General features: G+C 43.0%; 2 protein-coding genes and 1 long non-coding RNA gene across 8 annotated transcripts; 1 reads left to right on the top strand and 2 right to left on the bottom strand.

The window, feature by feature from the left end:
* Positions 1-36,447: 36,447 nt before the first annotated feature.
* Positions 36,448-38,298, bottom strand: MTNR1A (melatonin receptor 1A). Its single transcript, XM_060278779.2, has one exon. The coding sequence runs from the start codon at positions 38,164-38,166 to the stop codon at positions 37,432-37,434; it is 735 nt and encodes a 244-aa protein (XP_060134762.2). The 5' UTR covers positions 38,167-38,298; the 3' UTR covers positions 36,448-37,431.
* A 70,862-nt stretch (positions 38,299-109,160) lies between these two features.
* LOC148687303 (uncharacterized) lies at positions 109,161-113,841 on the top strand. The gene is made up of 2 exons (XR_015947443.1): positions 109,161-109,682; positions 113,449-113,841. It is a non-coding gene; the product is annotated as an uncharacterized LOC148687303 (long non-coding RNA).
* A 29,749-nt stretch (positions 113,842-143,590) lies between these two features.
* FAT1 (FAT atypical cadherin 1) lies at positions 143,591-255,732 on the bottom strand. Of its 6 annotated transcripts, none has more exons than XM_060278780.2 (28): positions 255,357-255,732; positions 242,878-246,167; positions 215,511-215,825; positions 202,305-202,366; positions 197,163-197,492; positions 196,395-196,605; positions 191,216-191,355; positions 184,962-185,237; positions 183,185-183,395; positions 177,857-181,918; positions 176,379-176,575; positions 174,974-175,127; positions 174,366-174,599; positions 172,743-173,132; positions 171,518-171,732; positions 171,025-171,162; positions 169,739-169,882; positions 165,633-165,830; positions 162,517-163,318; positions 161,734-161,865; positions 161,471-161,634; positions 160,127-160,589; positions 159,207-159,360; positions 158,385-158,495; positions 154,649-155,280; positions 153,225-153,362; positions 146,154-146,189; positions 143,591-145,121 (listed from the first exon to the last, which is right to left on the bottom strand). In XM_060278780.2, the coding sequence occupies exons 2-28, from the start codon at positions 246,146-246,148 to the stop codon at positions 144,496-144,498; spliced, it is 13,806 nt and encodes a 4,601-aa protein (XP_060134763.2). In that variant the 5' UTR covers positions 246,149-246,167; positions 255,357-255,732; the 3' UTR covers positions 143,591-144,495. The 6 variants fall into 6 exon arrangements, with proteins under 6 accessions (XP_060134763.2, XP_034967732.3, XP_034967728.3 ...); XM_035111841.3 differs by lacking the exon at positions 255,357-255,732 and adding an exon at positions 254,758-254,896; XM_035111837.3 differs by lacking the exon at positions 255,357-255,732 and adding an exon at positions 252,765-252,894.
* Positions 255,733-268,923: the final 13,191 nt, after the last annotated feature.

Below are 268,923 nucleotides of genomic sequence, written 5' to 3'. Positions count from 1 at the left end.
TAGGATTAAATAGTTCCTCATAATACATCAATACGAGCACAGTACAGTAGCTGATATTAATCAGTATGCCACAATGCTAAGGAACACAATCAATGGCTTAAGTGAATATTTTCTGCCTGAGGGAGAGAAATCAGCATCGAAATATATCAGAGCCTTCCTCTAATGCTTCCAGCTTGATAAACATGACCTCACTCTTTCTCTGAGGTTCTAGTGCTGAACCAGGGCCTGGAAACAGAAAAGCAAGGGAATCTTTTAGGAATCCAAAATGTCATCATAGGGTGGGATCTCACAAGTGAGTTCTACATCAGGGCTGGATAACTTCAGGTGCAAGCTTTGAATGTGGACAGTGCAGAGATAAAATCTGCATTCATTGCTCCACCCACTTTCACCTCTGGTCCCACCCACCATTGGCATGAGTGGCTGGAAGCTGTAAGGTTGCCCAGAAAGGGACTAGAGCCTTCAAAAAGGTTTCCCCTTCTCTGTTCTAGAGTAATTCCAGGCTGTTCATGTAAAGTGGACATTGGAGCTCCTGATTCATGTTTTGTTGCTAACAGTCTTGATCATGGGTAGGCAAACTAAGGCCCAGGGGCCGGATCCGGACCAATCGCCATCTAAATCCAGCGCGCGGACGGTCCGGGAATCAGCATGTTTTTACATGAGTAGAATGTGTGCTTTTATTTAAAATGCATCTCTGGGTTATTTGTGGGGCATAGGAATTCATTCATTTTTAAAATTTCAAAATATAGTCTGCCCCCCCCCAAGGTCTGAGGGACGGTGGACCGGCCCCCTGCTTTAAAAGGTTGCTGACCCCTGGGTCTTGATCATTTTAGATCACTGGTTCCCAGAGGCGCCAGGTATATAGGACAGAGGGGCTTCAGCTTCCCCAGTATTTTTGGGCAGAGGGCAGCGCCCACCCCAATACTAAGGGGCTCCCACCCCCTCCCACCACTGGGTGCCCTCTGCCAGCAGCCCAGGCAGTGGCTGGGACAAGTGCAGAGGACGATCTCTGTGCTTGCTCGGCCCAGTCACAGCCTAGGAGCCCAGGAGCTGGGATGAATGAAGCAATGATCACCTGTGCTCGTCCCAGCTGCAGCCTGGCTCCTGGGCTGCCAGGCTGCTGAGCTGCGGCTGGGACAAGCAGGCACAGAGATCGCCTTCCACACAACCTGACCAGGGCAGCATCATTTAACACATCATGTGATGCATCAGGTGAGCACACCCCCTCAGCGTGGGGGGGCAAGTTGCCCCCCCCAGTGGTTCCCAAAGTTTCTGGGCCCACCACCCATTTGGTTCCATAAGCTCACCCCCAGTGTCCCCTGCCCTACCCTATAAAAACATTATTCAGAATAGCAATTTGCACAACCCATGATGGAAGATAATGACACGATAAAATTCAAAACAGTAACAAATCAATTGCACATTTATTCACAATCCTGTTAAAACCATTTAGTTAAATTTATCCAACAAAACTGATGAAGTTGATCCAATGATGCCAGATTTTCAAAGTCTGATAGTCATTTACACCCTCAGTGCCCCCACTGCTGCCTCATTGCCTCTTAGCACCCCGTAGGTAATCCTACCTCCACCCTTGGGTGTGGTACTGCCTCCTTTGGGAACCACGGTTCTACATACGAAAGTCCATCAAAGCCACAAATTTCCATGTGAAGTGCACAGAGTAATCCCCACATTACCTGATGCATTTGTATTGCCTGTCCATTGTTTTCCTGATATGCACCATGCAAGCTGACAGCACTTTGCTATTCGATTTAGCAGCTCCTGTATAGCAATGTGGTTCAGTCTTCATCAATTGCCCCTATTATTTGAGCAATTGGTTTCACACCGAAAGCTAAATGATAGTTTCAAGGATAACCTCTAGTTAAATAACAACCCGGGGTCAAATAAGAACTTTGAATGAGTGCTCAGATTTCAGGAGAGGTAGTGAATGTTCCATGCCAGCCCTTCCTCTTTTTTTCATAAGCAGGCTCCCTGGCCATTTCAGGGAAGTTGCAAAGAGTATTGGAAGGCTCGTCGAGGCCTGTGGGGTTTGAACAGGTGGGAGAGAGGTAGGTGCACACTTCTCTGCACATGAATGGTTGAAGAAGCAGACAGCACAAAGGAAAGGCAAATCCAGGCACTGTGCATCAGAGCTGTTGATCCAATTTTTTTTTGTCAGTTTCGAGCAGTCACACCCTGGGGTTTGGCTGGTTCTTTTCACCCTCTTCTCCCAGGGTGTGCCCTCTCTGCACCTGTTCTTACATTAAAGCACACTTCGAAGACCTGGAATACATGATCAACACTTGAACTTCCCTTTCTCACTACCACCCCCCAAATGTTATGCCAGAATTCCCTTCCCCAGGCATAAGTCCTTCCATCTGGTATTACTGGGCTTCATTAGTTCTCTGCAAAAATTAAGAAAAAAGTCAGCAGTATGGATCTCCTCTTCATGGAATGGTAGTTATAAACTCCCAGTATGTTTCCGAGCACAATTCAAAGTGTTGGCGCTGACCTTTAAAGCTCTAAACGGCCTCGGCCCAGTATACCTGAAGAAGCGTCTTCACACCCATCGTTCAGCCTGGACACAGAGATCCAGCTCCAAGGGCCTTTTGGCAGTTCCCTCACAGCGAGGTTACAGGGAACCAGGCAGAGGGCCTTCTCGGTAATGGCGCCAGCCCTGTGGAATGCCCTCCCATCAGATGTCAAGGAAATAAACAACTACTTGACTTTTAGAAGACATCTGAAGGCAGCCCTGTTTAGGGAAGTTTTTAATGTCTGGTGTTTTATCATTTTTCATTATTATTATTATTATCATTAATTTTGTTGGGAGCCACCGAGAGGGGCTGGGGAAACCAGCCAGATGGGCGGGGTATAAATAATAAATTATTATTAATTATGATTATGATTATCTAACATTTGCAGACCATCCTGAGAAACCCTTTGTTTTCAACAATGGAGATTTTCCCCTCCCCCTGTTGTTATTAAATCCTACACCCAGTTTAGACCAGCATACCAAATATTGCACCTTTTCTAGAGATGTTGGAGGTAGCCACAGTGGGGCATGCTTTAGTTTGCATTGAGACTGGACTACTCAAATATGCTGCACATGGGAGCGGCTATCAAAGCTTTATTTATTTACTTTCGGGAAAGATTTGAATGGTTCAAAATACAACAGCTAGGATTCTCACGGGAATATGAGCACAATATGTGTGGTGTTGCACACATAAGAATTTGAATTTCTTTTTTTTTTTAATGTAGCTGATGAGTTTATTTCTTTTTATCTGATTAACAGACCAATTACATTTAAATTGGTATATAATCAATCTGGTATAAGAACAAGTATTGGGGTGTGTATAATCAATCTGGTATAAGAACAAGTATTGGGAGAAATTTGCTGGTCTTTGACCGTATTAAAGTTTTACTTACTTACTTACTGGGAGAATATTTTTAAAATGAAAATAATGTGTAAAATATTAAAGCTCAGCATAATGCAGTTCACTGAAATTAAAATAGGCATAAATCTAAAATTATATTCTTTGGAAAGTCTTAACATTACAAGCTGAGAATATTACTGCCCCAAAGTGTTTAGGATATATAATTCATTAAGGAGATTTATGTTATACCATTCTATCTTAACAAGAGCCAAGAACCTGAGAATATATCTGCATGCTGCTATTAGTCCTTATTTGGTTAGGTATACTTCTTCACCACTGAGAAAGTGTTAACTATATCCCAATGCCCTAATTTATTAGAGTTGTCTGCTCTGAAAGATCTCTTTCACGTACCCTCAATGGTGTATCCCCTTTGAAAGTGTAAAAATTGGAGTCTAGACTTCTTATCAACCTCTTCTTTTATTAAGCACTGATAATAAAATATGGCTAAAAGGTTTCACAATAGCCTTAATTCTCATTTCCCCGTATCATGTCCATCCAGATCAAACAGGCCTACTTCATAATAGTGTGAATGCTGGTGCTAATATTAAGCATTATAAATTGTGCTCAGGAAATTCAGTGTGGGAGTCATGCCTACTAAGCTTTGATCCTGAGAGGCATTTGACCTAGTTAAGTTTGGGATTGTGTTTCAGATATTTCATAGAGCTGACCTTGGTTCATGGTGAGAGACAAGAAATGCAATTTTCCTTTCTCCCTAGTTTAAAGGGTGTTATATTCATTCTGGCCCAACCCAACACAGCAATGCATGGTGGTATCATGGGAACAAGTGCAACAGCCAAAGTGTAGCACACAGGTGGAAATTTTGTGGCCCTCTAGATGTTGCCAGACCACACCTCCCACCATCACTGCCCACTGGTTCTGCTGGCTGGGTCTGGTGGAAGTTGTAATTCAGCAGCAACTGTAGGGTCACCAGCTTAGCCACCCCTGGTGTAGAAATCTATCCAGTTTTGCATGCATACAGTGATGTATGTATTTATTGCATTTATTTATCTGGCCTGTCCTCTAAGAATCTCAAGGCAAAATATGCTGCTCTCCATACTCCCATTATATCCTCAGAACAACCTGTGGTGTAGCTGTGGCTGAGTGACAGTGAACATAAATCTCCAGCACTCTGGCCGCATAGGCTCCATACATTTAATGTCACTTTAACAGTCATGGCTTCCCCAAAAGAATCCCGGGAACTGTATTTTGTTAAGGGTGCTGAGAACAGGTGGGTGATCCCTATTCCCCTAACACAGAACTACCATTTCCAGAATTCACTAATAAGAGAGGATGATTGTTAAACCTCTCTGAGGCAGGGAGGGGAAAACTAGGGGGCACTTTTGCTGTGTGAAGGTATGGAACTCTAGGCATTAAAGCAGCCCAGTGTTTGTTGGCCTTTTAAAGCTTCAAGCATTGATGACTTTAATTTTTTTCACCATTCCTTCCTGTTGAATGTCGTGGCCCAAGAAGAAAGGAATATACACTGGCTGTGCAGGAAAGGTTTGGCTTCTTGGATCATGGTTGCCACTTCCTTCAGGAAAGACTTCTGGCAAGAGACGGATTGCACCTCACAGTGGTTGGCAAGAATGTGTTTGCTAAGAGTCTCATGAAGCTGTCCGGGAGAGTTTTAAACTAAATCCTGAGGGGGAGGGAGGCAGTATTACAGAAGACAGGGGAACACCTGATACTGGGGATAATAAAGGCAGGAAGCTACAAGAAGGAAGCAACTGGAAGGAATGACTCACGGTTTCAGTTATCTCTATACCAATGCACAGAGTATGGGAAACAAACAAGACAAATTGGAACTCTTAATACAGGATGGCAAATACGATTTAACAGGCATTACTGAAACCTGGTAGGATGAGACTTATGACATGAATCTAAAAATTGAGGGGTATAACCTATTCAAAAGGAATAGACCAAACAGGAAAGGAGTAGTAGCAGGTAAAGGATATGTAAACTTGTGAAGAGATTCATGGCGTGGAACATGGAAGGCAGATTGAGAGTATATGCGTAAAAATTGTAGGAGAGGGAAACAACAGTGGCCTTACTGTGGGTGTCTGCTAGAGACCTTCAAGCCAGACTGAAGACTTGGATAATGCCTTCCAACAGCAGTTTACCAAACATTCAAAAAGGATAAATATTGCAGCCATGGGAGACTTCAACTACCTTAATATCTGCTGTAACTCAAACTGCCAAGAATGTAAGGTCCAACAGATTCCTCAATTGCCTTGCTGACGGTTTCAGAAGAAGCAACAAGGGGATCATCTATATTGGACTTGGTCTTCATCAACAGGGTGAGATCTCATGGTCAGAAATCCCCAGTCAGAAGGCAGTTCAAAATGGATGGGAGTTACTTAAAGGTGAAATCACAAAGGCACACAATTCCAAATAGCAAGAAAAGTAGGAGGCTTGTAAAAAAAAGAGAGAGAGAGAGAGAAGATTTTTGTAACAAATGCATTTTGGTTAATATACAGAATGATCATATACATGACTTTGGGGTGGGGGAGGCATTATTTTCTTCCACGCTGGATATTTAATGAAGCAAATATTTATGTTTGATTTACTACTGGAAAACATTTCAGCTCCCACCCCCTTCTAAAATGATAAAGAGCAATTACAGAGAAATTAGATATGGAAAAGGGAAAAGATGAATGTAAACCCCAGTGAGAACATAATTTATTTTCTAAAACAGATGATGATCATCAAAACCCAGATTAAAAAACAACCATCTATTTATCTTCCATTCCTGCATATAACACATCCATCACAATCTACTGCACATTCAAATTTTGCATGCAATAATAATTTTAAAAAATAGTATAGTACCTCATCTAGAACTGCATAATTCCCCTATTATTGCCCATTTCCACTGTAATGAACAAGTTGGCTGCAGTCATCTGTGTGGCCTTGTATTGATAGCATAATTATATCACAGCAATAGATCTTCAAATGGCACAGAAGGATGTGGCAGAAGAGAGGTTTCTCATTTTGTATTATCAACTCAACCCAGCTGGGGAGCACAGACTGTATGGAAAGAAGATTCTGCATGATTATCTCCAGGTGGTTGAGAAACTGTGTGCCCCAACAGATCCTGTATGTGGTTCCCCTCTCCAGTTGTTGGAGCTTTGCAAGCTAATACTTCAGCCTCTGTTCATCATGGGATTGTTGCCTACTAGGAAGAGGAGAGACTAACACAGATTTGAGTAGACTCACCATGATCCTGGGCTTCCAATATATCAATCAAACCCTAAGTGGGAATCCCATTCAAAGGATGATCTCTGTAGACAACTGGACCAAGGTGGGTTGGGACTGCTGATTCTTTTAGATTTGTCAGCAGCCTTTGACATGGTCGTTCATGATCTTCTGGACCACCGTCTTGCCGACGTGGGGATTCAAAGCACAGCCTGACAATGGCCACACTCCTTCATCTCCAGTCGAGAACAGAGGGTGACGCTAGGGAGGGAGATGTCATCGCGTCACTCCTTGGTGTGTGGAGTGCCGCAGGGTGCAATCCTTTCCCCGATGCTTTTCAACATCTTTATGCGCCCCCTCGCCCAGATTGTCCAGAGATTTGGGCTGGGTTGCCACCAATATGCTGACAACACTCAGCTCTCTCTCCTGATGGACAGCCACCCTGACTCGGCCCCGGACAGACTGACCAGATGCTTGGAGGCTGTGGCTGGATGGCCTCGTGGGAGCTGACTGAAATCAAATCCTTCGAAGACAAAGGTCCTCTGGCTGGGTCGGGATGGTATAGGGTTGGGGGACCAACTCCCTTCTCTTGCGGGGGCTCAATTAGTGCCAGTGCCTTCCGTTAAGAGTTTGGGTGTAATCCTTGACGCCTCCCTTTCCATGGAGGCACAGGTTGCAGCAACAGTCAAAGTGAATTTTTTCCATCTTTGCCGTATCAAGCAGTTGGTCCTTTCCCGCCCCAACCTGGCCACAGTGATCCATGCAACGGTCACCTCCAGGCTTGACTACTGTAACTTGCTCTATGCGGGGCTGCCCTTGAAACTCTCCCAGAAACTCCAGCGGGTGCAGAATGCTGCAGCGAGGCTCCTCATGGGGTCCTTGTCATGGGAGCATATTCACCCAGTGCTCTACCAGCTGCACTGGCTCCCAGTGGAGTATCAGGTCCGGTTTAAGGTGCTGGTTTTGACCTTTAAAGTCCTATGTGGCCTAGGACCCTTGTATTTATGGGACTGCTTCTCCTGGCATGTCCTGCAGAGGACCCTAATGCCCATGAATAATAATAGCTTTAGGGTCTTGGGCCCTAAAGAAGCCAGATTATCTTCCACCAGGGCCAAGGCTTTTTCAGGGATGGCTCCGACCTGGTGGAATGCTCTGTCCCATGAGACTAGGGCCCTGCAGGACTTGATCTCCTTCCGCAGGGCCTGTAAGACAGAGCTATTCCACCTGGCCGTCAATTTGAATTAGTCTGATCCTCCATTCCCTTTTGCCTTTCCTTTTTCTATGAAGAAACCCTTTTGGAACCCCACATTTAAACTCTTCCCTGGTCTCCTTGCTGGCCCTAGCAGGACCAACTTGGCCAGTTAGCCCTGGCGATCACTAGATGTTTACTAAACTGGGTTTCCCCCGAAAGAAAATTCACCCTGATTTTTTTGAATTCTATTGACATGGATGCTACATTTATGTTGTATTTTATGCTGTTTTTAAAGTCACTTTTAATCAATGTTTATATTTGCTGTTAGCTGCCCTGAGCCCGGTTTTCAATTCAGGAGGGGTGGGGTATTATTATAAATAAATTCTAAACAGCTTAGAACAGGGCAGATGGGTACTGCAGCCAGATCATCATGTTCTGCTGTTTCATGCTCGAGCAGACACTAGGTCAGCAGATATTCAGAGGAAACAGATCTAGGCTTGAGCCTTTGAGGAACACCAAAGGGCAGTGACCATTATGAGAGCAAAAGCTACTGGTGGGGAAGGGACAATTGGCATGCTGTCTTTGAGCTTTCTCTTGAGTTTCTGCATTGTTGGGGCACAGAAGAAGAAGGGAGATGAAGAACAATTTGGGTACCATGTCACTTTCACAATATGTCTCACATAGCTCCTTGGGGTGGGGTGGGGATAGCTGGCATTAGAACCTGAAGTTGAGTAGCCCTGCCCTTTACAATTAATTTACGATTAGTTCACACACCCTACACATACACTGCACTAAACATTTTGGCCATGGCCCAGATGACAAACAAGCAGCAAAACTATGTAAGCTCAGTCACACCTGTACAACTTCTGGCCCATCAGGTAGAATTAAGCCCATCAGGTAGAATTAAGCCCACATTAACCACCTGTGGCAGCTCTAGAAGGAGAGATTTTTCCTTATTTCCATCCCCTCACAAACCTGGCAAGTATTCTACTCCACACAAAAAAACGAAAGGCTGGACTAGATGAATCCCAAGCCGGAATTAAGATTGCCAGAAGAAATATCAACAACCTCAGATATGCAGATGACACAACCTTGATGGCAGAAAGTGAGGAGGAATTAAAGAACCTTTTAATGAGGGTGAAAGAGGAGAGCGCAAAATATGGTCTGAAGCTCAACATCAAAAAAACCAAGATCATGGCCACTGGTCCCATTACCTCCTGGCAAATAGAAGGGGAAGAAACGGAGGCAGTGAGAGATTTTACTTTCTTGGGCTCCTTGATCACTGCAGATGGTGACAGCAGTCACGAAATTAAAAGACGCCTGCTTCTTGGGAGAAAAGCAATGACAAACCTAGACAGCATCTTAAAAAGCAGAGACATCACCTTGCCGACAAAGGTCCGTATAGTTAAAGCTATGGTTTTCCCAGTAGTGATGTATGGAAGTGAGAGCTGGACCATAAAGAAGGCTGATCGCCGAAGAATTGATGCTTTTGCATTGTGGTGCTGGAGGAGACTCTTGAGAGTCCCATGGACTGCAAGAAGATCAAACCTATCCATTCTTAAGGAAATCAGCCCTGAATGCTCACTGGAAGGACAGATCGTGAAGCTGAGGCTCCAATACTTTGGCCACCTCATGAGAAGAGAAGAATCCTTGGAAAAGACCTTGATGTTGGGAAAGATGGAGGGCACTAGGAGAAGGGGACGTCAGAGGACAAGATGGTTGGACAGTGTTCTTGAGGCTACGAACATGAGTTTGACCAAACTGCGGGAGGCAGTGGAAGACAGGAGTGCCTGGCGTGCTATGGTCCATGGGGTCACGAAGAGTCGGACACGACTAAACGACTAAACAACAACAACAACAGAGAGGAACTTCTATTTTCTTCCCTCAAAACCCAGTGGTCACAAAATCTTGTGAACTACTGTAAAAAAAAAAGGGCGGTGGGGGGGCAGTGATAGCTTAACAACTGTGAAATCTAGCATGAGAAAACCATTTTTAAATTAAGAAAATCAAATGTGCAAGTTAAAAAAAGAGATGTTTATTTAGGAAAAAAGGGGGAGGGAAGGGGAAGGGAAGAATCACACACAGATGAACAGTGAAATAAAAAAGGCAAAAAGCTGGTTACTGTACATGTTACCTGCTTGAGCCTTGGGTTTCAGATCATGTTCTGAGAGAGCACATATTTGGTCATCTGGCCAGATGGCTCCAACAGACAAAGACTGAGAGTTAAGCATCACATTTTTATGGGAATCTGAGGTCAACAGAAACTGGCTCCTCAGCTCAGTCAAATGGTTGCTTGTCCCATTCATGAGATACACAGCACCTCTGATGTCAGTGGTCTTTGTGGCCAATTAGAAATTAAAGGATTGCAGCTAGAGTTGAGGGAAATAGCAAAACCAAGGATTGCTTGTGTGTGTGTGTGTGTTTTTTAAAAAGGTATCTGTTGGGCTAATAACCTAAAATGTGGTGCACATGATCTATGTGATGCGGTCTATGGAAGTGCCAAGTTTCAAACAAATCCAATAAAAAAATTCCACAAATACAGCAAGTTAAAAAGTGCTGGAAATCAACACTTTAATCTCTTTTTCCAGTTAATTAAAAAATCTCATTCTATATATGCGATCTCACTTCTGTTTCCAAGACTGCCGGCCATTTAGCCAGCTGCTCTATTTCATGTTCCTGAATTGGATATTCAGCATCCTCATACAAAGCTTGAAAATAGGAGACCCAGTGGTCAGGTGGGATTTGTGTAGATAGAGGGGAAACAGCCTTGAGGGGGCTGGAAGTGACCAATTTCCCAAATAGTGACTGATTTTTTTCCTTTGCTGATTTTTTTCCTTTGCTGTGCTAATTAGTTTCAACCAGCATTTTCTGCTGTAGGCATATTTTTGGCGGGTTATTAGGGCTTTGTACTCTTTTTTAGAGCATGGACAGAAAGATAGGCTTGTTGTCTATTGATGTTATCAGCTGTCCGGGCAGCTTTATAGGCATTTTGTAACATGTTCTTGGCCTGGAAGCAGGTGTGATCAAACCAAGGTTTGTTTGCTGTTTTCGGTTGAGTAGGCCTCGTCTCTGAGGTGTTAAAGAGGTAAGGTCATCTGGCCCTAGCCTTGATTCTATATATTTATTTTCAGTTTTGGTGAAAGTGATTTATATCACTTTAAAGCAGATGGTTTCATTGGTTAAGGCTTTTTCTGCCCGATTAAAATCTATAGAAAAAGTATTGGGAAAACAGTGTTGCACATATGTGAAAGTAAAAGCGGATTTAAAAATGCAACATTGTACACATCCCATTCAACAGTGAACACCTCACACACTGACCAGCACTGAAGTCCCCCCTCACAAACACACGCTTCTTTAGAAAATATTTGAAGTATATTGTTATAGGGTTTTGGGGGGGGGGATAAACCCTTGAAGTTGGTAAGTGGTAGGAGTTTGATTGTTTGAAGTATTGAAGGGCAGATTGCAGCCCAGTGGGAAAAATACAGACAAAGCTTATTTTCCAAGCCACGGCCTCACCTGGAATAGAAGCATTAACATGACAAAAGGTGTTGATGTTTGATCTAAGAGAATCTTGAACCTGTGCAGACAGAAGTTGCCAAGGTGACAGAAAAAGAGTGTCTTTAGCAAGGTGTGCTGGGAAGAAGAGGAGGAAAACCAAGAGAGAGCTCCATCTTGGGCAGGCTGGCTGAAGGCTGGCTGGGAGAGAGGCCTTTGCCTCCAGTGCTGTGGGAACAAGCTCCTTTTGAAATGACCATGCCATAAGATCTGGACTCCCCTCCATGCAGGCTGAAGGTGAATAAACAATATTTTTTAAAGCTATGACAGTTTGCTGTGTCTTCAATTCTCCAAAGACGCACAAACCCTGGGTGAGTGCCCGGAATCCCCTGTCATTTTGCTACCACTCGGCAGAGAGTGTGGGTGGCTTCCAACTTTTATAACAATATTTTGCCAGTAGAAAAAAGAAACTATTTTTTTCTTTCTTGGAAGAATAAGAATGTTCAGGTAGATCCAGGTACTTTCCCTTGACTATTTCCAAGTTCAAATCTGAGAGGTGGGGGAAGAGACATGTTGAAAATGTGTAAGCTCAATTGTTGGCAGGTGGTATTTGTCTGTCTTGAAGTGGGCCAGGACTCAGACTAGCAGGTAGGGCTTCGGCAGCCCGACTCAATTGACCCTGCTTGAAAGCTGGAGCTCAAAAACATGAACATCCTTAGCAGGGGATATTGATTTGCTGTCGCAAAGCAAGCTCATTTCAAAACTTGGAAGGCTAGCGAAAACTTTACCGAGATGTTTTTCACAACTCTTGTCAAACTGAGAAGTTAAAAATTTTTACCTGCATCTTTGAACTCAGTGTAACTTACCCTGCCCTTTCTCTTACCATATCTCCCCGGGTATCATATATTAATTATGAATTCTAGTGCTGACTAATGTTAACGATGCAGTCAAAATGAGACTACAGGGACGCAAGAGGAAGGTATCAGCACGAATGGGTGAAACCTAAATTTTGCATACGCAGAAAGACATTTAGAGGGGGAAAGCTAAGGTCCCATGCACACCATACAGTTAAAGCACTCTTATACCACTTACCTAACAGTTATGGCCTCCCCACCACCAAAAAAATTTAATCCTGGGAACTGGAATGAAACATCCTGAAAAAGGCATGGCTGGTTGACTGGCTAGAACCCTGAGCATGGCCACAGCGCATTGGAACATTTTGTTGCAGTTCCCACTTGCCTACCAAATATCCTCCCTAAAACATATTTGGCCTCCTGTTTCACATGGAATTTCCTCTCATGATCCTACCTAACCATGCCTGGCTTTGGAGAAATAGTAGAACGTAGATCCCAGACAACATGTTTATTTAGCATTCATACTGAGCTGTATCTGCAGTGTTGTAAGGAAGCTATATAATGCCAACTGTTTACTGAGCATCCGTTGTGATTTGCTCATGAGGCGGTAATACAACATCAGTTGTCATCCTCCACTTTCCATTGCATTTCCCCATCACTTTCCGTACCCATTTGAGGGCAGTGTAAGTGGGTTTGTTGCAGAAGAGCACCAAATCTGCTTTACTTGTGCAACTTGAATTTGCTAGTATGCCTTGAATCACACCCACAAAATAGGAAACAAGTCCTTCCGATGAGCCTCTGTTTATATCAGATACTTCTGTACATTTTCACAGCTGTAGAGGAGCACTTATCTTCTGGGAGGTGAAGGAGCCTTGCGTTTAATCCCAGCAATGCTCTTCCACTTGAGGGATATGAATGCTGTGAAATCTCGACTTTCAAATGAAGCAGGAGTGGCGAATGCGGAATGTTTCCTGCAAGATGGGGCGTTTGTGGTATTAGCTGCTTTTGCTTGGTTCCATGGAAGTTGTTTATTGTGCGAAAGGAGACGATTTAAAACTTAATCCCCTGCTTTGTAGGACTGGGTGCAACATATTCTGCATTAGCAAATATGCATAATTTCTGTTCTTCCCTCATCAGCTTTTAGGCGGTTTCTTTGAGTAGTGTTGGAGGAAGGGGGCAGAAATCCTATTTAATTGCAATTAAAGATTTCATGCAGAATGTTATAGATTTAATTAGTTTCTCTGGTTTCCTATAAGGATGACTAACCCTTCCCCCACCCCCAAACTTTTGACAGGCAGCATTCAGCTAGAAACTTGAGAGGGAATGCTAGGTAGCTATTTTAAACCTCGGGTGTGGGGAAATAGGCTTAGCCACCCTCAAACAGCTGTATCCGGACACGCTTTCCCACATTTATCATGCTAAGCTCTTTTTGATTCAGAAAACTTTCATTTAAAAAAAAACGACTGGCAGTCTTGTTTCAATCTGTGCATACACCTCACTCAGCTGCAACTCTAGAGAAGGTCTGCTTGCAGAAGGTTGGCTCCATAAAATCACAGAGCTGGGATATAGTTGAAAGACAATGGATGTAAAAGAAAGAAACTGCACAGTTGTGTCAAATTTAACATTCGGCTGTCCTTAATGTGCACATTCCTTATGTTCTTGGGGTTGTTTGTTTTTTAAAGATACAAAAAATATTGAGAGTGAGGAATCCCTGTTGTGATGAGAAAGAAAGTGTGCATTATGGAATGCACGCACGGATTAGCTGCTAATGGAAATCTATAGAAATGCCTACAGAACTGGATTGGATAAATATTGTGTTAAAAATAAACATGTGGAAAGAACTCGTGTTTCCAAAACAGACTAAAGAGAAATTTAAGTGTATCATCAAACATAAAAAAATGTCAAAATCATACAGAAGGTTCATACATATAATGAAGGGAAACAGAAGGAAGCCGTACATATTCCAGAAAAATGTGGGAGCATTTCAAGAAAAAGCAAAGTAGAACAAAGGTATTTTTTTATAAAAAAAAAAATGTATGCCACTGTTCCTTTATTAAAGTATCTCAGAAGTTTATCGTTACATGTTTGCTACTCTGAAGTGTGCTGGGCTTTTTATACCTTGCTTCTTCTTGATGAACACACATCTGTTCAGTTTTGTATACAAAAATCTATTGTATAATAAGATCTTTTTTTAAAAAAAAAAGCAACAATAATGCGGGTTTGTCAGGAACAAATATGGAATAGAAAGCCCAGCATATCAAACTTATCCCTGTAAAAATCTGAGACGCTGTAATAAAGGAACATCAACATGGTGACAGCATGTTATGTAATGATTTGCCCCCTTTTCACACCTGTAGTGAGGGCACAAGGAGAAGGGGACGACAGAGGACGAGATGGTTGGAACGAAGCCACCAACATGAGTTTGACCAAACTGCGGGAGGCAGTGAAACACAGGAGTGCCTGGCGTGCTCTGGTCCATGGAATCACAAAGAGTCAGACACGACTAAATGACTAAACAACAAAATTATCTCGCTCAGCAGTATTGAACTGGTCCCAATCTGATGGTACCTCCATCAGTCATAGGTTTTTCACTATGTGTTCCCAGAGTTGTTAAATTCCTTGGGGGCTTCTTCACAGTTAGTTGTCTGGTTCATCTGAAACAATCATTTCATAGTCAGCTAGACACAAGGATTCCGCCACTACTGTAATAATACAATTAATTTCTCACCTCCCTAAGGATCTAATTTCACCATCAAAATCAAGACAAAGTAAACATTCCAGAGTCTCTGAGAGTTTTCTTTACTTTTTTCCTTAATGTTTTACTAAGCAAAACAAGCAACTCCCTTCAGTTTCAACTATGCAACTTGAAGTAGATTTTAATTCAATTCTACAGGATCATTCTGAAAATTACAGTGTTTGGGCTACTTTTCCCTTGATTTGTTTGCCTCAGCAGGGCACCTCAGATTGCTTTCCCGCTGCCGTTCCAATGCTGAGCTGTTCACAAAGGCGTATTTGACCACTTTGTAGATCCTTTCTGCAATAAAATGTCTCCTTCAGACCCATGTGGGGCTTCAGACTCACCTATTTTCAGTCTCTCCTATTTTTATGCAAACTTTCTCCTAATATATGCATTTTAAAAAAATCATGGCTTGGTTGGCGAAGTACATCACAAAAATTCAGAGAAGTGCAAATTTAAAAGGCTACCTGTGATTTTATTCACATATTGTTTCAGAAAGGGCTGACTTGACAGATTCAGCTTTAAACAAGACCTGAATCAAATTTCTCCCCCATCTCTACTCTCACACACACATCATTGCAGCTTCAAATTGTTTATAAGAATAAGTGAATTGGACAGAAATAGAGGTACCCATGTGGTCTGAAGCCCATAGAGGGAGAGGCTGCTAGTCCCTCCTTCCCTCCTCTTAATGAAAGGCAGGCATATTTAACCAGAGCTTTTGTTAAGAGCAGGAGTGCAGACTCCTTTTAACACTGAGGGCCACATTCCTCTGTGTGCAACCTCTCTGGGGCCACATGCCAGTGTTGGGTGTGGCCAAGTGATGGATGAGACTTTGACCTTTATATAGTAGACTACCTTCCATCCTTGCAAAAGTTGGGTTTCTACACACACACACACACACACACACACACACACACACACACACACTCCATCCTATCAAGAAAAGGGTATTCTTGCAAACCAAGAGCATTTCTAGCTAGCATTTGGCCCTGCAGGCCTAAGGCTTCCCACCACCGAGGGCTACCTGAAACCTGTTAAGTATCTAAGCTCTGCAGAGGAACACCCACAACGAGAACTCCAGCAAATCAAATCCATTGGTAAGGGATCACATTTCTGTAAACTCTGCACTTCAGAAGAGATCTACCAAATGTCAACTTTTCCTGGAATATAGTAGTTACCATAGCTATGGATAGTAACCATAGCAACTGAAGTACATAATATTACGTCAGTTGTTGGAAAGCTCTCCACTTATGATCCTGCATTTTGTATTCCCTGAAATAGTTTAGAGCCTGAGAAGATGGCAGGAATCTAAATGAGAACACATTTGCTTTACACTAAGTTGTAGGTGTAAATTAGTGATGATGGCATCTTATGCATTTCCTATCATTCATAACACAAGCTTGTAACTGAAGTGCATGTCAAACAGAATAAGGGGCCTGATTCCAAACATATACTGTGTGTTTATTGGCAATGGCTTGAGTGTTGTTGTGTGGATGCATTTCGGGGTTTTTTTCTTCATTTTTTTTTACAGCATGGGAATTCTGAAAGACAGCCCTCTAATAGAAGGTGTTTAATTAAAAAGAAGATCTCTATTGTATTGAAGCTATGGAAAGGATGGCAGTGAAACTGACTGGCTGACACTGTAGCCCTGTTTAGAAATTATTCCCACAAATGTTCGCAGCATGGGGGAAAGTGCACCTACTTCCATGTCTTCAGGAAAAAGATAAGGAATGGTCTCATGTGCATACATACGGTAGAATCTGGATGTGACATGGGCTAGTTGTGCACAGAGACCCCTTTCAGATCTTCTGCCCAAACCCTTGTAGGTTGGGGGCTGATCCAATGATTGTAACAAAGATGGAGTTAGGATTGGGGTCACTGTTCTGTTCCTTCTTATGTGCATTCAGTGAATGTATGTATGGAAGGGAGCTTCTGCATACTGTTAGCATGATGGCATGGATTATACATAAAGAGGGAGGGAGGAGCAGAGCAGTGGTGGAACATGGGGTCTCAAATTTCAGCAGTGCCTTGTGTGATGCCAAAATTAGGTGCCCCCCCAACTGCCTTCCATTCCACATCATAGTCATGGTGCCCGCAAGGCTCTGCGCCAAGGGCGTACCCACCATGGGGCAAGTTAGGGCAGCTGCCCTACTCTAGAAGCCAGCTGGCAGCTGCCCCTCTCTAGAAGCAAAAGGACGCAGCGAGGGAGAGGAGGGGAGAGAGCGCAACACTCTCCTGCTGGAGCTCGCCCGGGCTGCCTCCCCACAGCCTTCGCTCGTTCAGCTCATTCTGCTGCTGCTCTTACTAGAGCAAACAAGGAGGGGGGAATGGAGAACCAGAATTGGAAGAGCTGGGGTGTGGATTAAAACACTGTACGTAAAACACCACACTCACTCTGATGTTCCTCCCAGGGATCGCGGTGGGAGGGAGGGGGGAAGAGAGAGAGAGAGAGAGAGAGAGAGAGAGAGAGAGAGAGAGAGAGAGAGAGAGAGAGAGAGAGAGAGAGAACTTGAAGCTGGCTGCTGAAGGATTGAAGTCTCTCTCGCGCGCGCGCAAAGAGAGGAGGCTGGACAGGGAGAGCCTTCCAAAGCTCCTGTGCCAGTATTTAAGATACAATTTGTTTCCTTGTTTCAGGTAGCAAATGGTCGGCACCACAGCTTTTACTCTTGTCCTTGGGGAGGGGGGATCTTTATCAGTTTAATGAAACCTCCAGCGATAATGAGGTGTGAAAGGAGTTCCATTTTAACTGGGTGGTTTTGCATAAGGAGGCTTGGAAGGCATGGGAATGCAATGGTGTTATATCTTTCCCAATTGTCCTCCCTCCTTTGTGTCTTTTATCATCCAAGCTGTTTGGGCAGCCACTGTGTGATGTGATCTTAAAAGATGTGTGTTAGAAAGGGTGGGCATGGATGTCTCAGTTTTCTCTTTCAGCCTTAAAGGGCCAGCACCCCTTTATTGCTATAAAGCAGGCATGTCCAACAGGTAGATCATGATCTACTAATAGATCACTGGACGTCTGTGGTAGATCACTGGCTCCCCCCAAAGAAGCTCAGCAACTTTGGCTCCCCTAAAAAAAGCTCTACATCTTTGCCATGAAGCCCCCAAAACAGGGCTTTCCTTCCTAAATAAGGCTAAACTTTGACCTGAACCCGCTAAAACATGGATGGCTTTCCTTCCTAAAAAAAAGCTCAACAACCTCAACCTGAACCCCCAAAAGGGGGTAGATCAATCACTGCCAGTTTTTAACTCTTGGAAGTTGGCCACCCCTGCTATAAAGAGTCTGCATGTAGCTTCATTGGAAGCGATGGTATGTTGGCATTGACAACAGATATTTTTTATGTTGTTATGTATTACGGTTTTTAGTTTCTTTGCTGTCTCACCAATAGAAAAACCTGGGTGGTCACTGTTAGGGAATTTTATGGGGGGGCACCCAAACGAGGCTTCATTTGGGAATCAAGATTGGCACAAATGCCCTCAAGGGGACCCCATTTGATCCTACAACACCACTCTAGTATCGCACCAACACGAACCCCCTCAAGATCAAGCCCTGTGTAATAAAGGCTCCCTTTCCTACCCTTTCTCTGTTGCCTGAGACTCTATGTAACCATATTTCTTTATGAATGAATACAGTGTATCTTTATTTCTAAATGAAACCCCCTTTTGCTACTCTGGCCAAGGGCTCTCAGGGATGCAGGGAACAGCCATAATCCTTTAAGCAAGAGGTCAGGTAGCCAGGGTGGTGCTCCTCTGCATATCCATAATCCATTCAGGTACCATCTCCTGCCATTCCCAACCCTCCAAAGCCAGAGGCAATACTCACACCTGGACCCATTGTCCCCCCCCCCCGCCAGGTACTCAAGGATCCCCTCCCAGATACTTACTGGTACTTGCTTAACAATGTTCTGGGACATCGTGCATTGTTACCGTATGTTAATCCTGTTTACCTCCTGTTTACCTGTATGCTAATGCCCCTTGCCCCTTCCCCTTTTCTGACGTTTTACCCTGTCACAAGTGATGTATGTATGATGCTTTCGATGTACATTATGGGATGGTGGTGGGAACTTTTAAAAGTTCTTGCAGCCCTGTTCATGGTGTTCAGTCTGGCATTGAACCTGCTGCGCAGTAATAAACCTTGCTGTTTGCTCCGGATCGTGGCTGGACTCCTTCCTTTTATACTCTGCAACGACCACAGGCCCTTGCCTGATGAGCTGGGTGGCTGAGCATTCTCGCACCCAGAATTTTGCCCTAACAGTCGCTTTTTATCTTTGGGCGATGCTCAGAACAAAACAGGAAGAAAGCAGGTGGTGGACTTTTGGGGGAATTGGAGTCCTTTTACTTCTTCTTCTCTCCTTTAGGAGGGATATAACTTTCCATCTCCTTCTCATAATGAACTTTGCCACTGTTTGCCATGTCTTCAAACTTGCCTATTTGTTTTGCTGACATTGTCCACCATTCAGACAATTGGGTTGCATTTCGCAGGGCAGAAGAGTCCGGACCTTGGTGTATTCAGCTTGCTAGGCTTACAGGAATCCGGACGTATGAAAGGGGTCGGTCTTGCTGTGGGCAGGATTCCTGCATTACCGGGGGGGTTGGACTAGATGACCCTGGGGGTCCCTTTCAGGCCAGCTCTACAGGATTTCTGTGAGGGGTTCAAGTGAAAGGAGCGGCTGTAGATAGTTTCTGTGCTTCAGGCTGCTATCCTATACAGGCTTACCTAGGCATAGATTGATTTCTTAAGATGGTTGTGTGAAAATTATTATGGACAAAGTATAATTATGTAGCGCCTGTATTGTAGGCTCAGCTTATAAATATGTGTAAATAAGCAATACATCATAAAGACACCGCTATCTCCACTGTGGAAATATGAACCCTGGGTAAGTGCCTGGGCCCCTGGAATCTCACTGTTGTGGATATTGGGGTGGCATGGAACAATATTAAAACTTGCAGTTTGCCCCCCCTCCTCCATTCCCTCAATACTTTTCATATAATCATAGAATCACAGTACTCCAGGTGAGGTCTGACCAGGGCAGAATACAGTGGTACTATTACTTCCCTTGATCTAGATGCTATACTCCTATTGATGCAGCCCAGAATGGGATAAGGCAAAAGATGGGATAAGGCAAAAGCAGGCAAACTTTAATTTATTTATTTGCTAAGCTGATTCCCCTCCGTGTGCTTTGGACTACAACTCCCATCTGCCTCTGGCAGCGCAGTTGTGGTTCAAAGCACGTGGAAGGTGCCAGGCTGTCAAAGGATGCTGTTCATTCATAATATGAGTGCCCATGTGCGTAGTATGGGATATGCCTTGTCCTTGCTCTTGCGTAACCACAGCTGGTCCTCAGCAGGCTCATTGAGAATGTCCCTTTTTATAGCTGCTTGTCCTGACCTTTCTCTGATCCTCCTTATTATTTCCCTGGATTTCCCCCCTTTTGGTGTTATTAGACTGGAGTCAGTTTCACCTGGGCTCTGTAGCCCCACCCACGTCCCCACTTTGTGGCACCTCCCCTCCTGTGCCTTGGCCCCGCCCCTTGCCCCTCCCCTCTCATGCCTTGGGCCCACCCCTTGCCCCCCCCCTAGTTTTGATCCTGGGTACGCCCCTGCTCTGCGCCCAGTGCAACTGAACTGGCTGCTCTCCCCTAAGTCCGCCTCTGAGTAGGGAGCCCATGTCCTAATCACACCCAGATCAAGGAGGACAAGCAACCAGCAGTTTAATTGTTTATTGACAAAGCATGAACTTACAGTGCTGAAGTGCACTAAAATGGCCATGTAGTGGCTACACAGCTGGCACCCCTCCCCAGGCTTGTGCTCTGAGCTGGACTGTTGGAGCAACAGTGTGGCCATAACCATACACAAACTTAAGTACCTTGCAACTTCTCCTACACGGAAGTTGCTGCTGTGCTTGCCTCTGCTAACCCAACCTGGTGCTGGAAGACAGTGAGGATGGTGGGATGCTGCCCACTGTCTTGGGCAACCCCGGCCAATGAAGGTATACGTCTGATAGTCAATTCTTTATTGAGAAAATAAAGCAACTTCCATGGTGCTCCGGATACACACGAACACAAGCAATTCTAGCCTTTAGTCAGCTATTCCCAGGTCTGTGCCCTGCAGAGCAGTTTCAGCAACAGTGGGACCATGACCCCCCCTCACCTGTTTATGTACCCTCATCTGACGAGGCACATGCACCCAACCTGAAGCATCTTCTACATGAAAGCAGCTGTTGCTCTTCCCTCTTCAACCCTTCCAGGTTCTAGGAGACAGCTGGCTGAGGAATGGCAGGGATTCAGCTGGATCATCTCTCACCTGAACAGTCTCTTCCTCTGCCTCCAACACAACCTGCATGGCTCAAACTGCTCTGAACCCCCCTCTGCCCTGTCTTGTAGGTGGCACCAAACCCCCCAAATTGCTGGTCCCCTCTCCTGGACCAACCTCCTGGCCCCTTGCCTCTGCCACACACTCATCAGAGCCCTGACACCACCACTTCAGGCACCATCTCACCCTCCACCCCTGGCATGTCCTGTTCTTCCTCCAGCTCTGGCTCCATCCCCATATCCTGCCCCTTGTATCTGACTGTTCAGACCCCTCACCATCCTCCAACTCTGACTCCTGCCTCTTGGGAGGAACGAAACCCCATACATTGATACCCCTTTCCGCTAGATCAGCCTCTGGCCCTCCGACCTCATCCACCCCCTCCTCTGTCTGTCCCTGAAAGCCCACAGAAGGGAGAACACCAGCAGGCAATGTGGATGGAGAAGGATGCAGGAGACAGAGGGAAGGAACTAACCCAGGCATCCCCAAACTTCGGCCCTCCAGATGTTTTGGACTACAATTCCCAACTTCCCCTACCACTAGTGACCCTTACATGGGCAGGGAACCTACAGGCAAGGTTTGGTGGAGGAATAACATAGAGTAGACCAGGGGGTGGGAAGGCAGGCATATTTCATCCAGATGTAGCTGGATGAAAATTCCCATCATTATTGGCTGTGCTAGCTCAGGCTGATAGTTGTTGGAGGCATAAGAACACAAGAACCTACTGCATAAGACCAGTGGGGTCCATCTAGTCCAGCATCCTGTTCTCACAGAAGCCAACCAGATGCCCCAATGGGAAACCCATAATTCTGGTAGCACCAGGGTGGTTACAGGTTTCCCATGGCATTTAGCTGGGCTAGAGGAACTGGGGGAAAGTGAAGGTGTTAGAGAAGAAAATTTTAGGACAATAGCAAGGGAGACAGGGAACTAAGGCTACTGAGATCAATGCATAAGGTTATGAGGGAGTGTGTGAAATGGTGGGTCTGGATATAAAAATACTATTGATGTTGCCAAGAGATGGCTGCTGGTGGTGTTAAGCGAAGAAGGACAAAACTGGCAATGAAATATACAAAATATTTTTTTAAAAATATCACTTTGAATACACTAGCCAATTCTTTTCCTGTGGGATCCCTGCAAGTCAGGAAGTAATTTCCATTTTTCTGAATGAGAATTGTAAGTGCCCTCAGCCGAGACCATTGGTTGCTGTGATTAAAACTAAGGCAAAGGAGAGAATGTGAGAGTGGAGTCACATGCCTGGAATCATTCTGACTGGGTGACGTACTCAATATATTATTTCCGTTGCTATAGCAGTGACTTCCAGGAAGCTGGGCGATTCATTAATTCTCCCTATGAGAGGCAGAATTACTAATTTGTAAACACTAAAGGGTGCTGGGTTTTTTCTTTTCTTTTTTGTTTTGTTGTGTCATGGAGTAAGTGTAAGTCATTCAGGATGCTTTTAAAGCTGGCTGAAGCAAACATCCAATCTAAATGAGGAAATATGACTAATCTCATGACTTTCACATCACCTGTTCTGATGTGTCCCTCAGATCAAATATGTTTTAAGGACTATATCTGATCGATCGTACTCCACGATGGCCCAGTAACATGGAAACCTCAAGGTTACCTGGAAAGAAGCTCTAATGTAGATGCTCCCCATGCTATTTATGCCTCTCTCAGGACCTGGGGTGACACTACATTAAGAATTGTCCACCTCCGAGGGTCTTCTGGTGGTTCCCTTACTGTGAGAAGTTAACCAGGCAGAGGGCCTTTTTAGCATTGGCACCCTCCCTGTGGAATGCCTTCCCATCAGATGCCAAGGAGATAAATAACCACACAACTTTTAAAAGACATCTGAAGGCAACCTGTATCTTGAAGCTTTTATCATGTTTTATGTGTGTTACCTAGAGTGGCTGGGACAACCTAGCCAGATGAGCGGGGTATAAATAATAAAATTATTATTATTATTTAGATAGCCCTCTTAGAGGCCCAGCAGACTGATGGGCTTATTTGCGTGTGTTTCCTGCAACGTGCCATTGGCAAAATAACAGTGCATTAGTGGTGGATTGACACTGGACCGCCCACACATCATTCCACTTTATTGTTTTGCAACGTTTCCCCAGAGTTAATCTACATAATGCAACAGAAGTGGGATGAAAACAGCAGCAGCTCAGAAAGTTTGTGGTATAAAAGGTTACCACACTTCAGCAGGAACTTAAGGGGCATGCCCTCGTTGGAAATGAAAGGATGCATCTGCCCTGAAATTTTTGCAATCACCAACCATTTTAAAACTGCCCCAATACCATCACGAGCATAGATTATCATGAGTGCAAGATGAAAAGGATGCCTGAAGGGTGTCTTAGTCGGCTTCCACAAAACAATGTGGTACCTCAAAGGACTAACAATGCAATCCTAACCTGGAAAGCAGAGAAGCTTAGCGAAACCGCACAGCTACTGCCACACCCACAGCACCACCACCAGGTCAAAGGAGCCTAGACTGGGCTCCCCTTCCCTAACTTTCAGCTCACTGGGCTAATCCATCCCTTCCTGTTTCCCAAATGCCCCACTTCAGGGGTTTAGGCTACCTAACACCACCACCAGCTTTGCCCTTTAAAGATTTCATCAGGCAGAATGGGGATTTCCACAGAAGCAGGCCCTCCATGCTAGCAAAGCCTTCCCACTGGAGAGCCCAATACAGCCAAGGAAAGCTAAGCAGAGAGGCACCTTCACCTCTTCCAAAATTCCCCCTGTGCAGTGAATTGGGGTTTGGGTTGCTCTGTAACACGTTTATTATAGCACAAGCTTTTGTGGACCACAGTGCCCTTCACTGGAAGTTTTAAATGTTATCCTAAGTTGGCAGGGATATGTTAACTCACACGTGTGAGTTTGCAGGGGACAGCGTCAGGGTGGAAACAGTGAGTTCAGAGGAAATGAAATGTGAGCGTGCGCACACATCTAGACCGTGAAAAATGTATCCCAGCTCTGGTGTATGAATGATAATTACAGTGATCAGACCCCAAGTACTGTGGATGGTAACAAAAAACTTCCTGGTGTGGAAAAGCTAATTAATATTTGTCTTTCCCTTAACTGGATTAGTATCACATTTCTGGAGTGGGATATATGCCATTGTCTGCCAGCAAATAACCCACTTGCATTTTACACAGAACAAACAGGTCAGTCACCAGCCAAAATTTGAATAAATGGGCACAAGTATAAATCTAGAAAGGACAATATTCAGGAACCATTTTAGAACATTTCCATCTTCTATGACTCTTTGGCCTTTCACAGAATACTCACATGAAGGACATAAGTCTAAAGAAAAGGAGTTTGGAAGATTCCAGAAGTCTTAGAGCATAGAGGTCAATGTGCAATGGCTTCTTAGCAATAGATGTCCAAGTCTGGGTGGAGTCATGGGACCCCAGGAGCCTTTTGTACATTCTTCTCCCCTTTGTGCAAGTTAACTCATGAAGGAGGACCTAACTTCATGAGCAGACATGCACAGGATCCACTGAATCAATACCCCGCTGTTCTCTAGCAGGTGTAAATGGACTGCATTGTAAAATCATCCCATAAATGTAATGTCACTGATTGTGTATTGTTTGCATCCTCTCAGAATTAGAGTGAGAGAACACATTCCACAAAATCAAATCTGAAGTTTTATTTCCTTAAACAAAGAGCTTATGGATCTTGGGTCTCTGAAATCCTGAGGCAAATAGAAGCCATTAGCTGTCAAACTGACAATGTCAGCATTTTCTCTTCCCTGAAAGCAAGATTTCAGATTTAAGAGAGCATCACTTACCTATCACAGTGGATTTCTTCAGTGTAAGTGGTTATAGGATTGCAGCCCATCAGTATACAGATGTAGATATAGAGAGGGAGGGGCATATAGAGAGAGGCATGATATAGGCAGGAATATAAAAGCAAATGACAAAATTGTCCATTAACACACTGCTATTACATTCCAGCATTGTTTTGAGTGTCTAAGAATTATATGTCCTGAATCTAAACAAGGCATCTAAAATGAGCGTAGCACTCTGTCTCATGGGTGAAAATGTGCAAGAACAGTTTTTCACAATGTGCTATATTCATTTTTATAGAGATCCTATTTAGCCCTTGCGCTCTCATAACTCAGTGCAATTTACACAGCAGGCAACTGATTTGTCTTACAAATTTCTGATTTCTTCACTCTGCTGGGGCCCACAATAAATTGTTTGAAAATGCTAAGTAAAAAAAGGAAGGAGTAACAGATGCTGTGCTAAACAGAGAGATGATTGATGAACACTACATAGTTGAATGTTTTGAAGTTAGACTTCTTTTTTTGCATCCTGAGAGTGTCTGAGTGGAGACGCAAATCTTCCTGCTTCATATTCTTGGCTCATGTTGCTCTCTTTGTTGTCTTGAGATTTATTGCCTCTTCTGACTTGCCAGTATTTATCTCGTTACTGAATTTCTACTTTCATGGTGGTGTTGAGTAGCTAAATGGGAAGCTCTCACAATAAACTAATGGCGTAATTCAGACTCATTACACTCCTCAGATGACTAATTACCATCATGTGACTCTTTTGGCTTAGAAGGGGGAGTGTCTCACTAGTTCATAAATTTTGCTGAACTCTAGGCTGAAAATAAATCCTCAGCGCCAAGTTCCTAACAGAGATGCTTGAGAAATTCAACTTCCGCAAATTCCAATGCAAATGCCATTGATCCTTATCTCCCAGATGAATACGTGGCTCAGAAAGAAATTATCCCTCAGATGTCTCAGTTCTCTGAATCTCATGATCTGCTTCTTGGCTCAAAGTATGAGCTAAAAGGCACTCAAGATTAATACTTCAGGATAAAATACATTAATGCTGCAGTAATGTGGTTCCTCGGAGGCCATCTCAGAGGCTATAAGGTAGCTCATCTGTTCCACTCTGATCCTGGAGAGGGAGATTCGATATTGCACTCTCCTACCCCACTGCTGCCAAAGATCCAGTGCTGGTATGGTGAAAAAGAGGTTGTTTCAGGGCAGATAAGGGACAGGGCAGGCGAGGAATATTTAGAGACCTTCAGGAGTGTGGCTAAACCTTTCCATCTCCTTTCCTCTCCTTAGAAACACTGAGAGGGAAAGCATTTAAAAACTTGGGCAAAATTTAACAGTCGTGCCTGGCTCCTTCATTATAGTTTCTGGTGAATGCTGAAGACACATCTATGTACCCTGGCTTTTGACACGTGTATAGTTTCAGGACCCTCCTTCTGTTGCGCTTATAATTTGCTTTAAACTGCTTTTAATGCTATGTTTTAATTGTTGCAACCCACCCCGGGGTCTTGGGGTGAAGTGTGGGCAATTAATTTAAGTAATAATACAAAATAAATGGAATAGATGAGGCTACTTTCAGACCTGTTACCGAAGATCTGGGCAGCATTTGAGCATTGTTGTGATGAGGCCTTGTTGCTATTTGTTCTTTTTATATTAAAATATGCACTCCCTTAAAAGGAGCCATCACAGAACATCTCACATGCCAAAATGAAAAGCAGCAACCCTCACAATTACCTCCTGCTGTCAGGATCTATCATGGGCGTAGCCAGGATCAAATCTAGGGGGGGGCAAGCCATGGTCGTTCAGGTTGTGACATTTCGCACGGAAAAGGCGAATGAAACCACAATTTTAAGGTGGTTGCGATTCCTACATTTCTGCTTTTACAGGGGGTTGGACTAGATGACCCTTGGGTTCCTTCCAACTTTACAATTCTAAGATTTTTTTATTAAGGGTTTTCAAAGTTTACAATTCTAAGATTTAATAAAAAGGTCCTTACAACATAATGCAATTTAGTCCCATATGATTAAGCAATTATAAATAAATGAGTCCCCCACCCCAGCCTGAGAATAATGCACTCAGGTAAACTGGTGCAGGATACTTTGGTCGTTGGCTACATCCAACTAACTCCTACTTAGGGCAGACCCTTTGAAATTAAAGTCTGGATTTTTAATTCATTTCAGTGAGTCTACTCTGAGTAGGACTAGCACCCAAGACAACTGTGTGTGTGTGTAGGAGGGCAAACGGGGGCTGAGAGCAAATCTAAAAAGGATGGGACAGCTGCATATTCCTGCAATGCAGAGGGTTGGACTAGATGATCCTCATAGTCCCTTCCAACCCTACAATACTATAATTCTAGGGCAGGCATGTCCAATATGTGAATCCTGAGGTCCATTGCAGGCTCTTCCTCCTCCCTCCTTCTGAAGCTGGCTTGCCTTGGGGGTTAGGGCTCATGGGGAAAGCATGGGGGAAAGCCCCCTTAGTGCTCCATGAGTTTGAGGGAAAGGCTTTAAAGTAGGGGAAACAGAGGTGCAGTAAGGGCTTGGGGATGCTGCCCTGAAGTCAGCTGCGATTTAAAGCAACAGTAGGGGACAGAGAGGTGGAGTAAGGGCTTGGGGGTGCTGCCCAGTGGAGGGGTGACCAAATTCAGAAATGAACAATACCGGGCCATATCATGGGATAATTCCCAAGTTATTTATTTATTTAAATTATAAACAGTATCAACTATTTATCTATCAACTTCAAATCCAGACTGGAAAACAGTATATTTATTATTTCAAATCCCCGTAGGCTGCTAGAAAGAGTTCAGCAGGTAAAACACCCCAGAGGACAGGATCACACTTCAAAATGACCTTAACAGACTAGACAACTGGGCTAAAGCAAACAAGATGAATTTTAACAAGGAGAAATGTAAAGTACTACACTTGGGCAAAAAAAAAATGAAAGGCACAAATACAGGATGGGAGACCCCTGGCTTGAGAGCAGTACATGTGAAAAGGATCTAGGAGTCTTGGTAGACCACAAACTTGACATGAGTCAGCAGTGTGATGCAGCAGCTAAAAAAGCCAATGCAATTCTGGGCTGCATCAATAGGAGTATAGCATCTAGATCAAGGGAAGTAATAGTACCACTGTATTCTGCTCTGGTCAGACCTCACCTAGAGTACTGTGTCCAGTTCTGGGCACCACAGTTCAAGAAGGATACTAACAAGCTGGAACGTGTCCAGAAGAGGGAAACCAAAATGGTCAAAGGCCTGGAAACGATGCCTTATGAGGAACGGCTTAGGGAGCTGGGTATGTTTAGCCTGGAGAAGAGAAGGTTTTAGGGGTGATATGATAGCCATGTTCAAATATATAAAAGGATGTCATATAGAGGAGGGAGAAAGGTTGTTTTCTGCTGCTCCAGAGCAGCAGACACGGAGCAATGGATTCAAACTACAAGAAAGAAGATTCCACCTAAACATTAGGAAGAAGAGAGGTTGGAAGTCACATATGGTGGAGGGGGGTGGGGATAGGGATTTAATTTGGAAGAAGTATGTTCAAATTTATTTTGGGAGGGTAGATTTTGGTTTGTTGTTAATTTGTGCTTATATTTTGTATTTTCTTTATATTTTGGTCATTTCTGTTTTTTGTTTCATTTTTGTTATTGTGTATGTTTTTAATGAATAAACTTTATTTTACACACACACACACACACACACACACACACACACACACACACACACATATATATATGGAGTGTGGTGGGGTCTCCATCTTTGGAGGTCTTAAAGCAGAGGCTTGACAGGCATATGTCAAGAATGCTTTGATGGTGTTTCCTGCTTGGACTGGACTGGATGGCCCTTGTGGTCTCTTCCAGCTCTATGATGCTGATGATTGCAAACGACTGTTAATGACTGCAATTGATCTTGCAGGAAAAAGCAAGGGGTGAGGTGCCAAAGAAAGCTTTATCATGTATCAGCTGGTTTACCACTCCTGTCAGCCAGTCGCCCATTCCTACCCCACTTCTGAGTAATACCCCCACCCTCTGACTAAGGGTCTGGTGACTTCTGTTTCAGTGTATCTGAAGAAGTATGCATGCACACAAAAGCTCATACCTATGACAAACTTACCGTGTTTCTCATATTATAAGACATGTCTTATATTTATTTTTTCCTCAAAAAAACACACTATGGCTTATTTTCAAGGGATGTCTTATTTTTTTCCTCCTCCTCCTGCCGCGTCCGGCATTGCTGCTGCGCCTATCACTATGTCTTATTTTCGGGGTATGGCTTATATTCCTTGAATGCTTAAAAATCCTGCTATGGCTTATTTTATGGGTATGTCTTAAAATATGAGAAACAGGGTAGTTTGTCTCTAAGGTGCTACTGGAAGGATTTTTAAAATTTTGTTTTGACCTATTCACTACTGGCCTTTCTTTTGTCTCTGCTAAGTATCTCTCAGTGGGAGGAGGTAGGAGGGGACTCTTGCTGTCTGGCAGAATCTCTGCTAATGGCCCATATCTCTTTGCCTTTGTTTGCCTAATAACACAGCCATTCTCAGCAACTGAATCCATTGTAATGCTTTCCTGACTCAAGGGGAATTTGAATTCACCCTACATCAAATAAGATAATCAAGCAAAATGCCTACATAATTTCACACACCCATCTTAAGAAATCAATCTATGCCTCCTTTCACTTGAACCCCTCACAGAAATCCTGTAGAGCTGAAAGGGACCCCCAGGGTCATCTAGTCCAACCCCCCTCATGCACAAGGTTCTGTTCTTACTGTTACATTTTGAGTGAGTTTTTGGGAGTTTTTTAAGGGAGCTGACACCACCACACTTACACTCTTAATCTCAGGGTTGTGGTTCCAAGCCCCGTGTTGGGCAAAAGATTCCTGCATTGGAGGGGGTTGGACTAGATGACCCTGGTGGTTCCCTTCCAACTCTGTGAATGGTTCTGTTATTCTGTTGTATCTGAAGGCCTGTTCACAGGGAAGATGCAGCAAACTTGTTTTGTGAGAGATGCTTGTGGTGTGATTCCTGCACTGGAGGGGTTTGGTCTAGAGGACCCTTGGGGGTCCCTTCCAACCATCTAGTTCTGTGATACTATGATTAAAATACTCAGCAAAGGTGTACAGAAGAGAGACAGGTACATATTATTTCCATCTGAAAAGTTGGGACTGAGGGTTGTCTTCATGCATACAAAGAACAAGGAAAGGCAAATGTGAAGAATAACCAACTGAAACAAAACCATGGTGTGTGTATTTTTATAACAAAATAAATCTACATTAGAGTTGTTGTTTTAGTTGCAGGATACATTCCCCCCCCCCTTTTTGTGGTTTTGAGTGATCTATATCCATACCTTTGAATTGATAAACATGTCTTAAGTTTGCTTCAGAAAATTAAGAATTCACAGCTCCCCAAACCCATTTGGGAAATTTCTTGATAATGATGTTTATGTAGTCATGAGGCACAGTTTAGATACATTCTGGGGGAGGGGGATTTGTTATCCAATTTCTCTATCTTCTTAATTCAGTTTCCCAGAACGATAGGCAATTGACGCTGCAGGCTCAGACAATGATAACTATTAAGAGCAATTTAGGTGGCTGGGCAAGAGGACAACTGAGCAGGCAAGATAAAGTCACAATAAAGCTAACTACTTGCCCCAACGAGCTAGGCTGACCTTCACAGGCCAAAGATGAGGGGGGGAGCCCCACTCCCACAAAGACAACTAAAATATAATAAAATAAAATAAAACAGCCGTGCAGCCGGGACACGCTTCCCTCAGCCACACACATGCCCCATAAAGATAACTTATTAATCCCAACAGAGGCAAAGACGGGGAGGAGCCAAGCAGCAGCAGGAAGGGAAAAAACGCTTCACTCAGCCATGCTCCCAGATGCACCCCTCCCCACCAAAAGCCTTTGCTAAACTGTAAAGCAGTTAAAAGGCAGAACATGCCCAATTAGGAAGTAATCAGCAAAGAAAAAAGCCTCCGAAACAAGAACCACCCCCCCCCCGCAGGTACAAGCCCTGATCCACGAACGTTACCACTCCCAGGGAGAAGGAACCTTATTCCGCTTCTGTGGGCAAGCCAGGAAAAGCCTAAAGGGGCGACCGGCGAGGTGCTGCAGGTAGTCAGCTGAGCGAAGGAGGACTGGAGGCAATAAGGAAGGATGACTCAGGGCTGCCGCGGCTGTTTGAATGCAACTAAACCCCGCCCCAGAGCCAGCCCTATTGGCTGGGTGCAGTAGGCAGGGCGTGGCAGCTGGGACGGCTAAGGCAAGGAGCCGATAGCCCCCTTGCCAACACAGGGAACCTGCTCCCGCTCCCAACTCCTCCCCTTTGAGAGGCTTTGCCAGAGAGACAGCCAGGGAGGGAGGAGGACAGGGAGCCGCTTTTGCCAAGCTTACTGTATTTTTAAGCTTATTTTTTGCTTCTAAAGGGGGGCAACGGCCCCCTCCTGCTTTCCTGGCTACGCCTATGGGCGTGGCCAACGTCCACGCCCCCCCAAGGGGAGGGGGCAGTCCTCTGCTCTAGTCTTTTCCCTGCCGAACACGGAGGGGGAAAAAAGACGGAGCCACTGACTGAGAGAAGAAAAAAGCGCACACGGGTGCACCGCGAGCTTTTCTCTCTCCTTTTTGGGGGGCCAGGGGGCTGAGTACCGCCCCTAGGTACTCCTCTGCTCTAGGGAGGGGCAATTGCCCCCCCTGCCCCCCCCTGCCTACGCCCCTGGGATCTATTGAATCAGCAAGCTATGACTTCATCATGGTGAATATCATGACAAAGTCAAAGGTGTTTTCCTGAATGCTCTGACCCATTACAATAGTGCCGGCTCAATGCCTGTTGTGCTCAGCAAACAAGCGAGGGAACCTGATAAGAGCATACTTAGCGCAAATGGAGGAAATGGGGAGCGGAATGCATTTGGAATTGTTCAGAATGCTCCAGTGCTCTTTGGAAGCTTTTCTGATCTGAAGGAGTTCATTTCATGCGGGTGTAACTTTGGTACAGTGTGCCATCTATGCAAAAGTAGACACATTTCTCTCTCTCTCTCTCTTTCTCTCTCTCTCTCTCTCTCACACACACACACACACACCAAACAGACACACCAAACAGACACATCAGCAAAGCTGTGAACTGAAACTAGATATTCATAGCATCTCAAATATGTGTTTGAACTACCAGCTGTGAGTACTTGGACTAGTGCAAGACCCCTTGGGGTTCACACATGTCCAGTGTAGGCATTCAGCTGTCCCAGCTCTTAATAAAAGTCCTGGATCTTGAACCCCCCTAAGACATGTTAACTTCAGTCACTCAGAACCAATTGCATGTGGAGACCTTTTAACCAGCCCTAGGAATAAATTCAGACAGGACTCAAATTTTTGGTTTGGTTTTTGGCAGAATTTAGGCCACAACTTTATTGATTACAAATCAAGTGAGTGGTTGCATAGGCTCTGGTTCAATTAGCTACCTGCAGCCCTGCAGGCAGTGCTGGCTCTGGGAATCAACCATGTCAGCCTTGGTCACCTGGGACAGAGGCAAGCAGGGGGTCCGCCATGCCTCCACCCAGATGAGCCCTGGGCTCAGGCTCAGGGCACATCCCCAAATGGGGAGGAGGAGGAGGAGGAGTTTGGATTTGATATCCTGCTTTATCACTACCCTAAGGAGTCTCAAAGCAGCTAACATTCTCCTTTCCCTTCATCCCCCACAACAAACACTTTGCGAGGTGAGTGGGGATGAAGTGTGACTAACCCAAGGTCACCCAGCAGCTGCATGTGGAGGAGCGGAGATGCGAACCCGGTTCCCCAGATTACGAGTCTACCGCTCTTAACCACTACACCACACTGGCTGTGCATTCCTTCTTAAAGGAATACCCAACGCATAGGGATGACTAGGCATCCTGCCACCCCTATCCCCCTATCCACAACCTTACAAGTTGTGACAGTTTGCTACACGGCAGGCGAAACCCAAATGGCACCAGCCAATCAGCCAAGTGGGGAAAAATCTGCCCTGTCCCAACGACAGGCGATAAACGATGGCATAGCAAGGTCAAGTGCAAACCCTAAAAATAGGGAGAGGTTGGCGGGTGTTCTGATGCACTGAGCCCGAAAGAGGAAGCTCAGAGACACATGCATCTGGATATATAGTGGTCCCTCGATCGCTTTGACTGGCATTCCTCTTGCCCAATTGCTCCCAAGATCGAGGGACCATCAATAGGGTGTTGTGGCCGCTCCAATGTTCCCACCCACAACACAAGGCCTGATTGCCAGGTCCCACTGCAACATGTGCCCTCTTGTTAGGGAGGACCCAATATAATACATATAGGAGAAACTCCATGCTAGGAGGACAGTATCGGTTTGGGTAGTAGGTGAGCCATGCAATGTTTTCATGCTTGCCGATCTCAGAATCTCCCTGCAAGTGCAATGCTGATAGAGGAGGTCGGAGTCTTCTTTGATAGCCTTCTCTTTCATATTCCAGCCATTCACATGCATGGGTGCTTTAAGAACACAGCATGGAGTGTTCCAATATGCAGTCGACCCCTGCAGCCAGAAGAGGGAAAGTCCTAGGGGAAGCTTACCATGTGCATTTCTTGAACAGTGTGTGCTGATGTCAGGGATGAGTTCTCCCCACACCCCAAAACACCTTCCTTTCCCAGTGGCATGTGCTGTATTTATGGTTAAATGCAATTGTGCAGAACAGGAAGCATATGGACACAGCTTGCAAGAAGGAGAAAGAAGCATTATTTAGCGGGTTTGTTGGAGCTTCATACCACTTCTGTTTCTAATTGTCCTAAACAGGCTCAGAATACTTCACCAATCCAAGGTTAACTATAAGACATGAGCTCATCTTTCAGACTCTCTTGTTTGCAAAGTTAACCACATCAACCCCCACCATCCATGTTTCCATGTTTCAATAAGTTTCATCTCTGGTCAGTAAAAATAATAAGTATGTGAAAAATTGTGGTGAAATGAATGGTTAATGAAGTGTACGTTAATGTATTGCTTTTTTAATGAAAAAATAAATCTTCAAATGGGAAAGTAGTTTAAAAGAAGTCAGGAAAAACATTTTTTAAGATTCCATTCAGCATGTCATATGCATTAATTTGGAGGCATTTTTTAACACACAACCAAGCAAAGAAAACAGAATACGTCTTTAAAATTATTGCTATATTTAGCAGGTTGTTAACATCACCAACATGCATATTTTCTGTGAATTCATATTTAATACAAATATTTTAAAATACCAGATCTGAAAATGCTAACCATTTTAATAACTGACCTTTTCCCCAAAATAGTCCTTGGCATAGCAAACAATATTTTCATAATTATAATAAATACATATTTATTATATGCTGCCATCCTATACTTCTTTATCTGGGAGCAAGTCCCATTGAACTCAATGGGCTTACTTCTGCGTAGACTTTAATAATAATTTGTTTCGTATACCTCGCCCATCTGACTGGATTACCTCAACCACTCTGTGCGACTTCCGACAAAATATAAAGGGACAAAACAAATCAGTTAATTCCTCCAATAACCTACACTGATTACTCCTAGCAATTATTTTAGGGCATGTATATTTTCATTTTCAATTTGATCTACCAGTTTGTACAGGGGAAATGAAAAAGAAACCAACTCTTCAAAAAAGATTCTATATACTAATCAGGCTACTGAAACTACATTTATGCTACTTTGCCGGATACATCATAAAACATTACTATATTATTAATCATACCGGTAATATTAAGTAAGGCAATATTTTTTAAAAGAATTTAAATGGTGCATTTCTCTTTACATGATTAAAATCAGATGGTCTGGCCACCTTATTGTTCTGATATCACTACATACAAAGCAATGTCAATACACAACAAAACATCCTTTAAGGATGGAATCACATTGGAGGAAGCTGTGATCTAGAATTTACTTGGTCAATCATACCACATGATGTCACAAAAGGAGAGCACTGACTATTTACACAGTGGTTTGATTGGCAAGAATGGTTTGAGTGTAAACAATGGTGAGTCAAGTGCCTTGAGAAATGCATTGACCAGCTTGTTCTTACCTAGAAAAGTTATCAATTCTGTTGCAGGCTTAAAGTGAGCTAAGAACAACACACAAGGCTCTTGTTTTTAAGATAAAAACACCTATTTTGTTGCATGTGGCAGTTTCAAGTATGTACGAACGTATATTCATTTGCCGCATGAGCTACATTAAATTGCACAGTCATATTATGTCTCAGGAAATAGATATTTTTTTCGATCGTATGCCTAGATCTTACAGAGCTCTATAGAGTACGATGAATATTTAGTGCTTGAAAAGGCATTGTATCTAGTGATGGAAACAAAATATTTGAGAATATAGTATATAGTAGTGATTTGATAAATTTGTTAAGCTATACTTTACAATTATAACTTACAATTTAAAAAAAATCGAACTATTCCCCTACCCCTCTCGATTAAGAGATGGTTTGAACTTATCTGCAGCATCATGCACCCATGCTTGGGTGACGAAGGGACAAACTGCATGTAACCTGAACTGCACAGTTCTGCCCTGAATGCAGCGCCCCCAAACAAATCCACCACTTGTCAGCATGGAGGCCCCAATCCAGACCATAGCATGGGATTTAACCTTTTCTCGCCCACTGCAGTCTCTATCTGGATCAGAGTCCTTCTGCCTGAAGTTTGCATTGCAAGAAAAGCTCCCACTAGTTTCTTAGGGGTCATTTTTGTTTGCTTATTTTGCCATGCAAATTACAAATGATGATGATGATGATGACCACAGGTTTATGCTTTCCCAGAAATGTCCGTTTCCCTCCAGGCTGATAACGACAGGTGCTATACGGAACATCGAGGTACGCTAACAGACTATTGCCTTTTCTGGCACTTTGATGAAAGAGAGGTTCATTGATGAAAGTCCTAAGAACACAAGAAAAGCCCTGCTGGATCTGAACCAAAGACCCATTTAGCTCAGCATCCTGCACTCACAGTGGCCATCCAGATGCCTCTGTGACACCTGCAACCAGGACGCAAGGGCAACAGCACTCTCTTTCATATTCCACCCCTTCTGTTAGGAGTATTTTTAGATGCTAAGTTGAAAGTATTAGTTTTTCGTCCACGTACGCTAATTCAGTCTTTTGATTGTCCTCTACGTTTTATAGCACAGGAATGCAATTCAGTATGCATCTCTCTAATCTCGATACTTCAAAAGATCATTTGAACAGGCAACAGCCACATTACGACTGAGAAGATGCTTCTCGGTTTCTTTCTTGAAGTGAGACTCAGTGACCTGCCTGCCTCACCATTCCTTATCAGCGGCAGGGGTGGGGGTGGGGGGGCTGAAAGGCCTTTCATCCGTGGTGCTCATTGTCCACATACACACACCTGAGTGGTTCTGGAGGCTTTGTTCCCCCATAAAATTAAGAGCTTCCCTGTCTAATAATAATAATAATAATAATAATAATAATAATAATAATAATAATTTATTTATACCCCACCCATCTGGGCGGCTTCCAACAGAAGCCACTCTGGGCGGCTTCCAACAGAAAAATAAAATACAATAATCTAATAAACATTAAAAGCCTCCCTAAACAGGGCTGCCTTCAGATGTCTTCTAAAAGTCTGGTAGTTGTTGTTCTCTTGGACATCAGATGGGAGGGCGTTCCACAGGGCAGGAGCCACTACCGAGAAGGCCCTCTGCCTAGTTCCCTGCAACTTGGCTTCTCGCAATGAGGGAACCGCTGGACCTCAGTGTCCGGGCAGAACAATGGGGGTGGAGACGCTCCTTCAGGTCATACAGAACTCGTTTCAACTCTTTTCAACAACTTGTCATCCTGTAGTTTTGCAATGTGTATACTCTGTTAATTTACCAGCAGTTCCTTGTATCTTTTAAAAAATTATTATTTCTAGTTACATATATTTATGCTTATGCTTTGCAGCATTATAGTTTACGAAGATTGGGGTGGTGCTTTGCTTGTTTGCTTTTAAAAAATCAAAGTAACAGGTCTTTGTTAGTTCCAATCCATCTCTAGTGCTTACTTAAACAAAAGATTTATAATGATTTGCTCTTTAATTCCATAATAACCTACAGTTGTGTATCAGCAAATCATTAGGAATTACTCAACTGAAGGAAAAGAATACACAAGCCCCAATAATTTCAAAGGGAGATATTAATTGCATGCTTAACTATCCCTCTGACATTGATGGGTCTGAGGTGCTTAACTTTGGCTGGATCATGCCCACTGTATTGAAACATAGCATGTAGTGCAATAGGAGGAACTTTACCTTAAAAACTGTTACTTTGGCTCAAAAATACTATACATATAATCTCATCTGAGTGCAATTGTACATTAGAGGACCAGTGTTTCATTGCAGAGCTTGAACCATGAGGCTAACAGATTTGACATTTGAGTACACCAGAGTGTCTATAAATTGTCAGTTAACAAGGTTTCTCTTTTCACACCGAGTCAACCTTGACTAAATTGTTGTTTGTGATCAGTGGCGAGGGCTTGCTTTTCATCCTGTCGACTGCATCATTTGAGCTGTCCTGGAAGAAAACTTTTGCTGTACAAATTGTCACAATAATTCGTTTGTATTCTCGTCTAAAATTCTGGTTCAGAAGTCCATAGATGATAGCATTAAGGCAGCTGTTGAAGTATGCCATGTAGTAACTGGAAACAAACAACCACTCTGGAATTCGGGGAATTATTCTTTCTGGGTTGACAGCCACCGCAAGGCCTATAAAATTCAAAGGAGCCCAGCAGACGGCAAAGAGTACAAACACCACGAACATGGTGACAAAGTTCCTAAAGTCATGTGGCTTTAGTTTGGGTTTGTTGTCGGGTTTAACTCTCCTCCGTACCTGAATGACCAGGATCCATATCCTCAAGTAGCAAAATGTAACTATGGCTATTGGGAGCAGGAAATGGAAAAACACAACAGCTATTGTGTACGCAGAGCTCACCGACTGGGAGAAGGTGCATGAGTAGATCCTGGCATCATACTGAAGGGACCCAACAAAAAGATTGGGCACAATGGCAACAAATGTCAGGACCCAAATAAGGATGACATAGCACAAAGAGTTCTTGTCGCTGTACAGCTTGTCATACTTGAGGCTGTGGCAGATGTAGCAATATCGGTTAATTGCAATTCCAGTAATGTTGAATATGGATCCAATAACACTCAGGCCCATAAGAAACCCACTGATCTGGCAGTGGATGTATCCCAGGTTCCATCCATTGTGAAAGATAGATGTCAGGACCAGAGGGTATGGGTAGATTGCGACAACCAGGTCAGCGATGGCTAGGCTGACAACGAAGACATTGCCTGAAAATGAAGCATACAGAAATTGATAAATTAACAATGGTAGGGTTTGTTTTAACCAAAGCACATTCCAGTTGACCTCCCAACTTCATACATCTATCTGTTGCACACAACAGAAATAACACATTGCCTACATACATAGCTAAGTGATGTGTTAAAATTTGAAAGGGATACAGTGGGCTGTTCCACTTTGGACTGCAGATAAGAGGGTGGGGTATCATTTTGAATGTTCCCATATATTATAAACTCACTGAGGGGGGGGGGGTAGTTCACTCCTTGTTGCTATTTACAAGGAATCGGGTGTTTCTTCCTTTTACTTTTTGGATGTGGTTGTTTTTACAAAGAAGTACATTTAAAAATGTACTCCTGCCAACCTAGCAGTTCGAAAGCATGTCAAAATGCAAGTAGATAAATAGGAACCGTTACAGCAGGAAGGTAAACAGCATTTCCACGTGCTGCTCTGGTTTGCCAGAAGCGGCTTTGTCATGCTGGCCACATGACCTGGAAGCTATAGGCCGGCTCCCTCGGCCAATAATGCGAGATGAGCACGCAACCCTAGAGTCGATCACGACTGGACCTAATGGTCAGGGGTTCCTTTACCTTTACCTTTACATTTAAAAAATCCTCACCACCACCTTTACTGCAGTCTGAAGCCACCATGCCCATACCACATTCCCCACCACTTTGCCCTCTCCCTCTTGGTAACTGGCAGCCAATGTCAGGTTAGCTATGGCACCCTGTCTGCCCTGCCCTGCCAACAACTACACGTCTGAAGCCATAAAATATTTGTACCACCTTGTTCTGATACATATGTAGATTCAGCCTGAGATGTTCAATTTCTAAGAAGAGAAGAAGCTCATAGAACCAAAGAATCTTATTTCTAGAAGCGGTCTTGTAGGCCATCTAGCCAAACCCCACTGCTCAATGCAGGGAACCCAGTTCTAGAGCATCTGCACCAGATGGCTGTCCAACGTCAGCTTGAAAACACCCAAGCAAGGGAGAACCCACACCATCCCTCTAGGTGACTAGTCCCATTACTGAACTATGCTGACGACCAACAAGACTCTTCAACCTGATTTGAACTCATTAGATCTAGCCCTGCCCTTTGATGCAGTATGAAACAAGTTCTTGTCCTCTTCTATTGACAGCCCTTCAGGTATGTGAAGGGTGCTATCATGTCTTCCTTACCCCTCCAGGCTAAACATTTCCAATACCTTTGACCTGTCCTCACAGGACGTGTTTTCTATGCTGCTGTCTAAATCCACGATAGTAGGATGAGGAAGAAAAATCACAGGGAAGCGAGGGAAATCCCAAAAGTGCAATACTAAAAACAAATGACCACCAGCAGGCTTTCAAGCTAATAAAGCACTATTCTTTCCAACTTATTTATTAATTAAATGTATATAGGCATTTTAGCTAAATGGTGCCCCGATAAAAATCGCCCTATAATACAAATCAACATTTTGCCAAAAGTATTCAGAAATAGTTTTATCTGCAATCCAGCCTCTCTTGAAAAGTCAGGAAAAGTTACAGTTAGACTTGGTTATTTTATACATGCTGACATTTTCCCATGCAGACTTTTTTTCTTTACTATAAAAAATCCTGCGGGTACTTTAAAAAACAAACCACTACCCAAGGTAGTGTTAATATTAAAATAATAACTGGTGCAAATTCTGAAAGATGGTGCAGTTAGACATTGCTGATAACCCACTTGAAGGTGTTGCGGGTGACGATAGAAGAGTATTAGCCCTAGTTTTAGAAGACATCTCACACACTGTCAAGAAGCTGTCAACTGGCCAGGTCAACCACAGGGCAGACACACACACACACGAGGCACAGAAAGCCATTAACTCTTTATTAACAGAAAATAACAACACAGCAGAGTCCTCTGGGATGTTGCTGAAACTGACCACTAGTTCCACGCTTCCCTTCTAGCCTTTTACTCTGGATCCCTCTCAAGCAGAAGAAGGCTGCATCGAGATGGTGAGCTCCTTCTCTGGGCCTGTCTGGTATGTAGCTCAGCAACGTACAGAACCCTCCTCAAGCAGGGTATCAGGGGAGAGGAGAGTCAGCAGGACTGGGACTGTCTGTGCTCACACTGCGACTCTCAGCCTCCAACTCCTGGAAGGCCCTCCTCTTCCTGACCTTTCTTGATCGCTCAACCCCCCTGCATCTAGCACCTCCTAGCTGATCTCTTCTGCAGACTGCTCTTGAGTGTGCCCCCACCAGGATCTGGGATCTAAGTTGCCAGCTTTGGAGCCCTCCCCAAGGGGGGGCAGGCCCAGCTCTAGGTGCAGTCCTGGTGGCGCGGGGCGCCGGGGCGCTGGGCCGGTGCTGTGTGACGAAGCCGCGCGGAAGCCATGCTGCGCGCTGTGAGGGCGGGGGCGCCGGAGCGATCTCCGTGCCTCAGCGCCAGGGCGCCTGACCTGCTAGAGACGGCCCGGGGGGGGGTGTCTCTTGGACAGGCAGCTCCCACCACTCTTCATCAACCAGCCAGTCCCTGTCACACACCAAAATTCATCTCTAACTGCAAGTAGCTATTCCTAACTAGTTGTGCATAGCTGTGCATAGCTAGTTATATCAGAATGCAATCTAAACACGGGAGTAAGTGCCACTGAACACAATGGGCTTTACTTCTGAGTAAGCATGCAAAGGACTGCCCTCTCAGGTGTGCATCCAATTAAAAGCAGTGCATTGCAGAGAGATGTCAGCAATTGTAAGGACCCCAGTATCCACATTGCCAGCCAGCTGCTGGCTCAGCTGGTTGCACACAGCTCTGCATGACTGGAGCTTGGACAGGGCACCAGCTTTTAAGTTCACCCTCTGAAATGGCACTCCAGCCATGAAGTGATAAGGAAACACTGTATGAACTCCACACCTACTCTAGGGAAGTTTTATTCCTTTTACAGTTGGTATCCTCTCCCTCAGATGTGGAATGCCTATTTTAGAATCCAGGTTCTATATATAAACCTGACTTGTATCAAAAATTCCATGTGCATATTAAATTTTAATTATGTGACAGGGGCCTGTGGGATTGGTTTCTGATTAACAAATTAAATCTGGTACTGCAGGTGGCCTTGCAAGAGAATGTGAATGGCTTCAAACTCAAGCATTCAAGCACGTGTCTTCCAACATATCTCCCCATCTAAAAATAGGTCTTACATGTTACATTATTTAGCAATTTTCACAAGGCTCTATTTTTGTCGCTCAGCCGGGAGAGTTCTACAGCAGTCACGTTAGTGGGCAGCAGAGTGACTGCTTGGGAGAAGGTACAAGTGGAACTTGCCAGTCATGTAGGAAGGGTCCCAGATAGCCTTGGGGGCAGACTGCTCCAGACAAAAGCCTTCTAACAAGACTTGGCCAGCTGCTAAAGCCTGGCCATCAAGCTAAAAATGAGACCAGAAGGGCTGCTCATGAGATACCCCAAGATTCAAGATCCCCAGAATCCTAAGAGTCCTCCCCACACACCTCACTGCACATACCCCACCCCACCCTTATAGGCTGGTACACATTGAAGCTTCTCTTTTTGAAACATTAGACTGGGATTTTGAACAGATTACACAGGGAGTGCCATTTGATAAAAGACCAATCTTGAGCAAAGGATGATCCCCTTGAGTCCCCTTGAGTAAAAAAAGGGATTAGATGCTGCACAATCATGCAGGTGTTGGGTTTTAGAGACTTTGCTGAGGATTTATTTAGTGTGCTGTTGGGATTAAATATTAGGGGTGGAAAGGAAGTTGATTATGCAAGTCTAATTATGGGAAAACTTTATAAACATGAGTTAAATCAAAGCCACACGTCTGATCATTTTCCTACCAAGACTCTTGTAATTTTGCAAAGTGTTGACCACCATTCTTCCTAGGGAAAAATATATTGCAACTTAAGTTGAATAAGGTGCAGAATATTAGGTTTGGAAGAAACTATGGGCTAAAACGCATTTTGAATTCTCTGGTGCCTTGTGAAGACTTCAGATGCCAGGAACTGCTGGCAATATATTACCATTCATTTCAATATCAATAGCAGTCTGGCAGATATTTGAAGTACTGTGTGCTGTGTAAACCTTAATCTGTTATGATATTCAAGATGAATAGTTTCTTGTCTTTCTCAGTTTATCTCAGCTAATCATTTTGGAAGTGTGTTGAGAATTTCACAGCTGTGTAGATTTTCAATTTTGTCACCAATATGGTGACAAATGCTAAGAAGACAACATTCTGTTTGTTCTCAGTAAGGCTTAAAACAGGGCCGGCCCTAGGGCAAGGCAGGGTGGCGCAGGGCGCCAGGGCGCTGGGCCGCCAGGGCGCTGGGCCGCCAGGGCGCTGGGCCGCCAGGGGAGCGTCAGGCTGCTGCGCACACGGAAGCCACGCTGCGTGAAGCACCCACCAGTCAGCCGCGCTGGGAAATGGGGCGAGGGGGGGCGCCGGAGGGATTGTCGCACCACGGCGCCAGGGCACTCGATATGCTTAAGACGGCCCTGGCTTAAAACATGGAATGCTCTCTCTCTCTCTCACACACACACACACACTCCTCATACCTATATTACTCAGGAATTCTAAAAAACCAAAGAAATCAGTGCAGTTTTGAAATAAGCAGCTTAAATCAGTGAAGTTGTGAAAGGTTCAGCCTGCCTTCTTATATCCAACCACAGAGGACAACCTGCTTCTTGTTCTCAAGATCCACCATGAAAAATGTGGTTATGATATCTTAAGGTATCCAAATGCAAGGCAAACAGACAACTTTCTAAAATATGTGGTAGATAATACACAGCAAACTTTGAGATCACAGTTAGGCTGAGTAAGAAGAGCACATTATTAACGCTTTATTTTTCTGCCATTTGTCCACCAAAAACACTCCTTCAGGTGTTTCCCCACTCATAGCAAAAGATAAAGTAGATAGATGTATATAGATGTACTTTATAGATGTACATAGTAGATAGATGTACATCTATAAAGTAGATAGATGTTATGCAATAGATAAGTTTACAAAACATGGCATGCATTGGAATCCCTGGAAGAGTATGCACTGGCAATTCTGTTCTCGCCTACATGCACTTAACAGTGCTTGTGAATAAATCTTGTGCACTACTAACTGTATGCACAAAGGTTCTCCATGCCCAGCTTGGGAACTGTAAAAAGCTGAGAGCTTTCCTTTATTGCATAGAGACTTTCTCCTACTTTGTGAATACTTCTTTATAGGAAAGCCTAAAGAACTCTCAATAGGTTGCTGTTTCAGAGTACACTTGTTCCAGTACTCAAGAGCAGTATATTTCCATTTCCCATTGGACAAATCTTGATATTATTCTAAGCCAAGGCACACATATTGCTCTAAGTCAAGGTGCACAAGGCGCATTTCCTAACATTCATATTAGTATCTTCAGCATTCCTCCCTCTCTCCCTCTCTTGCTCTCTTCCTCAGTAACAGTTTTAGTTTTAAGCCCTCAAGGGGTGCTTGTTCGCATAACCAGTGCTTGTTCGCATAACCGAATAAGGCATTCTGTACATTTGATGATGCTGCATATAGATATAGATATAGATATAGATATAGATATAGATATAGATATAGATATAGATATAGATATAGATATAGATATAGATGATATAGATATATAATCTTACAACTGATGTATCAGGGATCATTCAGTTTGCACCTTAAGGGTTAATCTGGTTGTCAGTAAGCAAACTGGTCAAAGGGGGTGGGGGTGGTGTTTCTTAGCAACCAGGGAGGTAGCATGATTCTTAGTGAGGTAGCTGTGATTGCTTGTGTAGGTGTCTGGGAGCTTTACTCTGAATATTTAGTTGATTCTAACCCAGTTCTCAACAAGACCTACCCCTAAAAGACTAAACCCCTCTGTTTCTTTCTCTTCAAGTCAAATACTGTTTTGTTTGCTCTGGGAAGTGTTACCAGAATTCCTCTCTGGAGTCCATCTGCTTTAATTAGGTGATTCTGCTAACTGTATCATCATTCCTATTAAACACAACTCAAACAAAACCATAATCCACACACAATATAACAAAGCAATTCTCCATACAGTGGAGAGGAAAGACTTGAGATATCAGGTAAGCACTGGAACTACCAAGACAAAAACCACAACTACCACTACCACCATTCCTAGCCATGAAAAAATGGTTCCCATCAGCTAAATCATGGCATTGGCTTTGCCTCAGTGATGTTACTGGGCTATCCTAGACTCACTGCTTCTGTAACTTGGAGAAAAATAGGCTGCATTACTCAGCAAGGAGAGATTTGCTTGCCAAGCACCCATCTTTCCAGCCCCCTACTAGGAATAGGCAGACCCATTACCAGTCAATCACAGTTCTGCATCAGAATTTGACTAATTCTATCCTGACACATTTTCATGTGGATTTTTTGAAGTAGAGTACTACTATCATTAAAAGGTAACGGTAAAGGGACCCCTGACCATTAGGTCCAGTTGTGACCGACTCTGGGGTTGCGCGCTTATCTCGCATTATTGGCCGAGGGAGCCGGCGTACAGCTTCCAGGTCATGTGGCCAGCATGACAAAGCCACTTCTGGCAAACCAGAGCAGCACATGGAAACGCTGTTTACCTTCCCGCTGTAGCGGTTCCTATTTATCTCCTTGCATTTTGACGTGCTTTCAAACTGCTAGGTTGGCAGGAGCTGGGACCAAGCAACGGGAGCTCACTCCGTCACAGGGATTCGAACCGACGACCTTCTGATCAGCAAGCCCTAGGCTCAGTGGTTTAACCCACAGCGCCACCTGGGTCCCAATACTATCATTACACATGAATAAATCAACTGTGCCCGTGTGAATGCCTATATTAATTGTTCTTGTGATTGTAATTAATAACAATAGCTGCTAGCATGATCTATACACCTCTCTAGTTTCTTGTATTAGAAACTGCTGTCCGTAGTGTTCTGAAAATGCTTTCTATATATGGCGGTCGGTGGTATGGAAAATTTGTCTTACCAGAAAAGGTTGATGGAACTGGGTGTGCATAGCCTGGATAGGAGTTAACTGAAGGGAGATGTGCAAGGGCTGTCACATCCAAGAGGGCAAAGATTTATTCTCTGCAACCATGAAAAGCAAGATTAAATCTAAGGGGCTAAAGTTACATGGGGGTAAATTTTGGCTAAACTTCAGGAGAAACCTATTGATGGTAAGTGCAGTATGGCAATGGAGTCAATGACTATAGAAGTCAACCCAACTCTGAGCTGGTGGTGGCCACAAAATACAGTGTGTACCTTCTTCTGCTTTAGTTAAGGCAGTGTTCAGCAAACCAAGAATTTCATTGCCCCTGCTTCAATAAGCAAAGCAGAATCAGCCAGTTTGTCTCTCAAAATAAATACAAGTAGAAAAATGCAAGGGGGAGAATGCCTTTGAACATAAACCGAAGGGCTATATATAGACAACTAAAGATAGTTTCATTTTAAATATTCAGTAAGAACACAGTTGTTCTCCCTCTGAACCTTTGCTTTAAGTTCACCATCCTTTTTTTAGATACACATGTAGAGTCTGCAGACCAGCTTTATTATTTAAGAAGATCTAACAAAGCAGAAAAACAACAAGGAAATTCTCCACTTAAGGAGATAAAAATAGAAAAGACATACCAAAAGGAAAAATATGGGATAATTAACTGTGCATAAATTGAAGACAATCTAGGTCTGACCTTTTTATGTAATTGAAATCTGTAAGTGTGACATGTGAGACACGAGTTCCAAAGTTACACCTGCTACTATCGAATGGCAATGCATTTTGTTATGTTTTGTTTGAAATACACATCATTTGAACATAACTCATCACACCATCTAAGTCCAAGGGCAGTGTGGCCAGGTACAACTTGCTGCCTAAAGGCTGCATTCATCTCTCCAATCTGTTTAAAATTAGTTATAAATCTAGGAGCTGCTTCTCTATTAAAAACAAAACTACTACTACTACTACTACTACTACTACTACGGCACAATAGATATTCTAAAGTGCTTCACAACCTCCCTCTACACAGAGAAAGAGACCGTCACAGGCATCCCTGTCTGCCACTGTCACAACTGCAGCAATGCTCCCTCGATGCGCACGAGTTGGATACACACTGAGAAGAATTCATGCAGCTCCTCTGTGTGACAGCAGAACTTATGAAAGCATAGCATCAGAACACAGCCGAGGACTGGGCTAAACACATGTCCGCACAGCTGCACAGCCCTCTCCACAGGTCCTTTCTATGCATGGAAGAGGTTGTGTGAACTCCCATGCTGTTGCTGTGCTAGTTGAGATGTGGGTGCTTCGCATGTGCACCAGTAGGATTCCTCACAAGCTAAACATGTGAACTGACTCAGTTGAAAGGTTTGGTATGTGAGGTGATAACACAAGTTGTGTCTATGCTGCTTGCTTCTGTTTTTTTTTTCCCATTCCTTGTTAGTTATATTCCAAATTTCCACATGCTATTTTAACTTCCAAACGTTTCCCTTCTTGCCTCCGCCAACCAAAGATGCTGCCTCCCTTTAATAATAAATAATTAAATACACCAAAGTAGAATAAAAAAAATAGCACTGCACATACAGAGTATGAAAATAGCTGAACTACAACAAAGAAACAGTCACTGACAAAATAATGATACCATATTCAGGGTGATGAATTGAGCAGTGGGTATGATTCCTCAAACAGTTCTTTTCTAGATTTTCTGAAATCCCCTCCCCTTTGCGGTGTGTTAAATAGGGCCTGTTAGTGAGCTGCCAATTATAGGAGTTCTTGTATCCATCCCTTAATATCTGGTGTGTTTCTGTGAAATTTACAGTATTGCTGTCAGCTTAGCTCTGTCAAACCAACTCCCCCTGTTATGGCTTGCTTTGTTTAATAGCTCATTTGCACATACAAGTCACCTGATAATGGATATGAATCAGTGAACTGGTTGGTGTTCTATGGGGTGATGTGCCTACAATCAAGCAAGAACAGCTCACTGGGCCAGAAGAACATTTTAAAATGGGATAGCAAAATGTCAGAGAGGTTCATAAACAAGGAAGCAAGTAAAATACATCTCAGAGACATTATATCCGCAACATGTCACTTACAATCTCATTTTTAATTTTACTGAGGCTGTAATCACACATACCTAGGAGGAAGCCCTGTTGAACTCAGTGGAACTTACTTCTGAGTAGACATGCCTAGAATTTCACTGTGAAGTTTTAACTATGATTTCTATAAGTGTTGGAATCAATGTTCAATTTTGGAATTGGATTTTTAAAAAATGTAGGCTAATGATCCAATTGTCTGTGCTGAGGCAGCAGGCTATAAGACTGAGCACTAGGATCCAGTTGTGGCCCTATCATGAGGCAGAGTGAGGCAGTTGCCATAGGTGGCAGCTGCTGAGGTGGGGAAAGTAGCCAGGCCAGAGCTGTGAGTTTTTTCTAGGAGAGTCTGAAGCAGAAAAAACTCCAGAATAAGAGGCAGAAGCTGAAGCAGGAGAGTGGGAGGAGGGGGCCAAGAGACAGAGATGAGTAAGGCTGATGAAGAGTCATGGGTGTCTCCTCCTTCTGTTGTGACATGCTCCCCTTTTCCCCCATCTCCCAGAACCAGAAGAGGGCTGAAACGGATGGAGCAGTGACAGGCTTCACTAGGTGTAGTCTCCAATTGCTTGGGGAAAGTCCTGGAGAGGAGGGGACTTAGATGGCTGTGGGGAGGTGAGGACTTTCAGTATCAGCAACTCATTCATGGGGAAAGGCCTACCATGGATGAGCCACTGTGATCATTAGACCTGACAGTCAAGTGTGCTAATAAAAGAGTTAACTCCAAATTGGAATTCACTGCTGGCCTGCTCTCTGACACATGGCTATGGAGGCTGTCACGACAAGCAGGGGCATTTTAAAATATACCACTGCATTTATAGCTAATTTCAAGGACACAGGATGGGTTTTGTTTTCCTCCAGGCCCTTTTTGTGGCATCCCTCAATGCCTTAAACTCCACAAACATACATATACTGTACACCCTCCAATTTCCTTCAGCACAGAATCCGTTGCTAAGGGTTTTCTCTTTTGGAGCCCTAGTGCTCTCAATTTTCTCTTCAAACAACACAGGTCATAAGATATCAAATGGAAAACGACTGGATAAGATAATGCTCCCTGCGAATTTCACCTCAGTGAGTGCATTATTCTGACATTTAGCCACTTTAAATGTGCTGGAGGTAACCCAAGGGCACATAATAATAACAATGTGGCATCAAATATTATTTGATAAATGCATTTCTTGTTGGCATCTATCGGATATAATGGTAAAGGGAAAAGATTTATGGACAGCTAGTCTCCTAGGTACTTTTATTTTTCTTCAGTTCAACAAACACTCTTTGACTCCTCCACAGTAATTGCCTCAGGGCTGCAAGAATATTTTATCTTTAAACATCTTTATAACAGCAGAGGGGCAATGAGATTTTTCCTGGATAAAGATTCAGGAAAAGGAAACCATCCAGAATTATATCAGACATTTCACCAGCAGCAGGATGAATGGGCTTCTACCGGTAGGTTAGGAAGACAGTCTCCTCCATGTAAATCAGGGTTGTGGAATCTGTGGCACTTCATATGTTGCTGGGCAACAACTCCAATCACCTCTGGTCCTTGGCCATGTTGACTTGGGGTGATGAAAGTTGGAATTCAACAAGGAGGGCCATGCATTTCCCAGCCCTGATGTAAGTGGACAATGTTTTTCCCCCATATATCTCTTTGTGCAAAACACCAGCTTCCTAACAGTGCACATGTTAGGCCACCATACGGAGGCTTAGTATGCCACCACTGAATTTTTTAAGGCTATACATGCCATGTACCACATAGAGTCTTAAAAATTATGTGGTGGCATAGAGAAAATTGCCTCAGCTGCATATTGAGCCACCACAATGGAGTTTCATCGTCATGTGATAATAGTTGTGGAGCACTTTAATGTAGATTTGATACAGTTGCCATAATATGCAGTGGTTCTCTATTGTTGTTTTTAAATTATTTGAATGATAATTCACCATGTCTTTGCTATTTGATAGTTTGTTGCTTTTAAAGAACACAGAGAATGTTGCAGCAGCTTATTCTAGTCATCTATTTGCATTTGGAAGACAAAAGCAATTTGTCTGAGGTGGGAGCTTTCAATGCTCTTTTTATGCTGGTCCTTTGTTTTGAATCATTATTGTTGTTTGAATCATTATTGGAACCATTATGTAAATATATTAAACAATTCCTTCACCCCTTTGCTATCGACACTTCATCCTACATCAAGGACACAAAGACATTCATCAAAACAATTGAAGACAAAGTGATACCAACATCTGCGTGTTTACTTACTCTGGACGTAGAATCCCTCTACACGAATGTCCCCCTACCCGAAGTTAGACAGATCATTAAGGAACTGCTGGAGTCAAGAACCGTGAAAGAGCCCCCCACTCACTTTCTCATTGATATACTTGACGCCTGCAGGAATGGCGGACCTGTTTTCCATCTCTCTGACCTTCGTAAGGAATTTGGCGGTTGCTAGGGGAGTAAATGGCAACCCCCTACCCTCTCCGGGGGTTACGGAGAGGGGCCGCTGGCCCGCGATGCCCCCAGACCCACTCCGACTGTTTTTGGAGTGGGGGGAGCTTGGGCTGAGCACTTACGAGGGCCAGGACTCCCGGACGCTAATCTGCATGGCGGGGATTTCCATGGTTAAAGAAGATAATTAGGCTTAAATCTATGGACATACTTCAGAAGGAGGGGAAGAAGCGCTGTTTACTGCTGAGAAATTTATGCTGCTGAGGGAGAGGAGTCAAAGATTGTACAGCATCTGGAAGAAGGATTGATGGGGACGGAGCGATAAGGGAAGTGAGTTTTTATTTTTTTTCTTCATATTGTTGCCTCGTACCTTCCCGGACGCGATGTCCTGGCTTGTTTGGAGTGAAAGAGAAGCAAAAGACTGTGTGAGTTGAACTTTATAACTGTTGTTACTGAGCATATTTTTTAAAGATGTGGAGTTGCCGATGAGAAAAGCCCCCCCCTAGTCGGACGGAAGGAGTTCTGGACGCGTTCGGAGGATTTATGAGCTGTGACGCACTTTAAATTGGAGCAGCGACCCGAAGCTAAGTTCAGCTATAGGGCAAGGAGATCCATTAATTTACCAAGAGTTTATGGTTTGATGTTTGGGTCTCCTGCCTGGAAAAGCTGTAAATTCTATAATGATCGTAAATCTTCATGGCTATGAGAGAAAACGAAAGTGATTTGAGCTTTTTAAGATGGCGCTGCTTCGTGCTGCTTCGACGCAACAGGGAGCTCCATTAAGAAGATTTATGGGGAGGCTGGACTGATTAACTCACACAGGAGAAAGAACATCTGTGAAACTTTGTTTGATATTTATCTCAGCAGCTGGGAAACAATCAGATGAAAGTGGAAAACATCTATGTGACTGTAAGGGGAAGATCTGGATTATTATGAACTTGGAGGACGATTTGAACTTTAGAAAAAAGACGGCAGTGGACAGTTGCGAGGAATTCCCAATTTCTTGAAGCATGGGAACCCAAATAAAAAATTCTTTAGATGATTTGGCATAACATTCGGTTTGATTGATATATATATGTGTATAATTTGAAATATTGAATGTGATATAATTGGTTTTAATTGGAAAATTGATATACTTGACGTCATTTTGGATCACAATTACTTTAGACATCTGGATCAATTTTACTTACAGGTGAAAGGGGTGGCCATGGGCTCGGCGTGCGCACCTTCCATTGCCAACATATACATGATAGATTTTAATAGTCGCATCACTTCCACTTTACAGTACACATCCCGCACACCGGAGGTTAAAGCCATCATCTAAAAACACTGGCATTTACTGTCCAACATTCCTGGATGTCAAAAACCACCTCTTTTCGGACTTAAAAACACACAATCGTTTAAAGATCTTTTGGTGAAATCAGATATACTCCCAAAAACTACAACGAGAGAAGATTTTCCCCTAGGTCACTTCAAATGTGGTAGACGCAATGTATGCAAATATTCCTTACAGGTAAAGGAGTTCTTTGACCAACACTCCAAGTTTAAGTTCACCCATGGGCGTACCCAGGATCAAAACTAGGGGGGGCAAGGGGAGGGGCCAAGGCACGGAAGGGGAGGGGCCACAAAGTGGGCGGGAACAGCGAACTCGCGCTCCGCCGGGCTGTGCCCCTCCCTAGAAGCAGGGCTGGTGGGCGGAGGCGGAGCCCAGCCCAGCGGAGCGCGAGTTCAGCGTTCCCGCCCGCCGCGCCGCGCTCTCTGGTTCCCCGCCGCGCTTGGCCTTGCCAGAGGGCGCGACGGGGAGCTGGAGGGAGGGCGCAGCGCGGCGGGCGGGAACGGCGAACTCGCGCTCCGCCGGGCTGTGCCCCTCCCTAGCAGCAGGGCTGGTGGGCGGAGGCGGAGCCCAGCCCAGCGGAGCGCGAGTTCAGCGTTCCTGCCCGCCGCGCCACGCTCTCTGGTTCCCCGCCACGCTTGGCCTTGCCAGAGGGCGCGACGGGGAGCTGGAGGGAGGGCGCAGCGCGGCGGGCGGGAACGGCGAACTCGCGCTCCGCCGGGCTGTGCCCCTCCCTAGCAGCAGGGCTGGTGGGCGGAGGCGGAGCCCAGCCCAGTGGAGCGCGAGTTCGGCGTTCCCGCCCACCGCGCCGCGCTCCCTGGTTCCCCGTCGCGCTTGGCCTTGCCTGAGGGCGCGCCGGGGAGCTGGAGGGAGGGTGTGGCGCGGTGCGGCGGGAATGGCGAACTCGCGCTCCGCCGGGCTGTGCTCCACCTCTGCCCACCAGCCCTGCTTCTAGAGTAGGGCAGCTGCCCTAACTTGCCGCATGGTGGGTACGCCCTTGAGTTCACCATCAAACATTTTAGCAACTGTAACACAAAAAACTGCATATATGCATGGATCTGCCCTTGCCAAAAAATGTATATTGGAAAATGCTCTAGACCCATCAAACTTAGAATAAGTGAACACCGCTCCAGAATCCGTAATCACATTTTGGAGGCGCCACTAGTTGAACACTATACTCAACACAAACATACAGAAGATGACTTCTCATTTTTTGTAATCTGGACATTGCCGCAAACCCGCTTTCAACGTATGAACATTGACAGACTCCTTCTCCAACAGGAGTCCAAATTTATTCATCTTTTCAACACTTTACATCCAGGGGGCTTGAACAATAGTCTAGACTTCACATCATTCCTATAATCGAATTTGTACTTTGAAACAACATTGAACCTAGTTATGTCCATATGCCTTTAAATTATCTCAACACTTTTAGTACGCCTAAATGCAATACTGTCTCTTTAATTTTCCTGCAACCTCGTTTCCTCTATCATTTAAGTGCTGCAAACAATTTGAGTTAGCAAAGCAAACATACTTGGTACACTTAGACCTGAGAAACCTCGGTAAGCTACCTTTGTTTTTTACAAGTATTATAACTCTGTTTGTAGAAAACTACAAGTATTCCTGTAACAAGGACTATTATATTTTGTAAGAGGATTTCTTATTTAAGTTTAGACAAGCCTTTTGTACGTTACAAGCAGTTTAAATCTTGATTTAGAAAGCAGACTATAAGGTTGAAGTTATGTTGATCACTCACAGATATATCAGTAATGTTTATTTGAATACAGTCTCTGTCCTTTTTATTTGTTAAAACCTTATATCTAAAGAGTTGAATAATTTCTCATTACAAGATTTATGTTAACTTTTACATTCCAGCTGATGAAGAATCATTGAAACAGGGCCTTGTCCTGATGTTGATGTTCACTGGAAGTTATCCTGAATAAAACTTGGGGAAGAATTTTTGAAATTATCCTTTCTGGCCCGAGTTCTTGTAATTTTTTTGTTTACTTCTGAACTTACCAAGAACTCCAATTTCTACTGGTCCTCCTTTGTTTGCATTATTGGCAAATATGTTTTTTACCAGTGAAGATTTAATACTTATTTCAATGAGCAATCCCTAAGGCTACGCAAATCTAAAACAGGTTCCACATAGTAGTTGGCAGCATTTCCAAGAGCAATGCATGAAGGCCAGTCCATTCAATAGGTCTTAGGAGCAGGAACTGGACTGGTTCTGTGACTGTGACATAAAAAAATAAAACCTAAAAGATATAAAGTTGCTGCTTTTGCAGGCTGTGCTGCCAAGAACTGCAACAGGTTTGGGTTATAGTGATCACAATGTTTTGTTTTGTTTTTAATGCTATTGAGCTCAACATTTGCTGTTGGAAAAGTTGGATTCAAATATTAAATCAACTCAATTCAACTAGCTGATTCAGAATAAAGGCTCACAATTACCGGCTTTTTCTTCACAAAAGGTTAGGCTATAGAGAACCTAAACAGGTCAAGCAGAGGATAGAAACAGCACTTGGATGTGTAGAGTTGGATAATTGCAAGTATTGGTCTCTGGAAGGGACAAATCACATGGATCTCAAAGCTTCACCTAGGATGCCCAAGTGTCCTACTTTACAGAGGACAGTTCACTATGTGAAGGGTTGTCAGTCTTCTGCCCTCCATTTGAGGAGCTATCAAGGTCAGTTTGAAGATGAAAACCTTAAGAAGGGTGAACAAGGTACAGTCATACCTTGGTTTTCAAACAGCCTAATTCTCGAACGTTTTGGTTCCTGAACGATCAAAACCTGGAAGTGACTGTTCCGGTTTTCAAACATTCTTTTGGAAGCCAAACGTCCGATGGGGCTTCCATGGCTTCCAGTGTAGAATTATGCAAATTTAATCTAGATCCACATTTTCATAGACTCACAGAATTGTAGAGTTGGAAGGGACCACGAGGATCACCCAACATGGCGCTCAAACATCCAACCCTGAGATTAAAAGTCTCTTGCTTTACCGGCTGAGCTAGCCCTCGGCTTCCATATTGTCCTCCTTTTTGTGTGATACTTAAGTGACTAGCCTAGCTTAGACTGAAAACATTTAAGGGAAAAAAACACTGGTGAATACTTATGTTGCAGGTATTTGTTTACTTTATATACGTTTTAGGCTGATTCTCCACCTGGAGACCTTCAAAGTGAAACACAGGATAAAAACCGATGAAGTCTAAAATCTGAATAAAGCAAAATAGGTGTAAAATATAGCAAAGAATCAGGAAAACAGCCTCCAACAACAAATACAACAATAAGGCAGAGTAGCAACAAATCATTCAAAACCAAAGCTCTTTAAGAGCATTAGAAGGTCTATAGCATGGAGTTCACAAAGAAAGGGGGTTCCACAACCTAGATGCTACTGCCAAGAAAGTTCTGTCCTGTGCCACTGTCAACCACATCCACATCTCTGATGGAAGTGAAACAGGAAAGGTCACAGCTGAATATCTTTACAAGTGGATAGGTTCATATGGGGGAAGAAGGAAGGGCTGTTGCTCAGTGGTAGATGTCAGGTTCAATCCCTGACATCTCTACGTACGGCTGAGAAAAGACTCTGGTCTGAAATCTCAGCACGCTGCTGCAAGTCACTGTCAACTATTCAGAGCTAGATGAACCAACGAGCTGCTTTGATATTAGGCATCTTCCATATGGACCTGGCTAAGGTTAGCACTGAGAAGATCTCCATACACTGTGCATTAGAAATATTTGAGCTGTAATATTAGAAATAAAACCGTTCACATTTTGAGTGGGAACAGAATGAAAATGAGCATCCGTAAGAATCAGAATTAATGTTGGTGTGTGAGAGAAATAACAAACTTCACATGGTGCAGGCTACCTCCTGCCCAGGTGTATATTGAGGAGGTAATACCATAGTGATTTGTTGGCTTTTTCCGCTCTGGACATGAAACCGTTGGATGAATCACTATCTCAACTTCTCAAAACAATATGCCAGGTTTCCTTTTTAAAGCAGGCTAAACAATACATTGCAGAGATTTGCTCCAATATAACATTAAGGCATAAGCAGCTGTTAAGGCATATTGAAGTGACAAAAATATTCTTTAACTGAATGGGACAGAGGCTCTCAAACAATCCACTTCCTTTTGCATTGCTTGTTAGAACAAACTGGCTAATTGCAGTCATCTTCCAAATTGCAAGTATGTGTGTGGGCGTGGAAAGGAGTATTACACCAAGAAACATTTTGCACTCTGTTTTTCCGGGGGGGGGGGGAATGTCTTAATTAGCCACGAACCAAACCACATGAACAAAGAAGGCGAAAATGTTTATAAAATATTATGTGATGTAATAAGTAATAATTTAAGAAACTAGACATATATACTAATCCAAAATATCAATATACAATAAATAGCACTGATGACCTCAACAACATTACAGTGTGGTGCATATATATGAGAAAGTGAGAAAGTTATAAGTTCTGAGCATGTTTCTATCTCAAAGGTTCTTCTTCAGAGGGTTTTTTGTTTTTCTTCCCACTTTTGACATCTAATCCAAATGGTAGATAGAACAACAACACTCAAGTGGCTTTATTGACTGTACCTCACCAGCAGACAGTTTTCCCTGTGGTGGGAAATGAGACATGGAACTTCTGCTTTCTGAAAGCTGCCAAATACTATGCATACTTGACACTCACTAGAATATTATATCTGAAGAAGTTTGCATGCACACGAAAGCTCATACCTATGACAAACTTAGTTGGTCTCTAAGGTGCTACTGGAAGGAATTTTCTATTTTGTTTTGACTGCGTCAGACCAACACGGCTACCTACCTGTAACTGGAATATTGTGTTTTAGAGAAAGATCTTCTAACTCTCTCCTTTTGTTTCCTGAGGTGGATGAACCTTGTTTACTGAGCCTTCCCTTATTATTAATATTGCTGCTCTTATTTGTACTTAAGGTGGAGTTGTATCGAGTATGTTACTAGAATATGTTTTGTTTAAGGTGTTTAAGCATGTTTATGTAAGTTGTTTTGTGATTCTCTGATACTAGAAAACCAACTCAGATTTCATTACTAATGAATTAGCCTGTGTTTAAGTTTGCATGTGTAATTTTCAAGATTTATTTATGCATGTGATAAGATCTATATGATTTGCGGTAGATTGCTATTCTGGGATATTAAACCATGTCACAACAACAACAACAACAACAACAACAACAACAACAACCAGTTGGGAATGTTTGAGACAATATGGGTCATTCGTAGGTTACTGTGATTCTTTACAGAACTAACAGATTGAGGTTGAATCCTGACAAGACAGAAGTACCCTTTTGGGGGGACAGGGAGTGGGCTGGTGTGGGGGACTCCCTGGTCCTGAATGGGGTCACTGTGCCCCTGAAGGACCAAGTGCACAGCCTGGGAGTCATTTTGGACTCACAGCTGTCCATGGAGCCACAGGTTAATTCTGTGTCCAGGGCGGCTGTCTATCAGCTCCATCTGGTACGCAGGCTGAGACCCTACCTGCCTGCAGACTGTCTCACCAGAGTGGTGCATGCTCTAGCTATCTCCCACTTGGACTACTGCAATGCGCTCTATGTGGGGCTACCTTTGAAGGTGACCCAGAAACTGCAATTAATCCAGAATGCGGCAGCTAGACTGGTGACTGGGAGTGGCCACTGAGACCACAAAACACTGGTCCTAAGAGACCTACATTGGCTTCCAGTATGTTTCCGAGCACAATTCAAAGTGTTGGTGCTGACCTTTAAAGCCCTAAACGGCCTCGGTCCTGTATACCTGAAGGAGCGTCTCCACCCCCATCATTCAGCCCAGACACTGAGATCCAGCGCCGAGGGCCGTCTGGCGGTTCCCTCACTGCGAGAAGCAAAGCTACAGGGAACCAGGCAGAGGGCCTTTTCGGTAGTGGCGCCCACCCTGTGGAACGCCCTCCCATCAGAGGTCAAGGAGATAAACAACTACCTGACATTTAGAAAACACCTAAAGGCAACCCTGTTTAGGGAAGTTTTTAATCTGTGATATTTTAATGTATTTTAATCTTTGTTGGAAGCTGCCCAGAGTGGTGGGGGAAACCCAGCCAGATGGGTGGGGTATAAATAAATAAATAAATAAATAAATAAATAAATAATACACATTCTGCCGATACAGGTAAAGATGATGCTACTGACCAGTTATCCCATCATGAAGGAAAGGTGAACCAGGAGAAAGAATATCATCTCTTTAAGCTCATCACAATACTTGGAATATTAACCGCACACACATACCAAGGGTTTAAGCGTCAACACGTGTCTCCAAATGTTGTCTAGCTCACAACAGCCCCAGCCAGCCTGACCAGTGGTCGGGGATGCTGGGGGTTATTGTCCAACAACATATGGAGGACACCACATTGGCTATCTCTGGTCTAGTGGTTGCTTTCCCAGGATCACTGAATCTGAACCCAGGGCCTTTGTAAGCACCTAACCTCGCTGTGCTGCAGCTGTTACACATTGTGAAAGCTCAAAGAGGCAATGTCATTTCTTTGAGAAATGTTATCAGAGAGAAGGCAAGTGGGATGATATGGGTGCAACAAAAAGTTGATGGAGTAAAACAGATTTTCAAAGTTTGCAAGAAGTAGCTGGTGCCTCAGCTGTGACTTTCTGGGCTCTCCGTTGCCTTCCCGGTATTATCCCTCTCACAATTGTTGCTAGTGCTTCTTCCAATGTTTTCCGCGCAGAAAAAATAATGTCAGACACTTTGCATTTCTGTCCCTGGTTTGCTTCCAGCCACATACTGGTTACACTAAATTATGTTTGACAGTTCTTGCACTTGGGCTTTTGCTCCTTATCGGCATAATTGCAATTGCTCCATTGGCAATGGGAATAGGCAGCTTTGATTTGGCACTGTACCCTTGCAACAGAAAATGGGGTGCGGTGCAAGAAGCTTCTTTAAAAGGAACAATGCCCTTCAGGGTTATAAGACAGAATTAAATGGCACAAAGGCAGACTCCTACTGCAGTTACTGTCTGAATGCATGTTTTTAATAGTCCTGCTATTACTGTTAAAGTAATGTACAGTGTGCTGCATCTATAATCACAAAATAGTACCAAGGGGAATAGAAATGCAGGCTGTTGTGAAGCTTATATCAGTGTTAAAACATTTATTCTTCCTTTTTCTTCTCACACATAATCAAATTGTGAATTTCCTAGCTCTAGCAGGGGATGAGAAAACTTGCAATTTTGTATATTTTCCTGATTCCCTTTTTAATCTGTTCCTTTTCAATACCAAAGCAGTGAGGCTGAACTCTGATCCTCTCATTAAAACAGAATGTCTGGGAGCAAACCGAATTAAAATGATACCATTTTGTTCCAGTGTATCGTTCATCTTCTCGAGGGCTATTTGAAATGTATTTATGGACAGTAGCTCTGGGTTATTTTCTCCTCGCCAACTTTTTAAAACTCAAAATACAGAGAAAACTATATCCCTTTTAGTTCATTTGGAATGAAGCTGGAAAAATGAAGTGGCAAAAACTTCCCTGCACAGTTGCATAGCTGTAATAAATGTTACAGCTGCCAATAAAATGAATAAATAATAATAATAGAAATCAGTGATGTGCCCATTCCATAGGTTTGTCTAGCCACATAGAATCCTCATGGATTTCAGGGATGATACCAGTGGGGCAGGCAGCATGGGCGTCTGTGGACAGTCCCTGAGGGGTCTTCAGCCCCCACCCCATTTTTCAAGGAGGGGCCTGGCCTGGGCTCCACTTCCTCCTCCCTGCCAATGTCGCGTGGGGAGGAGGAGGCAGAGCATGAACCCCGGCGGCCCCACTTTGACGGTGTTGCACTAGGTGTGGGCGTGTCATGTCACATGAGATGTCACATGATGCATCACGTGATGTGCCCCATTAGTGTACTTCCAACTATTTATATTAATCCATTTCCCACAATGATCCAACTTGCAGAAGATGTGAATTCCAATCACAGGGTAACAACCACTCAGGATAGCAGAGGCGCCAGCTTGTCCAGAGGATTGAGGGAGCACAATGCGACATAGTGCAAAATCCTGGTGTCATGCGCATGATGCCGTGAGGAGTCAGGGGCAGAGCTGAACAGCCTCTGAAAACTGAGGGGGCCCGGCACTCTCAAAAAATACATCGGGGGAGGCTGGAACTGCCTTGGCCCCTAGGAGTTGGAATCTATGCAGGATAGATTCAGACAACTGACAGCCCTTTGCTGTAAAGGGGTGGAAAAAACAGGGCTTGATCCTGACACGAAAGGCCAGAGGCACGTTCCTCCACATAAGGACCGCACAGTAAGCTTTGAGACACCACGTGGCTCCCAGACAGCTAACCATTCTATTCATGTCACTCAGGGGATGAATACAGATACTTTCACCTCCTGTCTGCAGGCTAACATAAGATAAAAGTGCTCTAAAGATCCCTATGTGGTGGTTATAGTACAGTAGCTAACTAGCAGTGGGGTCTTTCATGTGTTAAACCCCTGTGGATGACCCAGTTCTACAAAGATCTCACTCTGAAGTAGTTGCAAATACAGCAGAGGAGGGAAGTAATCACTTGAATATAAGAGCTTTTGGACAACTGAATACAGAGATGGTGATACAACCTAGAATAACTTGTTTTTAGCGCTGATTAGTACTGCAATTCAAAATCATTGACTTTCTTTCCTTTTTGGTATGCTGGACAAATGCAATCCTATACATGTCTACTCAGCCCAAAAGGAACATAGGGTACAACTTTACACTGAGTTGGACTTTTGCTCCAACCAGTTCAGAATTGTATATGCTACAAGTAGCCAATGTGGTAGCCTCCAGATGTTAGACTACAGCACCCATAACGCATGACATTGATCATGCTGCAGTGTATGAAAACCCCCACAATATAATCCACTATTGTTATCCAGCCTCTTGGTGTGTTGGTGCATGTGCATGGTTTGGGGGGGGGCAGTTAAGCTGTGAAAAGTGCGCACACAGCCATCTGAAATACCACATCTGGTCTTGCATCAGGAACTAAAATCAGTTGAAAGACCTACAGTAACATATCTGGTTTACAGCTGCAAGTTCTTTGCATGGTTTAGGACTGGCTTTGGGGGAAGCAGGGGTCTTGTGACTGAACATTTTTTGTGTGGCAGGCAGAAATTGAACATCAAGATCGCCTAGTATGTAAATACTATTATGTTGAAAGCTTAACCAGTTAGCATTCTGTCTGTCAGACATCTTATTATTTATGTGGGGCCGCTGATTTATTTTTGGACCCTCCATCCCACCTGCAATTTTTTTTTAGCTACAAAGCATCAGCAAATTTGTGTCCTCTTTCATAAGCACACTGGAGGGCTGAATCCATCTGCAGTGCACTGGGTCCAAAAAATTCCCACCAGTTGTGTGGGAGAATGTAATTTTAATGATCATTGCAAATGCTCTTTGGTACTGGTCGGTTTGTTTTGAGGACCAAATAGTTTAAATTAAAACAATCAGATTCTATTCTGCAGCAGTGAGTTAAAATGTTCAAGTCACATTTGGAGAAATTAATTTACACATCTGAGGATAGAATTTGCATGGGAGATGTGTGAAACTCCGAATTGCTTTGGAAAAAGTTCTTCCCACAACCAACCACTGTACTGTTAGGAATACATACAGTGACTTCAGCAGTCATTAATTCAATTAAAAACTTTCTCCTAAACGGATTCTGACTGCTTCATGAAGTTTTAATTTACATCTGTAATAAATAAAAAATTAAATCCTAAACGGCTTTGAGCCAGGAGTTAAAAGCCAAGGCAGACTGTTCTTCCAGGCACTTATTTCTTCATGCAATAAATTACACACAATATTTACGTACCTGCCAAGACATGCATTTGAAGTGAGACTAATAGCTGGCATGCTCTCAAAATCTGGTTACTCAAGGAAAAATCTAGTTTAAAGCAACACTGACACACTTTTTAAACAACCCCCTCCTGAATGGAAAAATAGCTTTGTATTGAGATTTCAGTATAACCTTTGTTCTAAAGCATAGCTCAACAGGTTCATCCATTTAATAACACTCACTCTATGCATGGCAACAAAAGCCTGTTTCACCAAGTGACCTGAACATTTTTCAGCTGTGCTAACCTCTTGTTATATGCTTATTGAATGCACCTTCGGTGTGGTATCATTGACAAAGAAGCCACTCAAATCCTCAGATAAATACAAAGGTGGTGTCAATAAACTATGGGAAATCACTGAGAAGCAGTCAGAGCCACTCATACACTAAATATTGCTTTGCTTTGCTTTCTCAGTGGCTTGGAATTGGACCAAAACATTATGTTGTGGAAGCAGAAGTACTTTCTGCTCCTGCTGCCCTTAACACACACACACCCCTGCAAAAATAAAATAAAATAAAATAAAGAAAGCTTCTCTAGAGTCTAGACAGTCCACTGATTCCCTGGAGGCAGTGTTTAGGGCACAGGACTGCAGATGGGTGGGCGGTTAATAATGTCACACATACACCATTCATAAGCAGAGGTGGGATTTTTTTGTATCCAATGAAAACTAAACTTTCTCAATACTGAGGATCCATCAGCCTGTAGTGCAGGAATCTTTCACCCAATATGGGGCTCAAACCCATGACCCTGAGATTAAGAGTCTTATACTCTACCAACTGAAAGAAGTGGGAAAAACTGCTCCAGGGGATTGGAGGAACCCTCCAAAATAATATTGGATGTGGTCCAGGGATGTGGGGGGCTCTGGCTGTGACTGACTTCTGAAAAGTCACTTTTGGCTCATTTTTCTAGTGAAGAAATAGGTCTTTACATTGGGTATGGATTGGAATATATGGTACATAGATTTTTCTGGGCAATAAAAAATGAGACGGCTTTGAATAAATTAACTTCCAGTGAAACTGATGAATATATCAACCACCTAATTACAGGAACACATTTCCAGTTGTAGCAATACAAATAAAACATAATCATCTTAGCCATAGGAACAAATTAAAGTCTGCACAGTAGGGAAGGAGTTTGAACACAGTCATTTCAAAGCTAGCACTGTCATGCCTGAAAAAGTATATATCATAATTTGGCTAACTGCAGTTTTTAATTGCAACAAGCAATTGCCGGATATGTTCCACAGGTATGAAGTCAAGGGTCAGGTGCCAAAATTTGGAAGATATAGAGATGTTCTTCTAGTCAGCCCAAAGTTTGGTAAACTGCTACAGTATTTGAAAGCAACAATATAACTCAAATCAGATTATCCATTGTTGCCCAGATCTATCCAGATTTATTCTTAAACCACATTGAGTTCAATGGGCTTCAATTCCAAACAAGTCTATTTAAAATTGCAGCCTAAGTGGCTTCGCTTATCTTTTTCCAAGTGTTTTTGGAGTTCAATTATTATTACAATTATGTATTAAATTTTATACCACCCTTCGTACAAAGATCACAGGGGAGTTTTACAATATCTTAGGCTGTCTTAGATTTTGCCACATCAAGGCTTACCAATTGCCATAATAATGATCTGTGCCATTGATATCTCATGCTTTCCCCAAGAGGCTCAGCATGGCATAAATCACTCTCCACACCACTCTGCAATGGTCATCTGAAGTATGGTGGGCAGAGGTACATGGCAGGATTTTCCCAATTTTGGTATTAAATTGTGGAATATCCTTCTTAAGAGACATCCTTGTCACCTTCAGTGCTTGCTTTTTGTTCAACAGCCAAAATCATGGTTTTCAAAGAAAATTCTTGGGTTGAACTTGAAGGTTGTTTTAGTTGAGTTCTTGGTTACTTTAATTCATCCTCACTTGTCAGCTGCATTGTTTTTTATTATTATTGTTATTAACAATAATTATAGTCAACTGGCAAAAGACAAGGTATAAAGATATAGATATAGATATAGAACACAGAGCTTCAAAGCCATTCAAGGTTACATCTACTATCCTTCTTCCAAATAAGCAATAACCTACTCCTTTAATTGCTCGGGTTCATGACCGAAAAGGGGGGAAAGGGGGGGAGTAGGAAAGATGGCTAGGCTATAAAACTATTAGTTGAATGGTTATAAGTACAGCATTCTCTTTAATGATGTAAATCTGGTGTTAGTGGGACAGAAAGGAATATGTCCCACTAACACCAGGGATGAAATGAGAGCAATAGACTGCTCTACCTTTTCTCAGCTGAGAAAATAAAACAGAACCCAGAAGTGACAAAAGATTCTTCCCTGTCTTATTCCCCACAGACAGAAGCTATAACAAAAAGTGCTAATGGAAAAGATCCAAAATGAATAATTAAGATGGGCTCGGATGGACAACTGGTACCCAGTTCATCTGGACCAACACGTTCTCTCAATGATGGCTAGTGAGCCTTGGAGAAACTCACTACAGGAAGAATCAACATCAGGTAGGAGAGTCACAGGATTGTGTTACCATGTGATGCAACAAGTTTTGATAGGACAAGGTTTGTATGATATGTTAATTCCTTCTCTCTGGCAAGATAATCCTTTGAACGTACCAGCTGTTCAATAGTGGAACAGACTGTCTCTGAAGATGGTGATCTCACCTTTGCAGAAGTTAAGCAGTGGTCAGATCATCTGCCAGATTTACTGTAGTTGTATCTGGCATTGTAAGTCCTGCCCTGAGCAGGAGGCTAGACCAGGTGACTCCAAGGACTCTTCCAGCTCTATGATTATATGAATCAATGTGCAAGCAACGGTTCAGGATAGAGCTCAATAGCTGTCCTGCCTCTACATGCAATGACCAAAGGAATTTGTTGGCATTCTACGAGCTTTGACGCTAATGCCACCGGATAGATTTCTAATACTATACAAGGAATGGGTCTTAATTGGACATTGTGGAGAAAAAGGCTGAGCAGGAAGACTGAGGAGGTGATGTGAGGATAGATTGAATTAGCATTAGGACAAAAGGTTGAGATCTGTAGTAAACCAGATACAGATTATAGGCTTTCCGCCACGCTGAATGCTTTGAGATGTCATAATTCTGTTCTTAATATTAATCAGAAACTGGAAATTGTTATAACTCAGGATTAGATAACTTATTGGTGCATGAGGTCTGCTTTTACCCTTAGCCAGTCAACAGCGGGTGTAGCCACCCCACACTCCCATGCTCATATGACAAAACGGGAGGTGGTAAATAGAGAACCAGAAGCAAGTTATGCATGCAATAAGTTAAGAAACACCAGGGCTAAAATAGCAGTTGATAGGATTTTAAATAATCCATCCTATTGATCCTCATTGACTATGCAAGCTGGAATATATGATCCCATACAGGCTTTTGTTGTTATTCAAATCAGTGCTGGGGAACCCCCAGTCCATGGACCTGCCAGATTCCTTCAAGCAGTGCAATTTCTAGCAAATTCCACCCATCCACCAATCATGTGACATAACTGATCATTTTGATCATTCCAACACTTTCCACACTTCCTTAGGCTTTTATGTATTTTTAACAAATTTTACATACAATTCTCCTTAAAACTAAGGGATAATTCAATATAAAATACATAAAATGTACATAAAACACATAAAATTACATAAAATACCTTAGAATAGAAAAAAATTACCCCAAGTACTTTTGCCTTCCCTCTCGTCTCTGGCCCCACCCATCATCAGACTGTGACCTTGGAAGATTTGGCAGGCTAAAAGAGGTTCCCTGTCCCTGATTTAAATCAAGGACGCTTGTGGTTTTCAGACTGAATTTGAGACTAATTGGTAAACAAATATATTAAACTGTGATTTATTTATTTATTTAAAAATTTCCATAGCTTGAAGCAACTACCATCTCTTGAAAGGCTACAGAAATTGAAAAGCACAAAGAATCTCGTGGATAGTTGGCTGTTTGTCAAAAAGCACAGGCTGTATTTTTGGATTGAGTGAGAAGCAGAATATCATACTGCAAGTGTTCTTGAGATGTTGGCAGATACAAAGATAGACAGTAGCTGAATGGATTTGAGACTACATAATATTTTTTCATTGCCTTCATAGATCCACATTCATTCTAGACCATTTATTTCCTGGCCTGTTAGACATTAGAGATTTGATGCTTGATACTTTGAGACTTGTCTTTAGAATAAATCTGAAGTCTGGGATGAATTTGGGGTGAATATAACGGCTACATGGGTCAAAGTCCTACTGGCTCCTTATAATAAAGGAGGGCTGTGATATTCCTCTGGGTAGTTCCTGGCATAACATCAAGTGATCTAATGGGGGTCTCTTTTTGCAGGCAAAAAGATACAGGTTCCCTGAACACAGTCTATCAGCTTTGCACCCACCTCCTGCTGTAATCTGCATTTGTCCAGCTACACCAGCAAAACAGTTCAGGAGTAGAAATCAGGCAGACTTGCAGACATGTGATATATTATTATAGAAGAAATAAGAAGTTATAATGAAAAGTACACAACTCCCTTTTAAAAAATTGTGCTGGATTTGCTAGGTCATAGTGGGCTAATTGGATTTGGACGCTACTTCTGGGTGCTGTTAAAATGGGTTTTCAATCTGTGATGTGGCCTCAGCAATTTCTCAGGTGTGTGTGTGTGTGTGTGTGTGTGTGTGGAGAGAGAGAGAGAGAGAGAGAGAGAGAGAGCGAGCGAGCGAGAGCTGGAACAGTATAACGTTTCTGATGTATTTTTGGTAGGTGCTGCTTATATAATTGATAATCTTAATTAACTAATGTTGTTATCCAAAAATGATATGAAAAACATGAAACTAGCGAGCATGTGCAATAGGCAGTGCGTGGAACACAGAAAAAGGGCAGCATATAATGGGGACATATAATATTTTCAGATAAATGGCATTCGCGTAATAGGGCTTTGCTGAAATCTTGGAAACTAGAGGACTTTTAGAACTACAGATAGTTACAGTCCAATCTTTCATCAGAAGCAAGTCCTTTTAAGTCAAATAAGACTTAACCATGGCTAAGTGTACCTAGGATGGCATCCTTATAGCATCATCCTATGCACATGTATTCAGAACTAAGGCCCATGAAGTTGCATCACAGTGCAATCCTACATAAGCATAGCCAGACATTGGTTTTTAGTGGGTCCTATGGATCATACTCCATGGGCACCAGCTATAGGGAGCAGATGTGGCTTCAGCCCTCTCAATATTCTGCGGCAAGTGGCTGAGTCTCCCCCCAATATTGAGGGGGCCGTCATCCCGCCCCCCCAAGTGAGTGCCACCATGCCAGAAGGGAGGCTTGGAGGGTGATTTTCGTCCCCTGCTGCAATAACCATAGTGTCATCCCACCGGATGGGAGGCTTGGAAGGTGATTTTCACCCTCTGTGACTCCCGCTGTGATTGCCAGAGTATCCTGGCCTGATGGGGGGGGGGTGGAGCATTGTGCATGTGATTTCACACAACAGCCCCCCCCCCCATTGTTGGGCCCAACTCAACACACCTGTCATATTCCCAGGTTCACATGCATTGGTGATTATTGAGACTACAATTCTTTGCACGCTGACCTGGAAGTAAATCCCATTGAACCCCACAAGACTTACTTCTGAATAAAGATAGGTAGGATTGCACTGCACTTTCCTTATAGTAGTCTATATAATGAAAGTCATATCAATAGTTTGCAGGTCTAAATGCTAGAGTAGAAAAGAAGAAAGGAAGCAGCTTTGGTCAGGGATTGTCAACATGGTGCTCTGCAGATGTTTTGCAGTACAACACGTTTCAGTCCCAGCCATCATGGCTAATGGTAGAGGATGATGGGTATCCCATAGGGTGTACCACATTGGCTCCCAATGACCTACACACCAAAGCTTTTTCCTTACTTCCTTTCTACACCAGCATTTGCATCTACAAACCATGCACCCCATTCATACACAATCACATTGAATAGGAAACTGCCTGTAAAGGCCTTGCTCTCCTCCATGTTCTCAAGCTGCAGTTGAGGATCTCTGCCATGGGTGAGAATGTCAGCCATGGATACTGGGGATCCCCAATGGTGTTTTCAATCATCACTGCATAGCTGCCAAGTTTTCCCTTTTCTCGCGAGGAAGCCTATTCAGCATAAGGGAATTTCCCTTAAAAAAAGGGAGAACTTGGCAGCTATGATCATCACTATGCCCTGAATTGGTGTGTATGTTGTAAAAAGAACCCATAGCTTTCACTGAGGTCATGGTCTATTTTGGTCTGGGCAATTAATTGAAGATTTCTGTTCAAGATCTGGAAGCTCATATCACCCAAAGGGGGGGTGACTATTAATTTGTGAATTGAGGAAAATTAGAATTAAAGTGCAGATTTTTGCAAATAATGTTACATTCATTTTTTCTATAAAAGCAGATCCTCTAGTTCTTTTAATGACATTTTTGCTGATTGATAATTACTTTCAATGCTATAAAACTGCTAGCTCATACTGAAGAGTTCAATTTTGTGGGATGCGGGTTAATCCATTTTAAATTGCCCTTAATCTTTATTACTAGATTAACAAAATGTATGTTCCCAGTTTCTTACAGATTACATGGACATAATTTGCTGGAATAGAATAGAGCTCCTTATCAAAGTCTCCTAATGTGTGCTCCGAACAAAAACCACTAACTGCTACAGGAAGTCTTTGAGTGGGATGAACCCAGTTTTGAACACCACTATTTTTATGCTTAACAACAAACTAAGTGCACACCACAATCAGCAACAATACAGAAACTGTACCACGCACTGCTCTAGCATTATACCATAAAGATAGCTCAGATTTTTCATAAGAAAAGTGGCCCTTTTGCAAAGAAACAAAAAATACGTCAGTAATTAACAGCTGCTAATGCCCACATGGCAATATTGGCCACAGAAGGGTGATATCTAGCACTGGACAATCAGCCTATTGGCACAAGACACCTCAAAAAGTGAGATAAAACCAAAAAAGGATCCGTAAAGGGGATCATTCCAACCATGATAATGGAATTTGGTGTAAAAAGAAATCTTTCCTATCTATTGAGTTCACCATCTTTTTAAACCACGTACATGGAACTGAATGATTCATTGCTTCATGTGGAGGCAAATCAACAATGGAATAGAGCAAACCATACCATCTAATACAAAGTGTCCCCCAACTGGGATGCCATCTTCCAGGGCCACACACCAGCACGGGTCACATGACCCACATGAGATCGCTGCCGGGGGCTGCTCTAGGGGTAGGCTGCGGGGCGGGAGGGCGCCGGGTCTGTAGGGGGCGCTGCGTGGCAAAGCCGTGTGGAAACCACACTGCGCGCTGCGCCCGCCCACCAGCCGTGGGAAGAAACGGGGCAGGGGCGCCAGAGGAATCTGCGCACCACGGCGCCCGACCTGCTTAAGACGGCCCTGATCGCTGCCCCCCCCCAAGCATTTTCTTGGTGGCAAGAGTCAGGCCCAAAATTGTGTGAGATCACAGCGGCCATTTTTGCCACCATCCCCTCGTGAGAAAAAAATGGGATGTCCTGTTTTTTCCGTGACAGTTGGTAGATATGGGAAGACCCATCTGATAGCACCGAGTAAGAGTCAGACTGTACCTTGTGCCCAGCTACTCCTGTTGTCTTTCATCAACATTTAGTTTTTGAAAGAACATGTCCTCTAGGAGCTGCTAGGCCAAGATAATGGAATATGATCTTACCCACACAGAAGTCAAAACACTGAAATGCATTGGACGCACAAAACTGGAGTGTCGGGAGGTTTTGGAGGGTGATGTCCTTTTGATACTGTTCCATTTCGCACCCCACTTTTTACTGAACCAAATTCTGTTGGTTAAAACTTAGGCTATGCAAGCTTTGAGGCAGAAATTGATGAGTGCTCATTCACAGCATATACAAAGAGGCTGAAATGAGAGTTCATTTTGAATTAATGAATGGCCTCACTGCCTGCTCCCCCTCTCTCTGGTATGCATTCCTCTCTCTTTTCCTTTGTTGGTTTTTGCTATGGTTTCATGTCTGCACTGGTGTGAGCAATAGTAAAGTTCATCATGGTTCCCATGTTGTCGTTGGTTTTTTAAAAAAGTTTGAAACTAGGGTTTCAAGCAGGCTGGCAAACCATACTTCAGAGTGTATCTGCTTAGTGTTAACCATGGTCAGCACTGGGGCAGACACAATACTATTGTAAAGCCAATAAGAGAAGTAGGGGATTTGTACTGGAGCAGGGAGGGACTACAAGAACCCCACAGCCCACTTCCCATTGCTTAACTACACAAAATCTCACTGCACCAACATGGCTTCATTTTCAGGCATCAGAGGCAGGGCCGTCTTAAGTGTATCGGGCACCGTGGCACGACGATCCCTCCGGCGCCCCTCGCGCTCTACCGGGCAGGGCCAGGCGCAGCGGGCGCCGGAGGGCATAGCACAACAGGCAGGCAGGGATGCTGCCAGCTGTGCTCCACCTCCGCCTGCTCGGCCGAAGCGGCGGAGTGGCGCTGCAGTCCAGGGAGCCCTAGCTGCCACCCCGACAGAAGGTTTGCCGGCAGAGCATTGTGGGGCAGCACCTGCCCACACTCCTTTAAGTCACAGCGAGCACAGACAGCGCTGCCCCACAGTGCTAAGTGGCACCTTATTTGCATGCATGGAGCATTGTGGGGCAGCGCTGTCCGTGCTCGCTGTGACTTGAAGGAGTGTGGGCGGAAGGTAGCCCAGGTCCACGTCCAGGTCTCTGTGGAAAGGCGGACGAGGATCAGCCCATGGGGCAGAGCAAGCAAAGAGCTTTCAAAGCAGTCGGTGGGCGGGCCACACTCATGTCGGATCTGTTGTCCACAGACCGTATTTCTCGGCTATTTTGGGGGCGCTGCCCTTCTCTTTTGTTAAATAGAGGCAGCCCTGCTCCTCTTCCCTGCCGCCCCTCGATGTTGCTGCTGCCGCCTCGCTTCAGCCATCACTGCCGGGAAAGGAGCGAAGCGGGCAAGATGGAGACGCGGGCATCTGTGTACCTCCTTGATGCACCCCTGCTGGGCGGGCACCCTGGCGCACTGCGCCAATCAGCCCAATGGGAAGGATGGCCCTGGTCAGAGGTTTGCATCATGCTCTTTTAACCTAAAAGTTATTGTAGTGTATTAGTTACTGTAGTGTATTACAACGTTATGAAGCATTTAAATGATCGCTTGACATCCTTGTCTCAAAACATTTGCAAGTCCTATTTAAAATACCTAGTTTGCTATTCATAGAAATAGTGGGGAAGGTGGAAAGTACTGTATTAGCATTGTTCTTCATTCCAAAACTGTGGACCATTTTCCCCTCTAGTGACTGATACTGTAAATTACAGCTGCTTGAATGCATTTCTAAGCAATTATTTTAATGATTTTCTAAAGACTGATTTTTTTTTTGAAAAGGTCAGAAGGCAGATTTAACTACAAGCTAAGCCCCAACTATCTTCTTCCTGAGGGCCCCAAATGTGCAGCCACTGGCCTCAAAGAAACCAAGATTTAAAAATGATCTATTGTGGCTTAAAGCAGGGATTGCCAAACCTTTTGGACCAGTGGGCACATTTCAAATTTTGAGAGACTGCTGGGGGCACCGGTCAGAAAACAGCTACTATGAGGAGGGTGGGGGTGCTATGGGTAAAGGTCCCCTGAATAGTTATGGGGAGCATGGGGATCCCAAAAAGCCTATATGAACCTAAACATCTGTTTGCTATTGCAGCCTGACAAGTGGGTCAGATTACCTTTTGCTGTTTCAGAGAGTCTATGTCATTTTTTCTCAAACACTATATTGTGAAGATTAATAAAATGTGTATTCCCGCTTCCTGTTTCCGGCGGTGGGAAATGGCTGACTCCCATATGATCAGACCCTGGCCATGCCAGTAATTCAGGGCTGATATGGGGGTAATTAGCCCTGGCAGACTCCCCAGGGTGGGGGAGGACTGTCTAGTAGATCCGCAGATTGTCTGAGATTGCCAGCTTGCATTGTGCAAGTGGCAGGACACTGGGTCCCAGAGCACAACATGGCCAGCACTCTCCAAAGCCACTCCCATAGCCGGGAATATCTGTTTTGATAAAATAATTGGATTTGGACAATAAACAGACACAGTCTGAACCGAAGACCGAGAAAAAAACCTGCAGAATTGTAGAGTCCCTGGCATTTAAGTTTGGATTTCAAAGCGATTCTCATCATGTTTATGGAAGGATTGGCATTTCCCCCCCCCAATACGTATAATTAGTTTCCAATGCCAAGCCTCATTAAGAAACCTAATTTACTTTGAGGAGTACGGATGGACTTCTATTTATAATTACATATTCAACTGTGCAGCTTTATCTGTTTGGAAAGACTTGAGAAAGAAAAGAAGAAACAAGATGGCGCTTGTGACGCAGCATAGAAAAATGAGAGTTCCTCCCTGTTTCGAGGGAAGTGAGAGATGCTTGTTGGCTGACTTTGTAATGTTTTGAGACAATAATTTGAGACAAAACACAGTGCATCTGTTTGCAGAATCTTCATTAAGTGCGAGAGAGAAGGCTAAATGGATGTCTAGCAGCCCCCCTCCTAGGGACTGGGAGGGGGGATTGTGTGGTCTCCAAAAGCCGATTGATCACCAAATTACTTGCCTCTATGAAATACAGTTCATTTACATTGCAATATGCAAACATATGCCTAACATCAAAGACAGATTTGGACAACAGCCCGGATGGGAGTAACTTAACAAGTTAATAATATGGGAGTTGCTGCATCATTAAACCTCAAAAGAAGACTTGGATAACAGCCCGGATTGGAGATTGGAATGAAGCAGGAAAAGGTATGCTGCCAAATACAGAGTTGGAAAAAAAATATATTTACAAATAAAGCTGGACTCGATGGATGTAAAGATATATGATTTTGGACATGATTGAGAATTGCATAGCCAGGGACGGAGAACTTTAAAGTGTTAAAATTGGAATGTGGAAAATAGGAGAACAACAAGAAGCAGGAACAAGACATGGGAGATATGCTTCAAGAGGTCCAGAGTATGGGAAGCCCAGAAAAAAATAGTAATTAATAATTTGGACTACAATTTGGTTCCTTTTTTTAAGTTGTTAGTTTTTAATTGGAATATGATTATATGTTAATTGGCTGTTTGTATTGGAAAACTAATAAAAATGATTTTAAAAAATAAAAAATGTGTATTCCCTTCAGGCTTTCTGTAAGTGAATGTTTGTGTATGTTTTGATTCTTTTCCCCCTTGGATGTTCAGTTGAGGGCATAATATATATATGGAAATACCTAATTAAGCAACACATCATTGCAAAGTTCAGATAAGCCTCTAATGTTCTGAGATGATTGAGGCAACAGCATCCACTCATGTGGAAAGTAAACCATTAATATACCAGCACTCGAAGACTACAAACAATAATTAGCCTGATGCTTTTGAACAACTTCAGATTCATGCTACTCTTGTTGACCCTCACCTGCTACTCCTAAACTGTTTGAGAGCTAAAGTGTTGTGTTGATCATTATAATACTGGGAATTCAGTTCAGTAATATCTCGCTCATTAATCTTCAAAACCCATCAAATAACAAGAAAAGAAAAATATAGGAAACATTTACTGGATCAGAGCCTAATATATGACAATCCTATAATAGTTATTTGATGAATTTTCTCAAGCATCTACAAATTATTTCCAGAGTTTTAATTCTTTTAATGATCCCTGCAGTCTTAGATCAATGAACAATATCAAACATGTGATGTGTCTAAATAAGTACTATATAGAGTCGGACACGACTAAACGACTAAACAACAAACAACAGTGAACTATCTTTTTAGTTCACCCTTTCTGCCAGTGAAGACATGCATTTTTTCAACAGGAATCTGGGAACATCAGTGAGAGATAATTGTCCTAAAATAGTTGTTTAGAACTGTTCCAGTTATATTCCTATTAATATTAATAAACTTGGAAAAGTTTAATTCTGAATATTTCAGAATTTTTACAGCAGACAGATGCACATACCATTTTGTAAAGTTTTTATTGAAAATACAAAAATATTGATAAGTATTTAGTGTCAAGTAAGCACTTAAATGGGATGCAGGTGGCACTGTGGGCTAAACTACAGAGCCTAGGGCTTGCCGATCAGAAGGTCGGTGGTTCGAATCCCCGTGATGGGGTGAGCTCCCGTTGATCGGTCCCAGCTCCTGCCCACCTAGCAGTATGAAAGCACGTCAAGTGCAAGTAGATAAATAGGTACTGCTCCGGCGGGAAGGTAAACGGCATTTCCGTGCGCTGCTCTGGTTCGCCAGAAGCAGCTTAGTCATGCTGGCCACATGACCCGGAAGCTGTATGCTGGCTCCCTCGGCCAATAAAGCGAGATGAGCACCGCAACCTCAGAGTCGTTCGTGACTGGACCTAATGGTCAAGGGTCCCTTTACCTTTTAAGCACTTATTCAAGTATTAAAGAGCAAAATATAAATGCACAATCCACACCAGAGTCCTATTTATTTCCGTGGCAGAATTAGGTTGCAATCCTATTTAGCTGGGGGTGGCTTTGAACTTGCCCTTTAATAGCTAGCAGGTGGACAGCAGACTAAGCAGGGCGAGGGGTATTATTGTATTGTATTATTTCTATTTAAATTATAGTTGTTATATCTAAATTAACATCCATACATATATCTTAGCATTTGTACATTCTCTACAAATTTGTGGGCACACATATATCTCTAGCAGGATGAGGGCTCACATCCTGGATGCTGTGTGCATAAATCCACAGAGTTCAGCCAAATCCAAGGAACCTCCTGGGTATCTATCACTTTAAAGCCAGCAAACTACAACCAGCTGTTTGGTGGGGATTGAGGAAGGGGTGGACATCATTCCCTCCCCACTTCATTCCCTCCCCACTTCTATTTCCCTGCCCAGCAGCTGATTGGTGGGATTTCAATTTTTTTAAAAAAAAAGAACCTGGGAACTAGTCAGAACTCTGAGGAACAATATGCATAGCTGCCAAGTTTTCCCTTTTCTCGCGAGGAAGCCTATTCAGCATAAGGGAAAATCCCTGTAAAAAAGGGATAACTTGGCAGCTATGACAATATGAAACCAATAGATTCTGTGCCACAAACAATTTCTGGTATTCAACTTTCCATTACATAATCAAATTGCTATCTGTTATCATTATTTTCAGTATACTTTGTAGAAGACAGCTGGGAGGGATATAATGAAAAATAAAGCTTTTTTATAAAAACAAACAAACAAACAACGCCCTATTTAATAGAAATGTATTTGGATTCTCTGTAACAATCCAAAATAATACACTCTGTATGAATCACTTCTGGGTCTGACACACAATTTTCAAACAAAAAGTTAACTGTGTCGCATTACATCAAGGACAATTTTCAGAAGATTAGTACTCAAGGAGGACAAAGAGGACTTCTGTGGAGTATCCTGCAGAATATCATAAGCAAACACAGTATCCTCCACTCCAAATGACCATAAGCAGATTCTTTCCCCCGGTTTAAGATTTTGAAAATAATCTCACAATGTTCTTGTGAGCAAGTGCAAACATCTGACGCTTGCTGAACTTTGGCTAAGTGCTGCCAAAGGATGTATAAATCAAATACTTTGCCTAAAATTGCTTTTTAGGGAACTCCCTTAGAGTTTGCTGTAGATGAATTAACAAGCAATTGGTTGTAGAGGGAGTTCTCTGTAGACAGTAAGCTAATGAAATCTGACAGGTTGAATGGTGCAAAAATAATGGCCTCAGCTGTCCAGTGACTGTAAAACAGAAGCTGTATCAAGTGGTTTTTATTTTTTATTAAAAGAATTTTTGCAATGTCAAGAAATGTGCTTCTATATGGGCATCCCAGTTCAGAGAATTGCATGTACAGGACAAGGCCTTAGCTGCTGGGCTTATGGTACTCAATCAGAAGATAAAATAAGAAGATCAAAACTGACCATCATATCCAGAGTGCACTCGACTTACAGAGCCAGGGTGTCCCTAACCCTTCTGTCTTTAGTCAAGTACCTACAGTTGCTTATAGCCTGCCTACTAGGTTGGCAAACCACACACTTGCTACTGTTTTCTGAAACCCAGTAAAATCCACATTCTGAACACAGAATATCGGACCAATGGTGGAACTACATCAGTCTCCCTCAGTGCTGTGCCCTCCAAATGATTTAGACTACAACAATGTGATACAACAGCAAAAAAGCGCTAATGCTATTCTAGGCTGCATCAAGAGAAGTATAGTGTCCAGATCAAGGGAAGTAATAGCCCCATTCTATTCTGCCTCAGTCAGACCACACTTGGAGTACTGTGTCTAGTTCTGGTCGTCACAATTTAAGAAGGATATTGACAAGCTGGAAAGTGTGCAGGAGGACAATTGAGATGTTCAAGGGTCTGGAAACCAAACCGTATAAGAAACAGTTGAGGGAGCTGGGTATGTTAGGCTGGAAAAGAGGAGATTGAGAGGAGATAGGATAGTCATCTTGAAATATCTAAAGGGCTGTCACATGGAAGATGAAGTGAGCTTGTTTTCTCCTGCTCCAAAGAGTAGGACTTGAACCAATGGATGTAAGTTACATGAAAGGACATTCCAACTAAACATTAGGAAGAAGTCACCTGTCATGGATGCTTTAGCTGAGATTTCTGCATTGCTAGGGTTGGACTAGATGACACTTCAGTCCCTTCCAACTCTAAAATTCTATTATTCTGTGATTCCCATCAGCCCTGTCAGCATTGCTAATGGTCAGGGATGACGGGAAATGTAATCCATCAACATCTACAATGCAAATGGTTGAGCAGGGCTGATCTGCACTGACTGATGGCAGCTTCCTTGGGTCTTCCCCAGTCCTACCTGGAGATGCTGGGAATTAAACCTAGGATGTTTTGCCTGAAAAATGCCTGCTCTATGATGAAGCTGTGGCCAGTAGGTTTCATGACTTGCCATATCCATCCCTTCATTGACCTGACTATGTTTGATAGCTTGCCTAGACTCTGCCTGGAAGTCAATATTTTTAAAACCAAAGGTCAGCAGCAACACTGCCCAGTTTTATATCCACCCACATGGGTCTCTCCATTTACAATGGGTTGGTTGAATCCTCACCAATAAACAGGGCCACAACACTTCTAAACACACAAACCCCAGTCTAAAGCCAGATCTGAATAAAGAGTATGACGAAACATTCAACAGAAGAAGAGCTCACCTCCAACGCACTGCACCATTATTTCTTGAATACCCATTATTACACCGTTAGATGAGACAAATCTATCATTTAAATGAAGAAAAACTGAAAAGACTCAAGGAGAGTTTTGGCAGGCTGTTGTTAATTTCAATCATATAGGTTCTTTTTTAGGGGGGGGGAGCCACCAAAGAGGAAGAACAGATTGAGGCGCTTGGTGGAGATCCCTTCAAAATCCTGCCTGAAAATAAATATACCAGCAGGGCTGCACATATTGTGAATGTGTTCAGTAGAAAAAAATCCATAATTAAAGTGTGCATGTGTTAATTAAATATCACATGTCTATTTTGGGAAGGTTTGCTTCAATAACGATAAACACACTTTTCTGAAAACCTCCTGCTATGCAGCTCTGCCATCTCCCAACCATAACTAAAACACAGTATAGCTAAGACATACAGATTTGTAAATACAAGCCTGAAATAGTAGACAATTGTGAAGATCAGCTTTCTTTTCATGGAAAATGTAACCCAGCTTCTTGCACGTGTGGCATTGACACTATTATGTCCATTTCTGATCAAACTGGCTCATGGCAAGCACAGATTAGTGGAGGGCTCGTCAGGCTCTTTTGACCCATGGGAACATTTGCATTTTTGAATGAGTGCTGTGGGTGCCATCTATTCTGGTAGACTTCATTCCACACTCACCTGGATTATTTTCCCCCACCCACAAACACAGAACGCATATGAACACACACAAACACTTAGCTTTTCAAAGGGGTCTACATAAAAAGTCTTATACTGTAGAATCAGTCTGAGCCTTGATTAAAAACATATTATTATTATTATTATTATTATTTATTAAATTTGTATACTGCTCTATACCCACAGGTCTCAGGGCGGTTCACAACATAAAACCACAATATAAAAACACAAATACATAATAAAAACAAAACCAAGAATATCCCAATAATCTCCCCCTCCCCAACACATTTTGAAAGGGCATTGGATAAACATATAGAGCTGAACGAAGTGGACTTCCTTCTTCAGCTTTTCAAGGAAGAAAAAGCAACTGCCCCAACCATTTCATGACAAAGGGTGCAGCGAATGGATGGCCTCAGAGGCTTTATGGGCACCAGGGGAAGATTGGGGTGTTCATGCTTGTGTTTAAACCCCTAAATGACTTGGGCCCATAGCTGCCAAGTTTTCCCTTTTCTCACGAGGAAGCCTATTCAGCATAAGGGAATTTCCCTTTAAAAAGGGAGAACTTGGCAGCTATGCTTGGGCCCCAAATGCCCGAAATACCACCTCCTTCCCTACAGACCCTCTTGGGTGCTAAGATCAGCAGAGGGGCCCCTTTTGGTTGTTCCACCTCCCTCAGAAGCTAAGGAGTGTATGTGCTCAAGGAGAGATCATTCTCTGTGGTAGCCCCTAAGTTGTGGAGCTCCATGCCCATAGAGGTGTGTCATTAGTTTGGGGGAAATTCCTTGGCTTTTGATACTTGAGATGCACATTTTTAGGACCCGCCTTATTTCTGGGTTTGTATGTTGTTTAAAACTGTTTTAATGTTGTGTTTGAATTGTCGTAAGTAGCCCCCTTCATGGATCAATGCCTTGTCGTGGCGAAGGGGCTTGAATAACTCGGAGAAGCTATGAGCTATGCCATGCAGGGCCACCCAAGATGGACAGGTCATAGTGGAGAGTTTTGACTAAACGTGATCCACCTGGAGAAGGAACTGGCAAGCCACTCCAGTATCCCTGCCAAGAAAACTCCATGGACAAAGACAACAGGCATATAAAAGTTATGACGCTGGAAGATGAGCCCCTCAGGTCGGAAGGCGTCCAACATGCTACTGAGGAAGAGCGGAGGACAAGTACAAGTAGATTCAGAGCTGATGAAGCGGCTGGGCCAAAGCCGAAAGGACGCTCAGTTGCGGATATGCCTGGAAGCGAAAGGAAAGTCCGATGCTGTAAAGAAAAATATTGCATAGGAACCTGGAATGTAAGAACCATGAGTGGAGGTAAGCTGGATGTGGTCAAAAATGAGATGACAAGAATAAATATAGACATCCTGGGCATCAGTGAACTAAAATGGAAGGGAATGGGCGAATTCAGTTCGGGTGACTATCGTATCTACTACTGTGGGCAAGAATCCTGTAGTAGAAATGGAGTGGCCCTCATAGTCAACAAAAGAGTGGCAAAGCTGTAATGGGATGCAATCTCAAAAATGACAGAATGATCTCGATACGAATACAAGGCAGACCTTTTAACATCACAGTAATCCAAGTTTATGCACCAACTACCGGAGCTGAAGAAAGTGAAATTGACCAATTCTATGAAGACCTACAACACCTTCTAGAAATGACACCAAAGAAGGATGTTCTTCTCATTACAGGGGATTGGAATGCTAAAGTAGGGAATCAAGAGATAAAAGGAACAACTGGCAAGTTTGGCCTTGGAGTTCAAAATGAAGCAGGGCAAAGGCTAATAGAGTTCTGTCAAGAGAACAAGCTGGTCATCACAAACACTCTCTTCCAACAACACAAGAGACGACTCTACACATGGATATCACCAAATGGGCAGCATCGAAATCAGATTGATTATATTCTCTGCAGCCAAAGATGGAGAAGCTCTATACAATCAGCAAAAACAAGACCTGGAGCTGACTGTAACTCAGATCATCAGCTTCTTATAGCAAAATTCCAGCTTAAACTGAAGAAAGTAGGAAAAACCACTGGGCCAGTAAGATACAATCTGAATCAAATCCCTTATGAATACACAGTGGAAGTGAGGAACAGGTTTAAGGATTTAGATTTGGTGGACAGAGTGCCTGAAGAACTATGGATGGAGGCTCGTAACATTATACAGGAGGCAGCAACGAAAACCATCCCAAGGAAAAGGAAATGCAAGAAAGCAAAATGGCTGTCCAACGAGGCCTTACAAATAGCGGAGGAGAGGAGGCAAGCAAAATGCAAGGGAGATAGGGAAAGATACAGGAAACTGAATGCAGATTTCCAAAAAACAGCAAGGAGAGACAAGAGGGTCTTCTTAAATGAGCAATGCAAAGAAATAGAGGAAAACAATAGAATGGGGAAAACCAGAGATCTGTTCAAGAAAATTGGAGATATGAAAGGAACATTTCGTACAAAGATTACCATAATCAAGGACAAAAGTGGTAAGGACCTAACAGAAGCAGAAGACATCAAGAAGAGGTGGCAAGAATACACAGAGGAATTATACCAGAAAGACATGGAGGTTTCGTACACCTCAGGTAGTGTGGTTGCTGACCTTGAGCCAGACATCTTGGAGAGTGAAGTCAAATGGGCCTTAGAAAGCACTGCTAATAACAAGGCCAGTGGAAGTGATGATATTCCAGCTGAACTATTTAAAATTTTAAAAGATGATGCTGTTAAGGTGCTACACCCAATATGCCAGCAAGTTTGGAAAACTCAGCAATGGCCAGAGGATTGGAGAAGATCAGTCTACATCCCAATTCCAAAGAAGGGCAGTGCCAAAGAATGCTCCAACTACCGCACAATTGCGCTCATTTCACACGCTAGTAAGGTTATGCTTAAAATTCTACAAGGCAGGCTTAAGCAGTATGTGGACCGAGAACTCCCAGAAGTGCAAGCTGGATTTCAAAAGGGCAGAGGAACCAGAGACCAAATAGCAAACATGCGCTGGATTATGGAGAAAGCTAGAGAGTTCCAGAAAAACGTCTACTTCTGCTTCATTGACTATGAAAAGCCTTTGACTGTGTCGACCACAGCAAACTATGGCAAGTTCTTAAAGAAATGGGAGTGCCTGATCACCTCATCTGTCTCCTGAGAAATCTCTATGTGGGACAAGAAGCTACAGTTAGAACTGGATATGGAACAACTGAGTGGTTCAAAATTGGGAAAGGAGTACGACAAGGTTGTATATTGTCTCCCTGCTTATTTAACTTATATGCAGAATTCATCATGCGAAAGGCTGGACTAGATGAATCCCAAGCCGGAATTAAGATTGCCGGAAGAAATATCAACAACCTCAGATATGCAGATGACACAACCTTGATGGCAGAAAGCGAGGAGGAATTAAAGAACCTTTTAATGAGGGTGAAAGAGGAGAGCGCAAATTATGGTCTGAAGCTCAACATCAAAAAAACCAAGATCATGGCCACTGGTCCCATCACCTCCTGGCAAATAGAAGGGGAAGAAATGGAGGCAGTGAGAGATTTTACCTTCTTGGGCTCCTTGATCACTGCAGATGGTGACAGCAGTCACGAAATTAAAAGACGCCTGCTTCTTGGGAGAAAAGCAATGACAAACCTAGACAGCATCATAAAAAGCAGAGACATCACCTTGCCGACAAAGGTCCGTATAGTTAAAGCTATGGTTTTCCCAGTAGTGATGTATGGAAGTGAGAGCTGGACCATAAAGAAGGCTGATCGCCGAAGAATTGATGCTTTTGAATTATGGTGCTGGAGGAGACTCTTGAGAGTCCCATGGACTGCTAGAAGATCAAACCTATCCATTCTTAAGGAAATCAGCCCTGAGTGCTCCCTGGAAGGACAGATCGTGAAGCTGAGGCTCCAATACTTTGGCTACCTCATGAGAAGAGAAGAATCCTTGGAAAAGACCCTGATGTTGGGAAAGATTGAGGGCACTAGGAGAAGGGGACGTCAGAGGACAAGATGGTTGGACAGTGTTCTCGAAGCTACCAACATGAGTTTGACCAAACTGCGGGAGGCAGTGGAAGACAGGAGTGCCTGGCGTGCTATGGTCCATGGGGTCACGAAGAGTCGGACACGATTAAACGACTAAACAACAACAACAAGTAGCCCTGAGCCATTAGGGCAAAGGGCAAATAATTAATCATCATTATCTCTAGGGCCCTATTATACCCACAATCACCACATTGGCAACCCCTGGATTAGGGGAAAGAGCATTCGACTCTATTTTTGTGTGTGCACGCACTGTTTAGAAACATATAAATGTGAAAACGTGTTTCCTGGGTTGAGGAACAAAGTCAACATTGCAAACATCGTTGTGATGGAATAACTACAGTCTCTTAAGAAAGGGTTTGCAGATTTGACTAGCACTTTTCAGCCCTGCAAGCCTCTTGTTTATCAAACATAAAACAAACCTTGTTTTCTTTTTGTACAATTTTGGAATGAATTTAGCTGAAGGGTATGCAAATCATTTAAACCAGTGGAAAATCATGAAAGCTTGGCTTTTTTCCTGGTGCTACTGATGTGGAAATATAGTACACTTTGTATTAATGCAAATTAGTATGTATATAAGTGGGGAAATATGAGTCTTTATGAAGACAGATACAAGAAAAAAAGTTAACTGCAGCTTTGACCAAATCAGCCTTTATAAACTTGGAGTGCAACGCTGAACTGTACCATAATGTTGTCAAGGTAACCCCACCTTGAACAACAGAAGAGACTCCCCTTGGGTTTAAATCGACAACGATTGAAGACATACAAGGGAGAAACAGAGTTCACATCAAAAGCTCAAGCTTCAAATCACAATGGAATGACACACAAAGCGGTGAATCAAAGTGCTGACTAAGCCACCTGCTTGTGCCCACTATTCTTCAGGACTGCCTGCCTTTTCCAGTCTTAAAAGTGGCATGTGAATGTTCATTCTTTTTGCCTGTTTGTTGTTGGGTTGCCTTTTATTAAAGGAAATCTTTTTTGAAAATGAAATACAAGAACAGAGAAGGAGGTTTCGTGGTGATATCACACAGGCTGATCCATCAGAAACAAGCTGAAATTTGCAGAACTGGGTTGTGTTAATTTTCTCAGAGCTCAACCTATAGGCTGGAGTGGAATAGGCTCGCTCATGGAAGAGTGGGGTATTATATATATACACACACACACACACACACGAAATAATCATGTTTCTTTTTGGGTGGTTTGATTATGTTTGGAATGTTTAAGTAGAATGAGAATTAGAGCAGCATTATCTTACATAGCAGAATTCCCTGAATTCCTGGCACAGATTGCTTGTCATGAGCAAGATTTTCACATACCAGACTGAGAACATTGAATGACTGTCAGCTGCAGCTGAAGATGTAGAGATAACTGGCTTAGTGCCATGTACATCTATCTTAAAAGACCCAGTTAATGACTATTGTGGGTAGTTTGACAAACTTTGCTTATGGGCAGAACATTCCTATACATTGCCTATGGGCAGAACAATAGAGAAATAGATCCTTTCTACTTGTGTCAAATTCAGGCTGGAGCAGGCTGTGACTCAAAAGATATCCAAGAAGAACTCGGGCCTTCTTTTGTAAATGAACAAAACTAAAACGTTTTCCTTATTTCTACTAATATGTCAATGACCTCGTTCAATTCCCATTTCCTTTTCCAGTGACAAGTATTATTTCCCATGACAGTGGGGAAAGCTGCATTCTGAGTTCTTGTTAATAGGGCAATGCATTAAAGCTTAATATCCATAAGTTTTGGGATGAGGTATTCAGAGTAATTTTTGATATTTTACATTTCAAAGTTTAATTCAACGGCACTTACTCTCAGGGAAATGCAGTAAATGCAGCTATAGCCAATTTCCCCTCCCTCTGAAAGAAAGCAAGGAGCACTTTTATTAAGGTCCTTTCATAATACAGGTCCTTTCATAATACGACCCGATCCATTCCTGGGTGCCGTTCGCACCCCGAAAAGTCTGCAACCCAAGCAGATAGAGCGCTTCTGTTCACGCGACAAAACCCGGAAGTAAACACTTTCAGGTCCACCGTGTTTGTAACCTGGAAAAATGCAAGCCGCAGGGAACGCAACATGAGCTATGACTGTAACACTATATTGCAGGTAAATTGAATTTGTTTCTATCTTTATGGCCAGAAACACTTTTTCTCTGACAACATTTTGTTTAGGCAAAATACTACCCCTGCTTTATTTCCTTTAGAGTCATTTGTTTAATTCTTAAGAGTAACACTTATTACAAATATTACCACTGAAGAGACTGAGAGAAACAGTTAATCATTGCTGTGGATTATGTGTTGACCTACACAATTTGATATAGCAATTTGACACATAAGCCATTTGGGGAAAATGTATGTGAAGCTTACAGATGCAATTTTGAAAGAGACCCCCCCCCCCCGACTCCAGTCACAGTTAATAATGTGTAATTCTGTGTCCTTTGCAGAGAAATAATTGCCTCAGGAATGCAAAGGCAAGAAATGCCAATGATTTGTTACTGCCCAGCCTTCACAAGCACTGACATCAAATCACAATGTCTGAGAAGCCCTCTTAACAATAAATCAGGTTCCTTTTCTCACAAAGCACAAAAATCAATCCAAATGGTATCATTCGATACAAAAATTACAGGACAGTCTTCTAAAGCATTTTTCTTACCGTTTGCGTAAAAACAATGTGACTGAAAGAATTAAAACCAAAGCAATGGGAAACATTCAGGGTGCTATCTAAGGTCCTTTAGCCAGCAATCCTAAGACCGAAACTACATGTGACAGCAGCAGTTCTATGCCTTTACCCACGGATGAGAAACATCGTTAGACTCCCAGCTACCATCAGCCCCTAGCCCCATGGTTCCCACAGGGGGGAAATTTGATTTTTAAGGCGGGCAATTTGGAAGCTTGTTTAGACCAAGTTAATGCTCTTTTAGGCTTCCTCCATGTGAATAGGAGTTCATACGTTGCGGGGGGGGGATCAGGATTTTAGAGGTGCTTAGGTGGGGCATGACCAAAAAAAAGTTGGGAACCACTGCCCAAGCCACACTAGCTAAGGGTTCTGGGATGGGGAAAACTGTAGCCCAAGAGGGGAATTTCCCCTTGCCTGCCTTCTCCTGTGCTTCTGCCTCTTGCAGGCCATTGCAACAATTTAAAGGGGCAATAGGGTGCACTGGCAAACCACACCCCCATACAATGCTGTTCACACGGAAGTCTACCCCTCCAGGCAGTTTCTTTTCAACTGGACTTTCAGCTGAAGTGAACTTGGATTGAAGAAAAGCAACCGCGAGAGATGGGGACAAGAAGCACCCACACGTGTCCATTTGGCCCATTTACCACATGTGAACAGCGCAGACCCACATTTACAGGGGAGGATTTGTCATGCCATGGAGAGGTTGGCCCAAGCTTCACTTGGACTATTATGGTGCTTCCCTGGGTGTCGATCTGGAATGTTCAAGTACCAGTATTCAATTTTAGTTTCATCTACTGCTGGTGACAAAGACAGATGGGATTTACCGTATTTTTCCATGTATAAGATGCCACCATGTTTAAGACGCCCCCTATTTTGAGGGACTCCAAATTAAGAAAACACCCCTCAGCACTACCCGTGTATAAGACGAGCCCCAATTTTAAACCTTTTTTGTTGTTGTTGTTATTAAAAAAAATCCTAGTCTAATACATGGAACAATACGGTAGGTCCACATTTCAGGTCTCATGAACTTTAGATGTGCTGTCTTTGAAGTTCACTATTGACCTGCCATCCACCATAATGATGCCTTATGCTATCTGAGGTGGGAAAGTAAAGGAGTGCTAGACACCCCAAAACTAAGGTTAAGCTAAATGTGACATCATTCACATAGTGACAAATGAACAAGCAGGTTGCAATTATTATATATTATTCACCGATCTAAAAGGGTGAGAATAAATTGCTTGAGACGGGAGGGGGAGAGTCAGGTGCCAATGGAATGCTAGTAATCTCTCGCCATGGTTAAGAGATTGGTGGGGGTGTTCAGATTCACTGGCTACATCTCTTCTGATTCAAAATCTTTCTTCCTTTCTTGGCATACCTGAATCATAATTTACAACCGGGATCAACAACCTTTTTGGGTGAATGGCTACATCTGGGAATTTTAAGAAAGTGCCCCGAGCACCAGTCACAAAATGGCTGCCGAGCAAGCATGGCATATCACAAAATGGCTGCTGTATTTCAAAACTTGTCCCAAACACTGGTTAAGGAAAGATCTCTTATGTCAATATTTTTTAGGTTAATACTAGTGAAGATGCAATGCTAAACCATGGTTTGAACCAACAAGAATGGTGTTTGTGTCAGAGAGAAGAGAAGAGAAAAAAGGGTAGAGCATGTGGCCTTCTTTTAACATCTTAACAAACATTATGTCTGCATTGTAAAAACACAGTACTACTTAGCAAAGTAACTGGGTATACAAATTCTTGAAGTGAGGGTAGTAGGTGTGGGAGAAGGGAGAAGGATAAAACAGGATTGAGAGAAGAATCTAAACATGTGCTAAGGAAAGCATATTACAGAACTTCCTCTCCCTCCCTTGTAGACTTAATTTATTATGATTCAAGCAAAGCTCTTATAAGACTAATTTTGCTTGCAGTCAGAGTATTCAGATTTGATAATCTTAAAAGTCAGCCAGAGCTATTCATTTTTAAAGAAGCAGATTAATGAAAATCTCATACTCGAAAACAGAATACTATTAAAACATTTTATTTAATTATTTTTGTGCAGGAATATGTTTAGGTGTCAATAACAGAAAGGATGACGTAGTTAGAATTGGCACACACAAAATCCCTTGGAGGCATGCTGCTACAAAATCACTACCCATGTAGTCTTTGTATCCATCAGTACCAACAATTTGGAAATGTAATCACATTATGAGCGGGTAGCTTGCAGCAATTATCTGAAACGCCTTATTGTTAACCATTACATTCCTAAAATGATCAACTCTGCTGCATCAGATTAATAGAATTGTAGGATTCCAAGAGTGTAACAGGTATAATTCCAATGAAAATACTCTGGAGACATTTTCTCTATAAAGATGTCAAGTGATTCAGAATGCACAATGGAATATACAATTACAGAAATAAAAAAATAAATTAAACTTTGAAAGGAGACACACATAACACAATCTTGAAACAAAAAAATTGATTTCCTGCCTGAATTAAGCTATTTGATCTTTCCAATTATCATCTATTTAATTTCTTTAAAATGTAAACAAGAAGCCACACTGCTCAATAGTGATACCAGAGTGGGATGGAAACAGTAATGATAACCATTAATGAAACAATAAGCAAGTTTCTAAAACAGGCATAGGCAAACTCCGGCCCTCCAGATGTTTTGGAACTACAATTCCCATCATCCCTAGCTAACAGGACCAATGGTCAGGGATGACGGGAATTGTAGTCTCAAAACATCTGGAGGGCCGGAGTTTGCCTATGCCTGTTCTAAAAGTATCAAGAAACAAAGGGAAGCTAAAACTAGTCACTCATCAGAACACCTGAAGTATCTAAGTGAACAAGTACATAGTCACTTGGCACTGAAATGACAGCAAAGTTGGTATCTGACATCCCTGTGGGGAGCATAGACTGGATCTGTAGTTGGAGTCTATCTGTCTCAGTCAATTGAGTCAAGCAAGGAAAGGAAACTGTCTGGACCTCTTCTGGTTCTGGGAGACAGGGGGGAAGGGGAGCCTGTTGCAGCAGGAGGGGGAGACATTGTGACTCTTCCCCAGCATGTCTCATCTCTGCCTCTTGGCCTCCCTCCTTCCACTCTCCTGCTTCAGCTTCTGCATCTGATTCTGGAATCCCTGCCACCAACTCTCCCAGCACAATAAGCCCTGTTATCTCTTCAGCTTCCAACACCTCCTCTTTCCAGTCTTCTCCCTCTTCTCTCTCTGACCACTTATTGTTGTCCCACCACCACTCCTCTGGCCCTGAGCCTTCCTTCCCTGGTGATTCCACAGCTGATTCCTCCCACCATTCCTCTGCTTCCAAACTGTCCCTGACAGAAGGCCACCGTATTGCATCCTTGGCCCCTGGCTTTCTTTCTCAAGAGCAAAATTGGTGATCTCACTGCTTTGCTGCGATCTAAGTGCAGCAAATACTTAAGCATTGTGAAGTGATCTGCAATATTTAAAGTTACTTTCAGCAGTCCTTGCTGGCATGGCAGCAAAGCAGCAGTGGGGCAGGCATTCTCCTGGGAGCGACCTCTACCACAAAGGACTCAATCAGATACAACCTTTTAACATAAAGAGCTTTGTGGAGGTCTTGTTTTTGATGGCACATTTGATTTCCAAATGGGTTATTTATAGAGCTGGTAAGAAGAAAACTAGCTGGCCAGGCTGGATCTGCTGAAAGCTATGTGTTTGATGATGTGACTTCTTTCTTAAGAAAGCTCTTTCTCATCTTGAACAGCAGTGCTTAATGATGTGTGTCACAACTCCATCACTCAAATAAACATACTATGGAAAAAATTCCACTCACAGGATTCTATCATAACTGTGCTCTATTTTTCCACTCAATCATCAAACACAGTCTCATTTCACCCATAATTATGCACTATTCCCTTCTTAACTGTTTAATCCCTGTTGTAATAAGTACATCTGTCCTTAAAGATGTTATTAAATACTCAGCATTAAGGGATTTTGAGACTCATACTTTACATTGGCTTTGGTCTATTCATTCAGGGCCTGATCTATTCAGGTGAACTTGTAAGAGATGTTGATGGCTATGCCATTTTTTTCATGCAGTATGGGGAGAATAAACCAGCTTTTCTTAACCAAAACTGGTAGAAACAGCATCGGCCATAATTTCATAAGCGAGCAGACACACAGACATTGTGTGTGTGTTTCTCTCTTTCAAATATACAGAGATATGGTCTCTTGACTAGCAAGAAGCCCAGAGATGGATACTCTTGATTCTTTCCTTTTGTTTTGCCTGGATTAGTAAAATTTGCAGGACCCTATGTCAGGTGTGAGGAACCTTGTCCCTCCAAATGTTACTGAATTACAACCCCGGAGGGCACTGGCAGAGGAAGAGGAGTGGGGGGGAGCGTACTGCCCCCGACAGCGCCATCCCATTGGGGTGCCATTGTGGCTCCCCCCCCCGCGCTGGGCTCCACGCCCCTGCAGACGATGTGCCATGCTCCTGGGGGTGGCGCCCCCTGCCCCCAGGACACACGCCACGCCCCTGTCACAGCCAACTTTACCTGCAAAAATGCCCATAAAAATAAAAGGACCAATAAACTAGTGAAATCTTGCCATTGGCAATGATAATGAGGAATCAGCGACTTCAACTGATGTCAAGAACTGGGAATATTCAGTCAGACAATTTCATCACTGCATCATTAAAACAGCCACACAGTGCTGAGGAAAAACCCCAGGCATGTGATCCTATGCTAACTGTACAAATAAATACCTGCTCATTTGTGACCTTATAACCCTTGATAGTTTCACCCTTGTCTTTTTAATTATTCCAGTTACTTGATTGATTGATTGATTGATTGATTGATACCTGCTCATTTCACGGAGTTTTGTATCGTGACACTCTAACCCAGGTGTGAGGAAACTTTGTCCCTCCACAAACACATACCATGGCCAGGGAAAATGGGAGTTCTGGTTCAACAAGATCTGGGGGCCTAAAATTTTCCCATACCTACTCCAATAGAGCTAACATTCAAATGCAGCTGACATGGCTTGCTAACAAAAAGGATGGTATTGATCAGCTAAACTGAACATCAGTGAGCAAGAAAAAAAAATCTGTGCCAAGTCCTGAGGATGGCTGATTCATTTGGCAGTTATTCATTCTGAAATTAAAATAACTACTAAGTCTGCAAGAAACAGAGATTCCATACAATATACATACCATTCCTATGCCTCTTCATAGCATACATTCTTCCATTCATCAAGTGGAAGGAGTCTTCCCTCTGATAAAAGGTCTCATTCTCTTAGCATGACGACTCCTTCTATCAATGGAAGACTCTTTCCATTGAAGAAAACCTCTTCCATTAGAGGAAGAAAACCTTCAGATCCAACCCACAGGCTCCCTTTTATTAGCTTATTCATACAATTCAGTGTCTTGGTATATGGTTCCTTAATTAAGAGACTCAGCTATGATTTGGGGAACCCTCGGTTCATATTTCAACTCTGCTGTGAACCCACGAGGGGGCCTTAAGCTATTCTGCATCTCATTTGTAATATAGTGAAAATTATACTGACATATTGGGCTGCTGTAAGGATTGTGCGAATCTAATGAATGTTCAGCATGCTTCACATACCAAAGCTTATTTATTATTATTATTATTATTATTATTATTATTATTATTATTATTATTATTTAGTTGCGGCAACAACAGCAGTGAAGACATACAGAAAGTGATTTGCCATTTGTAAGAATTAGATGAATTTTGTGTTCCCAAATTCCATTGTACAGTGATAATGATAAACTCTGAAGCTTCAATCACACCCTTCATTTTTCAAACAGCATAGGAGCAATGGGATTTATCAAAAAGTTTCTAACAGCTCATTAGCTTATTAAATGCATCTCCTCATTCTAAAAGTGTATGAATAAATTAACTATAATATTGTACCTTAAAAAAATCAGAATTAAAGGATGGCTTATTATATAACCATGTACTCCAGACAGAATAGTTCTCAAAGTGCATAGATCAATCTATCTGCCTCAAGCAAGCCCCAAAGGCAGATAGGGAAGACAGGAGCACCTGCCTCAAATTTCCTATCTCCTTTCTTGTACATTCCCACCCTGCTTCCTTTTCCGGTCACTGCAATATGATTGAACACTTGTGTCACCGGCATGATCACCCCCCTTTTGAGTTGGTTGGTTTGGCTGCCATGTTGAACAATGCGGACCACAACTGTCCTTCATAAACTTTTGCAATCTCCAAGCCTTAAAGAATGTGGTAAACTTAGATTGCCCTTCTTTATTCCTTTGTCTTCATCTTTTGACAGGACCGAGCATGGTCTTGGGATGAAAGTTTACGTATCCTTCGATGCCACAAAAAACAACTGTGGCCACTCCTAGCAATGTGATTTTTTTTGGCAGTATTTTATCCTGTTGGGTTTTGTACTTTACTTATTTATCTTATACAGTGGTACCTTGCAAGACGAATGCCCTGCAAGATGAATTTTTCACAAGACGAATGCATCTTGCGATCTGATGGTGACTCGCAAGACGGATTCGTTTTGCGAAAAATTCGTCTTGCGAATCGCGGTTTCCCATAGGAATGCATTGAAATTTAATTAATGCGTTCCTATGGGCAAAAAAAAAAGAAATTTCAATGCATTGCTATGGGAAACTGCGATTTGCAAGATGAATTTTTCGCAAAACGAATTGACTCGCGGAACGAATTAAATTCGTCTTGCGAGGCACCACTGTAAGTGAATAGCCTATGGCCCAAATATTAATGAACTACATCTACACATATTTTTTCCATGATGTGGAACTATATCCATGGTTTTACTTCATCACATATACACTGTCATGCCGATGCCATCAGGACCACTGATAGAAACATGGGAAGCTCTCACCAAGGTAAAATACCTACACCACAAATACATTCTGTAAAATGGACCACAGTAACTGTGGAGACAGGAGATGGATACAGATGTACATTTTAGCACATAGCCACACCTGATGTGTGGTAAAATCCCCCTTGTCCCTTGACAGAAGACTACAAAAGAACATGTTGCCCCAAGCTGGACTCATCACAGGCCCTTTGGCCAACTTCTATGAGCTCATCATTAAGTGTCTTCTTGACTTAGAGATTTGTCATAACAAACTGCACATGCAGAGCCATTACCTCACGAGAGACACACAATTCAAGACACTATGACCACAGCTAGAGCGGGAAAAGTAACTTTGCTTCTAGTTAAACGAGGGTGGGTCAAAGAGAAAGAGTCATGTCACAATAATTTCTACCTTTGAAAAGATTGTCTTTAATGTCTGATGTTGCATCAATTGCAACTGTAATACATTTCATACATATACAGAAGCGCTTCAAACAAACTTTTATGCCCAAGATAAACTTTTGGACTCTTGAGTTGTTAAAAATGATTTTAAGCATTTGAAAACAAGTTAAGTGGATACTACTCTGGAATGGGAAAAACCACCACCGCCAACTGAGATATAAGAGAATTAAAGGAACTTTGCTAATCAAATTTTGAAACCTCTTCTTGATTCTAATGTCATTCAGGGCCTGGAAATATACACAACATTTCTTTAATGAGAAGGTCGTATGAACTGGAACATTAAAAAAAAAAAAAAGTTTACAATGGTGTGAGGGACACAAATATTTTGAACTGAAGGGTGAATAATTCAAAAAGTGTGTTACTCAACTAGGTGAGCACCAGTAGCGGATGGTGGGATAGGGTGGCAGGGCTTAACTGACCTCCTGACAGCTGAATCACTGCTACAGAGTGGGAGGGGTGAGGCAGAAGGAGGTTGGTACGGTGCAAACACACCGGTGGAGTCACTCCTGCCAATATGATTGCACTGCACTGATCTCCCCACCACCTTGCCATCTCCCTCTTGATAAACGGCAGTGACTCAGCTGCCAGAAGGTCAGCTAAGTGTTGCCACCCCACCATGTCACCCACTGGTGGTGAGCACTCTGTTTGAACTGTTGGTGGCAGAACAGAGGCAGCCACAAGCTACTCTGAGCAAGTTCCCACCTTGGATCTGTTCATGACCCAAATACAAAATAAAATGTGTTTCGCCCTTGCCCACTGAGTCATTTAGTAGGCTGGGAAATAGTAAACAAAGAGATTGCTGTTCTTCTAATAGGCTTAAAGACCACTTACTAGCATATGACACAGTGGGGCTACAAAAACAGACTGATATAATAATAATAATAAATAATAATAATAATAATAATAATAATAATAATAATAATAATTTATTACTTATACCCCGCCCATCTGGCTGGGTCTCCCCAGCCACTCTGGATGGCTTCCAACAGAATATTAAAAACACGAGAAAACATCAGACATTAAAAACTTCCCTAAACAACAAAACATGGAAAAGAAAAGCAGAAGGGGCCACCTGTGAGGGTAGCATAAACGCAGGTAAAAAGTACGAACAAACGAGATCCTGGGCATGATTCACTGCAGGCTAATTGTGACTAACTCCTATTGAAAGCAAAGGAGTGAAACATCATTCCTACTAAGGTCTATTGATTGCAACGGACTCAAATGGCAACTAAACTTTGTTGATTGTACTTTGTTGATCAAATTTATACCCCACCCTTTCAAAAATATTTTTGAACATTTAAAAAGAGTGAAACTCATCTGAACTAGTTTCAGTGATTTCAGTCATCTGAACTAGTTTCAGTGATTTTACAGAAAAGGTCTGCAAAAAAAAGTTTAAGTAGTCCTACCTCTTGTTTGAAATATTCACAGTTGACTACATAGTGAGGACTACTATAAGCTGTCCTCTTTTAGCCCAACCTGAAATGTAGCGGATGAGAGCAATGGATAACATGGCAGCATTGTTGGTACTCTCTCTGCTTTTAGTTGAACCCCAAACATATAATGCCTCTAGGAAGCACTGCAGGGTTGTAAAATGCCTATAGCAGTAGTGGAGAAACTTGAGGTTCTGCAGATGTTGCTGGATTCCCAACCCTGAGCTCCAGTCCAGCCAGCATGGCCAAAGATCAGGGATGATGGGAGCTGTAGTCCAAAAACATCAGAAAGACCCCAGGCTCCCCACTTAGTCTGTTCTGCTACTGTAGGGCTGTCAAAAGCTACTATTTTCCAGGAGCATTTCCTTCCATCCTGCAATTGAGGGAGAATGAAGTACATCTACCTTGGATTTTACCTGAACAGTAACTTCCCATCCCCGTCCCCAGTCTCTCAACATTCCATGCTACTAAGGGTTTCCTCCACTTAGGGCTTGTTTTGAGCATACCATGGAATTAACCATCCTCCTCTGTGTGGCTGGCACAGTTCTGGTTGAACAGGTGTAAGCACATAAAGATTTGAATTGGTACTAGAAGAAATGATGCTTGCATCAAACAAAATCTAATAAAAGCCAAAGTACTGCCCAACAAACATATGTGTATCACAGTCATCCTTCCACTGACAGGCTAAGATCTTCTTATTCAGGCAGGTCTTCAAAAAATTAGGTTCAGGTGATGCTAATCACATGGCTGCTGTCAGGGAAAATTACTGGTCTTAAAGGTGTTCTGATATATTTTAAGTCTTGTTTTTATTACTGTGCATTTCATAATGCTGTTTTCAAATATTGTAAGCCCCCTTGAATCCCAGCTTGGGAGAAAGGCGGGAATGAAATATTTCAAATAAATAAACAAAATGCCATGGTTACCATTGTCCAATAGGTGAAGGATTTGGAAGGAGAAATGGATAATAGTGAAGAGCTAAAGGATTTTGGAAGCATTGAGCATCAAAGAAAGAGATCGTGAAGTGACAGCTGGGGAAGGAAGGGAGAATGGTTGGCTCCCTTTGATGGCAACAATTTCATCTAACCTTTGTGTTATGTACTGAGCTGAATCCTAGAACAATAGGATTCAGAAACAGCGGGAGCTACCCAATCCAACTCCAGGTGGAAGTGAATCCGCAACCTGATTGGCCTGCTGGAGCAGCCAATCAGGCGGCTGGCAGAAGTGAATCTGCTACCTGATTGGCCTGTAGGAGCAGCCAATCAGGCTGCAGGCAGAAGTCAATCCACAATATAATTGGCCCACAGGTGTAGCCCTGAAGCAGCCAATCACGCAAGGCCCATTGTGTAAATAATGTATATAAGCAGATGGTTTTGGGAAAAGAGCCATTCTTCTTCTCCTCTTCTCCTTGATGACTATGAGCTGAATAAAGAGCATGAAATTCACTCTCGACTCCGAGTACATTTCACTGGCGACGAGGATGGGATCCTGCTGAGCTGACCGCCACCACGCACTGCACCGCAGCACCGCCACCTGCTGCACCGCTGCATCGCACCGTGCATCCAGGCTTCAGCTCCAGGACCCAAGGAACCCAGAATGGCAACCGACAGCAGCTTCTCGCCATTCAAACCAGCATCAGGAGACTGGGAAGGGTACGCCGCCCGTTTCAACTTCCTCCTGCAAGCGAAAGAAGTCACCAACGATGCCATGAAGAGGGCGACATTCTTCAGCGTCTGTGGAGAGGAGACGTTTGAAATCGCCCGGGCTCTCCTTGCACCTAGAGATGTCGCTACCGTCTCTTACAAAACAATAATGGAACGGCTGAAGGAGCACTTCTCACCACAGCCCTCGGTGGTAGCTTGCCGAAATGCCTTCTACGCAAAGCGGCAAGCCCCGGGGGAAACCATAACTGGGTTTGTGACCTCCCTCCGCCAAGCCGCCCGGCTATGCAACTTCTCAGAGTTGGAGAACATGCTTCGTGACCGCCTCGTCGGTGGCCTGAGGGACGAGATGTTGCAACGACGCCTCTACGCCAAAAAAGACCTCACGTTCCAGATTGCTCTGGAGGAAGCCCTGGCAACCGAAGCCGCCGAGAGGTCAACGCAAGAGGCACGACCGGCCCCGCCATCCCAACCGAGGGTCTACCACGAAGACCTCACCGACGAATCCGAATCTGACAGGGAGGAAGTACACCGAGTACAGCGGCGCACTCAAGCAGCACACACACCACAGCAGCCTCGACGAGAAGGAGGGAACTGTGCAAGCTGCGGGGAGAACCACGAGAGGAGGACCTGTCGTTTCCGCAACGCAGAGTGCAGGCAGTGCAGAAAATTGGGACACATCGCCCGGGTGTGTCGGGCTCGACTCACCCGTCGACAAGCATCAGATGACCGACCCAGGAGCCCCAGGTCACACGGCACCATGCACCAAGGCAACTCGACGGAGATCACGGACTACCAGGTATTCCAGTTGCCCCATCCCAGCACAGAGAAAATTTATATAGAGGTACAGATAGAGGGAGCCCCATGCCGCATGGAGCTGGACACGGGTTCAACTCTATCCATAATCTCGGCCCGAACATTAAGGGAACTGTGCCCTAATGGGGGTCCCAAACTAAGGCCGGCCCCATTCACCCTCCGGGACTTCCAGAAACGTAAGGTCCCTACAATGGGGGTGGGGACCTTCAGGGTGCAATATCGAGGGCGAAAGCAACAATTGGACTTGCTGGTAGTTAAGGGCCCCTACGTTAGCTTACTGGGACTGGCATGGTTTGGACCTCTGGGGCTAGCCGTTACCGGGGTGAACCGCACTAGCTTACAAGTGGACGTGGACGCCATATGCAAAGAGTTTCCAGGGGTTTTCGATGGGGCATTGGGACGATATACAGGACCCCCCATTGCCCTACAGCTAGACCCCGCTGTACGACCCATCAGGCACAAGGCCCGCCGGGTCCCGTTCGCCCTGAAACCCCGCATAGACGAGGAATTGGACCGACTCGTGGAGCAAGGAGTGCTGGAGCCGGTGCCCAACGCCCCCTGGGAAACTCCAATTGTCACACCCGTCAAGCCTAACGGTTCGGTCCGCATCTGTGCAGACTACAAATGCACCATAAACAAGGCTCTCACGGCCCATGCATACCCAGTGCCAGTGGTCAGCCATGTCCTCGCCACCCTGGCTGGGTCAAAAATCTTTGGCAAACTGGACTTGGCCCAAGCGTATCAACAGTTGCCTGTGGACGAAGCCACAGCAGAGGCTCAGACGATTGTGACGCACAGAGGGGCATTCAGAGTAAAGCGGCTGCAATTTGGCGTTAGCGTGGCACCAGGCATATTCCAGAATCTAATGGACTCTCTCCTTAAAGGGATTCCTGGCGTCACCCCCTTCTTCGATGATGTACTGATCGCCGGGCCCACACCAGAGGAATTTGAGGACCGCCTCCGCTCCGTCCTGCACCGTTTCCAGACGGCGGGCCTCAAGGTGAAGCGGGAAAAGTGTTTACTGGGAGTGCCGCAGGTGGACTTTCTGGGATTTAAGGTGGACGCAGAAGGGGTCCATCCAACCGGTGACAAGGTACGGGCCATTTGTGAGGCCCCAGCGCCCAAGAGCAAGCCCGAACTTCAATCATTCTTGGGACTATTGAACTTTTACCATGCCTTTCTTCCGCATAAGGCAGCGGTAGCGGAGCCCCTACACAGACTCCTAGATAAAAGGGCCCCTTGGGTGTGGGGCCAGCGACAAAGGGCCGCATTCCAGGCAGTCAAGGACTTGCTCGTCTCGAACTCGGTCTTGGCACACTTCGACGAGAGGCTGCCAGTGGTGCTGGCATGCGACGCCTCTCCCTATGGCATCGGCGCTGTCCTGGGACACCAACTCCCGGATGGAAGAGAGGTGCCGGTGGCATACTTCTCCCAGACGCTTGCTGCAGCCGAACGAAACTACTCACAGATTGACAAGGAGGGTCTGGCAATCGTGAAGGGCGTAAAAAAATTCCATGATTTCTTGTACGGGCGGCCCTTTACCATAGTGACTGACCACAAGCCGTTGCTTGGCCTGTTTGCCCCCGAGAAGCAGACCCCCCAAGTGTTGTCTCCACGTGTCCTCAGGTGGTCAATTTTCCTTGCCGGCTACCAGTATGCACTAATCCACTGCCCTGGGAAGGCGATGGGCCACGCAGACGCCCTCAGCAGGCTACCACTACCAGAAACAGGCCCCGACCCAGCGCCTGCGCAAGAGGTTATGACCCTGGAGCTGCTTCCCGACCGACCCATTCAGGCACAAGAAGTTGCGCACCATTCCACAAAAGATAGGGTCATCTCCCGGGTCCTGGACTGGGTGTGGCGAGGATGGCCCAGCAGCAGCCCCGGGCCAGAATTCGCTGGCTACACAAACCGCAAACATGAACTGTCGGCCCACAAGGGGTGCCTGTTATGGGGAAGCAGGGTTGTTGTTCCCCAGCCCCTCCGCAAAAGGGTCCTCACAGCCCTACACGAGACACACCCAGGGGTAGTGAGGATGAAGGCCCTTGCCAGGAGTTATGTGTGGTGGCCGGGGATTGACAGAGAGATAGAGGCCTGGGTCCAACACTGCCAGACCTGCCAAGAATCCCGCCCGGATCCCCCAAGGGCCCCAGTCCAGCCCTGGGAGTCCGCCCGACATCCATGGTCACGCTTGCACGTGGACTTCGCTGGCCCCTTCCAGGGAAAAACATTCTTCATAGTGGTGGATTCCTACACCAAATGGCTGGAGGTCGCACTGGTACCGTCCACTTCTACGGCGGCAGCCATCCGGGTACTACGTAAGCTTTTTGCAACCCACGGGCTCCCTGACACCCTCGTCTCGGACAATGGAACCGCATTCACGTCAGAGGAGTTCCAGACCTTCACAGCGCAGAACGCCATCCGCCACATCCGCTCAGCACCATTCCACCCTGCCACCAATGGCCAAGCGGAGCGCATGGTGCGGACCACCAAGGACAGCCTCCGCCGCATGACACAAGGGGACTGGGAATACCGCCTTGCCGCATTTCTTCTAGCACAGCACAGCACCCCAAGCACAACGACGGGCCGGAGCCCAGCTGAACTACTAATGGGCCGGCGCCTTGCAACTAGACTGGACCGACTTCACCCCGACAGAGCTCAGGATGAGGTAGTGGTGGGGAAAGGCAGGAACCCCCGGACATTTGTGGCCCAGGACGCAGTGTACGCAAAGAATTTTGGGGCAGGCCCAGCATGGGTACCCGCCACAGTCACCAAGGTGACCGGTCCCGTGTCGTACGAGGTACTAACGGAAGGGGGGCAATGTTGGCGCCGCCACTGCGACCAGCTACGGCGACGATTCCCAGGAGGAACCCGGGAGGAGAGCGGGACAGAGGGGTCCCAAGGGGACAGCAGGGCAGTGAGGCCTGTAGAGGGAGAGGGGTGGGCAGGGGAAGCAGAAGCAGTAGGCACAGAGGGGCGCCCCGAGGCTGGAAGGACACCGGAACCAGAGCCACAACCTAGTGGTTCAGTGGCGCCAGACCAGACAGCCCCGGCACAGCCAGCAGCCTCGGAACACGAGCCAGAACCAGAACCCCTGACCAAGGAACACCCCAGGCCACAACGCACACGGAGGCGGCCAGCAGACCTTGGGGACTACGAATGCAACTTCCCGGGCAGGACTGGAACTTAGAGGGGAGGGGTGTTATGTACTGAGCTGAATCCTAGAACAATAGGATTCAGAAACAGCGGGAGCTACCCAATCCAACTCCAGGTGGAAGTGAATCCGCAACCTGATTGGCCTGCTGGAGCAGCCAATCAGGCGGCTGGCAGAAGTGAATCTGCTACCTGATTGGCCTGTAGGAGCAGCCAATCAGGCTGCAGGCAGAAGTCAATCCACAATATAATTGGCCCACAGGTGTAGCCCTGAAGCAGCCAATCACGCAAGGCCCATTGTGTAAATAATGTATATAAGCAGATGGTTTTGGGAAAAGAGCCATTCTTCTTCTCCTCTTCTCCTTGATGACTATGAGCTGAATAAAGAGCATGAAATTCACTCTCGACTCCGAGTACATTTCACTTTGGTTCAGAAACAAAGAAACTGTTAGATGTAAGGAAGTGCAGCCTAATTTCATGCACATCTTATGCTACATTTAACCGCTTGTGCGTTGGGAGCTTTTTATAGAGTACAAGACTTTGAGTTTCAGAATCGAATAGCAGGCACACTTTATAAATTATACCTGCCTTTTTTATGCATGTGCCTCCCTGACGTTCCAGTCATCATCTGGGGCCATGCTGAAAACCTGCCAATCTTGTCAAAAGGGTACAGCCTTTTCTGTCGTGGAATCCCATGCCAAGTAGCGCAACCGACCCACAAATATGGAGGTGTGAAGCAGATACCTCAGGCAGCAGCAGAAACGCAAGAGGTGGCATCTTCCCCTCTCCAACATTTCCACCACCAGTGGAGAAGCTATGCTTTGCTGCTGCTCTCCTGCCATCCCTAGGGAATGTCCCCCCCTCTTTCAGAGTCAGCAAGAGAGGAGGTGTTCCACCACCCAGATTTGCCCACCCAACCACCCAGCAGTGAGGCTTTACAAGGGTTCTGCCCTGAGAGGAAGCCCTTGTGGTGCTTCATGCTGCCCCCATCAAGGGGGTGGGGCAGCAGGGCATTTCGTATCAGGTGCAAAAATGTCTCAGGCCACCCTTGCCAAGAAAGGTCCACCAGGCCTCATAATTCTAATGCTTCTGGTGGTGGTTGGAAGTCCTCAACTCTTCAGTTCTCTCACTTTTGTGCTACTGAAGCTTGTCAAACAGGTTTGATAACTTATTAAATTTCCAAGTATATGCATGGGCTAGTGGGATTGCACTTGTTCTGTGTTTATTACTATTTGTTAGCCACCTTGAGTCTTTCTTAGAAAAACAGGTAGAATAGAAACTTTTGAAAATAAATAAAAAATAGTATTCTCCGTTTTGTCTAAAGGTAAAGGTAAAGGGACCCCTGACCGTTAGGTCCTGTCACGGACAACTCTGGGGTTGCGGCGCTCATCTTGCATTATTGGCTGAGGGAGCCGGTGTACAGCTACCGGGTCATGTGGGCAGCATGACTAAGCCGCTTCTGGCAAACCAAAGCAGCACACGGAAACGCTGTTTACCTTCCCGCTGGAGCGGTACCTATTTACCTACTTGCACTTTGACGTGCTTTTGAACTGCTAGGTGGGCAGGAGCTGGGACTGAGCAATGGGAGCTCACCCCATCGCGGGGATTCAAACCACCGACCTTCTGATTGGCAAGCCCTAGGCTCTGTGGTCTAGACCACAGTGCCACCCGCGTCCATTTTGTCTACCCACAGACAAAATTCAACCTTTCAGAGCATCAACCCACCCCCTTGGAAACATACACAATGTTCTTACCATTTATGCTACTGGGTGGTAGGCAAGTTTGAAACACAAATGCTCATTGCCATCCACTGTTCATTTGCTTCTCTTCAGATCCTGAGTCCATGTGTTAGGAGTTGGTGCTCTGCAAGTAAAATGGTGTTTCTGATGATCCTGGTGTTTCTTGAATCCTCCATTTTTGTTGAGGATCTCCAGAAGCAGTTCAAAAGGCATCTGTAATGACAAGGATGTACTTACTCCAAAATGCAAGGCGACAATAGCAAAAATTAATAAATAAATCTGTTTCTTATGAAAAATAAGACATATTATATATAAGACTAGAAATAGGATTCAATTTATACTCATAGACCATCAAGGACAATGTGGTTGAAAGTGGCAGCTTGTGGTTTTCCCCTTCAATAGCATTTCAACTCTGCAACTGGCATTGGTCTTTCAACAAATACCTATGCAAAGGAATAGTTAATTATGCTGATATTCAAAATATCACACATATTTTAGAAAGAGAGAGAGAAAAAAACCCAGGTCCAGTTCTACAAGCCCAGAAAATCAAGAGGTTTGTCTTCAATTTTAAAATCAGAATATTACTGATTTTGCATGCAGGGAGGTCTCGAGCAGGTCGGGCGCCCTGGCGCTGAGGCGCAGAGATCGCTCCGGCGCTCCCGCCCTTGCAGGGCGCAGCATGGTTGCCGCGCAGCACCCAGCCTACTGGCCCGGCGCCCAGGCACACCACGCCACCGGAAGTCTACCTAGAGCCGGCCCTGCTTGCATGTACTTAGAATCATAGAGTTGGAAGGAACCACAGGGGTCATCTGGTTCAACCCCCTGCAATGCAGAAATCTTTTGCCCAATGTGGGGCTCAAACCCATGACCCTGAAATTAAAGGTCTCATGCTCTATCGCCTGAGCTATCCATCATGGGCTTCTTATTAGATCTTTAAACAGTTCATTAGAATAAACTGAAAGCCAAGCTCCACAATCAACAGAATCACATAGTGCAGCTCTTAAGGCTATCCTTCTGTTGGAGATGGAAGACTGAAGACTCAAATGCCCTCCCATGTTAAAGAAAAAGGAGATAAAAGCATACTAGATAGGAGAACATTCAATTATGAAATCTCCTTCCTGAAAAATGTCCCATCCAGCAAAGTTATCTTGCAGGGATGAAGAATCTGTGGTCCTCTCAGGGTTGGACTCCCAACTTGCATCAGCCCCAACCAGCATGGCCAACAGTCATTGAAGGTGAGAGCTGTAGTCCAGCAATATTTGGAAGTTCCCAGAATCCCCAGTCCTGCTGTATTACATGATCCTGCTGAAGTTTGGGTACATTTTGCCTGTTTCTGTTGTAAACAAAAGCCCAAAGGCAAGCCATGCAAACTGAGGGTAGACCATGATAATTTCTTCCACTTTCCAGCATGAATTTCTCCTATTCCTCTGTCAGCCTTAACTACGTTTAGCACTGCATCTAATGCTGCCCTTAGAAATCACAGCCAAGAAACCATAGCCAAGTCCTCAAAAGAAGAAGGAAGGAACCCTGGTTTGAATTACCCATGGTTAGTACTGGTGCAGATACAATGCTAAACCATAGTTAAGGTGGTTGAGGGAAGCGATGATGGGGGGGGGGACTTGCACAGAGAGGCTAATCAGCCATATACTTACAAGGGAACCTTAAAGTGATGCCCATTCAAAAGAACATGGAGTCATAGGCTACAAAGTTGGGCCAATTGACATTCCAAATGACAATAGTTAAGGAGAACAACGTTGTGAAACTGGGCTACTGTGTCTCAATCAAAAGGTGCAAGGGAACTGAGAACTGAGAGGAGGACAAACCTATTTTGGGTTGCTTTGTGCTTCATATCAAGAGTGTGCAAAAAGAATGAGCTCGGTCCCTCCAAAGTGGGGGGAAAACCCAACAACCCTACATTAAATCAACATATTTCAAATAAATATATTTTCTTTTTTCTGATTGAGCCTGGAATAAACCTTTTTGCTGTATGTCATAGCTTTTCTGTGAATGGGTTTAAAGCATGCGTTCTCATTATGGAAGGATTCTAGTGTGGCAAAAATTAATCTGGATATTATATAAAAAGAGGGATTTCCCCAATCTTGTGTGTACTGTGGATGAGTGTTTGTTTTAGTATTTAGCAACAGCAGATTACAGCAGCCCAGTGCCACCCCCATCCTGTGCCAAATGAGGGCAACAGGAAAAAGACACAAGACATTGCAAAAGGGGGCATTATGACTGAAAGCAGCAAGTCCATTCACTGTAATAAAATACCAAATGACTAAACCCTGTTCACCCAAACTAGGGTATTTTGGGTGTGCAAGGTGGGCAGGTCAAGTCACTAATAGTTCAATTTTTAATAATAATAATAATAATAATAATAATAATAATAATAATAATAATAATAATTGAATAATCATTCTATAGAATGTGGTGTACATTTGCTCCATTCCTTTGTTCTCGGGGTTTTGCTTACTTTGCATGAATAACAATGAAGGCATAAGGATATTAATATTCAGAGGAGAATATGAACTGTGTTTAAGCATATCTGACATCATTCCTGTTTTCTGGAATCTGCAGTCCTATACAGACTTACCTGGGAGCAAAAATCACAGAATGCAGTAAGACTTACTTCCACGTAGGCCTGCATAGGAGTGCACTGATGGACATATAACATGCAGGTACATGGGATAATACTCCTAAATGTGCATATAACACATGACCCGCCAGGGTGAACACATCTTCACAGGCCATACTTTTCCCTCCACAGCCTGAAAGTTTCTTGACTCCTCCCTCAATTCTGCAATTCCAGGCTGTTGGCAAAGACTTCTTAGCCCTCGACTGAGATAGCTCAGTCAGTAGAGCATGAGACACTTAATCTCAGGGTTGTGGGTTCAAGCTGCATGTTGGGCTAAATATTTCTGCATTGTCAGGGGGATGGACTGAGATCAGGCTTCCTCAAACTCGGCCCTTCAGATGTTTTGAGACTACAATTCCTATCATCCCTGACCACTGGTCCTGCTAGCTAGGGATCATGGGAGTTGTAGGCCAAAAATCTGGAGGACCGAGTTTGAGGAAGTCTGACTTAGATGATCCATGTGGTCCCTTCCAACTCTACAATTAATTCTATGATTCAGGCCACCACACATTGTTGGGCCAGCTGTTAAGACTGATGTGCCATGAGTTGTGCACACTTGTCCTAGCTCTTTTTCACTTGCTCTTTTTCTCAACTCCCAGAATCTGATTTTAACCTATCAGCCTGATATCGGCATAGTAGTTAATCTCCATAACAGAGTGAATGCCAAATCAAAAGAAGCAAAGATGAAGCTAGCATGTGCTGAATTGTGGTTTCTTCCCTCCGACCGGCAGACAATCTGAAAGTCATTCCCATTGTCCCCTTTTCTGGCAGGGAAGAAAGGAGGGACTATCACACACACAGGATTGCATTACTGCTAATTAGAAACATTGGAAGTTGCCTTATACCACTGGTCCATCTCACTCAGTATTGCCTGCACCACTGGTCTTCAGCCACCATAGAAATGTATGGTAAAAATGGAGAATTTGGGTTCCCAAATGCATATTTGGGTTAAAGGTGGGTCCCAGGTCAGAAAGGCTTAAAGATACTGGATCTACACTGACTGGCAGTAGCTCTCCAAGGTTTCAGGCAGGGCATATTTTCCCCATAATAGAGTTGCTAGGGATTGAACATGAGACATTCTGCAAGCAAAGCAGAGTGAGTCTCTACTGAGCTACACAGACCACCCTATTGTTCTTTAACCACTCCCGTGACCTGGATCTGCCCAAGCAAACAGTTCTCAGATGCACTCTGGGAGGAAGCAGCCATGTCTGGGTGTCACGCCTGTCTTGATTCTTTTACCACAGAAAGATTACACAAAGGTTTGCAGACTTCTCAGGGCTTAGTTGCACCCAAGGCAATGTCCTACATTAATATTGTTTCTGTGTAGCAAGCAAGTGCGCGCGCGCACACACACACACACACACAACACCCCATGTGGCAAATGCACAAGTCTATTTCACCATGTTTGGTAGTACATCCCTGCTTAGAAAAACAGGCAAATGTTCAGTTGACTAAATATATGTCATTTACACATAGCTTTTCTATATTAAAGTATTTCGTGCGTGAAGGGAAACAGACCTGTGCTTTGCATGTGGTGGTAAAGTCTTCAGTTTTTCTGTGATGTTGACAGAAGTCCAAGACCCACTCAGCAGAGGAGATGGGGTGGGGTGTTGGAATGCAGCAGGTTAGCTTACTGTATTTCTAAATAAATTATAAATAAATACATTAAGATCTAAACAAAGGGAAGATCACAAGACCACAAGGTTCGTAGTCCATAGTTACCTGACTTGCGCCACTAATTTCCCTGCTTACCATGAGCTACTGTGTGAGCTCTCAAGCCACAGGGAAGGAAAAGCTCATGGAGCTGCAGAAAGGCCAATATGGTAGTCCAACACTCACAGGTCACTCCCATCTGAAGATGGTGGCCCATGTAGGACATAAGTACATTCTGCAGTGCAACCAATCCCTTTCATGGGCAGTAAGGCTGTATAATAAAAAGATTGGGCATCAACTAACTGCGAGAACTTCACACAGTACGTGTGTCAGGATACACCCAGAACTCTATACATGGAACTCCAAGAGTGGAATCTCTCTCACCCTCTCTCTCTCTCTCACACACACACATTTGAAAAATATATTTTTCACTTTCTTATAACTGATTATAATTTCACATGGCTGGCCAGGCCTCAGATTGTTTCATGAGATAGCCAACCCTGGTTTGGGGTATGAACTAACTGCAGGTTCTCTCTCTGGTGTTGGGCTAAGGAGAAGTAGAGAAAGAATGGACAGACACTTTCAAGAACACTAATATGGTTGAAAGTTTTGCCTTTCCCTCCTTTCCTTCAACCAGCATTGTCCAGATGATTAATAGCAACTGTGAAACAAAAATTAGCCATTGAATTCAAAAGAAATGTTCTATTCTGGCATAACGGGAAAGTGTTGTGTTCTATGTGGTTATGTCATTTTGCAAATATGCCCAATAAAGAAGACATCTAACCACAGATACGCATGGATCAATAATGGTAAATCAACTGAAGAACTCTAGGCTCAGTTTTGTTCACACATCAAAATCCTTATGCCTTCTATGTATCCTCTGCAAGTTGTATAAAAGTTACAATCCAGCAGACATGGAGGGGAAATAATGAGCTCTTCAATCTGATAAATCAGATCTAATTGGATGCCCATGTACCCACAAAACCAGATCGTGTGTGTGTGTGTGTGTGTGTGCAAATCTGCTTGTCCCCATTTGAAATGAAGGGGGCAACCCATACATGCAAGACCTCACTGAACACATCAATAACAGGGTTCTGGTGTAAGCAACTACAATGTGGAGAGCACTTGCAAGCAAAAGGGACTGGACGTTTCTCCTGGGTTCTGTTAAATCCAAAAAGAGATCAGATGAAACTTATTGACAGTCAAGTACATTAAATAAAAGAGGATCCTACCAGTAGCATCATCAGCTCCTTGTCTAGAAGAGCATCTACTGAAGCGATGCCTGTGACTATGAAGGAGCTCTTTGAATCAAGAGGTGCCTCACTTGCTGGGACATAACTTCTTAGGAATACTGACTCCTCTGTTTTGAGCACATTTTGGCTCTTACTAATGCTCTGACTGCCGGGCAGGAGAGACCAATTCTTGTCAAGGTGTTTTTACAGCCTTTCTACTGTGCATAGTCCTGTCTGTCTCTCTGTTTTATTAATCCAAAGTCAATAAAAGAAGTCCAGGTATCCACTGTGACGTTTTCTTCAACCATTTTGCAATGAGATAGAAACAACAGAGACACAAAAGGATCCCCCACTGACCACTACCATCTCCAAGTTGTCTTAATCTGTCTCTTTCCTTGGCAGAGGAGCAAAAGCAATCTTCATTGAGTTACATTTTCTTCAAGAGGCATCTTCTGTTCCTCCCTCACCTGATCCACGTGGGCCAGTCCAGCCAATGTCCGGTTTTTCACAACAGTAATGCCAGGTTAATATACAAAGTTCCATTTTGACTCTGCAAATAGTTGCATTTCCCTTGTTGTTATCAAATAAAAATAAAATGATAGGTGTATGTTGTATACAATAAAATTATGATTATTCAAAGCATTAAGTAGCACCAACAGAACCAAATAAAATCATTGCTCATACACCCACACCCACAAAATGGTAATATACCCTTCAGCTGGTGTGCAATTTCACTAACATTGGTAATCCTAACTTGCTTTGCTGTTAATAGTGTGTATTATCTTTTAATACTATCTTTTAATAGTGTGTAAAGTTGCACACATATGCACATGTGTGACTAAAGACTTCAAAATCACAGAATTCATAACAGTTACAGCCTAATACTATATTTCAGAATGTGACAGCAAATCTCCCACATGATAAGAATAGGTTGGTTTTTTTAAAAATAAAATGTATATACCACTTGATTGTAACAAAAGCTCTAAGCGGTTTGGTGGATATTTGCTTTTAAATATTTCCCTCTTTTCAATAATCTACAAACCAAAAGTGTCTTAATAAAAGAGAACATCTTTATTCTTTCAGAAAGCTTAATTTATTGGAAGCCTTTTAAATGTCATTTTACTGGAACTTACATAAAAAGTTATATTAGAGCAGAGAAAGACATCCCTGTTCTGCTTATTAAGTTATTTATGGTTGTCACTTTCCCAAGACCTACTAAGCTATGGTTGAAGATCCCAAGAATTTTGTATCTCACAGTTGTGTACTATTATACTTTTACTAGTTTGCAATATTGCAAAAGGAAAGAAAAAAGAAACACGATGCTATTGAGCAAGTAGACATGTGTGTGATTGTCATTGGTGAGCGCAACAGGTCTCTTAAAATGGGAGAAGCTGAGTCCAACTGACCATCTCCCAGCCATGACACCCCACTCCTGACCCCACAGGTTCCAGCATTTAATTAGAACAAATATATGGGTATTTTCACACAAGACACTCAAGAGCACTCAAGTTTCCCTTGTAAACTCTGTGTCACACAAGGATGCTAGTTCATACATTAGGCAGAGTGGCCTTGCCCACTGGATCAAAAGCAAAAGGTTTATACGATCTGCTGGCTAAGAGCAGTTAACAGAGCAGCAGTCAATCACATTTCCCAGACAAGTGTTTCCCAAAGAGTACACATGCCTGTGTTAGCTTTAGATATAAATCATCTTAATTTGAAAAGCATAATGTGTAAAGTGGCCCTGACTTGTAAATGAGGGAGAGAATACTACTGTATTGTACATTCTAGCCCTTGCAACTTTTGCAATTGCATTACAGGAAGGAGCAGCAATTAACATCTTGGGTCAAACCATCCTGTGTCCAGATGAGCCCTCTATAAGTTGAGGCAAACTTCCTTGCCACAACATAATCAATACTATTTCAGTTCTAGGAAAGAACACCCAAGGAACCATGATACTTAAATATCATTCTATAAACTGAGCCATGCCATTAGTCCATCTAGCCCACTATGATCTTCTATTGAATCACAATCAGATAATTTGACCAGCTCCACCACTCATTTATGGCCCTCCCACTTAGGAGAAGCTTGATTTGGTGGGTTCTAGAGAAAAACTCAACAAGACATTAGAAGCAGCAAATGATTCAACCCTGTGCTCCATTTGTGTATGTGCCTATCAATACAAGAGTATTTCATATGTCAACTGCCTTAGAATAAAAGAATATTCATACAGTATAGGAAGTAATGTGCAATATATACATAAATTGTCATGCGTAATGTTCCCATAGGTTTAATGTTTCCCACATTCACATATGGTTTGCATTGCCCTGAGAAGCTGCAGCCAACCATGGTTTCTCAATATGCATATACACACTTAGTGTGGAATGCACAGACTGCATTGTCCCACATAAGAATCCATACATGGTTCACGTGTTATTTGCAACATGGAAGTGTTTTCCATGTAGAAAATAATGTAATGTATGCAGCAAGCCCAATGAAATCTAAAATTAATGTTCAAATGCTGAGAAAGGCAAACACTTTTGTTGTTGTTTCTTATTTCATATATGTAATATAATACAATGTTTATCGTCGTTCATGTGTAGGCTACATCAACTTCCAAGTGCAGAAATCCCTCTAACTTTAATGAACAGCTCCAGCAGATCTCAAAGGGACGACAATTTTAATGCTATGGGTTACTATATCCAGACTTAGTTATGATTAGAATAGACTCAGAAATCTAAGCATGATTAAGTCTGAATCCAACTTTATATATTCTCCTTTATTCAACCAACAAAATTCTGGCTATTTCTTAGTTAAAGAACATATATGTGCAGGGGGATTATAAATAAAACCCTTTATTACTTTCACAGCAAAAAGTGCCCACAAACTCATTCAGTAACCATTTAAGTTAGAATTATTCTAGAAGACCAGAGAGTCCTGAAATTAGCCCTATGGCCATCACAAAAACTTCAGGCAAATAGGAGAGCTTTGCAGAGTTGTCCTCAGGATCTAATTACTGTATCTTGTCTTACCAGATTTCAAAAACAGCACAAGCACTCCCAAAGGAAGGTCTCCTGGTACTACTGTCCAACAAAATCCTGCCATACCATTAAGACTACGAACCAGTGCTTTGCAGTATTGGAAAGGGGGGTGGAGAAATGTGGAAGCAAATTTCTGCCCGGTCTGCTGACGCAAATCCTTGCACGTGTTTCGCCTCTCTGTGAGTTGTCCCCCCCCCCCACCTCCAATGCAAGTTTAAAAGCGGGGTTGAGCGCATAGATTTAGTATATGTACACACACCAGCTGGTCTGACATGATAAAGCAGAATGACTCTGAAGGAGAATTCCCCTGTCTGTCTAACCAATAAACTAAGGCAGATTTGTTCAAGAGACCATCGCTGATCTCCTCCTGCCCCCACCCCCCTGCCTAAAATCTGTTTAGCTATCAGATGGTTTCAGTCGTTCAAAGGAGTAAATAACAAGTGGATAGAGGACAAAATGAACTTATCACCACTGAGTTTACCTCAGCACCAGCTTTATGTTCCTCGAGTTTGCAGAGTTATCTCACAACCATCAAGCCTTCATTCTGCACAAATATTTTCAATACAGACAGATCTATTAAAAACATCTACCAAAGAAAAACAATAACGTAGACTCCATCACTCCGGACAACATAAGTATTCCCCCACCCCACCTCGGGCATCGTTGGGGGAAAAACAATTCTTGTCTAGCCCTATGCTAGATCATATATTGAGCCGGAACTTTAAATAGCAGCTGGGGCTGTGGTGTGTGTGTGTTTGTGGCTGTCACTAAAAATACACGCTGCCTCTTGATCACTGATCTGAGGTGAAACCATCACATGCACCGCTTTCGGCATCTGTCACAAGCTGGAATTGTTGCCTTGCAATGAACCGGGTAGCAGCAGGGATGCAAAGCCGCGTCAAAGTTCTAAGGCGCATCGCCGAGGAAAGGAGGAGCCGGGAGGATGGGAAAAAGAGGTAAAGCAATATCGTCCCGTCCCCCCCACAACATTCGCGCGCCCATTCTGATAATCTCCGGGCAAGGATAGCTTCGTGCTCTATCTCGCTCTCTGCCTTTGCCCGACAGCGCTGCTTTCCCAGAATGCCCCTCGCCGCCTGCCCCGCACTATTCGATTGAGCCTGGCAAGCAAAGCGCACGCACGGCTCCTCCTGGCGCGCCGGAGAAACTCGCCGTTCCAATCACAGCAAACGAAGGAGGGGGGTCGTGAATCAACGCCTCCCAAAAGCATACACCAAGAAAGGAGGGCTTTGCCATTCTTGCCCGCTTTGCCCCCACCCCTTTCCGCTCCAGCACAGCCCCCTCCCCAACTGCTTCTCGTAGGCACGTCCGAGGCGATTTTCCTGGTCTTCCTTCCTTCCCTCTTTTTCCTGGTTTCTGTCCTCCTGTCCACCCCGCCTTCGCCTCCCGATTCTCACCCGCGTTCCTCAGCTTCTTGTTCCTGTACACGGACAGGATCACCAGCAAGTTGCCCAGGATATCTACCACGATGGTGAAGATGAGGATGGCGGCCAAGGTGGAAGCCACCCAAGGGGGCCTGTCCAAGGTGAGCCCGTCCCGCGGCGGGGAAGAGCCGTTCAGCGCGCTCCCATTGCCTCGCATGCTGCCCGGAGGGAGCCGCGCACGTCCCAGGGGCTGCGAAGTTTGGGGAGGGAAGGTGTGATGGGGGGCAGGACGGGGCGCCCGCCGCCAGGGAGCGTCACCTTGGCTGTGCCCTAGCCGGCATGAGAGAGGGGCTGCCTGGAGGGGGGCACAGGGGAGGCAGCAGGTCGCTAAAGCCCCTCCTTCCCCTCCTCGGGCTCCGCCGCGATGTCAAGCGGCCAACCCGCCGCTGCCACCGCCGTCGATCCTCTCCTCTCACGAGCTCCTGCCATCGCCTCTTTGCCCGGACGGGGAAGTTTCGCCGAAGTGTGCATGTGCCACGGCGAGTTACTTTTATAGCATCCCCCGCTTCCTCCTCCTCCACCTCCTCCTCCTTTACTCTCCGCGCGGATCGCCCGCCCCGCCGCCGCTGCAGCTGCAGCCGCCATCCACATAGCCAGCCCCCTCCCCAAACAGCGGCAGCCCCCCCCTCCGCGCCGCCACCACTGTTGCCTCCAGGTGACATCTAGCGTTGGCGCCTGGCCTCCCCCTCCCCGGACACGTGCGCTGCGAGGGGATTCCAGCTGCCGCCGAAGCGGGCGGCGTAGCCACAGCTCCTCCAGCAGGCACTCATCGGAACTGGCGCCTCCATTCATATCCGAATTGTAAAGCTGGAACGTTGGGGAGGAGGGAGGGTGCGCGCGCGTGCCTCAGCGCAGCCCCATTCATTCTTTTTCCGCTTTCCCCATTCATTCATTCGCGCGTCCGCTCATTCATTCTTTCGCTCATTCAGAAAGCCAACCAGATTCATTCACGGATTTGGAGGCTGGAGGTCGCTGGGGGACCGTCGCCACCTGAAGCTGCTACGGTGCTTTATAGCCTTTTTAACGACTTTTTGTGCACGGGACTGGGAGGGGTGGCGTCGGGAAGACGAAGGAAGGAGAAGTTTGCCTGGCTCCTTTTTGCTTTTTTAAAATAATAATAATAATATAATAATAATAATAATTTGGATAAAATATCACTTTAATTAAACACTTTCCGGATGGGTTCTCGACGGCTGGAAGCTTTACAGAAGGAAGCACGGGCTGCTTGGAAGCGAGGAGAGATGCAGTCAGTTCTGATCAGGCTGTGCTATTAAAAGCTCCTCGTACAGTTATTTGCTCAGCATGGGGGGGGGGAGGTACCTCGGGACCCGAATCCCCCAGAGCAGCACGTGCATTCGCCTCACAGATCAGGGGAGGGAGGAGAGGGGGAAAACAGCAGGGGGAGCAGAAAAGATTGCCTCGTTCTACAACTCCTCCTCCCCTTCGGACTCGAAAATATACGAGAAAGGCGGACTTTTTCCTCTCTCCTTTTGGAAAGCAATCTCATCTACTTCCCAAAGTCGGAGATAATATTGGCGGCATTTCCTCTCTACTATCAGTTTCCCCCTGACTTCCGAAGGCAAATAGGATTTCATTGCTGAAACTTAGAAAAGAGGCTACCCCTCCCGCTTTCTGTCCACCACCCAGAATAGCAACGGGACAGAGCGGTGTGTGTGTGTGTGTGTGTGTGTGTGTGTGTGTGTGTGTGTGTGATGTAAAATAGGGGCTCTTACATAGTAGAAAAGATGGGCGCACTTCGTGTGCTAAGTGGGAATTATAAAAAAAGACTGGTTGACATTAAAACGTCGTGGAAATGCGTTTTTTTTCCTACTCAAGGAGAATGCCTGCCAAAGGTGTGTGTTGTTAAATACTGCAGTAATTCATATACTCCCCCTCCCCACGTTATTTATACAGCCCTAACAACTGATAGCCAATAAGCAGGGAGTCAATTCTGTTTTCTCTCCTGTTTGAAGTCTATTTGAGAAAACGAAGAGGAAAGTCTTATACAGTACAGAGCACGGCATCAGTATTTAACAGAGCACTGTTTTAAATAGCAACATTTTAGCCAATTAAGGACACCGTTGCCATTTATTAAATGGCATAAAATCTTCTGGGCTGAACAATGTCATCCTTACCATTTTGTGATTACAATGGCATTTTGAAACCTATTATGGGACAGTAAAGGAAGAGTAAAGAAGGGGAATCAGATAATTATGAACCAGAGAGCTGCTTAACAAGCTGAAAAACAATCAAAAAAATGTTGGGAGTGATTGGCATTAAAATAAGCAGGATCTAAGAAGATGCAGTAGCATTCTATTTGACAGAGTGTTGGCACACCACTCGTTCAAAAAAGAAGAAGCAGCTATGCTAAAAATAGTAGCCAGTGCTCTAGCATGTGCCCTATGCTAGAAGGAAAGTTTTCTATTATTTGTATTCATCACATAGTCATAGGAATGCATGATGAGAAGGAAACTGAAGGGCTTCTAAGTATATCACTGCACTGAGACGGAATTACCCATCCTCAGACAGTCTAGCGCTGGGAGAAAACAATTCTATTTTAAACCAACCTTTGAAAAATTAAAACAGAGAAAGAACCTAGCAGCTTTCCTAAGTGCCACATTGATTCAGGCTTGATTTCAAATACCTATTCTTCTGGATTATTTATCTAAGTGGTTTCACCAGAAAGCTTCCTCAAAATTGTAATATTCTCAAGAATCACAGTTTTCTGTTTGTTTGTTTTTTAAAAAAGAAAGTATCTAGTCCTCGTGATGGCAAAAGCCTAAGCATGATCCTTAAGGCATGTATCTCTCATCTAAGCATTTCTCCAGCAGAACCTCAGGAAGAGCATGAAGAGTCACACTACAGCTGCTTTAAAGGATGCTTCAAATAGGAATAAGATAGTTAGAGTGTGGTTAACACCAAGGTTGAAGGTTCAAGCCCCTTATGGGTCAACTGCATATTCCTGCATTGTAGGGGATTGGACTAGATGATCCTTAGGGTCCTTTCCAAATCTATGATCCAATAATATACAGTGGAACCCCGGTTTATGAACACCTCGGTTTACGAATTTCCGGTTTACGAATGCCGCAGCCCCATCTGGAACGGATTAATTCACTTTCCATTACTTTCAATGGGAAAGTTTGCTTCAGTTTATGAACGCTTCAGTTTATGAACAGACTTCCAGAACCAATTACACCCATGCTTCGGGTTAAGTACGCTTCAGGTTGAGTACTCTGCGGACCCGTCTGGAACGGATTAATCTACTTTCCATTACTTTCAATGGGAAAGTTCACTTCAGTTTATGAACGCTTCAGTTTAAGTACTCCGCGGACCATCTGGAACTGATTAATCCACTTTCCATTACTTTCAATGGGAAAGTTCACTTCAGTTTACGAACGCTTCAGTTTATGAACAGACTTCCGGAACCAATTGTGTTCATAAACCGAGGTACCACTGTAGCTGGTTTTGGTCAGTCTGAAAGATGTCACGGGGGATTCTGAGTTACACAGAAATTTTTCTCAGGCTTGATGTTCCAGAAAAGTAACCTAATGAATTTCTGTATGGAACTCAGGGGCTATCATCTATAAATAAGGGATTGGCTGCTGGATAACAGGGACAAGGAAAGTGAAATTATAAGGGACATTAAAAAGGATGGCTCTTCAACCTAAAGATCACATTCAGCCCACCATTACTTTCTTTGTGAGTGTCTCCCATGCACCCAACTGTGGCTTCCCGTCTGATGGAAACATAACAAAATAGACATATGTCAGCCACAACCCTTGACAATCTCTGTGCCGCTTGTCAGCCATTTCCTACCAGGAGGTGTTCCCCCTTGAAAATTTCTCTCTTTGAATTATTCCTCTGCAGGTGCCAATTTTCACCCTCTGCAGGAACCCACCAAGAACTTGTGATAACTCTCAACCAAGAATCACTACACACACAAATATGGAACAAAGAAGACATGAAATTAAACTAAGATGGCTAAAGTGAACATCTGGAGCCACATGCTTTGAAGATCAAACCCTGCCACCCCCAAAGGAAAGGATTTTCAATAGAAATGCTGGGGAAAGATCCTGCCTGGGACTTTGGAAAGCTGAGGCCAGTTAGAATGGGCAAGAATCTAATTTAGGGGTGTGTCAATAGTCCCATTTATCATAAGGCAGCTTCAGTCATCCATACATTCAAGCTACCCATGCTGTGTACTGCAGAGGAAGATGAAAAGCTTGCACAGTTTCTTAATAAATGTTTTCTTACTTTCCATGCATTTGCAACCAAGACCCATTAATAAAATGTACAGTGTTGAAGGAGGCAGGGCTGTGCTTTGCATTTTAGCACAGCTTCAGCAAAGACTCAGAGCAGTGCTCCTTCCATTTCTTTGTACAGTATTCTGTTTGCTCTTTGCAGTTCACCACATGGTCTTGCTTCACAGCCAGGGTGGTATCCTGCAGGCCAAATCCAGCCTGACAAACTGCAGGTTGTGGCCTGCCAACACCCACAGCTCTATCTCCTGGTCTGATTTAGTGATAAAGCTCTCTGTTCCATACAGTGTGATCTCTAAATGGCAGCCAGAGGGATCAGATAAAACACACAAGTCTTTTTTTTTTTTAGAGAGGATCTGCTCTCAATACACCACAGCACTGAGATGTAGATAAAAGGCAGCATCTTCTCTCACCTTCCCTCCAATGAATGAATGGTGGTGGTGGTTGTTAAAGAAGAACAGGCAGAGGGCTTATCTCTGGTCTCAGCACTGTGGTGCTTAGCAGTGAGAATGGACATGGGAGATCTTTCTGACTACTCTTCAGACATCCTTTCTAAAGAGCAGCTAAATGGGTATTTTATGTCCTGATGGGAGTTATCTCCGTGCTGTGGTACTCAGTGCTGAGATGAAAGATCCCTCTAGCTGCTATCTGAAACACAGCTAGAAGGATATTTCACCTCTCATCTTAGCACTAAGCATCACAGCGCTGAGATAAGAGAGATAAAGAGTGGGGGTGGGCTTTAAGAGTAAAAGGCAGCAACCCCCAACTCACATCAGCACTGGAGTGGGGTGGAAACCGCATTTCTAACAAATCCTGTGGAAGGATAAAGAACGATGTTTCCAACTACCCCTACCCATGTAATGGGGAGGAGAGGGCTGGTTTTGTGTGTCGGGGTATGACAGTGTATGAATGAGTGTTTAGCAATATTATGAGACTGCTTGTGTAGTGGGTGGGTGTGCTGCATACGTCCGGGTACATATATGTGTGATGAATGTGCATCTATAGAGAGAATATCTTGTGTGTCTGTGCACATAGGTTGGCCACGCCCTTCATTGGTATGTGGCAGTCGGATAGCTGCCTATCAATGCACCCCTTGGCCCATAAAAGACTCCCCCCCCCTGTGTGACAGTCATGCAATAAATATGAATAAGTACAGATTGGATCATTGTCCCAGCAGGGTTTCTATAACATTTGTGGCCCAAGCAAGTGTACTACTGAAGAGACAAGATGCTCTTCATTTGACATTAAACTGGAAATGGTGCTGCCTCTTCAGCATGTGATGGAAATGTCAATGAAAACTCTGATTCTTCAGCACTTTCCTTTATTATTATAATGATGATCCATGGAACTCCTGGAAAGTCTCTAGACTACAACTTAAAAGCCACTTAAAGACTAACCATGTCTTACAGAGCACTAGACATTTACCAATAGTAAAACAGATGTGATTTGGGGCATCTAATTGGGTCACCTAACTCTCCCCTCCCCATTTTAAAGCAGCCACAGACTTTGATTGGAGTAGCAGTGCAAAAAGAGAGCATTTTTAGAAGAGTGCTATATTTCAGAAAGCAGAGCGAGGGAAAGATTAAATATGTCCTTCTGCAGTGCTACTGTTCCAGTAAAAATGCACAGACTGGTCCAGTTGCTTACAAGTGAGATTGAAAAGGTCACCAAAGTGTGTGATACTTTACTCTTGTTTCTTAGGCTCTTTTTTGGCTCCAATCCTGTTGGCACTCAGCCACTCAGGTTGATGTGAGAAAAACTATGTGTTGCTTTCAGAAAGACATGGGGAAATGCTTACCTGTGAGAAAGGACAGTGCTGGAGAAGAAGAAAAACTTCATCCTGTTCTCAGATTCTCAAGTGGATGGAAGCACAGTCCTCCTTAGCCGGTGTCCCCCTGAAGGAAAGAAAGGTAGTAGATGGGATAAAAGAATCCTAGTGGGTCCTTTTCTATTCTGTCTTCTACCATCACCTGTTCCATGCGAGCTAAGAAATGGCAGAGTGGATTGTCGGCATCAGCAGAATTGGCCCTGTGTCCCTTTATCTGATCTCCCCAAGTAAGGGCAAACGTTGGCAGTCAGAACTGCTCTAGAATCCATCATTTTATCATATGCTATTGATATGACATAGGAAGCTGCCCCTCCTGAGTCACACCATTGGTCCATTAGTATCGCCTGCAATGACTGGAAGTAGGTCTCCAGAGTTTCTCAGAGGGAGACTCAGCCCTACCTGAAGGTAAAGGTAAAGGGACCCCTGACCATTAGATTCAGTCGTGACTGACTCTGGGGTTGCGGTGCTCATCTCGCATTATTGGCTGAGGGAGCCGGCGTACAGCTTCCAGGTCATGTGGCCAGCATGACTAAGCCACTTCTGGCAAACCAGAGCAGCACATGGAAACACCATTTACCTTCCTGCCAAAGCGGTACCTATTTATCTACTTGCACTTTGATGTGCTTTCGAACTGCTGGGACCGAGCAACGGGAGCTCACCCTGTTGCAGGGATTTGAACCGCCGACCTTCTGATCAGCAAGCCCTGAAGGTACCAGCAGTGTTTTTCTTCCAAGAAAATAGGTGCTGGTACTCACCATGAAGTTACATTAAGTGGCACACTTTTTAATGAAAAAAAGAGGTGCTGGTATTGTGTACCCTTGAGTACCCCCTGGAAAAACCATTGGGTAACAGGGGACAAACCTGGGATCTTCCTTTAGGCATGAGTTTACAGCCCTCCCACTACCTTTGTACCATAGCAACATGCTTCAAAAAGATTATTGCGGTAAATAACTTGGCAGTGCCAGTGACATTCTACAATTGGCTAGTAACATCATGTTCACTAACACAATCTTGATTCTCATGAGGAAAACCCTCAACTCTCATTTCTCTTGATGCACAAGAAGTCCTAAGGCTATTGCCGCCTCAACTCCTTGCTCTCAACCCTGACTAACTATCAGTGCTCATTAGTCATTGCTTCGCCCTTGTTGTGTTCACCTGATACTGCAGCATTGCTTGTGCGCTGTTATATCTGCATGGCTGATCTTGTTTGGGCATGTAAATCCCAAAGCAAGCAACTTAATGAAGATGTTAGCAGATAGAAGGGTAGAGAGCACACACAAAATAAAACTTCATGAGCTATGAACAACTTCCGCTAGCTTTTTAACAAAAGAGTGTGCAAATCCATGTGACAAAATGTGAATGGGTAGCATATGCACACTTGCTTTCAGTATCAGCATTGCCTTCTGTTCTATCTATCTATCTGCTATTAAGTGCATCACATCGAGACACAGTGCTTGCAGAGAGGGGGGGAACCATCTGTGGCAGCACAGCAGCTATAGAATAGATTGGAGTTCTTAAATCTTTGGGATTCAGATGGTTGTAATGCTGACAAGATGCTGAGAACCAGAGGCAATGTTGTTCAGTCAGATCATCTGGAACTCCCAAAATAAAAACCACAAGGTCAACATAGCTTTAAAAATGATAAGCAGCTGATCGGATATGTGATTCCTCATTAATGACAGTGAGATGGTAAGAGGACTGAGAAGAGGAGGAGCTATTGGGTGCTTAATGGTTGCATAATAAACAAGAACATACAGTTTGAATTTACATTGAAAGAGACCCCTTGTGGGCACCCACTCACTGGAATAAGCTATTCCTGTTGCTCCACTCTTCTTACACCTTCACAGCTCCAAAAACATCTATAACACTTGTCAAAATCTGCAAATACATCAACCCAGTGGCAGATTTTCAGAGCGAATCCACGTCAGATTTATCCATGTCACTTCCCACTGTGGGATTCATCTTTTTCTCAATGTCCCATAGCACCACCTACAGTTCTCACGAGGGCTATCCCAAAGTACATTCACAATGTTATACTGACACCTGCAGCCATAACAGATTCTGGAAAATAATCCAAAAAATAGGTTTTCCATCTGGTTAGACTGGAAAAAAATTCCCTTATTTCCAGTGATCTGGGATGGGAAACTTGTGACCGCCCAGATGTTGCTGGACTAAAGCATCTCCCAGACCACCCCACTACCCATGCTTTTTCCCAGAATGCCTCTGGGCTGTGGGAGAAGAGAGTGGTTAGGTAGCGGCTCAGCCAGGGCTTCACTTTGCCTTGTAAAATAATAATAATAATAATAATAATAATAATAATAATAATAATAATAATAATAATAAAGGGTGAAATATGAATGGACCTCATCCTGCCTGTTGAGCTGCTGGGAGGGGGGGGAAGGAAGGGGAGGGGAGCAACCTGGGCGAGGGGAGAGCAGAGTGACCAGGTCATGGCAGGAAAGAGAAAGTGGAGAGGCCAGGGCACTGTGCAGGTGGAGAGAGGACTTGTGCGCAATGGTGGCCACCCCATTCACAAAATGCTGCCAGGATGAGGTCATGACCTTTTGGTCCTGCTGTAGTGGCTTCTCTCTTTTTTGAATGAGCCTGGGCTGACTGTCCCCTGTGCTGCCTCCTGCTCAAACGTCAGGCAAAACTAAGCCGCAGCTGAGCTCAAGCCAGATCAGCTACATGCGGTCAGTTGCAACAGCTCCAAAATGCTGTCAGGAGGGTTGTGTGTGTCCCTGCGTGTGTCAAGGACTGGGAGACAAAGCAGGCTATTCAGATTCTGGGAGAGGTGGCCCCTCCCACCTCCTCTTATCACACTGCAACTTATTTTCTCTTTTTGTTTGGTTTCTAATGTTTTGCTGGCAACTCCTAACCGCCATTCAAGTAGTTTGCTTAAGGTCATACATGCAACATATTCCTCCTTTGCTTAATAAATCAGGGGATCCTTTATGTTATCACATCATGCTCTGAGTGTAAGCAACCTGAGTGCTAAGTAACCACAGCCAGTCTGCACAGATCTGCTCTGAATGATGCTTCTCGCCCAAGTGGCCAGAGACTCTCTCTCTCTGGTCATCCTGAGTCATAAGATTTCTCCTTTAAGATGTTAACTGCTGCTTCACATTTAGTTTGCCTGAGCCTTCTGAAAGCAAATGAAATCAACCACAAAAGTGGTCTCTCCAACTCTTATTGGGCCAGGTGGTGTACATAGCTGCCAAGTTTTCCCTTTTCTCGCGAGGAAGCCTATTCAGCATAAGGGAAAATCCCTTTAAAAAAGGGATAACTTGGCAGCTATGGTGGTGTACGATTGTGAAGAATCCCCCAACTTTTATCCTAGGAGAGCACAAAATCTGTGGGAACAGATGGTGTCTAGGATATCCAAGTAGGTCACTCTCTGCTGAGATAATGTTCATGCTCACACAGTACTTTCCCCGCAAGCACTCGCTCTGCTCTGTTTTCTGTCAACTGTTTGTGGCGTTTTTGTTAACTTTTGGTCTAATGGAGTAGCTAAATGCATTTGATTTGATTTTTCTAATTACTTTTCGGCTGAAGCTCATAGAGATGCTTAAAAAAATCAGGTTTAAATGTTCTTTGGAATATTATGCTGGCTGGCTTCTCCTCAGTCTGGTGTTTCTGTATTTACTGTTACTGCTGATTTGGGGGGGGGGTCTTTCTTCCTACCCAAAAGTGCACCTGATGTTATTAACAATAACATTGTGCAGTAAGTTTGCAAGTGTATGTTTTGCAAGAAACACATTCTACCATTGCTTCCCTGTAAGTTGATGTAGGATAAGATTATTTAGAGTGTTTTGCTTTTATTTGCAGTGCAACCTGTGTGAATTCTCAATTGCACTCTGGGGTTTGACTGCTTACTTTAATCACCCAAGGAAACTCATTGCTAGATCACTTGGCTATTCCGGATAAAGGCTTCATATTCAGATAATGGAGGAATGCTAAGATATTTGCACACTTCTGTGGCTGAATATTAAACATGAGCCAAGGGTGTCAGACTGCTCAATAGTGAAGTGCCTCTGTTCCTATGGCTCAGCTTTTTTCCTGTGATGAGGGAGCCCTCATGGCAGCCTCTCTCTTTTGCCCTTTGTCCTAGTGGCAAGTACTGAGCATCTCACATTTGTGACAATGCTTTCTGGTTAATGGTTTCAGCATTACCCTGGACACTTTATACACATGACCATTCCAGAGCATGGCCTTTCCATTTAGCATTTTGAGTCCACCTCACCTCCTCTGCCACTTCTCATGCTTGAAAAGCATACCTCTGGGACGGGCAGAGGTGGCAGCCGGAAATCCTCAGCAAAACTCACCATTCCTACCATGTTGATTTGGGGATGAGGGAGAACTAAAAAGGATTTGCTTTTGTGCCCTGAAGCACTGGGATTGCAGTGTTCCAGCACAATCATTCCCTCTGATTAAAAGCTTGCCCTCTCCTCACGCTGGTGTTCCCTCTACCTTCCCCCTCATCCCCCACCCTGATATTTTCCTTCCATGGCAAGGTGAGAGAGAGGGAGATCAGTTTTACTTTTAGTAGACACTTGTCCACAGGACTTTTTTGGTGTCCAAGTCAAAGAGGTGCCAAGAGGCACTTTGGGGGAATCACTTCAGCTCTGGGTACCATGTACCGATTGTCCTTTACCTGCCAAAAACATCATATGCCTGCAGGACAGCAACAATACTTCCCCTGGAGCTCTTAAGCCTTCATGTGGAAGAAGACAGTTTTCCAGACCATCTGATCCCAAGTCAATGGGGCAAGCCCCATGCAGAGGATACCGCAGTAGTCCAGGTGAGCTGTAACTAGCACGTGTCACCCGCACCAGAACAGATGGGTAGATAATACAGATGGGGAAAGAAAAGAAGTAAATGGGGCCAATTGATTTCTCTGTAAGAATGCAAACTGTAACTCTTAGGTACATCCCTGAGCTGGGACCAAAGCCTAGCCCATCCCAATAGACATCATAGACAAAGAGCAGGTTCGGCTTCCTTGTGGATGGTGTACTTAAGATCCTTGGTATGTACTTTGCCGTTCAAGTACGTGGTAGCCATTCACTGCACTCCATTCGGCTACAGACAAAGCTTCCTCACCCCGTTATCATTACTTTGGGATCAGGGGCCATGTTTGTTGCCTGTTCTGTCCCCAGATGGATTTCCTCTTATTTGAGGTCATTTCACTGTCATTGACTCTTCATGGGAAAAGTAGCTGCAAACCCTACAGAAAGCAGCCTGGGTTCTGCTGGCAGGGAGCAACAGGGAGCCAGGAGTCCCTGCAGTAGAATTGACCTCTCTCTGCCCTTTCTCCCATCACAGTGAAGGCTATTACTCCCATTGTTGTTCTAAAATCATTGCTGTTTTTGGCTTTCTTGTAATGACAGCAGTACCTACCATATTCACTAGAGTCTAATGCTCCATCAAATCTAATGCACACCTTGATTTTTGCAACATAATTTGGCCAAAAAAGGTGAGCATTAGATTCAAGTAAATACAGTAATTACACACACACATATCCTAGTTCCAGCAGCTGGGAACATACAGTTAGCAGCTGTGGAATACAGACAGTCTCAATATTTTGTCACATTTTAGTTGTCTCATCATTGCAGCCAGTCATTTAGAGAAGACCTTCTTTCACAGAGATCTTTGAAATGACAAGTCTTCTAATATTGTGAGTAATCATAGTGTGATTTTGCAAAGGCTGACAATCTCTATTCAGCCTCCTTTTTAGCATTTTGCCTCTTTGCAAACTGTGGCATGGTGAATTTAATTTTAAAATGCTAATAAAGAGCTATTTGGCATTATCTGGGACCTTAGGAGATTCCAGTGGTGTTATCAGGCAGGCACATACAGCATCAGCAGAGAGCAGTTGCCAGTCAGAGTAGGCAACAGTAGAACATATGAACAAATAATCTGACACTGTGCAAAACAGCTGCCTGCATTTTAGTAACACAGGAGTCCCCTCTAAGTGTGGGCTTCAATGGAAACCTGTCTGTACAGACATTGTAGACCTACTGGCAGGGACGCTTTCCTGGGTCTGGTACTGTGTATTTGGATTGAAGCCCCTGCATGCACATGCTTGTAAATCTGTTGGCAAGAACTAATGGCGCAGCAACTGGATACAAATGGGAAGATGCTTCCAGCAACTGTCATGGAGAGGCAGAACATAGGCAATTGTCATGAACTGGCAAGGCGACAGGGAGGAGTCCTGGCAATTGGTGCAGCCCAGCCATGAATGGGGCAAGCTAGGGATGGGGAAGGAACTACTCACAGGGTGATGGAGGATGGCAAGGGGATGGGGATCAGTGCCCAGGAACCAGAGCAGCAGGACTCATCACCAGAGTCAGAGGGGCCTCTGTCTATAAACATGGTGGGCTCTGAGGTATAGTGAGCAGCGGGAGGGGCGCTCCAGGAGGCTGAGACAGCCAAGGGTCCACAGCTCCCTAGCTCTGAGGGGAGAGGTGTGATTCCTCAGCTGGAGTAGGCCTGGAACAGGTGAGGGGCACATGACCCATCAAGCCCAGATGCTGCAATCAGCATGCAAAGTATGAGACCTCTGGGTATAGGGCAGTATATAAATTCAATTCATAAATAATAAAAATAAAAGTACAAAAGGGCAGCAGAGCTGAGGTTCTGTGCCTGCTCAGCTGCTCATCTTGATGGACCTTGGCTGGGATGCTAGAGGACTTTGGACTTACCCCTGATTGTGTTTTCTACCTGTTGAACTTGGGACTTGACTTACTGACTTGCTGCCAGGTAGAGCAGGAGTTTGGGACACCAATTAGCTAGTAGCCATTGATAGCCTCTATGAATTCTCTTATCCTCTTTTGAAGCCATCCAGCTTGGTGGCCATCACGACTTGTGGAGCGCATTCCACAACTTATGTGTTGTGTGACGAATTACCTTCTTTGGCCCTGAATCCATGCCATCAGTATAACAAAAGGAGAGAGCAAATAACATAAACCAGGCATGTTCAAGGTTAGTTAAAGGTTAATCATGGCACCCTATGGAACTGCGGGATTTTTGAAAGTCAACTGAAAATTGCTAGCAAATCTCCGTGACACGGAAGACTTTGAACTTTTGAGCCACTGAAGTTTCTTAGGAGATGGGAGGAGCCTTGAAATCCTGTTAGGAATTGACTCAGCCCTTCATGGCAAAAACAGTACCTTTAAATGATTGAGATCAATGCCAGTGAAGTCCCCCCCGCTGGCATTGCCCTTGTCTCCGAGGTGTCACTGGGGCTGCGTATTTATGCGCAGTGTGAACTGCTTAAATGGTTACCTACTGCGTAAATATCCCAATCAAATGTTTAGCCGAAAGACTGATAAAACTCCGGAGAGCTGAGAATTTCTCTCCGCTTGTCACTTCATTGCCAACAGGGAGGCAGGCCGCCTCATCTGTCCCGACAATCAATACATGCAACATTCAGAAGATATTTCTTTAAATGTGCTAAACTGTGCAATAATTGGCCTGGAAAACAACAGCTGTGGCGCCATCGTTTTGCCCAAGAAACATTTGGCTGCCAGGATGAGGCACTCACAGCAGATTAGATTATTAGTTTGACTCGCTTGTCTGCTTCACCTGTGACTTTGTGGAAATGGATCAGCTTTGTATATGCTTATAGACAACTCTATCAGCATACATCTATGGAAAAAGATATACATTTATAGATAGGTGTCTGTCTATATGGGTGTATATGTATAAATATAGAGAGTGAGCACAGATGTGCATCATACATTTAAAGCACATTCAATGAGCATTTAAAGTTCATGGCTTCCCCCAAAGAATGCTGGAAACGGTAGTTTCCCATCACAGCTGCAATTCACAGCATCCTTAAGCTGCAGTTCCCAGGATTTTTGGGAGAAGCAGTCCACTTTAATTGGACAACGAATGTGTTTTAAATGTACGGTGTGAATTGGCCCACAGAAAGAGATAAAGGACTTCTCCAGATGACCTTTTATGGAGCAGTTATCCTGAGTTGCTCACACAAAGCTTATGCAGAGGTTAGACTATGGTCTTTATTAAGCATTTATTCTGATGTGTTTGAAGGGCTGTTATGTGACATTGAGTGTCCATCCTGAGTGGTGTACCTTCCCAATCATCATCTGTTCATTTGGACTCTTTGCATGAAAAGCAAATTGTATTGGAGACATTTGGGTCTGAAGATTGTGGAATTATTGCTTAACAGAAAGCAGAATAGGAGCCGACTGCTGCTTGCAGGTAAGATTCAAATTTTATTGTGTAAGCTGGACAGTCCCTCCCCTACCTGGCCTGTCCCCTGGCAACACCTCCCCAGGCGGGATTGGACGCTTGACTGGGGTAGGTGGAGACCCCAGCTATCCAGCCTGGAGAGGTGGTGGCCAGATCCGGAACTACCATGTAGCCACTCTGTGGTCCAGGGGGGTTGCACGCGACCACGCAAAAATCACCCCCTGTTTAATTTTGGGAGCGGTCATTCTTTTATGTAAATGACAGATAGAAAATTGGAAGTCCTTTAAAATTTTTCTTCTCCCCCCCTTCTTTTATTTTCTGTGTTTTCTTTTCTCTCTCTGTTTTTGTTTTTATTTATATTAGTTTCTTTTATCTTATTGTATTATGAAAAAGCTTTAATAAAATAATTATTATTAATAATAATCAATATGCTAGGCCCTAGCAGACATCATTGGTGAGAATCCAGTGGGTAGGATACTGAATTGTCATGCCAAGCCTGTGAAGCTACAGGAGCCTCTTCTTAATCCTTTAACCATGGCTAGGAGATGCAACATTGAATCTCTTACATGTAGCTTCCATCCAGCACCCAAACTCATCCCTTCTCCCAGTTTGCAGCACTGGCTGACCAGCTGCAAACGAGGACCGGCTTCCTACCTATCCTTTCAATAGTTGTGTGCTATTGGGCTTCTGGGTCATCTTACCCCAAGCACAAATGACTGTGACGTCAAAGGAAGCTCCGTATGTTGCTTGCATGTGCCTGGACAAGATGACAAAACGTGGGGGACTTTTGTTCTGCAAGAAATTGGCCCTTTTATCCGTTCCAGTTCTCATCACTCCCACACGGCATAAGGAGAGGTGGAGGGTGAAAGTCATTTCCTGACACTTTTCCACCAGATATTTTTTTATCATATCTCTTGCGGAGTATCTGCCATTTTGATGGGCTGTGTTAGGATAAGTGATATCAGGCCACTGATGCAGGGCAAACAAGAAGCAGGCGGAACAGACAGTGGAAGAGGCCCCTGCCGGGATGGAAGTTCCTACAAATTATTGTTCAGCTGCAACACTGCTTAGATTTGCTCAGTTCTTTTAGTTGCTAAACTCGCAATGCTGCTAGAGAAAACAAGGCTAGGTCTCCATGAATAACAAGAAAAAGAGTGATGTGTTTTTCAATGCAGTGAAAACTGAGGTCCTAGCAATTCCCATGTAATGCGATGCTGTGGAATCCCCCTTCCCAATGAGATAGATAGATAGATAGATAGATAGATAGATAGATAGATAGATAGATAGATAGATAGATAGATATAGTTTAGGGGTACTTTCATTTTGACTCAAGAAAATCACCATTTTATAGTTCAAATCAGGGAAGATAAATACAGTAAATGGACAAAGGTACAAAGAACATGTATTACACTGGGAAAGGAAATGAAGCCGCCATTGGAGGTGGTAACAATGAAACTGACCAATCACCGTGCTAGATTCCAACTCGTACATCACACATTAAATGCTCGCTTTCATCTGAGACTCAGGAAACACGTGACAGGAAACTGAGGCTGCCTTCAGGGGTAGCAACGGAACTGACAATTCACTGTGCTAGAGAAGAAACTATAATTTTTAAATTTTTTAGTTTCTTCTCCTGTTAGAATCATAAAACGTTTAGGGGTATGCGTCCCCCTGCGTTCCCCCAGAAAAAAGCACTGTCCCTCCCAAAGGATCTACTTCCTTCCCCACCAACCATTCTCATGCTTTTAAACATGCCTTAAATTCCTTTGTGTTGCAATTTTCTCTTCATTGCAGACACTGTTCTGGAGTTTTAAAATGGCTGTTACTCTCTGTTTTTATTATTACTGTCAGTCTGGATTGGGATGTTTCTATGCTGCTATCTTATTTGTGTTGCAATGCTATGATCCTTTGGGATGGTCATTGGCAGCATCAAATATCCGTCTCCAAGGGCAGAAAGAGAGATCTCCCCTTAGAGAGGAATGTTGGACATCCACTCCCTATTTGTGACATCTGCAGCCCTTGCCCTACCAAAGTTGGATTCCTGGTGTCAGCAGAACTCAAAAGGGATTGTGCCATGGGTGGAGTGAAGGCGGACTGGGGAAGACATGGATGCAAAGAAAGCAGAGCCTTCCAAACATGGAAGAATAATATGCTCATGGAAAGGGTGTGATGGACAGACCTGTGGTCATTCTCCTGGAGACCCACTAGCCAATCCTGGCAGGATGGAGTAATCAGCATGACATAACAACCAATCAGGAGGGTGTGGAGAGTGAAAAATCTGACCATTTAATTGACAAATAGGGCCTGGCTAGGGAAGTAGCTGGATGATTAAGGGATTGTTAGGAAGGACAACCCCAGTCCGCGACTGGACTTAACTGCCAGGGGTCCTTTACCTTTTTAGGAAGGACAAACTGGTTTAATTTCCATAGGGAAATGAAGAAATCCGAGAAAGGGGCTAGAGACATTTTACTGTCAGGGTAAACCCGATAGCCATTCTAGGAGAAATAGGATTTAATAAAAACAGTCTTATAGAGGAAAGTTTTAAGTGGAGTTCTTAGCTGAATCTGTAACAGTGTTTTGACTAAAAATAAGTATTCTGCCTTTTCTAGTGTAACTATTAAGCTTTATCCCTCAAAGAGTGCTTGTTAATAAAATTCCAGTTTTGTTTCCATCATGCCTCATCTTTAATTTATTCCTTTTTCAATGAATAAGTGGCCACATGAATCCCACTGCAATAGAAAGTGCCCTTGCTTCGGAATATAATTAACCATTTACATAAAATCCCTGATTTCGCAGTTGTTTCTGACAGGGAGTGGCAAGGTTTAAATCACCCAGAGCTGTAAAATGGAAAAGAGGGGAGGAAAATAAACAGAAAAGGACAGAGTGCAAGAGTGCTGATTTACCTTAACTAGCAGGTGTTAGATGAGATGAGTTCAACCATATTCAGTTCTTCCCACTGCTGCCTTCAGGATTGGTGTTTTATGCTGCAATCCTAGCTCCTGGCTGGCAGCAGCTGGGCTTGATGGAATGGTGTAGCTGGAACCAAATCTACAGCTCCACAAATCATGCCAGCAAAGGGAAAAAAATCTCTTTCACAATGCCAGCTCCCTGGCTGGTTCAGCAAAGATGCCCAGATCAGACCCATTACCCAACAAGCGATGGCAACACTAGTGCTAGCTCAGGAGTGGATACAGTGCTGACTCAACTACACACCATCTCTGGTCCTGAAACATCTTGGGTTGGGGTTTGGGGAGGGGGTGGGGTGGGAGAAGAGTTACACTGGCTACTGCTGGATGCTGTCAGTGGTAGCTTCCAGCCACATAAGGACACTCTTCAGTAGGTCTCTTCTGCCTGGCAGAGCCAGGCAAGGTTGGATGGAACATCCGTCCAAGTAGGACTGGAACCACCACAAAGCAGTGCCACCCACCTCCAACTGAGACAACCACTCCAGGAGGATACCAGGGTTGATAGTATTGAAAGTCACTGAGAGGTTGAGGAGAAATAACATCAACACATTTCCCGTGTCTCTCTCCTGACAGATGTCATCATGCAGGGAGAACAAAGCAGGTTTTTTTTTTGTCAAAACTGACCCTAAACTCAGATTGAAGTGGATCTAGAAAATCAGTTTCCTCCAGTTGTGCCTGGATTGTGGAAAGAAGGGGATATTTTCCCCAACCTCCTCTCCAGTGGTTTTCCTAAATGCACACCACTGCCACCATTTAATATCATTTACACACTTTGCACCCTTAACCCTCACCGCTGGTAACTGTAAACTAAAACCATGCTAAAAGGTCAGATATGAGCAACAATTTTTTTTACATGGATTTATTTCGTGATTATGTATTGTGCAAGCTTATAGGAGTACTTGAAACAGGAGTCTCTTGAAATGGGTGTGCACTTTGTTAACTTGTTACTGTCGCTTTAAATACCAAAAGCTTATTTCAGTACAAAATAAAAAAAAATCTAAGTTTTTTATTTTGGTATGAGCTTTCGTGTGCATGCACACTTCTTCAGATACCTTATTTCAGTACACCAAGACAACTTTGAAGAAGCACTTAGATATATTATTAAAACTCTTTTGCCATATTGGCATAGTAGTTACTGCACCCTAGTTACGCCTGACTTTTTTTGAGGCCTCTGTTTTGCCTCTACTCACCTACTGAAGCACAGCTCTGATTTTGCTGTCCTGTTGTGTCATCTTCCTTTGGGTCTCCTACCAGACACCAGAGCTTGGTATTCCAAACTGCCTCTCAACTACTCTCTCTCTCTCTATGTGATTCATCTCTTCTTCTCTTCATCCTAAGCCATGTGATTCAGTTACCTCAGCAAGTCTTCAAACAACAAAGCAACTCTGGCTTCCTTCCAGGTTTTCTTTTTTCTTCCTCTGCTGCCTCCTTCTGGCCACTACAGACTAACACAAACTGACTAGCACTCAGCTATATATACACTTCTCCTGACCCCTCTAGTCCAACCCCACCCAATCAAATAGTGTTACTGAAAATTCTAAACCTGTACCCACCGATCGGAATATTCACATCTTCTATCCTTCATTTGCATACTGAGAGTTCTATCTCCAACCCCTCCTCATCTGGGTTAATGTTCTCCAGTGACAGTTAAACCAACTTTCATCTGACCAGATGGAAGACTTCCCCACATTGCAGTGCACACTACTGTGAGCATTTTCACCCCTCCCATTCTGAAAATCTGGTGATATCTGCTGTTGGGAGGGAACAGTTAGGAATTGTTACTTTGTTGTTTTTCATTCCTGACTCTGCTCTCTGCTGTGTGCTGTGTGCAGTTTAATATCTTCTGTAGACAAGATGGCTAAGTGAGAGGCTGTAACACTCACAAAGCCAGATCTGTAAATATGCAGTAGTTAATAGAAATAAATGAGGAATGTTTTGAAACCTCTACAAATGCTTCTGCTGTTCACTGCTGATTTGGTGCTCATAAAGCCCAGTTATGAGTCCATGATTCCCGGGTGTATGCTGAAGGTGTTCCAGACGTCCTGCCCAGGCATAGGGGCCTAAGAAGACCTGGACAGATCCTGGCATTGCACCCCATATGGTAGCAGGCGGATGGTTGCTGGTAGCAGACTGGTGGTTGCAGATGGCTATTGATGGTTGGATAATTGGATGTTTCTGATCCATTTCCATCTGATGCTGCACATCGGAGTTGAGCTGTGAGCTGAAGCTGTTTTTCAAGCTGCTGTTTGATTTACAGAAAGGTATGTTGCTGGCTGCCAGGAAGACAGCAGAGACGCTTTTCCAGTTTGCCTGTTAATTGTGCTGAGTGGGGAGAGAAGTTGCTGAGAGAGTCAAGAGTATTTGGGGTGCATGAAGGGAAGTGTCTTGCTGTTAACTAAACACAGGCATGGCTTCTGCACATTCTGGCCAGATGTCTCTATCTTTTCCTCTCCTTACACCAGAGACCTATCCTACATGGCAGGTCAAAATGAAAGCACTTTTACAAAGGGAAAAGCTTTACCATATTATAGAAGATGACCCCCCTAATGAGGATGATGATGGATGGCCAGCGTGGCATGAGGCAGACATGAGAGCCAGGGGGACAATTATTCTGAGTGTCCAGGACCAGTTGTTGGTCAACTTGGAGAACCAGCAGACTGCACGGGCTGTTTGGAATAAACTTCGAGATATGCATCTAAGACAAAATGCAGGATCCAGTGTGCTTTTCTTTAAAAAGCTGTGTAGGCTGGAATTGCAGAAAGATGGTGATTTGCCCAGCCATCTAGCCCAATTAAAACGTCTCAGACAGGATCTTGTCCAGCGAGACTTAAATATTTCAGAAGCTGTTTTTGCAATGCTTATCATAAACAGTTTGGATGAATCTTATGATGCTGTAGCTGCTCAATTGTCGTCTTTGCCCAATGACCGTCTAACAGAAGATTATGTGTCTAGCGTGCTCTTGAATGAGTGGGATCGCAGACAGACTGCTAGAGAAAGCAGGGACAAGGCTGTTGGAAATGCCTACAAGCCTTCAACAGGGGAAAGTGAAAGTGTTGCAAAAGCTCTTAAAATGCGCCGCTGTTTTTCTTGCGGAGAGGTCGGCCATTTTAAAAATCAGTGTAAAAACTCTTCAAAGAAGAAGGGCAACTTCAAAGGCAAAGGGGGAGGAGGCCGAAAACCCCAAGGGCCAGCTGCATCAAAGGCTTTGATTTCACGCAGTTCTAATCAACTCACACGTTCTGTTTTTGTTGTCGACTCAGGAGCCACAAGGCACGTGGCCAATGATAAAAATCTCTTTCTTCATCTTGAGAAACAGGGAGGAGCAATTCATCAAGCGGATGGAACGACTATTAAAAGTTTGGCTCAGGGAACGGTTTCTTTGCAGAGCCTTAATGCAACAGTTAAAAATGTTATGTATGCTCCTCATTTGCAGGATAATCTCTTGAGTGTTTCTCAGCTAGACGCTCAAGGATTTAAAGTGGTGTTTGCAAACTCTCGGTGTGAAATTCTTCGAGACAACAAACTCATTCTTTATGCTAAGTGTGTTGATGGTTTATATGTATTGCCTTTTGTTACAGGTACAGCTGCTGGAGCAACTAAAGAAACTGAAAAGGCGTGCTGTAATATATCAGTAGATAAGAATGAGAAATTGCATAACCATTGTATTCATGATTATCATCGTTTGTTTGGTCATTTGCATTTCCAGGCAGTAGGTAAAATGCAAAATATGGTTGAGGGCATGAAAGTTCAAAAGTGTCCTTATCATATGAAATGTGTCTCATGTGCAGAGAACAAAATTAAGCAAGCTCCCAAAGGTACAAAATCTGGGAGGGAGGTTAAGAAACCTTATGAGATTGTGCATGCAGACTTGGTTGGACCTCTAGCGCTCTCTAGAGGAAACTCATGTTATTTTTTGGTTCTGATAGATGCCTATTCTAGATATGTTTGGGTCTATATGTTACAAAAGAAGTCTGAAGCCTTCTCTAAGTTTCAAAAATTTTGTGCATGGCTCAGGAATGTTCACGATGAGCATGTACGTTGTCTTTTCACTGACAGGGGTGGAGAATTTTGTTCAGAACAGTTTGAAAACTTTACTGCAGAACAGGGCATAGAGCACATGACTGCCACGCCCAGATCTCCATGGCAGAATGGTTTATGTGAAAGAGTAAACCAGACCTTGCAACAAGGAATTAAAACTCTGTTGCATGATTCAGGCCTACCCAACCCCTTTTGGGCTGAAGCTCTATCGTGTTTCACCTATATTTACAACCGCAGATATCAATCAGCCATTGATTGCACCCCATACGAAATGCTGTTCAAAAGGAAACCGTTTGTAAAACATTTAAAAATTTTCGGTTCTGAAGTTTGGGTGCACACTCTGCAAGGTGACAAACTGAGCAAATCTGGTCAACATGGCATTTTTCTAGGTTATGAAAAAGGTTCTTATCGTGTGCTGATGACAGACACAAACACAATTAGGCTGACCAGAAGCATGGATTGTAATCCAAAATGGGACAAAGTTGGCATTTTTCAATGTCATCCCATTTCAGATGATGAGGTGGTGAAACCAATTAACAAAGAGGCAAAACCTGTAATTGATGCTGATGGTAGCACAGATTCTGACACTGATACAGATGATCAGAATGAAAAGACCTCTTTTAAGAAATCAGATGGGTCTGACACTGATCTAGAGGTAGAATCTTTGCCAGATACAGGTCACCATTCTCCCAAGGAGGAGGAACCAGACCCAGAGGATCCCAGAGTATTGCGTAGATCTGAGAGAACTACCAAGGGACAAGCACCTAAACGATTTTCTAAAGAATTTGCTAAAGCTGCTATTTCAGATATGGCTGCCACTAGCAATCCAAACTCAGTTTTTGAACCAACTAACTACAAAGAGGTTCAAAATTTACCTGAAAAAGATGCCGAACCTTGGCTTAATGCCATGAAAGCTGAATTGAATTCCCTAAAGCAAAATGACACGTGGGAATTGGTTCCAGTAGAACCAGGCATGAAACTTGTAGACAGCAGGTGGATTTACAAAACCAAGACTGATCAGACTGGTAAAGTGGTCAGATATAAAGCCAGATTAGTTGCACGTGGTTTTTCTCAAGTTCCTGATCAGGACTATCATGAGACATATTCACCGACAGTCAAATTTGAGACAGTTAGGCTGTTGATGAAAATTGCTGCAGAAGAGGGCATGACCATATCTCATCACGACGTAAATACTGCGTTTTTGTACGGAATTCTCAATGAGAGTATTTACATGTCACCGCCAGACGGAGTGCAGATAAAAAAGGGAATGGTGTGTAAATTAAAAAAATCCCTGTATGGTCTAAAACAAAGTGCTCGATGCTGGCACACTAAGCTGACAGAAGTGCTGTTTTCCTTAGGTTTCCAGCAAGGAAAGGCTGATTCTTGTGTTTTTGTTAAAGAATCTAACCAGCACAAATTGTACTGCATTTGTTTTGTGGATGATATTTTGTTTTTCTGGAAGGATGCAAATATTTACAAAACCACTCTTGCAAAACTGCAAAAGCATTTTGATATGAAAGACCTAGGGGAAGTCAGCAATTATCTCTCACTGGAAGTAGAGAGAAATAAGCAAGGTGATGTTTTGCTGCATCAATCACGTAAGATCAATGATGTGATTGAAAAATTAAATCTGACAGATGCCAATTCTGTAGACACCCCCATGGTCACAGGGTACCAACATGATACTAATGCTAATGTTTTTCCTGACACTACATTGTTCAGAAGTGTTTTGGGTAAACTTAGTTTTATAGCAAGGTGCACAAGACCAGACATTGCTGTTAGCGTAAATTTGCTCAGCAGATATGTAAATCAACCTACAGTGCAAGACTGGAAGGCACTGAAACGCATAGTTAGGTATTTAAAAGGCACTATGCATTACAGGTTGAAGCTTACTAGCCAAAAATCTGGAGGTCTTGAGATCTATGCCGATGCCAGTTTTGGTAGTGATACAACTGATGGCAAGAGCACCTCAGGTGTGTGTTATTTGTACAATCAGTGCCTATTTGATTGGTCTTGTAAGAAACAGGCAACAATAAGCATGAGTTCATGTGAAGCAGAACTCAACGCTTTAAATTTTTCCCTCATGAATGTAGAGTGGTTGTTGCAACTATGTGAGGATATGAGAGTAAAAATTTGTTGTCCAGTTCAAGTTTATCAGGACAACAAAGCCTGCATAGAACTAATCCATTCAGAAGGGTGCAAGCAAAGAACAAAACATTTGCTAATCAAATTGCACCGTGCCAGAGAATGCATTCAGAAAGGAGTTGTAAAAGTCTCATATATGCCAGGGAAAGAAATACCTGCTGATGCTTTGACTAAAGCTGTTAATAAGGAACAACTTGGTATATATGTAAAGAAATTGCTTTTGTGCTAGATTTTCATAATGGTCAGAATGAAAAGGGGGAGGTTGTGAGCATTTTCACCCCTCCCATTCTGAAAATCTGGTGATATCTGCTGTTGGGAGGGAACAGTTAGGAATTGTTACTTTGTTGTTTTTCATTCCTGACTCTGCTCTCTGCTGTGTGCTGTGTGCAGTTTAATATCTTCTGTAGACAAGATGGCTAAGTGAGAGGCTGTAACACTCACAAAGCCAGATCTGTAAATATGCAGTAGTTAATAGAAATAAATGAGGAATGTTTTGAAACCTCTACAAATGCTTCTGCTGTTCACTGCTGATTTGGTGCTCATAAAGCCCAGTTATGAGTCCATGATTCCCGGGTGTATGCTGAAGGTGTTCCAGACGTCCTGCCCAGGCATAGGGGCCTAAGAAGACCTGGACAGATCCTGGCATTTACCCACAACTACAATACAAATGGCAGAATACATTGCACAATACTCATTAAAGCACAGGTTGAACAAACAGTATTACTTCGTAAACCGAGGTGTTCATAAACCAAGGTTCCACTGTAATGGTTGGAACAACTAAAGGAACTGTAATTTCTTTAATTTAACTGTAACACCCATGTCTACTTAGACTTACATGGCTTAATCTTTGAGACAAGCCTATGCTATCGGCTTGTAGCAGGGGCCCAAAGGGCCCCAATTAAGGGAATAATGTAATTCCCTATAAATCCTGGAAAAGGCTTATATTAGTGAATTATGGTAACCTGTTGCTTTAAAGAAACTGATGATTTAGCAAGAAGCCGTCCCTACTGGGATAGAAGGTCAGCTAATACGTAAATCACAAAGAAGCAATTAATAAACTAGAACATAAATTGTTACATCCACACGTAACACAGGTTCCCATACATGCAAACTAACAATATGTAACAGATCACGGTAAGAATCAAAGTTTAGTTAGCAACACTTATTGCGCATGCGTATTAGATTAGGTAATGACATACGTATTAAAAATGAAATGAGATGATGAATATTAAATATAAAATGATGTAATGATTTATGTGTTTGGTTAAATTGAAATCCTTTGTCTGAAATGTTATAAATACCCCTGCCCGATCTTTGGGCGGGGTTGCAGTATTCCGAAAAGATTCGACTGTAACCTTATTGCTTTGCAATAAACATAATGGACTCCTAACTCCTCTTGTCTCTGAGTTTTATTGGTCTAACTCAGAAGATAAGCCATTTTTGGCTTACAACAGGCTCATCAACCAGGTAGCCACACCCAAAGCCTCGCTTGTGAAGGGAATGTGGAACCTCCTTGACTCCTAATGCCGAGAGAGCAGAGGTGGGGAAGAAACATGGAGGGTAGGTAGGAATGCTGCTGCTCCAGGCTGGGAGACCAGGAGCTCGACCTCGGAAGGCTACATTCAGCCATGCTTAATCCCTCTCAACATCCTCTATCCAGAAAAGCCAGGGGCAATATCACAGTTCAAGTGGACACACTCCAGCCAGGCAACAGCACTTGAAGAAGACACAGAGGAGGGGTCAGTCAGTGAAGGCTGGAGTGGGTTACATGTCTTGACAAAATCCCAAGGGCTCGATAGAGAGTCCTAGAGGGCTGTATTTGCAGACTTTCCAAGTCTGAAAGTGTTCCTGTTTTCCAGAGTCAGTCCCAGATTTACAGAAGCTGTCTTGGTTTCTGATTTGATCCCGGAATATCCTGCTTTTCTTTAGGATGTGCTTATCTTCATCAGAGAATTGTTGAAGGGTATGGAGCTATGTGACCCCCCCCCCCAAGTGTCAGGGAATAGTCCGAATAGGAGGATTAGGAAGTGTATCCTCAGCCAGATCAGCTTCTCTCTGAAGAGGAGGAGGTGAACAATTTGCCCCCCCTTCTCCCCAGCAGTTTCAGTAGGAGAGAGAGAGGAGAATGCTGCACAGCCTCCGCAGGAGTTACCTAGCTATGAGATACTAGAGAAGAGGGGGAAGGGAGGGAACAGCCAGCAGAGACCTTCCTAGAGAGCCTGGGCAATCCCCACTCCCCTCAGGCTCGCAGGTCCAACTGTTTTAAAGAACAGAGAATGCAGAGGGGTGGAACTTCCCATTGGTGCCTAGGATGTTGCTGGGGACAGAAGTGGAAGGGTTCAGAGTAGCCAACACCTCTCTTTGTGGGGAGATATAGATTATTGCTTTGCAACCAGATGATTGAATGGAAAGGGCTATCAAATGCAAACTGCTTGTGATTCTTGCCTATGAAGTTACTGGGGGAGGAGAGGACTCTCCACGCCTGACACCAAGCCAAAGAGATGAGTCACTATACAACCATCTGAAGGCAATCGTAAACAGGGAAGCTTTTAATGTTTAATGTTTTATTATGTTCTGATATATGTTGGAAGTCACCCAGAGTGGCTGGGGCAACCCAGTCAGATGGGTGGGGTATAAATAATAAAATTATCATCACCACCGTTGAATAGTACATCCCCTTTTTCATGGGAGAAATGTTGGCAGGTATGCATTTGGGCCTCAGACATGAGATTCCCCGTTAAACAGACATCATCCAGTTTGTGTGTGCTACAGGACTGGGAGTAGGAAAAATGAAGTTCCCCAAGGAATGAGCATGATTTATTTATGTGAAGGAGGCACACACAGAGAGACCCCCCCCTCAGCCCCTTCATTTTCATTCCTTGCTCTTTGGTGCTTCCATTTATCAGCCTCTGGGTATCAGGCAGGTAATGATGATATACGAACTTGAGCGAAGAAATTTTCCCACCATGGTGCAGAAATCAGGACAAAGCAGCCCTACTTCAGGAAATCATATTATACCCCAGTATAAGCAGGATGGTTAAGCTTTAGTTGATGCCTACCTTTCAAATACCTACAGGCCCCGTTTGCGCTGTTACAGACTCAAAAGCACATTAGTGCTCCAGTCGTAAGCTGTGCTCGAAATGCTTTAACCTTTGTGCAAGCAGGAATTATTTATTACAAACCCTTCTGTGCAAATTTACCAGCCCAATTTCCTAGCAATTATTACATTCATTTGTCCAGTGGCTTGAATTACAGAAAAATGAAATTGGTTGGTGAGAAGCAGGAGCTCACTCTAAGGCTATTCATAAGTTCCAGCGCCTTCTTGCTTGCTTTCAAGTATAAATGCATTAGTCTGCCTGGAGAGCAGAAAAGTTCTGCACAATATCCTATAGATCCTACAGCTGCAGATATGAGCTATTCTTGAATACACAGAAGAAAAAGAGGGAAGGAAAAATATACAGAGGGGCATCATACCATGAACCACTGTTCAGGACATACTAAGGAAAAGAGTTTCAGGCTGTGTACTGTTGTTGGTTTATAAGTTTTCTTCACCACTAGACAAATAACAACTTTTTGGGAAGTCACAGGAACAGGGGACGAAGCTGGCAAACAACAGTTTTTGCTAAGCCAACAAGAGAAGGGCTGAATTTTCATTTTAATATGAATGAATTGAAAGATATGGCAGGATACCCTTCATAACCAAAAGCATGTAAAACATATGAACTCAAATTTGGCCAGAGGCAAGGAAATAGGAGTTCTTTTATTTATTTAGGGCTGTGCCTTGAATTATTTCAGGAACACACACACAAGATGGGGAAATGTTTCTACAGTTATCAAGCAATATACGATTATCAAATCTGCCCTTTAAAAAAAAACAAAACAAAGGGTGGGGTTTGGAGGCTTAATTTGATTCAGCTGATTTGATCACCAGCTAGCTATTTTCTCCTCCATGTGATCAGCCTCTGACAAATTCACATTTGCATGAATTATTGGCGGTGCCTGTGCTTGTTCTGTTTACTTCCATTGAGCAGGCAATTCATGTTTTAGTTGCACAATTTGGTTATTTTAGAAATGATTTGGGATCAGCAGCCCAGAAAAGATGGTGTCACTGAAGCGCAAGGCAAATCTCAGTCCAGTGGAATCTAAACTTATAATGAAGATGGTAATAAAATGTGAATATTTCCCAGCCTGATGGCAGGGAGTGGGAAGAGAAAATACCTAGCTTGATGTCTGCATGAGACATAAAAGAGATGATATGGTGAATACAAAACCAAAAGTTGTGAACAGAAATTATATTCAATTCACACCAAGAGAAAGCAAACAGACTGGTTTTCAGACAATGTGTCTCTTGGCAAATAGAGATTCCTCTCTTGCCTTATTTTTCTCTTCCACTATGTCTCCTGTCTCCAGAGTAAAATTAAATTAGCATCAAACCCTTTTTTTCCTGAGTCAAGAAGATAACATAAGCCAATGAACTATCATCTCCTGCAATCTAGAGGAAACATTAATGACCTAGGAATCGAAACTCATTTACTTAGACTGGATCCAACCCTTCTTTTTGAATCTCATTTATTGTCAGGTGTGTTTTTATGCAAAAAACAGAGTTAAGGTAAAGAGCTGTTTATATAGCTGTATATATACAGAATGCAGTATGCAAGTTAGCTTTAATTACAACCACAAGGTATATTGTACACACCAACACAATCTCAAAGTGGTGTAAGATTCCAGGGTTTCCAGGCACTTTCCTGGTTTTTGTGTTTCCTTTGGAAATGAGGCACAGCAGAGAATGTGTTTATAAACCATATATCATATATACAACCTGAGCCTATGATGGATGGGTTCACACCCCAAGCAACAAGGCAATGATCACCTGTAATCCACTGATGTCCAGTATAAAAGCTTCTTCTGATTGAACATACTTTTCAAAGAGTGGTGTTTCAAGCACTCAGAGTAGGGAAATGCCTCCAGACCGCATCCCATAGCACTAACATTTCGCTTCCTTTGGTCAAATGCCAACAGTAGCTTAGAGAAAGGGTGGGTGCTTTTTTATGCACACCTGATTCCAGCATATTCTCTGGTGACTCCGTAGAAATCCCACCAGCCTTTGAGTTACAACCCCTCAAGCCCCCTTTCCCCCATGCCCCATCCACCTACAAAGCTAAACCAGATTAACAACCAGCCAGTCAGATTTGCTTCAAGCCAAATCCCCCAACTACAGCATCGTCTCCCTTCATTAGAAATCACACAAATGAAACACAGAACACTTCTACCCTGTCCATCACCCTTGGGTAGCTCAATGGTGCTCAGGTTCACAATGAGTCCTGTATCTGCCTCAAACGAGCTGAAAGCCTCCAGGAAACAAGTCTTTCAACACACAGTTTACAACATGCTAGTCTCTGGGTTACTTGTGTCAGGAAAGAATCACTACCAGATGCCCAGGTAGGGAAGCTTCTGCAAACTGGAAGTAGGGTTGCCAGACTCAATAGAGGACAGGACTTCTGTGCCTTTAATTGCCCTGCTCTCTTTTGAGTCTGGAAACCTTAAAGAGAAACCAGCAGACCCTTTGCTTTGAAATTAAACATAGGGTCTGCTGGTTTCTCTTTAAGGTTTCCAGACTCAAAAGAGAGCAGGGCAATTAAAGGCACAGAAGTCCTGTCCTCTATTGAGTCTGGCAACCCTAACTGGAACACTATCCGGTATCAGACTGCCAGTATGAGCGCTGAGTCTGGTCCTCCAATTTCTCATAAGTTTTATTCCTCTAATAAAAAAAAGTTTCAGATTTTTATCCTTGTCCACAGAGCGCTTGAGAATTTGGATGTTTGTGTGGTTTTGAGCTTATTATTGCGAGATGGTCAAAGGTGGTCAAGAGTCTTTCTCTCCTCCCCCCCTATCAATTTCTCCTGTATTCATTGACCCCTCCAGCTTCCCACAAGCCTCAGGTGAGGAGTTATCTGGTGACAGGGGCTCCCAACATAGGAACCAGCCCCTAGGGGCCAAGGTCCTTTCAGCCCTCCCCCCAATATAAAATATTTGACGGGCCCCCAAAGTTGATTGTCATTGTCATTTGAATGGTGTGTGTGTGATCTTGTGATGAATTATGTGGGGTGAGTCTTACCTTGCCCCCCCAATATTTTATTCAAGTTGACACCCCTGGGTCCCAAACTATGGACAACCAGTGCCCCACAAACTTCATTCATCTGTAGCATGCTGGTGGATTTGCCATTGAGGACAGGAGACAGCACACCCATTCATTAGTCACATCCTTTTGTAATTGTATCTTTATTGCTTCTTCTATTTCTTCTTGTGTAGTATTTTTTTATAGGAACTCCCCCCCAATTTACATGGGAGTTACGTTCTGGGTCATTGTGCGCATTGGAAGAGCATGCATGAGCCTGCCCCACCCCCATTGAAGCCCCCACCATTCATGTACACACTGAACATGCACAAAATGAGAGTTGCCGGTATTCTGATGTTAAATCTATGCAGTTCAGATTGCAATACAGTGGTGTCTCCGGTTGCAGACGGGATCCATTCCGGAGGTCCGGTCAGATCCCAAGGTTTCCGCAACCTGAGGACCGCTTCTGCGCATGCACGCATGGCATGCGCACATGAGGACCGCTTCTGCGCATGCACGATAAAGTATTTCTGGATTTGCTGCACGCACATCCTGAAGTTTGCATAACCAAAGAGCTACGTAAATGGAGGCACAACAGAACAATAAAATGCAGTATGTAAGAAGCAAGAAAGATATGGTTGTTAAAAAATCATATGGCATCTAGCACAGCACATTACAATGGCCATGAGGGGCAGAACAATCATTAGGTGGTCCACCCAGAGTGTTGGTGGTTTTCAAGTGGTCCATGGGGAGTAAAGCTTGGGAGCCACTGCCTTGTGGCATCATCTCCTGGGCTTTAATTGAAGCAGAACCACCTGAATAGGCTGCAGAGGGCAAATCATTAGAGAGATGGTTTATAGTAACAAAGGAAAAGAAAGAGGCACCCACGAACACCCTTTGAAAGGAAAGCTAAATACGACAAAAAACCTGCACCTTACTCATTGGAATTTCACTGAAATGCGCTCTCTCCTTTGAGAATTGTAAAATGCAATCTCCTTTTCTCCTTAATTGATAGAGACTGGCCGAAATTTCAGCATTATTGTGGAGCTAAGATTGTAACAGTAGTGATGTATGGAAGTGAGAGCTGGACCATAAAGAAGGCTGATCGCCGAAGAATTGATGCTTTTGAATTATGGTGCTGGAGGAGACTCTTGAGAGTCCCATGAACTGCAAGAAGATCAAACCTAACCATTCTTAAGGAAATCAGCCCTGAGTGCTCACTGGAAGGACAGATCATGAAGCTGAGGCTCCAATACTTTGGCCACCTCATGAGAAGAGACAGGGCCGTCTTAAGCGCCCCTCGCGCCATGGTGCGCCGGATCTCTCCGGCGCCCTCCCGCCCGGTTCCCAGCGTGGTGGGCGGGTGGGCGCAGCGCGCTGCACGGCGGGCAGGCACAGCGTGATCTCTCCGGCGCCCTCCTGCCCCGTTTCCCATGGTGCCCTGCGCCACCCAGCCTATACGTAGGGCCGGCCCTGAGAAGAGAAGAATCCTTGGAAAAGACCTTGATGTTGGGAAAGATGGAGGGCACTAGGAGAAGGGGACGTCAGAGGACGAGATGGTTGGACAGTGTTCTCGAAGCTACGAACATGAGTTCGACCAAACTGCGGGAGGCAGTGGAAGACAGGAGTGCCTGGCGTGCTATGGTCCATGGGGTCACGAAGAGTCAGACACGACTAAACGACAACAAGATTGTAACATAGATAATGTCTGGGCACACAGTTAAGTGAAAACGAACAGTGCTTGTGGGTTAGCAGAACCCACTTACTTGCAAGGCTGTTGTGATAGTTAATTCTTTTGGTGATTGTAAATATTAAGCCTCATCAAAGTTATATATCAAAGTATTCTGACATCAGCTTGAAAAGGTAGTTATAATTACTTCCCTTCAAATGCTTTATCATGTGGGACAGACTCTCTGGAACAAGCTACTAATCAAAAGAAGCTTAGTTTCCACTTCTCACAGACTCAGTTTTGAATTTGGTTCAGTGGTTTCTGCCACAGAGCGAGTTATCAGACACCACAGGCAGATAAGACTGTTAAGCAAATGCTGGAAATGACAACTTGCACCTCTTCTCTTTCTAAGTGGCTCCCATTAATGTGATTTTAAAATACTGTAAATAAGTAGCAGAAAGTCAAGAGAGAAAAATAAAAGCAGAGGGGGAAAATCAAGTCAGCATTGGGAAAAACTTCAAACATTTGTGTGTGTATATAATTGAATCATTGGACTTTATCTCAATGAATAATCAAACTTGCTCACAGATGATACCAGAAATTCTGCTAAATGATATTAAACTTCACATCATGTTACCCACTTTGAATTAAATAGAAAACTTCTGTTCCCATTACTGCAAAACTGTACCACACTATAAGTATTTATTTTATTTTGTGGAAACCTCCTGGTACATTGTGTCCGTAAAGTTCAGAGTGGAAGTATTATGTACTTCAGTTAAACCTTTTCTGGGGAACTATTTTGGTTAAGCATACCCAATGCAAAATTCAGGTTGCTCCATGTCAAGGGTGATGATTACATTAAATACGTGCAAATACCAACTTCCAAGGTCACAATCCCAACACAGGGTTAAACATGCTCTGGCCCCACTGATTTCAATGGTGCTTGAACTACGCTTAGCACAATGTTGGATTGTGGCTCAACAATGTGTTTCAGAGCTCCATAGCAGAATCACACCTTAGAACATATCAGGTAGTGTTTGCAGCAGATTCTTAGCCATATCACAAACAGCTCTTGGAAGCTCTCCATATTCAAGAGGTTGGAGAGGCTGTTGCTTGAGGCAGACAAACCATTTGGAGCGAGGGCATCACTTGCAGGAATCCCAGCCAAAGAGTCCAAATCTGGCTCTTTGGCTGGGATTGCTGTAAGGGGTAGAGCCTGGCGGACTGTCTCGCCAGAGTGGTGCATGCTCTGGTTATCTCCCGCTTGGACTACTGCAATGCGCTCTACGTGGGGCTACCTTTGAAGGTGACCTGGAAACTGCAATTAATCCAGAATGCGGCAGCTAGATTGGTGACTGGGAGCGGCAGCCGGGACCACATAACACCGGTCCTGAGAGATCTACACTGGCTCCCAGTACGTTTCCAAGCACAATTCAAAGTGTTGGTATTGACCTTTAAAGCCCTAAACGGCCTTGGTCCTTTATACCTGAAGGAGCATCTCCACCCCCACCGTTCAGCCCGGACACTGAGATCCAGCACCGAGGGCCTTCTGGCGGTTCCCTCATTGCAAGAAGTAAGGTTACAGGGAACCAGGCAGAGGGCCTTCTCGGTAGCAGCACCCACCCTGTGGAACGCCCTCCCATCAGATGTCAAGGAAATAAGCAGCTATCCTAATTTTAAAAGACACCTGAAGGCAGCCCTGTTTAGGGAAGCTTCTAATATTTAATGCTGTATTCTTTTAATATTCAACTGGGAGCCGCCCAGAGTGGCTGGGGAGACTCAGCCAGATGGGCAGGGTATAAATAATTATTATTCATTGTTGTTGAGCAACAGATCTCTTGAAGGTCCAACTAGACTTGTACCATCAAAATTAATTCTATTGAGCAAAAATTAACTGCAGTGTTTTTTGAGTGTGGGAAGTATGGTTTGCAGCAGGGAGCCCTGCTGCACTCATGTGAGCTCAATGCATGTTCACACATGGAGCTTACACAAGAACGGTAGACCCTCCACTTTCTCCTTCAATAAGTAGGGCCCGCAATGCTAATCACATGCCTGCATAGGACTGACAAAGCAGTTTGAATACATTCCTCAATATACAGAGGGGTGCATCCGGCAGATCAGCATTATGCATGTATCTAGCATGTAGTGATCATACCAATTCCCCCATGTTTTCCTAGCAAATGCTCAGCGTGTTTCAGTCCCGTGGCCGGAACACTCATCTTACATGGGTAGAAAATCTCAGGCCGGGCTGTTAGATGTTAAATTAGGTGGCATGTGAATGATAAAGCACGGTTTCCGCTGGGATGTCGAGAATGAGATTCTTCATCCGGCAGCAGAATTGCATCATTGCCACTAAATACGCTGAGAACCTAATCCAAAGCACTACGTAGCAGCAGTCAAAAGGAATAAGAGGATTCTAGAAATCATTATGAAGACTAATACCTCTGCGATCTTCTAAGTAGCTGTTGGATACGCTTATTCTCCCCACGGAGTGGGATAGAGGTATAATTGTAAAACACACACCGGTGCTACAGCCAGTGCATAAAAGAGAAGCATCTGAAACGTGATGCTCATCCTTACACATTGCATCCATTCATCCCATTTGTGCTAGCCAGAATACTCTTTATTTTAATGAATTAAGCAGGCTCATGCTGCCATCTGGTGGACTGTATAAGGAACACAGCTTTTTGGGGTTTTTTTTTTGTTGGCTAGGCTTGCGCTAAGCAACGCACCTGCGATGTTACACCTGTGTAATAGATATGAAGTAGATAGCGGTGAACAAAGCTAAAGTATTTTATTAATAATTTATTGTCGGTAAGAAAGACTGGCTAATGGTAGATTTCAGTAAAAACCTTTACAAGACCATTGCATCACAAATATACAGACACTATAAAACTGTGCCATGGTGGTTTTGGTTCTAAACAGGTATGCAGTGGCTCCCCCCCCCCACCCCACACTTTTCAAGAAAGGAAAAATGTGTAACTGTCCTAGAGTACAGAAACCCAGGTGGGATATTTCCATGTTCATCACCCAGAAAATATCAGGAATCTTTTACAGCTGGAAATTATGTACACTTGGAAATGCATGATTACACAGAAATCTATAAATGAAATGTCACACTTCTGTGGAAAAACAAACAAACAGTGAACTGCTGAATGTGATAAAACCCAGGGTGTGTTGGTTTAACGGCACACTAAAAACACCACTAGAATCAGTGGAAATCAACTTTCGAAAGTATCTACAAAATCTAGTTAAAATTATCGAAATCAAAACTGTACATAAAATTTACAAAAAGAGATAAGGAAAAAAATGATTTGCTCTTGAACGATATAAATACATTTATCATGCTAAAATGAGGAAGTGGTATGTGTTTTTGCTTTATTTCTTTTAACATAGACAATGTAAGTACAAAAAAACACTTTTTGGGGGGATGGCACAGCCAATGGGAGACTTGTGATCAGTCAAGCGGTGGGAACGAGGTCAGGAAATGGTTAACAAGTTGAAATGAGCTACATGATCCAGTGCAGCCATGCCAGTTTTAGCTCACTGAAACAAAAGCGGCTCGAGCTTTGCTGCCAAGAAAAATAAGCTCTCCAATATTTTTCTCTAGAATACTTTTTTTATTTTTATTTTTATTTTAAGTTCATTAACATCCAGGCACTTTTAATTGAGGAAGGGTGTCAGACTTCTGTGTGGTGCTGTGGCTCGAGCGGAGGGATGGTCACCTCTTCAAAGTGTCCCTCGTCTCCACTCTCATAGTCACTCAGCATGACCTCGGACTCCATTTCACAGCATGCCGACACGTCGGAGCAGGAAGCTGTGGAAGCGTACACAGACATGGACATGTTGTCTACAGGGGGTGCTTCGAAGTCTCTGCTGTACCCTACTGTGTAAGGAGCAAAGGGTTCTCTGTAATTCCCGGAGACTCCGTTGTTTGCGTTCTGAGGTTCCGACAAGTCTGATGGATAGTGATGGGGAAGGTACTGGCTGAGATTGAACCTCTGCCTGCTCCTCGCAGAGGACCCCAAGCTACCCACAGCAGGCATGTCCCTGGATTGCTGCATTGAGTCAAACTGATCACTGTACTCGGGTGGCAGCGGTGGGAGGTCGTCAGGCACTGGGAAGTCGTCCGGCGGAGGCGGAAAGTCACTCTCAATGTCGTAACCTCCAGGGTAGTAGTCTGCATCAATGGAATTTGGATCTGTATACAGGGGCGCCGCCTCTTCAACCACCTCGTAGTTCGGATACTCCTGTATGCCAGGCAGTTGGACATTGGGCATCCAGTCAGAGGTATCCCAGTGATAGCCTGCGGGGCAAAAACAAAGCGGGTTTCAGTATTTTTAACACTGAAAAAAACAATATACCGCACCAAGGACAACACAGCCGCCAGTTATTAGAACACAAGAGGAATGGGAGCATTCTGCCCCCAAGGTTAACGAACATTCAACATTACAACCACACGTTCATGGTGCACCATGCAAATAGTTTATTGTATCATTCAAGTCTGGGCTAACTAGGATTACACAATACCTCACCCTGAAGTAGTTCATGAGCTAAGGAATGAGCTGGTACACAACGGCAGAAAAAAATCATTCTTTGTGTAAAATAAAAGTGCCTAAAAGCCTGTTAGTGGAACAAACTGGTGCATGGCAATTGCATTTATCTGAATGTAACATTTGCAACAAGCTCGTGCAAATAAAAGCCTGGCATGATCTGAGCCGTGTTTACTCGGAAGTACGTCCTACCGAGCCCTGTGGTACTTACTCTGGAGTAACACTGTGCAGAATTTCAAGATTAGTCCATCAAAATTAGCAAGACTATGATAACTTACCCCACTGATTTCAATGGGTTTTTAAATAACAATTTGGTTTTTTCTGGACTGAGGCCAGTAAGTTTAAGATTCCCTAATTGTTAAACACTTACCAGTTTAGTATTAATGTTATTAATTGCTGCCCATCGGCTGTGGAGTTAATTTTATAACAGAACCCCTACGAAGCTATTAGTGAGGACACTCAAGCATTCAAATGCAAAAACAAAAGTCTCCATATAAGCCAATCATGCAAAAAATCACTTTCTGTCGTAGGGCAAGAATATAATATTGTATTTGAAACTAAAATGCTTACTGGCTTGACTGGTAAAACACCACTATGTTACAAGTATCAAGATTTGTGATCCCTTCTACAAAGGGGAAATTGCACTGGGCTTGAATAAGTGTCTAGTAACTGGAGGGAAATAACTGCATACATACACAGTGAGCAAACCAAGTTAGTGTTGGGGGGCCAAATATTAACAGAAACATTTCAGCGAATGGCAACAAACAACTACATGCAGAAGTCACCTCTTGAATTGCTCAGGTCAGGAACAGCGAAAGACTCTTTAGGTAGCAAAGTGGAGAGAGAGGGAAAAAAGATGTGCAGTTAGGCATCAAGTAGTTCAAAAGAACTCAATAGCCTAAAAACAATAAGAACGTACACAATAGCAACAGTAACAATACCCCTTCTATTGTCCCTTGTAAGTTAAGGAAGGGGGACTTTATAGTTTAAAGGTGAGATCCAAACAGATACTTCAGATATGCAAAATAAGATTCATATATATATATATATATATATATATATATATATATATATATATATATATATATATATCTCCTTGTGGCTAATTCTGGAATCAGCTGTCTGTTGTCATTATGCACAGCCTAATAGCTAAATAGATTACTGAAACAGGATGTTTTAGAGACAATGAAGCTGTCTAATAACCGTGAACCTAAACTTCAAAAATTAGATTAACAGTTTGATAATATAGATTTATGAACCTGTTTTGCACAGACTAAAACAAAGCTCTTAATTACATAGTCAGCCTTGGTTGCCAGTTCAAATCATTGGTGTCCTAGCCATAGGCAGCGGGGGTGGGGTGGGGTGGCTGCTGATGTCATGTGCACACACCATTGTGCGGCCCCCCCGCCCCCTCAATCATGAGGGCAAGACAGCAGCCCTTGTCCCAGCCCCTTACGAATCAAGACTTCAGGGGGATAGTTGTCTAAGGAAGTGTTCCATTGATTTAGTGCTTGTTGAGTAATATCTTAATGAAATGCAGAGGATTTTGAAGACTTTCTTTTAGGCTTTGCAAATGGGAACTGCAACAACATGTGGCAGCACAGAGTACTCTTGTTTGGGATTCCAGCTAGGCAACCAGGACCCTTCCCCCCGCCCCAGAATACAATATTTCGGAATACACCTTTTCCAACCCCTTTCCATCATTCCACTCTGTGGCGTGCTCAATCGTCATTGAGAAGTCATCCCCCCCCCCATTCTACCTCCTAAAATATGTTTTGAACTTCTGAAAACTTTGTGTTCCTCCAAATCTGCAGATACCTCTCTGCGGCTGGTGCCACATTGGCAGTCGGAAAACGAGTTTGCCATTACTAAATAGGATACATCTTAATCTCCTTTGTTGTCTAGATCTTAACCCTGCTTCAAATGCCCTCCTGCAACTAAACCTGTAAGCAAGCCTAAGCTTGGTGGATACAAATAAAATAAATAAATGAAACGGCAGCACTCTCCTTCCCTGTATATTCCTGAATTGTTTTCTTTCTGCTTCCCTGAGTGGAGAATGTTAAGATTATGAACTCATCTACAGCAGGAATGTATCCTCTTTCTACTCTAGAAAGCTCCATGTATACTGGAAGCAGCATGTGACAAACTAACTTACAACACATGCTAAGGGATATCATAAATGAAGCTCTTTTTTTTGCAATTTCTCTATGCAGGGGTAATAGCACAGCCCATATCTAGATGACATGGTTATTTTTACAATTTTGTTGTTTATCTAGCTTGACCCTAATGGATATGCGTAGACAGACATAGATATACAGTGGTACCTTGGTTTAAGAACAGCTTAGTTTATGAACAACTTGGATTAAGAACACTGCATACCCGGAAGTAGGTGTTTGGGTTTGTGAACTTTGCCTTGGAAGCAGAACATGTTGAGTGTGTTCCATTTGTAAATTGAGTCCCCTGCTGCTATGGGAAAGCACGCCTTGGTTTAAGAACGGACTTCCGGAATGGATTAAGTTCATACAGGTACCACTGTATATGTCTATCTATGCATATAAGCTTATTCAAAGAGCATTTTCTACAAAGTCAAAAATGTGCAGGATAAAAGGATAGAAGTATTTCCAAAAACATTAAAGTCTTGATTATTTTCTCCTTGTAGTCTACCACACAGAAGAGGTGTACTCCAGGGAAAGAAGAAACCTATGCTGGGGAAAAGTTGTGGTACGAACTGGTGTGAACCAAAAGTTTACTGACGCTGGTAATATTGAGGCTGTCTGCAGGTACGTTAACAGGAGAACTAAATCTATCTGATGATCAACATTTTCAGGTACTTTCTACTTTGCATGTCAACTGTATGCCTTAGAGAATATCACAGTATTTATATCACACTTTTTCTGTGCATTTAAGATGTTTTGTGTACCATTCAGTAATGCTTACAAATCCTGTAAAGTAAGCTGTTTTATTATCACTATCACTACATATGGGGAGAGTGGCATATTCTGAGTACTTAGTGGTCAGCCGGGCAAATTAATGGCTGACCTAAAATTTGAACTGGAGACACCCCAGTTCATAGCTCATGTTGTTAAACATCACACCAAACTTCCCTTTTTGTTTGCATTCAACCACCCAGCTACAATATCCCTAGGCAAACTGTACTTTAAACAGCTGTGCCATAGCACTGTTCAATTGCTCATGTCTACTACCTCAACAGAAGGGTGGGGGGGGGGAGTAGTATTGTTAATAGGATTGCTTCTTTTCTCTTCTGGTAATGCAAGACTGACAAGGATTTTATGAGCTAAATCTTCATATATATTAACATAAACAAATCATAGAAATGTAGAGTTGGAAGGAACCCCAAGGGTCATCAAGTCATCAAGCAGGAAACTCAGCTAAAGCATTCATGACAGATGACCATCTAACATCTGCTTTAAAATCTTCAAGGAAGGAGAGTCCACAACTTCCTGAAGGAATACTGTGTATAGCAGGCATCCCCAAACTTTGGCCCTCCAGATGTTTTGGACTACAATTCCCATCTTCCCCGACCACTGGTCCTGTTAGCTAAGGATCATGGGAGTTGGAGACCAAAACATCTGGAGAGCCGCAGTTTGGGGATGCCTGGTGTATAGCATGCACTAGTGTGAAGTGTGTTTTTCAATCCTCTTTTCATTCATGCCATTGGATGGAGCAGTTCCTGCTTGTTCCGGCAGCAAAATGAACGGCTTAAGAGCTGGGTGATAGCTCCGATACTGGCGAAGCCTTTGTGCAGAGAAGAGGGATGGGGAAATACGCTGCAAAGAACAACTTGTCCCTATGATGGCACATTGCTACTGTTGACCTATGGGGAAGAATAAGGCCGAGAGACAGGATGTCAGGGACTGGGCTGGACACTGAGGAGTGGGCACTGGGACAATGCGGGTTTGGAGACTGACTTGGAAGAAGGGGTCAGTGATCTGAGGGTGCCTGTAATATCCAAAGGCAGGAGAAGCTGCAGGATTGGAGAGTGGAGAACAGGTGCAAGGGGAAGAAGAGATAGGTCAGGCTGGTGTAGAGTCAAGGGCAGTCATAGCTAACAGGACCAGTGATCAGGGATGATGGGAATTGTAATCCCAAAACATCTGGAGGGCCGAGTTTGCCTATGCCTGGTCAAGGGCTTCCACACCTCCCCCTCCTGCCATCACCTCTCCTGTTCCACTTCAATCCTCTTCTGGTCCTGGGAGGCAGTGGGAGGAGAAAAGGTTACATGAAGGCAGAGTCTTTGCCTGCTTGAGTGCAGCTCAGATAGGAGAGATACATAAACTGTTGGCAGAGCTTCTCTATTGCGGCAGCTGCCTTATGAGGTGCACATCTAGGTGTAACTGAGACACACAGGACTGATGGCCATGCCTTTTCCTATCCTGGGAGTGTGTAATTGTGATAATAAAGGGATAATCTGTGCTCAGTGTTACTGTTAACATGCCAAAATTTGATGCTGTTTTCATGTTAGGATGCCCTAGTGCATGAATACTTGCAGAGGTGGTCTTTTCGGAAACTGAGTCAAAACCATATGAGAATGGATTAAACATCCCCATTTGTGTGTCTATTAAAAGCAAACAATCGTGTATACTGTTTGTAAGAAACGATATATCTTACTTTAATACCTCTAATGTATTAATACATTCCTACAAGAGAAATGCATGCAATGTTCTGCCCAGACCATAAATAAAAGTGAAAACTATATACCTTCTTTTCCCACCGAGTCAACAACAGCATTGACAAGGTGTATTACAGTCACTAGGGAAGCTTGTAAAAAAGTATGGGAAGGAGCAAATTAAAAGAGAAACCTATAATTAGCAGCAGTTTCAAACAACATATAAAAGCATACCAAGAAACACAAAAAACCCAACACTTAAAAATCTTCTAATAATTACACACAACTGCACAATGTGTCAAGTGGGGTTAGGCACATACTGTTTACACAAGCGACATTCTGTTCTGACAATACACATTCAAAAAAATTCTATGCTTTTGCCTCTTTGAATATACTCTGGACTCTGCAAACAGCTCCAAATGAACTGTCTGGAAAGGTTATGAGAACTGCAAATGGATTGCAAAGATGAACATGCGTATATACATTTTAGCAATCATAAGGGCTCATTCGCACTTTACTTTTAGTATCTGGGAATGGATACTGAAGCGCAACATACATGTGTGCTGTGTCAATTGTGAATAGCACTTGTTGATTTAAATGGCCAATTTTCAACATACAAATGCCCAATTCTTTCTCAGTTGCTCTGTTCTTTTTTAAAAAAGGATTTTTTTTTGCTTAAATAGACATTCACCATTCATAATTGGTGCACTACACATGTATATTATTTTATTTACAAAAGAGTAAAGTGTGAACTAGTCCTAAGTCAAGTTTGCATGTATCATTTCACCGATTCATTTTACTGATACAATATTTTGGTAGATCAAAATTTGCTGAAATTCGAAACGGCATCTCAATTCTGCAAATGGAATCTGCTTTATGGCTGTTTATGTCTCCTAAAGCCCTATGTTGCTTCTCCACAGCTGGTCTGCAAACACCTCCCCAACAGCCAGTGCATAGGATGTTCACAATTTTTTAACTTCTAAAGGGGAAGAATAAATAGAATTCTGGGAAATAATCCAGCTTTTATGAGCACAAAACCAAAAGTAAGAGGTGTGGTTGGTAGGAATGTTGAGCAGGTTTTATGTGAAGCTCATGACAGGGGAAGGCAAGTTGAAGAATCAGAGAAAAGGTTAAGTGGAGGTCATTTTTAAAAGCACTAAAAGGTTCAATGAAACAGGCTTGGATCAAGTTTATTTCATAAGGTAATGCAGCTTATGTGTAGGAAGAGGAAAAGTAGGACAGGTTCAGTGATCAGGGACTGAAATCTTTCCAGTGTTCTGTTTTTCCATTTCCAAAGTTCATTAGTAACAAGGTATGGATGCCAAATGCATATAAATGCTAGGCAAGCCTGCCAGGTTCAAAATTATTGGCTTTGTTTACTGAAGACAAGTAAAATAGACAAGATAAATTTTCTAGGGGGGACCGGGAATTTTCCTGACACAAACTGAAAGCTTCCAATTCAAAGTTTTCTGGAATAGTCTACATCACAGGGCAGGATAGATGGAGGCAGGATACAGCAAGCAATCGAACTGAGGAGAAAATGGAGAGGGGCAGCAGAAGAGGAACAGAAAGTCAGAGACTGAGAGAAAGAAGGGGAAGAGGGTGAAGTGGAGCCAAAAATTCACACAGAGCCCCGCAATGGGGGAGGCTGCATATTGCGGCATGGACGGAGGGAAGTGGGTGGGGAAGCATCACAAGATACAGAGGGAAGGGGAATGTGAGTGGAAAAGCTGGAGAGTGGGGAGGGAATATTTTTTTTTAAATAACCAGCCAAATTGTTGGCTAGAGCTCTCTGGTTCTCTAATTAACTGGCTGAGTAGAGAACTGGCAAGCTAAGCGTCATGCTCATAGCTGCATAATATTTCCAACTGTGACTTTCAGTTCTGACATTTACCATTTGCATTCCTTTCTTTATCACTCTGAATCATACCAGCATATTTGGAACTTGCAGCCAGCCATAGAGAAACGAATGGTGTGTACTAGTTGTTACAGCGGCAAAACTCGTTTCAAAACACTACTTCTGTTCTACAGCTTTTTAAAAGTGCCTTTCGTACTAAAAAACCATTAATGCATATACATATAACAAAAACACACACATACACAGAAACATCACTGAAAGTGCTAGTGATCAGTAAAAAAAAACACAACTTACTTTTTTGGTTAAGTAATAAAAGGAAGTTTTATGCTAAGACCACAAACAAGTTAATACACTGAAATAAGCAGACAGAAGATCTTGGCTGAGCATGAGCAAAATACTATGTGTTTTAAAACGGTAGCCAAAACAAAAACAGAAATGAAGCTTTGGAGTAATTTTAAAAATAACCCAATGAAGGTCAAATCCAAAGTAAATTCACTGAGTCTTTTTGACCGGTCAGGGCCACTTTCAGAGTGTTTCGCTCACACTGACAATAGAATAGGGCCTGATTCAGTGAAATGGAATGTTTTCCACACACAGAGATGTGGCATACATTTGCTCCTTATCGTGGTGTAAGCCAGATAGCGACACAGCTACAATAAAAGCCCTGCTGGACAACTTCCTTCATTACCAACATAATCAGACTTACAAGCCAGTAACCTCATACTCTGCTTTCACTCAGTACTGCTCTGATCCATATGGGAGCTGAGGCAGCAGCAAGGAAAAAGAGGAGACAAATGAAGCAGTAATCCAGTTTTCAGACATTTTAACACCTCACTCCATTCCCACACACCTCCAATATTCATAACCTCACTATTTTTTACAAAAAGAATACTCCTTGACTGAATACAATTTGCTTCACATCAAACATTAACAATTACAGGTTTAAATGACTTATAGCCAGCTTATGACGTCATCTGCAACTTATAATAATGCACCCCTGCAGAAGTGACTCACTCACCCAGAGGGGTGGAGACACAGTAATAGCCTCCCAGAAGAAGCATCACTGCCATTTACCAGGAGACTGAGGGGCAATACTGAGGCGCGTCTGTGTTGTGTGTTGCACCCGTGCAAGCGCCTGGTTGTCTCTGCCCATGCGCCAACTCACACCTCACTTTCCCAGCAAGTGGGAGTGCTGCTGCTGCTGTTGCTGCTGGGAGGCTATTGCTGCAGCTATGTGCCCACCTGGGTGAGCTGGTCCTGACAGAATACGATATGCCTGTTGATATTTGTAATGCCAGCATGAGGCACCTACGCGGAGATGGCAGACAAGGAAGCGGAGCGACACGAAACAGCAAGGCATCATCTACCTACCATTATCATCACATGATTCTGACTGGAACGAGCTAAGGGACTGGACCTCCGACATGCTCTCTCTAGCGCTGTAAGGCTGAGAAACCTTTTCTTCCAGGGGCTTCTTTGAAAGGCAAGAGTCAAGATCTACAACTTTAGCTGAAAGACAGAGAGACAGGCAGAAACAATTAATGCGACAACCAACTTCAACATGCCGCCACAAATATAGTTACAGCCATACCTTGGTTTTTGAACAGCTTAGTTCTCGAACGTTTTGGCTCCCGAACGTTACAAACCCGGAAGTGAGCGTTCCAGATTTGCAAACTATTTTTGGAAGCCGAACGTCTGATGGGGCTTCCATGGCTTCCGATTGGCTGCAGGAGCTTCCTGCAGCCAATCAGAAGCTGTGCTTTGGTTTTCAAAAGTTTTGGAAGTCAAATGGACTTCTGGAATTGGATCCCATTCGATTTCCAAGGTACGACTCTACTAGAAACACGACAAAAAATTAAGCTTGACTATTTTAAAACCCCAGCAGGCATTTTACTTGAAGCCTGATTTTATAGTTTTAATCGGTTTTTGTCTTTTCTGCGCTGCATTTTTTTGCACACTGCTTAGGAAATGATGCTGGTTAAATGGGATATAAATTGTTTAAATAAATATATAGCAAAACACTGCAGTATACCACTCCCCTACAAATGATCTTCAGAGCCAGTCTGAAATGGAAGCCTTTTAGTGCTGTTCAGGCCTTCTGCGGTGGGAGATGGGAAAGAGGAAAAAAAATACAAATCTAGTTTTTCTTCCTCACTCCCCTGAGGCCTTCCCCCTGTTGTCCCATATAACTATAGAAGGTTTGGGTGTTGACTGTTAGTCTTGAAGGTGAGCCACAGGGTGGGCAGCTAGGGTGTTGCGACCATTGTCTCCTTTCCTTTTATCTGAAACATCCCCTTATAGCACAGGACAGGGATACTGCTTCCCCAATATTCCTGCTAAGAAGCAGCCAGGGACTACCTTTCCATTTCCCCCTTGGGCACCCTAACATTCTCTGCCTACACTTCTCTCAACTACAGCCTAAACCGAAAGATTTGCAGACTCTGCCAAAATTCTAGTTCCTTTAGATTCCTTTTTCCTCAACCACGAGGCAGACCTGAGAGCTGCTCACAGAAAACAATGGAGAAATCCAAGATTTTTGCAAAGCTGTGACTGAGAAGCAGTGCTTCCCTCCCCTCCACAAAAGTTAGCAGCAAAATCAAGTATTTACTGCCTTTTGACGATCAACGTCAACTGAGGAGTTCCCTCTTCCAAAAACGAGAGAGCTCCATTCATTTTATTATTATTTTTTAAAAAAATCTGTATGCCTTCAACCCTTGTAGACAACCGCTCAGATCAGAAATCTCAATATCCTGCCAGCAAAGCTTTTTCAGTTCAAAAAGGAGGCAGCGGCTTACTGTCATAATCGAAGTCCCAGCTGGGCTTCTGTATTGAGTCGCTGTCTGATGGTGAATTGGATGGAGGTGGGGGAGGCAAATTCGGAGCCACACTGCAGACAGCCACTGCTTTCCTGTGGCCGTGAACGGAATCTGGGTTAAAAGTAGTAAACTCTGGGTGCTCTGGGATTGTGGAACCTTCGAAAGAGTTCCTGTCCAGATTGTTCCTCGAGTCACTTGGAATGCTCGGAGTATATGAAATGGGACGAACGGGCACCTGGGGTGGAATGTCAGAATAAATGTTCTTATTGAGTTTGGAATCAAAGTATGGCCTTTGCAAGAATGCTGTTGTTGTTCCCAGATGTTTGTCTTCAGGTTCTGGCTGGCTTTTCTTCTTCTTCTTGCGGATGACTTGGCGGCAGAAGACAAAAATCCCAACCAGTATGAAGACCCCTGCTATGAAAACGATAATTCCAATGACTTCTGCTAAGCTAATGTTCCAGGGGGTTGAAACATATTTGTTCAGGACGTCGGCACAGTGTCTTCCTCCAAATCCGTGGCTACAATTGCAGTGATAGGCACCGTATGTGTTCTCACAGAGAGCGCCGTTCTGACATGGGCTTTCTAAGCATTCATCAACATCGGTTAAACACCTGTAATGAAACATTAAGTGGTAAGGAACAGCTTACAAATGCACAAAAATGGGAAAGTGTGGGATATATTTATAACACCAGCACATATATTTTTTCCATGTTAAAAATACTGTGACTCATCTGGAGTGTTGGGTGCTAATTTTCATTGTTCTTATCATTATTATCATACCCTCCAACTTTTCTCCAATGAAAATAGGGATATCCTATTTAATACTAATAATGTTATTATTTATACCCTGCCCATCTGACCGGGTTGCCTCGGTCACTCAGGGGGTTGGGGCCTACAACATATATAAAAACATGATAAAACATCAAACACTAAAAAACTTCCCTGTACAGGGCTGCCTTCAGATGTCTTCTAAAGGTTCCCTAGATACATATCTCTTTGGCTCGGGGGCGTTGCATAACTTCATACCTTCCAACATTTCTCTGATGAAAATAGGGTAGCCCTAAGGAAAAGTGGGACGTTCCAGGATCAAATCAGAAACTGGGAAGGCTTCTGTAAATCCAGGACTGTTCCTGGAAAATAGGGACACTTGGAGGGTCTGTATTATTGATTCTATTATTATCACATTTTGTTCTAATCTTTGTTCTAGTCTCCAAGGACCCCAGGACAGCACACATTGTCCATACCTTCTTTTTATCCTCACTCCCCCCCCCCACTATGCTTCCACACCTACATGCCTTTATACAAGTTTATGTGGCACTACACTTTTAATTATGCATTTTGTTTAAAGGGTATGTGTTACGGGCAGCAGGGATTCTTATTTAATATAAAGAGTCTTTGTATCAAGCAGTTACTCTGAACAAACCATATTTTCCAAACCATCTTCAAAGGTAGCCACATATCCAATACACGGGAGCAGTTTTAACAGGATGTTTACCAGAGCACAGACAATTGTAGCCAGGGAATCAATCACTTCATCACCTAGTGCCTCTTCTGGTACTCCACTCTAAGATGGCACAATCTTTTTCATCTCTTTGACGTCACTCAGTACCCCTCAGCCAGTGTTCGAAACTCCCATTGTTCTAGGCGCATTTTTTGTGACAGGGAATTTCATTAGCGCAAGCAGTTAATGAGCTCTGGGCGCAGTACTGCGCCTAAGATTTCAGATTAAAACTGCATAGTGGAAGGAAAGGAAGATCTTTTTCTGCCTCCCCACTTCCAGCTACTCTCTGAAGACTGGAGAAGAGATTCTCTTAAGAATATTAGGGAGGGGAACAGTGGAAGGACTAGATCATGTGAAAAATGAACATCAGATTTTAGCTGCAGTTCATTCATTTTCAGCTTTGTATTCTTGTCATAAAACAAAAACAAAAATGTGCCTAGACATTCTGATGTTGCACCCATAACCTAGGCTTAAGTTGCCTTTTAACTCCTAGCTTTCATAACTCAGATTCTGGTACTCCACTCTGCCCTCAGCTAAAATCAGAACCTCACAACAAGTAATTCAACAACTGGAACACCAGCACTGGAAGAGCTCATGTTGACCCGGGTTGGACTGTCAGGCAAACAGTTCTAAGTATGCCAGGGAGGGGGATTAGGAAACAGCTCTTATTAATGAGCCAATCTTCATTTGGACAGAGCCTGGTCATCCGACTCCACCCAACCTCCTTCCCTTGCTGATTCCCCAAGCCCCGTCCTCGTTTTCTCCCACGCCAGCTGTTTTGCTGGCACCCTGGGTGGCAAGCTGGGAGAGGGAGACGAGAAAGGTCTCTCTCTCTCCCCCCCCCCCCTGTAAGCAGTGCCTGATATGCCACTGACTGCACGGTGCACCAAGATGCCTCACAAGCAGTCCCACCCCAACAAAAATGTGTTTTGAAGCTGTCTTCATATAGAATTTCTAGATTGGATTCAAGAGAATGCATTCTTGCAGGAACTGAAAATACGCGATTGGACACATTTACTGTACTGCAGACAAAGTGGCAGCCAAGTTGCTACGCGTGTGAGCTATTTTATCCTCAATGGGTTTAACCAACCACCCCAAAACCAAACTGCTCGGGACATCTTTGCTGGACTGCCTTGTGAGAGCATCATAGCGGTGGTGAAATACTGCATCTTGACTGCTATGAACACTACATAGGGGACTCTAAACTCGAGTTCTCACTCATGTTTAGTGTGGCAGGCCACCATTTTTTCCTATTTTTACAGGTGAAGGATGGGGTGCCTTCAGGCTCCACTAACAGTTTGCACTTGTGGCGCTTTGCCTTCTTTAGCTGATAAGGCTGTATATGCAGCTTCAAGGACAACAGCCAATAACATTACAATTCAAACCACGCTTCTCACTGGACAGCACTGGCTCAGAAATTCAGAAGATTTCAAAATCTCTTCATATACTGGAATTCAGGGAGTATGATGGCCCCCATTGCTTGGAGAAAGAAACCAATTCATTATATTAAAATAAATAAATAAAAGAAGCCAATTATGTGGGGAGGGGGAAGGAATATCAATTTAAAATTGTATTTCAAATGATCTGCAGAAATGTTCTAAAACTTCCGTAGCAAAATTACCTCCTTGGTTCCTGTTCAAACGCGAACATTTTACCATTTAAAACTGCGAGCAAAAGGATGCTAATTCTAGTGCAGCTATGTTCTTCCCCCTGAAGTACAGAATAATCAGTACAATTCCCTGATCATGAGAGATGAAATAGAGACCGCAAAGGAGAGCTAATCCCAGTTTATTTGCCTTCTGCTGTTTTCTAGTAAAACAATATTTCTGAAGATTTAATATTATGCTATAATGCAATGAAGAAAAATGTGTTAACATCTGTAATACATGCCTCAATAAGCAAGGAGCCCTCTTTTGTACACACACAGAGAGAGGGGGGGGGGGGTTGGTGTCCTTGGAATATGGGAGCAATACCAGATGCAATGTATTCCCTTGTCTAGGATAAACTTGGCACAGTCCCCATCAATTGCAAGCAACACTAAATGCTACTGGCCATCACTGAGCTGAATGCTTTGTAGACACAGAATTCTGGGACCATTCTCACAATCAAATTTGTACTACAGCCTGAGATAGTAAATATATCGCTTTAAAAATAAAAAGATTCATCCTATATGCTAATCTTTGTAAGGGTTATGAACAGTACAAAGCTACCCACCTGTCTCCATGAAAACCTGCTTCACATTCACAAACAGGTCCATCTAAACTATCAATACACTTCCCACTATTTTTGCATGGGTTGTCTTTGCAATATGGACCAATCTGACACCTGAGAATGGGGGAAAAAAGAGAACAGATCTTGTCAGTTTTCTTCAAAGCTATGAAGAACATGAGTGTTGATGACCCCTCAGGTACAATCAATGTTGGGTTGACTCCTATGTTTGCAAATGTGCCCAAAGGCTTGCAGGACCAAGTCCACCAAGTAAAACATGGTAGCACATGACATAAAGGGCCTTTTCACAAATAAAACAGTTCACTCAAAAGATGCACACGCAATCTGGGATTCTTGAGGAGTATGGGTTGCTTCCCACGGTGGCAGAAAACATTTTCTCTGGGGGAAGACTAGACACTCTTTTTTATATATATACTGATTTCCACATCTCATTGTAGTCCTTCAAGCCATCCATGAAAAGCTGTTTTGAAAGTGGGGGGGTGGGATCCTCTGGAATAGTATGGGATATGGCACAGAAGGCAGCAGTAGGTAGGGGGTTGCAAAAACAAACAAACAGGTGCCCTGCCCTGCGTGAGTGGAAGCGCTTTTCACTAGTGCAAAGTCACCATTGGGATGTTTCTACTCATTGCTCACCCTTTATCTTTTCAAGTGTACATGTAAAACATCTTGGGCCTACACTTTAAGAAAATGCAATGTGTGAAACTGTCTCAAAGGATTATCAGAGAGCATTTATTCTAAAGGCAAAACATAACTCGGGGAAAAAAATACCATAGGTTTAATTCTATTCTGCTAGCAAAGAAGCCATACCTCTGACCAGTGTACAGTCCTCTGCACTGGCAGATGAAATCATCACTGACAGAAATGCAAGTGCCGCCATAAAGGCACGGGTTGGAAGCACATGGGTTGACGCTTAAATCACAGTGAGTGCCCATGAATAAAGGTGCACATTTACAAAAATAACCTGCAATAAAAACAGTATTAAAAAGATGTCACAGGTACCCACAAAGCAAAACACTGTAACGCATGGAACCAACCTTCTATTAGATCCTCTCAAAACCCATGTAAAACAAAAACTAATGTTATTTTGAGCATAACCACAATATGAAAGCAATCCTAAGCTAAGAAGTTACAAACAGGCAGACAATAAGCTATAATGAAGTGTGTCACCGGTGTAACCAATTTATAGGATCATATCTTAAACCATAGCCATTTCAGAACTTACTAAATTGCTATAATCCAAAGGACATAACAATTTCCATCCTGGAGCTAACACTGAAAAGGCCCCCAACTACCGTAGTTTCTGCTTATTTTACCTGGTAAAAGAGGAAGGACAAGACTCAAAGAATGCAAGGAGGCTTGTGATGTCCTCTCTAAGAGTATGAAGCTTCATTTTCATGCTCAGAAGCATTTTTAAAACTGTATTTTATTCTCTAAAGCAAACACAATTATTAAATCTAGAGCTGCTGGTGCTGTCAGTTGTGGATCCCAACAATATGGCACTACATTTATATTTCTGATGTAAAATGAATGCATGATGAAATATAGGCCTATAGACAGTAAATAAAGTATCTCAAATAAGTCCTTTCTGCTAGTAAGAAATGAAGCTTCTCATTTAGGTGAACTCAAGTACTCTGGCCACCGTATCATTAATTCAGCCGCCAAGAATGAAAAGAGCACCCACTACAAAGCAATGCAAAGCAAATACTGTGAAAAAGCGCCAAACTTACCTCCACTGGGTAGTGGGTTACAAATGCCCCCATTCTGGCAAGGACTACTCGAACAATCCTCTGTCATAGTCAGTAAACACCCAGGGGATACATCCACAGATTCTTCCATGTGTGCATAACTCCGTGGCTTGCTGTTCAGGGGCAATTCTTGGCCATTTAGTACAATGGAATCCATACAGCCTCTGAAGCCATTGCTAACCTGCGGGCTCCTTCCGTGCCTTGCGCCTTGTTGCCGAATGTGACCACCAAAAAACACATGGTTGTCCAGGTTCAGTGTCCTTAAAGTGCCAGGAGCAATGCCAGATGCGGTGTGTACCCTGTCCAGAATCAGCTTGGCATAGTTCCCATCAACTTCAAGGGACACCGAATGCCACTGGCCGTCGTTGATCTGTGTGCTCTGCACAGACACAATCCCAGGGCCACTTCCGCAGTCAAATTTGTACTGCAGCCTCCCATGGTGGATCTAAGCAAAGAGAAAAGGCAAGACATAAACAGATGGCATTACCTCCCGTTGCCAACCAATGAGTGATGCTCCTGCAGGATCCAGACTGAAACCACCTTGCTTCCTTACTCATGAGATGATGCTGGGTGAAAGGGGCATGAGCACACCTCTTGGCAATGGCTGCCAGGAACAGCAGCATGCACCATGGTGCAGGATTCTACCTATTGGCCACTACATGTAGGACAAATAAGCAGCAGAACCCTATGAAGCAAAGCTCTCGTATGAGCAGAAGCTTCTAGTTATGTTAAAGCAATGTTGATGCTGAGAGCTTTATTTAAGCACCCTGAACACACCTATAGTGATTGTTTGATGGCATATCTAAACCCTCTGGCTTAAATGTAGTGCTTTGCTTGATTTTTTTTTCTTCCTTAAGAGTAAGGTTATGATTATTAAGCAGAATACTTCCAGAATGTTGAAAGATCAAGGGGGTTCACTTTGGTGGAAATGACTGTGCTTTATATATACATTTTCAACCTCCAGTTACTGCTGGACACACACACACTTTGGCATTTTCATTCATTTTTCCATCTCAGTTAACACATACCTTTTCACGGTGTTTCTTATCATAGCATATTAACATGGGGCCTATTTGTCTATAAACTGTTAGCAGCTGGAAGATTTAAGCATCATTTCCAATACTGTAGAAGACATCACATACTTTACTAAATATGTACTGTCCATTGCCTGCTTATTTACAGGATGTTCAGTTATATGTCGCTGATTGGAATCAAATGATTCATTCTAAGCCTGAGACAATTTAGGTGCAAATTAGATTTCAAAGTGAGTGTGTTAAGGCAGTTTTCCGCGCAGTTTAAGGCTTCTAGCATTTGAAGTTAACACACCTCTAAAATGCTATAGTCCGTTCCTCGGGCATACATAACAACTGCTTGAGTCGAGTACGTCCTCAGTCTCATAGTGAGCTTCATTTCTTCCTTGTTCTCGTTTTCCATGAGGCGATACTTCATGTAGCTGCTTCCAGTAAAAGTCACTGATGGTCCAACCGATACTTTAAAAAAAGGAGGAGAGGGATATGGCTCAAAGCTGCATTTCTCAGCAAGAAGGCTGCAGACAAAGCTGAAGGGTATTAAGGAGTTAAAAATCTTACCAGGGCACTGGCCACTGTTGCTTCCGTGGCAAACACAGGTAAACTTTCCTTCTCTGGGATCTGCTATACATTCTGTACCTTCAGGGCACAGATTCCCCTCACAGGCACTGCTCACAAGGGGACAGTTTCCTTCTGTAAATATAGATAATGGTTATATATAAATAGAGCAAGGTTTTATTTTTATCACATTCTTCCCAAACATGGCAATTTTTTTTAATGCAACGACTCCTAAAACTGAAAGCCTAATATGCTCCAGGCACAACAGGTGGTGAAAATTATAGCTGTGTTAAAGTAGGTGACAAGGAAATAAGCAAGAAATTACAGGAGACATGGGATTCCTAAACTGCTATAATATGAGCTCCAGCTGGGGGAACTGCTCACCTGACACCACATACTTTCTTCTCCCGACATGACGCTATCCTAAAATGTTACCTAGCTAAAGCTGAACAGATATTTTGGCTGCTGATCCACTTTTCTCAAGGGCACGCTATTTCCCCAAAGGTACTAGTAGAATTTCCCCTCAAAATCTATGCCGAAGATCTTGTGTCGGCTGCAGAATCCATTTAAAGACGACGGAAGGCAAAAATGAAATTCTTCAAGTGTTTAAGAGATACCTTATAACATATTAGCTAAATGAATAACTACCAGGTACATCTTCCCTTTCTCATGAAATTGCTAGGCTTAAGACTGGAGCCTTAAAAGTAAGGAGTGCAATTAAACCCTCTGCAATGTGAAAGATCATACACAATTTATTTCCTGGCATACTTTGTATGGTTACTTTACCTGTACAAAGACAGGCTGCAGTTCTCCGGTGATGCGGTGTGACAAAACTCAGCCTGGCAGTGCTGTGGGTTGACATGATGTTCTCATCTAGGGTCACTTTTTCTTCACAAAATTTCCAAGGGCAGTCCAGGCCTGAACACAACTTGAGGAAAACGTTGAGTATCCGGACGCCCAAGGTCTCTTCAAGGTCAGCCACAGAGGAGTTGATCTTATGGAGTAGGGCTCTGGTTGAATGCTGAGAACCAGCAGACTTTTCTACAAGCAGCAGCACATCAAGGTTCAATGGAGGATCAGACGGTTGCAAGCTAATAATCTGTATGTCATTTCTTCTGACTCCCAAGGTGGTCCTCAGAGCCCTCTGGAAATTGCGCCAATAGTCACCAATGAACTCCTCTGGGGCAAGGTTGGCAAAACGGAAAGCTATACTGTGGTTCAACAGTTCCTGCGTGATTTGTCTGATATGGACTGAAATGACAGCAGCGGTAGTAAACTTTCCATCTGTAACGGTAACGTTCAGCAGGTATTGTCCTACATCTAGCCTTTTGTGAGCTATCACCTTACCACCTGTGCTTGAGACAGAGAACACTGAGTCCATCTTGGGATCCAGGTGGTACGTCAAAGTGTCATAAACATCTTGATCAGTTGCATGTACTTTTCCAATGACACCGCCAGAATATTCCTCCCCAAAGGTGGTGATGAAGATTTCCAAGGGCAGAATTGCTGGAGGATGGATGCTTTCCTCAATGACCCTAATGTCCACGTAAGTCAAAGATGACAACTGAGGTCTTCCATTATCAGCCACCTAGTGGAAAATGATGCACAAGCATTGAGTTTCTGCTCAATTTCATCAGCTTTTAACTAGAAGCTTTATATGATTATTAAAGAGGTCAAAGTCTTTAATGAATGCTTTGTACAGAAGAATTGACCAGCAAAGAGCTGTCACATTTAAATAGTGCAATTTGCTTCCAACCTCTGGATAGCAATTAAGAACCATCCATCCACGTGTGGAGCTCCAAGTACTGGAACTATTTCCAAAGAGTTGCCAATGGTTCTTGAAAAAGCTATTGCTAAACCTGCCATCGTGCTTTATCAGCTCCTGTTTTTATTCCTGTCTTCATCTGCTATTGATAATTGTTTTATGGTTATAATTTTTGACCGTATCCTGCCTTAGTATTGCTGCGCAATGAAATATAGATAAAAATGTATTGAATGAAATAGTATGGCAAAAATAAAATAGTCTCCCTGTAGTCATAGCTCAAAATGAGAGATTCGTTTGCAGGTCGTAGCAAACGACTGTGACATATGCCATTCTAAGGTCTCAGACGACTGCATGGAATTCTTATTCACAAGAGCTTCCCTGTTCACTGCAATGGAGGTCACTTAGCGGCATACAAAAGTGCGCTTGTGGGTTCCCACCCCGTGAGATGAATGAGAGGAGGACTACATATAAGCAGAACTTCCGTTTATTCATCTAAGGGTACAATCCACCCCCGCTCCCAAGGAGGGGCTTTGCGGACCAGCAGAGCCAGTGTCACATCTGTGCCCTTGCAGTTGTGCTTGAAGGCAGGGTCAGGCTGCCCAGATTCAATCCAGATTTGATTGCTGCAGTAGATCCAGGCTGGCACAACCATTGGGCTTGATGCCATCATGAGCAGGCAGTGAGACCTGCTTGGGATCCAGTGGATTCCAGGCTGGCTCGGCTCCTCCCCACCTCTGCAACACCCTATTTTGGAGTCTTCTGTTGACAGCACTCTTACCTGCCCAGGAGTGATGCAATGGCAGCATATAGGGTAAAGGGACAGCTCCACCTAAGCCACCTTCCCTGAGAGCCCATGTAGCCAAAGAGACCAACTGCCTCTCTAAGCCAGCTGCAACACAGCATGATTATTCTTTAAGATCACTGACTTTATTTCAGAAGAATGGGTGAAAGCTGCAGTAAACACTCATGATGAAACCATTATGAAAAAGTGTACCATTTAGGTTTTTTTTTAAAAAAAATATGACTACCCTGTTTCTCATATTACGGTAAGATTTTAGAATGAAGAAAGATTTTAGACCACCTTCTTGCACCTCTTAGTTTCTGGGCACTCAGTAATTCTGAATGTTCTGGACTACGATGAGAAATATTAACAAGGAAGTAACCCATTTCAAACAGCAGATGGCACTTTGAAAGCTTTCTCCCCTTCAAGATCTAAACTCAAATAAATCTATTCTTTTTCCAGGAATCATAGAGCCACACACAAAACTATTCAATGAATGTATTTCTTGAGATACTGACAAGTTATCCGATTACGAATTTCCTAAATACGTTACTAAACGCGCCATTAAAATCAGAAGTCATCTATTTTGAGATTAGAAAGGAATTCTCTCCACTCCCTCCAGTTCAACTTAAATAGGAGTGAGGTTTTTGCCCTCTTGAGCTGGTGCTTTGAACGCTTAATGCACATGACTTAAGAGATGGTTCCCACAAATAACAGCAGGGCCCTTATTGAAACAACTACTCAGATGGACAGGGTGCAGCTTATAATTTACATGTTCAGGGGAAAGGAGCCAGGATCCTGCATGAGTTCACTACTTCAATGCTGTTGTTGCCTCTCAGGGTTGTTGTGAGGACAGTATGGAGAGGGGAAGAGCCATGTATTTCCCCTGGAGTTATTTGAAGGGAAGGAGAGATATAAAAGCAAAAATGAATGAATGAATTTTGTGCAGGTGCATTTGCCACGGGAAGAAACCTATGCTTACAAGAAGTTTCTTTGATTGCCATGTCATGCCTCAGTCAAGAGCAGTACTGGGTAGTGTAGCAGTAGCTCTCAGTATAGTCACAGTGAAGTATACTCCAGATTAGTGTTAACTGATTTATACATGCCACACTAAATCACTACTTGGAATATGCAGCAGCACTCACGGATATCTTAAGTTCAACTGGAAGCCTTTCTCTTTTTCACTGATCTATAACTCACTCTGGGAGCTTTCTCAGCTAAGAAGTGGAGTAAAATGTTTTACACACACACACACACACACACACACACACACACACACACACACACTGAAGTATTCCCTTCCCCATCACAAATACTACAATACATTTCAAGCACCATATTGTGAACATTTTGCACCTTAACATGAAGAAAATAATGATCCTTCACTTTGCGTTTTAGTTGAATAGCGGTTGTAAGTACTCCTTGTTGAGTAATCTCAAAAGCGCTGTCTTCATTCCCACTCACAAAGGTGAAAAGGAAAGGTGGCCCATTGTGGGAAGAATCCTTGTCTGTAACCATCAGCTGCTGGACATTGAACCCAATTGGCTTATTTTCCTATAAAAGCAAAAAAAAAAAAAAGTTGTAACAACAAGTAAAGTAGCAAAAAAATGCCATAATCTGTTCACTCTTCACATATGACAATGCTTAGGTAGCTAGAACAGCAGCAGCCACACAGAAAAATGGGAGTTATAAGCAAATTCTTGGGAGTCCCAAGATTTGAAGACCCCCAACCCGAAATAAAAATCCCAAAGGGGAAAGAAAGGTCCTATGGGAACAACTCCTGCATTCATTCCAAAAAACGACATGTATATGAATTTACATTCAACTGCAGCTTTTTTTTTTACTTTAACTCAAAATAATATGCACTTTATATAGCTTTTAAAGGTAAAGGTAAAGGGTCCCCTGACCATCAGGTCCAATTGTGTCCGACTCTGGGGTTGTGGCGCTCATCTCGCTCTATAGGCCGAGGGAGCCGGCATTTGTCCGCAGACAGCTTCCGGGTCATGTGGCCAGCATGGCAAAGCTGCTTCTGGCGAACCAGAGCAGCACACGGAAAAGCCGTTTACCTTCCTGCCAGCGCGGTCCCTATTTATCTACTTGCACTTTGATGTGCTTTCGAACTGCTAGGTGGGCAGCAGCTGGGACCGAGCAACGGGAGCTCACCCCGTTGCAGGGATTCGAACCGCCAACCTTCTAATCAGCAAGCCCTAGACTCTGTGGTTTAACCCACAGCGCCACCTGGGTCCTATATAGCTTTTAAAAATGTAAATAAGAACAGTTTAAACCTAAATAGTTTTAAATTGAACATATTTATTAAAAAAATAAAAAAGCTTTTGCAACCCCACACTTCACCCCTCCCCAAAAGCCCCATCCAAACTGAGCTTGAAGAAGTTGGAAAACAAAATATGGTAAATTGAGCAATGGAATCTGCTGGTAAAGAGAAGGACAAGCTGGTGTCAAGTTGAGTCCAACTGAGAGAGAGAGAAAGACGTGCTGAAAGGGATAGGGAGTCAGGTAGAAAGTGGTCAGTTTTATATCTCTGTGTTCCTATCTCTCCACTGCTGTCCTTTGCTCTGTCTCTTTCTTAGAGAAAGGAACACAAGAGAACAGAAGTAGAGGCACAACAATATAAAAAAGGGTAGAGAGAACAGAATATCAGGTTTTTTTAGACAGACATTGGATTTTCCTTTCACATTACATAACCTGGCTCGGTTATATGCTGAATGCTACTAAGTACCATCGAGCCATCGGGGGAAAACACCCTGGAGAAACAGAGCAAACTAATTTACTGGCTTAGGGGGGGGGGAAGAGACTTCTTAGCTTTCCCCTTTCCCCACAATTTATTTCTGATTAATAGGGTTACACTAGCATCTGCAAAATGACCAGATAGATAATATTATCTGAAAAAAACATAACAGGCTGTATTCAATTAACATTTACCCAGAGTAGAACCATTAAGGTCAATGCATTTTAAGTTAGTCCTGTCCATTAGGTCTCCTCTGAATAAAAGTTCGCTCAATACAACCCAATGCCTGTCCCTAGGAAACTTAAATTCTGCTTTAAGAGCCTACTTCAGATTTCTTGAGGAAGGTTTTTTTTTTTTAGCGTACTTAGACCTGCTAGGGTAGCTCAGCTGGTAGAGCATGATTCTCTTAGTCTCAGAGTCAAGGGTTCAAGACCCACATTGGGCAAAAGATCCTATAATTCTATGAGACTCTATGACTAATCGCAATCTCTGTGCCTAAAACCTATGAGAGGCCATGGCAGGCACATAAGGAGAAAATGAAAGGAAAAAATGTATGGGAATAGTTGATTCACTCCACAGTTGGGAACGTAACTCTGCTGTAATTTCTCTAAAATGGCCACTGCTGAGGTAGGCTGGAGAGTGGAATGAGATACTGAGCTGACCAATTAGGACAATTCTTATGTGTAAAACAGCTGAGAGCTAAAAGATCCAGGATTACTTCCTGCCTGTGTTGTAACCTTCTTGTGAAGTAAATCTCTTAATCTCTCTGTCATTCCACTTCCTATCTGGTTAAAAGGAGGACAAAGCTCACTGTCTCCCATTCTTTGTCTGGTTCATACATTTATGCTGTAACCCTATCGTGTCCGAGGCAATAGACTCCGTCATGTTGGCACAATTAGAACCTCTGCTTCTGTGACTGATTTTCACCATACTGAAATCAAAGATTCAGCATTGTACTGTATTGCATTATTATAAGAGGAATGGATACGTTGGGCAAACTGGATTCAACTCCACCGAGCTGTTTCTTTCATATCCTACCACACAATAAGCTCTCTGCGTACCGTTAAAAAAACCCAAACACCCCCAAACCACTTATAAGAGCACATTCGCCAACATCCCTCTGCTGTTCTCCAGCTCAATCAACACTACAATCTCTCTCCTTTCCAAGTGCATCTACACATCATTCTTGGTCAGTGAGTAATGGAAATTCCAAGATTCCTTCCCATTCCAAATCCGACCTTCAGACGAGACTGTACAAACTTGCTTCTTGGTGCAGTCAGTTTAGATTTGGGAGTGAACACAAGGCTGTTAACAAACTAATCGAAGGGTGCCTATTTTGATCACAGCACAAGGCCCTGCAAATTGTTAACAATTGCCACTCTTGATTACTCGCTAACTACTGCTTTCCAGCAAATCAACATTACGGAATCAATGAAGTGCTTTTCGTAATATCGAGGATTCAATAAAGCTGCTTATTGTAGGACGGTAGCCCTCCACAATGTGGTGTGCGCCTATGCCCTGCTTTTGGAAACACAACTTTCTTACCCTCTCCTGTTGTTCAGGGAGGAAAGTAAAGGCATTTTCTCTCCCAAAAGTTGGGCTTTTGTCAAAAGTACCAGCAGCGCCATGCTGTAACATCCTGCAAAAAACTGTCAGGAACAGGGAGGGGGGGGGGAAATACCCTCTTTCTTCTCTGAGGCTGCAACATGGAGTAACTTATTTCCCCTCCCGTTTTTTGTTTTTCTTTTCAGGAGGCAGTGGGGAGACATTTTACAAGTCCATGCTCCCAAAGTCCAGTGCGCAGCAGGGGGGGGGAAGAATGGGAAGGAAATGAAAAACGATTTTGCTCAAAAGCTTTTGCAGAAAACAGCAGCTGTGCCTTGTTGCTGCCTCTTGCAAAAAAAAAAAACTAATGGGAAGAAAAGGAGGCCACCTCCATTAATACCCATTCCCCATTGAGAAAAGAAGCAGCAATTTCTTTACCTCCCCATTAGCTTTTCTTGCAGGAGGAAGCTGGAAGGCATGGCTGTCACTTTCCTGCTCAACTAGTAAGAACAATACGATCTCTTCTTTCCTCTGTGGAAAATGGTGGCAGTGGTTGGGGTGGGAGATAGCTTCCATCCCCAGAAGCTGTGCTTTGGCAAAAGGCACCAGCTTCGTCTTACCTCTTTTGCTTCCTGCCAACCCCCCACAGAAGGGAAATTAAAAAATACTCCTTCTGGGGAGAGGAGGAGAGGTTTCTTCCCCTTCTCACTGGACTTTTGTAGGACACAGCAACAGAGAGGTGCTGTTTGCTATGTCTTCTAAACCCCACCAAAAGGACAAATACTTATTCCTTCCTTGAATCACCTGTACAGGCTGTGGGAACCAAGGCCTAGAGGGTTCAGTGGTGACACAAGTGGTCTGGCTAGGAAGCCAAGCCAAATTTTGCTTACCATTACCAGTATTATCAACTTCAAACTGAAATAAAAATATTAACATTTTAATATACTACAGGACCAGTGCTTTTCTTCTAGAAAAAAAAGGTCACAGTACTGTACCCCCAGTACCCCCAGAGAAAAAGGCACTGCCCAGGACCTTGGTGGCAATGACCAAACTATTAAGTCTCACTAAGGACCGATTCAAACATTTATTGATGGTGTGGTCCTCTCCCTGACAATCCACACAACTATGTTTCCCATTAGCGTGTCTGTTCTCCATGTGATATATAAATTACCTGGATAATAATGCTGTAGTTCTCCTTGGAAAACACTGGTGGGTTGTCATTTACATCGGATACATCAATATTAACTGTAGTTGTGTTGACTCTAGGCGGGCTTCCATTGTCAGATGCTTGAACTGTCAGAGTGTAGCCAGAAACCTTAAGAGTGAAGCACATGGAGATATTAAGAAAAATAGGCAATTAAAAAAGAAATTAAACAATATTAGAATACTGCATATTCTTATTGCTGTTGCATTATGGCATTTGGTATGGTATATCTGGGATCTTATACTGTGAGAGTGCTTGTTGTCTTCACACATTCACTGTTTAGACATTAACTGCACATCATCTCTGCTATCCTATCATGAACCCAATTCTCTAAACCAGACTAAAAACACGATACAGTCTCCTAGGCTCTTATTACACAGAGTTTCCCTCCATCATTTCCTAGAGATGTCCAAATCAGAAAACCATAGTTACCACCTTGCTTCCAAACTATGATTTGAAGCAAGAACATAAACCTTGGGTTAGAGGTAAGATCCTAATTGCGATTTGTCAATTCTGTTGTCACAACAAAATATGGTAGGAGACAGCTAGGATGTGGAGAAGGAAACCCACATGTGAGGAAGGAGCATGCAAGACAAAACACAATCCTAACCCGGCAAACCATAGTTTAGGAGACATAGACTCATGGTATCTGAGCCAAGTTACTTTCATAAGTACTGCACCTTCCTGCTATAATCTTCTGTAGTGAAATGCCCTGTTCTCATCTGCTGCCTTATATACACTTTTATTTATTGTCGTTACAAAACTGCCAAATGCAAAACCAGTAATACTTAACTGCTGTTGGCATTATCAGCTACAATTATGGATGACATCTACAAACAGCAGAATTGATAAGGCAGGCTCCAAAATCAGAGGTTCTGATTTCCAGATAGGCTTGAGACTTGCACAATCCCTTCCTCCTACTACTTAAGAACTGCCTTGAGAGAATAACCAGCAATAACCAGATCTTTCCTCTCTCTGGCACACTAAGGTCTTCCCCCTGACCTTTTCTAAAGATTACCCCAGGCATCCCCAAACTGCGGCCCTCCAGATGTTTTTTCCTACAACTCCCATGATCCCTAGCTAACAGGGCCAGTGGTCAGGGATGATGGGAATTGTAGTCCAAAACATCTGGAGGGCCGAAGTTTGGGGATGCCTGGATCACCCATTTAAAAACCCCATGGAACAAATGGAGATTATGCCACTCTCTTACACTTGGAAAGCTATGCCTTGAATCTCAAAATGTAGCAGCTTACCTTCTCTCTGTCGAGAGGTTTTGCCACCTTAACTTCACCCAAGGCCGGGTCAATTGTGAAAGGGCTCCCTTGGTTGCCATCGATAATTGTGTAGCGAATGTGGTTGTTCAAAGGCCCATCAGGATCTGCTGCCATAACCTAGAGGAAATCAAGTTCCCATTTAAAAAATAAGTCGAGATAATAGACACGGGTGCACTTTCAAAAATCTCACAATTTAGGTTTAGCATACTACAGACTTAAGGGAAAAAGCAATGTTCAAAATGCACAAGTGTCTTCTGAATTATTTTGCCTTTCATCTCATGGAAAATGCATTTGCAATACAGAATATTTTACAATTTCCACTGAAGAATTTTAGGCTTTCCATATAGATTTTTTTTCTATAAATCTACACACGTGCATGTGTCTCTTTATCATTATCACACACACACACACACACACACACACACACACACACACACACATGACAGGGGATGAGGGAAATTGAATTACGTACTGTAATAACCGATTGTTCAACTTCAGCATCTTCACTGATTACTGCTGTGTAAGTGTCTTGACTGAATGCAGGAGTGTTGTCATTGATATCTGTTACATTTATATTTACTGTCACAACATCACTCAAGGAAGGTGTCCCTCCATCTGTGGCTTCCACTGTCAGATAATACTCCGGGGAGCTCTCATAATCAAGACTTCCAATAATAAAAATAGCACCTACAAGGGAAAAAACAAACAAATCACAGGTCAGGACACACTTCTATTAAGGGAAATATGGAGACAGAGGGAACTTTCAAAACTACTCAGTAAGTAATTTCAGGGTCAGCGGCTGCTTCTGCGCTTTCGAATGTCTTTTGTGCCTGTCATAATGCACTGCTGCATCTCTTTGCTTTGCGGAGCAAGCAAAATAGCTGAAAATTTGACTCATGGAAATGAAGGAAAGCTTTTAAAGTTAGATCAGTTTGCATAAATCCTCTATGGAAGTAGCACGGCAATGCCCGTAACTGGCTGCATTCCTTGTTCGTGGTGTTTGCCCTTGAAAGTCTGGATATATGATGACTTAGTGAACATTGGAGGAATGACTGCTAGGAAGAGTGCAGAGAGAAGAAACACCCTGGTGCACCTGTAGCAGCAAAACTTGACACCTTCATTTGCCCCACTTGCAATAAAACATGTCTCTGCCATACCAGTCTCTACAGCCACAGCAGGCGCTGTAACTCTCCAGTGGTTTGGCTTTACCCCCCGAAGGTCTCCCAAGACAGACAGATTCCAACAACGGTAAAGAGTATTTACTCATGAACAAAACACCCACCATTACTGCCTTTAAAAAAATACACAATTCAGGGTTTATGCAAGCAAATAAATTGAGCACATAAATATCTTTCATAAACATGAAGCTTATTGCATTTTGGACTTGCATCTTTTTCCACAAAGAAAAGAAAAACATCCTTACCTCGGGGAGCATACAAACAAACAAACAAACAAACAAATAAATAACTCAACTAAAAACTAGTGTTACAGTGTAATAACCATTTCCCAAAACTTTCTACTATTTTGCTTATTTTCTATCTTCTACAGGTTCTGTAAATAAATAGAATCTTAGCATGTGTAAGTTAAGCTCATTGAACTGTCAAATCAGTTGTTTTAAGAAGACATGTTATTTGGGGAGGGCAATACTAAGTTTGGGTTACCAAATCCGATTATTTTTTCCTGCTGCAAATGTTTACCTGTTTTTGAATCAATACTGAATTTCCCATGTTCATTTCCACTGATGATAGAATAGGTGATTTCGGCATTAGCTTCGATGTCCCGGCTAGCAGCATAGACCTGAAGAACCTCCATTCCAACCACTGTGTCTTCTGATACAGTTGCACTGTACTCTTTGTATTCAAAGACAGGAGGGTTATCATTTATATCCAGAACAGAAATAACAAGGGTGCCAACAGAAGACAGCCTTCTTGGGGAACCTTCATCCTCAGCTTTCAAAGTCAGAGAATACACAGCATGTAACTCCCGATCCAAAGGCCTTTCCAACTGAACAATTCCAGAGAATTCATCAATAGAAAACTGCCCATCTGCGGAATTTATCAGGGAGTAGTGAATCTTTCGATTTAATCCTATGATTAAAAGGACACAGAGAACATAACAAAGTTCTTAGTAGCATTCTAAAACGCATTTCTTCAGCAACAACCCTGAACAAACGAACTATGTAAGGTGGAAAATGAACTGTGTAAGATGGGAAAAGACAAGGAACATGCAATCATCCATATGTTTTGGCTCAATCGTGATTACACACCATACAAGGAATTGCACTAAAGTTTGATTTGTGACCAAGGCGGCCTAAGGAACGCCCCCACCCTGAGTCATGAGTACCAGGTATCCACAAAAGCACTCGTCATCTTGCTAACAGCAAATATGTCATTTCCCAGGGGAAAGAGGACTGTATTATGAAGTGTATGCCCTGATCCAATGCAGAGGTGGGCGTCAAAAAGATGAGACAACAGATTACTGAAGAATAGAAATGCCAACTGAAGAACAGACCCTGCTGGGAAAGGTGAATAAAGGAAGCTTTGAGAGCTGCTGATTCAATACAATTGGGGCAAGCCATTTACAGAGAACACACTTCCCCTGCTTCCTCACCTTTCTAGTGGAGTTTTCTTTGGCTGACACTTCCCTTTTCCACCTTCCTTCCTTTCTGTTGTTGTCAGCTCTGCTTAACAAATGAGCCTCACCAAATTGATTTGGTGTTGCCTGGGGCAGAGAGGAGGGGGACAGGGCCAAATGCAAATCAGCAGCTTAAGTGCTAGAATGAAAGTATCTGTGAGACTGAGGCAGGCAGGCAGAACTAATGAGGAAGAGGCCACAGGCTCAAACCATAGGTGGTGCAGTTTAGGGTACACTATTTGCGCAGGAAGCCCAACAGGCAACTGCAGAGCCTAACTTTTGCCTTATGGAACTCGGGAGCACAAGAGCACACCCATCACTCCCTTGCAGCAGTCATATCAAGGAACCCCAGGGTTGAAAAGCACACAACCCATAGCAGCAACTTCTGAACACTGGGTAAGCAACATGGTCAAATAGAAAGGAGGGAGAATGGGAGGGAAGGGGGAAGGGAGGGAGGGAGAGAAACAATAGCTGCACCACAACTGCAGAATTTATTTTGCACATTTACAACTAGGATTAGGCGATTAAAATTTAGCATGTGTGGCATGTGTGTGTCTCTGCGTGTGTGTTTTATGACGCACAATCTGAGAAAAGGGTTGGACTGAAAATATAAAAAGCAAACTAACAGATATCTTTAAGATTTCAGCATTAGTGTTGGATTAAAAATGCAACTCAATCAAGCCTACCTGCATCGGCATCTGTAGCTTGCACTCTTGTCAACAGAGTTTTCACCTCTGTGTTCTCAAATACTGTGATGGAGTATGGGTCTGCTGTGAACTCTGGGGTGTTGTCATTCGTATCTTCTATATTCAGAATAATCTTAGCTTGGCAAAACCTTCCTCCTCCATCTGATGCCTTGACCATAAGAGTATACACTGCTTTCTGCTCACGGTCAAGTGCCCCTAGTGTTTTCAGCTCACCTATACATGGAAGTAATAAAAACAAAGCAAATAAAAGGCTTTAAAAACAAGAACCGAGCATCCCACAAAGATCTGGAAACGTTTGAGTTGAGCAATCTTTTAAAGAACAAAATTCCCCTAGTGGCATAATTCAGAAGTGATATCTGACATTTAAACATGGCTGCACACTGCTAACCTGTCTTGAACAAAATGTCAGTCTTTTCAGCACTTAAGACGATTATTGTTTTGTAAGGCAGTTTTCCGCAATCTGCTGCCTTCCCGATGTTTCCAGCTACAACTTTCAGCAGCTCGTATGGTCAGGGAGGATAGGGCACAGATCAATCAAACTTTCAGAAGAAATAATGGCACAGCTTATATTATCTTCTGAATATTACCTGTTTCCGGACTGAGCATGAAATCTTCTGTTCCAGGACCGTGTAATGTGTAAGTTATTTCTGCGTTGGAGCGAATATCTGCATCTGTGGCTGAGACCTGCATGATGAGTTTGCCAGGCAGTGAATCTTCTGGGACAGACTCCATGTACAATGCCTGAAAGTTTTTAAGAGTAGCATTGAGAAAGCGCATTAAGGGAACTAGATCTGGGCACTACAGAGATTGGATCATTAAGATTAGATATTAAAAGCTTTTGAAACGTGCAACACAAAACATGAAAATATACTGTACAGTGGTTTAAGAACAGCTTAGTTTATGAACAGCTTGGATTAAGAACGCTGCAAACGAGGAAGTAGGTGTTTTGGTTTGTGAACTTTGCCTTGGAAGCAGAACATGTTCCGCTTCCTGTTGGGTGTGTTCTATTTGTAAATTGAGTCCCCTGCTGCTATGAGAAAGCACGCCTTGGTTTAAGAACACTTTGGTTTAAGAACTGACTTCCGGAACGGATCAAGTTCATAAACCAAGGTACCATTGTACTTCTGATTCTCTCACTTCACTGTGTATTTCACTGTCTAGTTTTTTACTTTTTATGTGTGTGGAGGATTAAATAAATTTCCTTGGGCCTGTTTATAACATTAAGTCCAAAATGTTGTTTATGAAGTGACACAAGGAAAGCGTGGATTTTACGTAGACCCCTGTGGTAGGGACTAGGCCATGGAAGCTTCCGTTAACTAGAAGGCAGCTTGACTCACAAAGTTTTGAACTATAAAGCCTTAAACGGCTCAGGACCGGCATACTTCAAGAACTGCCTCTCCTCATCAGAACTAACTTGTACCCTGCATTCATAATCAGAGACCCTTCTTTGCATGCCTCTTTCATGCGAGGTCTTGGGGGGGGGGGCAACACGAGAACAGGCTTTTGTCGGTGGCTCCCTGCTTGTGGAATGCTTTCCCTAGAGAGGCTCGCCTGGCCCTTTGTTACATATCCTTAGGCACCAGGCAAAAACATTCCTCTACTCCCAGGCCTTTGGCTAATTAAACAATCTATGGCCTTTTAAGCTGGGGAAGAGGTACTGTATTCGTTTGTTATTTATGCTATATATATTATTGTGTTTCTATATTGCAAACCTCCCTGCAATCTTCAGATAAGGGCAATGTTGAAATCCAATTAATAAATAATTAATAGCAAATTATTGTTTCTGTTTTCTAGATATTCCACATAACCGCAAATAATTAACACCGGTATGTACTGACAGGCAGAGGTTACTTAAAGCTTTCAAGGAGGATCAGTGGAATTTTTCCCAACTTTCCTTTCCAAAGTAATTACTTAATAAATTATTTTCAAAGTGTAGAATATATTTATTTGAGTCTGAAAGCAAATGTGTGCACGAAAACCCCATGCTAGTACCTTTTCACAAACAGGGGTGTTGTCATTCGAATCAAGGACCTTCACTTCCACCACAGCTTTTGTTGTGAACATCCCATCAGTAGCAGTAATATTCAGAAGATAATTATCCTTTACTTCTCTGTCCAGAGGTTTTCGGACATATACTTTCCAATCGTTCTCGATATTTTCTACAGCAAACTGTCCCAATGGATCGCCTCCTAAACAATGGATAGTTAGAAGGCAATTCAAATCAGAAATGGCAAAACGTCATTATAGGGGTGAAGGGGAAAGACCTGCAATAAAATAACATTTCATAATATTTAGAAAGTATTACTGCTCCTTTGGTAATAAAAGCCTCGGGAAAGTATTACTGCTCCTTTGGTAATAAAAGCCTCGGGAGAGCAAAGAAGGGGAAAGACCTGCAATAAAATAACATTTCATAATATTTAGAAAGTATTACTGCTCCTTTGGTAATAAAAGCCTCGGGAGAGCAAAGACTGCATTCCAGAATTCCGGTCTTTGCATACGAAGAGCTGTGCTGAATCAGACCAAACTGCCCCTCCAGCCTAGTATCTTGTTTTCACAACAACCAGATGCTTCCATGGAAAACCCACAAGCAGGACCTGAACACAGCACTGTCTCCCCACTATGTTTGCCAGTTACTGGTATTCGTAGCAACGCTGCTTATGATTCATCCTGTAAGTAGCAAACAGCCCTCATAACTGGCTGCCACTGTTACTTGTGGGAAACTCATAACCAATGCCCCTCAGCTCTGACATGTTTTGTGGGTAGGGGATGAGATATGCAACAGCAGATACACAGCTTGTTGCTACACAAAAGCCGTATCTTGGAAAGTAGTTGTCCGTCCCCGTCCCCGTCCCCCCTGAAGCTTGCAGTCAATTACTAGCAATTTTGCAAATAAAAACAGCATTGCAAAATACATAACATAAAAAAGAACCATACTTTTTTCATGCTTCATACTTTTTTGGGTATACAATTCATGTAGTAATTATACAACTGTGCCCAAGAAATTAGAAATTTATATTGGGTTGGATTATTATTTAGGGTTATTTTTTTGGCGGGGGGGTTGTTGCAGTTTGCTAATTTGTTGTATTTCCGTGTATAGATCTTATTATGATTTACGTGGAAATTGTTTCAATTTGGTTGTGTGCTTTTTGATAATACATGTATGGGGAATATGATGGTGAATCTCATAAACAAACGGAGAAGGGAAACTATAAACCAGGCACCCCCAAACTTTGGCCCTCCAGATGTTTTGGCCTACAACTCCCATGATCCCTAGCTAACAGGACCAGTGGTCGGGGAAGATGGGAATTGTAGTCCAAAACATCTGGAGGGCCAAAGTTTGGGGGTGCCTGCTATAGACTTAAAATTGTAGGAACTCTATCTATCTATCTATCTATCTATCTATCTATCTATCTATCTATATTAAATTTATCTAGAGCCAAATAATTTTGTCACCATTTCTAAAGGTTTACCTGTAATAAAATAGTTGACCTGTCTGTTAGCATCATCTGAATCAGCGTCCGTGGTGCTTAAAATAGCAACAACTCCTCCAGTTGGGTCATCTTCACTGACTGTCCCTTTATAGATCTCTGCAGTGAAGCGAGGAGGGTTGTCATTCACGTCAGTCACGGAAACTTCAACCATTGCAGTGGATGACAACTGCATTTTCTCAGCACGATCAGATGCCACCACAGTAATTCTGTACTTGTCCTGCTTTTCATGGTCAAGCTCTCTCAGTGTAGTAATCCAACCAGTTTCCATGTTTATGGCAAAAGACTCTGTGATGTCCGTATGTTGTGATGTCTCTAGCCTGTACATTACCTGCCCATTCATCCCCGAATCCTGGTCAAGTGCTTTCACTTGTATGACTTTTGTTCCTACTGGCATGTTTTCCACAATGTACGCTTCATATGGATTGGATTCTAAGATTGGTTTGTGGTCATTTGCGTCTTTTATTTGAATGCTTATGTCAACAGAGGAAACAACTCTGTATTCTTCATTTAAATAGTATGCTAGCACTGAGAACTGGTACCACTTAGTGGTCTCATGATCAAGGCTCTTTTCAAGTTTCAGCCTTCCGTTCTGCTTGTCTATCACAAAAAAATCATCTCTGTTGCTTTCAGGGGCATTCCCCTTAACAAGGGTGTACAGCAATGGCTGTGTGTGCTCTGCTCGTACAATGTCAATCTCCGTTCCAATCGGAGTACCTTCAGAAAGTGTGTAAGAATAAAATGGTTCTGAAAATTTTGGCAGAGATACTTCAGGGGGGAGTATTCTAACATAGAGAGGAACCCTGGAATCCTTTTTGGGGGATCCACCATCCTGCGCTCTGACAAAGAAGGTGAGAAACTCATTTTCTAAACCAATTAAACTTTCTTTCGTGGTTATTACGCCTGTCAAGTGATCGATTTCTAAATTCTCTTGGACATTTTCAGAATCGGCTTCGATTGTATAGGTGATGTCCGCATTGGTGCCTTCGTCAGCATCCGAAGCTAAAACCTTGATGACAGATGTGCCTTTTGGAACATTAGACCCAATGTTTACTTCATATTCCGTTGCTCGGAACAAAGGGGCATTATCATTAACGTCAGTAAGTATTACGTTGATGCTGCAAAAAGCCACTTTCCCGCCAGAATCCTTGGCCATTAACCTAATGAAGATTACTTTTTCAGCTTGAGTTTCACGATCGAGCTTTTCCAGAGTAAATATCTGCCCCCTTTCATTAGTATAAAACCTATCTTTTGCAAAATCATTCACAATATGGTATGTGATGTATCCATAGCTGCCAGTATCTTTGTCAGTTGCTTTAACTTCTGTCACCAGGGTATGCAATGGAGCATTCTCGGCTAGTTCCACTTCATATTCATTCTGACCAAAAACAGGGCTGTGCAAATTGGCTGCAATAACATTTATGAGAACCTGAGCGGAACTTCTGAAGACCCCATCAGAAACAGAGACATTAAGACGGTAAATGGGCTTCAGAGACTGTTTGTGCAAGTTTGAAAGGGTGATGACCCCCGTTTTGCTGTTGATTGCAAAATTCATATGATCATTGCCTGTTAATATGGAATACTCCAGCTTCTTTGTATCTGAACTGTCCGCATCAGAGGCCTTTACACAAGTCACAAAGTGCCCACGGGGAGCCAATTCACTGATGTTAGCTTCATAAAGCAGTTGGTTAAAGACTGGTGGGTTATCATTCAAGTCTGTTACATCAACGCTTACAGTAATGTCCGTGCTCAGTGGAGGCATTCCGCTGTCTATTGCTCTTACTAGCAATGTGTGATGCTGAATCTGTTCATAATCCAAACCCCTTGCTGTCAGAATGAACCCAGTGCTACTATCTATGTGAAAATAATCATCGCTGTTGTTTTGTACCAAGTGATAAGAAATCCCTCTGTTTGCTCCAGAATCAGCATCTGTAGCCCTGACTTGTACAACAGATGTTCCAATTACCGAAGCCTCAGAAAGGGTGGCGGCATAAAACTGCTCTGTAAAGACAGGAGGATTATCGTTGATGTCTTCAACTATTATGTCAACAAACACCTCGGCATGGGCTCCAGTCAAGGAATCAGTCGCACGCACGCTCAGTTTGTAGGCAGGGTGGGACTCAAAATCTAGAGGGGCAAAAGTATTGATAACTCCTGTGTTAAAGTCTATAGTAAACTGACTGAAAGGGTCTCCATCTGTGATGCTATAAAACACTTTGAGCCCTTCTGGGCTGTTTGCTTGCACATGTACAACAGGACTATGGACTTGGATGTTTTCCGGTATCTCTGCACTGTAAAAAGCTCTTTCAAATACTGGCATGGCTTTATTCACAACCGTGATAGGGACTGTCACTTCAGCAGAAAAACTCGGCTCTCCGCCATCTTTTGCGACCACAGTGAGGAGATATTCTTTATTTAGTGTGTCTGGGTCAAACTGTTTCTTGAGAGAGATTTCGCCAGCATCTCCTATCTGGAAGTGGCCATAGAGTTCCTTGAGGTAATAGTGCACTCGTCCATTTCTGCCAATGTCTTTATCCACAGCGGTGACACACCGAATAACTTGGCCCACTTCAGTATCTATTTTAACGGTGGCATAATAAGGAAGGTTGACAAAAACAGGGGCATTGTCATTCGTGTCTTCTACAGTGACCTTTACCACAACATGTGCAATTAGGGATGGCTTATGCTCTGCAGTCACTTCCACCACAATATCAAAAGATTCCTGCAGCTCACGATCAAACGGTATTCCGGTAGTTGAAAGGACTCCTGAAGTGTAGCTAATTTTAAACCTAATGTCTGGGTTTAGAATATGATAAAACAAAGGCTCATTTATTTGACTCCCTACAGCAGTGATAACAGCTATTGTTTTCGCCTCCGTGGAATTCTCTTGGACCACAGCATTGTAGGAACTCTGCGTGAACTTTAGCTGACTTGCCTTGCTCTCTTTCACATTAATTTTTACAGAGGTGGTGCTTGAAAACCGGCCATCAGAGGCTCTGACGGTCAATTCATATCTGCTTCTTAACTGACTCGTGTTTTGTACAGTTATCTGCCCAGTCTTGGAATCGATCGAAAATTTTTCTCCAATGTTTCCTTCAGTGATAGAATACATTAGTTGTGAAAAGACTTCTGAATCAGCATCTGTGGCATTGACCGTAACAACTTTCACTCCTTTATAGGTTGGTACCAAAACAGTTGCTTCATACAAATCTTTAGAGAACACAGGAGGGCAATCGTTGATGTCAATTACGTAAATGGTAACATTGGCTGTGTATTCTGCAAATAAGCGCGGCGTCCCCATGTCATACACGTCCACTGAAAAGCGAAATATACTTGTCTCTTCATAGTCCAAACTCATTACTGTACGAATGGCTCCTGTACTGGAATCAATGGCAAAGTACTTGTGGGCAGATGGCTCGACAATCTGATAGACGAGCAAAGCGTTTGTTTCTTTGTCAGCATCCGTAGCACGTATTACTAATGGAACGTTCCTGTCTGTCAGAACCACACTGTTAACGGAAGCCGATTCGCTGATGAGTCCTGTGTATTCTGCTTGCGTAAAAGCTGGTGCATTATCGTTCTCATCTTGAAGATGCACCAATACAGTAGTGTTTGTGGACTGGCCAGCCATGTTGGTTGCCTGTACAGTCAGACTATAAAAAGGCAACATTTCAAAATCGAGTGTCTTCTGAGAGGTGATGACACCGGAATTTGGGTTGATAGTGAAGACATCACCTATATTACCATCTTTTATCTCATAAACTACAGATGACTGGCTGAATGCAGTGACCATTCCAATGAAACTGCCAATGCTGCTCCCTTCACTTATTTCCGTGGAATATTCTCGCATTGTGAATTTTGGCGATGCGTTATCAGAGATCGTGACTGAAATGTGCACAGATGTTACTTCACTCTTCGGAGGGTTCCCTTTGTCTGTGGCCTTCACCATCAGAGTGTACTCATCCTGACTGCTGCGGTCCAATTCTTTTGCAGTGGTAATACTGCCTAAGATTGGGTGTATATTAAAAGCGTTTCCGATATTCCCTGTTAATAAAAAAAGACAAAAATTGACAATCAGAAAAAAATGGAAGTACATTTGCAAGCAGCTATACACACACACACACATTCAAGTGGTAGAAAATATTAAGTGCTGAAATATTTTAAATGGAAAAAAAAAACACTGCATTCAACTAATGACTTAGAATACTACTCAGAGCAGACCCCTGAAAATCAAGGGACCTCTTAAATTAGTTCTAAGTCTATTGAGTTCAGTGTGTCTACTCTAACACGTATACCCAGCTTTCCCACAACTGTTATGCTGCAATAAATATCCTATAGTAGGTTAGTTTTATTTAGAAAATCTGACAACATATTTTATACTAAATTATGCTATCACTTCAGATTATGAATGCTATTAATACAGAGCTTCTTTTTTAACTTTATGGCATTTCTTTAAACAATTCAAGTAAAGAAAAAGACAAACACTATACACAATGTGGAACTCGAATTAAACTTTTAAAATACTTTAAAATCAAGGAAAACACTGCTTTAAATGAGTCTCAAGTGACTCTTAATTACATGAATGTCGCTTTATGAGATTATTTCTAAATCAGCAATACTTCAGTGAATTTTGTCTTTCAAATTGCTCCCACTTAAAATGGGAGTTTATGTACTGTATAAAAAAACTTCCATTTGAGAAATACAAACTGCAAATTTGACTGCTTAAGAAAATCACCACGCAAAAGCCTTTCAAAATGAAGGCTGAAGTACACTGGGGTTTTACACTTCACAAGAATTCAAAGAAATTAAGAAAACAAATTAAGAGGGGCTGCTATTTCTTAACACTTCAATCACAAAGCACAGCAAAAATAGTTATTGCTAAAACCATGACCTCATCATGAACAGATTTTATTTAAAACATTTAAATTATGTATTTGGGTAGGCAGTTGGTATTATCTTTTTTCTTATTGAAGGTCGTCAACAGAGCACCATTCTTATAATATCCCATTACTAATCCTATAAGCTATTGCAAGCATTTAAGGAATGTTCATTTCATATGCTTCGAATTTCAGCCCCAACATTTTAGCTGTACAGTGCAGAATACTAGAAAAACAAAGCTGGGAAAGTTTTAACATTTCCTCCCACAATGTTTTTTGTTTGAATAAAGAAGGAGCAGGGGTATGTGTGTGAGAAAGACAGAGAGAAAAATGAGAACCCATGTATATGAGCGCAGGGGGGGGGGAGGGGTTCATTGGAAAAAAGTCTAAAATATTTTCACCATAACAAATTATTGAATGTATTGGAGCATACCTGATTCTATGGAGTACACAATTTCTGCATTTTCCCCTTTATCCTTGTCCAGTGCTGTTACATGGAGAATTACAGATCCAACAGCTGCTGACTCATATACTCTCCCTTCATAGGAAGAACTGGTGAACCATGGCGCATGATCATTTGTGTCACTAACGTTGATGATAATTCTAGCAAAGTTGCGCTTGACAGGAACGTCTTGATCCCGCACCTGAAATAATTATGACGTTACTAGCACAATTCAAAGTGTTGGTGCCGACCTTTAAAGCCCTAAATGGCCTCAGTCCAATATACCTGAAGAAGCGTCTCCACCCCCATTGTTCTGCCCGGACACTGAGGTCCAGAGCTGAGGGCCTTCTGGCGGTTCCCTCGCTGCGTGAAGCTAAGTTACAGGGAACCAGACAGTTCCGCCCTGTGGAACGCCCTTCCACCAGATGTCAAAGAGAAAAACAACTACCAGACTTTTTAGAAGACATCTGAAGGCAGCCCTGTTTAGGGAAGCTTTTAAAGTTTAATAGACTATTTTATTTTAATATTCTGTTGGAAGCTGCCCAGAGTGGCTGGGGAAACCCAGCCAGATGGGCGGGGTATAAATAAATAAATAATAATTATTATTACTACAGCTGGTGCATAGGTTTATTCAGTTATATGACACTTGCTACAATTGACGAGAACTATCAATCACTTAGGGCACCATTCTGTTCTGTTCTGTAGAAGCACACGGCATCGTAATGGAGCAATGTTTATATTTTATGCCATTGGGCAAAAATCCTACAACATGATTTTGGTTCGGCACAAATAATCTCAGAACTTGGAATTAATTATTACAATTTCACTTATTTGTTAAATGGACGTTCTTATATGCGTACACAGGGCGCCAGATGAGGCGAGGGCCATTGCTACAGAAAGAGGGTCCTCGAATATACAGGAAAATCCTACATTTTAAGGCTGGGAGAAGGCAGGTAGGGACTCCAGCAGCCCAAAACTCAGCAGGGACTGAGGATGGGCATGCCTGCTGCCAATCAACATGAGCAGGAAGTAACTCATGTTTAGCCTATTCACTTAGGCCCAAATGGGAGTGGGAATATGCACCTAGAGGTGCATCTAACACTGACCTACAATTTCTGATCCAGCAAGTCATACTTGTCCTTCTTTCTGTTGATCTTCTTAGTTGGACTGGACAAAGAAATGTGGTTGGAGGCGAAGGAGGAGGTGTGGAAGGAGAGCAAAAGGAAGAAATATTTCCTCCTCTTTGCTGTGTCTCCCCTCTTTCTTGGGGATGGAGATGTTAACAGAAGAAACCCAACAAAAATTCCCAATGAATGGTGAGGGTAAAGTACAGGTGGGCTTGAGCTCATCTGTAATAATACCAACACTTTGCATTTACACAGCACTTCAGAGTGTCCAATTCACTTAATGTTTCATCTCAATAATCTGCACTGCGGCCCTCCAGATGTTTTGGTCTACAACTCCCATGATCCCTAGCTAACAGGACCAGTGGTCGGGGAAGAAGGGAATTGTAGTCCAAAACATCTGGAGGGCCAAAGTCTGGGGGTGCCTGCTGTAAGGTATGTCGGTGAGGGTAAGATAGTGCCTTGCCTATGGCCAGCTTAAGTAGGGTCGCAGCAAAAGCAAGACTTGAACTGATGAATTTCTGGCTCACAATTCAGTCTTTCCACCATTCTAGCAGCTCTGAAAAGTCTCTGCTTATGATACTCCATTACAGTGAAAAGGAATATCTTATATCTGCTAAAGACTAAGTGGAATGGTTCCTTACCATCACTGTGAGAATGTGTTGATGGATAACCTCATGATCCAATCTTTCAGAAGTGTAGAGAGAGCCAGTTGCAGGATCCAGGCGAAATTTCTTAAGGCTGATGGGGTCAACGCTATTTTGCATAGTATAAATTAGCTTATTCTTTTCGTCCCTGTCTGAAGCACTGACTTGCAAAATTTCCGTCTCTGGCACTGTGTCCTCTGGAATAATGACTTGGTATTCTAATGTAGAAAACTCAGGCCTATGATCATTCGTGTCTATTACCTGAATGTACACCTGTAATGGCACAAAGGTAAATTAAGGATGAAAAGGGTGTGTAATCAGAACGCAATGTAGATAAGCTTCAGGGAAACCCAACAGTTCTCCTAAAATGCAAAAACAAAACATGATGCGAACGTTAGGGGCCATCACACATAATGTAGAGAAGAATAGCTGCGTCAATTTGCTGCAGCTTTTGTGAGTTGGGTTTGACTATGTCAAATACATAATCATGTAGAAACGAAATGCAAAGCAGAAATGAAATACAAAGCAGAAGTAGTTTAGAACAAAATATTAGCTGGGATCAGGGCCTGATAAAGCCCAGCGCATTGCTTGCCTTCTCCTCTTTCAACAGAAGACCCTCATTCCACATCACACTCTGCTTCAGAAATGCCAATCACTTAAAAATGAGTTTTGCCATGTAGCACTGGGGTAGTGATTCCTCCCTAAACAAGCTTAAATATCTGTCAATAGGCAAAACTAGTTGATTGGCTCTAGTACATGGAATTGAAATTATTATTATTTCAATTTGTATGCTGCTTTTCCCACATAAATATGCCCACAGCAGCACAAAGGCCAACAGCAATACAACAGTCAAAATATCCATTAATACACTATCACAATTAGCAGTCTAATACAAATTCTTTTCAAAACGTAAGAATCCAAACATACAAAAATATTTTGAAAACACTAACATAATAACCTTTTAAATTTATTACAAGTACAGCAGAACAATTTCAAGGAAAAATAATAAATATATATTTGGGCTACAAGTGCCGTTGCATTACAACTTTAAGTGCATTGTTTAAACTATTAAGAAACTAGTTAAAATAAAACTATTTAGTTGCAATTGGAATAAACAACAAATCACCTACGCAACTTTTTTAAACACAAAAAGATTTTGTTAAGAAAATGAAAAGCTAAATCAATTAGGAAAACAGAATGTTCCAAACAGAAACTACTTTCATAATCTTGCCATGATAAATTTGTTTAAACTTTAAGGTGCCACAAGGCTCCCTGTTACTTGAGCAAAGCATACTGTATTAAAAAAAACAATTCCAAAAGTAGAAAAAGGCAGTTGTCATTTAGCAACACAAACACACCCAACTAAGAGGCAAAATGACATATTCTAAATAAATCTGAACTGACAGAGCCCTCCAAGCTATTAATGAATAAGAAAAGGAGCAGCCAAGCGCAACAATGACAATGCTAAGAGAATGTATCGGATTTTTGCTTCAGTTTTTATCACACAAGTACAATAAAAGAAATGTGGACCCCTAAAACTAATCCTAGCCAGGAATTCCAAACAAGACATTCCAAGACTGGCATAAAATGGGGCAATGTAAGTAAGAGAATAACAATGTCAATCTAGACACCAGTAACTTGCAAAGTGGTTTAAAGCTTTGAACCCCATGTGCATAAATGAACACTTAAAGCCAAAGTATACAAGCTGAGCAAGATCAGATGAACTAAAGTTCATACTGTCCTGTGAGCCATTAAGGAGAACCAGCCTGATTGCATTAGCAGTACCCAATGCCTTCCTCTAATAGCAGTTTTGTAAAACTTAGAAGGAGCAGTTGGGAGCACCTCCTGTCTGTTGCTTACCCGCCCCCCATTAATTGAACAAAGGTCCATTTGTGTGCTCTTGGGTGAGTGGAGGGATGGAAGAGTCATCTCAGTTGTCAAACCCAAGCTGAGGAACTCAATTCCCCAGGACACCTGAAAAGGATTTTTGTTTTAGCAGACCATCATCAATTCTTGCAGAATTGCTGTCACTGTCATGCTGGAGGGGGTGCTGGATGTGTGGTTCACTCACACACAGACACGGTGGGACTGCCCAAAGATCAGAGAACATTGGCATTTGGTTTTCACAGCTGTCATAGAAATGTAGACGAGTGCAATGAGAACAGACTTCATCCTGTCATTATTATTTCTCTTTTCATTACAGTCATACTGTACAAGTCCAACTCATATATTTTTTAAGAACAGCGGAAAAGTAAAGAGATCATATTCTGGAGGGAACAAAGAAAAGTCAAAACAAAAGGTGGAGGGAGCACATTTTCAACAAAGGTTGAAAAACCAGTAAACAGAAGGCTAGGAACGACAATCCCCACAACTACCACCCAGCTGTATCTCAGACAGTGGTGGGACAAGATAGAAGCCCCTTTTTTTTCTGGGTGGGAAGAATCATATGGGCAGAAGTGGCCCTTCAAAAGCTGCCTCCTCAGAAATCCTTCATTGTAACTACCAAATCTTGCATAAGGCGTCGGAGCGAAATTTCCTCCACAGAGGCTACTGAATTAGAACAAGCAGGTGCTCCAGTACGGAATGCATAAAGGTATGATATAAAAGTGGGTATCCATTATGTATTTAAGCCCTTGTCAGTCTCTTTTCTGAAAAATGCTTGTCCACTCATGATTCAGCTGCACTTGCATACATTCGTGTGCTCGTAAGTAAAACTGCAATTTAAGATCCAGAGGTCAAAAATGAAATCTTATTGTTTTTCAATAAAGCTGCAATTTGGAAACTGAAAGCAGAATGTGTAAGGCAGAAGGTGCAACAACAGCCTATGTTCAGTCCTAATCCATAATAAAAGCATTCATTTTGCAGAATGCAGAACTTAAGTAGGAAGGGAGAGGAAGGGCATAGATGGCAGCAACAAGTTTCTGTTACAGTACTGAAAAGCCACTAACTATAGCCAGTAGACAGGGCCACAAAACCTTTTCCTGTAAATATGAATTAATCAAGAATATTAATTCCCATTTCTAGTGAAGAATACTTTTCCTTTAAAATCAGGTTAAAAAGCATTCATGTTTTGAAGGCACATGATGCCTTGCCCCCAATCTCTCTTTTCTTCCTCTGTCACCTTTTACACTGACAAGAGTATAACTGAACACTCTGAATTTTATCTGTACATCATGCATTTATAGCTGCATATTAGACCCAACAGCAATCTTGCTTACAGCCTCAGTAATTTTTCCAAAGAAAGCTTTCTAAGTAATTTCACTGAGTCAAATGTTTGATGCTCATGGCCCAAAGCCAATCACAGCTTTCCCATTTAGCAGTGATACTCAATAGGTTCCTTTTCCCATAAGGAGGCCAATATAGTTAGTTTACTATTTTTACATAGACAATATGATAACATGCACTTTCACTAGCAAAATTGAAATAGCATGTGGGTATTAAATGGCTGTTAATCAAAAACTCATTAAACTGCTTATTGTACAGTATTTCAAATACAGAGCCAAATATTTTATAACCTGAACAATCCAAGGCAGTGTGCTGCATTTAAATGCATTTTAGCACATTCTCTGTAATTCATCTTATTTGGGCTCAATGTAGTTTTCTAACCGTTATCCGTTCTTACAAAATTCAGTGGATCAACAGTTAAAACATTCTTATTTAAGTAAGCTGTTCTGGGTACTTTAAATAGAAGAGTGAGTTGTAAGTATTTATTTAAACTACTATTATTATATTGAATTTCAACAAGGGTATGGTTGAAATTTACACCTTGGTACTGCTAAAAGAAATAGCACACCTCTCATCAAGGAACTAAAATGACAAACAAATAGTGCACTAATGTGGTAAAATAATAGTTTGAAACACATGAGATTACAACACAAAGACTAATTCTACTTTTATTAGTTTTTTAATGGACTTTTATTAAGAGAAGTAGTGTGAAAGTCAGGGAAGCTAAGCTCCAAGAGGAGACATGTCTAGACTAAACCCTCAAGCAACCCCTGCTCATTTCAGAAGCACTGTTGCTTGTCCTTCTGTTAGAGGAGCACAGAAATCTGAAATTCTAGCAGCCATAGTTCACGCTAATCCCCTCAAGTATGGAACAGGGGAAATTCTGATAAAAATGAGCTTCTGTACTCGTCCTGCAAAAGCTACAACCACAATCTCTCACTTTGTCTGCTAAAAGATGAGAAGAGAGATAATAGGAAACAGCTGAAAAACATTCTGTGCATTTTGAAATGCAGAAAACAAACAAAAAGCAGGAGGGCTAATTCACATTAAAAAGAAAATGCAGAATGTTTACCATTTCCAGTATTAGCAAACTATTTTTCTGTCATTTTCCAGATGACATGCTGAATGATTTTTAACTTCAGCAGTAGAAACAGTATGTCTAAAGCAGCTGTTTGTAATAAGGAGTCAAATCTATCCACAGTCAGCTTAAATTCTAATTAAGGAAGAAAGCCTACTGCTATTGTTTAACAGCAACTGGTATTTAGAAGTATGTTGCCTCTGTTTCTGGACTCTGTGGTCATCAGAACTCTAGTCTTACCATCCATCAATTTGTCTAACTCCCTTTTAAAGTCATCTAAACTGGGCATCATCACATCTATAGTTCCATTCAGGAGATGTAATATGCAGAGCGATCCTTTCAAAGAAGAAGACATTCTCAGAAGGTATTTTTAACAAGAAAGAAGTTGGCCTGAAGTTGGTATCACTAAAGTAGAACTGTTAAAAGTTTGACGATACACCTAAAATACACTGTGCCATTGTGGAAAACTCATTTATAAGCACATACATTATACTGGTACAGTCATCTGGGAAATCTGACCTGCAACACCTAACCATTGGGTAAACACTTGGTAGCAAACCAAGCAATGCTACTATATAGTGACATTTTTATTTTCAAGAATGAAAATATCCTACTGGGGATACTGGACAGCAAAATCCCATAGAAAGCCTTAATGGTAATTATGTATGTGACTACAGTGGCAAGGATTCTAAATGCACAGAAATGGAAAGAGGGAGAGGACACCCTCAAGGGAAGAATGGTTGATGAAAATATTGGAATATGCAGAGATGGCAAAATTGATGGCACCGATAAAAGATACAAATTTAGCATCTTTTATAGAAGACTGAATAGGGACGTGAGTGGTGCTGTGGTCTAAACCACAGAGCCTAGGGCTTGCCGATCGGAAGGTCAGTGGTTTGAATCCCCGCAACAGGGTGAGCTCCCATTGCTCGGTCCCTGCTCCTGCCAACCTAGCAGTTCGAAAGCATGTCAAAGTGCAAGTAAATAAATAAATAGGTGAGAAGGTAAATGGCGTTTCTGTGTGCTGCTCTGGTTCGCCAGAAGCAGCTTAGTCATGCTGGCCACATGACCTGGAAGCTGTCTGCGGACAAACGCCAGCTACCTCGGCCAGTAAAGCGAGATGAGCACCGCAACCCCAGAGTCATCTGTGACTGGACCTAACAGTCAGGGGTCCCTTTACCTTTAAAGAAGACTGGAAACCTTTTCTAGTCTATATAAAAAGTTATTTCCCATATGTGAAGACCACAGTGTGATTCGAAGTGCAAGAAAACAACAGAATATATTAAGAAACCTGTTAGAGAGGATGAAATTAGATAAGACGGAACCTTAAAACACAATTTTGTGCAATTTGGGTTATAAACATTGGTGCTGGGTGAGAGGGAAGTCGCTAGTTTTGCTGAATTTTTGCTGAATTGGAATATAATTGTTGAGTAAAAATGTAACTCTCTATATGGAAAAAAGAATAAATTTTATTATATTTAAAAATGACACTTCTGCATACTTATGTGAGATTCTTTCACTGTAACAATAGCTCCAACATAAACAGATTTCACCTTTTGCACCTTCTCCAATTTTGGCTGGTTTTGGATTTGTTTCTGGGTGATGAAGATGATCGTGATGTTTTCAACTGTCAATCCTTTTCTTTTCTTTTTTTGTGAATGCCTGGCTTCTGTTTCTCATTTTTCTTCTAATACCAGAACATTCTATGACTTTAAAGCTGTTAATTCAAGGCGCACTTATCTGCTTACACATAACTTTTCCCCTTTGACTGTCCAACATTGGGCTATTGTGCTCTGTTGGTATTAGAAACTTCTTCTTTTTCACGCAAAGTCCTCCTTATTTATGCAAGAGGTAATTCTGCCCAAGAAAGGGGGGGGGGCGAGAAGCCCTGGCAAGAAATGGTTACAAATTCTTCTTTCAATAAACACTTCATTAGAAATTCCATTACCTGAGTGCCAATAGTCCTAGTTCCATCTGTTGCTTCTACTGTCAGATTGTAATTTGATTTCTGTTCTGCATCAAGAGGTTTAGCGACAACGATGGTTCCAGTGCCCTTGTCCACATCAAAGCGGCTGTCATAGTTGCCACCTGCTCCAAGAAATTGCATGAGACAGAAGTTCATAAAACACTGCTTTGATGTATCGCTTCACGAAAACATACTTTGCTATGATGCTTCATACAACCTTAAAACATAATCAGTTCTGAAATAGCGGAGGCTGTGTGTCGTATTTGTAACCTAGTTGTAATACAGCAGATGGCCACTAGGGCCAAAAATACTCCCTACCCTACTTATCTGACTCATGGCAAAGACTCTGTTTCCAGAGGTATATCTTTCAAATCCTGATATCTTTGCTTTAAATAGATGAATATTCTTCTAAAACAGCCATGCAAATTAGCCCACAAATGTTACTATCCCGCAAGAAAGCTTACTAGCCTGCGTATCTGTGAAAGAAAAGGTATTTGTAAAAGAAAAAGAACAAAGTTTTGCAAAGCTTTCCTTCCTGATAGCCTGAAGGTGATTCTTATTTGTCAAAGGTGACTAGCCACATGGGGATTTACAATACGTGCCCAGCAAAAGCAAATGATAATTTCACTTGAAGGAACTAGTCACTAAATAATATATGGTATCTTAAAACTATGTTTTATTGTTTAAACCAAAAAACTTGGGGTGTGTATGCTTACCATGGGTTCAATCCACTGAGCACTACTACCACAGTGTGCTATTGAATTTACACAAGAGCAGTGCTTGGTGGATTGTGCCCCAATAGACCAGCCTGTTCTTGGGCACCGGAAGAAAAGCTTTGGAAAACACTGAATTAAAAGCTGAAAAAGAAAGTGAAAATAGCACGATGGCTTCAAAAAAAAAAAAAAAAAAAAACCCTAACCCCTTTTCTCCAGTGATGATTTTATTCCTTTAAAAAACTTCTAAATGCCCTTTGAAAAATGAAACTGAAATATAGCTCAATAAACACAGCCAATCACCCAAACATTTAAGTGATTATAGTAATGCTATTATTTGTGAGCAGACCGCCTCTCTGCAACACAATGACCCTTAAAACCAAATGGAGTTAGCCATGATAAATGCCATTTATTAACTTCTACCGTTTTCAACTTTTAGACAAACTATTTGAAAAGTTTAAATTACTTCCCATTGTTTGTCAACCCAACACTCTCCATGGCAAAAACATTTGTCCTAATTACGTCGTGCAAGTGTTCTTTCCTGTTCTTTTTGAAAAGCAAGGTTATACAGCAGAGTCATTTTTTGTTTTGTTTTTAAAGATTAAAACCGTAATTATGAATTCCAATTATTATTGGACTCAAGAAACATTTCTGCACAGCACCACTGTAAATGCCATCCAATCACCAGTATACCCACTTGGAGATAAGCCCCATAGATTTAAATGGTACTCACTCCAAGTCAGCATGTTTACGATTACATCTTTATTCCAACAAATTAGAAAACAGCGGAATTTTGGAGACTGGTTCTGCCTTTCAGACAAATCACCCAGACTGATGGGCTGTGCAGCACTCCATAAACACTGCTTTATTTCTGACAATTATTGCGGGTATCTAAAGGCAGGTTAGAGCCTCTAATTGCCTCAAAAGAATCTTCGATAACATTAAAAAGGAGTAGGGCAGAACACCACAAATTTTATGTGAGCTGTTGGTGCAATATATTTTACTGGAGGTGATGCTGGAAGGGAGAATACCAGCCATGGACATCTATCTGCCTTGGGCAGCTTCCCCCACAACTGATACAGTGATGCCTCAAAGAAGGTGGTGCAAAAATTAGTTTCTAAAGCACAGAACTACCACAAAGGTGTGTTTCTACAGTCCTCGTGCTACCTGCTAAAATCCTTTTAAATAACATGGACCAGCAGCTCCCAGTACAGGGATGATTCATCATCATTAATTTATTTGTATAATGCCCTCTAACAAAACATCAGGGCAATGTACAGCAAAGTAAAAAAAAAAAAAAGCATGTGAAAACAAGACCAAACACTCATTTACAGTGGAACCTCGGTTTATGAACACCTTGGTTTGCGAATTTTCGGTTTACGAACGCCGCGGACCCATCTGGAACGGATTAATTCACTTTCCATTACTTTCAATGGGAAAGTTCGCTTCAGTTTATGAACACTTCAGTTTATGAACAGACTTCCGGAACCAATTACACCCATGCTTCGGGTTAAGTACGCTTCAGGTTGAGTACTCTGTGGACCCGTCTGGAACGGATTAATCCACTTTCCATTACTTTCAATGGGAAAGTTCGCTTCCGTTTATGAACGCTTCAGATTATGAACAGACTTCCGGAACCAATTGTGTTCATAACCCGAGGTACCACTGTAAATGATTGTTAAAATAATCATTAAACAACTGAATGTGCCTGTCAGCAGGAAAAAAGGCTTCAAGAGATGTGTGAAAGTCAAAGGTGAAGATGCTTGCCAAATATCTGCTGGAAGAGCGTTCTACAGCAAGGGACTGACAACACTAAATAACTGACTTTTAGCCGAAGTAACATGGGAAACCATGATCAGCACTCAGGGCTTTGAATATCAACAGAAGAACCTTGAATTTGGCTTGGTATCCTATGGGCAGCAGTATAGATTATTGCCAACATCTGCACTGGAACTCTCTCACCAGAGGCATGCCCAGCCCAGATCCTGCCTTTTCGGGGATGGCAAAGACCTTTGCATTTACCTGCTTTAACCCCTGATTTGGCCTTTTAAGCCACACTGAGTGTTCTAAATGGGACTGACGGATGAAATATTAGCTTCCATAATAAATAAATGCCACATCCCTGTACCTGATACTTGCAAATCTAGCCACGTCTAGAAATGTCCTAAGAATGTTGTTCTATCAAGCTATTTTGCATCCACCGCTCTCATCAGTCTGGGTGCTCTTGAAAGATCAAAAGTATCTCTACGTAGCATTTCAAAGTGGTGCTTTGGCTCAAATGTGGTGACGAGCAACACTAACAAAACCATAACACGCAACAAAACACAAACAAGAACTACAGTAAAGAGGGGGAGGGGAGCAGATAGAATCTGGAAAGAAGAAAGAAACACAAACTGCTCAGTATTTATTAGAATATCTTAAATTAGTGCAATTTCACTTTAGATCTCATAATCTGATAATAAATTATGTGATCTCAGCAGATACCTTCTGCTGTACAGTTCAGGTCACAAGCCATCTGAAAGATGTAAAAAACTTCACTAGCAAGCTTGTCTCCTGGCACAGCCAAAAAGAAAGAAAGCATGGAAAGCAAGCACAGAAGAAAGAAAATATGTCAATCAAACTGATTCATGCGATTAGTAATAGTAAAAAACGGTGCAGTAAGGTATTTTTAAAATAGAAACCGCAAGATCTTGATTAATGTGAGGTAGTACCATCAGCATGTTATCCACTCTCTACACTCCCACCCCAAGAAAAACTAATATCCACTCTTGAAAGTTGCATTGCTTCCCCCACCACCCACCGCTTCCTCAAACTTGGCCCTCCAGATGTTTTGAGACTACAATTCCCATCATCCCTGACACTGGTCCAGCTAGCTAGGGATCATGGGAGTTGTAGGCCAAATACATCTGGAGGGCTGACTGCCTTACACCTTGTGCTAGGATTTCACCTTGGACAGATTTTTCCCACCTGCTTTGGGCTACAATCCACTCTGAGAAGTGCACTCCTGACACGTTACACCATCCGCAGACTCTGCCTTATTCAGAAGGACTTGAACCCTCAAGGAAGTAGTGCTGGGGTGGCTGCAGCCCCAGATGTACACTTGCCCTGCATTCCCCCAGAAAGGCATGGCACAGTCAATCATGTTACTGGGGAAGGAGGTGCCTTTGCACCACAAATGAAATTTCGCGCGTAGACGAAGTAAGTAATAGGACAGACTGTGTGGGGTTTACATACATACATGGGACAGATTACGTATTTTTCGCTCCATAGGACACACTTTCTGGTTTTGCTCCTCTAAAAAACAAGGTGCGTCCTATGGTCAAGTGCATCCTATGGAGCGAAAAATACGGTAAGCTGCTTTGCTAGTGGAAGCCAGTGTAACCAGTCCTACTAGCACAACAAAATGCTCCCCATCCCAAAATATGATGGAGGGGGGTTGGGAGTGTTGGAAATTCATTCCCAGTGTCTGCAGTCATGGGATTGTTGTCTATCACATGATGGTATATGTTTACATTCCACAGAGTGGGAAGTGATGGAGACAGGATGTTTGTGTTACTGTGTTCCGTGAAGTGGGACTATTGTCCTTTGTTCTTTTCTCTATGTTGTCTGATGCTAGAGAGAGAGGGAGCCATGTTGCAGTGCTCCATGTGTGTTTATATGTAAATAAAATAGATCAGCCAAATGCTGTGCTACTGAGGTCTGTTACAAATTGCAAACATTCTGCGGATCCCTGAGTGTGCTGATGTCAGTTGGCATCAGTTGCTGTGGTGTCCGGGCTGGAAAAAGCTTTTGAAACTCCCGAACGATCAACCAGGAGGGAGAACATGCCAGTCGGGCATGTGTCTTTGCCAAGGTCCTACTCATGAGTAGGAGAGCCTAACAGGGAGATCCCCCAGAACAGATTGCTGGAAAGAGGAGAGATGTTTCCATCAAGCCTTGAATGAACATAAACATCACTTTGGTGTGATGCTGAAGTTCCACCCCTATTGGTCAGTGAAAGAGGCAAGACTATTAAAAAAATCTAAACTATAGAAGAAAAACAGCAAAACAATCATTTCATTAGATAGATAGATAGATAGATAGATAGATAGATAGATAGATAGACAGATGAGAGACAGATAGAAAGAAATAGCCTAAAATTTATATGCCATCTCTGGTTAACAATATATTCTTTGTAGCAGTATACTCAACATGGTGTGCCCTAAAAGTTGCTGGACTACAAATCTCATCCTCCCTGACCACAGGCCATTCTGGCCAGTGCTGATGGTATTTGGAGTTGCACACACCACTTTGGCTACTTCTAGCCTATACAAACAAGAATTGCTCATGATTAAATTTGTTTTAGAAGCCATTTTTATTTTGGGATTAGAACATATCAAATCTATGAACAACAGCCTAAATAATCACCACATAATTCCCGATGAACATTCATCGTCAAAAAGTCTTACCTGTAATATCAAACCACAGCGGGGTGCCAAGTGGTTCCACAGCTATTACTCCAATCATGTGAGCTACTGGATCACTTTCCATGACAGTAAAAGAAAAAAAGGATTCCTCAAAAGAAATCGGTTCAGGGGCAGGACTGGGTTTTGGGATCCATTCTATATGAAGCCGAGCTGTTGAAGACTTTTGGGGGCGTCCATTATCCACTGCTTTAATCTAATAAATATAGCACAAGATTGAAAAAAATTAATGTAAACCAGGACAGATCACATACAAAACACAGGCATGCAGAAATTAAAGTTGACAGCACTCTCAGTAACAAGAGGCCAAGAACCATGAAATTAAGTTCTGTAAACCTGAGGGAGCTTTACAAAACGATGCTATACACGTCTGCTCAAAAATCCCATTGAGTCCAATGGGGATTTCTCCGATGTAAATGCCACAGAATTGCAACCTCAGACTTTTTTTTTAAAAAATGTAACAAATCCATGCAGCATAGGAAATTGTGCTTGAAACTGTTCAAAAAAGGGGGGAAAAGGTGCTCTTTTATAATCTCTGATGAGCAGGTAGAACGCCAATGCAATTAACTTCTTTTAAATCCTGGAAATAAATTAAGCTTCTCCATCCATATTTCAACTGGAAGAGAAACACACCTGCGTTGCACTCTTTTAAATAAATCTTGTCTAATTCGGTATCAGGTTTCCCAAGTCCTCTGGCTGCATAGTAAGCATTTTAAGATACCGATAGCATGTCAAAACTGAAATATTACTTACTGTAAGAATGTCATATTCCCCAGCTCCAGAATACTTCTTAGAGGAGACCACTCCAGTTATTGGGTCGATAAAAAATTTGCCTTGCTCATCACCATCTTCAATGCTGTAAGATATTTCCGCATTGGGACCTTCATCTTTATCTGCAGCTACTACGCGATAGATAGGCTCCCTCCTGGCAGTCCTCTCTCTCTCTGGTTTCTCACGCTCAGGCAGTTTGATCTGATAGAACTTTTGCAAGAACTGAGGCCTGCTATCATTTTCGTCTAAGATCTTCACAATGATGCGGGCGAGAGTCGACTTTGCTGGTATACCACTGTCTGCAACTGTTACCTATTGATGACAAAAAAAATATTCCTATTTACATAAACACGGAAAAATGAGAGGGGGGATTCTAACATGTGTCTTGTCAGTAGCAGTACTGACATAGCTTAAAGCAACAGGTAGTGAAATAGAACTCTGCTTCCTTAAAAAGTTGGAAGATTTTATATGTCCAAAACATTTCGGTGCAAGTTCACTGGCAATACTTAAAATATTCTTTTTAAACCTTGCTTATCTCAAGTCCATTTCTGTTGCTCCAAAAATGCAAATTCATCAGACTGGAAGAATCGGCAAGAAAATACACTTTAAACATGCCGTTATGTCACACAGACAAAATAAAACTGCTTGTACAAAGGTCAGGCTGTAAAAAGAATAAATGTGACATTTAAAGGGGGAGAATAATGCAAATGTTGTTCACCCCTGTGAGCCAAACCCTGTTATTTTGAAAACCTTCACTGCAAGCTGCTAAAGAATAATAATGTATTGGTAACTGAGTAACTGCACTTGCAAGCCTCTTGCATTTTTTCAATCCTTCTGCACATGTAAGGATGTTTCCGAAGCGAAATTAGTTGTATACACGGCTTGCCCTAAACCAGTGTTTCCCAACCAGTGTGTCTCCAGATGTTTTGGGACTACAACTCCCATCATTCCTGACCACTGGTCTTGCTAGCTAGGGATGATGGGAGTTGTAGTCCCAAAACATCTGGAGGCACACTGGTTGGGAAACACTGCCCTAAACGACCAGGTTGTCCAAATGGGAAATCCTGGTGGACCGGATGTGGCTCACGGGGTAGAGCTTCCCCACCCCAGTATAAATAAAACTTGGCCTTCTAAACAGACCAAATAAAATCCCGCAAAATGTAATTGCTTGAGAAGAGCTGTTTTTCTTAAAAAGAGAAAAGAAGTGCATACATGTGTTAGACAGTATAAAAGCGAATGGAGAAAGTGTCTTGAAATAAAGAACATCTGGTTTATTCATCTACTGTATTGCCAGTTTAGAACAGTCAATCACCTTTTATTGTATTTTTACCACACCCTTCTCAGAGAAGGATTTTAGCCACAAAATGATCCTGTGAGGAATAGTAGGCTGAGAGAACTTGACTTGTCCAAGACCACCCAAAGAGTTTCATGGGCAAGCCAGAAAAACTGCACCTGTATTTCCCACACAATTTTGGAAAGAGTAGGTTGATTGGTTCGACCATCTATCACATGGTTAGGCAAACTAAGGCCCAGGGGCCGGATCCGGCCCAGTCACTTTCTAAATCCGGCCCATGGACGGTCCAGGAATCAGTGTGTTTTTACATGAGTAGAATGTGTCATTTTATTGAAAATGCATCTCTGGGTTATTTGTGGGGCATAGGAATTCATTCACACACACACCCAAAATAATAATAATCTGGCCCCCCACAAGGTCTGAGGGACAGAGGACCGGCCCCCTGCTGAAAATGTTTGCTGACCCTTGATCTATCATCAGCTTCTGATTCATATAGCATTTGATGTCCAGGTTCCAACAAATATATATATATATATATATATATATATATATATATATATATATATATATATATATATATATATATATATAATACTGATAGGGTAGCAAGACCAATGTGAATGCAGCAGATACAGTGGTACCTCGACATCCGAATGACTCGACTTCCGAAGGCTTTGACTTCCAAAGTCGGCAAACCCACAAATCTTGTCGCCGCGCAGGCGTTCTGCGCGCCCCACGCATGCGCAGAAGCGCAAAATCGCACTTCACACATGCACAGAACGGGCACTTCGACAACCGAAGACTTCGACTTGCGAAGAGCGCCGCGGAACGGATCGTCTTCGTAAGTCAATGTACCACCGTACAGTGATTAAAAAGCCACCCAACATTGTAGTGCTATGCAGACTTAATTGAGAGTAAGTTCCATTGAACAAAGTGGGCTTAATTTCTGAGTCAATATGTTTAGGAATGTACTGTTAAGCTTCTGAGTGAAGAAGTAGTAAGTCTTTGTGAAACTGCTCTTTAAAATTTCAATCTCATACTCCTTTGTCAGAGGAGAAAAATAAAATGGAAAGAACTGTATTCCGAGATAGGAGAGTCTGATGAAACACACACAAAAAATGCCGTATTTAAAAGCAAGACTCCATTTAATTGTTTCCTATAAAATCCAGTAAAATGTTTTCACGAAATGGAATACAGCATATTTATAGTTGTTACTATGCAAACAAGAGTGAAATGTGGGATAAATTTTAATAGCAAACAAGGATAAACTTGCCAGTCCATCTGGTCAACACTTTAATGCTCAATTAATTAGCCAGATGCACAGCATTTGGCACAAGCTGCTGATAATATTGCCACCATTCTGCAAATATCTTGGACTCCATCCCAAACCGCTTTTTGTAAAGATATAAACATAAAAGAATCGAGGGAAGCTGTTCGAAATACTTCATTCAAAGTAAAAACAAAAAAACCCCATAACTTTCCTTTTTTCATACATTGCAGTGCCCAAATTAAGGTTTTATTGATTTGGGCAACATACTCTTCCGCAAGTCAACAAAGGAAAATGAAGTTAGAGGGAGGCAGAGCGGAAGACAGGGACCAGCACTTGGCACTGATGAAATTTAATCAGTTCATTTTTTAATCACTTGTTTAAAGAAATTAAAATTAGTATTAGGAAAAGATATGGAAGCAAAGCCTTGTGCAATTCCTAATCTAAATCTACCACGGTAGATATTCTTTGTTAATGGAAAACATTGCTCTTTTAAGTGTCTTCCTCTCCCAACACCACAAGGGTGCTCTCAAAAGTATGACATGCACATGTAGTCATAGTATGTGGTGTCTGTAAAAAAAAAACCCCACAAAAATAAACACCGCACTGCTCTTTTGAGGCACTGCCTTAGTGACCTTAAGGACCAGCTCAGATGACTATCGCTACCAGATAGAAATTTGTGGACCTCCAGATATCATTAGATACCAACTCCCATCAGCCCCAGCCAGCATGGCCACTGGTCAGAGATGGTCAGAGCTGTATTTCAAAAATATTTGAAGGGCCACAAACTATTCATCACTCCTGATCTACACCTGTGATCATCAACAAAGAGGTTCAGTCACCCACCAGAAAGCACAATCTTCTGAAACAGGAGAATCTGCCAGAATGCACGTCAATAAAGCCTATCTACAGTTAGTTAAAACAAAGCAGATTGTCTTGCAAAGAGACCTAAGAATTGTACATTTCATACGTACAAGTGCAAGGTGAAATCCATGCCACCTTCATTTTTAAAAATATCTCAGGTAGAAGGACAGGGAAAACATTTCTACCAGACTCAAGAGCTGCTGAAAGCCACTTACTGGGCTATATAGGGGGGAAAAACAATCCTCTAAATTGTATTTCTTAGTGGTAGCTTTACATTATAGAATCCTGGCAGTTTTGCAAATGCCGGCATACCTCTGGCTTGTTTGTACAATTTTGCCTTTCAGACTCTCCCGCTGATGTTACACACCCTCTTTTATATACTTATAAAACTGCATAGCCAAGGATTTGCCTTCTATGAATATCAAAAGATTTCCCTCTTGTTTCTGAAAGCAGCACAGCTATCACCAAGGGCAGATATAAACACACGGTAAACAGAAATACTGTGAAAATAAACCTGGTATTTGATAAATTGCAGCCTTAACCTGCCACTGAGCAGGAGGTACCCGTGGCCTACTGAGCAGGAGGGAGTCTTCAAGACTGCTGAAGCTGCCACAGAATCCAATGCTTTAGGGTGCAATAGTTTTGGCTTTGTTTCCAATATAAGGTATCAGCAACATGTTGGACTGCTTGTTCACAATAGTAAGTGGGTTTACATGTGTTTCCATTGGCAAATATATAGAATGCCACCACAGCAGCTGGCTCCAGACCCTCCCAAGGGCCCCTATTTTTCAAGGACAGTCCCATATTTACAGAAGCCATCCTGGTTTGATCCCAGAATATCCCGCTTTTCCTTAAGACATCCCTATTTTCATCAGAGAAATGTTGGGAGGGTATGGAGTAATGCAACTCCTGGACCAAGGAAATAAGTATATACAGTAATCACATTAGGGACGGAGAGAAGCTAAACCCACCCCTTCCAAATAAATTGGGGTGTGTGTAAACCTGGAGTAAGAACTATCTCTGAGCCCCATTTCACACTTCCAAATTGTCTTCAGTGAGGAAAGGAGGGCTCCGCTGTTTGGAAAGAGATTTGCAGTCTCTTGAATCTTAACACAGGAAGACAAGGTGTGTCACCCACAACTAGAGCTGGTTTGGGGAGTTGGGGTAGGGTTTTAACAACCCCCAATCCTTTCATGCAAGGATACTTATTTCTTTTTATTTGCCATACTTTACATTAACAAGGCACCAGGGTGGCTCGCAAGAATGAAAATCACTGAGACAAAAGCAAACAAGCCGTTGAGTGCCAAACCCATATAAAGTGAAGAGATTTATTAGGATAAGCCACTTCTATCTACCTTGGGCTGACTCCTTATTCTACCCTGATTTCATGCCCTGCCAGAGGCTTCAGCGTAATTTTGACTAACCATTGCAGATATTATTATTTTGTTGTTGTTGTTAATTGGCAGCAAAGAAAAGTTTCCAGCAGACTTTAAAGATTAAAACAGAAAGTGCCCGCTGAACCTCTAGTGGCAGAGCGTTCCACAGGACTAGGCTAATGACACTAAAGGTTCGGTTTCTTGTTGCTGCCAGATGAGCCTCACCAACTCCGGGGACAACCAATGGCATACAGGGAAGCCAAGTTGTAATGAAGATATACAAGACAACTGCTAAAATGAAGAAATTAAGCATCATAATTTACCTCTAATATGTGTTCTGCTTGCTGCTCCCGATCAAGTTTCCTTGATGTTGTTGTAATTAGACCTGCAAATATAAACAAGCAATTTGTTAATCCTTGGGGCAGAATACAGGAGAAAAGGCAGAGAGGGGAAGAACATGGAAAGTGGTCCAAATATGAGTCAATAAACAATACTATATGCCAAGACTTTGGAAATAATGCTCTTTAATTTACTCGCAGTTGCATTACATTTAAAATACAGTTTGCTGTAAGAGTCAATGCTGGGATTTTTAACAGGAGTATATGGACAAAAAGTGCAACCTGGCTTTCAGCCACTGGTGCCAAGTCATATAGAGCAAGACTCTAATGAAGAAATGCAGTGGGGGTTTTTTCTAAAAAAATGTTTAGGGGTACTCTCATTTTCCTACTCATATTGAAATACTCCCCCATGTATGAGGCCAAACTTTGATTCACAAAATGTTTAGATAGTATGCATACCCCTGCGTCCCCCCCGGGGAGAAAAGCACTGAAAAAATGTTTAGGTAGTTAAAAGGACGACAGGTGTCAGGACTGCAGATTTAAATGCCAATGAGTGGTCTCAGAATCACAACCACTAGAAATATTTTCCATATATTATTCTTACAGGGCTCAACTAAACAAAATGTTGTACCTAACATCTGAAAATGTGAAGCCTGAAATTTACAAGCCAAGCAATTCTGTATAGCCAGCATGCACAAAACATATTCTACAGGGATTGGGCTGACAAATTTCTTGTACGACTTTGTACCAGCCATGCCATGCATGGTCATATAAGTTGAAAGGGGGAAATTTATTTTTTAATTTTTTTAAAGAAAACAACTCTGGCTACCAAAGCATATATGTGCACTTTGCTCTTGTTTGCAGCCTACTTTCACTGGGCATGGAGGTGCAAGCAATAGATCTGCCAATACAACAGTTTATCCACACATATGTGCACAGGGTTTTTCTTAAACACTCAGTATGGGGAAAATGAATGGTGGACCTCAGAAGGATGTCCATGGTGTTCCAGCTATGCTCTGGGGCTTTTATGTCTCTACCCTGAAAACTTTTCTGGATGACCAGGTCCCCTTTCCAGGGCATCTTGTTATGCAGTGTCAAGGTACTGCTGGGGCTCAAATTGCCAATTGGTCTCCCTTTGCACACGTGAGGCTCTTTAGATATTGGCCAATGTGTTAAGTAACACTTGGACTAATTTACTCAACAAGCCATCTAACAAAAATTACTGAATGTCTGAAGGAAATGTTGCAGTCTTCTGTATTATACAAGGTTTGGGGGGGGGGGGTTGGACTGGTTTTGCACCTGTAGCAATTGACAATGATTTAGAACACATATTAAAGCACCTGTAGCAAGTGACAATGATTTAAAGCACATATTAAGCACATATTAAGACTACTAAACACTGCTTTCTCAAATCAAAAAGTAACTCATTCACAGTGTGGTAAGGAAACTGAGGGAAGAGTCTCTCAACTGCTCTGATTCACATAGTCTGAAAGATCAGTACAGTGGTACCTTGGTTTACGAACTTAATTCGTTCCGGAAGTCTGTTCTTAAACCAAAGCGTTCTTAAACCAAGGCATGCTTTCCCATAGCAGTGGGGGACTTAATTTACAAATGTTCTGCTTCCAAGGCAAAGTTCACAAAACACCTACTTCCAGGTTTCTAGCGTTCTTAATACAAGTTGTTCATAAACTAAGCTGTTCTTAAACCAAGGTACCACTGTACTGAACAGTACTTAGATACACTTTCAGTGGACTTTGTTGACCTCTAATCTTCTGGAAGATTCCAAAAGATTATATACCCTTAATGTGTTCCACCATCTGGCAGAATGATGGTGAACAGTTATCCTTCCAGGCTGTCCATCCGACAAGACTCTCTAGAGCAGGCAAAGGCAAACTCGGGCCTCCAGATGTTTTGGGACTGCAACTCCCATCATCCCTAGTTAACAGGACCAATGGTCAGGAATGATGGGAGTTGTAGTCCCAAAATATCTGGAGGGATGAATTCGCCTATGCCTGCTCTAGAGCAAGCATCCCCAAACTGCGGCCCTCCATATGTTTTGGCCTACAACTCCCATGAACCCTAGCTAACAGGACCAGTGGTCAGGGATGATGGGAATTGTAGTCCAAAACATCTGGAAGGCCGAAGTTTGGGGATGCCTGCTCTAGAGGATGGGTGTTCCTATCTTCAAGTACAGGTATGTTTTTTTTTCACCTGCACGTTTTAGTGGCTTGCACTGAAAAGCAACATGGCAGACAGAAGTGCATGATGAGAGTATTTTACAAAACACAGCAACAGCAACCTGATTCTGGTTGTTTTGAAAAACCATAATATAGTTCTCCAAAATGCTTTTATAGACAGCTACTGAATGGTAAAGATGGTCTTCTTCTAAAATTCGCATTTGTACTCGAAACGCATCTTGACGATTGCATCCATTAAGTCTCAAATCCATCCATTAAGTCTCAAAGCCAGAGATGCATTCCTGGATGCAGTTATTTGGCAAGACGTTTTAGAATGTTTTTCATTTTAAGCATGAGTGGTTCTATTGGACTATTTGGCTTAACTGGAGCTTAAATAAGTTCCTTTATTTAAGTACTTTAGCAATGTTACTTGGTAATTTAGAAACAGGCTCCTACTCTGCGGCCCTAAATGCAATTTCAGCAGTTGAGAAGGCAAGGATTCTTGGGACTGGGCGTGTGTATCACTTTAGCAGCAGTCCTCTTTCTCCATTACTCTTTAAAAGAGTGTAACTGATGTGAATGGGAGTGATAATAAGCAATAATGTTAATGTAAGTAAAATACGGCACTTGCCTAGCTATCTCAAATCAATAAAGCAACAATTGCATCATTGTTTGAGTATTCTCTGTGTGTGCGTGTTGCCAAGGAAGCGGGTAGGACTTCTTGCAATGGATCAAAGGTTGCTATTTTATCTCATACCTGATATTTCACAGAAACACTCACTATGTTATCAGCAGCCAGGAAATGTAGGAACAAGTTTCGGCAAAACTACTGTGAGCACATGCGCCTGCGCGCCAAACTACTTCCTCAAAGTCTCTTTAAGCAGCATGCAGATGCCAAGATAAGGAATTTGCTGATTTTGCAGGCAATAGTCTCTTAAGTGATGGAATGCAGGGAAAGGAAACAGGTCCTTAAGATATGGGCTTGATGGCCAGAGAACAACAGTAGAGAGACTAGGAAGGTAAATGTAGGCATTCTAAGGCGGTAAGATGAATTGGCCTCTCATATCTTTATATTTCAGTCCAAAAGCCATGTATCCTTATAGTTCACTGGAATGCTGAAGTGGGACTCTTAAATCACACACAGATTTGATTGCAGCTGAAGACAGGTATAATAAAAATATAAAAAGAGGGCTCACACCCATTCACAACATGGCAAACCTTCCCAGTTGTATTATCAGGTGAGCATGCTGAAAGATCTTTTTATCCCCCTATAAGCTCATCATTCCTACAGCTCCCTGCTCACCAGACAGCCTCCCTTTTCACCTCACTATTGCTTCCTCCTCATCCTCCAGCTGGGGAAAGTTAATAAAGTGGCCCACTGCCAGGTGCCTGAGTTGTGATCAGGTTGTGCTCTTCCATCTCAGGAACTGAGCTGCAGGGCACTTTATTAAGTTCCCTCACCTGGACGTGGGAGCAGCAACAGTATGGAGCAGTCAGACAGAGAGGGTTCAGACAGATGGGCTGGAAGTGGCATTTGATTTATGCTTGCCTGATTGTTCTGTTGTGAAAGAAGGTTTGCAGCGCTGCAGAAGAAAAAATTCTGTGCTACATCTGCCTCCATCTTACAATCATTTGTAAGCAGTAATATATACTGCTCTCAGCACATGCTTCCTCAAGCAAATCTCACTCATTCAGAATCCATCTATCATCTATCTATCTATCTATCTATCTATCTATCTATCTATCTATCTATCTATCTATCTATTTGCCTGCTTCCAAGGTATGCCTCAGGGCCACACATTACATCTGCCACAAGGAATCTGTCTCATGTGGTGGCAGCACCATGAAGAAAATTTAACATAAAGGGGCGCATTATGTTTTGAACTGTTGTTTCAAACTGCAAAACAATCAAACACACTCTTATTTTTATACATACTAGATTGGCCTGGTTTCTATTTGTTTGTTTGTTTGTTTGTGGATTGTTACCTGCAGATCTACTTGCATCCAAGCAATATAAACCAAGATAAATGTGTCCGCTTAGAGACTGGCAGGGATTAAATTCAGAAGTAATCCCAAACTTTTGAGCATGTAAATCCCATTATCTCCTGTAAAGACTCATTAAACTCCTTATTAAGCCTCTACTCTTTCTCCCGCCAACATTCACCACAGTTCTATGCTTTCCAGAGCACGTCAGCAACCAAGTAACAGGCAAAAGCCATTCAGAAATCAACCACAAAGAAACAATCCATTTAAGTCTGTTTAAATATGTCCCAGTTCTTAGCTTTTCGGCATCAAATACGCACATTTCTGATCGTAATCTTCTGCTGCCCTACAATATAATTCCAAGATGCAACCATACATTTTAACAACTACTAAAAATAACAGGATCATCTGGGGATTAGGGGCTTGGTGCCATCAGCACGATGATGACACCCAGCGCTCTCTCTCTCCCCCCCCCCTTTTCATCTGAGTCCATGGAGGCTGCTGGTACTAAGATCAATGGACTGGATATGGGTCAACAGACCTGAACCTAAGCAAGTAATTAGAGTTGCTACTGGTCAGGAAGAATACAAATCAAAGAATAGAGTCGCTGTTTGTTTTGGATAGAATGGCATTATTGCTAAAGAAATAAAAAATATCAGGTCTGCAGTTCTGAGGTACTCCTTGACCCAGTTTTGTGGCAAGATTTGTTGCACATGGTGGCTGCACCCCAGTAGTTTCAAAATACAGTGGTACCTCTACTTACGAATAACTCTACTTACGAATAACTCTACTTACGAATGGAGCTCTGTCCGCCATCTTGGATGCGGTTTAGATAGGATTTTTATACTTACGAATTTTTAGATAGGGTTGCTTCGACTTACGAATTTTTTCTCCCAATGCATTCCTATGGGATGCGACTTACAATTTTTTTCGACTTACAAATGTGCGTTCGGAACGCATTAAATTCGTAAGTAGAGGTACCACTGTATTGAGGTTTCAGCTCAATGTTGAGCACTGGTCCAATGCCTCAAGCTGTAATATCTCATCAGCACAGCATTTCTAGTGTAACACCTATTTACCGGCACATTTGGCTTGTACAGTCAGGCTGCCAAATAATGCAAGTGCCTTAAATTATCATTTTAGTGTGTGAGCTTAGACCCTTCTTTTCAAAGAACCATTCTCATGACATAATTGACAAAGAAATTAAGTCCTCTTCCGGTAAAGGAGAATTAAGCACCTTTATATGTATTAAAGCAGAGAGGTCGAGAAACTTTTAGCCGCTGCGAGAGGCGAGGTTACAGGAACTGAGGCAGATGGCCCTCTCGGCAGTTGTGCCCGCCCTGTGGAATGCCCTCCGAGCACATCAATCAGATGTGATTTTTAAAAGACATCTGAAGTTAGCCCTGTTCAGGGAAGTTTTTAGCATGTGATGTTGTACTGTGCTTTTACTATTTTTGTTGGGAGCCACCCCAGAGTGGCTGGGGCAACCCAGTCAGATGGGTGGCATATTGGTAACAACAAGAACCCCCTATGGGCCAAATCTGACAAGATGGGCAGAGCCCCCTGCCAGCTTTGAAGTGGATTTCTGAAGATTCTGAAGAACAGTATTGGTATGACTGTTTCAGGACTGTATCATGTGGGGGGTGTTGTTGTTTTAAAAAAGTACAACCTTATATTTTAAATGCAGTATTCTATTCCTCCATTTTGTTTAAAGTAAACCTGTAATAGCAGCAGGAAAGCACATATACATTTATATATTAGTCTGGTGATATTTATATATATATCTCAATCACCATGTGGTATGGCAGCTTTTTTACCTGTTTTGATGGTTTCATTGTTTGACATCAGATTCACCAGACTACGAGTTTGGATTATTGGAAAGGCTAATATTTGAACAAAATGCTTCAAGGGGGCTGTGAGAAAGCTTTTCTAGACGGCTTTCTTTCATTGACTTTAGAAGCTTTTGTACTGTTTGTTTGGAAAACTGGTCTCAAATGGCTTAGGATGGCAGTGGGTTTGAAAAACGATACTGTACAGGACTCCCTTGTTTACTTCTCAGCGGGGCAAAAGTGAGCATGTAAGAAGACTGAAAGCACATAAAAGTGAAAAAGTAGTATTTCTTCAAATTTGAAGCACGGCAGCAGAGTGCAAGATTAAAGTGGGGAAATTGTGCTGCCCTTCTGCAAACAACAAAATGGCATGGACAAAGCAGATGACAGTATGGGGCAAAGAGGGAATTTGTTTCCCGCTCTCTTCTCTGCTCACACTCTTATACTTCCTTGACTTATCCACTGAAGGAGATCCATATGCAGAAGTAGCTTTCTGCAAATATCATTAGCTGGATCAGGAACCATCAGCCAAAATCAAACAAGCATTCAAGTACAGAATGCCATCTATTCATACTATCTTCCTTTTGGTGGAATGCACATTCACATACATACCTAAAATGCACATTCCCCAATGCAGAGGTGTATTTGAATGCCTACCAGTGTTTGTTCCATTGAAAGCAGCATAGTGTGGACAGAGAGAACTCTGTTTATGCTGCAAGGTTTTAAAACAGCGAAAGGCACAAGGGAGGAGAGTGCTACTGGGCTCATGTCCTGCCTGAGGGCTTCCCATGGCCATAATGTTGGGATGCTTTAAGACACCAGACTACATAGGTCATTAGCCTGATCCAGCAAGGCTTTTCTTATGCACCAAGGCTTGTTTCTCCCCAGTGAGACCAGAAGGAGCAAAGCAGGCATGGCCCAGTCATGCCTGGTAAACCATCAACTACTGCTTACCATGATGCCTGAACGCTACCAGTCCCTACAAGTAGATACATCCCTGGTTCTCTTTATAAATCGTCACTCCTAATCCAAGGAAGATTAACAAAATATTAAAGAGTAAACTCCATGCCTCTTCACAGTCTGCCATTGGACCTATGTTCAGACTGGCACAGCAAACCTATGCTCTTCTAATCAGAGACAACTACACGTGCTTGTCTGTAGAGGACACCTGTAGTCACAGAATTGTAAGAGTTGGAAGGGACCCCCAGGGTCATCTAGAAATGCAGGAATCTCAGCTAAAGCATCCATGACAGATGGCCATCCAACCTCTGCTTAAAAACCTCCAAGGAAGGAGGGTCCACCATCTTCCAAGGGAGTCTGTTCCACTGTCAATCAGCTTTTATTGTCAGAAAGTTCTCCTTTCTTGGAATCTCCTTTCTTGTGACTTGAAACCATTGGCAAGAGTCCCACCCTCTGTTGAGGCCTACTCTTTGCTCGAGGCTCAGCTGCTTCACTCCTAAGTGGGCATTCTTCCTGCACTCCCAGGTCACTGTCATCACAGCTTACAAACTCCCCACACATTGGGGGCCAGAGGAGCAGTGATGGAACTGAGACAATGCCTGCATCCCCTGCTGCCCCATATGTACAGAACATGGAGGCAACGTTAAGAATTAGCTTATTACAGCCTTAAAAAAACTGTGATTATGTAATACACATATACTTCACCTTTCTTCCACAGCAGAACTCAAGGCAGTGATACCTAGGTACCGTAGTCTTCCATCCCAGAAATAAGCAGACGCAGACCCTGCAAAGCTTCAGCAAGGCATTCTTCGCCTTCAGATCTAAGTTCTGAACCAGGCACCCCCAAACTTCGGCTCTCCAGATGTTTTGGACTACAATTCCCATCATCCCTGACCACTGGTCCTGTTAGCTAGTGATCATGGGAGTTGTAGGCCAAAACATCTGGAGGGCCTCAGTTTGGGGATGCCTGTAATCTGAACTTACAGTTTAGTAGAGATATCAGGTGCCCACTTTGCATATTTGTCTGAAGCTTCTCCAACAAAAACCCCAATCCCAACTACTGTACATAAAAAAGGATAAATTTGCCACCCACATAGGCCTTGCAGGAATTATTTTGTGCCTTGGTATAACTGCTCCACTGAACTTAGCTTTAAATCATGTTCAGGGGAAAGTACAAACTTTGTATGCCTTGAGTCACTTTGAACTCAAAAGTATACCCTGCATTTAGTTCTGTTCTTTCTGTGTGTGCAGAGAACCAAACGAAAGCAGAACTTGCTTTTAATATAGGTTCCTTCATCAGGAGAAGTCTAAAACTTTCAAATTCTATAAACAAGCTGATGCAGCTTACACAAATTATGCTGCCTATACAACAGTTCAAAAACAGGCTGAGCTCTTAAGAAAAGTCATCATCATGCACAAGTATATATATGGGACAGAATTATGCATTTTGGAAGTCTGGAAGATTTTTTTTTAATTCTTGTTCCTGTATTAGCAAAAAAAATTCTTCTTTAAAAAATCACCCTTCATCTGTGTTTACAAAGACACTACCATCTCTTTACAACTCTGCTATCAAATATTGCTTAAGGACATATGATCACTACATAACAGTTCACAACATTTTCATTGCCATCTCTAGACATAAACTGATATGTAACAACTGGGATCCATAATCTGTATGGTTGGATAATCATCTTTACTGAACTGGAAAACAACACTTATTACACAATTATAGAAATGATTTTCTCCTGGAGGAAAATTTTCATTTATTTATTTCTAACACAAAAGGAACTGAACACAGCAAATAAATGGAGATTTGTGTTCTCCAGCTAATGTATTATGTGACTTAAACCTGATGCAGGAAATATAAAACCTTAAGTAGTTAAGCAAGGGAGGCATCCTCCATGACAGGTTATTGTGCAACCACAGGTCATTTATTTCCGCACGAAGTGGTTTCCCAATGTTATAGGAAGTCTTTGGATGTTGTTTGCAGGTGCACCCATTTCCGATTTCATTGTACTCAATCTTCAGATCTCCCACCACAGTTCCCTTGAAGGGTCAGGAAAGTTGTAAGATGATAGGAGAAGTAAGGCAGACTATTTGGCGTTGGCTCTCTGCATTTTACGAGTTCACAGTGCTTTGAGGATTAATAGACACCAGTAAACCTTGCAGTGAGATTCCTCTACCCTTGTTAACAACAAATTAATTCCTTTGTTTAAACATTATGGAAGTCTCCATCAATATGCTGAATTCACTAGGATGCTGAGCATGCTTTTGATAACATTGCTGAAATAATAAAGAGAACAGGAAAGCTCTTTTTTTATTAAGGAGAGACAGATAAATGGGACAAGATACAAATAGGGCTTTATTTTGTGAGTCATTTTTAATGAGTAAAGTGACTAATAAATGCAAATAGTAACTATGAAACTATGTTTTTGAAACAGAGCAGACACAAAACGTCTAACAGGTCTCAAAATGCAGATCCCTGCATGAGTCAAGCAGAAATGTACCCACAAAGACTTTATTGCCTCCGTTTTTATATCTGTAAATGAAGCGTAGCCAAAAGAATTCTTTAAAAGTTTGTGAACCTAAGAAATGAGGCACACTAATCTAGCGAATACACCTCTCGATTTTTCAGATAAAATATAGTCCTGAGTAGCCTGGATAGGAGGAACCAGGGCTTTTTTTTCAGCTGATGGAACTCAGTTCTGGCACCTCTCAGGTGGGAGCCATTTCTACTATTAAAAAACAACTGAGGCGATTATGGTGAGTTCTGGCACCTCTTTCTGGAAAAACAGCCCTGGGAAAACCATACAGATGAGTAGTCTTATAACCAATAGCCCATGAAGGAAGCCATTGTCAGTAACCAGTACCCCATTCACACTAACATGGCAGATAGAATCATCCCTATGTAGTAAACATAGGCTAACCTGTTAATAATAGCAAGCCTGGACATGAGTAGATGTTCTCTGCCCATGTGCCTGTTTAACAGATGTTAACTAATGCATGTGTGCTGTCACTGTTAAGAACACACCTTTCATAGAGCATCTAGCTGCTATACACCTGCTACCAGCACATGTTTCACTTCAGAATACTCTCTCTCAGCATCTTTTAACACCAGGACCTCAAGCTTCAAACTAGGAACCTTTCAGTAGTGCTGGGCTAACATATCTGCATTTAAAACAGATCCATGGAGAATCAATCAACCCTTTTTTGTTTGGGAGTTGCAATTTAATGGTTGTAAGTCCCCAGGTAATTAACAAGCCTCTCCTTCTCTCTACTTGAATTCAAGTGCCTCACATGGCTGAGCCATTAGCACTCCAGAGGCTTAAATCACAACCATTGTCTTCCAATTTCATGTGGTGCTTTCATGCTTAACAATTAAATAAAAGTTGAATGCTTTCCTTCTTCAAAGTGCAAGGAGACAGAAAGATGGAATTGGTTCAAAATAAAATGAACTCCCCCCCCACCTCCAGAGAGAGAGAGAGACCTGCACACACAACTTTATGAATACCAACAGCTACTGGGAAATGGAACATATTCAGAAAGAACTGAAACAACAGAGGTTTTTCTGCAAAACTGAGCAATTTGCTAAACTGCAAGAAATATTTAAAATGCAACATTTTACTTAAGCTTCCTCCCAAGCCTTAAATTCAGTCTGAATTTTGCCTTCCCCTCTCTTTCCCATGTTCAGGCAGTGAACACAATTGTTTCTGTAGCAAAAATAGCACGATCCACCTTAGTTTGCAGAAATACTTTTTTTTTTTAATTGGGGGGGACCCTACATAGAGAGAACCACAAAAACAGCCCAATCAGGACTCAGTCTTCTTGGGTGGCCAATGGATGTTGATCAATATTTGAATTCTGAAAAGCTGTGCTCTATATATACCACATTATTCCTGTTTACAACTCATTGAAGTCTACATTTGTGTGCATATGAAAGCCGAGTTTTGTGGTTTTGTTCATCTATTATTTTACTTTATATCTGTATTTGTCTTTGAATTGTTTTTTCATCAAAGCAATAACTGAAATATCAGAGTTACAAAGGAAAATTGATGAATGCTTGCTGGGTTTGGGGTTTTTTTTAAATGAAATGCTTATATTTTTGTTATTCTTGCTAAACAACATCTAAAGGTAGGAAGTGACCCAAATAATTTAGTGCAGAAAACTAGCAAACATTTAAGGTATTCATGGCTCAAAAGGAAACTGAAGAAATTATATACACAGAAAGATCTAAGACACAACATTCGTTGCATATTTAGCCTTAATCCATTGCTCAAATGAAGAAGGGTGGAGAGGTGAAGGAAACTGTCTGAAAAGCTAATGAAATGGAATAAATCACCCTTTTAGACAGATGGATACAAGGATGAAAACTATGAAATAGTCAGAAAGCTAGCTACTCTCAAGATTGAATGACCAGCAGTTTTTCAGTTGTTGATCTCGGCTTGATTTTCTCCTTATCCTCTGCTCCCATGGTCGTATTCCCACTGACAGTATTAGATCCAGGAAAGGAAAAATGTAGGTCTGTATTAATGAAATTATACATCCTGAAGTAGATATAGACTTGTGAGAGGACTGCAAGTTGCTGGTTGGAAATTTCAACACTGACTGCTAGTCTCTGGGCCCTATGTAATTTTCATTTCAATGTAAACTTCACATGCAAGGCACTTCAGCAGTTCTTGATGGAAGCTTGCAGAACAAGTAAGAGCAGAAACACACAGTTAAGATGAGGAAATATCCAAGTTTTCTTTGCAAACCATTTCCATATTATTCCAAAAGATTAACCCAAGTGCTAAGATAGGTGGCACAATATCTGAATGTTGTATCTTTTATTTGTAAACGACTCACAAAATAAACAGTGGGGGACCTGCAGCCCTCAGGCTATTTTCATGATGTTGGAAAGAAAAAAATGGGGAAGGGGGACAACAGAGAGAGGGGGGAAAGGGAGGGAGGGGGAGGAGACTCTTGGCTCTGTCTGTGCTAGATTGAAAATCGAGTTTGCCCCCATAATCTCTGGGTTATGCTTAGTGCCAAAGTTTATTCCCCCAAGATATTAAGGGGACTCTTGTGAATGTCACTTACTTGAGTGGATTTCCCCCAATAGTTCCTGTTGCTTTAACTGAGGGAGCAAATGCTCAATCTTAGCCAAGCCCCCCAAGAGATAAAATTTTGATTTTATGTTATTTTAAAATTAGTTCCAGGATTAGAGTGGAGGGATCCTCTAAGCTCCTCACCACTTTATTTTCTCTGGTGGCTGGGAATTTATTCGTCGACTGAGCTCACATTGGTGGAGTCAAGACAACTGAGTTAAAATTTAACTAAAACATGTCAAAAGTATACCCAACACATAAAGAGAACGCAAAGTAAAAGTTTCTCATGCCTCCAAAGATACAGCATTCTTTTGGTAAAAGTGACCCATCAGATCCTCCCAGAGGATAACTCAACACAGGACTAATCCTACAGAAACTAGGTCAAAAAGCCACAAAGATTAAACCTTCATACCCACCTATACCATTGACTCCCACATACAGTATAATATTGACAGTCTAACCAGTATCCAATTGGTTCTCCAAAACATCCCTCTTCTCTCAAATGATGATCTTAGCTGACACCCCAGGTGCCTAGTACATGTATTGCTCATGTATCAAAATACTCATCTTCCTATATTTATCAAAAAGTCCAATAAATATTTGCATAGTTCCTGTTACTTTGTTGCATCCCCTGTCCTACTCTCAGTCCATCCTGTTCTATTTCCAGATACAATTCATTAGGTAGAAAAATCCCAAGTGTTTCCCCTCTGCCATGGAAGGCTAGCATTTAAGCAAAACTACACAGTGCAAACTTGAATTACTTGAATTACTGGAATTACTAATTCATACAACTGAAGGATCACATGTTTGTTCACCACATTAAAAAAGAGGACTTCCTAACCCATGGAACATCGGGATACCAGGGAGAAAAGCCTAAACCTTAATTTCTAATCTGCAGAAAGATTTTGTGCACAAAGCATTCACGTGGGATTCTCCATTGCACTCTGAAATGATAGTGATTCGGATTCAGATGGTGATTAGTGTGTAGATCAGCTCTGAATCAACAATCCTATTCATAGACTTCCTGCACAAGTACAAATCAGAATTCAGAATCAGAGACGTTCCTCTCTTTTTTCCAATCATGCCTTTCCATTTCTATTTTTAAAATGTAGAATCAATTCATAGTTGCAAATGTCAAGAATGGTATTCACTTACCAGTTTTTGGATTAATGAAGAAGAATCCCTGTGGATTTCCACTGGTAATCTTGTAGGTCAGCTTGTCATTGGAACCTGAGTCTGCATCAAATGCCTCGATCTGAATGACCGACATATCCTTAGGGGAATTTTCCATGACTTCTGGGTAATAAACAGGCTGAGTCGTCTGCGGAGCATTGTCGTTGACATCCCCAACTTCTATATAGATTTCAACGAAGGAAGACAGAGGCACAACACCCCTGTCTGTTGCATAAACAGTAAGCCAGTAATGGGAAGTAGTCTCACGGTCAAGGAAATCAACAGTGGCTATTGTACCTGCATAGGAAAGGGAGGAAAAGAAACAGTGTTGAGTATCACATCTACTTGATTGATTTTATTGAACGCGGCAGCTTTTCCCCCCCCAAAGTCTTTGCCGCAAGTCACAAATGAAAAGCATAATGGTTTCCACAGCCTTGTTTTGTATAGACCAAAATGAAGCATTCTACTTTTATATATGGCACAAAACTCAAGAAAAGGCAGTTAGTGATCACAAATGAATTGTAAGGAAAAATTCAGCCAATGATAGACGATAAAGTATAGAAGCGTGAGAGGTAAGAATCAGCATTAGATACGAGGCCTGTTCAAATGTTACCTGTCGCTCAATGCACTTGTCACCTTTTCCCTGCAGGAAAAGATGGGAGCACACAAACTTGAGTTCTGGTCCTTTCCCCCTTGTAGCATCCCAGTGCTAAAAGCAATGACTGTAAAGGCCCTAAACTACTTATTTTTTTGTACCAGGCCCTGCCTACACAATGACATAAATGTGTTACATGAAGTAGTTGGGGCCCTGCTGGTTTGTCATGAAGTGGCTTAAAAAATTAAACTAGCCTTTGGCATGCCCATTTCTTTTTTTATAAACCTGGCAATATGGCATGATTTCGTCACCAATGTGGCTTAGGTAGGGAACCACAATGTTAACAGAATGATGACAGGACAGAGAGATCTCCAGCTATGGAACTCTCCAAACTATTTTGGATGGACGGAAGGTAGCTATCTGAAAGTACAGTATTTGTCTATTTAGGACATTAATGCCCACTTTTCAATTTGCATAAAATTCCCAAAGCAGGTAACAAGAGGGAGAAAAAAAAACCAGACCAGTACAGAATGCTTCACATCAGCGCTCCACTATACTAAGTTTCTCTTCTTTTCCAAACTTTACCTTGGGAGAAAGGGAGAAGGAAAACTAGTAGCAAAAACTGCTGAGGTCAGCAGAAGACCTATGTTTAAATGTGTAAGAGTTTTCAGTGACAAAATGAACACCTGCTCTACCTGCCTCCAATACCGCCAGTAAGGCTGGGAGTTGTAGTCACTAAGATGGCTCCTCTGAGAGCTGTTCTTTGACATCAGTTTCATACTACCACAAAGCTAGTTTGGAAATGCAGGGAAACCCGATAGCAGGCAAGGCTAGAGGCAGCTGGCATCAAAGTGAAACATTATGAGTCAAGTTAAACTCTGGAGTGAAATTTTATCTGCTTTATATTTGGGGAGCCTTTTATAAAATCGGCCATGTTTGTTTCCAGTCCTGACCAACTCAAATTCCCCAGTCTCAATGTCTAGTTTAAACAATCCTTAAAGAACTGCTATTTAAGAAATTTCTGAACTACCACCAGATGTCACTGTAGAAGCTAAATTGTAAATGTAGCCAAGCTGAGACAATATGAAGGGAAGCAAGTACCAAATTTATAAAGTAGAAATTCGTACCCTGCGCACATTGTCACCTGGGTACATCATCTTCTCCTTCAAACAAAAATGATGCTGTACTGTTGCAGAGAAATCTGCTAATGCCAGTAAAGCACAGTAAAGCCACCTTAGTAAATTTGAAACAAATTACCTCTTTAGACTTCCAAACCTCTTATTAGTGGTGCATTATTCAGCTGCAATTTTCTTTACGCACACATAACAATCACACACCATTATTGCATCATCAATATAACATTATGCTGCCAGGTTTTATTTCTGCTTTTAATGTGAAAACTCCACAATAATCACTTGTAAAAGAACAAGAGTTTGCAGGAACCAAGAGAAGCCAGCAGGCTTTTCTCAAGGAATTTCAAAGAACTACATTACAGCTGCGTCTTTCAGCAGACCAGACGGAAGATGAGCACTTCAGCTCTTCTGCTTCCATTTCTTTTGAGTCGCACAGCCTTCCAAGACAATCCGCTCAAGCAATGCGCAATTGCAACTCATTTTCTGCAGGGGCTATCGGTGTCTTAGAACAGGGGTCGGCAACCTAAGGCCCATGGGCCACAAGCAGCCCACGGGGGGTCGTTTATCCGGCCCAAAAGTGGCCCCCGAACCAAGCCACCCACTCAGCGAGTCCCCAGGCACTGTGCTAAACTGGCACAGAGCAGCACGGGGACTCACTTCCGTGGCACAGACGCCGAAAATCACAGGCACACGCGCTCATGCACACGCTCCAGCCCACGGAGGGATCTCTGCACGAGTGAACTGGCCCAGGCGAGGTAAACCTTGCAGACTTAGAAGGTCTTAGAAGGTGGAGAAACTAACATTTTAGCACTGGGAAAATAGATGCTGCTTCTAGATGGCTCATCAACTGAGAACTTGACTGCTGTGTGTGTTGTGCTTCTTACACGAGCGCCAGAGGTATCTACACACAACAACACCTATGACATTACTAGTGATATGGCTCACTCCCACCCAGAGCTACCTGTGCCTGAGGGATATTGCATGGGAACTTGACACATCTCAAGCAATGTCCCTTGTTAACTTTACACCCAACCACACACATTATCCTACAGGTGAAACTCGGAAAATTAGAATATCGTCGAAAGGTGCATTTATTTCAGTAATGCAACCTTTTATTTTTCTTTAAATTTTTACAAATGTTTTCTTTTGGAAATTCCACAGTAATAAAACAAATAGTTACAAAAATAAACATTGCTATTACATTTAATTAATTACATTCCATTTATAATTGACCCGCCTAACGACAAATAATTACAATTACAAGAAATAAAGGCTTGACATATCTTGCTTTGCATGTCATGCATCTATCTCATATATTGGTTTCACCTTTTAAGTTGCATTACTGAAATAAATGCACTTTTCGACGATATTCTAATTTTCTGAGTTTCATCTGTATGCAGCAAGAAGGCAGGTTGGGTAATCACATAAGATCAGCCCCATCCTAATGTCTACAGTATTCTGATCCATACTGCAGCACTGGACTATGCCTGGAAGAGCATCACCCATGTGGCCTGATCAGGGTGTGTGAGCATGAAAGGGAGTGGATCTTTAAGTAATTCCCAGGAGACATGAAGCTGAAAGGATAGAAACCTTCTACACTTTGCCTCAAGACACATCCACTCTCAACACACAAAGAATGCAGCAATATGCTTCTTTGTAAGATTAGACTGTAATGCTATATGACTTCTTTGAGAGTAAGTCCCACTGAACTTGGCAGCAAATTTACCTATGGGAATATTATTATTATTATTGTTTTATTGAAAAAATACAATTATAAAGAAATAACGTGATACAAAAAAAAGGAAATGTGAGAGGGAGAAAAAACAAAAATGTTTATAAGAAAAATATATACACAAAAATGCAATATATTCTCATATAAACTGATATAGTTTTATTATCCTAATACTTATGTAGATGTTAATAGCCTGCTACATTCAGTCATTTAAACATTCTGTATAAACTCCTTCCAAATGTTATCATATGTATCCAAACAGTCTGCATCTGTAAAAAGTCCGTTCATAAGTTGCGAGTGTTGTCATATTGTCAATCCAATGATTAAAGGGTATCATATCTTTATTATCCCAATCCATCAGTATCAATCACTGGGCCACCATCTGGGAAGACTTGCATAGGATTGCACTATTAATATTCCATACCTAGGATGACCCCACCCATAGTGCCCCTTTTCTTATGGAAGCTCCCTTCCCCGTGCTCATGGAAAATGGGCTTTCTCAAGGGTGCACCACAAACAAGAACTCTCATAAGGTAAAGGGACCCCTGACCATTAGGTCCAGTCGCGGATGACTCTGGGGTTGTGTGCTCATCTCATTTTATTGGCTGAAGGAGCCGTTGTACAGCTTCTGGGTCATGTGGCCAGCATGACTAAGCCACTTCTGGCGAACCAGAGCAGCGCACGGAAACGACGTTTACCATCCAGCTGGAGCAGTACCTATTTATCTACTTGCACTTTGACATGCTTTCGAACTGCTAGGTTGGCAGGAGCAGGGACCGAGCAATGGGAGCTCACCCCTTAGCGGGGATTCGAACCGCCAACCTTCTGATTGGCAAGCCCTAGGCTCTGTGGTTTAGATTACATGCCAAAGCTTAGCCCATATTGCTTAAGAGGTGTGAGGGGGAAAGAACCACATATTCTGCATCACGAGCAAGGAATAACCAAATACAGTGGTACCTCGGTTTAAGAACAGTCCAGATTAAGAACGATTTGGTTTACAAACTCCACAAAACCGGAAATAGAGTCCCGGTTTGAGAACTTTACCTTGGTCTAAGAACGGAATCTGAACTGTGGAAGGGCACCAGCAGCGGGAAGCCTCATTAGGGAAAGCGCGCCTTGGTTTAAGAATGGTTTTGGTTTAAGAACCGACTTCTGGAACGGATTAAGTTCGTAAACTGAGATACCACCGTAAAGCAATCATTAAAAGAGACTTCCTCAGCACAATTATAATATCCTGCCTGCTTCACATTCTGAGCTGGCTCTCTCAAAAGTAGTTGGTTAGTGTTAAAATGGCTTTGTTTTCCCAAGTCTTTTAAGTGGGCAGACACTGAGTGTTAATTAAACCATCCCAGTTACATTTTACAGATCCATTAATACAGTTAAAGGAGTGATGCTGAAATGGAATGTGTTTTTTGTTTTGTTTTGTGGTTTTAAACCCACTTCATTAAAAAGCAGAGATGGAACTCCTGCTGCCTTTTAAGCTTGGCAAGATCAGTAAGACTTGCACAAATGTGTCTGAGTCTTTATTTGGGTCACTGCTCCAGATTACTAGAAAGCCTCAATGGAAAAAAAACACCACACAGTATATTGCAAAATCAAAATGGGTTCAGAGTTCTTGGAGGAATAACTACGTGACACTCTGGTGTAGAATTTTAAGTATTCCAACTGACTGCTTCATTGGACTTAATTTCAACCAAAATTTCTGAATTGAATTTGACATGTTGTGAAAAGAAACATTGTATTTTCTTGTCAGCAATGGGCCTGTGACTTTTTTATTTATTTATTTAAAAGTCTATGCTACAAATCTATTGAATTTGTGGGCCAAACCAACATAATTACCAATAGGTGTCAAAGTAGTACCAGTATCTTCATTTTTTAAAAAAAATTAAGGCTAGTCTTAGAGCAAGCAGATGAGTGGCAGCCACTTTAAACTCAAGAAACCAGGAAATTGTCCTTAATTTCAACCACATGGAGCCTTCAATTTTCATCAGGTCAGCCAAAACCTCTCCTTAATGAGTGTGGGGTGAAAACTGAGGAGGATATGGACAACACTCAAAAGACAGGGATGTGGTCCAAATGCAGTCCTCTAGACCTCTGTGTCTGGTCCTTTGGACTCTTCCCAGACCACATCCGCTCCTCAACACTCACCCTCTTTCCCAAAGCCACATCATTTCCAGATCTATTTCATCTCCTCCTTAAGTGTTTTTGCATTGCCAGAATGAGTCCCTGCTTGCCAAGATGGAGGACAGAAACAGGTGGCATAGAAACTGTCACATTGGATCCACCTTTGTTACTATGTTGTAAACCACTATGTGGACAATTGACAACAAGTGGTATGTAAGTGTCATTCATTCATTCATTCATTCATTCATAAAATGGGCCTGGAAAGCTCAGGGCAGTTAATAATAATAATGATAATAATAATAATAAATACATAAAAAAAATTATTTATACCCCGCCCTCCCCAGTCAAAACCAGGCTCAGGGTGGTTGACACAGTAAAATTACAATAAGACATAAAAGGGGGGGAAACAAATTAATTAAAATACAGGTTAAGATAGAATTTAAAATTTTAAAAATGCAGCCTCATTTTAAAATAGCCCAAATCAAAACCACAGGGAAGAAAACATAGGGGACAGACTGAGTCCAGCCCAAAGGCCAGGCGGAACAGCTCGGTCTTGCAGGCCCTGCGGAAAGATGTCAAATCCCGCAGGGCCCTGGTCTCCTGTGAAAAGGCCCTAGCCCTAGTTGGGATCTCAAAAATGTTGTTATTTGTGGACCTTAAGGTCCTCCGCGGGGCATACCAGGAGAGGCATCCCCGTCGGTACGAGGGTCCTAAGAAGCAGCCTACGAGGGGCAGAAATGCAGCAGAAGTCACAGGTGGAAATAACTTTAATTTGGTACATTTGTTGAGGGGCTAGGGAAACTGCATGGCAATTCCCATAGGGCCTAATAAACCACAGAGAGGTTAAGCTGGAAGAGGTGTCACCTTGGGTATGGGATCATTTAAGTGTTTCATGTTAGGTCACAAATTGTCCACGGTTAGCCACAAATTTTAGAACGTTTTTTTAATAAATAGCTAATCATTAGAAAGCTTCTTATTCCTCTAGAAATATGGAGTCGAATGAACCTTTCCCTATTAGGAAGAATTGCGGCAATAAAAATGAATGTGCTGCCGAAAATGCTAATTCTTTTTCAGACAGTCTCAGTAATGGTTAAGGATGATTGCCTCAAAAGATGGCAAAAGGATATTTCCAAATTTGTCTTGGGGGGGGGCATGTGTTTTTCGATATCATCGCCCTCAATGTAAACGCTCTCTCTCTCTCTCTCTCTCTCTCTCTCTCTCTCTCTCTCTCTCTCTCTCTCTCTCTCTCTCTCTCTCTCTATCACACCTACATACCAATTCATGCATTCATTCTCATCTAGGGTCCATTTTAAGTGGGGGGGGGAGAGGCCATCTTCCTTGAACCTCTTCTCTTAAATCTCTATTCTTATGATTGTGCTCTTTGCACTTGTTCCAGCTTGACTGCGCTGGTTCCATTAATGATTACCACCAAGGAGCAAGAGCTGACTAAGCTCAGCCAAGCAAAGTGAATCATCCACCCATTCTGAAGCAAAGCATAAGATGTTAAACAAATATTTCTTTTATGCACAATGCTGTTTATGAATCTGATTAATAGTGTTACAAGTTACTTTTAGAATGAAGCTGAGGAACACTGAGCAAAAGCATTTATACTTCCCTATAGTAGCTGCACCCCTCGAGTATTAAAACACAGTCACAAAAGTACAAATGTTAGCACCTATAAATACTTTAACTTGGTTTGGAATTTATTTATTTTCAAAAAGCTTCATTTCAGAATATGAACACAAATTTAAAAGCTCTCCATTTTTAATTTATGCAAAGCTAAACCAATTCTCTGAGCTTGCATTTTCTATAAAGCTTTGAAACTTTTAATACAGCAAACAATGATTTGGGCAACATGCTCGTTCACTCCCTCCACTTGCTCTTGTCTTCTCATATGTTCCTTCACTTTTAATTTGCAGTTTAGCACTAATCAGAGTTTACCATTTCGGACAGCACAAGACACTATGGTTAGGGTTAAACTGAAAACCAAAAGGCAAACAATAAGAAACAAGAGAGATGGTGTGGGATATGAAAACCCACCCTAGTTTCCAATACTCAGTCTAAATCATTATTTGGAGTGTTGTATGCCTTTTGATAAAACGCAAAATCAAGTAAATTAAATGAAAATGCTTAAAGATATTAAATTTTAGAAGATTGATATCAGTTTTTGGAAGTTATGCAATGCACTTAAGCACAGTTGTCTGCACACTCCCAAAACTAAAGTCAATGGAGTGGTCAAGCTTCCCACTAGCAAGAAGTAATGGGTAAGAAGCAAGGACTATTCATGTGACCCTGCCTGACCAGTGAGAGGAGTGGGTTATCCCAGATATAAAGGGCTGTCCTCCAGGAACCCTTGGGGAATGAGTATTCCTCACCCCCACCCCAAAATACACACACAAAGCTGATTGTCATTATTACTACTATAAAAAAGTAAAGAACCCCTGACAGTTAAGTCCAGTCACGAACAACTCTGGGGTTGCGGCGCTCATCTCGCTTTATTGGCTGAGGGAGCTGACGGTTTTCCACAGGCAGTTTTCCCTGGTCATGTGGCCAGCATGACTAAGCCGCTTCTGGCGAAACTAGAGCAGTGCACGGAAACGCCGTTTACCTTCCTGCCAGAGCGGTACCTATTTATCTACTTGCATTATTACTACACTGATGCTTAATTTTTTTCCCAGGATTTAAAGACATCAATAGGCCTCTTGGTGGCCTATCACAAACCTCCATTTCCTGTCACCAGTACAGCTCCAAGCCAAGGGTAGAGGCAGATGAACTGACCTCTGCACCTGATAAGATTGGACTGCTAGTCAGCAGCAGGAGCAGAACAAGCTGCCTCACCGGCTCCTGGCTGGATAGGAATGGCGCAGCTCTGATATGGAAAGGGATAACAATGGTGTGATGACTTATCCCTGATCTTGTGCTACATCGTTTCATGTGCATTATGTGCTGCATGCACTAAATCAGGGACCAGACCCAGACCCACGAGGCAGTGGCATTTCTTGACAAACACGAATGTTGTTGTTTCCTGGGGAGATCTGATCTATTTTAAAAGTTCATTTGTAGTCAATTAATTTAGGAATGTTGTGAGGCAACTGCAGTATAGGTAAATATCCTATAACCTTATACAGGGTGAGTCTTTTAAAAGAGGCCCCGTGGAACATGTGTACTCTGTATCCACGGGGCCTCTTTCAAAGGACTCGCCCTGTATAAGCTGCAGAACAGAAAAGCTACCTGGTGCGTAACAGAGTCTGGAGAAGATTTACGGCTTCCCATCCCTGTTAAGTGGAGAAGAATATTTAAATCACCACCACCATAGCAGGCATGGGGAATTTCTGGCTCATGGACCACATTAGCAATGGCAGCAGGCCTAATGTCATCCATTACGCTGTTCTCACCAATCTACAATCACCTGTCCCTCACTTGTCAAAGTGGCCTATGCACCACAGAGATCACCATTTGCCACAAGACTGTATTGAGAAGAGAACAAACATTGACCTAGGTATGGACTGTGCAAAGCCTCCATCCAAATACCTGTGAAATGTTTGCTATGCTTGGAAGAAAAAAGCAACAACATATTCAAGTCACTTCTTGAGCTGAGCCACTAGGCACAATGATAGTAGCATCCCTCTTGACATAGTTAACAGTTGAATATGCAAAATAATTTGGAAAGCAGTACAAGCATCAATTACAGTCAAACAATTCACTGGTGATTAACAGATGCAGAAAATGCCCAGTGAGCGAATAAAGTACTGGCTCAAATTCTCCCTTTATACACACTTGCAACTGGGAGTCAGAACATAACTTGCTTGTTTTATGAATGGCACTGAAGGCAACAGAAGTAGGCATTTAATAAATGCAGCACTGTAGCAGAAAAAAGATTAATTGGTTCATACTGCAACAGCTTATAGATGACAAATCATGCCTGCTTTGAACAGACAACAAATCAGTACTGACCCTGCTCCCCTCAAATTGAATTGCCTCCGTGCAAAGAGGGTAGTTTCCTCTCTTCACCGAAATTAAGTATGTACAATCCAAAACAGGTTTATTATTTTGCTACAGACTGACACAACTTTCCATATGCCAATTCTATCCCATTAGCAAACAGTAATGCCCCCAATTCCCACAGATAATCCTCCTTAAGTGTGCTTATCCATCAGAACTCTCATTAATAATATTAATGACTCTGTAATGGAAATCAAAACCTGCGATCATTTTTTTTTCCCCAGCAACTGCGCGGAAATGCAGTTAAGCAGACCATATCCTGGGAGTGACACCTGAAACAAAGTGGAAAATTTTTCTCCTTCAGAACATGATGCTAAAAAAATTGATTACAATTCCTAAATAATCTGAATTCTAATAAACTAGGCGTTTCTTTTTTTAAAAAAAAACCCCACACACATTTCTGCCACTTTTTGCATTGTTCCTGCAATGTGATATACACAATATTATGCCAAAAATAAAGTAAATTGTACTTTGCATGAGTATATAAAGTAAATAAAGTACAGTCATACCCCGGTTTAAGTACGCTTCGGTTTGAGTATTTTCAGATTAAGTACTCCGTGGACCCGTCTGGAACGGATTAATCCACTTTCCATTACTTTCAATGGAAAAGTTCGCTTCAGGTTAAGTACAGACTTCCGGAACCAATTGTTTACTTAAACCGAGGTACCACTGTATAATAAAGTAAATTATACTTTGCATTCAGTGTGTGATTTTAACTACTGAATTACTGTATGGAGACCAGTTGCAACCTTTTAAGCATTTAGCATACGACAACTAGAATGAACCAAAACACCTGCCCAGCCAATATTCCCAGCCCTGTGCTCATGTGTGGCCCCAGCCCAGAGATTTATCATTAACAGGCTGCACACTTGTGGCCCCAAGTGACATTCAAGCATCAAGAGTGCTGACCACAGAGTGCAGCAAAGACTGGTTTTGCTAAGCACACACCCCACCCACACAATGATATGATAAACGGCTGCCATGAGTAGGCCTTGTTATCTACCATCTGTGGAACCATAGAAAAGGAAATACCAAGCTATACTGTTAGATTGGGTGGGGAATTTATGAGCCAGTTGACTCACAAATGTCAATTTTCCCATCAAGGCAAGTTGTTTTTTTGAGAGTTGAAAATGTCAGTTTATCTTAACATTTTCACTAGGAAAAAGTCGTGAAACAGAGTTCCCAGTTTTACTTACTGTAAGAAATTTTGGATTCCTCATCAGGAACACTGGTTCAGAGCTACTAGGTGACACTGCCCCAATAAAAATATATATTCCCCAAACCATTGCTTCTTAGCCTTTTGGGGTCATGGACCCCTTTAGAGAATCTGATGAAAACTCCCCTCTCTCCAGATTTTTACCCACAAAGAAATTTGTAAAAAGTAATAAGGGGGGGGGAAATGAAGGAAATTCATAGTTTTATATCTATTGTGCCTAGTTCACAGACACTTCCCCACCTCCTGTGGGGTCAATGGACCACAGATTAAGAACCCCCCACTACAAACCATGGTTTGACAGATCAGCAACATTCAATGGGCTTTTGCACTCTCTGCCCCTCTCTCCACCTTGCATCGTGCCATTTCCACTTTTCTCCAACCAAATTTGCAGTGACATGGTCATCAGGTAATTCATGGTTAGCAACAAACTCCAAACCATGGCTTGCAAAAATAAAACCCAAATGCCAAAACATGTGAAAGTGAAAACGGAGGGGGAGGGAAACATGTTTTGTGTTGTACTTTTCCAATCTTCCAAACCATTATTTGAAGGATCAGAACATGTCATCTGAAGCAATCTGCTGCATTCACATTTTTGTGTGCATGCACATTTACACAAGTTGTAGAAACTTTTCTTTTGAAGCAAATATCTTAATTTCATTAGATGGCTTCTGCCTTCAGGATTTAAGAAGCAATTAATATTTTAAGAATAGAGATAAACTGAAGAATTGCCTCAGGCTGCTAAGAGTTTCTAGCTTCAGAATATAAATTGAAACTGCAAAATATACTACAGTTGAGCCTCAGAAGCAAAATAAATAAGCAGCACCCAAAATTAAAGTATTTAATTATTCTTTTTCAGAACAGAAGTGTTAGCATGATATAGTGCTTACAAGCATGACCCCACAGTGCTGGCTGAAATCTCTTAGAATCATAGAATTGCAGAGTTGGAAGGGACCCTGAGGATCATCTAGTCCAACTCCCTGCGATGCAGGAATATGCAGCTGCCCCAAACGGGGATCAAACCTGCAACCTTGGTGTTATCAGCACCACGCTCTAACCAATTGAGCTATCCAGCCAGCAAATGGCCTCATACAATCTATACCCTCGTAGTCTCTACCTACCAGTCTATAATATGGAGATAACAATGCTGAACTATCATAAAGATGTTACTGACATGTCTGTAAACTGTTTGGAGCACTTAGGAAAAGCCTACACAAATATAAATTATTTTTATGATGCTCAATCAACACCTTCGCTAAATAACTGGCACTAGAAGAACAACAGTATTAAGTATGATTAAATGAGGTGGAGCAGTGAAGGGATGGGGCTAGGGAGATAGATGGTGTCACTGTATTGCCCTTAAGAGTCCGTCAGCTTTCCCACCTCACTTCTGTACCTTCCTCAGCATCCAATTAAGTTCAATGGAATTTATCAAGCAATTAACAGTGCAATTCTACATGTGTCTCCCTCGGAGGCACTGAGCTCAAGGTGAATTGCAGGCCTTAATTACTGAATCCTATGCAAATTTACCTGTGGCGCTGTGGTCTAAACCAGTGTTTCTCAACCAGTGTGCCTCCAGATGTTTTGGGACTACAACTCCCATCATCCCTAGCTAGCAAGACCAGTGGTCAGGAATGATGGGAGTTGTAGTCCCAAAACATCTGGAGGCACACTGGTTGAGAAACACTGGTCTAAACCACTGAGCCTAGGGCTTGCCAATCGGAAGGTCGGCAGTTTGAATCCTCGCGACCAGGTGAGCTCCCATTATTTGTTCCCAGCTCCAGCCAACCTAGCAGTTCGAAAGCACATCAAAGTGCAAGTAGATAAATAGGTACCGCTCCGCCGGAAAGGTAAACAGCATTTCCGTGCGCTGCTCTGGTTTCTCCAGAATTAGCTTAGTCATGCTGGCCACATGACCCAGAAAACCTGTCTGCGAACAAATGTTGGCTCCCTTGGCCAGTAAAGCGAGATGAGCGCCGCATCCCCAGAGTCATTCGTGACTGGACTTAACTGTCAGGGGTCCTTTACCTTTACCTTTTTAAGCCCCACTGAACACAATAGGATTTACTTCTGAGAAAATATAGATGCAATTGGCTTGCAAGTGACCCACTGTGGTGTAATAGATGAACCATCTAACTTGGAGAAGGGAGATCTGAGTTCAAATCTTGACTCAGCCATTAAGCTTACTGGCTGATCTTGGGCCAGTGGCATCTTCCCAGTCTAATAAGACTATTACGAGGAAAATGAGGGTAACCCATGCCTCATATATACCAAACTATGTTCAGTGGAGGACACAAAAGCTGAAAGCTAACAAGGTGCAGGATGGCATCCATGAAGTTCGTGTTTCTTTAATATTCATATTAAAATTGTGGTCTATTTTTCATCCATAGAGCAAATGAACACACAACCAATCGCCATCATAAATAACAATAAAAAGTAACCCACAGTGCATGATCAAATTCTCTTCCAGATAGAAATGAAGACAGATGGACCTGTTTATTTGCAGCATGCATGGTGCTCAAGATAAATCTTGTATCACTATTCCTCCAAGTTCCATTATGTTCTGCATTTGCTATCCTCCAATAACAACTGTGTATGCTCCAAAAGAAAACAAATAAAAGCTAGGTAATAACAAGCCACACACTCAGAAAGATGACTGCTATAATAAGCTTTGCCTCCTACAAAACCCAATGGGTAATCTTGGTAAGGAATATATGCAAATGCCTGACTTGCTCCAACCATCCACCCACAGTGCTATTATGTATCCACCACAGTAAACCCCTTCCCAGAAGTTTCCATCACTCCTGGAAATAGTGTCATTCTGTTTGTTAAGATACCAGGAGACTCAAGTTTCTGGCAGAAGTAGGATGAACCAGGTATCTGACTCCCAGTGCCACCTGGGTAGCTCTCAGAATGAGAGAGTCATTTGGTCTCGTGTCTGCAGCTTCTAGGGAGCCTTCTGATGGCCACATGCAATAACAGTGGGCAAAGCGATGAATGTGAATTTTATCTTTGCACATGTGTCCAATTTCTACACACACAAACACACACACACACCCTCTATCCTCCATCCAGCAAGCAAGAGGCGTTATCAGAGTTCAAGGTCACATTCCGGGTAGGTAAGAACACTCAAGGAGTGTGCAAAGCAGCACCAGTGGGTGGTTTGGCCTAGAAAGACATAGCCTTCAGCATTTCTCCAATGGAAAATAGGGACATCTTATTCCATCATCTTGATGATCATCATCATATGTATACCCCACCCATCTGACTGGGTTGCCCCAGCCACTCTGGGCGGCTTCCGACATACATAAAAACATAATAAAACATTAAACTTTTTTTTAAAAAAAAACTTCCCTATACAGGGCTGCCTTCAAATGTCTTCTAAAGGTTGTATAGTTACTTGTCTCCTTGGCTTGGGGTCGCATAACCCCACTCACCTCCCAACATTACTTTGATGAAAACAGGGATGTCCTGAAGTAAAGCAGGACATCCCGAGACCAACTCAGAAGCCAGGATGGCTTCTGTAAATCCAGGATGGTTCCTAGAAAATAGGGACACCTGGAGGGTCTGGAAAGAGCCCCAGTTCAGAAGGCTAGATACTAACACCCAGATGCCCTATGTAACTGATGTCTTGCACCTGCTTCCTCTATCTGAGCAACTCGCCCTTAAGCAAAGAACATGAAAAGACATGTCTTACTTTGTATTGTCTCATCCCATGCTTGTTTACCAACTCTGGAACCTGGCCAACAAGCTGCCTTAAACCACACATCAGTGTCTGCTAAATTCACTGACCCCACTTGGAAAGCCAGGGTGGTATAGTGGTTAGAGTGTCAGATTAAGACCATGGAGACCTGGGTTCAATTCTCACTCTGACCTGAACTGGTTGGGTGGCACTGGGCCAGCCACTATCTTTCAGCCGAACCTACCCCACAGGTTTGTTGTAGAGATAAAATGTGGGGAAGGGAAGGGCAAGAGAACCATTGCACTCCTTGGGAAAAAAGGCAGAATATAAAAGTACTTAAACAAAAATAAAACCAGTTTCCTTTGTTCCAATCAAGAGGCATGCCCCGATCAATTCTATTTATGCACAAACACAAAAGATGGGTTTCTGTGATGGATGATAACATGTACTCTAAAAGCAGATCTTTTTGCCCTTCAGACTGCCTCCAGGTTTAACCCAGTAAAAAGAAAAAAGAAATCAGACTTGGAAAACAGTAGTCTAAATTCATCATAATATCTCTCTGCATAGTTGTTGGTCCAGTTTATGCATAGCTATGTCAGCAGTAAATTACAGAAAAGGGAGCAACTCCCAAGCCACAGCTAGTTACAGCAACAGTTAAGCAAGTGTGCTGCTTTTTGTAGGCAAAGCTTTCAAGCCATTCAACCTGTAGAATTCCCAAGGGCAAAAAATTGCTCCTTTCTCTCTCCTGAAGCAGCCAGACTTCTCATACCTCTAAGTCCCGGCTAGCAAAAGCACAAGCAAGCCCTTTGTCTGCAGTTTTGCTAACAGCATCCAATCAAGATATCAACAAAACTGAGTATTACTTGGCTGCCCATGAAAAAGCCAAACAAACAGCACCACATGGTTTTAGTGGTTGTTTCAAGTAGGCAAAACCAGTTGCCCCAAAGCATTTAAGCTACAAAGTACATCCTGTCATAGAGACAAGGAACTATTCAGCACTTAAAATGTCAGTTGGAAAAAATCAAACATTTCTCCTGTAAAACCTCTTGAAGCAATCCTTCTGCTGGAGGAGGAGTGAAGTGAGTCTTTTTAAAAAATATATTAATAATAAATAAATAAATCTAAACTGAAATGTCAGTTCGCACACCATATGAATACAACTACAAACCAAACACTGCATTGCAGGAGAAAAAAATAAGACCTGTTGTGAACAACGTGATTTTATTTACCCAAGGGGTGTTTTATTTTCTTGGGTTTTTTGTGTGTGCAGGGAAAATATTTCGCCTCTCCCCACTTTGGAGACACATCTCAGGGCAGGAGGAAATACAAAGTTTACTTGTACTTGCTCAGGAACAAAGTTCAGCTATGCAATAATGTTAGTGTATGGTTGCTAGGCAAGTTTTAAGGTTTGTCTCCCTGGTTAATTTAGAGTAATCTCATTTATTGATACTAATTAGCCAACAGAGTGTCCTATTATTACATAATATGATTCTGATAGGGATGGAAATAATAAGCCACTGAATTCATGGCTAAAGGATTATTTATGTTAAATGTTATACACCACCTTCAACAGAATTTTTTTAGCCCTTATATGCTGGGACGTGGGCTGCAATGCTCTGCCCAGTTAGGTGCACTTAATCCCTCAGATTTCAGCATTGCAAAGTATAAGCCACTAGGAACAGGATTGCAGCCCTAGTAACCAAGCAACAACAACATTATTGCCTTCTGTGTTAATGATACATGTTCAAATTAACAATTTATACATTTACCACAAAAGAACGAACGACATTAAAAAGATCTGGTTTGGTGAGTTTTTAAAGTGATATTTATTCACAAAGACACACTGCAGCAAGGCACACACTTTCAGCTGAACAATGCTGTGTTTTAGAACTACAGTGGTACCTCGGGTTATGAACATAAGTCCTGCTTATGAACGCTTCGGGTTATGAACTCCACAAACCCAGAAGCAGAAGTCCTAGGTTGCAAACTTTGCCCTGGGATACGAACGCAATCAATTTCTGGGGCTGTGGGAGGCCTATGTAGGGAATGTGTGCCTCGGGTTAAGAACGCTTCGGGTTAAGAACTGACTTCCGGAATGAATTAAGTTCATAACCCGAAGTTCCACTGTACTGCTAACAACTTTTAAAAATGCTATCTAGGGCAATATCTGGTTTTCCACACTGCTATTTATCACCAGCTAAACATCACGACATACTGATATGTCACAATATCTGAAATAAGGATGGAGCTATGTAGAGGCACTGGCTGGCTTCACAGTTTGTCCTACATTGTGGATTTTTGCTTAACACACACAGACACACACACAAAAAATGATTCATGATATATTGCCAGGTCAAAAATTATGAAACTGATAATCACAATATGGACTTCAAAGCTGATTTGGACAATATATTGATATATTTCTCAGCCCCAGTGCTATCTTTTTAGAAATAAACACTCTCCCTTATAAGGCACACACAATGTAAACAGCACCAGCTTTTAAAGATCGAAACATACAGCTTTAAATCATCATACTCAGAGCTGCCTTCACCAGTGCCTAAGCTATCCCACTTTGATTGGATAGAATTAAGGTAAGAGGATGTTGCTAATTGTTCTGATTGTCCTTCAGCATATCAAGCTATGCGTATACCCTGCCATAAATGCATTTTCCCGTTCCAAAAGAATTCCAACAATTCTCCACCGGGCCATTTGAAACAGCTGACACAAATGACAAACAGATTTCAGCACAGACAAATAACGCTTCTGTTGTTTATCTGCGGAGGTTTCGCAGCATCGCGAGCTTCAAAAAGACGATGCCCTTTCCAAGTGAATATGCTGTGTTGGTATTAGTGCACAAGCTCTGTGTTAGCCTGCATGACGCTGCCGCTTACAAATCCTGGAGCCAACAACAGCTTAATCTGAAGTAAGAAGAAACTGTTTTCTTTTGACATCTGTATCTTTGTTTAAGACCTGGGTTTATGGTTCTTTTTGGTTCCCTCTGTACTTGTAAGTTCAAGAAAGATTAACTGTTCTGCTGGCAGTTACTCTGCGGGTAATGCAAGGCTAAATGGCTGAAAGAGAAAGGAAACTCAAGCAGGGAAGTTACACTGCAGACATTTAGAAATAAACTCTGGCCTTGGTCCACATGTATGTATTCAATACAGTTGCATCTCAGGTTAAGTACTTAATTGGTTCTGGAAGTCCGTACTTAACCTGAAGCGTACTTAACCTGAAGCAAACTTTCCCATTGAAAGTAATGGAAAGTGGATTAATCCATTCCAGACGGGTCCGCGGAGTACTTAAATTGAAAGTACTCAACCTGAAGCGTACTTAACCTGAGGTATGACTGTACTTGATGTCTCTTATGGTGGATTGAATGAGCTATCCCATCTCTTTTTAACATCAACAGAACTTTACAAACACTGTATTATTTGCAATGGAGTCAGTTCAGCTGACAGCCATCATATATATGCATGTGTGAACCATGTTTCCATCATTCCTCAATCTAAACCAGGCTTCCTCAACCTTGGCCCTCCAGATTTTTTTGGCCTACAACTCCCATGATCACTAGCTAGCATGACCAGTGGTCAGGGATGCTGGGAATTGTAGTCCCAAAACATCTGGCGGGCCGAGGTAGAGGAGACCTGATCTAAACTATGGCTCTGGTGGTAAATAGTATCTGGCTCCAACTTTAAGATGGATGGGAAGATTCACACATGAAAGTCACAGTGTGCTGCCATGACTGTACTTGTCAGGTCTGGTTGGACGCAGAGGAATTGGTGGAAGGAACCAGCTGGGGAACCCCCAAGGGAAAAAGGCTCAGTGCATGGGGATTGGTGGTGGGATGATAAATGTCAGAGGGAGAAGAGGGAGAAGACTGGGAAGGAAAAGTGTCAGAAGCTGAAGAGGTAATAGGGTTAGTGAGCAGGGAGAACCTGTCCCAGAGAAAAGTCCAGAAATCTCCACTGAATCACAAATGGACCTATGCCAGTAGCAAAATTTCCTATTTGAATTCCACCATATCCTTTTATGAACAGGTATTCTCAAATGTAAGTCTAACACTGATTGAGATCTACTGGTAAATCTCTGTATTTGAAGTAAATTGGCAATGGTTGGTGTTTTTTTTACTCAAAATTGTTTTACAATGGTCACAACAAAATGACGCACACACCACTAAATTATACTTACATGAAAAAAGCTTGCCTGAGGGGAGGGGGTTAACCAGTTTTTATATGGAAGGACTAGGAGCTTCATTCAGCTCTAAAATCCTGGGCTCTGTATTCTTTAATTCTAAGTGCATCTCTTTTATACGTGGCTCCAGTCGGTGGGTGTCTGGAGGTTCTAAAAAAATTAAAGCACACCCCACAAGCATGAAACCTGCCCTCTCCTGTAACCTGAAGAAGCTCCTAAGAAACGTATGATTTCTGATCAAGAATGTACCTAACAAAGCTGCTTCATAAAATATGTATATTTTTAAAATGAGGTTCATCATTGTTTATACAAACTAGATGGGATGAAAACGAGCTTTGCACTGCAAACCTATTTTGAAACAATATAAAAAAGATGCTTGACATTTGCCTATTATATATTATATGTGTGTATGTGTTTTGGAGGGGTGGGCATTTGTGTGTTTTGCCAGACTGACAAAGTTCAACAAATAACATTGTGTACTGCATGTGCCATATTCCTATTTAAATTCTGAAAATGTGTTCTCAAATATGATGGACTTCACTTGTCAGTTCACTTAAGCAAAATGGACTTAAGATATTTTTAAAAAACCAAGCAAACAAGCAGCACGTTACTATTAGATGAGTCTACAGAAACTGGAGTCCAGTACTACAATATCTGGAGGAAATGGGGGAGCTGAATGAGAAGTCTTCTCTATCACAAAATAAGTGTAAGCATATTTCAAGACAATGAGTAAAAAAAAATGCAATTAGAGTCCCTGATGGGGCTGCCTTAGAACTCAACATATTATTTCCAGTTCAAGAAATCTTTTGGGACCAAAGCAGACAGCTCCTATTGTTATCTCAGTTTGCGGTTATTTTAAAAGCTCAAGGGTTTTTCTTCTTCTTCTAGTTAACTATGTTGAGTTGTATGTCAAATTATGTGACAAGTAATACAGTTGTGGTTGTATACTGAAACAGTTCTATGTTGGTGAAGTTCTGGTGTTAGGACATGGGAAAAGCTTGAGAGTACGCAGCAGAGAAGCAAAGAGCCAACTATTGTGTTTTCAGCAAAGTGCAAACAACAGCGCTGCTTATATTTCTTGTGGGAAGCACAGAAGAAAATGTACAGGGAGTGTGAACCAGAGGTTGGCAATCATCCAGAATTTTAAGAAAACAGAAGGGAACTACACTAGACTCTAGTATAACATGACTAGAAACATTTTAAAGAAGAATTTTAGATTTTTAACACACACACACACACACACACACACACACACACACAACTACTGCCAAACTCTAAACAAGGCACCACTCAGCTTACTGAAGAAAGCTACCAATTTTTCACAGGGCTATTCATTTTGAGGTTATCAGCAGGTATGGCACCCTATTCTGGTAGAATCATTACTGGCATTCCATCACACTATTCGGATATGGTGCTGGTTCATACATGCAATGTGCATATATTACTGGATCACTCCATACTTGGAACCAATTCATCCACTCACTAGGCTGGCAGAACTCTTCATGTGTTATAGGTGAGAACATCTACCCCTCCTGTGAATCACATACTTTGTAACACATGAAGCTCCATTATTACCATGTTCCATGATGCCATAGAAGCACCATGCACGTTTGCAAATCACTTTGGAAACACTCTGACACAGAAAGCGCCCTGCTGGAGCACTTTCCAAAGTGGTATCCGCATGCGAGTGCAATAGTTCCCTAGAAACCCACAGAGTTTCCATTTTATTCTCATCAAAATATCCTCCTCCTCAACCACTCTCTCCAGTGGCCCCCATTACGCCCATCTGTTTCTCTGTTGAAGGCCACCAGCAGCTGTCTTCCTACCCCCAGAAACCTGTGGATTTTGATCTGGGACGGCTCACATGCATGCAAGTCATCAAGTAATGCTGTAATCCACTAACTTATCACACTGAATATCAAGCATAAGACTCTAGTGCCAGATGCTGTGCTAAAACGAAAGGACTTTTTAAACAATGGGATTAGACCAGCACACGTTGGAAGGAATTGATGTGGTGGACAACAGCCCCTTAAATCTCAATTTATGGGCTGCGTATTGATCCTGCTGCTGAAAACATTGTACCATTTTACCTGCCACAACGGACTCATTAGTAGATAACAGTAACCATAAACCACGGTTTACTGTACATAAGCAAATCTTGCCCACTTGGCTTCTCCCTACTCCCCCAGCTTGCATGGTTTATTGGAAACATTGGAGACAAACAACAATCCCTGGCTTAGTGTTGCACCCAAACCTGGGACTGTGGTTTGTTTCAGTCCAATAAACCATGATGAATATAAGCCAGGGGTCAGCAATTTTTTTAGCAGGGGGACGGTCCACTGTCCCTCAGACCTTGTGGGGGGCCGGAATATATTTTGCGAAAAAATGAACGAATTCCTATGCCCCACAAATAACCCAGAGATGCATTTTAAATAAAAGGACACATTCTACTCATGTAAAAACATGCTGATTCCCGGACTGTCCGCGGGCTGGATTTAGAAGGCGATTGGATTTAGAAGGCGATTGAAACCCATAGCAACAGCTGCATTTTTACAAAGCAAAATTAAGAACGTTATTCTGTAAATCATTGCTAAAACTGGTAAAAAGCTAACCCAATACACCTTTTGCAGCTATTCCTAATTACCAATAAAAATGTGAATAATATTTGAAGGCTGTATCTTAACTATCACACTATGCAACCTAATTTCACAGTGAATTGCCGAACCTTCTGCTTATATAATTGCCCATATAATCCCCCCCAAAAAGCAATCAACATTCCTAACCCAAGTGGCATAACAGTTGTTGATCATTAACTGCTCAGGTCAGTAAAAAAAGGAGAACGAAAACCTCGTGTCCATTTAAGTACAGTCAACTGCTCCCTCACTCCCCGCCACTTCCACCTGACAAAGGATTTCAACACAGCACTACACAAGAAAAGAAATCCATGCAGCAAGGTATGTGTTCTGGAAATTCTCCTCGGCATGCGTCCTTGTACTTCAAAATTAGCCACAATGGAAATGCCATGCTTCTGAGACAAGAGATGAAAAGAGCTGAACTATGGTTGCTACTAATCTTTTGTGCAAGTAAGGCAAAAGGAGAAGGACACTGCTGCTGCACCAAAAATTATACAGACATAATCAGTACACACATTCCACTTTTATCTGCCGTCACTTTCATGCAGTCTGCTTTTTTAACAATACATGACGGGCACGACAAGGCCATTTGCTCTTGGACCAAGCAGAAAATTCCAGACCGAATTTTTCACAGCACAGCAGATTAGGACCCCAGCCAAAAAGAGGATAGGGTGGGGGTGGGAAGCTCACTGCTACTGTATACCGACTTCCCCAAGCCAAAGTTAATTGCTGGGACACATGTGACAGTATTTGCTCCCCTGTTTCTTTATCATTGTGATTTTCCACACATAAATTCCCTAGTGTAATGCCTACCACTGGCTGCCACAGTATGCTTCTCTTGTTTACACGTCAGAATAAGGTGCACTGTGGGGCTGGAGAGGAATAAGATCTGGAGAAACCAGCACTAAGAGTTTTACAAGTGGAGTGAAAAGTCAATATGAAGATGTGACCAGGGAGCGGATAGTATAAAATGCACATCAGACCGAAGAGAAAAAGGGCTTCTGAAGTTCTACAGAATGGTAGAAACTGATCAACTTCAAGCATCGTTGTAGGCAATGGGTGGTGTCTGTTTGCTGCATGTTAGGCTTAGTTCTCTCCAGCAGAAGGTGAGAATGTGAGAAGAGCCTGCTGGGCCAGGCCAATTACCTATCTAGTCCAGAGTCCTGTTCTCACAGTGGCCAACCAGATGCCTGTGGGAAACCAGCAACATGAGCACAAGAGCCCTTTCCCCACCTGTGGCATTCGGCAACTGGTATTTGGAAGCATTGTTGCTTCCAACGGTGGAGGGAGAGCATAGCCATCATAGCAGATGGCCAGATAGCCCTTTCCTCCATGAATTGGTTCCATCTTTTAAAGCCATCCAAGTTGGTGCCCATCACTGTCTCCTGGGGGAGGGAATTCCAGTTTAACTAAGTGCTGTGCTTCTGCTTCATTGAATGAGGTAAACCTATTTCTCAATTCTACCACTTTAGTCTACACTCCTGAAAGGACTGTGTCTGTGCGTTAAAATATTAACCTGTTCGTATAGCAAATTAGATATTGGGAGGAAGGTTTCTAGCTTCCACAATGCTTTTCTGTGATTTTTGTTGTTGCTATGGAGAAACATTTAAGCACATGATCTCCCATCTGCGACCTGAGGTGGTGCAATCCAAACACAGGTTTATCATCTCACCTGCTGTCTGGAGCTCAATCGCTCAGCAAGCTAGGGATTCAAATGCTGCTCAGCCATGACATTTGTGGTTAAAGTGCCTGTGGCACTGAAAGAGTTACTGGACGGCAACTCCCACCATCTCCCTCCATGGACCATGCCAGCTGGGCCACTAAAAGTTGGACTTCTGCAATATCTAGAGAGCCACAGGTTCCGCACCAATAGTTTATTCATTAAATTTATTTCCCAGCCTTCATCCCAAAGGAGCCCAGGGTGTCATCAGTAATACAATGCAATTAAAACTTCTGAAAACAAACAAACATTTGCCTTCTTTTACAGGGAATATAATGTCAGTGTTGCCATGAACAGTATCTGTAAACAGTTACAGATAGGTAGCCGTGTTGGTCTGACGTACTCAACACGAAAGCTCATACCAATGACAAACTTAGTTGGTCTCTAAGGTGTTACTGGAAGGATTTTTTAAAATTTGTTTGGGATAAAAATGTTTTTGAATTTCACCTACGGTATAAGTTAATAATGAGGGAGACACTGTGGTCCTGCCATTGGATGTTGCCTGGTTGACAGGGACTCACGACAAGGCATTCCCCCAACAGGGACCCACCAACAAAAAGGCCCTGTCTAGGGTCACTGCCAACCCCCAATGGCAGCACCATCAACAGAGCCAGATGCAAGGGGTCGATATTGGGGAAGGGTGCTTTTAAAGCTCCTTGGGCCTCAAGCCATTTGGGGCTTTGCATTCACTCTAGTACTGACACCTTGCATTGAGCCGATTAGCTCACTGGCAGCTGGTGCAGGAGACACATAGCTCTGCTCCATGATGAGAAAGAACCATTGTTTAGCTTTTTTGAGTACACACTGCAGTGGCAAGGCCACTTGCAGCAGTAGCCTGCCATCTGTACTGATTTAGATACAAAGATAAAGGCAACAGCATGACAGTGCTCCAGCATACCGAATTTGCCTTCTCAGTAAAGGTCCAATGCATGCCTGGTTACTAAGCACTACTCGTATATTATTAGGAGCCAAGAATTTGGGAATGAGCTGATTTGCACCAGGACATCATCGCTCAGCGCATATTGTTCTACACAGGCAACGACCAACTTACGGACATCCAACCGATGCACATCACACCAACCTGGAAGTGGCCGGACAACATGCACAGGATTCAGCCATGCAAATAGGTTGTTGCCTGCAACTCCCTATAATGCTACTCCCTGTTCCACCCTCTTTTTCTGCTCACTGAGAAGCACTGAGTAACAAGAAAGAAATATGAACTTTAATTCAACTGCAACACTTGCTGAAGCTTTCAGATAGCCTTTGGTTTGTGTTAACCATATTTGCATTTTTTCCTCCCTTACAGCACTCACACCAAAAGAAACTGTGAGGAGGCATAGGTGGGGGGGGGGGGGAGAGAGAGAATGGATTCTTAAACTACCCAAGAAAGGTGAAAGAACAGTCCCCAGGGCTATGGAACACACCCAATTAGTTAAACAGTTGCTAAATTCCTGTCTGCAAGAGTAAGTCTGACAAGACACGCCAATTTTAAGATAAAAAGAAATAATATTAAAGGCAAGCAGAAGTTCTAAATGAAAATGCCTGCTGTTCTCACATAATACGAAGCTAGTCATGGGACCCCTTTTAACTTTTGACCAAAGGTAAAGCAGAGCATGTTCCAGCTTCACTGCAAGCAAAGGCATGCGTACTTCACTGAATGAACCGATTCTCATTGACAAGGAAATCTCGAGTTGAAATGCGACTGTTTCACACCCAAGGTCAGTACATCTCAGTTCTCTCCTGGGCTGGGCTGTTTTCATCACACCAGGCTATGACCCAGCCAATAGGGGTCACTGCTAAACAATGCTTACTTTCAAGCAGCCAGAAAGAAAGGAATAAGGAGAACCCCCCAGCTTTCATGTTGAGTTCCTATTTACCAACCCCTATGAGGGTTTATCCAGCAGGATCTTTAAGGAGGAGCACTGCCGCCCTCAGCAATTCTCTTCTCAAACAGCAAATTGAGTACTGTACAGTATTTATCTAAGAGCAGCCCATCTTCCATTTCACATTTGGAAAAAAAACCGAATTATTAAAGAATTGTGTGGTTGTTATGTCCACAGGAACTGTTTTAGGCTCATCAAGTTCATTCGCTAAAAAGCATGCTAAATAGACCCTATGCATCCAATATAGAATTCTAGGATTGTAGTCCAGCATACTTTTGTCAATTGGTGACTATCAGGGCCATCCTATGCATACCAACTCAGATTTAAGCCTCATCCACTTTCGTTATCTCACCATCAAAATAAAGAAGCAGGATCCAGGCTACCTTCAAGCACTGCCACCAGTCTATATTAGTCTACCTGTCCTTTGAAACCTTCAGGTTGGAGTGTTGCATTAATATCTGGGAAACCAGGGTTCAAAATCGCCATTCGTGCAGCTCACTGGGTGACCTTGGGCCAGTCACAGTCTCTCAGCCTAATCTATGTACCTCACTGGGCACGAGAATAAAAGGGAGAGGCAGAGAACTATGCATGTCCCCTTGACCTCCTCGGACGAAAGGTGGGATATAAATGCAATAATAAATAAAAACATTAAAAAGAGAAAGGGTTGAAAGAGAAAGAGACACTTCCAACAGGGAATCAACAGCAATGTTTTGTTGCAGGTTCCATTTGTACTAAATTACCGTATATTCCGGCGTAAAAGACGACTGGGTGTATAAGACGACCCCCAACTTTTCCAGTTAAAATATAGAGTTTGGGACATACTCGCTGTATAAGAAATACGACCCGGCGTATAAGACAGCCAACTTTTGAGAAGATTTTCCTGGGTTAAAAAGTAGTCTTATACGCAGGAATATACAGTAGTAAAGGTAAAGGTACCCCTGACTGTTAGGTCCAGTCGCGCACAACTCTCGGGTTGCGGCGCTCATCTTGCTCTATAGGCCGAGGGAGTCGGCACTTGTCCGCAGACAGCTTCCAGGTCATGTGGCCAGCATGACTAAGCTGCTTCTGGCGAACCAGAGCAGTGCACGGAAACGCCGTTTACCTTCCCGCCGGAGTGGGACCTATTTATCTACTTGCACTTTGACCTGCTTTCGAACTGCTAGGTGGGCAGGAGCTGGGACCGAACAGCGGGAGTTCACCACATCACGGGGATTTGAACCGCCAACCTTCTGATTGGCAAGCCCTAAGCTCTGTGGTTTAGAACACAGCACCACCCGCATCTCAGTTCTAAATTGGCAGTGAGCTCCAATAATCATGTGACCTGACAATGTTCCAAGTTGTCCATTCATCTTGCATTGAATAATGATGATGATAATTTATTAAATTTGTATACCTGAAGATCCCAGGGTGGTTCACAACAGAAAAAAATACAAAATGAGGATACAAAATACATAATGAAACGAAAACACAATAACTCTCTACCACAAACACGTTTAAAAAGTCATAAAATGTTGATCAGCCAAACGCCTGGTTGAAAAGAAATGTTTTTGCCTGAAGAGAAACGTTGTCTCTGGCACCTAAATATATTAAATGTTTGTCTTAGAAGAATACAGCGTTGCCAAATGAAATTATGCACTCAATGGTTGCTTATACATCACTGTCTTTGTATGTCCTAAACAGGAGCAAAGTGACACATTTTATTGTCGTTTTCGTGTTTAGCACATCAAAATTAGTAAATATTGACTATTTTCATTTCAGGCTGCTTTGTTTACACCACTTCATTCATACAATCAGACCTTGCATCTTTGCTTATTTTTAACCTTATAAAAGAAAGTATCTTTAGAAATATTCCAGTAAAGGCTCCTTCTTATGGACAATGCCTATAGGCAGTTTCCGGGACTGGCAGCGCAACCCAAGCTACTCAGAAGGAAGTGGAGCTTACACCCCAGAAAGTGGATTAAATATTGCAGCCCAAGTATGGGAATATACAGGGGGGGGCTCTAGGGGAAGGCTGGGTGGCACGGGGTGCCAGGCCGCCGGGCCGCCGCTGCACAGTGGAGCCGTGCGGAAGCCGCGCTGCGCCAGCCCACCAGCCATGGTAAGAAACAGGGCGGGGCGGGGGCGCCAGAGCCATCTCTGCACCACAGCGCCCGGGCGCCCGACATGCTTAAGACAGCCCTGGGAATATAGGAACCTGCACAAGGAATGACGTTGCCTTCTGTATTTCCAGCACTGCTCCTTTCTGCCCTGGACCAGCCCCACCCTCACACAAAAACTAAAGTCGCAAACAAAAATGAAACACCATTCACTGATTTCAGAGCCTTCAAACACTGCACAAATAAATTATTGTTCATTTCAAGGACATTTAACGCAAGGTCTTGTTTTGAAAGCAATGTAATAGGCTGCATAATAAAAACCGAAAGAATATAACAAGTTCTTACCTGTTTCTTCATCTATTTTGAAAATTCCAACACCAGATCCATCCCTTATCGAGTATCTGATCTCACCATCTCTTCCTGTATCCTCATCATAAGCCGACAGAGTCATCACTGAAGTACCAATGGGAACATCTTCGCTTACAAAACCTTTATCCACAAAGCTGGGAAAGCGTGGAGGGTGAAGGTTTTCGTTTACATCAACTACTTCAATCTCAATGTAACAGGTAGACGACAATGACACTGGTTTGCCTTTGTCTTTGGCCCGTACCGTCAGATTATAAACTTGTTTTCTCTCAAAATCCAGCCTCTGTACAATACGAATTGCTCCACTAAGTTTATCTACATCAAAACTTCCATCCCCACCATCTAAAAGGCTGTATCGCACTTGGCTTGACTGGCCCAAGTCAGGATCGTGGGCTTCCAGCCATGTGATGATTGTTCCTTCCGGAAGGTCTTCTCGAATTTTCACACGGTAATTGGATGGGATAAATTTCGGAGGATTATCGTTGACATCTTCTAAAGACACCTTCAGCAGAACGGTTGAAGATAACTGTGCTGCTTCTTTAGCTTGGTCCCTGGCCTCTATTTTCAGAAAATACACAGGTTGCTCTTCACGATCTAGAGGCCCCACAACTTTCACAATACCAGTTACACTATCAATGGCAAACGTGTCAGTATCTGTAAGAAAAGAATATCTCACTTCCCCATTAGTCCCCAAGTCTTTATCAATGGCTTCTATTTGAATGATTTCTGTATTTAGGTTCATGTTTTCAGTCACGTCCACAAAATAGCTATCCTGTAAGAATTCTGGACAATTGTCATTGGCATCTAGAACCCTGATATCTAAAAGATGCCAGTCAGACTTTTGTGGTATCCCAAGATCATAAACAGTAATATTCAATGTATATTTATCTTTTACTTCTCGGTCAAGGGCCGAAAGGATTTTTAGAATTCCCGTCTCCATGCCAATGATAAAGCTGCTATCGTTATTACCTCCAGAGATCGCATAGACAAGCTTTCCATTGAAACCAGTATCTAGATCACTAGCATTCAAATGTATGAGGCTGGAACCGATGAGTTGATCTTCTTTTACCTCAATGCTTCTGGGAAGGCTATTTCCAAACTGAGGTGCATGCAGATTCAGAGAGTAAGTGTCAAAAAATACATCGTCGGCTTCACCACGACCATGCAGTTTATTTGCCTGCAGAAGTTTCTCTGCCAGCATTTTGGCGACACCAGTCTCTTCACATTGCAGGTATACTGGTTTGCGGCTGGCAATGACAGTAATGTTAATATATAACGGAGCTGACAAATTTTCTCCATCTGTGGCTGTTATTCTCAAGCTATGAAAAGTTGCTTTTGCACCCAAGCCATCTCCTAATGATTGTTTCAAGGAAAGCACCCCAGAGTTTGGATTTAAACTGAATAAATCTAATTCATTTCCAGATTCAATTTGGTATTGTACCAGCTGCAGCTCATCGGCATCAATAGCAGACACAGTTGTTATTTGTTCTCCAACAACAAGTTCCCTGGGGATTGTTCCCTCACAATTTATTTTCTCAAACAGTGGAGTGTTATCATTCAAATTATTTAAAGCTATAGTAACAGGGACTTCAACTTCTCGGCGATATGGTGTGCCCCAGTCAGAAGCTCGGATTCTCAATTTATAGATTCTTGGCATTAATTCATAATCCAAGTTTTCAGAGGTACTGATAACACCCGTAAAGTGGTTTATCACAAAAGGAACAGGGCTTATATTTGCAATACTATATGTCACATAGCCATTCTCACCTTCATCAAGATCTTTTGCATTCACGCTCATGACACTTGTACCTATAGGAACATTCTCATCAAATGAAGCTTTATAAGACGTCTGGGTAAATTCAGGGGAATGGGTATTCATATCTATAACTTTAATCAATACTGTTGCAGAGGCTTTTCTGTCACTTGTCATAATGTCAAATTCAATATGGGATGCATGTTGTGCATTTATGGGATCTAAAGTACTAACAAGGCCAGTATAAGGATTCAAGTGGAATCTGACTTTGCTTGGTGCATTTCTAAACACGTATTTCAAATGCGAATAAGCAGGCAAAGTCTTTACCAGAACCACAGGAGTGTTTGGCGGGGCAAATTCACTTATTTCTGCCCTGTAAACAGCTCTTTCAAACTGGACTGGTCCCGATCTAAATTTGGGGGGTGCCACATGAATTACTTTGACAGAAGAAAATTTTGGAGGATTTCCTTTATCTTTAGCTTGCAGAGTTAGATTATAGCCAAACAACTGGCTCTCCCAATCGATACTGCCAACAGCTTTTATTTTATATTCTTTTCCTCCTGGAAAAGTCCTTACAGTTTTAAACTGCTGAAGTGGGTCACCCGCCACAATGCTCAGAGATGCTACCTCTCCATTTGAACCGTGATCCCTGTCTTCAACTGTTATGATGGCATACGATGGATCCTTGTCAAGCTCTGAAGGAGCCAACGTAAGGGCCGTGATAACCGGAGCGTACTCATTAGCCTGCTCTATATGAACTGTCAACCTTGCCATGCTGCTGATCCCACTACTGCCGTACAATTTCATCCCACGATCCACAGCAAGGATTTCCATTTCATAAACGTTTGTCTCTGAATAGTCAAGTCTGCCAGTCAGGACTATTATGCCGCTGGTTGGATGTATAGCAAACATATCTGTCCTCTCTTTAAAACTGTAATAAAACTCTCCATTGGTTCCAATATCTGCATCTGTCGCGCTAACTCTGGCAATGCTCGTCCTTATTGCTGTATTCTCAGGCAATGAAACGCTGTAAGAAGTTGGAGAAAACAAAGGCCGTAAGTCATTTGTATCCCACACCTGCACTCGGACTCTTGTACGAGCTTCCATATTAGTGTTCTTCTCTATTGCTTTGACAGTTAACACGTAATGGTCTTTGACTTCCCTGTTAAGTATAGCTGTGTTCCCTCCCTTGGTCCGTATTCGTAAAAAGCAAAAGTCTCCCAACGTATACTCTTCCGCTTTGAACAAGTTCTCGTTATCCCCAGAAATTATTTTGTATTTTATATCCCACAGCAAGTTCGTGATATAAATGCCCATTTTCACTGGATGTCCAACGTAAGTCTTGGCTGCAGAGTTTTCATATACTGTGGCATTGTAGTGAGTTTGGGTAAACTGCATTGGCGGCGTGTGATGCGCTCTTTGATTTCCTTCACAGTTTCCAAAATGCTGCACAAGCAGCAACAGGAGCAGCAGCAACATGGTCAAATGGCTCTCCATGGAGGCAAGTTCCAAAAACCTGAAACAAAAACAAAGAAGAATATCAATCAGGGTTTTCCAAACTATTATGGAAAGTTTGCTACTCCGTCCCCATAGCCTTGTTGAAAAGGATGTAAGGAACTTGATGTAAGGAACTCTGCTCAAGAAAGAATGCTATCAGTCACAACGAATGTATTCTCTACAAATCAATAAACCAAAATCTGAAATCGAAAGCAGAGTTTACAATTCAAGGAATTTCCCTGAAAACAATACAGTACCTAGTGCTACTTCCCTAGGCTAAATAACAGCTGTCTCCTAATAGTTGCAATGATCTTCCTTGGTATTCTTGCCAAGTTTGCCAACCCAAGGAAGGACTGGTTAAATACGTCATATAGAGCCAATTGCCTCTCCTGGGCCTTTGCAACCAGAAGAGGCTGGTTGCAAAAGCACCACAGCACTCCTTTGATCAGGCAGAATGATGCAGCACTATTTATGAGATAAGTGAAAGAAACGCCCAACTATCTTACCTGCTCTTCTCTGTCCCACAGGAAGAGGGAGGGGAGACAACTGCAGTAATGTCACCCCAATACCACTACAATGAATAATACAGTGGTACCTCTACTTACGAATTTAATGCGTTCCGAACACACATTTGTAAGTCGAAAATTTTTTTAAGTCGAATCCCATAGGAATGCATTGGGAGAAAAAAATCGTAAGTCGAAGCAAACCTATCTAAAAATTCGTAAGTAGAAAAAATCCTATCTAAACCGCATCCAAGATGGTGGACGGAGCTCCGTTTGTAAGTAGAAACATTCGTAAGTAAAGTTATTTGTAAGTAGAGGTACCACTGTAGCTGTAGTGCCTTTACACCTGTACTTTCTGTCTTTCTAATGGCTTATGTGGCATTTCACCTCTAGGGGACCAGCAAGAGTTAAGTTGTATGGGAGGTGAATAGCCAATAGGAGCTCTCCAGGCAGAAGCAGGGGTATATAGGGAGAAGCAGGCAGTCAGAAGGGGGTGGTTGATGAGTGAGGTGGAGAGGATTTGAGATAGAGGGTTAGAGAAGCTAGTGAGGTGAACTGTGGTGCTGAATCTGAGAGAGTAATAAGAAGGGAACTTCAGTCAGGGAGGAAATTGGGGGGGGGGGAATACCGGTAGTACTAAAGGTTAAGTTTACGCAACAGTACCTGAGAAACCGTGAAGAATTTATATGCTTGTAAGATCATCATCTAAATAAACTTAATTGTTTGGTTTACCTTTCACCTGACTGGAATCCAATATATGTGTACCAGTACGCAGATTTACTGGTTGGTGGCAGCAAGGAAGAATATAGGCGAGGGAGGTACTGGGTCAATAGACCGGGAAACGTCTGGGGGCGTTTACCGGGTAACCTCGCCACAAAAGTAGCGGCAGCGTCGGGATACGGTTTACCACGCCACAAAAATGTTGACAGTGTCAGGATCGATTTGGCGCACCATAAAAGGATTGGCAAAGCAATTAAGTAAGCTAGTACCATCAGAGACAACATTACACCTGGAGGGGAGGATAAATCTGAGGATTAATTATCTAACCTGGGGGTGTGAGTGTGTGGATCTGAGGTACTGAGAAGAAGCTGTAACAACAAGAGAAGAGAACTCAAAAGCTGTTCTGGTTGTGGGTTAGATTCAGAGTCAGTGAAAGTTAGCTAAAGGGTGAGAGAGAAAACCCCTAGCTGAACTTTGTGACAGGAATCTTGAAGAGCCTAGCCAGTGGAACAGAAATTGAGAGGAAATTTCTCTAGAGTTGTTAAGCTTAATAGAGATTCTCACACAATATCCTACAGCTACCACCACTTTTGTGGCGAGGTTACCTGGTAAAGGCCCCCAGACGTTTCACGGTCTATTGACTCAGTACCTCCCTCGCCTATATCCCACTCCTGCCACCACTTAACTCTTGCTGGTCCCCTAGAGGTGAAACACTACAGCTATGAATCTAATTGGGAAAGCAAAGACAGGTCATTCAAGCTATGAGCTACTATTGCTGGAAAGCAAAAATATGCTAGAGAAGAAATTAAGTCTTCTTTTTACCTACTTTACCTTTACCGAAGGCTACAAACTTACATGAGTTTTTAAAATATTAAGCAGATTATAAAATGCTTTAAAATAAAGTGATTTGCCCCCCAAAACCTTTTACAAAGATGGGAAGAAACTTCATCAATGTTCCAGTTCTGCTCTTGAACAATTCAGAATACAGTAGAGATGCCAGAAGCTGTTTATCATCACACTAGCTTCCCAACATGCTTAATTGCACTTAATGTTATGTGTCTAACAACAGCAACTCTAGGAAGTGCTAGGATTAACCCTAATATATGGGATTGCACGCAACAGACTTCTGCTTGTGCAACAAATCTTCCACCTCCTCTTCTCTGCAGGCCCCAGAGCACCCTCAAAGTTTGCTCCAGAGGATTGGGGGACCCTCTGCAACAGATTGTTGGGGTGCACAGGAAGAAAAGAGGATGGGGCAGTCCCACTGCACAAGCAGAAGGTGATTCAGGCAGCATTGGATACAACCCGTGATATTGCAGTATTTCACTAAAATCCTGAGTGCAGTTATCATGGAAAAACTCAACAAGAAGAAAGAAACCATTCCTCTATGATAAATAACCATTTCAACTTTTTTAAAATTGCATGTGTCAAACTGTTTATTCCAACCACCACTTATGACTACCACTTGCAAACTGCTCAATTCTAAACCTGAAAGCATAGGCGGGTTTAGATCATTGAAGCTCAACTCAAGATTATACACATACACTTAACTGTAGAAAGAAGACCATCATAATCCTTTTGTTGGCTGCATTACCATAATGTGCAGTTTATTTTGCATTTTATCAGAACATGAGGCAAAAGCAAAATCCTATTCAAGTTTACTTGGAAGAAAGTCCCACTGTATAAAGTGTGTTTAAGATTGTAGCCTACAATAATTACTTGTGAGTTCTTCCTCTCTGAACAACTCTGGTATTTATCCTTCAAAAAGAGTATGAGGTCAAGCTACTGCAGAAACTGCCAACAAAAAAAGGAAACAAAGATCAAGGCCACCACTCAGGCAAAGTTGAGCACTTTTGAAGTCTCACTGATGTCCCAGTGGAATTTGGCTGGCCACAGTTGGAGAATGCTCGTCAAGACTGATCCAACAGGGTTTCTTTCCTTAATCATGGAAAAAAATTGTTTGCAAGAAGTAAATACCAATGATCTGAATAGATGAACTTATTAATTTATTGTATTTTACTGGACACTGCAAGCCTGAACTGTATTTTATGCTGTTCTGTTTTGGGTTTTGGCATTGTATGGCATATATATCACTTTGAATTTTTGGGAGGGTAAGCAGTCTACAAATATTTTAATAAATGAATAGAATTGCACTGATAAGCCTGGGCTTAGCTTTCCTGCTGAAACTGATGGGAATTAAATGTGGAACTGCAATGGGAGTTACACCCAAGGTATTTCCAGGGCTGGGGGTGATTCACAATACTGTACCCTACTCTTGGTAAGGAGTATACACTGCCATTACAAACATAACACAGAGAGAGAACTTAGGTACACCTTCCACTAAGGCAAGGAAAGCAAATCAACCTTTGCTCTCCCCCTCCAGACAATTCTGGGAGTTCCAAGAAGAAAAATCACAATCTCTGCCCATAGTTAACTATTCTCTCCCTTCCATTGTCTGCTAATAAGGAAAGAGATAATTACTCTTCATGTTCTCCCATTTTTCATCAGCTCAGCCAGGTAATAAATGGGTTATGGGGATGATGAGCGGAGGGAAAGATAGTACTGCTTTAACAAAAGCCACAGTTAGCTCAATTGGTTAGATAGAATGTGGTGCTGGGATGCCAAGGTCGCAGGTTCAATCCCCATAGGGCCACCTGCATTGCAGGTGGTTTGACCTCAGGAGTCCCTTCCAACTCCATGAAAAACTTAGGAAAATAGAAGGGGGGCTCCGCCTCCCTGGTGTTGGAGAAGCTATAACTTGGGCTGTCCCAAAATCAAAGACAAAGACCCTACAATCCATAGGAGCGAACTCCTAGGGGCCGAGGGCCCTCCGGAAAGTTAATGGCCATTGCCATTCAAACGGTGGGTGCAGCATCCAGCGATCGATTGTGTGGGGCGGGGCTTAAGTGTCCCCCCCCCCAAAAAAAAAATGTTTTTTGCTGGAATCCTCCTGTTTTTGCTGGATTGTGCTCTGTTCTCCCAACATTAAGGGCTACACAAAAGCCAAGATAACACAGCAACAAGATACTATCGCAACCTATCCTGGGGAGTTTAAAAGAGAGCAGATTTGGCAAGCCAACCAAAGCCCCCCAGCCCCCCCCCAGCGTGGTTTGGGATTGCCCTGACCGGCTCCCGGCAGCAGCAGCAGCACAATAGCTCCGCGCTGCCCCTCGCGCCCCGCTTGCTAGTCGCCTCACGTCGAGTCCACCCCCCTCCCCAGCCATCCCACCTCCGCTGGGGGGGGGGAGCTCTCTAGGGGCAACAAGGGGACGGGGAAGAAGAAGGGCACCAAGCAAGCGCCTACACCTCACAACGTTACGCCGCCCGTCGCTACCTGCCTCAAACTCCTCCTGTGCGCCCAGTTGTTTCCCAAGTTTCTCCTCCGCGGCGCCTCAGGCGGGGGAAGAAGGCGCCCTGCTGGCTCTCCAACAACTTTTTTCTTCCCACGAAGTTTCTCCCCCGGGTAAGGGCGAGCGGGCGCCCTGTTCCTCGCCGCTCAGCGCTGCCTCGCCCGAGGGGGAAGCCGCTTCCCCACCCGAGGGACCTGGAGCTCCCCGTCCGGCATGGCCAGCAGCCGGGCAGCGTCTCCTCGCGAGTTCGCGCTTGCTTGCTTTCTTTCTTTCCCTTCAGTCCCTCGCCGGTCTCCTTTCTCCAGAGCGGCTCTCTCTCTCTCGCCCCGGATTCCTCCGCCAAAAGCAGGGGCAGCAGCCGCCACAAACCGCCTCCGGAACTAATTTCTCTGGCATGAAAACCAAAACCACACTTTTCAGCGGCTCTGCGCCTCGCCACCATCTGGCTCCGGGGTGATTATAACCCTGCAGATCAAACGCCACCACTATCTTGCTTGCTTTCCCGCTCCCCTTTTGCAAGGAAAGGAGCAAATCAAGCGGGGAAAGAGCCGAGAGCAAACGCAGAAAGGAGGGAGCGGGGAAGGCTTCCTCGGGAAGTAAATCTCACTTGGAACGTAGTCGCACCGAGGAACAGCCACGTTGGCTCCGAAGCAGGTCCCGGTGCAATTCAAAGGGAATCGCTTTCAAGCATGGACTGGGAGACACCCGTTTACATCGGAGTAAGACTCATTGAACGTCCACAGGATCGAGCTTTCAAAGCAACACATCCACCCCCCCCCAAAACAAAAACCTCAGTGGGGCTTACTCGTGAGTAAGGACGTTTGGTCTCTCGGTCCTATTAATTAACACTCTCTAGTTAATCCTTTCCTCGGTGGCTCAAAGATCTGCTTTTAATTCATGAGGTCGATGATGTCATAAATCAAGAAAGCGACAACAAGGGATCTTTTATGCTTTCTTTCTTTTTAATTAAAAGAAAAAGCAACACTCCGTTCTCAAAGTTTGTTGTTTCCACCCGCCCCGGGTTTCCGCAGAGAATTATTGCAATCTGCTCTTGAATACGTCTCATCGCGTTCCCAAGCCTATAATTACACGAGAGTTCGCCTCATTGTGCCGCAAGCCCTAAAAAGGAAGCCTCCGCAAACCAAATCTTACCCTCCTCCAGGGCTTTTAACACTCCACCGCCCAAACCTCCCAGCGACTCCGCTTTGGAGAGCGTAATAAATAATCGCCAGCACTTCCGTGCACAGCTGGGCTAAGCTAACCCCACATTCTGCAAAATTCCAGCCTTGCAAAGCGCGCCCCATGCTACGCCCTGCAGCGCAATCCCCAGCATCCCCCTTATTACCCAGCCAGAAACTGAAGACGGGAAGGACAAAAATACCATCTTGGGAGGCCCGGACAGCTTTGAATGCACTTACGTATCTTGAATTAAAGGAGTTCTTTCTAACTTTAAGGGGGGAAAGGGAAAAAAAATTCTCCAGAGAGCAGTATGGACATCTGCAAACAAAGTTTTAAAAAACTTGGGTGGCCAAAGTAGTTATTGTTTATAGAATAACGATGATCAGTTAGCCACCCAATCCTATGATATCACCTATATACATGCCCAGGCAAGTACCTCCCACTTGGTTCAATGGGATTTCTTCCCAGGCAAATTTGTATACGACTGCAACCAAGTTCCACTAATTCAACGGGATCCGCTCAGACGCATGCACACTATTTAACAGGTTTACTCATGAGCAAGTTCCACTCCCCTAAGCATTTAGGATTGCAGCAGTTTATGACGCAGCGCAAACGACAGCCAGTCCCTGATCGGAAAAGCAACTTCAACTGACTTCACTTCCAGAGCCACACCGTACTGTTAACTCCTGTGAAAACTAAACGGAGCACAAGATGGGTTTGTTTGCTAGCTGGCACGGGCGGGTAGAATTTGGGCTGCAGCGCTAATAAGAACTTCCATTCATTTTCTCCACCCGCTCCTACGGTAATTCCACTTTGAATCTCACAAAAAAAAGGGAGGGCAGTTTCGAGATTTTAGCTACTTACTCGTAGGAGTAGGGATTTCCAATGAGAGACCCAGATGCATGGCTGCCTTGTTTCGGAGAGACCGGACTCCAGATGGGGCTCTCCAATAGGAACAGAGACAGCTGCCCCCCCTCCCCTGGAGGAGGGGAGAACTCAGGGAAAATGGGAGGGCTTCGGATTCTATTTCAGAGTTTCAATATTTTTAAAAAAGTACGCCAATACTAGCAAGGCAACGTTAACATTTCATGGCACGTCTCAAAAGCACTCTGTAAAGGCGAGGAGGATTAAATAAATAAATAAAAATCCACCAAGCAGCAGATCGCTCGCTCTGTTGAAAGGATTTTATACATGCATGTGATAATCGGCAACCTGCACTCTCTGGAAGTGGGAATATACCCGGAACCGACCAATATCTGTCGGTACAGTAAATTTCTATAGGAGGTGGAGAAGGAGCGCACTGCCGCCGTCTACCAACAGGAGTTGGCGAACTGCTATCAAACGGAGCAATCGCAGGCCTCCCATTCCCCAATCGCTCCGGAATAGTCTCTAGCTAACCCAGCCCTCCCTGCAGGTCTACTTAGAGGCAAACTCTACTGTGTTCAATGCGGCTTCCTCCCAGGTAAATGTGTATAATATTCCCTCATTTGACAAATCTAGCGAGCCCACTTTGTGAATCGCTTACTCTGGAGAAAATGATCTTGCTTTTTTTCCTGCCAGGGCCCAGCCCCTCACCTAACCAAACTGGAAAACCATCCATCACCTAGTTGCAAAGTAGAAGCAAATGGGATTAAGGTGATTTACAGCACAGTCCTAATCATTCCTACGCAGAATCGAATCCTACCGGTACTGAATGCAGTGAAGCTTTCTACCAGGTAAACGGTTTCTGAAGTACAAGCTTAGTCCCTGTTCTCTTCTATGGCGCATCGGTGCCGATCAAGGCGCTGTTTACTAGAAGGTAAATCCCACTGGACTCAATAGGCTTACTCCCGAGTAGACACGGCTTAGGCCGGTTTCCCTGAAGCGCTGAGAACCGAACGGGTCCAATAAAAGATAAGAGCGGTCAGGTTTCTAAAGTGGCGTGTTAGGGTCGCAGTGCATGATGACACGTGAAACCGCCACGCCGCTCATTCCGACGCTTTCGGAATGAACCTCTCGGGGAAACGGGTTTGTCCAAGTGTGGATAGGAAGAGCAATACAGCGCTCCTAAACTTCTTCCTCCATCGAAGCTTGTTCCGAACCGAGTCAGAACAGGAAAAGGAGGAGTGGGTGAGACGAGGGGCAAAACCTGAAAGAAGGAACCAACTCCTATGGATTTGGGGTCCTTTCTTCGCCCCCTAAAATATTTGAGGGGGGCAGTTCCCCCAAAGTTGATGGGTATTACCAGTCAAATGGCGTGCGTGATCGATTGTGTGGGGCGGGGCTTACCTGCCCCCCCCCAAATATTTAAGTTGGGTTGGCACTTCCCGGCGCCAACTTGAATAAAATATTGGAGGAACTGGTAAGCCCCTCCTCACATAATCGATCGCATGATGGCACACACCTACACTATTTGAATGCCTATGCCCAACAACATTTGGGGGGTGCCCCCCTCAAATATTTTATGGGCGGGCTAGGGACCTCGGCCTAGGGTCATAGTGATCAGACACTTGCCACCGCCACCCCAACCCCCCAGCTCTCCGCCACGCTCCTCTTCCGCCCCCGAGAAACCTAATTGCTTGGAAGGAAATGACCCTTTTTTTGCCACGGAAAGGCAGCAAAAAAGTGGGGAGGGGGAGAACAAGAGATAAGGCCGATCACCCAAACCCAACCTTCACTTCGCACTAGTCTCTCCATTTTTCTTGATTCCCCACCCCCACCCCCTTCCCGGTTGCATTAAAAATTGTCCCCTCGAGGCAAGTGCTAAATATGTGGCCGACGATCAAGGCGCTATAAAAACGATCCACGTATAAATCTAATCCCCCCCCCCCCGCATGTGGAGTGAAACGAGAAACGACGGGTCGCCCTCGAGGCTCACCTTACGCGGAGAAACCAGCAGTACGAGGGCGGAGGAAGGGGGGGGCACACACACCCAAAGTAGCGAGAGGACAATGCATTTGGAGAGCCCTCCTCGTGTTCCCTCGTGTCTCCTCCGGACAATGCTGAACTTGGCTGAGCTTGTGACGGGACCCAGGCTAGGAACGGAGCTGTTGTGTCCCTAACCGGCGGCTAGAGGGCGCTGCGCCACAATACAAACGAGCGGGTTCCCTGCTTCTCCTTCCCAAAGGCACCATTTCTAAAACAAGTTGCGCTCTACAAGGAGGGGGGGAATGCAAAACCCCGGTAGCACTTTTTTTTTTTTTGCAACAATCGCGTTCGGGAGGGCGCGGGCTTTTCACGAGCTAGCCGCGTCTCTCTCGCCCTAGAAAGACAGAGTGCGGGGAAGGGGGAAAAGAGAAGAGTGCGGGGGCGTTTATTGATCCGTGCAATATTGAGACAGGGCGGCCAGATCAATTGCAACCACGAAACTATAGTTGCGGGGGTGGGGCGCAGTAGCCTCTGAATGCATTAAGTAGCCCAACACTCTTTGCCACTCAACGGAAAAGAAGCGAAGGGAGGGAAGAACCGTCAACTCACCAACCAGGCCAGCTGGGTGCAACGCGTGTCTCGTCCCTCAAGCTTTGCTTTCAGTCCATTCCGGCGGACTCGGGTCCCCAAGCGAGGCATGCATCAAAATCAAAAGCCAACTTTGCCCAGCAGCAGCGTATTCCAGCAGCGCCCGGGGGATCTGGCGCCTGCCTCCATATCCCAGGTGGCTGCATGCCGGATTGAACCCATCCGGTGTTTAAAAACTTGGTGTGTTGTGGGGAGGGAGTCAGAGGAAAGCGAGAGAAGAAAAAATCCAAGTTTGTCAAGGCATGTCCAGGCAAGGAGTATGCATATAGGTAATCTTGAGTTGCAGCGCCGGGAAGAGCGCAGGCTGCAGCGGCTCACTGACTCACACTCCCTCTCCTCGCCGCCGCCTCCTCCTCTTCTGCCCTCCCCCTTCGCTGGAGCGCCGCCCACTCCCGCTCCCAACCGCTGGACTGGGGGATTCTCCCGCCAGACGGCGGCGGTGACGGCAGCAGCCGAACACTCCTTGCTCAGCCGCCTGAGCCGGAGAAGGTGGACGGTGCTCCCCGCCTCTCAGTCGCCTTCTTCGCCTCCGCTCCGCGAGAGGAGGGCGCGCCTGCAAACCGCGTTTTCCTTCCCGCCCCGTCGACTGTATTGCGCTCTGGAGAAGGGAGATCCTCTGCCGCTCCGCCTGGTGCTGAGGGCTACTCTGAATTTAGCTCCGCAAGGCAAGCCTAGCCACCCTGGCGATCAGCCCCCCCCCCCTGCGCAACTTTCCCAAACTTCCTCCGCGCCGTGGAGTCGTTTCAATCCGCGACAACGATTAGAGACGCAGCCAAAGCCGAGGCTCTCGCGATCGCTGCTCTCCAGGTGAAAAATCCTGGACGAAGGCGGGGTGGGGGCTCTTTCCAAGAGGCGGAGTGACACTGTCACAGCCTTACTGTGCAGGTTTTGGAGGAAGTGCTGGTTTGTTTGTTTGGTAGAATCATCGTGTTATGTACTGAGCTTGGATACACTCGACTCCGAGTACAGTATATTTCACATCGGATCATATAGTCCTGCCCTATGCAGGAATCGCAACTAAATAATCCCTGACAGATGGCCCTCCAACAGTTTACGGTTATCATTAGGTTTCCAGCCACCTTTTGTCCAAGGAGCTCGACGTGGCATACATCCCGCCTCGCCCCGCCCCGCCCCATATTACCGTATTGTTCATATTCTCACATTTACGGTGGAGGCTGTTCCGTTAGGACGAATGGGGGTCCTGCCCCCAGGGGGTTGGACTAGATGACCCCCCAGGATCCCTTCCAGCACTACAATTCTATGATTCTAGGACCTGAGCCTGCCTTCAGTCTGCCTGCCTTCTTACTTACAACCACTCCAGAGAGTGGTGCTGGCTGCCAGGTCCCTCCTTATTCCCTGGGGAACTCAACAAGGAAGAAAAAATAGGGATATCTGAGTGACTCTCACACACCCCTCTCTTCCAAACACAAATCCCAAGCATGGTTCATTTGAATACTAATACAAACAGCAACCTGTTGCTTCTTAGAGGTGTTAGAGCAGAGCAGAGCCACACAACACACTGTACCTTCTGGGCTGCTTTCGGACATGTGTTAGATGCTCCTTGTGCATAAAAATGGTGTGTTTTTTTTCATTGCCCATAGCATTTACACAATGTTGTTGCATCCAAAAGCCATCCTGCTGTTTTATACTCCAGTTTAAAACATATTTCTATTTCTGGGCTTAATCCAGCATTCTCCCACCCAAGCAAAAGTACTGTGATGCATCCTTTTGGGGGATTCTTTGGGACATGGGGGGTGCAGTGGGTTAAACCACAGAACCTAGGGCTTGCCGATCAGAAGGTCACCAGTTCGAATCCCCGCGATGGGGTGAGCTCCCATTGCTCGGTCCCATCTCCTGCCCACCTAGCAGTTTGAAAGCACGTCAAAGTGCAAGTAGATAAATAGGTACCGCTACAGTGGGAAGGTAAACGGTGTTTCCATGCGCTGCTCTGGTTCGCCAGAAGCGGCTTTGTCATGCTGGCCACATGACCTAGAAGCTGTACACCAGCTCCCTCGGCCAATAATGTGAGATGAGCGCGCAACCCCAGAGTCGGTAACGATTGGACCTAATGGTCAGGGGTCCCTTTACCTTTACCTTGGCGCCCAGCAGATGTATAGTGCATGTCTCATTTCTTGCTAATACAGTTGATATGAGGAAAACTTCAGGATCCAGCAAGCACTGTGCCGTTGTCTAGGAATCCTGGGCTGCAATGCCAAGGATACTCCAGATCAGCAATTCCCAAACTGCAGATACTGTGCAGTAATGAATGGATTCTGCCCGCTACATCTCTGCAAGATTAACTGGTCTGACCTTTGTTACATTCTGTTAGCCTATGGGAGAGGCTATTTCTCAGCACTCACTCAAATTGTTTAATGACTCCTGATGAAGACACAGCAGAGTTGCTTGCCTTCATAGAGACCATCTTGTTGTGTTGCTGAATGAGACAGTGTTCTGGGTTTGTCTAGTCAGGAAGCATGCCCAGATCAGTGATTCATACGGAAACATATTCCTGTAATACCTACCTATACACAAAAAAACCCTTTTTTTGGGACTTGAGGTGTGAAATTTCTTGCTTCCACTATCATGTGTTGGGGAAACAATGCTCTAGATTTATGGTTATCATGTGAAACATGATTGCATTTGCAAGGGCCAGAGAGACAACAGCAATCACCTCCAGTGCGGTCTATTCTCTAGATATATTTTATATTTGCTGTGACACCCAACATGCACCCAAACTGTGATTTATGTAATGTGTTGGTATCAGGTGAATATGGTATATATTAGGACATGATGTTCCTATAGCATGTTCCTATAGCATTTGGGTGTTGTGAGCAAGCAAATCAAAATCAAGAGACAGGATCCAGAACCTGGGCACCAAGACTAGCTTTAAGCACCACCACAGTCTATATTAGTCTACCTGGCCTTTGAAACCTTCAGGTTGGAGTGGTGGACTAGAATCTGAGACATCAGGGTTCAAATCACCACTCATGAAGCTCTTTGAGTGATCTTGAGCCCTTTGCCATCTCTCAGCCTAACAGGGTAGTTGTGAGAATGAAATGGGGAGGAGGAGGAGACCCTTATGTACCACATTGAGCTCCTTAAAGGAAAGGTAGGGTCTAAATGTTATAAACAAACAAACAAGCAAATAACATTAAAGGGAATGGGAGTTAGGAGGGCCTTTTCAGTTACAGCCCCCTAAAGAGGCCTTCTAGAGAGCTGGTCTCCCAGCATTCAGAAGACACTGCAAGAACAAAATTTAGTAGACATTTGATATTTATATTCTTATTTCATATGTGCTATGGTGGTTTTATGCAACTGTAATTATTTAAATTCTGTCAGCAGCTTTGAATGTGCTTCAGAAAAGTAGGCCATCATTACAACAGGTATGAGCACATTTTAAAAGCACCAAATACATTGCTTACATTTTTGAATAAGCAGAATGTTGTTTCTGAGATGCTGGGTGAGTCCAAGCCATTTTTACTGCCTGGGAAGTGTGACAATGTGGTGCCTCCCCTCTCACATTCTGCGTACAGAATCCGTCCAGAATGACATCTGCATCTTTCTTCAACACTGCAACACAACATCCATTATCTTAGAGCAGCGAGCTAGCTTAGGAGGTACAGAACAGACTAGCTTAGTGGTGAGGGAAAGGTGGGAGGGATTCTGGCACCCCTCACACCTGCCACCTGAAGCAGCTGCCTCAAACAGTCCAATGGTAGGACTGGCCCTGATGAGGTGGTCAATTTTGTTTCTAGGTACAGAAATCATAGCAGTTAACAGCCAGCTCTACTGTTATTAGTAGCGCATCACCAACCAAACCAATTTTACCAGTTTTCTGGTTCAGAATATCAGTGATTTGACCTACTGTTTAGTTCATGCTCAACTTGACTCCCAAGTTAGACCTGAGCTTGAATATAAGAAGATAGGCTTATATAGGTGCTTGCTTTGGCACCAAAATATTTTGAACTGATAATTTTTTTTTGTCATACAATGACAGAAGACAGATATATAGTGCTTTTGAGAGCATCTTTTTGGGATCTGGGAGAATCGCCCTCACTTCAGATGGCAAGGTGTCCCCAGTTACGACATTCTTATATCAACAAGAGTTGACAAGTGTGGGATGTGGTGGATCTGAGATGATGGATTTGGAGAGTCCGAGAGAAAATGATCTGGCAGAATAGTATGCCCCTCTGTGTCTCCTTTTCCATTGCTGCATCAGATTCATTATTGAAGTGCCGCAATGAAAAATGACAGAAGTGACAGTAATGTGACCTTAGATGATGGATTTAGGCAGCGGTGAAGCTAGTGGGGGCAAGGTGTGTGTGAATGATCGCAGTAGGACCTAAGCATTTTCGCCCATTATGTGGGCAGAATGCATCTGATTCATTTATTGTGAACAGATGTGATGTTAAGCCATTTTTGCTGGGGGATGGGAGCATCAAGGGAGACATAGGAAAGGAAATCAGCAAACATGCCACTGCCCATTTTTTGCCACTGAGTTTTATTTTATCACCTTTCTCTGAATCCTCTTACACATACAATTTTGGATGATGCTTTAAGGTTCTCTCCCCCCCCCTCGAACACTCACATTTCTTCCCTTCCCCATAAAAATCGGTACTGAAAGAAATGGGGTTTTTTATTTTTAAAAGTACCATAAAATCATACAGGTGGAAGGGACCCTGGGGATCATCTAGTCCAGGGACATCCAACCAGTAGATCGTGATCTACTGGTAGATCCCTGGCTGATCCTGGTATATCGCGGGATCCTTATCATGTACAAAAAGTTACAGGGGGGAAAGCAAAAAACTCTGCAATCCCCCCCCCCGAAAAGCTCAACAACTCTGGGCACTTCCCTCCTTAAAAAAGCTCAATAAAACTGGGCAATCCACCCACCCCACGCATGCTCCTCCCCCCTCCAATGACAATGGGTAGATCACTGCCAGTTTTTAAATACTGGGAGTAGATCACAGTTTCTTGAGAGTTGGATATGCCTGTACCCCAGCAATGCAGGAATATGCAATTGTCCCTTAGGAGAATCGAACATGCGACCTTGGTGTTATCTTCACCATGCTCTAACCAACTGAGCTATCCAGCAGTCCAGTTGCTTCTGAAACTATCACACTTCACACTTTAAACCAACGTTCCCCCATCCTTGTGCCTCCCCAGATATTTTGGACTTCAACTCCCACAATCCCCAGTTATGGTAAAAGATTCTGGGAGTTGTGGACCAAAAATATATAGAAGACACAAGTTTGGAGAAGGCTGAATTAAACAACTTTGATCTGCCTTTCTCCCTTGGGCATCCAAATAGCCATTTAAGTGGGCTAAGATGACATACAAAATTGTGCTATTTCAGTGGGGCTGCAAAATGTAAGGGGGACAGAGGCAAGGAAGACTAAACAGAAGCCAAAACCTTCCTGCATCCATAATACAAATAACCTAATTCCACCATTACACTTACCTGAAAGTAGTGCTGCAGTTGGAATGCACTTTGATGTCTTCTCATGGGGATAGAAGAGATGTGGCTCTTTACACACAAAATCATTTGTTACTGAGGATATTGAATGTTTTACAAACTCTGGGCCAGATCTAAATAGAAAACAAAGATCTTCGCTGATGGGATCAAGCCCTTTTGCCACAGCTCACAGCACTAATTAAAACTACCTTCAGAATGCATTTAGTATTGGACACCCAAAATACGCAGGCAGAAACATTTCCAGATCTAAAAGCAAATTTTGCTTTTTAATAAATTTCTGGATGCTAAGCATCCATGCAGTAGACTCTCCTCCACAAAAGCTTATGCCATGTTTGTTAGTCTTTAAGGTGCTTTGAGATTCTGTTGTGGTTTTCATTGCAACAAACTAATACAGCCAAGGGACCCAGGTGGCGCTGTGGTTAAACCACTGAGCCTAGGGCTTGCTGATCAGAAGGTTGGTGGTTCGAATCCCTGTGACGGGGTGAGCTCCCATTGCTTGGTCCCAGCTCCTGCCAACCTAGCAGTTTGAAAGCACGTCAAAATGCAAGTAGATAAATAGGAACCGCTACAGCGGGAAGGTAAACAGCGTTTCCATGTGCTGCTCTGGTTTGCCAGAAGCGGCTTTGTCATGCTGGCCACATGACCTGGAAGCTGTACACCGGCTCCCTCGGCCAATAATGCGAGATGAGCGCGCAACCCCAGAGTCGGTCACGACTGGACCTAATGGTCAGGGGTCCCTTTACCTTTACCTTTTTAACACAGCCAAACCTTTCTTGAAACAAAAACCTAGGTTTACTCTGGGATATACGGTATCTGTTTTCTTTTCCCAAACAAGGTTTCAATCCGGGTGCCATTTTGGGACATTTCCTGTATATATACAATTATGCAGAACTTAGATGTGAAGGAGGGAAATAACAGCTTTGTCATAAAGGTCACATCAAGCCCGAAAGGACAAAGCATTGTGCAAAACATGTCATCTTTTAAGATACCAGTCTCTGAGTTCTTCCTAGTCATTTGTTTGGAGACTTAATTATTTCATCTAGGTGCCAGAGCTTTTAGATTATTGAAATGATTATTTCTTCTAGTCATTGGTTGAGATACTATGATGCTCTGAAATGTTCATAGACAGTCAACACTGCTTGTAGTAAAATGCAAGCATAGTATGTACGGCAAGCATCCCCAAACCCGGCCCTCCAGATGTTTTGGGACTACGATTCCCATCATCCCTGACCACTGGTCCTGTTAGCTAGTGATGATGGGAGTTGTAGTCCTAAAACATCTGGAGTGCCGAATTTGGGGGTGTCTGATGTACTGTTATGAGTTTTTTGGGGGTGGGGAGGCTAGGTCCCCCTAATTGTGTTATGAGTTTATGGGGGGCCAGATCCCCCTAAGTTCTTAGATTTAGTAAGTGTTAGGAATAAATCAATGCTTGGACTATTAACGGAAGGTGCCGGGTGTTGAATCCAGCAGTGTCAAAAACACAGGCCAACCCTGTTTTCTGTACTCAGGAAGTCACCTAGGAGACTATGGGTCATTAGCAAGAAACAAAGAGAGCTGAGTACTGGGTCATTAAGAACGAATGTCAATGCAAACATGCTGTCCAGCAGATGGGGGGGGGGAGCCCCGCCCTGCCCCTCTATGAGTGACAAACTGATTAATTGCACAAGGGTTTATATAGAAATCACTATATTTTGAGAGGAGGGAGGCAACTTTATTGGACTGATTTTACATCCTGCTCTGCAGCTCATTAGAAAATACAGTTGTACCTTGGTTCTTGAATGCCCCAGAGCTCATTCGTTTTGGCTCCCGAACAATTGAAAACCGGAAGTGAGTGTTTTGGTTTTCGAACATTATTTGGAAGCCGAACATCCTTCCAAAAGGGGTAGGTGAGGGGTAGTAATGGGTGTAACTATCTGTGTTGATTCATTATTATTATTAGATTCATGGTCTGGACACAGGCCTGGCCTGTGCCGTAGAAGTGAGCTCTTTGACTCTTATGTTCCGAATAAAATCCAGATCTTCTCACTGCTCCACTTTGGGGGAAATTTGCCTTTGTGAGAAAAAGTTTCAAGGCTCCCTGGTGCTAACATTGAGAGCAGAGGAGGGAAATTTCCAACCAACAAACTTTCCTCTTGCAAACGCTGAGGGAAAATGTTTCCACCCAGATGCCTTCAACCTCCCACAACCCATTTTTATACACATATTTCTCATTGCGAGCCTATTTTATTTTATTTATCTCTTTAATGGGCTTTTAGACTGCTTTGTAGGCGAAAAAGACTATCGCGAGCAAATGCCTGGACAACCTTTCACTGCATCTTGAATGATAACAAACTAGCACCCTGTCAGATAAACTAGGAAAGTGATTTATGGGGAAAGCAAAGACAGAAGGCAAGGGTCTTTTGCAGCAAATACCATGGCAGCAACCCCTAGACAGTTAAATCTAGGGAGAGCTATCTCAGACATTTCACTGATAGCACAGTTGCCATGCTAGGACGACTAGTGATAAAGGCGCAGGCAACCACAAGTCTGAAAGGGGGCGCTCTAGAGAGGTAATGTGTAACTTGCCTAATAGGTTTGCTTCTTCTTCTTTATGCCAAGGAAGTATTATTTGTTCAGTATTACTGAATTTCAGTATTAAAGGAGGATTGCTTCCTTGTACAGCGGTAACTTGGTTCTCAAACTTAATCTTTTCCGGAAGTCCATTCCAAAACCAAAGTGTTCCAAAACCAAGACACACTTTTCCATAAAAAGTAATGCAAAATGGATTAATCCAGGCATCCCCAAACTTCGGCCCTCCAGATGTTTTGGACTATAATCCCTATCATCCCTGACCACTGGTCCTGTTAGCTAGGGATCATGGGAGTTGTAGGCCAAAACATCTGGAGGGCCGCAGTTTGGGGATGCCTGGATTAATCTATTCCAGACTTTTTCAAACAGCCCCTAAAACAGCAATTTAACATGAATTTTACTATCTAACAAGACCATTGATCCATAAAATGAAAGCAATAAACAATGTACTACAGTCACACAATCAATCAATAGCTGAACTGGGTTCCACACAGTTGCAAAAACAAAACAAAAAAGAGCCGCAAAAAGACAAACACAAAATAAATAGCAAAAACAGACAGACCTCAGCGTAACGCTCAAAACGGAAGTGTGGCACTCAAATCGGAAGCATAACACTAAAAATGGGGCACGTTTGCCTTCTGAAAAAAGTTTGCAAACCAGAATACTTACTTCCGTGTTTGAAGTTCCAAGCAGGGCCAGATTTAGGTTTGATGAAGCCCCAAGCTACGGAGGGTAATGGGGCCCTTTATATGTCCAGCTGTCCTTTGTCAACAACAACTTGCCCCTTTTTTGTGTTGAATATATGCTATATGGTAATTTATGGACCTAATAAGTATCTAAAGCCATTTGCCCCTGTTGCTGTATGTAGGTTTTATTTTATTTTATTCATTTTTTAATCTTATATTTGGGAAATGTACATCCGGGTTTTTTTCTTTGGTTTATTTTGGGGGGTCCCAAGAGAGTGGGGCTCTAAGCTATAGCTTGTTTAGCTTATAGTACATAAATCTGGCACTGGTTCCAAGTTGTTTGAGTACCAAGGCATTTGAGAACCCAGGTACCACTGTAAGAGGAAACAGGTGGGAAATCCACTGCCTAGCCATCTGTCCTTCCAACCACACACCTCTGGTTCAAACTGGGTCTCAGGTTGCACCAGGACTTCACAGGCAGCAGTGAAAGGTGTGGGAGGGGCAGTGGGGGCTTACCTGACCTCCTGACAGCTGAGTCATTGCAGCTTATCAGGAGGGAGAGGGGCAGGGAGGGTGAGCAAGTGTAAATATTATACGGTAATATTTTAATGTTAATGTTTATTCATTTAAATGTAAATATTATATTGCAAACCACCCTGTGATTTTCGGGTGAAGGGAAGCGTAGACATTTGCTTTTAAGAAAAGGCACAGGCAGGAGCACAAGATTGGTTCCGCACGAGCGTTTCCACCGTGCTGACCTCCTGTCTGCCTCACCTCTTCTGGAAAGCAGCAATGACTCAGCTGTTGAGGGGTCAAATAAGCACCGTCACCCTGCCTCATCACCAGCTATTGCTTGGAGGACCCCACTGTGCTACACAGCTTGGTTTACAAACCAGACAAGACAAGGAGGGTGAGAAGAAGAGAGGGAGGGCAGGATCCATACTGGGGTCAGAATACAAAGGGAATAAAAACTGAGAAAGGGCTGGAGAATGGAATTTTTGCTGGATGGTTTTGCACTACAGCATTTGAAGAACTGGGGGGGGGGCATCAGAGGATGATTGAGGAAGAATGGTGGGTAGGATGGGACAGGGTGGGAGTGGGGTGAGGGGTAGTAATGGGTGTAACTTTCTTGATTGATTTTGATGGTCTGAAACTGGAATGACTTATGGAACTCGCTGAAGAATCTGGCAGACCCGGAGTTCAGGGGAAGGGGGGTTAAATTTGATATAATGGGTTTAAATGTCTGTATGATATAAGAATTGATTGCTTTTGAATTATGGTGCTGGAGGAGACTCTTGAGAGTCCCATGGACTGCAAGAAGATCAAACCTATCCATTCTGAAGGAAATCAACCCTGAGTGCTCACTGGAAGGATAGATCATGAAGCTGATGCTCCAATACTTTGGCCACCTCATGAGAAGAGAAGACTCCCTGGAAAAGACCCTGATGTTGGGAAAGATGGAGGGCACTAGGAGAAGGGGACGACAGAGAATGAGATGGTTGGACAGTGTTCTCGAAGCTACGAACATGAGTTTGACCAAACTGCGGGAGGCAGTGGAAGACAGGAGTGCCTGGCGTGCTATGGTCCATGGGGTCACGAAGAGTCGGACACGACTAAACGACTAAACAACAACAACAACAACATGATATAAGAATTAATATTTAAATGTATGGAAAGTTCTTGGTAAAAATTTCTAGGCTAAGGGGAGAAACAGAAGATATAAGGAAGGGAAAATAATTTTTGATTTGGATAAATTGATTAATTATTGGTGGAGAATAGATTATATTTTTAGAATAGAATATTCGAGTGTTAATGATAAAATGTGTTAGATTAATTTAAGATATAAGATGAAAACTGCTTAACTGGAATTATAAAATGGACCCAGTGAGGGGGAATTGAGGAAGTCAACAATGTTAAGTAAACAATATAAGATTTGAGACGTTTTTCTTTTTTATGTTTTCTTTTTGTCTTTCTTCTTTGTTTTTTATCTTGTTTTGAGTTTTTGTTTTGCTTTTTGTGATTCTGTATTTGGAAAATGAATAAAAGTTATTTGAAAAAGAAAGAAAGAGAAGACGTGATGACAAAAAGGCTGGCTGTGGACGGTAGTGAGGTCAAGCCTTTGCCTAGTGCAGCACTACTGCCAGTCTCACTATGCTGAAACACTCCACTCTGAGAATACTAGCAGTCACCTGGGAGAAGTCTTGGGTCTCATGCCCCACCTCTTCCAGTGTCAGGGGGCAGGGGCATAGCAAGGGGGGAGCGGGCCGCTCCCAGTTCCGTATTTTGGGGGGCAGCATGAGTGGCGCCGCCAGCACCCCGCTATGTAGCGTGCATGCGCAGCATCGCTATGTAGAGACGCATGCGTAGTACGTAGCGACGCTGCGCATGCACGCTACATAATGACGCCTCGCCCCGGGGGCGTGTCATGTTTGCTGCTCCGGGTGCTGGAGCGGCTTCCGACGGTGCTGTGAGGGGGCACACAGAGAGTGATCTCTCTGTCAGGCCCCCAAATCGTGGAGCCGGAACTGTTGGGCAAATTCCTCATCACAGAATAACCACAGACATTGTCCCCTGATACATTTGGATTTAGAGAACAGGGCTTTCACTGCAGAGGATATATTAACTAAGAGTTGTGCCCCAGAATCTCTGCAAAATTAACCACTGGACATAACCTAAAAAGATTACTGTATATGCTTCCTCAGCTTCCCACTGTGAAGAAAGATGCCGACACCACAACTTACATTGTTTGGAGACATTTTTCATGGACCTCAGAATGCACACACACGCTCGTACTCCTAAGCCGCACCAAAGTACAGTTCTAGCATTTGTCACCCACCTTCAACTTCCCCCGCCCTCCACCGCTAAACGAGGGATTTATATTCCTTCACAGCTTAACAATTGCACTGTGAAATGCACTTTTTATAGCGGAAAAATGCATGAAATTATACTCTTAATGGAACCGATTCCTCAGTTTTACAGCGTTCAAGAGATTTTGTCAACATACATTCATGTTGAAACAAAGGCCAAAAAAAAGAGAGAGAAAGAAAGATTTAATGGGAAAGATGTAAATTTCCTTCCCCCAACTTCAGGCATCTATGTTACAGAAACCTGGTCTCTCTCTCACCTTATTTTGTATTTAGAAATTTCCACTTAGTCCTTAATGGCACAACCCAACCCCACGGAAATGAACGGGAGCTGCAAAACATGTTCTGTTACTGTGCAGGGAAACTGCAGGTTGATGGTACCCCAGGTTGAGAGGAATACCTAGGCTCCCTTTCACCCTTGGCAAGGAGATGAATCAGTGTGGAGAGATATAATTCTCCTCCCCCCCCCAGGGCCTGCACCCTTGGTGGGCGCCAACCTACCTAACCCCTAGGCACATCTCTGCCCCAGTTATAGAGAATGATATTTCTCCTGCCCACCCTTTCTATTTTCCTAAACGCTCTTGATCATCATTTTAACAGGCTTGTTATAGATCTCATAGTAATGCAGTTTGATGCTTAGTTTTTGTAGGCTTGGTCTCTACACAATCTTTAGCATGTTATAGCACCTCAGATAAGGCTATTACCATGTAAATTAGACCGATAATGAACTCTGCAGAAATGTTCATTTAGAGCACTATTATATATTAAACGGAATGTGCTGAATTCCCTGCTGTAAATGAGATCATAGAAAGGTCAATGACTGTAAAATAAAAGCACATATCCAAGTAGGGTCTAAGTAAAAATCAATACCAATCTATTTTATTTTCACATCACTGAGTGTATATAAATGTGTCAGTCACATGAAATATTATACGTCTCTCTCTGCTGGTGAGTGAAACATCACCTGTTTACCTACTTCTCATGCCCTTTGGCACGAGATAACCATTAAGCAAAAAGAAAAATATAGTATTGTTTCATATTTTCAGGTTGTATAACTTTAGACTTCCAAAAATTGAACTGAGCTTATTCTTAGCATCTTAGTTGACATAAACAGGCCAACCATTCAGTCCACAGAGACTTTAATTCAGGCTGGGTGTGGAGTCAGAATTAGCAACAGGATTTCTGGATGAGAATAGAATAGAATAGAATAGAATAGAATAGAATAGAATCTTTCTTTAGGTGTGTTATGTACTAAGCTTGGATCCTAGAACAATAGGCAAGTAGGATCCTAGACTGCAACAACTGATTGGCTTGCAGGAGAAGACCAATCAGGCTCCAGGAAGTAGTTAATCAGCCTATTAGGCTGGTAGGATCGTAGAGTGCAACAATGGATTGGCCTGCAGGAAAAGACCAACCAGGCTCCAGGAGGGAAGCAGAATCAGCCAATCAGATGAGACTCATTGTGTAAATAATGTATATAAAAGCCTGAGGTTTGGGGGCATTTGATCCACTGTTTTACAAGCTGCAATAAAGAGCATGAAGTCACTAAAGGACTCCGAGTATATTTCAAGGTGAAGCTAGGATCCAAACAACTGTCCAGCCTGAGGGAGTTTTGTGGTTATATTCCTTAGCAGCAACTTTCTATATCACATGGCAAAGTAGTTTTGAAACAGGAAGGGGGAAGGATGTAGCTCAGTGATAGAGTATCTGCTTTGTGTGCATTCTAGTTTCAATCCATAGCACCTTTAGATAGTTACAGGTAGGTAGCCGTGTTGGTCTGACGTAGTCGAAACAAAATAAAAAAAATTCCTTCCAGTAGCACCTTAGAGACCAACTAAGTTTGTCATTGGTATGAGCTTTCGTGTGCATGCATGGTTTCTGAAGAAGTGTGCATGCACACGAAAGCTCATACCAATGACAAACGTAGTTGGTCT

This window comes from Zootoca vivipara, chromosome Z1 (genome assembly GCF_965207765.1).
Source record: "Zootoca vivipara chromosome Z1, rZooViv2.hap1.1, whole genome shotgun sequence".
NCBI lineage: Eukaryota > Metazoa > Chordata > Lepidosauria > Squamata > Lacertidae > Zootoca > Zootoca vivipara.
The sequence above is the reverse complement of the archived record's forward strand: the minus strand, read 5'-3'. Positions and strand labels throughout refer to the sequence as shown.

Coding starts and splice junctions, on each gene's coding strand:
- MTNR1A (XM_060278779.2), bottom strand. CDS start 38,166: ATGGGCCTGAGTGTTATTGGATCCATATTCAACATTACTGGAATTGCA.
- FAT1 (XM_060278780.2), bottom strand. CDS start 246,148: ATGGAGAGCCATTTGACCATGTTGCTGCTGCTCCTGTTGCTGCTTGTG. Junction 183,396..184,961: donor AACACATTCTCACAGTGATG/GTAAGGAACCAT, acceptor TAATTATTTCAG/GTGCGGGATCAAGACGTTCC. Junction 165,831..169,738: donor ACTACAGCATTATTATCCAG/GTAATTTATATA, acceptor TTGCTTTTATAG/GAAAATAAGCCAATTGGGTT.